The 279,447-nt window shown below is 36.2% G+C and overlaps 28 protein-coding genes, 1 long non-coding RNA gene, 1 other non-coding gene and 8 pseudogenes across 69 annotated transcripts in view; 23 read left to right on the forward strand and 15 right to left on the reverse strand.

Moving 5' to 3' along the window:
• The first annotated feature begins 10,842 nt into the window (after positions 1–10,842).
• Positions 10,843–12,661, forward strand: LOC147563081 (uncharacterized). The gene is made up of 2 exons (XM_086634433.1): positions 10,843–11,779; positions 11,857–12,661. The coding sequence occupies exons 1-2, from the start codon at positions 11,494–11,496 to the stop codon at positions 12,432–12,434; spliced, it is 864 nt and encodes a 287-aa protein (XP_086490559.1). The 5' UTR covers positions 10,843–11,493; the 3' UTR covers positions 12,435–12,661.
• A 4,755-nt stretch (positions 12,662–17,416) lies between these two features.
• LOC147563082 (putative inactive receptor kinase At1g27190 pseudogene) lies at positions 17,417–20,378 on the forward strand (annotated as a pseudogene). 2 transcript variants are annotated; one of them, XR_015223369.1, is made up of 2 exons: positions 17,417–19,548; positions 20,042–20,378. The product of XR_015223369.1 is annotated as a putative inactive receptor kinase At1g27190 pseudogene, transcript variant X1 (transcript). The 2 variants fall into 2 exon arrangements; XR_015223370.1 differs by having other exon boundaries at positions 17,417–19,525.
• LOC147563083 (uncharacterized) lies at positions 20,042–24,005 on the forward strand. Its single transcript, XM_086634446.1, has 4 exons — positions 20,042–21,554; positions 21,634–22,938; positions 23,040–23,249; positions 23,752–24,005. The coding sequence occupies exons 1-3, from the start codon at positions 20,762–20,764 to the stop codon at positions 23,246–23,248; spliced, it is 2,307 nt and encodes a 768-aa protein (XP_086490572.1). The 5' UTR covers positions 20,042–20,761; the 3' UTR covers position 23,249; positions 23,752–24,005.
• A 4,953-nt stretch (positions 24,006–28,958) lies between these two features.
• LOC147563084 (phospholipid-transporting ATPase 3-like) lies at positions 28,959–38,712 on the reverse strand. 3 transcript variants are annotated; one of them, XM_086634477.1, is made up of 27 exons: positions 37,792–38,712; positions 37,041–37,106; positions 36,828–36,889; positions 36,667–36,748; positions 36,355–36,465; positions 36,192–36,269; positions 35,990–36,086; positions 35,517–35,623; positions 35,346–35,411; positions 35,034–35,155; positions 34,826–34,910; positions 34,658–34,735; positions 34,432–34,548; positions 34,076–34,225; positions 33,892–33,996; positions 32,667–32,809; positions 32,361–32,462; positions 32,217–32,280; positions 31,927–32,139; positions 31,669–31,834; positions 31,476–31,555; positions 31,128–31,367; positions 30,730–30,951; positions 30,461–30,628; positions 29,987–30,349; positions 29,789–29,895; positions 28,959–29,476 (listed from the first exon to the last, which is right to left on the reverse strand). In XM_086634477.1, the coding sequence occupies exons 1-27, from the start codon at positions 37,987–37,989 to the stop codon at positions 29,179–29,181; spliced, it is 3,690 nt and encodes a 1,229-aa protein (XP_086490603.1). In that variant the 5' UTR covers positions 37,990–38,712; the 3' UTR covers positions 28,959–29,178. The 3 variants fall into 3 exon arrangements, with proteins under 3 accessions (XP_086490603.1, XP_086490616.1, XP_086490611.1); XM_086634490.1 differs by having other exon boundaries at positions 35,990–36,108; XM_086634485.1 differs by having other exon boundaries at positions 35,990–36,108; positions 36,355–36,422; positions 37,792–38,394.
• A 392-nt stretch (positions 38,713–39,104) lies between these two features.
• Positions 39,105–44,872, forward strand: LOC147563085 (alpha-mannosidase 2-like). The gene is made up of 4 exons (XM_086634503.1): positions 39,105–40,188; positions 40,781–40,930; positions 41,292–41,324; positions 41,605–44,872. Exons 1-4 carry the CDS (start codon positions 39,619–39,621, stop codon positions 44,332–44,334), a joined length of 3,483 nt encoding a protein of 1,160 aa, XP_086490629.1. The 5' UTR covers positions 39,105–39,618; the 3' UTR covers positions 44,335–44,872.
• Positions 44,873–45,036: 164 nt separating this feature from the next.
• LOC147563086 (uncharacterized) lies at positions 45,037–48,736 on the reverse strand. 5 transcript variants are annotated; one of them, XM_086634550.1, is made up of 16 exons: positions 48,647–48,736; positions 48,393–48,523; positions 48,191–48,288; positions 47,988–48,088; positions 47,591–47,669; positions 47,348–47,408; positions 47,098–47,144; positions 46,921–47,013; positions 46,707–46,797; positions 46,556–46,604; positions 46,324–46,440; positions 46,070–46,217; positions 45,693–45,785; positions 45,541–45,609; positions 45,407–45,449; positions 45,037–45,283 (listed from the first exon to the last, which is right to left on the reverse strand). In XM_086634550.1, exons 2-16 carry the CDS (start codon positions 48,445–48,447, stop codon positions 45,183–45,185), a joined length of 1,245 nt encoding a protein of 414 aa, XP_086490676.1. In that variant the 5' UTR covers positions 48,448–48,523; positions 48,647–48,736; the 3' UTR covers positions 45,037–45,182. The 5 variants fall into 5 exon arrangements, with proteins under 5 accessions (XP_086490676.1, XP_086490651.1, XP_086490667.1 ...); XM_086634525.1 differs by having other exon boundaries at positions 46,324–46,443; XM_086634541.1 differs by having other exon boundaries at positions 46,324–46,443; positions 48,393–48,493; positions 48,585–48,733.
• Positions 48,737–50,019: 1,283 nt separating this feature from the next.
• On the reverse strand, positions 50,020–55,698 carry LOC147563087 (aminoaldehyde dehydrogenase 2, peroxisomal). The gene is made up of 15 exons (XM_086634687.1): positions 55,442–55,698; positions 55,106–55,248; positions 54,599–54,679; positions 54,370–54,518; positions 53,969–54,061; positions 53,741–53,864; positions 53,572–53,637; positions 53,425–53,491; positions 53,197–53,273; positions 52,357–52,470; positions 51,188–51,265; positions 50,954–51,105; positions 50,784–50,844; positions 50,483–50,589; positions 50,020–50,405 (listed from the first exon to the last, which is right to left on the reverse strand). The coding sequence occupies exons 1-15, from the start codon at positions 55,548–55,550 to the stop codon at positions 50,315–50,317; spliced, it is 1,512 nt and encodes a 503-aa protein (XP_086490813.1). The 5' UTR covers positions 55,551–55,698; the 3' UTR covers positions 50,020–50,314.
• Positions 55,699–62,630: 6,932 nt separating this feature from the next.
• On the forward strand, positions 62,631–64,289 carry LOC147563088 (metalloendoproteinase 2-MMP pseudogene; annotated as a pseudogene). Its single transcript, XR_015223395.1, has one exon. The product of XR_015223395.1 is annotated as a metalloendoproteinase 2-MMP pseudogene (transcript).
• A 440-nt stretch (positions 64,290–64,729) lies between these two features.
• LOC147563089 (xyloglucan O-acetyltransferase 4 pseudogene) lies at positions 64,730–67,213 on the forward strand (annotated as a pseudogene).
• Positions 67,214–72,631: 5,418 nt separating this feature from the next.
• Positions 72,632–75,531, reverse strand: LOC147563090 (F-box only protein 13-like). The gene has a single exon (XM_086634712.1). It carries the CDS (start codon positions 74,153–74,155, stop codon positions 72,938–72,940), a length of 1,218 nt encoding a protein of 405 aa, XP_086490838.1. The 5' UTR covers positions 74,156–75,531; the 3' UTR covers positions 72,632–72,937.
• Positions 75,493–82,751, forward strand: LOC147563091 (serine/threonine-protein kinase AFC3-like). Of its 2 annotated transcripts, XM_086634739.1 has the most exons (13): positions 75,493–76,178; positions 77,738–77,804; positions 77,912–77,938; positions 78,019–78,172; positions 78,240–78,288; positions 78,402–78,516; positions 78,585–78,803; positions 78,889–78,953; positions 79,024–79,121; positions 79,214–79,295; positions 79,403–80,165; positions 80,274–80,476; positions 80,652–82,751. In XM_086634739.1, exons 1-11 carry the CDS (start codon positions 76,092–76,094, stop codon positions 79,541–79,543), a joined length of 1,104 nt encoding a protein of 367 aa, XP_086490865.1. In that variant the 5' UTR covers positions 75,493–76,091; the 3' UTR covers positions 79,544–80,165; positions 80,274–80,476; positions 80,652–82,751. The 2 variants fall into 2 exon arrangements, with proteins under 2 accessions (XP_086490865.1, XP_086490859.1); XM_086634733.1 differs by having other exon boundaries at positions 79,403–80,476.
• On the reverse strand, positions 76,276–77,628 carry LOC147563092 (uncharacterized). The gene has a single exon (XM_086634721.1). It carries the CDS (start codon positions 77,490–77,492, stop codon positions 76,311–76,313), a length of 1,182 nt encoding a protein of 393 aa, XP_086490847.1. The 5' UTR covers positions 77,493–77,628; the 3' UTR covers positions 76,276–76,310.
• Positions 82,752–83,180: 429 nt separating the features above from the next.
• Positions 83,181–88,798, forward strand: LOC147563093 (uncharacterized). The gene is made up of 5 exons (XM_086634749.1): positions 83,181–83,418; positions 83,526–83,683; positions 83,859–84,946; positions 85,352–86,278; positions 86,360–88,798. Exon 5 carries the CDS (start codon positions 87,600–87,602, stop codon positions 88,320–88,322), a length of 723 nt encoding a protein of 240 aa, XP_086490875.1. The 5' UTR covers positions 83,181–83,418; positions 83,526–83,683; positions 83,859–84,946; positions 85,352–86,278; positions 86,360–87,599; the 3' UTR covers positions 88,323–88,798.
• LOC147563094 (HIPL1 protein pseudogene) lies at positions 84,194–85,082 on the forward strand (annotated as a pseudogene).
• A 1,883-nt stretch (positions 88,799–90,681) lies between the features above and the next one.
• LOC147563095 (pumilio homolog 24-like) lies at positions 90,682–97,602 on the forward strand. 12 transcript variants are annotated; one of them, XM_086634639.1, is made up of 13 exons: positions 90,682–91,040; positions 91,368–91,433; positions 91,523–91,605; positions 91,705–91,793; positions 91,902–92,025; positions 92,341–92,424; positions 93,571–93,676; positions 93,829–93,914; positions 94,335–94,571; positions 94,781–94,842; positions 94,987–95,064; positions 95,161–95,213; positions 95,312–95,744. In XM_086634639.1, exons 4-7 carry the CDS (start codon positions 91,737–91,739, stop codon positions 93,630–93,632), a joined length of 327 nt encoding a protein of 108 aa, XP_086490765.1. In that variant the 5' UTR covers positions 90,682–91,040; positions 91,368–91,433; positions 91,523–91,605; positions 91,705–91,736; the 3' UTR covers positions 93,633–93,676; positions 93,829–93,914; positions 94,335–94,571; positions 94,781–94,842; positions 94,987–95,064; positions 95,161–95,213; positions 95,312–95,744. The 12 variants fall into 12 exon arrangements, with proteins under 12 accessions (XP_086490765.1, XP_086490776.1, XP_086490740.1 ...); XM_086634650.1 differs by lacking the exon at positions 91,523–91,605; XM_086634631.1 differs by having other exon boundaries at positions 90,701–91,040; positions 91,380–91,605.
• LOC147563096 (F-box only protein 13-like) lies at positions 96,228–97,445 on the reverse strand. Its single transcript, XM_086654816.1, has one exon. The coding sequence runs from the start codon at positions 97,443–97,445 to the stop codon at positions 96,228–96,230; it is 1,218 nt and encodes a 405-aa protein (XP_086510942.1).
• Positions 97,603–103,988: 6,386 nt separating the features above from the next.
• LOC147563097 (uncharacterized) lies at positions 103,989–106,572 on the forward strand. Of its 2 annotated transcripts, XM_086664702.1 has the most exons (3): positions 103,989–104,141; positions 105,420–106,223; positions 106,331–106,572. In XM_086664702.1, the coding sequence occupies exons 1-3, from the start codon at positions 104,123–104,125 to the stop codon at positions 106,357–106,359; spliced, it is 852 nt and encodes a 283-aa protein (XP_086520828.1). In that variant the 5' UTR covers positions 103,989–104,122; the 3' UTR covers positions 106,360–106,572. The 2 variants fall into 2 exon arrangements, with proteins under 2 accessions (XP_086520828.1, XP_086520827.1); XM_086664701.1 differs by lacking the exon at positions 103,989–104,141 and having other exon boundaries at positions 105,301–106,223.
• Positions 106,573–116,157: 9,585 nt separating this feature from the next.
• LOC147563098 (serine/arginine-rich splicing factor) lies at positions 116,158–123,315 on the forward strand. The gene is made up of 7 exons (XM_086634802.1): positions 116,158–117,182; positions 121,100–121,151; positions 121,418–121,507; positions 121,957–122,021; positions 122,137–122,295; positions 122,389–122,462; positions 122,921–123,315. Exons 1-6 carry the CDS (start codon positions 116,421–116,423, stop codon positions 122,446–122,448), a joined length of 1,188 nt encoding a protein of 395 aa, XP_086490928.1. The 5' UTR covers positions 116,158–116,420; the 3' UTR covers positions 122,449–122,462; positions 122,921–123,315.
• A 652-nt stretch (positions 123,316–123,967) lies between these two features.
• LOC147563099 (E2F transcription factor-like E2FE) lies at positions 123,968–127,529 on the forward strand. 2 transcript variants are annotated; one of them, XM_086634785.1, is made up of 11 exons: positions 123,968–124,358; positions 124,439–124,506; positions 124,602–124,654; positions 124,725–124,802; positions 124,907–124,963; positions 125,050–125,143; positions 125,322–125,401; positions 125,506–125,578; positions 125,688–125,761; positions 125,856–126,261; positions 127,202–127,529. In XM_086634785.1, the coding sequence occupies exons 1-11, from the start codon at positions 124,231–124,233 to the stop codon at positions 127,291–127,293; spliced, it is 1,203 nt and encodes a 400-aa protein (XP_086490911.1). In that variant the 5' UTR covers positions 123,968–124,230; the 3' UTR covers positions 127,294–127,529. The 2 variants fall into 2 exon arrangements, with proteins under 2 accessions (XP_086490911.1, XP_086490917.1); XM_086634791.1 differs by having other exon boundaries at positions 124,059–124,358; positions 125,700–125,761.
• Positions 127,530–129,348: 1,819 nt separating this feature from the next.
• LOC147563100 (uncharacterized) lies at positions 129,349–131,661 on the forward strand (annotated as a pseudogene). Its single transcript, XR_015231039.1, has 7 exons — positions 129,349–129,442; positions 129,547–130,060; positions 130,154–130,418; positions 130,540–130,666; positions 130,801–130,995; positions 131,266–131,388; positions 131,484–131,661. The product of XR_015231039.1 is annotated as an uncharacterized LOC147563100 (transcript).
• Positions 131,662–132,358: 697 nt separating this feature from the next.
• TRNAL-UAG (transfer RNA leucine (anticodon UAG)) lies at positions 132,359–132,438 on the reverse strand. Its single transcript has one exon. It is a non-coding gene; the product is annotated as a tRNA-Leu (tRNA).
• Positions 132,439–134,671: 2,233 nt separating this feature from the next.
• LOC147563102 (hydroxyproline O-galactosyltransferase GALT6-like) lies at positions 134,672–138,730 on the forward strand. The gene is made up of 7 exons (XM_086634773.1): positions 134,672–136,065; positions 136,481–136,713; positions 136,807–137,097; positions 137,193–137,321; positions 137,409–137,582; positions 137,971–138,078; positions 138,179–138,730. The coding sequence occupies exons 1-7, from the start codon at positions 135,168–135,170 to the stop codon at positions 138,386–138,388; spliced, it is 2,043 nt and encodes a 680-aa protein (XP_086490899.1). The 5' UTR covers positions 134,672–135,167; the 3' UTR covers positions 138,389–138,730.
• Positions 138,731–139,199: 469 nt separating this feature from the next.
• Positions 139,200–143,364, reverse strand: LOC147563103 (HIPL1 protein-like). Its single transcript, XM_086634760.1, has 7 exons — positions 142,325–143,364; positions 142,059–142,216; positions 140,849–141,655; positions 140,542–140,758; positions 140,229–140,407; positions 139,904–140,145; positions 139,200–139,711 (listed from the first exon to the last, which is right to left on the reverse strand). The coding sequence occupies exons 1-7, from the start codon at positions 142,419–142,421 to the stop codon at positions 139,309–139,311; spliced, it is 2,103 nt and encodes a 700-aa protein (XP_086490886.1). The 5' UTR covers positions 142,422–143,364; the 3' UTR covers positions 139,200–139,308.
• Positions 143,365–149,870: 6,506 nt separating this feature from the next.
• On the forward strand, positions 149,871–155,089 carry LOC147563104 (uncharacterized). 2 transcript variants are annotated; one of them, XR_015223393.1, is made up of 6 exons: positions 149,871–150,014; positions 150,627–150,736; positions 151,197–151,354; positions 152,483–154,539; positions 154,654–154,879; positions 155,003–155,089. It is a non-coding gene; the product is annotated as an uncharacterized LOC147563104 (long non-coding RNA). The 2 variants fall into 2 exon arrangements; XR_015223392.1 differs by having other exon boundaries at positions 154,654–155,089.
• A 7,828-nt stretch (positions 155,090–162,917) lies between these two features.
• Positions 162,918–171,536, forward strand: LOC147563105 (zinc finger protein BRUTUS-like At1g18910). 2 transcript variants are annotated; one of them, XM_086634812.1, is made up of 14 exons: positions 162,918–163,492; positions 164,083–164,301; positions 164,748–164,942; positions 165,023–165,381; positions 165,512–165,746; positions 165,892–166,060; positions 166,152–167,652; positions 168,048–168,266; positions 168,372–168,509; positions 168,620–168,854; positions 168,939–168,998; positions 169,155–169,226; positions 170,097–170,213; positions 171,225–171,536. In XM_086634812.1, exons 1-13 carry the CDS (start codon positions 163,223–163,225, stop codon positions 170,196–170,198), a joined length of 3,774 nt encoding a protein of 1,257 aa, XP_086490938.1. In that variant the 5' UTR covers positions 162,918–163,222; the 3' UTR covers positions 170,199–170,213; positions 171,225–171,536. The 2 variants fall into 2 exon arrangements, with proteins under 2 accessions (XP_086490938.1, XP_086490947.1); XM_086634821.1 differs by having other exon boundaries at positions 162,983–163,492; positions 171,238–171,536.
• Positions 170,478–173,063, reverse strand: LOC147563106 (LOB domain-containing protein 27-like). Of its 3 annotated transcripts, none has more exons than XR_015223425.1 (3): positions 172,034–173,034; positions 171,477–171,648; positions 170,478–170,787 (listed from the first exon to the last, which is right to left on the reverse strand). XR_015223425.1 is itself a non-coding variant. In XM_086634832.1 (3 exons), exons 1-2 carry the CDS (start codon positions 172,951–172,953, stop codon positions 171,546–171,548), a joined length of 1,023 nt encoding a protein of 340 aa, XP_086490958.1. In that variant the 5' UTR covers positions 172,954–173,034; the 3' UTR covers positions 170,478–170,787; positions 171,531–171,545. The 3 variants fall into 3 exon arrangements, 2 of the variants coding, with proteins under 2 accessions (XP_086490958.1, XP_086490966.1); XM_086634832.1 differs by having other exon boundaries at positions 171,531–171,648; XM_086634840.1 differs by lacking the exon at positions 170,478–170,787 and having other exon boundaries at positions 171,368–171,648; positions 172,034–173,063.
• Positions 173,064–174,496: 1,433 nt separating this feature from the next.
• LOC147563107 (uncharacterized) lies at positions 174,497–181,576 on the forward strand. The gene is made up of 4 exons (XM_086634675.1): positions 174,497–175,219; positions 178,569–179,183; positions 179,570–179,864; positions 181,227–181,576. The coding sequence occupies exons 1-4, from the start codon at positions 174,656–174,658 to the stop codon at positions 181,241–181,243; spliced, it is 1,491 nt and encodes a 496-aa protein (XP_086490801.1). The 5' UTR covers positions 174,497–174,655; the 3' UTR covers positions 181,244–181,576.
• Positions 181,577–183,725: 2,149 nt separating this feature from the next.
• On the reverse strand, positions 183,726–193,298 carry LOC147563108 (uncharacterized). Of its 4 annotated transcripts, none has more exons than XM_086634871.1 (15): positions 193,114–193,239; positions 189,886–193,071; positions 189,686–189,814; positions 189,426–189,602; positions 189,275–189,321; positions 188,594–189,123; positions 188,163–188,384; positions 187,729–187,827; positions 186,312–186,508; positions 185,990–186,205; positions 185,553–185,828; positions 185,302–185,449; positions 185,081–185,214; positions 184,419–184,505; positions 183,726–184,325 (listed from the first exon to the last, which is right to left on the reverse strand). In XM_086634871.1, the coding sequence occupies exons 2-15, from the start codon at positions 192,592–192,594 to the stop codon at positions 184,239–184,241; spliced, it is 5,058 nt and encodes a 1,685-aa protein (XP_086490997.1). In that variant the 5' UTR covers positions 192,595–193,071; positions 193,114–193,239; the 3' UTR covers positions 183,726–184,238. The 4 variants fall into 4 exon arrangements, with proteins under 4 accessions (XP_086490997.1, XP_086490983.1, XP_086490989.1 ...); XM_086634857.1 differs by having other exon boundaries at positions 187,729–187,842; positions 193,114–193,151; XM_086634863.1 differs by having other exon boundaries at positions 189,886–193,298.
• A 6,077-nt stretch (positions 193,299–199,375) lies between these two features.
• Positions 199,376–203,863, reverse strand: LOC147563109 (calcium-dependent protein kinase 30-like). Its single transcript, XM_086634922.1, has 7 exons — positions 202,765–203,863; positions 202,520–202,663; positions 202,062–202,214; positions 201,229–201,344; positions 200,945–201,112; positions 200,481–200,711; positions 199,376–200,028 (listed from the first exon to the last, which is right to left on the reverse strand). The coding sequence occupies exons 1-7, from the start codon at positions 203,420–203,422 to the stop codon at positions 199,843–199,845; spliced, it is 1,656 nt and encodes a 551-aa protein (XP_086491048.1). The 5' UTR covers positions 203,423–203,863; the 3' UTR covers positions 199,376–199,842.
• A 3,670-nt stretch (positions 203,864–207,533) lies between these two features.
• Positions 207,534–211,893, reverse strand: LOC147563110 (FAD/NAD(P)-binding oxidoreductase family protein). 3 transcript variants are annotated; one of them, XM_086634934.1, is made up of 15 exons: positions 211,597–211,893; positions 211,387–211,515; positions 211,086–211,145; positions 210,037–210,150; positions 209,852–209,939; positions 209,566–209,711; positions 209,364–209,465; positions 209,041–209,112; positions 208,868–208,967; positions 208,702–208,784; positions 208,394–208,471; positions 208,185–208,283; positions 208,039–208,089; positions 207,849–207,905; positions 207,534–207,748 (listed from the first exon to the last, which is right to left on the reverse strand). In XM_086634934.1, exons 1-15 carry the CDS (start codon positions 211,708–211,710, stop codon positions 207,623–207,625), a joined length of 1,419 nt encoding a protein of 472 aa, XP_086491060.1. In that variant the 5' UTR covers positions 211,711–211,893; the 3' UTR covers positions 207,534–207,622. The 3 variants fall into 3 exon arrangements, with proteins under 3 accessions (XP_086491060.1, XP_086491064.1, XP_086491067.1); XM_086634938.1 differs by having other exon boundaries at positions 207,534–207,765; positions 211,597–211,790; XM_086634941.1 differs by having other exon boundaries at positions 211,387–211,510; positions 211,597–211,789.
• A 4,537-nt stretch (positions 211,894–216,430) lies between these two features.
• Positions 216,431–231,161, forward strand: LOC147563111 (inositol hexakisphosphate and diphosphoinositol-pentakisphosphate kinase VIP2-like). 2 transcript variants are annotated; one of them, XM_086634955.1, is made up of 31 exons: positions 216,431–216,681; positions 216,783–216,948; positions 217,059–217,118; positions 218,047–218,093; positions 218,659–218,742; positions 219,418–219,481; positions 219,591–219,744; positions 220,250–220,320; positions 220,710–220,814; positions 221,290–221,382; positions 222,061–222,135; positions 223,009–223,094; positions 223,223–223,429; positions 223,517–223,616; positions 223,721–223,791; positions 224,800–224,881; positions 225,280–225,438; positions 226,474–226,516; positions 227,087–227,169; positions 227,308–227,370; positions 227,456–227,530; positions 227,804–227,941; positions 228,477–228,718; positions 228,875–228,919; positions 229,060–229,126; positions 229,303–229,374; positions 229,462–229,700; positions 229,822–229,879; positions 229,983–230,150; positions 230,283–230,357; positions 230,739–231,161. In XM_086634955.1, the coding sequence occupies exons 2-31, from the start codon at positions 216,877–216,879 to the stop codon at positions 230,997–230,999; spliced, it is 3,159 nt and encodes a 1,052-aa protein (XP_086491081.1). In that variant the 5' UTR covers positions 216,431–216,681; positions 216,783–216,876; the 3' UTR covers positions 231,000–231,161. The 2 variants fall into 2 exon arrangements, with proteins under 2 accessions (XP_086491081.1, XP_086491075.1); XM_086634949.1 differs by having other exon boundaries at positions 216,493–216,681; positions 216,783–216,966.
• Positions 231,162–239,763: 8,602 nt separating this feature from the next.
• Positions 239,764–245,507, forward strand: LOC147563112 (plasma membrane ATPase 1). The gene is made up of 21 exons (XM_086634967.1): positions 239,764–239,871; positions 239,979–240,098; positions 240,188–240,286; positions 240,377–240,514; positions 240,674–240,808; positions 240,889–241,068; positions 241,169–241,375; positions 241,465–241,584; positions 241,681–241,800; positions 241,899–242,021; positions 242,117–242,221; positions 242,343–242,487; positions 242,675–242,839; positions 242,925–243,163; positions 243,309–243,341; positions 243,478–243,559; positions 243,712–243,872; positions 244,028–244,213; positions 244,382–244,564; positions 244,669–244,844; positions 245,119–245,507. Exons 1-21 carry the CDS (start codon positions 239,818–239,820, stop codon positions 245,213–245,215), a joined length of 2,868 nt encoding a protein of 955 aa, XP_086491093.1. The 5' UTR covers positions 239,764–239,817; the 3' UTR covers positions 245,216–245,507.
• Positions 245,508–246,068: 561 nt separating this feature from the next.
• Positions 246,069–248,696, reverse strand: LOC147563113 (protein NRT1/ PTR FAMILY 2.11-like; annotated as a pseudogene).
• A 219-nt stretch (positions 248,697–248,915) lies between these two features.
• LOC147563114 (protein NRT1/ PTR FAMILY 2.11-like) lies at positions 248,916–251,314 on the reverse strand (annotated as a pseudogene). The gene is made up of 4 exons (XR_015231040.1): positions 251,230–251,314; positions 250,854–251,070; positions 250,207–250,766; positions 248,916–249,959 (listed from the first exon to the last, which is right to left on the reverse strand). The product of XR_015231040.1 is annotated as a protein NRT1/ PTR FAMILY 2.11-like (transcript).
• A 4,363-nt stretch (positions 251,315–255,677) lies between these two features.
• Positions 255,678–260,734, reverse strand: LOC147563115 (protein NRT1/ PTR FAMILY 2.11-like). 4 transcript variants are annotated; one of them, XM_086634995.1, is made up of 5 exons: positions 259,594–260,734; positions 259,306–259,494; positions 257,616–257,833; positions 256,971–257,530; positions 255,678–256,710 (listed from the first exon to the last, which is right to left on the reverse strand). In XM_086634995.1, exons 3-5 carry the CDS (start codon positions 257,616–257,618, stop codon positions 255,813–255,815), a joined length of 1,461 nt encoding a protein of 486 aa, XP_086491121.1. In that variant the 5' UTR covers positions 257,619–257,833; positions 259,306–259,494; positions 259,594–260,734; the 3' UTR covers positions 255,678–255,812. The 4 variants fall into 4 exon arrangements, with proteins under 4 accessions (XP_086491121.1, XP_086491104.1, XP_086491112.1 ...); XM_086634978.1 differs by having other exon boundaries at positions 257,947–259,494; XM_086634986.1 differs by lacking the exons at positions 259,306–259,494; positions 259,594–260,734 and adding an exon at positions 257,947–258,095 and having other exon boundaries at positions 255,678–256,026; positions 256,106–256,710.
• Positions 259,837–262,992, forward strand: LOC147563116 (disease resistance protein RPS5-like). The gene is made up of 4 exons (XM_086654942.1): positions 259,837–261,882; positions 262,259–262,624; positions 262,730–262,803; positions 262,920–262,992. Exons 1-4 carry the CDS (start codon positions 259,837–259,839, stop codon positions 262,990–262,992), a joined length of 2,559 nt encoding a protein of 852 aa, XP_086511068.1.
• A 5,965-nt stretch (positions 262,993–268,957) lies between these two features.
• Positions 268,958–272,961, forward strand: LOC147563117 (LRR receptor-like serine/threonine-protein kinase FEI 1; annotated as a pseudogene). Its single transcript, XR_015223431.1, has 13 exons — positions 268,958–269,402; positions 269,509–269,644; positions 269,738–269,809; positions 269,927–269,998; positions 270,115–270,186; positions 270,341–270,412; positions 270,622–270,693; positions 270,813–270,919; positions 271,064–271,237; positions 271,325–271,657; positions 271,752–272,005; positions 272,100–272,233; positions 272,528–272,961. The product of XR_015223431.1 is annotated as an LRR receptor-like serine/threonine-protein kinase FEI 1 (transcript).
• Positions 272,962–273,692: 731 nt separating this feature from the next.
• Positions 273,693–279,447, forward strand: part of LOC147563118 (uncharacterized) — a 6,439-nt gene continuing 684 nt past the window's right edge. Inside the window, exons 1-5 of the mRNA XM_086635016.1 lie at positions 273,693–274,542; positions 275,396–275,730; positions 277,383–277,519; positions 279,032–279,179; positions 279,262–279,368. Coding sequence (XP_086491142.1) covers positions 273,983–274,542; positions 275,396–275,730; positions 277,383–277,519; positions 279,032–279,179; positions 279,262–279,368 — 1,287 coding nt within the window. The 5' untranslated portion in view covers positions 273,693–273,982. The remainder of the gene's footprint in view (positions 274,543–275,395; positions 275,731–277,382; positions 277,520–279,031; positions 279,180–279,261; positions 279,369–279,447) is intronic.

The raw sequence follows: 279,447 nt of genomic DNA on the forward strand, positions 1-279,447 counted from the left end.
AAAAGTAGAAAGTATTTATAACATACTTGTTTTTTTAATTAAGAATAATCTTAGAAGCGGGACAATCATTAAGGAAAATCAAACTTCAGAAGATCTTTATGATTTATTATGTGATTTCTAGGATTCATGTTTTTTTTTTGAGTAATCTGTTTGGATTTTGATTTGAGCATTGTGAATCTAAGAGATATCAGGGTACTTTGTGTTCTATTTAATACTCTTGAAATCATTTTTGAAAATAAAAATTCTTATTTAGCTTGAGAAATAGATTGAAGTGGCCATTTTTTTAATGCATTTTGTTGTTGTACTATCACAAATTTTGGTTACCTAATGGGAGCCATTAAATATAATGTGGCGCCTATAGAACTTTTCAAACCTAGTTTGTTGGAGTCGAACCAAAATTGGGTTTTAAAGAAGTTAAACGGCAACTGACATAGTTGGTAGCTTCTAGAGAGCCCAGGCCCAAATTGTAGGGGCTCACCTACATAAGTTTTGGGAGTTGTTTGACGAACAAAGTAAAAGAACTTTTGCTTCTACTAAAAGCACTTTTGTTCTAATAAAGTAACATATATTTGGAAAATAGTTACTTATAAATCAAGAAGTCAGAAAATAAGTTTAGCTACATAATTTATTTTTTTACTTTTTATTTTTCTTATTGAAACAATCATTTTAATTAATTCATATGATTTCATGATAACTATCGTGCCAACTGTAGTGATGGTGGTTGCAGGGGATGAGGTGGCCATAGTGATATAAGTAGAAGTGGTGTTGGACCTTTAGATGTGACTGTGGTGGTGATCGAGAGACAATAGTGATGGTTGAAGTGTGGTGGTGGTGGTGACGGAGGTATGGTGGTTGTGACGGCGGTATGGTAGCGGTGGCGATGAAGGTATAGTGGTGATTGTGGAAGTATGATGGTGGTGGTGGATGATGGAGGTATGATGGTCGTCGTGGTTGAAATATGGAGGTATTATGGTAGAAGTACAATGGTATTGGTGGTGGTGGAAGTATAGTGATGGCAGTGGAAGTATGGTGGTGGTGGTGGAAGTACGACAGTGTGGTGGAAGTACGACAGTGGTGATGGAGGTGGTGGTGGCGAAAGTTTTATTGTGGTGGAGCGGAGTTAGACAAGAAAAAGAATTAGTCAAGTAATATTCGTATATATATTGAGCTTAAGTACTTAACTTCGAAGTAAAAAAGCAAAAAATTCGAACCTTAAAAAAAAGTGAAATGTTAACTTAAGTGAAGTTTAAATTTTTTACGTTGCCAAGCTAACTTTTTAATTTTTCAACTTCAATACGTAAAAAAATTTACTTATTTTTGTGTTGTCAAACGACATCTTAAAATTTTTGTGTTGGAGAAATCTAGAGGTGGGAATTTGACGTAAGAGCCCAACACCGGTTACGTTTACCCTAGATCGATTGCACCTGTTGGCGCATGCTCCCGAAAGTGGCAGACTCCAACTGGCTCACTAGATTTTAGTGGGTGGGGGATGGGCGTGGGCCTATGTGAAAAGGTCTACCATATCCTCTGTCGAGTCATAATCCATCAAACAAGCCCGCGACTATATACAAAAAAAAAATGTAATTAAAACCTTAAAACTAATGGTTCCTTCAACCACATCTTGAAAAAGAAACTCATGTAAGAAATAAAGGAAGTTCATTTATTTTGTGTATTCGGAGTACATGTGACTTGGCTTTCCCGACTCCTCTGGCGTGTTTGGGTGGGGTTTGAGCATTAAAAATTTGTATCCAACCTGCCTGAACACAACTCATCACTATTTGTGGCACCTGCACGCTCCATGGCCACACCTAGGGAAAAAAGACAAACAAGCTCCTTTTCTTAATTCCTTTTCTTTTGAAAGTGGATTCTCTTCGTCCCTCTAATAAAGAGATATTTTTTCACATTTAAAGACATGGACATTAAAACTCAACCAAACTAAGCTTTACTAGTTAAATAGATTCCAGGTATTCTATCTACTATGATAGTAACTTTCATGTAAGGACCTCTTTTTCTAATATTCATTAGAGCATCATAAACTCAAAATTTTAAAAAAGAAATCCAAGTCGTTTTGTGTGAATTCAACAAAAGAAAAAAAAAATCATTTTATGTGTCAAGGCTCAATTGAGATTTTCTATTTTAGTTGTCGCTATTAAGATCCTCAATTTAAAAAACATCTCCAATGCAACACTCTAAAAATTTAAAAATTACTTATTTGAGCATTAGAAATTTGTAAACTGCTTGCCAAAGAAGAAATCTATCCAACCTGCCTGAACACTACTCATCATTAGAGCATCATAAACTCAAAACTTTTAAAAAAATATCCAAGTCGTTTTGTGTGAGTTCAACAAAAGAAAAAAAAAATCATTTTGTGTGTCAAGGCTCAATTGAGATTTTCTTTTTCAGTTGTCGCTATTAAGATCCTTAATTTAAAAACATCTCCAATGCAACACTCTAAAAACTTAAAAATTACTTATTTTGTCATTTCTTATATGGGTAATTTGTGTTTAATATTAAGTGGTTAATTTTGTGTCATTTCTTAGGATTAAATGATGTCACGTCGTCTTAACATCCAAATTGAGTTTTGCGAGACAAAGTTTTAGGTGACGCTTTTTTTTAATACGAGTCTTGCATTGGAGATGCTCTTAGAACATGTCCACGCAAAACTAAAAGAAACTCTAATTGACTTATGTGTCAAATCTCAATTGAGATTCTCATTCCTATAAGACTAAGATGAGTGTCTCTAATTCAAGTCAATCTATAATACAACACTCGAAAGAACTCTAATAATTACATATGTCACACATACGTTTAATAGGAAAAAGTAGTTGAAAGAAAAATACTTTTTATTGGTCCTAAAATTATATTTGATGACTTGGACACTTAAAATACTCAAAAGAGATCTCAAAAATAGAGTTTGTAATGAAAATTGTTGGATTGTGGTGTCTCCTAATGTTACTAACAGAATCTCAGGCATTAGTTCTGCTCTAATGTCTAACACTAGTATTTCTCAAGATCCTATGCATAAGCTAATAATTAACTAAGAGTTAGAGATTACCTTAATCGCTAAATTTTTCCTCGAACCTTTGTAATCGAATGTGAAGAACAAGAGCTCCAATTGTTGTTCCTCTACTCAAGACACCTGAATGATCGATTTGATCTCCCACCTTGTTGCTAGCTGAACACCAATGGTGATTTGATTAGAAGAACTCCTTCTTTGTGACTGGATAGATAGTTGAGAATTTTCTCTCTTTCTTTCTCTACTTGATGATGTAGAGTAAGAAAACTGTTTGAGAAAGTTGCACACCTTATTCAACTCCTTAAGAGACATTATATAGAACACTAAGTTAGAGTATAACCCTAATTAGGTTTCCTAAAAGTCCATTTTGAATAAGATTTAAGAAATACTCAAAAATAGAAACTAGTTTATATTTCTTGGTATCCCTAGCATGGTCGACCATATGAAGCCCTTCTTGGGCAGATCTGCCGGCCCTATAAGGGCACCCAGACTGCCAAGGTCGGGCCCTTAATGGGCCCTAAAACTCCACTTTCATGTCCCGACTCAATTACCCTCTTTTGGGCCTTTTGTATTATCTTTGTCTGAACTTTTTTTAGGCCTATGAGACATATTTATGGACTCTCTCATTATTATGTGTCTGTCTCATCCCTCTAGTCATCATTTGATCAAATAGACATTCTTTTGTATAACCCGATGTAGGATCCAGTCAAAGTTAGCCGCGAATTACTTAGTAATTCGACGATCGTAGTTGGTTTCTAGCTAAACACTACGACCCCTAAATCGTCCGGACTTCATGATCTTCTTCATCAATTGTCTTATCTGACAAATTGCTCGCATTACATCTTTGGTCGAAGGACATCTCCTTCAGAAACATCTTAAAATTAAATACTTCCACATCATCTTAAGATCTCAATTGAGTTTTGCATTTGAGAGTTTTTTTTTTCACTAAAAACCCTAAAGTCCTAGGTGACACTTACGATTTTAAGATTCAGTTGCATTGGAAATGCTCTTAGTTGGTTTAGCTGAATCATGAATCTTCTTTTAAGGACCCGTACTCTGAGGCATACAAATTTGGTTAGGGGTGTAGGTTGTGGTCAATCTAGTTTGACCTAAATTACTTATCGGTTATAAAGGACAACATTATTGCAAGATCCCCAAATTATGCTTGTGTTCACTCTATCCGCTTCATTTTATCTTTCCCACCACCACCACCTTCAACCACCATAATATTTCTCATGTTTCCATGATCATAATGTTTTTCATCTCTCTCTCTCTCTCCGGTTGGCATGGGTTGTTGCCATGGGTTGCTCTCCCTCGAGAGAAACCTAGGCGAAGACCCAATCGACTGGATGTTGCACATGACAGAGGAGGAAAGGACGGAGCGAGAAAGGGTGAGAGAGGTAGGAGAAGAGATTGAGATAGACAGACGGTGGTGGTGATGAAAGACGAAGTGACGGTGAAAATAAAAATAGAATAAAACACAAACATTTTAATTTTTGGGTCCTAAAATAAGGTTGGCTTGAGTTGTCCCCCTCGTCAAAAACCTAGGCGAAGGAAACTCCAGCCGAAAGTAACTTTCGGACGTCGACTGGATGTTAGAGAGGAGAGAGAGGTAAGGGAAGAGTGATGATGGTGGTCACCGGTGGTGGTAATAGAAAGAAAGTGAAATGAGGTGGTAATTGAATTGACCTAGTCTTTATCCCCTAACCATAATTGCATTCCCCAAAGCAAGGGCCTTTCTAAAGGTATTGATATAAGGGAGAATTTGACATACACCCCCACTATTATATGAATATTAGGACTGCACCCCCACTTTTTGAAAACTTTTGATATACACCCCCACTTGGACGGAAACCGTCAACTCAGAGTTAAGTTGGGTGTGTGCGAAACACACGCGCCAACCATGACGATTTTACCCTTTTATAGTTGTTGAAATATTTTGAGCGATTTTGACATACACCCCCACTATTATATAAATTTTTGGACTACACCCCCATTTTTTGAAAAAAACAAAATTTTTCAATTTGCCCTCCAACGATCATCTTTTACCTTTTGTCTTATAAATTTATTTATTTTAGACAAGCTAAAAAGTCAAAGCGAAAGAACTATTTGAGATATCAAACTATAGAAAAGATGGGAGGAACTATTTGGGATATCAAGCGAAAGAATTTATTTATCTTATATGGGAGGAACTTATTATCTTATTTGACATATAAGATAAATAAGTTCTTTCGCTTTGATCTTTTAGCTTGTCTAAGATAAATAAGTTTATAAGAAAAAAGGTAAAAGATGATCGTTGGAGGGCAAATTGAAAAATTTTGTTTTTTCAAAACATGGGGGTGTAGTCCAAAAATTCATATAATAGTGGGGGCGTATGTCAAAATCGCTCAAAATATTTCAACATCTACAAAAGGGTAAAATCGTCATGGTTGGCGCGTGTGTTTCACACACACCCAACTTAACTCTGAGTTGACGGTTTCTGTCCAGGTGAGGGTGTATATCAAAAGTTTTCAAAAAGTGGGGGTGTAGTCCTAATATTCATATAATAGTGGGGGTGTATGTCAAATTCTCCCTTGATATAACCATGATAACCATCTGCGTTAAGGAATTAAGAAAGCAAACTTAATTAAGTCTTAGGTAGTAAGATTTATTAAGATAATCAAAGAAAAACTAGTTTGATAAAGAAAGGAGTTAAGTAACAATTTCTGTAATCACAAGCCACAAAGTAAAAGAAATGTTTGAAGATTTACTTTTGATTTTCCTAATACTAGTAGTTTAATAGGTGAAAATCATGTCTACATTTTTACAAGTAATAAAATACTAGTATCTTTTAAAGTTGTTATAGAAATATTGGTTTAAGCTCAATATATTCTTAATTATGTGTAAGATTTCGAGGTTAGATATAATCTCGAGGAAATATCATACAAATAGATTTGGTAAAAGGTTACTTGTATAGAAATCAGTAAGCACATGTTTATATTCGATTTCTAAGGGGGTTTCGACAAACTAGAAATCTAGATATTAACTATAACTTTTGTAGATAGAGTCTATGAATATTAGGTGTTTTAACTATATATGGTATTTTTTGTATAAGAATTAGTCGTACGTATTAAAAAGTTTTGTTCAAAACAATAATGCCACAACACTTGACATTTATTTTAGATCACTAAGATTTTCACATATTAACTTACTAAATATGAGGGTTAAACATTAATCGGAAAAACATCAACATCAGACTGAGACTTTAATTGAAATACTAATTAACAATGAAACAAACATTTTTCGGTATTTTTTCTTTTCATTTGATTAAAACTAGATGAACACATCCAACACAAGGTTTTGACATTCACATGGCGTTAATAAGGAATCCAATTAAGAATCTTCTATTATAAACTAGATTAGACTAATGCAATAAAACCCATGATCATATCCTTAATTTGAGGAGATTAGGTTTTAATTTTCTAGTTATTTTGTACGGTCCAACATAATATCTGAACATTAGTTGGCCCATTTGCTTCCAACTACTATAAAATCGAGATAATAATGTTTATAATTCAAAGATTTAAATAAGTATACTACTTGCTAATTGGATAATGGGTCATTGTACGATTTTTATTAGATAAAGTTCCAAATATTATTTTCTTATCACCGACTCGATGAACTTGGTCTAAGTGGTAATAGATCGTTAATCGTTTAGATATGCGGTAGACTTTAACTTGTAGTATTTTTTTAGTATTGTCTGGAACTAAACCTAATATATTATATTTTGTTGTAGTTAATAAATTCAAATTAAGTCCACCACTACGTGATACAGTAGTTGAACACCCACTCCGTATTCCAGAAGTCTCAAGTTCGATTTATATGGAAATGAAAATTCATGATTTGTTGAAATGCCCAAATAAGATAATAAGAATAAATGAGATTTCATACCCATAGGATGGTCTTTGTGAAGTTATAGAGGTTATTCAATTACACCCCGTAATATTGTGCCCCACCCGAAATTGTGGTAGAGTGGTCGGGAGTCGGGACACATGGTCGGACCAGATTTTGTGAGAGAAAATAATTTGTTTTCTCACTCTAAATATGGCCTGGCTAAGTACTTGGTCGAGATTTTGGCAGGACCGAAAACTTTTGATCGTTCAATTTATGGTGTATCCATGTCAAGTAATGATATACAAAAACTTTTGCGTCTATGTCAAGAAAATAAAAATTCCTTAACAAAAATAAATGTAAGAAAATAAAAAATAAAAGTAATTTAAGAAATGACTTTAGTGTATGTAACTAAAACTTGATTTTGTTTGGAATTGTCAATTTTTATCTCTCTGAACAGAAAAAAATTATTACTCATTATTTAGGTAGTTAACTGATCGTCTAGTTGTCGTCTAATTTAACCAATTGCATGAACATATAATATTAATGTGAAGTCTTATGAACGAAAGCAGCTGGTTACTTAAAAAAACCAATAGAGAACTCGTAGTGTTGATTTGATAAGACTAGTTACAGATTGAAACCTTGATTAACGAAAACACAAAAATATTTTATAAGGCATCAGATAACAATAAAATTACATGTACTCGCTAAGAAAACTAAGCTAACATCCCCATTATTTTTCTAAAAGATTTGTTTTTATTTGAATTATATATATATATATATATATTTCTTAAAGATTTGTTCTATTTGAAACTTGAAAGTCTCGAGATTTCTTGTATCAATTCGAAATGGACCAAAACTATGAAACTTCTTTCAATAAACATGAGATCTTAATTAGAGATTAATATATTCAAATTATAATTGAGATTCTTGATTTCAATAATAAATTATTATTATTTTTCCCAAAACCTATAGTCTTAGGTTTTCGACCATAGGAGACTAAAAACCTCTGAGGTCTTCTAATATTCAATTTCGATCAAACTCAAGTTTTTGTCCACGACATATCCTATCTTAAAGGATCAAATAACAAAAATCGAAGACAACTTTTTAATAAATTTATGTTCCGGGTAGTTTAATAATCAACGTGAAACGAATCCACTTATAAAACCAAGTTGACAAAACAAATCACACGAATTTAGGATCTTAAAATGAAGTAAAACATTTAAAAAAATGGTTTAACTTATACTTGCACGATTAGATGCACATGGTGTCCAATAAGTCATTTTGTTTAATCATTAACACCATGATTAGGAATAAAAATTAATGAAAACTATGGATTAGTAAACTTTCAACAAATACACTTTTTCTTTCATAAATGGTTCTTATGATAATATATTTAAGTGTCACAAGTGGTCTGATCATTGTGTCACTCATCTATTAAAGTTCGACAAAACAACTGAAGAGATAACAAAGGAAACCCATTAACATAATATTATAGCATTTCTTTCGTGTTAAGAAGAATCGTGGTAACTTCTCTTTCTTTATTTCTTTTCATAGATGTGATTATTTGTATTTATATTTATTTTTCTAATACACAAATGAGGTTTTTTGGTTTGTCCTTGAGTCATTGAAATTTCTTAGAAAAATTACAAACCAATTAGCATGAAAATTCTGAAAGTCCCAAATTCGATTTTCAAGTGGTTGATAGTGTTAATGTAAACTCTAAACTTCTAAAGGTCCTACATTCGATTTCCCGAAGAAGTAGAATCCATGATTATTGAATTTAAGTTATTAGATGTATAATTAATGAATTTGTCGGACTTTAAGCTTTATGTTGTTAGATTTTTGGCACTTTTAATTATTGATTTAACTTAGACGGCTATCCTTATTATCACATCTTAATAAATGATAATGCATCAATATTTTTTAATGAGTGACGTAGATTGTAATTGATTTCTCAAAAGAAAAAAAAATGAAAGCATGAAAATTGTTATGGCCGAATTGGTTAAACAATCTTTTTGGACTAACTTTAATGAAAAGTAACAAATAAAAAACGTGCTTAATTAATCTAATAAAAAAAAGGGTTATTTCCCTAATGGCCTCCTACTTTGTGACCAGCTTCCCGCCTGTCCCCCTACTTTACGAGAAATACCCATATGGCCCCCTTCCGTTATAACACCGTTACTCTCTCTCTCTTCACAATCTTTTCTCTCTCCTCCAGCATTTTTCTCTCTCTGCCACCTCGCTAAAACAAGCCACATCATCGTCTTCACCGACGGGTCGTCGGCCGGCCAAATTCCGGCCGGCGACCTTCAAACTTTTTTTTTCTCTCTCTCTCTAAAAATAAAAAAAAATTTTTAGATTCTCTCCTCTCTCTCTCTCTCTCTAAACTCCGGCGAAGGGGGTTTCCCTTCGCCGGAGTAGGTCGAAATCGACCTTGGACAGATCTGTTCAACTTCAGATCTGTTCAAGGTCGATTTCGACCTACTCCGGCGAAGGGAAACCCCCTTCGCCGGAGTTTAGAGAGAGGGAGAGGAGAGAATCTAAATTTTTTAGAGAGAGAGAGAAGAGAGAGAAAAAAAAAAGTTTGAAGGTCGCCGGCCGGAATTTGGCCGGTCGGCGACCCGTCGGTGAAGACGATGATGTGGCTTGTTTTAACGAGGTGGCAGAGAGAGAAAACATGCTGGAGGAGAGAGAAAAGATTGTGAAGAGAGAGAGTAATGGTGTTATAACGGAAGGGGGCCATATGGATATTTTTCGTAAAGTAGGGGGCTAGGCGGGAAGCTGGTCACAAAGTAGGGGGCCATTAGGGAAATAACCCTAAAAAAAACCAACCATACATACATAGAGAGAGACCAATGGTGGTGGTGGTGGGGCCTCCGTGGGAATACTACATGGCGACCCACTTATGAAACCCCTGATGGTACTCCCTGGAGGGCTAACCTCTAAAGAGAAGAAAAGGAAGAGTTTGAAAAGTACTCACCAAAATGAAATCTTGATCACTAAGCAATCTTGAGGGCCTTTCTCTCACTTCAAAAGCTACTCCTAAAGTGAAAAAGTACATAGTTTAGGACTTGGATACACTACCAGATTAAGACTTGTTTTATTTCATCAAAAAAAAGATTAAGACTTGTTTTTTTGGGTCCTAATAACATATGTTATGGTATAAGTTTATCTCACTTTAAAACCTAATTGGATTCGTGAAAATTAACCCAAACTTGTTAACTGGCCACCTGCTCTTTCAACAGGTTTACGATTATTCTAACATATCTCGGTTATAAATGGTCTGACTCACGATTTTGTAGGGTTTTTTTCTTATTTAATTTCGTATAAAATGCAATTTAAAAACTTGAGAGATCACATAATAACAGGGGCGGAACTATGTGGAGACCAGGGTGGGCAGTTGCCCGCCCTGATCTCCACATATACAAGTTAGACTACCACTCTCTACAACAGTTTGCTTTAGCTTTGCTGGTGGAGTTTGCATGCTTCCAACCGAAAGACATGAGTTTAAATCTCACGGACTGCCTCCTTTCTCTTTTTCTTTTTTCATTTTCATTTTGGTTCCAACTCTCACTCTGCTTTATAAACTTTAGGCTTGCCCGACCACGCATGGGATCTTGGTTCCGCCCCTGCATAATAAGTTCTTAAACCATGAGTTAACATGTGATATATGAATGACAAGGATGTTTCGTTGTATCTAATCTTATGTTTATCTATTCATGTGTCTAATTAACTTGAACCATATATTGTTTCAAAATTTATTTCAATTTCTATATCAAATTAGATTTGTAAAAAATTTGTTATTATGACAAGGATGTTTCGTTGTATCTTTCATAAAAAAAATTAGATTTGTAAATATTTTATTATTCATTTTATCATAATTCAAATGTGGTTCATGCAAAATATCTGAAGCTAGGATACCTTATATTCCCAGCCCGATAGCCTTGTTTATTGTAGTTGCATGCTCGACAGTTCAATCTGACTTGGAGTTAGCCCAAATCGGCAGTCCAGTCGTTCTTTGTAGTCCTATCGTTATTTATGGTTTCCCATTCTTAGAGTATTAGAACCCTTAATAAAAAACATGTGACAGAGCAAACGGAAATCTTAGTGCGAATTTAGCGTAAATTGAAGTTGAACGACGGACACTCATCTCGTTTCATGGAGAGAAAGAAAGCAGCGTGAATCCAACCGGGAGATTAAAATTTGAGCCAACTTAGACACACCACTATTTGGGTTGATTGGTCATTTTCTATAAAATAATGTAGAAAGTTCCCTTAGAAAAAGCAACCAAAAAACTACTCTTTCAATCCATTTAAATACACAAAGACCAACACAAAAACCCTATCCCTTCACAATTTCAACCCTCTTCCACCCTTTCACTTCCCCCAAATCCCACATCTCATTTTCTTCCTCTCATTTCCAATCCAATTTCTTCCCCAAACACTCACTGACTTTCCCCACGTTTGTTTCGATTAATGTAAGAGCTCAAACTGTACGGCCTCTCAAAACCCCCCAAAGATAGAGAATTCTAGAGAGAGAGAGAGAGAGAGTTGATTGATTATAAATTCTCCCTCTTCAATCTCAAGAGACTCTCAAAATTAATCATGTCTCGAAATTGTTCGCAGTGCGGAAGCAACGGCCACAACTCACGAACTTGCGGGGGCGATTTCAATGGAAAATTCGTCGTTGATACTAACGGAGCTACCGATTCAAACACCGGTTTCATGCTCTTCGGTGTTCGTGTCACTGAAGGTTCAAATTCTATGAGGAAATGTGTGAGTATGAACAATCTTACTCAATATAAACAACCTAATCCTGATGTTTCATCTGGTTATGCTTCCGATGACGTCGTTCATACTTCCGATGGTTCCATCCGTGATCGCAAAAGAGGTACCTACCTACCTACCAGATCTACAATCTTTCCCTCTCTAGAACTTTCTCTCTCTAACTTTTTGTAATGATTTCAGGAGTTCCATGGACAGAAGAAGAACATCGATTGTTTTTGTTAGGTTTACAGAAAGTAGGTAAAGGAGATTGGAGAGGAATTTCAAGAAATTTTGTTAAAACAAGAACACCAACACAAGTAGCAAGTCACGCACAGAAATATTTTCTCCGACGAAGTAATCTCAATCGTCGTCGTCGGAGATCTAGTTTATTCGATATTACTACTGAACTTGATAATCATCACCATCATCAATTTCCTTCATCATCAATTCCACCTCCTTTTCAATTAAATCTAGGAATCTCCATGAATACTTCATCAAATCTCACCGGTTTAACTAATTCACAGATGAATATTGTTTCATCGATTCCGCCAGCTTCAAGAATGAAAGATCTAACTTTAGATTCAAAATTTCACACGGATTTGTCGTTGAATCTGGCTACTACTACTACTTCAACTGATCATCATCATCATCATCAGAAGATGTCAATCTCGTCATCTTCGTCGTCATCATCATCGTCAAGGCATTCAGGTTATCAAGTTACTAATAATTTCAGTAATGGTGGTGATATTGATTTGAATAATGTTATTAGTGTGGCTTAAGATGGTGTAAAAATGACAGAGGAGAGAGAGAGAGATCCGATTAATTAGTGGTTAATCATGATTAGGATGTTGGTTAATCTATTTTTGACTCCTCTCCTTGAATAATTATTTATATTAACTAGTTAGTCCTCCTTGGACTTTGAGAGAATTAGAATTGAGTTACTTGACTGTTGACTTAGTTAGACTTTTGTCCTCTTAAGAATAATGAAATTTTGTATTCTAACAAATATCAAAATGCAACTACCCGTTTAGATGTTTTTTTCCTTCCCTTAACTTTAGTTACTGATTCCGTACTACTAAAATTTCAGCAAAAATTCTATTCATTCCTCCATTTGGTCCCTCCTCCAGCCCTCTGCCTAATGTGGTGACATATCATTTGTTCCACGCTCAAGTGATATGTCGTCACATCAAGTGGAGGCTGGCGGAAGGACCAAATGGAGAAATGAATATAATTTCTCAAATTTCAGTGCAATGCTGATTGAATCTCGGAAAAAATAGTAACCACGCACAACAAGAGTGGATCGCCCTCACTAGAAAGAATGAGCTTTGATAGATGTTAGAAATAAATACATCAACCAAGTGGATCTAATTAAAAAAGAAGTGGACCTTAATTTGTTGGGGCACCCTGAAAGATACCTAGTATGACAGCAGACATGGCAACCCATAAGGTGCCAATAAGTTAGTTAAAGGGAGTGACATCCTGACTTGGCCATACGGAAGACTGCCATGAAATGAGATGAACCATGTGCATTGAAGTCTAATCGAACCAAAAGTTGTAGATGTTATTTCACTCACTCAGGTTGTCGGAGCAGAATTTAGAAAAAAGAAAACTTTGAACCGTCCAACCACTTACTTCGGTTGAGATTTTGCCAGGATTGTTATAAGCAAACAATCATTTTTTAACAAATAGATCAGGTGTCACGTTTGAAAAGAAATCTCTTACAAACGGTGACAAACAAATGAAAGTTTCGGATTCTTGTGTGCAATTTTATTGAGACTTCATTTAACTAAAATCTAACATATAAGTTTTTACCAAATACTAAGTAAATACATGTCAGATTTTGTTAGATATGTATAAGTGACACCTCAATTATGCAAAAATCTGTACACATCGCACTTCTGTTTTATATCTTATTCAAATATCAAGAAACAAAGGACCAATAGTGTTATTGCAACAAAAAAAAAAACAATATTGGTATAATGGGTTAATGATCTATTTTCTTTATATGTGAGGAGACATGTACTCAATAAGGATGTAAGCCAAGAAGAAATCTTCATTGTGGTTCATAAAAAGAAGAACAAGAAAAGAGATGTGGTTGTGGGTATGGCCTATCCTGTCTAATCTCTGTGCTAAGAGAGATGGTGATCAATTGGTACTGTCATGGTGGCCCCAGAAGTTTACATCTGAAAAAGAGAGAAGGAGTGAGAGAGAATTTTGGTTCAGTTTGGTAAAATCGTGATGGAGAGATGGACACAATTTACTTAAAGTTGAGATCTAAAGAAAAAGGGTTATTTCCCTAATGGCCCCCTACTTTGTGACCAGCTTCCCGCCTGGCCCCCTACTTTACAAGAAATACCCATATGGCCCCCTTCCGTTATAACACCGTCACTCTCTCTCCTCCATCATGTTTTCTCTCTCTGCCAACTCACGCCACATCATCCGTTACGCCACCTCATCACCTTCTCCGGCATAGGTCGCCGGCCGGCCAAATTTCCGGCCGGCGACCTTCAATTTTTTTTTCTCTCTCTAAAAAAAAAAAAAATTTTTTTTAAAAATTTCCTCTCACATCTCTCTCTCTAAACTCCGGCGAAGGGGACCAGGTCTGTTCATCACGAACAGCTCCGGCGAAGGGAAACCCCCTTCGCCGGAGTTTAGAGAGAGAGAGATGTGAGAGGAAATTAAAAAAAAAAATTTTTTTTTTTAGAGAGAGAGAAAAAAATTGAAGGTCGCCGGCCGGAAATTTGGCCGGCCGGCGACCTCTGCCGGAGAAGGTGATGAGGTGGCGTAACAGATGATGTGGCGTGAGTTGGCAGAAAGAGAAAACATGATGGAGGAGAGAGAGTGACGGTGTTATAACGGAAGGGGGCCATATGGGTATTTCTTGTAAAGTAGGGGGCCAGGCGGGAAGCTGGTCACAAAGTAGGGGGCCATTAGGGAAATAACCCAAAGAAAAACATATCAATGAAATGGTATCTGGAGACCAAGTATACTATTGGTTCAAATTATGCCACACAAACACAATTATCCCTATAAATGAAAAATTTTCAGTCATTCTTCAAAAAAAAAAAATCTCTTTATCAAATTTGATCTAATAAATATATCAAGTTCCCAAGTGGAATAGTAGATTTACATGCTTCTAACCTTCAAAATTGTCAGGCAGCCTTTGGTGCAGCGGTTGGACACCCCTCTTAAGCCCATAAAGTTGTCGGATCGAATTTCGGTGGAAGCAGTTTGTCATCAAGATTTATCCAATGTAATTTGGGTTATAAATAAAGTAAATAATAATATAATATTTTGTTGGACTTTAGGCCTTTTTTTTTTGTTAGGCTTAAGGTCTCTTTCATTCGTGGTTTAAATATTAGGCGCTTATCGTGCTTATTACATCTTCATGATGCATCAATGTCTTGTGACGACTAAGGTAGATCGTACTCGAATTCTCAAAAAGAAAAACATTTAAATTAAAATTTAAGGGTTCATTATGCAAAAGATCAACAATTAACATCATCTAATTATATTTCTAAGCATTTTTTTCTGCACAAATGTTTGCCTCTTTAGTGTCTTAACGTTATAAAATCCAATGACATTCTCTCAATTTGTTTAGGTTAAGATTCTTGTCTCCATTTAAGGTGTTATACATCTCTTTACCAAAATGGTAAGGCCGCACGGGCTTATTGTTTTTCAGTCGTGTGAAGTTCCTACTTAACTTTTGGATCAACCATTATAACACTACCCATGAATAAACCTAAGTTAGACTGATATTTTATGGCCCTAATGGGACATGTCACACAATATCAACAAGTATTTTTTACATCTGTGAGGCGCGATAGTATCGAAATTTGAAGAAGTACTCATGTTGCACAAATAAAACTTGTAAAAAGACATGACTAGAGTTCCTATAGGTTGTTTAAGTAGCTATAGTAAAGAAGGGAAACTCTGAAACAGGGTTGGCCCTGAGCATAAGCGAATCAAGCGGCCGCCTAGGACCCCCAAATTTAGAAGGCCCTCCATTTATATAACATTTATATACATTTATAGTATTGGTATATGTATTTTTTTTATACACACAAGTATCAAATTTGTTTGGGGAGTAGAATTGGTAGAGTAGGTGGTTAGAACTAAGGTCTAAGGTCCTACTCCTATGAGATAAATAACTTTATAAATAATTTTTTTCCTTTTAAAAGAACAAATGTTTGAAAACCGTACTAATGTGTAGTTCGTTTAGCGAAACTAATTAAAGCTAAAGTGGTGAACACACTCCAATTCATAGAAAGTTTAAAAGACAAAAACAAAATCATACAAAGGCCAAGATTAATATATGGTGTAGGGGCCCGTCGATATGTTCGCCTAAGACCTTCCAAAAGTCAGGGTCGGTACTACTCTTAAAACACAACAATTATTTTGCGATCATGCAAGAACGTAGCCACATTTTACTAGTATAACCCTAAGTAGTATTTTTGTGCAAGATCATGTTTGATGACTAAAGATTATCCGTTACCAAACTCTTGAATTAGGTTAAATATTTGATTTTGATGGTTGGTTACCTTCCCGCCAGAACATTAAGCCTCTCTATTCCCGCGCTCTTTCTCTGCCCTCTATTGCTCCCGCGTCTCCGGGACTCTGCGTACGCGCCATCACAAGTAGTGGTTTTGTGGGCCTATATGTTAGGCCTGGCTAAGCCCACGCGCAGAACAAACTTTCTCGGATCATTTCTCAAAAGGCCCAAGCCCGTGATCTAATGGACTTGTTTATTGGGAATTTGGGATAGGAAAAATATATTCGGCACCAACGGTTTAAAACCCCCCAAATGAATTGATCCTAGTTTTGGTAAACCAACTTACCAACATCTTCTATCCCATCCCCACTTTGGGATGATGAAGAAGAAAGTCAAAAGAAAGGAAACAAAGAGAAAAGAAGGAGATTTTCAAAGAGAGAGTCTAAATGGAATTAGATAAACATTTCCCGATGAAGACAAAATAGGTACATTGTCGACATGCAATACAACCAAAAACTCTCACATTAATTCTCTACTATGAGTCTATGATGGACCATCACATGGTGGTTTTGCGTTTTTAGGAGCTCATACTGTGAAACGAAAGCCAATCCTTAATTTAGTCATTGAGAATACTAAATTTACTACTAGAACTCGTTTTCAAGTTCAAACAATTTTTCTTTACAATCTTTTATTTGGATTGATTCTTGACAACAACATTGAACTCATGAGTTTTATCAACCTTATAGTTCTTCAACAATTTTTTTTTAAGTCCCACCTATATTTCCATTAGTCTCGATATCTCTCACTCCATCACTCTAATTACGTAGCAAATAAATACTAATTTATCCATTTTCACATCTATATTTCAAAAACATATCGTTTTACATATGTCTGAAGGATATCATTTTAAAATTTAATGATATAAACGGATAATAAAACGTTGGACACTAACATTTTTTTTTTTTTTTTTTTGTTAAAGGCATTGGACACTAACATGCTAAATTTTAAACAATTTGTAACATAAGAAATGCTATTTGATCTAATAATGGGAGGGACCGTGAGACAATTACTAGTGTGGACAGCTACCATTGAAAGAGACATGTCAATTCAAAGAATTGACCATAAGTTGAACTCCAGTCTTCCTCATTGACAAAAATCCAAATAAATCATAAGGATCTTTTATTAGTACCAGTAAACTTCATATAAAGCCAAATATTAGTGATTAGTCAACTCTTAAAAGCACTAATCTTACTTTTAATCTTCACTTTACTACTACTCATTCTCTCGGTGCGTTTAATGGACATCAGTTAATACAAACTACTGTAATCTCTCTCTCTAAGTTTGATTGAAGTCAATGCTCTTGAACCTGCAGATTAGCAGATACGAAACCCTAACTAGAAGCACTCAAAAGGCTCGAACTGGAGATCTGAAACACTTTAATCTTCGCCATGAACAGATCAAGAGAGAGAAACAGAGTCTTATCAACCTTCATAGTTTTTCTCCTTCTTGTTTCAGTGATAGCTGAAGAAGATGATTTCAAATGCCTTCAAGGTTTAAAAGATTCACTAACAGATCCTCAAGAGAAGCTAAGTTCGTGGACTTTCTCCAATACTTCCATTGGTTATATTTGTAGATTCGTTGGTGTTTCATGCTGGAACGAAAAAGAAAATCGTCTAATAGGTTTACAACTTCCGTCAATGAATCTTCAAGGTAAAATACCTGATTCACTTAAGTACTGTCGAAGTCTTCAGATTCTTGAACTTTCTGATAATGCTATCTCTGGTACTATTCCTTCTCAAATCTGTCAATGGTTGCCTTATCTTGTTCATTTAGATCTATCCAGAAATGATCTTTCTGGTGAAATTCCTTCTCAACTTGTTAATTGTAAGTATCTTAATACTTTGATTTTGAAAGATAATCGATTATCAGGTTTGATCCCTTGTGAATTATCTAGTCTTAGTCGTTTGAAGAAATTATCAGTAGCTAATAATGATCTATCTGGTCAGATTCCATCATCTTTTTCTGATTTTGATGTAACCGATTTTGATGGGAATAGTGGACTTTGTGGTCAACCACTTGGATCTGATTGTGGTGGAATGAGAAAAAAAAGAAACCTAATTATAGTCATTTCTGCTGCTGTTTTTGGTGCTGCTGTTTCTTTGTTGTTAGGGTTTGCAATTTGGTGGTTCTTCATTAGATCGAATAGTAGTCGTAGTAGAAGAAAGAAAGGAGAAGGAGCTAGTAAAGATGTTAATAGTTGTTTAGCAGAGAAATTTAGGGCTCATAAATTAGATCAGGTTTCTTTGTTTAAGAAGCCATTAGTGAAACTTAAGTTGGTTCATTTAATGGAGGCTACTGATAATTTTGATCCAGAAAACATTATTAGTTCAACTAGAACTGGGACTTCGTATAAGGCTGTTTTGCCTGATGGATCATCGCTTGTTCTTAAACAGTTGAATAATTGTAAGCTCAATGAGAAGCAATTCAGGTCTGAAATGAATAAATTAGGACAACTTCGGCATCCAAATTTGGTCCCGCTTTTAGGGTTTTGTGTTGTAGAAAATGAGAAGATTTTGGTTTACAAGCACATGCCTAATGGAACTCTGTTATCTAAATTACATGGAATTGGTGATATGAATAGTCAGCATGGTCGATTGGACTGGGTGACTAGGCTTAAAATTGGTATTGGTGCTGCTAGAGGACTTGCTTGGCTTCATCATGGCTGTTCGGAGCCGTTCCTCCACCAAAGCATTAGCTGTAATGTGGTTCTTGTCGATGAAGATTTTGATGCTAGGGTAACAGATTTTGCACTTCCTAAGCTATTGACCTCTCCTAATTCTCGTGACAGCACTTTTAACCATGGAGATTTTGGAGAGTTTGGTTATGTGGCTCCTGAGTACTCGAGCACCATGGTTGCATCTCTAAAAGGAGATGTATTTGCTTTTGGGGTAGTGCTTCTTGAATTGGTGACTGGGCAGAAACCTCTTGAAGTTAATAACGCCGACGAAGGATTCAAGGGTAACCTAATAGATTGGGTGAACCGGCTCTCCAGCTCTGGTAGAATAAAGGATGCCATTGATAAATCTATCTGGGAAACGGGGTTCGATGAAGAAATCTTGAAGTTTCTTAGGGTTGCTTGTACTTGTGCGGCTTCTAGGCCAAAGGACAGGCCATCTATGTACCAGGTTTACCAGTCATTAAGGACCATTAGTGAGAATCACGATTTCTCTGAACAGTTTGACGAGTTTCCGCTGATTTTCGGCAAAGAACACGGTAATCATCCAGAGTAGACCCAGTGAGAAAATGGGACAAATCGATGAGCATGTAAAGCATTTGGAGTTCAGCAATTTCGCACCATATATCATCTCTGTATCTCAAGTTAAGTTCCGCAACTTTCTTAAGTGAGTGGTATGATTTTCATTTTACTTGATTTACGTATTTCTATTACAATTTTCTTTGTTCTTTTTCCGTAGTATTTTGCACCCAGCAGGATATGTTATTCTGTTTATACAGATAAAAGAGTCCTCTTAGGGTTCTTTGACGTTTGTAGTATTGTATCTGTGAAAAGATTTAGAGAAGTCCAGTTTGAAGATTACACTATGAGGTTACAATGTACTTTATGTAGAATTACGAGATTCACTTGTCGGTTGAATCATTAAATGAAATTAGTTCTTATTTTAACATGAACCTGCTCTTATTAGTTTTTTTCATTTATGGATTATGATTTAACCGTTGATCTTTCATCATCAACCCCTGTATTGTGATTAAAAACTTAAGACCCTACTATGTTTGTGGACGAAATTCGCCACATAAAAATCACCACACATCATTATTCCAGTGCGTCAGACTATTGGCTTACACTACGATCAATGTCGGTTCTCTGGCGTTCAATAGTTAGAGTGGAGCTCAGAGGAGATATTTTCCTCCTTTTTGATGTCACCAATAAGGGAGTCATTAGATTAGAAATTTCCATGGCTATGCGCACAAACTGCAGGATTGCTTCGTTCTGAGCTACACGCGAGTCCGATATGGAGTTAGGATCGATTTCAACTTAGCAATCGCTTTGGTGGACTGACAATGTTAATGCTTCTTGTAAGTTGTAATAGATAATCATTATGTGATAAATCATATAAGTTTTTTTTTTGCATAAAGATAAATCATATAAGTTTATCTCTTTTAGTTTCATACTTTTGATGAAATAGTACTGTTTACCCAAAATAAGAAAAGAAAAGTAATAATTGCATGATGGGCCGTTATTTTAGGTATTTCCCCCAAGGAAGATCCCCTAATTTCTATTAATAACCAAGTTGACTACAGAACCTAACTTTTGGAAATTTGGATTAGACCTCTCTCTCTCCCTCTCCACCTGTCTCCCTTTCTCTATCCTCCTCTTTCCCCCATTTTCCTCAGAAAGAAAGCAAGAGAAAGAAGACGGAGATGAGAGATAGACAGATCATGATCTGTGTTGAGTTGTTCTACCTGCACAGGTCATGACCTTCAATCTCATCCTTCTTCTACATCATTAATTTCAATAACCCAAAGAAGAAAAGAACCGAAAACTTTTGATAATTCAGTTTTGTAATCTGGAATTTCTCTATATCTCATTCTCTGGAGATGGCACCGAGTTCGTCAGATCAACTAGTTGATCAAAAGCTCGAAGATCATGGCAGAAATAAAGAACAACAACAGCGCAGAAAAATCCCACAATTTGTGTTATACTTCATGGCTCTTTTAATGGTCCAATTTCTAATTTACATTGTTCTTCAATGGATTGTTATAATTGTGATGTTTCTCAATGGTGTTGTAGCTTTCATTGCTAACGAATTTGCTCGTTTTTTCAACTTGAGAATCCCTTGTTTCCTTTGCACTAGGATCGATCATGTTCTTCTTCGAAGAAATTTGTATTACAATGATTCCATCTGTGAAGATCACAGGAAAGAAGTTTCATCCTTGGTCTTCTGCCACATTCATCGAAGACTCTCTGACATCCGGTTCATGTGCGAAAGATGTTTCTTGTCATTCACCACCGAAAGCAAGACCCATTCTGGTTTGAGTGATGATTCTCAGGTCGGAATTTTGGGTTCTAAATCTGAACTCTCTCATTTGAGATTACCCATTGGAGGAAAGGGAAGATTATTGCAGAATGGAAAGAATACCTTCCCTGGGTGTTCTTGTTGTGGACAGCCTCAAGGAGTCACATTATCATCCTTAGAAGAACTCGATCAGAATTCGTTACTTAACGACAATGAATTTCCTCGAGCTCCTACTCCTTCTCCTCGAGGATCAGTCTCTGCGAAAAATGACGAGTTGCGTGCTTTTGATCCAATACGTCAGATATTGTCAGACACAGAGTCGGAAATTCCAGATGAAGAATATGGATCAAATGCTTTGACCAGGGACAATCAAGGTGAGCTTTTGAAATTTGATCATATTTTAGTTTTTAATTTTCATAGCTTTTATGCATTCAGATGATTTATTTTTAACAGGTAAGGAGGACATGAAAGCTGCCACTGTTCCATTACTTCCAGATTGTGAAGATTTAAATGAAGAATCCTCCAAAACTCCTACTTCTATGAAGACAACAAATAGGTTTTCTGTTTACCCTTTTACTGATACCACTACAACTAGCTCTAAATGGCCTCCTAAGATTCCAAGAAGATCACCAACCGAAAAATCAGATTCGGGAACTGAATCTGTAGATGGAAATAGTGCAAGTGAAGCAGATTCTGAGTCGATTTTGCATCATTTGAAGAGACAAGTACGTTTAGATCGAAAAACACTGATAGATATGTACATGGAATTAGACGAAGAAAGAAGTTCTTCTGCCGTGGCTGTGAACCATGCAATGGCCATGATCACCAGGTTGCAAGCAGAGAAGGCAGCAATTCAAATGGAGGCTTTACAGTACCAAAGAATAATGGAGGAGCAAGCAGAATATGATCAAGAATCACTTCAAATCTTGAAAGATCTTCTTAGTAAAAGAGAGGAGGAAATCAAGAATTTGGAAATAGAGTTGAGATCTTACAGAGAATCTTCAGGCGATCATCGTATTGAGGGACACAAATCTTTCGCCGATGATTACCAACATTTGAGTCCTAGACTTAACTCACCCAGTATTCGAAATAGTAAGGGGTATAAAAGATTGGCTACTGAGGATAGCCAAGATTTGAGTCCTAGACTAAATTCGCCTACTAGTCGAAATACTGAGGGATATAAGGCATTGGGGAATGAGGATCACCAAGATTTGAGTCCTAGACTTAACTCGCCTACTATTCGAAACACTGAGGGATATAAAGCGTTGGCAAATGAGGATCACCAAGATTTGAGTCCTAGACTTAATTCCCCTACTAGTAGAAATACTGAGGGATATAAGGCGCCAGGGAATAAGGATCACCAAGATTTGGGTCCTAGACTTACATCGTCTACTAGTCTAAATATTGAGGGATATAACGCGTCAGGGAAGAAGGATTACCAAGATTTGAGTCCTAGACTTAGATTGTCTACTAGTCTAAATATCGGGGGATATAAGGCGTTGAATAATGATTATGATGATAACCAAGATATGGATCCTACACTTGACTCACCTGCTAGTCGAAAATATGACATCGATATCTCAGAAAATGAGCTTAATCCTTTTCCAATTGGGTCGTCAGAGGTAGAAAGGTCCTTTTTAGACTTCGAAGAAGAGTGGCATTATAGTATGGATCAATTAAGAGTATTAGAAAACAAGATTCAGTCGTCTTCTTTGACTGACCTCCTTCATCCGAACCCATCTAATCTCGAAGATGAAGGTAAAGGTGAAAGATCTGAAATTTCGAACTATTGTCCTTTATCCAGTACAAGTGTCAATAATCATCATTTTCATTTTTTTATCTCATTTTCATGGTGACAGGAGAAGGAAGTAACACCAATAGTAGAAAACCCGTATCTCATCTTTATGAGAAGTTGATGTTGCTTGAAAGAGATCGCGAATTCATAAAGCGTACTCTTCTGTCACTCAAGAAAGGTGACGAAGGAATTCAAGTTCTTAGAGAGATAGCTAAACATCTGCAGGATCTTTGGCGTAATTATAATATGATCTCAGATGGTCTCGGCAAATAAGGTTCTCTTCTCATCCTCTAAATTGTGTCATAATTTCTTAATATGGTTCTGTTTCTGTGCTTTGACCATCCCTCTTTGTGATATCTCTAATAATGTCATCTGTAGTCATTGTGATGCTTATACGAATGTAAGATCGAATCATCCTTTTTTTTCCCAACCATGCCTCCATTGCGAGCCTTATTGGGAGGAGATGAACTATAGAAGTTTCTTGACTAAAACACGAAGAAATCCATCATTTCGATAATATATGGACTTTCTTGTTAGTAACTCTAACTGAGTTTCATACATTGTCCAATGTCCATCCCGTGGATAAGAAGAATATTTGGACGAACTTCTATGTATATAAACATGTCAAATGCATTACCCGTGCTATTTGTTCTTGTATTTTCTTCAACAAATATATATTCAGAATCTATGTATCTTGACATCTTCGAATGTTGAATTTACACAAGGAATTGTAAATGATGCTCAACTTTGAGGTTTGGTATTTTTATTTTGTGCAGACACAAGAGATTCAAACATATGTGCAAATATGCTAAATTAGGTTTAGTACAAGGGAGAGAACGGACACGACAACATAATGCTTCAAAAAGTTTTGCACGCCTTCTTCCTCCTTGTCTTTGGATTCTTCAAAATGGCATTTTTTTTTCCTTTACTACATCCTATTCGGGTTGTTTGTGATGTAAATGCAATGTAACATAAAAGATTTATAATTTTTTCTGAGGCATTCAAAATACATTGGTTAGTTAAAAACAAATGAAGTTCATTTTTATTGTTTTGTGGTGATAAATTGATGAAAAACATTCTTAAAGAGACTTAGTGCACGAACGAAGAATATATAGAGGTATCAATCTTAGTCAAAATATTCTATAATATGTAGTTTAGCTTTCTTTCATGTTCAAGTAAAACGAAATTTGGTCATTCATTAAGTTGGTCTAATTTAACCCCTTACTCTTCCATTTGATTTTCTGATAACATGAAGGTACTTTTCTTTTCCTTTGTAGGGATTAGGCACCTTCTCTAGTGATGGTTTTTAAACTGTTCTGTAGTGATGGTTTTAAACCGCGGGACACTAGAATTCCGAAGCAAACAGCCAAATAGTATCTCGCATTCTCGCTAGTAGCTTGGAACGCTAGTGTGCACAATCCTGTAGCATGTTCTCAATATCTATGATGAAGTCAGGGTGTGTTGTGAAACAATCCGATTTCTGTACAGACGAAGTGTGGTGCCCCAAATTATCCACCCTTTTGGGTGGGCCTAAAATCCCAATCACAGTCTTATTGTTAAAGCACAACATGTTTTATCTTATTTCTAGGTAGAGCAATTGTATTTCAAGAGAAATAAAATTGATGTAAAAATCATTCTTCTTCTTCTGCCTCTTCCTCTTCTTTAGTGGTTCCAACAAAAAAGAAACCTTGACCATATAAAGAGTGGGATATTTATGAATATCATTGTTTCCTTTGAAATTTCAAATAGAACCATTAAGTTTGACATAGAAAACATTATCTAACAAAGACAAAACTAAACTATCATTGGTGGTGGGACTTTGGTCTTTAATCAAGAAATACAATATAGAGATGACCAAAAGAAAAGAAAAGAAAAAAAACAAAACCAACCAATGGCAAAAAGTTTTAGAGATGGTTGTTTAAGCTTGGGTTTTCCTCAAGTAATGCTAAAGAACAAAAAAAATTAGGCCGACATTCGGAAGAAATCTTAGTAACTTGTCGTGATTTACTGTTTTCTGGATCAGAATCATCGAAAGCACGAATGAACATAGTCTACATAGGATTTGTACATAGATATATGCTGTCTGGTTTTCTTGTTCTCTAGCATTTTTCTGTCCTTATATTAAGAAGCTCATCTCTCCCTCTCTCAAAAAAAAGAAGAGAAAAGTAGAGTGACTGCAAAGCAAGTTTCTTTAACTTGTTTACTTCTTGCACTAACACAAAACCAAACAAATATATAAAAAAACAACACTTGTGCATATAACTTACCCTTTTCCCATTGTTAATATTTAAATGAAAATTTTAATACATGCCAGATGCATGATACCCATCTTGAGATTTCATTTCCTGCACAAATACTGATCTATGAAGCTTTCTTTCATGGGGTTGAAGCTTGACCAGGTGGTCTTCTAGAGTTTCCTGCCCTCCTGCAAATTTGATATTTGAAAAAAATAAAAATCACCGACATTTCACAAAAAATAAATACTAACGTGTTTTTTTCCTTTTGATTGTCTGAATTATTCATTAGGATGAGTCAAACATCAAGTGTCAGCCAAAAAACAAACATTCTGAAATTCGAATCAAGTCAATTTCGACCTCAAACGCCACCTACCATTACTTTACTTGCAATTGTAACTCATATAACTTGTCTGACTCAAATAAACTCAAAATAAATTATTCATCTAGACGAGTCAAACATCAATAGTCATCCTAAAAATAAACATTTTGAAATCCGTATCAAGTCAATTCGGACCTCCAATGTCACCTAGGATGACTTCAATTGAAATTGGACTGTTGTGGTTAAATTTTTTTAATTTTTTTTTTTTGATGATATGTTGTGGTTAAATATTATGCGAACTATGAGAATGAGTCATTTAAAACAAAAAAGAGAAAGAAAAGTAAAGATGAGATAAGTAAATTTTTAAATAGGTAAAAGCAATAAAGATGTTCACTACTTCAGCTAATGGTTCCCTAATGAGTTATGACTAAAGTGTCTCATTTCACCCCACCTTTAGTCCCTTTTACTCCTCTTTTTTTTTTGTTAAGAGATCCCTTTTACTCCTCTTGAAATAAGAGAATTAAAGAACTAAAGATTTCATGTCTTTGTTCCTCCAAAGACCAAGTTAATAGAAATGCTACATGTATAGACGGCACGGGCCCGTCCATACATGTAAAGACGGTGCTGGCCCGTCTCTGCATAGTACACCTCTAACATGAGCCCAGGGTCTGACGGGTTTGACTGGATCCATCTCGACATGAGACTGTCTATATGAGGTCCGTATAAAAACTAAATATCGATTAAAACAAGAAACTGGGTATATCTGATAAACGCATAACATACATATTAAACTATTATAAGAAATAATTCGGATACCCTCAAAGATTTTGAAATATTTCAGCGAAAATGACAGAAATATTTTCATTCCCATTCCTACCGAAATTAAAAATTTAATTACTTTCTCTTAACAATGCCTGATCATATAAATTAAATCTCGAAATGTTTCGGCAAAAATGTTTGAAACATTTCTATTTCTATGCCTACCGAAATCTCCACTAAAACCGAAATTTCATCCTTTATTATGGGCTTAGATGAACTAAGTCAATACTCAAGTGATCCTAGAAATAAACTTATATGCCATAATTTAATGTATATATGCACCTGTTGTGAATAGGATCAGGCCCATGAGGAACCTTTCTCTTACTCATAGAATTGGTGTCCAAACCAGCTTCATGAATACCATCACCATGTCTATCTTTTGCTATCACCTCTAAACACTTTGAGTTTCTTCTTGTTAGTTTGTTATCTTCATTTATGAGTCCTCCAACAATCAAAACTCTAACAAAACAAGCCAAAATTATAACACCAAGCAAAGTTGTAAAAATTCGACTTCGACCCATAACTCTTCTCTCTCCTTTGGCTTCTCTTCTAGTACAATTTCACCAAACATGCCTTGTGTTTCCAAAGGACATATAAACAAGAGTAGTAGAGGAAAACCATCTCTCAATAGATATCTATAATGGGTGTATAAGAAGTGGTTGGTTTTCTTTATAGGCCTAAGTGATTCTGTTTCTTTCTGTTTCACTTTTTTTGGAGCTTGAACTTAGAATTTAAGAGGAAAAAGAAGAAGAAAACTTAACAAGTAGGTTTTTGAAGATGATGTGGAGGGAACATTCATTTTTTACTTTATATTTGTATAGATTTGGGTCCATAAAGAGTAAGTTAGAAGCCCTAGTCTCTGTTAGATATGGTGCTTCTCCTTTTGTTGGATCTGTTTACTCTATTCACCAACCAAAGGGACCCAAATATAGTTCTGCCAAAAGTATAATACGAAATTTTCGAATAATAGATTTTTTTTTTACCTTTTTCAAGATTATAGATGTTTTAATTGCCGACAAATAATGATTAAATTCATGTTCTTAAACAGTTAAAAGGCAAAATAATAACGCATATGACATATTTTTCCAGGTAGTGGACGTCTAAAATGTGAAAGTGGTATAAGAAATAGCAACGCTAGAAAATGCTACAAGTCAAAGCATACCCCAGACCTAAAGGAAATCATCTATCCTCACTTATAATCAACTCTTTCTATCTCTTGATGGACTTTTTTCACTAACTTGATGGATGGTTGATTGCTACTTACGTTTGAAGTAGGTCTACTTTTGGTAATCTCTTCTATCAAAACCTCCTAATGTCTTCCTCTTCTATGTTTTCGGGTAATGGGGTGAAAATGTGGAAGACTTGATCTATATACTGTGCTACAATATACTACTTAATGTTAAAAGCAAAATGCACCCACTATAAACTCTGTTAAATAAAGTCATGAGATTCTATGCCCATATAACTCATAGATTTTGGAAGCAAAAGCATGTGATCTTGTGCATAACCCTAACACAGCTGATGTTGGTGCTCTTCTTCTCTGCACTAATAAAAGAAGCATCCACAATTCACAGTTCACTTTAAAGAAAAGAAAAAAAGATACTTTTTCTCTAACAAGCTTCTTATTATATAGTAAGTTTGTTTTTGTTTGATTTGTGTCGTCCTAGAACATAATCCATGTATACTAGACTCGTTAACTTTACAAGACTGATAAACAAATTTATTCAAAATCCTTTTCATGATACATCTTTCTTTACTTCAATTTTTGCAACTTTACCTCCGTTAGAGTTATTCCCACATTGGTTTTGGGAGAGGGTTAACTCGCCTTTTGAGCTAGCTTTTGGGGGTGAGATGGGTCCAACACTACTTGGGGACAAGTAAGGCCCAAGGACTTCAACATTAGGTAGATAATTTTGATTATTTCATATGAACTTCCATGTCACATGGTAAAAAAATGTAGTCCATGTGGCCTTACTCTTTTTTTTTTTGTTGACAATGCGTCCTTACTCATTTGGAGTAAGTTTTTAAATATTCAATATCTCTTTAGAGTCCTTATAGTTGAATTTATGGGTGGGAATCAGGCCAGGCCCACGATACCGATGGTACTTTGGTCCAGACTCGGGCGATTCAGATAACATATTTAGAAATGAAAATCACCAAATGAAACAACATATGCTTATAGAGAAAGCCATGAATTCTATTACTACCACTTTTCAATTACTTGAGAAATAAAATAGTAAGATTTGGGTTATAGCATATCCTTTTACCTTCAATCAGAAATTCAAGGAGTTGCCCCTGTTTTTGGTAATGTGAGGAGAGAGAAATGAGTGAATAAATGATGAAGATGAAACAAATGATGAAGTACAGGCAAGTAGTTTTATTATGTTTTTTTTTAATTGTTCAGCGTGTCTCGAACCCTTGACCTCTAGGATGGAAGACTATACCTCTTACAGCTCCAACCAAAGGTTTTTTTTTTTTTTTTTGTTGAGGGACCAACCAAAGGTTGTTGACGTAGTTTTATTATGTTTGTTGTTCTTGTAGTTCGCCTCCTTACTAGTATCATCTTGGTAACTTGATCAGTATATTATTATATCAAAAAGAAAAACAATACTAAAACTCTCTTCACATTATACTTCATATCCAGAGACCAACAAAATTTCGATGGAGTCTGTTACAATTATAAACTACTGAAAAAGTAAAATCTCCGAAAATGGGAAAAGAGATAAAAAATACTATAGGATATGTTTTTTTTTCCTTCTATTTGGTTCGCATACTTGTGATTACATGTAAAAATATGTGTGTTCTTCCTCTAAACTTATAATTCAGTTCTAGTTCTTTCTAGGTATTTTAGGTTTTGATCTCATCATACTAGCTCTTCGAACAACATCCCATGCCTTCTGTGGTGCATAAACACCTTGTTGTGAAGCGAAAAATGACTCATACCCTGGCGAGTCGAAAGCAAAACCTGTATGCTTCTTCCGCTTCACCAATGGCAACAGCGATAAAGCGTAATTCTTCTCCTTCTCTGGTTTCGGTTGCTTACCAATTGGGCAGTAGTTTTCCGGATCATCTTTGTGAATTTCTTGAATAATCTGATAATCGTACGGGAAACCCCATCTCTGAAGCCTGAAAAACCATAATGATTCAGTTCATAAATATTTGAATGTATAAACTCTTTGCCACAACATAACGTTCATAACGCATTAATCTATGTCTCTCTGTCAGGGGTGAAGCCAGGAATCTTTATAGAGGGGCACTGGTTTATATATGCTACTTTAATAGATAGACAGAACAGAATAAGTTAGTGTAGATCGCAAATATCTATAGCAATTAAAACTCGGGTTAGCCTACTACTAGCTCTGCCATTCGTTTTGGTACTCTATATATGTATGTATATGTATATGTATGTATCTATGTATGTACGTATGTATATCTTACCCTTGGTATGTAAAGTCACCGAGAAGAGCAATAACTGGAACTAGAAGAAGCGTAAGATAGAAGTATATGGTACTCATTAAGATATAAATGACGAAGTATACGTTATCCTGCAATGAATTCATAAAACAACAAGATGAGTAGACCGGAAGAAAAAGAGTTCTGAATGATGAACATATAAGCTAAAACCGAGGGGCTTACTTGTTTTTCGAATCGGGTCATAAGTGCAGAATATATCGAAACAAATACAAACCAAGCTAAAATGCTTCCCCAAACACTAATGTGGTGCCATTTTGTGATAGAATTAGAGGCCAGAAGAAGACGAAGATTAACAGTGACTACAATACAAGTGAAGGCCATTGTACTAACATCCCAGTGCCCGAAAAGCTTGCCAGACCAACTTTGAGCACTTTGACTCGAAACGGTTACGAAGTAATATAAGATTAATGACTGGTAGAGAGAGAAGAAAGCCCAGACTCCAACAACTTCCCATTTGAAGAAGGTATTTCTAATACCCTCCTTATATAGCTCAGGATACTTTTTGGAGAGAGATGCACTAACATCCTGGCGAAGATTGAAGGAATCAATCAGAGAGATAATACTCGGATAGTTCTAAAAAATCTATGGAATAAGAAGTCAGTGGCTACCCATCTATAGGAAGAATGGGTTGGGTACCTTTTCGAAGAGTCCAAGAACGATCACCGGCAGCGCGGTGAATATAACATTATACAATGACTGGAACCAATCATCGTAGAATCTCTGACCAGAAAACCCAGTTTGGAAAGTGAACAAAAATTGGGTCAAAGTGAAAGTAAGATTTTTATAGAAGAAGTATGTAACAACCTGCAAAAATAAGAAAATGAGGAGTGAGTAATGGAAGGTATTTCAAATACGACTTTCTGAGAATATTTCTCATATGAAAGGGTCAAAAGAGAAGTTAAAACCTTGCATATTCTCATATATGACCATCGTCCGTGTACAAGAAGTAGATCAGTGAGAAACCGAAACTGGGCAATTGCAAAATCACTAGCCATGACTGCTTGCATTCCTTCTAGCCCACTTATGCCAACTCCGATATGTGCAGCTTGAATCATGCTCACATCATTAGCGCCATCGCCAATACTAAGTGTTATCTTATGCGCGCCTTTTTTGACAAGACTAGTCACCTGTAAATGGTAAACTTAAAAGTGATATGTTTTTTTGTGCTTGAAAGCACTTTTTCATAAGGAACTTCAAAGCAGATTACGGGAAACATCTCAATGAACGCTTTCCCTCTATTTCGAATATGATCGTCGAAAGCCTCAATTAATTAAATCAAGAGAGAAGATGTTCAGATTATAACCTGTGCTTTTTGTAATGGAGAAACTCGACAGCAAACTACTGAAGTGCAATTCAAGCTTAGATTGAGCAGAGTTTTTCGTAAATCTGGATCCAGTGCATAAATCAAACATTTCCCATCAATTATAAGTGCCAATTTCATCGGAGATGCACCAGTCAGAAGATATTGTGCTTCCTCAAGGCATCTCTGGAGTTCTTGTTTCACCATATCCCTGATAAAGCGTTTTGTTTCCACTGGATCACCCTGAACCACAAATTGTTGAAGATTTGAAGCTAAAGAACCCAATAAAACGATTTTAATCTTACATTTACATAACCATTAGAGCAGTAGTGCTTCAAAAATCCAACTGACCCTATTTTCAACTTCTCTGATCTCATCGGTTTCCGAGCTAATGATGAACTGCTTCATGTCATTGTTTATCAAGCTACAAGCTGCATCATGAAGAAAATGACATAAAAACTATAAAATTGCTTGGACAGGAGACAAATTTTAGAGAGAGAAAAGATGGGACTTGAGAGGAGAAGAGCTAGTTGTCCTCACTCACCATAAGCTATATTTATTGCTGTTTCCATCTTATCCCCAGTTAGCACCCAAATCTTGATGCCAGCTTTCTGAAGAGTGACTATGCATGAAGGAACTCCTTCCTGAAGTTTGTCTTCTATAGCTGTGCATCCAATCAGAATAAGATCTTTCTCTATAAGATCCGAGACCTACAAAGAACTTTCAGATGAGTAAGAAACTGAGAAGATCCAGACTGTCCGAATTAGGGGCCACCAAAAGTTCGCCTGTAAAAGAGGATTACCTCATCCAGCTCCTTCTCACGGTCCAGCAAAGAAGATTTTGCTTTGACAAATTTTTCATTCCATTTCTCATACAAATCAGTACTTAAATTCCTATAAGCCAGACAGAGTGTACGCAAACCAGCAGATCCAAATTGTTCCAGATGTTCCCTGGTTATGTCCTTCACGGTGTTACCACTATTTGCCAATCTTTCATAAATCACAGTATCAGCACCCTGTGAAGTATATAATTTTCTCGTTACCTACGCAATTTATACGTCATAAACTGAGCTACAACCTCATAGACCATTACCTTGCAATATAAAACAAGTCTGCCATCTCGGTATCGACATATGACAGACTGACGCTTCCTTGTACTGTTACAGGGAAAAGATAATTATCGAAAGAAGTCACACAACAGAGCATATAGACAAATTACAAATTTACAAGTTCCCACCTATTGAACTCTAAAACATTTAGAATTTCGTAAGACACATCTTGGGTTTCCTCTATCTTCTCCACATGTGATTCACGGACCTTGATCGTAGTAGGTGTACGTCTGAAAGAAAAGGTTATAGCACTGACGGTAAGTAAAACAGAAGTCGTCAAACATACCTCTGTATAAAGTATATAAGGTTACCAAAATAATCTAAATGTTAACTTAAACATATCAAGTAGTTCCACTTCGAAGTGATAGCAAAATGCAATTAAGGAATCAAATGAATTTGCCACCACATAAAAGTAACACAAAGAAACCTCAAACCTGTAAAAGAAAAAGCCAAAGTTTTTTGCAGCAGTGACCAAAGCAGCCTCATCCGGAGATGCAGCCTGATATGTAATCTTATCTGGAGATTCGTCACCTTCAGGAAGCACAGTATGACATATGGCAAGGCATCTGAAGAATTCCTACTCAGGACAAAAATTTCGACTAAGAATATTCCGTCAGATATAATTATAGGTGTGATAGAGATGAATGGCAGCAACTGTTTAAGGCATATGGGAGACGTCAAAAGAAGGATTGCCAGACCCAAATTTTGATTTGGCGTGTCTTGCATGAATGGCCCACTTAGAACCTTGAATAATGCGGGCCTGATCCACATGTCTTTGTGGAGATTCTACTAGTTTCTAAGTATTAGGATGGTTAAGTGTCTTTAATGTCTTTTAGTGTCTCTTTAATATCTTTAATGTCATCTAGTGTCTCTTTAATGTCATTTATGTCCTAGGAGTTTAGAAGTTTAAAAGTCTAGAAGTATGGGATATTAAGGGTCAGTTTTAGGCTATATATAAGGGTTGTATTCTGCTGTTTGAGGACAGACAGAGAGTATTCCAGCAGCTAGTTAAGCTTTATGTGTTTGTGTGATGCAAATACCCCAAAGGTGTGATGCCTAAGGGCTCTAGGAGTGATTCCTAGTTTGTACTGGTGTGATACTAGTGCATTATTTCTTATATCTATAATATAATCAAGCTATTTTCTTCCTTATTTCCAACTTCCCATTTCTGTCCTACATCAAGGTGCATTAACAATTTTCGTTACAAGGGATTTAAAAAGCATTAATAACTTAATACGAGACACCATTTTCATCTTATACAATTAACCATGTCAACTAAATTAATCGTCTCATTCGCTGCCCATTAGGTTGACTTTATGACTTTTTACAAATAGCCATCATTCTTTTGTCAAATTTGCTAATCAGACCATAGACACTATCACTCAAACAATGAAGATCTACATCAATTGAGAACCTCAGAGAAACTGACATAAAAAGTTAAGAACCATTATTTATAAGACCAAGCCCCATAGGATGAACTAAACGTACTTATGAAAGATCAAAGATATCTTCATGTCCCATCTTCCAATAAAATTGAACACTGCTATCAAATCATCAATCCAGATGATACTTTGTTCAAATGCAAATAAAGGCTGCTCCGACTTTTTTATTGAATACTATATGTAATATATATGTATATATTTACTGAAAATTGTATACCTTGCAAGTTTCGGAGTTGGTCTCATTCCTCCAGCCACCACGCATAAGCCTTGCATCGTCAAAATTGAAACCCCTCTCATGTACAACTGTTGCTGAGTCTGGTATCTAAGATAAACCGAAGTAAGAAAAAAGAGGGGAAAATGAATAAAAAAGAGAGCCTCAGACAATTTACAAGAATAAATACCTCCTCAATGTCGACACCATTCCGCGGACCTTCTCCCTTTTCTATTTCAGTAATACCTGTCCCATACACCTCTCCTCCTATGGAGCACTTAAAGAACTCCATTTGGTTTTTTGTCAATGTCCCAGTTTTATCCGAAAAAATATATTCCACCTGTGAGCGGAAAACTAGTACATTAAACCGTACTCTTTTAATTTTGGGCATACTACTCTTGTCATAAAGGAAACTAAATGCTACTGCAGAAAGTACTTATCAATCATATAAATGGGTTGAGTACAGATAATCAAGAGGCACATGATGCATACAGCATACTAATATGACTAAAGGACAAGAAAATTGCAAAGTAACTGGAAACATACTTGTCCGAGCTCCTCATTTAGATTAGATGTCCTTGCCGATGCAGGGGTGTTTGTTTCAACATGATACATTTGTAAATCCTTGTTAATAAACTGAGTTGATTGAATGAATTTGATCATCTGACATTTTGCAGAATGTAGCATTCAGAAAATGATCATAAGCAAACTATGAGTGAAGAATTATTTCGTTGTATAAAACCATATCAACTGAATTAGCTACACCACTCACCTCAATGGAAACATAAAGAGAAATAGGGATAATTGTTGAGTAGAGAGTTATTAGAGTAAACATTGTGAGGCTGGCAACCTAGAAAAGAGAGAAGATTGTCAAATGTAAAATCTACTATAAAATGCAGAGCTAGATCTGATATGCAGAAAATTATATTGAAGATGGTACCACAAATCTGTTTCTTGGGTTGAACTGATCTTCTACACTATCATGAAGATTTAAGTAGTAGTACTTTTGGTTTATGAACGCCCCACTGCATATTTCAACCATCGCATAGAAGTTAGTGGAAAGGAGAGAGGGATTTGACATGTTGAGAACGTGAGCGAAATTGGAGTAGAAACTTTACTACGTAACAACTACTAATGGGGCAACTTACCTGCCAATTGCTCCGATAAGACACATAAGGAAGAGACCACCAAAAAGAGTAAGAATAAGCTTATCCAGCTTCCTCTCCAGAGTACTTCTTTTTGAAGGCACATTCATTGCATTCATCATAACCTACATGTTTTACATGATACAGGTAAAAGTCATGTGTCAATTATAGCTACATGAATGTCATGCATCAAAACTTCCAAATAATAAAAGGAAACTGACTGCATAATTCGACATATGCATAAAAGAAACTGTGAAGAAAATATGAAACAAGAAAAAGAGGACAGATATGCTATACAATGAAACTTCACTGCACCTTTGTTTCGTGCCCAGTAAATAAAACAGCACCCACTATGTATTCTGTGTTCCGCAGACTGCAACCCTGGTAAAATAAGCCCAAATCTAATGTCTAATAAACATGAAGCTATATGGATCGAAGTTTCTAAGTTGAAAAAATCAATACGTTAGAGAAAAAGAGAGATCGTACTCGCAATAGAACTTGGTTGGGGGATAGAGGCAGTGTTTGCTGCTCGAGTAAAAGATTACCAGTGAAAGTGTACAGCGAGTTGTTAGGTTGTTCACAGCGTATTTCCCCTGAAATCACGAGGAATCTTTATAAGAAAAATATCAGAGGCTCAAACACACAGATAATTCATCGGCATTAAAAGGATAGCAATTACTAGTCTGACATTAGAGTTTCAGAAGCGCACAACTACCGTGAATAACTGACTAAGTAATGAGAGAAAGTTCGGGTTCAAAATGACCTTTTCGGAAATGAAAATGTTTTAACGTCATTTTGAAAGACTTCAAAGAGGTTCCATGTGTAAACACATGGTGGTTAGGGAAAGTCTCCACTATGATCTCTTTACAATATGAACAAGCACAAACACTCAACTAATCATTCTTCAATACCACCTAATTTTTATATCAAGAATAACTGGGTAGATAAAAGCGTAAAACCTTTAAATTGAGATGCTTTATCATTGTTCAAGTAATCCCAAGTTCTTTCCAATGCTTTTCTGATCTTCAAATTTGTTTCGCCATCAAGATTTGCCGTCTGCAACGCAGAACACATTAACCTGAGAAGTTAAAACATCAAGCGGAGTTTCTATTACAGACTAAGTTTTCATCTGATTCCAAATAAAAGAACATGAAATAAAACCTCTATGTAGCAGACACCATCTGGGTTTGAACTAGCAAGGAAAAGCAAATCTGCAGGAAAGAAACCATCCTGCTTAACCTGCAATCGTATAAAATGCAGCTTCCACATGAGAATGAATACCAATTTCCGTGAAGTGCCTTAGAAGAAAATAGGAAAAACTTACTCTAACAATGTCCCCAACCTGCAGCTTCCTCCAAGGAATAGTTTTCCAATTTTGGTCTAGCAAAACATCTGTAGGCGAGTTATTTATCACCTTATCATTATTCAAGCGCTTCTGTTATCCAGAACAAAAATATACTCTAATGATTCTCATAATATGCCAGTACAGTCCACAAGAAGTGATTGAACCTAGGCTTAAATGAACACCGGTGCTTAAGCTAGAATATATCAACTAATCAGTTTTTTTTCAATAATAGACGTAGGAGATTAACAAACAGCCACTTGTTACTGTTATCATATAGCTCAGTGTACTCACCCAGTCCTCAAATGCCTCCTTAACAAGCGAAGCAGAAAGCACAAGACTAAGTGGAATCGCATTAGTTACAGGATTAACAGGACTGCATCAACATAAAATTCATTTTAGTACTTAAATCTAGAAGATATTTAATCACCACTGCTTTGACATGTCCTGTTTACCTGATTGGGGTAGCTGATAAGATTGAGATCATAAGAAAGTATAAATTAGCTACCCGCCGAAACTGTAAGCATAAACGCAGAAGTTTAAGAAAAACACGGACAACAAAACAATTATACAGTTCAAAAGTTTTAGAATAAAATCGGATGCATAGAGTGATAGAATGTATAATCAGATATTACATACTTCCTAATTCCATGCTAATGCCAATTTACCTGTTCAAATAACCCTTTCGGCAAAAAGGTCAGGATGTTGAACTTTGTAGTCGATATAGAATTTCCCTGAAAAATATGACCAGATTATAACCAATAGATCTAATAAGCCTTCACATAGATAAAGTACATGATCTGTGGAGCAATCTTCACAAAGTTGAAGAACTTAGTATTCATTTTCCTAATTTTAATGCCAAATTGTACTAAGAACATTTTGCATTCAACCTACACAACATCCAAACCAAACCATACTTATGTACACCTCAGTGACTACTTGCACATCTTTAAGAGAAATATCACGAATATTTGGGCGTTGTTGTCATAAAACGTGTTTAGCAGAAGAAGCAAAGCGGTTGCGTCTGAAGCTTAGGACATCTCCCGGTCGTATGAAGGTCGTGAACCCAGCACCGATGAGAATAGGCCGACTTTACATGTGTTACTTTAGATGACTTTCGGGTCATCATCAGTCTCCACATTATAAGTGTCCCTTAACCTACCTACTTTAGAAGGTTTGAGTGGAGGGCATGATAAGCGAGTCGATCAACCCATTGCCTGGTCTCCCTTGGAGCGTAGTAGTTAACACAACATTGGGTAAGTTATTTAGTTCTGGTAGAACTAACTAGCATAATTCCTTCAATCTTTAATATTTGAACTAAATGATCAAACTTTCCAAGTTAACAAGTCTAAACCAAAATGAGTAAACATAAAAATAACTAAATTATGAAACTTTTTAAGTTGAACAATCTGATCATACCTTAAATTTGACAAGAAGGTTATTAGCTTGACGATCATTGCAGTAAATAGTACGATAACCAGGTTGTTGAGGTTGAACCCTATCAAAATTAGGAGTACTAGATGAAAATTGACCTACCCTTTCCTTGATTTCACTTGAATCCCTTCCTCTACCTCCAAACCCTGACTTAAATACCCTAAATCTATCCCAATTACTCATTTTAAACCCAATAGATCGATCAAAAGATCAATAGCTATAGATAAACAGAGAGAGAGAGAGAAGAACGTAGAAAAGTTGAAACGGAGTGGGGAAATTTATGCTGCAAACTTTCTCATTTGATGATTCTATTTCCTGAAAACCTAATTGTGTAAAGGGTAATGATTGGAACAAATTCAGGGAGTAGAGAGAGAGAGAGAATGAGAATATTTGGTGTTTAGGATTTGGGTGGGATATCTAGAGGAGGAAGCTTAAAATGGAAAATTGGGAACAAAATTGAAAACCCATTATTACAGTAGTAGTAGATTATTAGAGAGATAAAGGAGGGAGGTTGGATATCTCTTCAACTGGACAGGTCACGATTCTTCTTCATAACCTACCACCTCTGTTTTAGGTTCCGCTTTTATCAGGGAATTGTAGTTTCCCAACAACCGCTAATACTTATTCTAACACCTCTTTTACACTTGCCCATGGTGTCAACCCGTCAAATTTAGGGGTGAGCAGTCGTCGATCAAGACCTAATCTAAACTAATCAATAACAGTTTAGTTAAATCCCTCGTTAAAGTTAAACTAATCAAATCGTTAACTGCTTTCGTTTCACCAGGTCTGTTTGACTTGATTGAGTTCGATTAGTTAGTCCGAATGAAATCAATTAACCAAAGCACGAGAAAAAAAAATGAAATTAACTAGTGCAATTGAAATTCAAAGTCAATCCCTAAAAAAGTCCTCACGTGAAAATAATTCATTTTAGAAAGAAATGAAAATCTAGCTAAAAATTAATTTCAGGTAGGTGATGTGGTTTTTTTGTTTTTTTTTTTTTTTTTTTTTTTTTTTGTTTTTGATGAACTAAGTAGTTGATGTGGTATTCAACAAAAAAAAAAAAAAAAAAAGTAGTTGATGTGGTTTGAATGTGAAAATGTCACATTATAGAGGCCAAAATGCAAAATACACCATACCACTAATGTGGTAATGTTAAGTGCACATGATCCATATGGGGTGTGCAATATTGCATAACATATTTTGCAAGATGCAATCACGAAAATTTATTCTGGAATCGCGTTTGGTACACAAGAATGCATCAAAATTAATAATGATCCTGCCACAATCCTGACTTAATCTTAGTAGAGGTATGTGGTCGAGCATTGGAGAGAGAAATTCTCTCTAAATCCTGTCCAACAACATAACCTAGTCATAGTCTCATTTCGTCGAAGAAAAACAAGAAAGAAATATTAATCCCCTTACAACAACTCCAATGTAGTTGGGTCACTAAATTCAAATTTGGGAGCCTCATCTTAACCGCGAGGAGCTCCAACTAGAGAGGTACCAGGGCTAGACTCCCTGAGTGTCTGGGAGCCTGGAGGGGAGGGACGCCCAGCCCCAATATATCATTCAACCCCAAATTGGGAGTTCGAACCCGTACATTAGAGTTGCTCTTATAATCGAAAAAGGTGTCTTAAAAGGCACGTCGTGCTTTTGCTCTTGACTTGACCCACCCACCCTTTCTTGGCACTCTCAGTCTCTCTATGGACCTCGGACCGAGCGATCCGAGACCTACAGATTGCGGAAGTCAGTAATTGATAAATGCAGTAGCAAGTACGTCAGTGTACCTCTATTAACATTTTCTTCTCTCTAATGGCGTTCGTCTCCACCTACTCCGGTAGCCGCCGTAGTAGTGGACAAACAAACCCTATTCTCCCTACTTCATTCACCAGATCAAAACTTCCTCGTAAATCTCGCCGTAAAACTTCTTTAATCGATTTCATCTTCTCAAATTTCATCTACATAGGTTTATCGATCTCTTTCATTTTCTTCTTAATCATTGTTTTCCGATACGGTATTCCAATTTCTCTTCCTTCTTCTTCTCCTCACTCTAAATTCGAAACAACAACCCCGATTCATCATCGAAAACCTAGTGTTTCAAATCGAAGTAGTAGTAATTCTGGTTCTGATGTTGGTGTTGGTGTTGTTGATATTACGACCAAGGATTTGTATGATAAGATCGAGTTCTTGGATATTGATGGAGGACCTTGGAAACAAGGATGGAGAGTGAATTATAAAGGAAATGAATGGGATACTGAGAAATTGAAGATTTTAGTTGTTCCTCATTCACATAATGATCCTGGTTGGAAATTGACTGTTGAACAATATTATCAACAACAATCTAGACATATACTTGATACTATTGTGGATTCTCTCTCTAAGGTGAAAACATTTATGAACCCTAATTTGGTATAGTTAGATTGTTTTCTTGTGTTAAATTTTTTTTTTCCAATTTTATGTGTTTGGATAAAAAATTTAGAAATTTATTCATAAATGATGTTGAAATGTCTGAATTGACACAAATCAGATTTTAGAATATTTATTATCGTTTGAATCGCGATGTGTGACTCGTCAGAATTATTGTTTTGGGTTGATTTTTAGATTCGCTTCAGGTAGAGTCTGTCCGAATGATTTTTATACTAATTCTGTCTGCTTATGTGATTTTGTTGTGTTTTGAAGCGAATAATTAAGTGTTATTGGATAACGAGTATCTTTTTTTTTGTTGAACTGGATAACGAGTATCTAGTTATACTGTTAGAATGATACATATACTTTTGAGAATTTTTTTAAACCAAAAGCATAACACAAATACGTATACAATGGATTTTTTAATAATAATGTATTGGATATATAAGCAAGTGGGCTTGTAAACCTGCAAATGAATTAAGAAATAGTATGAAATTTTGGGGATTCATGAATTTTATTTAGTGATGGTTAATGAATGAACACTTCTTATTTGAACTTAAACTTGTAGGACATTCGTCGCAAGTTTATATGGGAAGAGATGTCATATCTGCAAAGATGGTGGACGGATGCATCAGAGGCTAAAATGGAATCTTTCATCCGTTTAGTGAAAAATGGACAGTTAGAAATTGTCGGAGGTGGTTGGGTGATGAATGATGAGGTAACTGTAAAGTCGACGTGCAGCATTACATTGCTTTTTTCTTCAAGGATCTGTAGTCTTAAGCTCTCGTATTTTCTCCCTCCAAATTACGCCTTTACTTTTCTTGTGGCATTGGTTTATAATAAAGTTTCTTTACTAGTAGTAATTTACCATTGGACTACACCGATCAAATAGTTGAATGTCGTTTTGCATTGTGAAAGCGGAAGGGAAGCAATATAGCATCAGCGCTTTCATTCATTTGAACTATGAAGATGGCACTATCATCTAATGCTTTTTTGAACCATTCATGGTAGTCAAGTCAAGGTTACTAACTTACCGTTGATTGCCTTATTAATCTGCTTTCATTTTCTTACTTTTGCAGGCTAATTCACATTACTTTGCTATCATCGAGCAGGTATGTTAGGCGAGCCATATTTATCACTCTACAGTTTAACCTTTTCTATTGTTAGTTTGAAAAAGTTCTCTTCGATTTTCTTCAGCATCCAGTAGTATTAAACACGTAGGTCATGATGTAGTTGTCTCATTGTATGTGGAGGTTGATTAATATTTGCTTTGCTTGTTGGTTCATAGACTAGTAGAAAGCTATGCTGTTTCATTTCTATAGAGTGGATTAGTGTCTGAAAATGCAATGATTCATAGATCATACTAATAGTTTTTTGCATTTCGTGTGTCAGATGACAGAGGGTAATATGTGGTTAAATGCAACGATTGGGGTTGTTCCGAAAAATTCTTGGGCGATAGATCCATTTGGTTACTCATCTACCATGGCATATCTGCTAAGGCGGATGGGTTTTGAGAACATGCTTATTCAAAGAACACACTACGAATTGAAGAAGGAGCTAGCTCTCCAAAAGAATTTGGAGTTCACGTGGAGACAGAGCTGGGATTCTGAAGAAACTACTGACATTTTTGTTCACATGATGCCTTTCTATTCTTATGATATTCCACATACATGTGGTCCTGAGCCTGCTATTTGTTGTCAGTTTGACTTTGCTCGAATGCGGGGATCTATGTATGAGCTCTGCCCTTGGGGTCAAAATCCAATTGAGACAAACCAGGGCAATGTGAAGGAACGAGCACTAAAACTATTAGATCAATACAAGAAGAAATCAACTCTTTACAGGACAAACACTCTTCTAATTCCTCTAGGAGATGATTTTCGTTATATCAACAGTGAGGAAGCAGAAGCTCAGTTTAGAAATTACCAAATGTTATTTGATTTTATCAACTCAAATCCTCAACTCAATGCGGAAGCCAAATTTGGGACTCTCAACGACTACTTCACTACCGTCCGTGAGGAGGCTGAAAGAATAAATTACTCACGTCCTGGTGAGGTTGGTTCGGGAATGACTGGAGGTTTCCCTTCCTTATCAGGTGATTTCTTTACCTATGCTGATCGACAACAGGACTACTGGAGCGGTTATTATGTTTCTAGGCCCTTTTTTAAAGCAGTCGATCGAGTATTAGAACAGACACTCCGTGCTTCGGAAATTATGCTTGCTTTATTGCTAGGATACTGTCAGAGATCATCCTGTGAGAAGCTCCCAATTAATTTCTCCTACAAGTTGACAAATGCAAGGAGGAATCTAGCCCTTTTTCAGCATCATGATGGGGTAACTGGAACTGCTAAGAATCATGTGGTTGAGGATTATGGAACCCGGATGCATTCTTCTCTTCAGGATCTGCAGGATTTTATGTCCAAAGCTGTTGAATTTCTACTAGGAATTCACCATGAAGAATTGGAAGAGAATCTCTCAATGTTTGAGCCAGAACAGGAAAGGTCAAGGTATGATGTCCAACCAGTGCATAAATCGATCAATGCTCCCAAAGGAAGTGCATATTCAGTGGTTTTCTTTAATCCTCTGGAGCAAACAAGAGATGAGATTGTGATGATTATTGTTGACAAGCCAGATGTAACTGTTCTTGATTCGAACGGGTCTTGCTTAAAAAGTCAACTTGCTCCTGAGTGGCAGCATGATAGTAGCAATATTTTTACTGGGAGGCATCGTCTCTACTGGCAAGCATCAGTTCCTGCCTTGGGGTTGAAAACCTATTACATTGCCACTGGGTTTGTTGGTTGTGAACCAGCCAAACCCGCGAAACTCAAGTTTATCACCGAGTCCAAACTGTCGCCGTGTCCAAGCCCATATGCTTGCTCAAGGCTAGAAGGGGATACAGTGGAACTCAGGAATCGCCGTCACACACTCACCTTTGATGCTAAGCTTGGGTTGTTGCAAAAAGTAAACAAGAATGGTGTCCAAACCCTAGTGGAAGAAGAGATTGGCATGTACTCTAGTGAGGGAAGTGGTGCTTACCTATTTAAACCCACTGGTGATGCTCAGTCTGTAATACAAACTGGTGGGCAAATGGTGATATCAGAAGGCTCTCTGCTGCAAGAATTTTACTGTTATCCTCGGACAGAATACAGTCAATCCCCCATCTCTCATAGCACCCGAATCTATAATGGAGAAAATACAGTTCAGGAGCTTCTCATCGAAAAGGAATACCATGTCGAGTTAGTTAACCACAATTTCAATGACAAGGAATTGATAGCTAGATTCAAGACAGATACTGACAGTGGACGAGTTTTCTATACTGATTTGAATGGCTTCCAGATGAGTCGAAGAGAGACATACGATAAGATCCCTCTGCAAGGAAATTACTACCCAATGCCTTCTCTTGCCTTTCTTCAAGGCTCAAATGGTCATCGGTTTTCTGTTCATTCTCGACAATCACTGGGTGTGGCTAGCCTAAAAAATGGTTGGCTAGAGGTTATGTTGGATCGCCGTTTAGTCAGAGACGATAATCGTGGTCTTGGACAAGGTGTGATGGATAATCGCCCAATGAACGTAGTTTTCCACATGCTTACAGAATCAAACATCTCCACTTCCGATGCTGTTTCAACCTCCATGCCCCTTAACCCTTCTCTTCTGTCCCATCGTGTCGGAGCCCACTTGGACTACCCAATGCAAATATTCATAGCCAAAAAACCACAGGTAACATCTATTCAACCACCCACAATGTTGTTTTCTCCTTTGTCAGCTTCATTACCATGCGACTTGCATATAGTGGGCTTCAAGGTTCCGCATCCTGTGAAATATTATCAGAAGCCCGTCGAAGGCCCTAGACATGTTTTAATCCTACACAGACGGCAATGGGATGCTAGTTACTGTCGGAAAGGCGGGACCCAGTGTTCGAAAGTAGCTGATAAGCCTATTAATCTGTTCTCGATTCTCAAGGATCTTTCTGTCGTGAATGCCAAAGCAACTTCCTTAAATCTCTTACATGATGACGCTGAGATTCTTGGGTATGGACAGTCGGGAGAAGTTACACAAGAGGGAGATGTAGTCATATCCCCCATGGAGTTGCAGGCCTTCAAATTGGAATTGAAGCCACAGTCATGAGTTTGAAATTCCAAAAACTAATAAACATCCTTGGATTATAAGTCAGACTGCTGTTAGGGTCATTTTTCAGGCTCCATCTCTATTCTGGCTTATATTCAAACTACTTGAAATCGGCCAAGCAAATTAGTAGGTGCATTAACTATAAGAGAGATCGAATATATACGGGTGCAATCTGACAGAGGTAAATCTGTAGAAAATGATGGAGGACTTAGCAGGAGGCTTTCTTTCTTAATTCTGACACAAAGCAACGAAGAGTGTATATCGATGGAGAACATGGGAAGAGAATTTTGGTGCTTTGTGTTCCCTCCAAATGAGTTTGTTGATTGGGAAGAACACAGGGTATCTGCTAGAAATTAGGGTATGTGATCTTTAATGTTGTAGTGGAAGGTCCAAAACCAGTAGTATAGGAGTGATATGGATGTATAACGGAGTACATTTTTGTACACTTATAGTGGTGAATTACTGAATTGTAATGAAATTAGCTCTTCACTCTAAGACTAGTTGAAGTGAAGAAAAATATGATCAAACTTTCATTGAACTTGGGTTATTAAGGTATAAATAATGTTGTTGGGCTTTAGGCCATAGTTTAGTTGGGCTATAGGCCCGTTCTTTGTAAGAGTTTTTATTCGGCAGTATCGTGCTTATCACGTCTTTGATGTATCAACACCAATGTAATGACTGTCGGACATAGATCGTAGTCAATTTCCCAAAAAAAAAACTTTCATTTAGTAGTAGAAATAGATCAATTTTACATACTCGGAGTATTCAGCTACTTCAACTAAAACAAACTTGTAGGGACAAAAATGTTTTTCCGATATTTCGGAATCAAGCTTTAACATTTCATGTTGTTATAGAATGATATCATCAGCTACACTTACATTAAGAGTTTCATTTGGGAGAACAATGCTATTAGTTACTACAACTTCATCTTCGACAGTTACTGCTTCTCCTGCACAAAAATACAAACATATTCAAAAAAATTGTATCTGAGTACACCACATCACTAACTCTGAAATATCCCCTTAAAAGCTAAAGAATTGATCATAATGTAGTATAAGAAATCATTGATTACCGAGAATGGTTATCCCAAGTTTCGAATCGTGATCTCCTTCAGCCTGAACTAGTAAATTAAATGAGAATATAAACAAAAGCAATGTATCATCGAAATTGGAGAAGACCCAGAGAGAGCGAGAGAGGGGGACTTGCCTGAACGCGAGACCATTTTCCTATTGATGACCTCCACCCAACAATTGAATGGATAACAATTGCATTTTCCTGTCACAAAACATCGAATGACACTCATATCAGTCTATAAATCCTTCTTGGGTTTCATATATTACCATAACTCTGATCCGTACCTTGATCTCTACATCATCCAAGATTATGCAATTGATAAGTCTCACTCCAGCTCCAATACGAGCGTTTGCAGAAATCGAAACGTTGGGACCAAGCTGTTATAGCATATTGCTTTCAGTTCAGAAGGTCAAATAAAAAGGTCCAAGACTACCCACAAAACAAAAATATATTCAAGAAGATGCAACCGTGGACCCCATGAATAAGGCTTGTATAACTTGCAGTTATGTTCCAACTACTCCCAAGTCTAAAGCTCAAGTAAACTCAGTATCCCGTGAAATAATATGATTCGTCCATAACTTGAAGTTATATGAGCTAGAAGTCCCAAGATATCGGAAAAAATGCCATCCTACGCAGTTTCAGCATGAAAGAAAAAGAATACCTTTGCAGTGGGATGTACTTTTGCGGACGGGTGAACATAAACATCACCAACAATGGTAGCACTTGTGGTACCATTTCCAGTAGCCAAGAGATGGGGGGAGGAAAATCGGAAATGAGCAAGATACAGTGCAGAACATTTCAATGATACTCTGTAAATACAAATGTTCCAGAAAATGGGTCATATTGTGATCTGCATTTCAAATGTGAGAACAAAAAGCGATGGGTCAAAAAGGGTTTCGAAAAAATTTGGCGTACCCAGGACTTTTGATCTGTTCCCAGAAATCGAGGGTCTCGTAAGTATAGAGCTGCTTCTTTCCTGCAAGTGGTGAAAGGATATCTTGATCGAGCCTTACAAAATCCGGAGGAAGTGACCTGCTGAAAATACATGGGAGAATCGAAGTTTGAGAGGAGCAGCTTACTCAACGATGTTAGGAAATGTCGGTTACTTAATAGAAAATAGAATTAAAAAACCAGCAAAATGTCATACTCTGCTGCTGATTCGACGTCTTCATAACTTGAAACACGTTGTGAGTTAGCTGCAAATAAGAAACAATATCTAGTTATACACTTCCAAGGTGTTCATGCTTTCTTGTTATGCAACTATTAGCAACCTATTATAGAAGCCCACAATTACTAACCTCTATCTTTTCGTTGTTTGATAACATCCTCAATAGCTGTAAAAATGTCTGGTGAAAAAATGTAAACACCACAATTTATTTGATCACTAACCTGAGCAACATAAAACACAAGATCACGAAAAAACAGGGTTAAGAGTCGACCATTTAAACATCTTAACGCTGTTTATGACAAGAAAATAGCAAATGGCAACTGATTCATATCTCATTTACATACAAAAGTCTCGGGTTTTTCTGTGTAATGCAATAGCTCTTTTGTGATCGGATCAGCAACCAACTCGCCAAATTGGTTGGCTGATTCAGCAGAAACCTACAGAAAAAAAATGCAGACGTAAACAAATAGATGGGCGCTAATACTTCGCACGAAGTATGCCAAAAAAGATATATGACTCACTCTGATCACTAAGAATGTTCCCATTCCACCATGTTTTTTATGAGCTTCTGCAAATTTGGAAGATAAATATGACAATGACAAAATGTACAAGCCATATATAGAAAGTAACAAAATCAACTTTTACGTAGTGTGAATTACAAGGTAGACAATCCAAGGAATCAATAGATGAACATGCCTGATTTGGTTATTAACGTAAACACATAGATAGCTAATTGCAGTTTAAACTTAGATGAACAGGGAAGAGGTGTACCTAGCATGTCTGAAAGCGGAAAACTGCAGCAAACATCAAAATTCAGCAGAAAGATATGCGACTGCCAAAACCCAAAAAGGAAAAGGCGAACGAATTAGAACTCGGTTCACGACTGGCTTTGTGACTGAACCAAATACCCCAATATCGCTTATATCATTCCTAAAAGCTTAACAAAACAAGGAACCAACTTGAAATATCTACACAAGTAGAGTAATAGAGAGGGAAAGAGTAAGAGGCTCAAACCGGATTATCTTCCATAATCAGATCCCTGAAGTTGTAAAGACCACCTGCTGAACCATGTGGCTTATCTTCCCTCAAGTATCTAAATCAACACAAGGAAACATTAAATACTATCACTATAAATGAAATAATGGGTTTAAGTGATGCATCAGCCATGATCTTTAAATAAAGGTAGTGTTCGTTTATCCTCTAAGTCGGATCTGAACTCTGACTCGAGATCTGGATTAACTCGAGCCTCATTTCATACTATTTATTATTGTCTGGCTCGTGGTGTCTGACATATCTGACTAGCTGATTCAGGTTGGTTTTGGGTTCATTAATGCGATTCGCATTCAGACGAGACAGATTCAGACGATTCAGATTCAGACAAAAGTAACCAAGAAATCAAATCATGTTATACCTGACTGGAACTCGAAGTTCATTAGAGATGGCAGAGACATATAAAGCAAATTCCCGCTCTTCAAATAAGCCAATTAGATAGATTTGTGCCAAATTTGGGATCTATAATATCAAATATTAATGTCAATTTCAAATTAACAAACAAATTTCAACCCAATTTTCAGAAGAATCCCAAGTATATAAAGATCAAAAGGATCTATCTACCTTTTTGCAAGCTGTGATCGGATGATGAACCATCGGAAATCCAGCCAAAGGGAAAAGGGGTTTTGGTAAATTCAATGATAAAGGTCGAAATCGAGTACCTAAACAAACCCCAAAAGAAAACAAAAAGATCAATTTTTTTTTTGCAGCAAAACTTGTTCTTTTATCAATCAGAACTCAGAAGAGTGAAGATGAAAAAGATTACCTTTAGGTCCGCCAACCATTATCACAGCAATTACATTTTCATCCGAGCTTCCCATCTTTCTCTCTCTGGATCAAAACAGAGTCAAGGTTTTCTTCTGAACCCTAAAAACTCTAAAATTAGGGTGGCGGATTCTGGAGAAAGAAACAGAGAAAATTCATTTTAGTATATTATTTATTAGTATAAAGGTAGTACCTTTTTAGAATGAATAATAAGCCAAAAAGAGAGAGCAGATGAAGGTTTAGGTCAAAATTTACAAGTGTTGTAGTAATGGAGGGAAATTTCTATTTAACAAGAGGACAACATTTCATTTTCTAGTTAGTGAGAGAGAAGGCGTGAACAAGGGTAACGTCCTACTAGCCTATGCCTACCTAGGTAATGTGAGTAAGAGCATCTGCAACATGTGACATGCCAAAAATTTGAATCTTTGACCTCGGTCTGGAACTCCAATCATTCTCCAAACTACGACTTCAGTCGACCTTAAGATAGGGTCCCCCAACATGATCGTTGTGGACTCCCAATGGTCACGTTGGGATTGATCCTAGTCGTTTGATCAGATCTAACGACTAGATCTTCTCTCCTTTTTCTTTCTTAATTTTTTAAATCAGTTTTGACATGTTTCTAAAGTCTAACAAAAACTCAAACTTTAACAATTAAAATACATTCCACCAACGTACCGGTCTCTGTATAATTTTCCGACTTTGGAAAAAAAATATTATTTTGAAAACAGTTCAAACACATGTTTCGCACATATACAAGATCACACACGTTTTTCGCACACTCACAAAAAACCCACACACGCGTTTTTCCACATGCGCAAATTTTTGACTTCAACAAAGGTTGGAATTGGAGTTGAATTTTTGAAGCTGCGCTGAAGCTGTAAATTTTAGGTAAAAAAGTGATTTTTTCAGCTTAAGACAGACTGGGATTGGAATTGCTCTAAGGTCTGAACACTTTGAACTCGACTCAATTCCAGAATGTTTGTTTCCCAGTGTTATTATGACCTTTTTTTGTCAAAGGAATGGTATTATGACTTGTACATTGAAAAGAAAATAACATCACTTTCAACAAAATGTTTGTATAGCTCATTGGGTCATGCATCTCCTCTAAAACTCAAAATGGTGCCAACTTAAGAGTTATTCTTTATTGCTACAAATAGTTAATCGTTTAAACCATTTGTGTTAGATGATTATGATTTATGTATTAAAAAGAAAATAACCTCGCGTTAACAAAAATGCTCGTTTAGCTCAACTGACGTGTATCTTCTCTAAAATCAGATGATTATAGTTCATAGGTTGAAAAGAAAATAACAAAATAATCGTTTAACTCAACGGTTGTGCGTTAAACCATTGTGCATCTCTTGACTTGATAGATCTTGTCTTGAATGGTTTCTTATAGGCTATAGCCTCTAGTAAGTAAACAATTATGACTTTTGAACACCTTTTATCTTTATCTTTGAACTTCTGAAAACTATTACAATACAAGAGAGCTAATTACCGCCGTGAATTATATAGTCACTTCGAAATCTCTGTAGTTTTAACATGACAAAATGAACTCAAGAATTACATAAGGGAGTGAAGGGACAACCATCATCTTTTTAAGCCTTCATGACATATTTTCATCAAATACATTTTTGTTCCCGAAAATCTCTTAAAATTTAAATTATCAATTAATTAAGACTCACAAGTAAAACTAACTACGCCACTTCTAAAGAAATTATTCTAAATTAGCATATCTACTTTATTGATACAACAGAGATCAATCTTAGTACTCTAAAAATCAAAGTTTCAGATTTTTGGGCCATTACTTAAGTATTACCAACTACTTCTCATTTCAAATTTTTTTACTCTGACATTAAGAACCTCACATGAACAAGTTCTGAATTTATTTTTCTAAACCTAAGATTTGATGATTTAGTGTTTCTTTCACAGCTTTGAGGGAGATGGGTACCAACCCCATGGATCATCCGAAACGTATTGCGTTACTTGTTTCACACTCAAGTAGTTCTCGAGCCCCCTACAACATAAATAATGGATGTTAGTTCGGTGAATCTGTAAAATTGTTAGTTAAGAATTGTCGAAGGTTAATATTACCATTCGCCAAGTTCACGCCCAAAACCACTACGTTTTACGCCTCCCCATGGAGCTTGACAGAAGCAAGGTTGTGAGCAGTTCACCCATACAATTCCAGCCTTGAACGCCTGTAGAATCACGTCTTCTTTTTCGTTATTCTTTGTAGGAATTTTACTGGTAAACTTTTTTGTTGTTACAATTGAAAGAGAAGAAAGAAGTGACAACCATATTATTCGTGAAGGTTCATCATGTACTTAGGGTTAACGCGAGTTCTCATCATGTTAAGGTATGGTTTATGGATCGAAGTTTGGCAAATTATTACCTTTGTCATGCGCTCACATCTGTCGAGGTCCTTGGAAATAACAGCAGCAGCCAGTCCGTAACTGTTGATAACGAATATCAAATCTCGAGCATAATTTTTGAAGATGAAACATTAAACATTAAACATTAAACTAAGAATCGGTTAGAATAGACCAGCCGTTGAAGACTTACTGGGTATCATTTGCAAGTTCAATAGCTTCTTCTTCAGTTGAGAATGTCTTGACACATAAAACAGGTCCAAAAACCTCTTCCCTCCAAATTTGCATAGAGGTACTCACATCTGTTATGATGGTTGGTTCTATAAAGAATCCTTTTTTCAAATGCTGCAAATCAATTTATCTTATTTGTTATCACCACAAACTCGATTCCAGTGGAGCAGATATAGACCATCTAATGAAAGTTTACCTCCGGTCGCTTTCCACCACAGAGAATTGTTGCACCTTCAGTCTTAGCGTTAGATATAAACTCCATTACCTTCTCGTACTGAAATAATATTAGAATATATTAGCCGGGCAGTTCATTCGTGGGAATATAGTCACGAATGAAGGGGAGGCTACGTCAGTAACCACAGTCATTAAATTAAGAAAACAATTCCATAAGGGAAGTCAACTAGATGCAATCTGATCGAGTATTGTAGCTCAAATCATTCTTCAAAAGAGTATGGTAGCTCTCCTGGTTCAACAATCTAGCATAGTTAGATTACGTATGCTCTATTTCAATCCCAGACTCTTTCCCTAATTTCTATCTGTTGTAAGAAACGTCTGGAATTTAAATTGAATTTGAATGCTTTTAAGAATACGAGTGTTCTCTGCTTTTTGCGCAATGCAATTGATAATTCCTTCAAAAAATACCATGCAATATATCCATGCAATATATCCTTTGCTGTGCTTGACTGTGTGATGCTTTTAAGGTTTCCCCTCCTATAAGCCTTGCTATGCTAATATTTGTACTGCCAAACTCTTTTGAGAAGGTTTCATTAAGAGCAACGACAATTTGCAGATTGTTCATGCATAAAGTAGAACTAAGAAGTTAGTACTATACACTGAGATTTCTTAACTATCAGGAAGCCACTACTAACATCGAATACCAGTTCAAAGAAAATTTTCCATCACGCGGTAACTTAAATTTAACAACGTATGACGTTATGGACGAATCAAGTTAAGAATTAATATGAGCTTTGAAACCAGGATTTGTGAAGTGAAAGTAGAATTGAGTGGCAGAATATATAGAACAGTATGTATGTTCAAGTTTTTGATTGCGACCAAGTATACCTAAAACAAGCTATCATGTGAAGCTACCATCTTTCATGGTCTACCTTTATGCTGATAGAACTTGTAGCCTTTCATATTTCAGCTGTCAATGTGTATAGTTGGGCCATATAAGATTATAGATTTGGTCTTGAGTATCAATTGTGCAAAGTATAAAACAACAATCGTATGGTAGGGGAGAAGCAACTACAGCGTATAAGTTCTAACTGTCAGGATTTTCTTTGATCCATACTAAATGTGCGAATATGAAATGAGAGAATAAGACCAAGAAAGAGGACCCGAATGAATTGATTAAAATTACGGTACCTGTGTTCCGCTGACAACAGGGCCAAGTCTGCAACCTTCTTCTAGAGGATCTGATATCTTGATGTTTTTGCTCCAGCTGACAAGTTTCTTTGAAAATTCATCTGCAATGCTTTCCTGAAACGTGGAATATCATAAATCATAATTCAATAAAAAGGAGTAAATTTTCTGCGGGTTATCTGACACGAGAAGGGGTTAATATATTATTTCAGGTTCTATGTTGAAAGACTCCATTATGATAGCGCTATTAACACATTAAAAGAAGAAGAAAAATTAAAATATAACATTATATCTTGCCTTCCTTTTAAATTTTAAGTTTTTTTAATTTTCAAAATGATAAGTGCACTAGTATGATTGATGTTTTAAAAAAAGACCGAAGCCTCAAGGTTGGAGACTTAAGCTCCTCGAGGTGCAGCCCTTTCAACTAAGAAAGAGGTAACACCCTTTTCATTTTTCGAATGATATTTAGTATATTTTGAATACTTTACGTCTTTACAGCCTCAAATATCCGCTTTGCCTCTTCAAAGAATACCCGTTGTGGATGATTAAGGTTTTCTAAAAATTAAGATTAAGCCCATCTAACATGAAACATATACAAGTGCCTGTGTCATCCCAAAAGAGGTCCGATTACGGACAGAGGTTTCAAAGGATCTACTCGATCAGTAATAGCACAAGCAGCTACTGATTGTTACGAAAATCAAATCAGGAATATAGTAAGCTAAATTAAGTACTTTCATCGGTGCTATTGTCCAGGAAATGATAGAAATTGACAAGACACAATATAGTAAAAGTAATGCCGATGAAAAACGAAAGAAGGAATAGGACTCGGTCTCTTATACTTACATGAACAAGAAGACGAGATGTTGCACTGCATATTTGACCATTTGTCCAAAAGCAACCAAAAATAGTCCACTCAGCAGCTGTTTTGACAAATAAACGTACTAAATCAGAATGCAAGCAGGTTCAAGTTTTGCTTCAAGTTGACATTAAGTTAAAAGAACATAAAATTTAAATATATTTCTCTCGTCAGAAAAAAACGATGATAAAGTAACAATGCCCATCGAGTCTCACCTTTATCAAGATCTACATCCTCAAACACAACAATTGGACTTTTGCCTCCAAGTTCCATGGAAACAGGCTGCCAAACAACCAAGAATCAGTACAAAACATTTGAAAAAAGAGAACGTGAGGAAGTTCTATAACAAAATATTAACATACCTTGACCAACTGAGCAGCAGATGCCATGACTTTAGAACCAGTTGCAGTGCTTCCAGTAAATGCAACCTGGTTGAGAACCAATCTTAATCAATATTTGACGGTTATTGAAAAAAGGATAACGGCACAAGGGTTTATTGACAAATAATCAAATACATCACTAGAAAAGAACCTTGTCCACATGTGGATGAGATGCCAAGGGAGCACCAGCTTCTGAGCCCAATCCAGTCAGAATGTTTAGTACACCGGGAGGAAGGCCTACTTCTTTACAAACATCACCCAACTCCAAACAAGTCCTGAAAAAAAGTTACATTATTAATAAAATGAAGCGGTGCAAAAAACATCATTTTTGCAGTGAAAAGGAGAAAAGGGATAAAGAGCTAGCTCAAGGAATCATTACACAGATGCCAACTCAGAAGGCTTCAGTATAGCAGCACAGCCTGCAGCAAGGGCAGGAGCTACTTTCCAGGTAGCCATCAAAAGAGGATAATTCCTTCAAAACAAACATAGAAATTATTACTTAGTTATCAAGCAGTGAGATTATCATTTTTTTATCAAGCCACCAACTATGAGAAATTTTAAGTTCTTGATCAATGTTCAGGGAGTTCACAGGAACAGTTTTGAAACTTAAATCATGTAAGTTTCAAGTAACGAAAAAAATGGAAAATTGCAACATGGGCGCAGAAATGATGCTTTAATACTAGTGTATTCCTGAAATAAAAGGAAAGATGCAGCTTAATTACTACAAAATTGGAAACAAATATGATGGTATATGCTCAAGAAAAATGGAAAATTGGATACCATGGAGTAATCAGCCCAACGACTCCCAAAGGTTCCTTAAGAACGTGACCCTTAAATGTATCCATTGGAAGGGACAGAGGACTCTTCTGCTTTGCATCTAGACCTTCAGCAAGCTCTGCATAATACTCAAAACATCCAGCAACATCATCCTGCAAACACGATAAAGCAGAGATCAGGCAAACATACACTAATGTGAAATGATCGAATTTCCAACAAGTTGCAAACGTACGATATCCCATGCTGCTTCATCCAGTGGCTTGCCACAATCTATTGCTTCTAGTTTAGCAAGCAGAGGCTTTCTCTCTGTAATCTGCGAAACAAGCAAAGAAGGCAATCATTTTAACTCCAAACCAAGGAAGTATGACATGTCACATAATCATGCCCCCGATACTAAACTAGTAACTAACTAATAGAAAGTACTACAACAGTAAACACTTTCTTTCGTCAAACGGCACCAAATAATTAAAACTTCTATTCGGCCATTCGGCGATTCCAAATTAGCAACTAATCATTTGGCATTTGGGAAAAATACTCAAGAACTGTTCAAACATTCTTCCAAATGTCATCCACATCAAGTTCATTTAACTGAAAGATCAAAAAAATAAGTTGATTTGTCTTGGAAATTCTATTTCGAACACCATGAATATCTCCGATTGAGATTCAAATCGTTGATCAAACTACTAGATAATACACTAATCTAATCAAAATCTACTAAAATCAAGTTTTTCCTCAATACCTTAGCAGCAATAGCTCTTAAATACTTGCCGCGAGTAGCTCCTGATGCCGCAGACCAATCTTTACCTTTATTCCTCGAAAGAGCTTTCCGAGCAGCTTCAACTGCGATCTCAACATCTTCAGCAGTAGCAGCAGGTATATCTCCTGAAAGTAACCACAAATTCATACTCAAACTCAAACCTAAACTGAAAAGTACTAAACTAAAACAGAAATTCTAACTCCATTAGTACAGTTAAGTTGAAGATCGTGAGCTTTTTTTGATAAATTAAGCGTTTAGATCTGTAAGAATTCAACAAAATGTGAAAATCGAAGTGAAGAATCGAGAAAGAATAAGAACCGATGATTTCTTCAGTGGTTGGGTTGATGATCGGAATTCGTTTTTTGTTAACCGGCGATCTCCACTCTCCGTCGATGAAGAGATGACGAGAAGGAATTGAGATCGACATGACTGTGAAGAGGAGATGGAGTGAGGTTTAACTTTATCTCTCTAGAAATAAAAGGGAAACGTGATATTGATGATCTGAATCTGCTGAAGTACGCCGTGCATCTAGATATAATGCCAACTGACCCGAACATTAGACCCAACCACATAGTGAAGAGTGACGTGACCGATTCTAATAATTAAAGGGGCAAAAAAATCCATCAACATACAACTACAAATCGGATAAATTATATTATTTGTTCTTTTTTTTAATAACCTCGATTCAGTAACAAATGATTTCATCTCTCTGTATCGAACTCAAGATCTCCAAGCATTTTAGAGTTTAACGTCACACTATCAATCATTTGGTGAACCAAGTTGACGTGATCTGCTCTAGCATTTTATACTTTTTCCTCTATCAAATTGTAGTCAACTGTAGCTGACTTTATTCGGTTAATAATGACCTATGTTCGGGCCATTTTGCATTTTGTGTGCTAACAATGAGCAATTTAGTGGGACCCACCTATTACACTTCAGGACGTGTTATGTGCACAATTTTTACGCGTGTCACTTGCCTTTTGGTGGATGTTTCTGGTCATAAAGAAAAATTTTGAGGTACAGAAACTAAGTCAACAAACATTTCCGAGGCATACATATTATTTAGTCTAAAAAAATCACTTGATTGAATGTTATCCTTTAATCTTCATGCTCATGTTTTATGCCACTTTTGTGTTACTCCTATCCTCACCTTATCTCTCTCCTATCCTCACCTTATCTCCTGCTGCGTTTCACCATGAAAACAAAATCAAAAGGAATCGTAAGTTTCGATCTTCTTCGTCACTTTCGATCCATAATAAACTATTCACAATAGGTCTTCAAACCTCATTTAAACCTAAGCCTTCTTTCTATTTTCTTCGACCTATCAACATGAATCTACTTACTTTCTCTCTCTCTCTCTCTCTCTCCCTAATCCTTTTGCTCTCACCCATTCTTCTACGATTAGAGCTGCTTGTACATGTTTTTGGGATCGTTTGGTTTCTATTTTAGGGTTAGTTATGCTTTGTTAAGCTTTTTTCTCTCCCTCCTCCTAAACCCTCTTTTGGGTGTTTATGAATGGGGTGCTTCTAAAGGCACCGGGTCAAAAGGTTGTTAGCATCCATCTCTGTTAGCACCAGACCCAACCGCTCCTTTCTCTATTAGCACCAAACAACTATGTAGGCACCGGTTCCTTCTAAGCTAAACCTAACTCCTCCATCAATTTCTCACAAAACCAACCATAGATTCCAATTCCAAACTTTCTCTCTCTAAGCAAACTGAACTCTACTCACCAAATCGTTCCTAATCTCATGAATCTAATCGTAAACAACGATCACCTCTTTATTATCAAAACACCACCCTCTAACAAAAACCAGATTTGGATGACGAACTTGGCTAATCGCACTGATTTCTCATCTCCTCTGTTTTTACTATTACAGTAGAAATTGAGTAAAAGCACTACTGCTACAAAAACCAGAAAACTAGTTGGTGTTTTTTGATGAGCGGTTATATTATAATCAATAATAATCTTATCTTCACAAGTTTCAGATGAAGGAATTCGAAGATGGGTTTTACTAATTGAATTGAAATTCCAAGATAAAATCATAAAATGTTATGAATGTGACCATGATTTGCAGTTGAAGCAGAAAAACTCACAAACATATATTCATTCAAATAAGGTAAAAGATCAATCTTTGATGAAAAAATTGGTTTTAATGGTGGTAAATTTGTTTCATTTATTGAAGATGATGAGAGATAAATTTGAAGTAATCTTTGATTACCATCATAAGAAATCCAACTTGATGAATAGAACCATCGTTTAATGAAACTCCAACCTCTGAAGCATTAATAGTAATGGTGGAAATAATACTATCCAAATTGATTCCAACATGATTATCATTAGGATCACCAAACTGAACATTCATTATTTGGTTATGTTGATTAAAGGACCATTCATGAAATTGTTGTTATTGTTTTGAATCAACTTTAATTGGTCTTTTTAATAAGAATATCACAAGATATATTGAAAAGATAAAGTAGAATGAGAATTTATTATCAAAGCTAGCCATTTTAGAGAGACAAAGATAAGACAGAGTAAAAGGAACTTCACAAGTAAGCATATCTCCCATTGAACCTGTAGAAATATAAAGGATAATGGTTTGCCGCATGTCTCAATGGTCGCCGGTAGGTTTCGGTGTCGTAGTCGGAGAATGTTACACTCTTTTCTAGAGTTTTGTTTTGGAAGAAGATGGAAGAAGCAAAAGAAGGTGAACGTCACCCACATTAAAAACCAGTGCTTATAGAGACCTCAGGTCAATAGCTATTGACCCGAGTCAATAAAATTTTTGGATGCTAACAATCTTTTGGCCCGGTGCCTTTAGAATCACCCTTATGAATGTTACGAAACGAACAAAAACTGGATTTTCTTCAGGTTTTAATGATAAGTCTAAACTTTTCACATAATATTTTGTACCTCGAAAAATATTTTTCCTTTCTTCTTGGCAAAAAAAACAAGTGTCCAATTGTGATACTGGTAATAAATAAGAGTCAAACATTTTAGTTGGTCAAGTGTGGATATAAATTGATTGAATTTTTTAGTGATACGCTCATAATAAGATCAAAAAGATGATAAGCACGAGAGAAGTTTTAAAGGCATCCCTCATTATTTGTGTCTCTCGTATTCTAGAAAAGGGTTAAAAGCTTCTCTTCTCAAGACAAACACTCTACTTTTAGTCTTCGATTGTAATCGATGGACTCGACCAGATTTAGTTACAAAGTGCAGTCAAACAAGGTTCACCACGTCAAAAGATGCATGAGCGGAGGCGCCAATAACACGATCGAGAAACTCATGTAAAACTTTCCCAAACACAACACTGTCATGAACCTGTTTTAAATAGAGGGGTTGGGCAAAAGGGCCAATCTTTGACCCAAAACAAGAAGCAGGTCCACTGCAGGAAAAGAATAAGGGGCAGGTCCAATGGTCAGGAAGTGGGGGTGGAATTTCCGAAAACCCTTCTTCTTTTCGAAATTTACGAAACGGTCATCGAAAAATTCGCGGGAAACTCTAAAATTTCTGAGAAATAATCTGACACACCTCCCATGATACAGTGTACTTTCCATAAATTTACAAAATTGCCACCGAAAATTTGTCGGGAAGTGCGAAATTTTTTGAAAAATAGTCTGACGCACCTGACATTAAACCTTGTACTGTCCACGAATTTACAGAATTGCCATTACAAAATTTACCAACTTGCCATTTTCGTTCTTTTTACCATATTTATTTCTTATTTCTTTTTTATTTTCTCCCACACATATTTATCTCTCTCCAATCTTTTTAAATTTCTCTCTCCAATCTCAAAAAATTTCGTTCTTTTTTCCAGATTTATTTCTTATCTCTTTACAATCTCAACAAATTTCTTCATTTTTGGTAGTTTTTTTGAATTTGTGCAAGGAAGTTTTCTTGTGTACCGGGAATTATTTAGTGTACTGGTCATTTTTTGGATATGTATTGTACATTTTTGTACTGGGAATTTTCTTGTGTACCAGGAATTGTTCTGTGTGTTGGCCATTTGGTTATGTACTAGACATTTCTGTTCTGGGAATTTTCTTGTGTACAGGGAATTGTTCTGTGTACAAGTCATTTGGTTATGTACTAGACATTTTTGTAGTGGGAAATTTTCTTGTCTACCGGGAATTGTTCTGTGTACTCGTCATTCAGCTATGTACTAGACATTTTTGTACTGGGAATTTTCTTGTGCACCGGGAATTGTTCCGTGTACTGGCCATTTGGTTCAGTACTAGACACTTTTGAACTGGGAATTTTCTTCTGTACCGGGAATGGTTATGTGCACTGGCCATTTGGTTATGTACTTTGATGTTTTTAGAGATGAAGAAGATAAAATGTGAAACAAATAAGAATGATGAAGAAGAAAAATAAGAACATAAAACTTTTAGAGAGAGAAAGACAGAACACTTTGATGTTTTTAGAGATTGAAAGAGATGAAGAAGATAAAATGTGAAGCAAAATAACAATGATGAACGTCCAAAAATAAGAACATAAAACTTTTAGAGAGAGAAAGAACAGAAAATTTATGTTCTTGGAGATTGAAAGAGATGAAGAAGATAAAATGTGAATGTTTTTAAAAAAAAATTGAGAGAAAGAACATAAAATTTAATGGGCGGGATCCAAAAAAATTGCCTGAAATTTCGTCAAAAAATGGCATCATTGTTGAATTTTCAAAACATCTGAATGTTTCTCTGACATTACGTCATGTATGGGGAATTAATTGTTTCGCTGTCATCCGTCAAATTGTCAGAAAACACGAAAATTTCCCGTGAAGGGGTAAAAGAGGGATAAATAAAATAAAAACCAGAAATGTGTGAGCTGTCCTGACAATTTGGACTGGGTTCTCATTTTTGTTTTGGACCGGGGGTAATGCTTATTTACCCTCCATTTTTTGGGCCTCTCACTGAAAAATCCTTTTAAATATCACTAGAAAGGGACCTTTAACTGACCAACACTCAAAAGAATCAATAAATCAAGGCCACCGATACATGGACAAATGAAGTTTTTAGGGGGACAAACACAAGCGGGTGTAGGTAAATAAAGACGATCAATTCTAGGGATACAAAACTGAATACTCATATTTTTTTCTCATTCATTTTCACCGACAACAACCCATTTTCGCCGGCAACCACCTAGTTCCCCAAGCACCATTTTCTCAGACGACCACCACATTCATATTCTCAATCTTCATCATTCATCTTCATCGTCATCACCACCAATACATTATCTTCTATCTTTTTCGTTGTTCTTTTTTGTCAAAAGAAATTAGGGTTTCCCCTCTCTCTGTTGTGGCGGCTGGTAGAGGGGTTCTTCCTCTTTCCCTTCATCTATGATGGTAAGTTAGTATGGAGAAAGAAGAAAACCTAATGGAGCAGGGAAAACTATTGCAACAAGAAAATTTTAGAGATAAAATAGAGAAAAAACTCTAGGAAACTAATTTACAGTAGCTCAAAGTTCATGTAGTTTATAGTAATTGGCAATTTTATTGTGGATTGAACATTCAATAAAAATGATATTGTTTCATTCATTCACCCACTCTTTTATCATTGATTTCATTAAGATGTGGTTATAAGGTTCATTATTTCTACTCGGTTTTTTATCATATTATAGGGTTTGTAGGAAAAGATAAAAGAGAGTGGGAAAAATGATGGGTTGGTAGTAAAGAATATGAAGATAGGAATGATGAAGAATATTACAAATCTGGTAGTTATCGCGGGAAAAATGGTGTCTGCCGAATTAGGTGGTCGTTGTCAGAGTGGGTTGCCTGCGGTGAAGATGGTGATGAAAATGAAGAAAGAGAAAAACAAAACAAATTAGCTTTAGATCCTTTGATTTGGTTGGAACAAATTATATTTATTTACACCCAATTCTGTTGTCCACTTAAAAAATCTGATTGTCCACGTATTGGCCACCTGAATCAAACTACATAATTTAGGCCGCGGTTTTGGGGAATAAAGAAAATTCTCCGGGGAATAAATTCTCGAGGGAATCCAGATTTTTTTTAAAATTCTCCGGGGAATAAATTTTTATGGGGAATACAGAATACATTTTTTTGAAAATTCTCCTCCATCTCATCTGTTCTGTCTGCCACTTCATCTTCTCGACACCTCATCATCTTCTCCGGCGAATTTTAAAAAAAAATTAAAATTAATTTTCTCTCTCTCTAATCTTTTTCTTTTCTTTTCTCTCTCTCTAGATCTAATCTAGAGAGAGAGAAAGTCTGTTCTCACGAACAGACCACAAAGGTCTGTTCGTGAGAACAGATCATGACATATGGATTAGGAACGCGAGAAAGAGGATAGTAGGAGGAACAGGTAACTTACTTACTCATCATTCTCTCTCCTCCTAGATCTCTATGATGCACGGGGTTTTCTGTTTTATTGGGTACCAGGGGAGTTTGATTCTCTTTCAATTGGATCCAATGGGTTATCTTTTCTTTTTAGTTTTTTGTATGTGACTTACTAATTGATTTTGAAAAAGATGGATTGGAGATGTGATTTATATTCAATTGGTGTTGAAGATTTGGTATTGGTTTCATGAATTCAATCCATTGTTTGTTTTAATGATGTTAAAAACGTAATCTTTTGAAACCCTAAAACTATAGAAATAGTGTTTTATGATCAATCATTGCCATTGGTACTACTATCTATCACAATGTAAAACTAGTGTTTTTGGAGAGCTTGTTGATTAAACATTTAATGGTTCCAATTAACTCTCCCCCCATTACTTACTACTGAGATTGCTAAGTTGTTTCTTCTCTTTGTGTGCAGATGATCTCTGTATTACGCCAACGACAACAACGACCCTGGACAACCTTGACAACAATCTTCTTGGTGAACTTCTAACATGAGCGCCTGCAAAAACCTTGGCTGGATTGAAAGTTATCAACACAAGATGGTATGACATGATCTATTCTCACGAACAGACCTTCTCTCTCTAGATCTGTTCTAGAGAGAGAGAAAAGAAAAAAAAATTTAGAGAGAGAGAGAGGGGAGAGAAATTTTTTTTTTTTTTTTTTTTATGTTTGAAGGTCGCCGGTCGGAAAATTGGCCGGCCGGCAACTTTCGCTGGAGAAGATGATGAGGTGTCGAAAAGATGAAGTGGTAGAGAGAGGTGATGAGATGGAGGAGCCTTTTTTATAGCATCTTCTAAAATTAGAAGCCCCTTAGCAATAAAAAGAAACATGAAAAGTCAATCTTATTTGACTAGTTTTAAGAAAAATCTTTATTCCCCGGAGAATTTTCTTTATTCCCCAAAGCCGCGGCCATAATTTATCACATATGAATCATATTTATAACTCCATTGGGGGTTGGGGCTATTACGTCATTAGTGTGGTAATCCCAATTTGTAACTCCATTACAAAATACTAATATAATGATTCAACTTCAATGGTTAGGTAACCAAATATAAAACAAACAATTTGACCAATAATATGAATGTGAATGAACCCAAAGTCGTAGGATCTTTGTTCTTTAAAATCATCTTTACCCTTTATAAAGAAACCCTTTTATACATCTAAAAGACTCAAACTTTTCAAAGTTTAGAACTTCTAGTAACTATTTGAAGAAACAATCAATCACAACTTCGACTTTTGGTAAGTTCTTTTTTCAAGTCTTTCTTTCCAATTACCTATCAAACCCGGCTTCTAAGAAGAAACAAAGCTATCCTTTAGAATTTGAACTATTCAAGTCCTCTTCTTATTTCTTCATAAATCAACCCAAAGTTTCTCAATCAACTCCTCCCCTCTTCTCTCTCTAAAATCAACCCAAAATTTTCTCAATCAACTCCTCCCCACCCCTCTCTCTCTCTCTCTCTCTCTCTCTCTAAATCTCTATCTAAAACAGAGCAAGTTTCCTCTCCCCCCTCTATCTCTCTCTCTCTAAAATAGAGTCATGAGAACCTATCTATTGATTTCTACAATTCTTGTGATTTCTCTCTCCAGAATACCCATTTCTTATGCCATGCCAAATACCACTTACGATCCTACCCAATTCTTGAATTCAACTTCTTCTCCACTTTGGGATTCTTACAAAAATTTAACTGGATGTCATCTAGGTGATCAAGCTGAAGGATTAGACAAATTAAAGCAATACTTTCACAAATTCGGTTACATCCCAGATACACCATCGACTTTCACTGATGAATTTGATGATTCTTTTGAATCAGCTCTAAAATCTTACCAAATCAATTTCAATCTTAATCCAACTGGTATTCTTGATGAATCAACTATGCAACAAATTCAACGGCCAAGATGTGGTGTAGCAGATATAATCAACGGTTCCAGTACTATGAATTCTGGTAAAGAGGGGCATAATAGTAAATTACACACAGTTGCTCACTTTAATTTCTTTCCTGGGAAACCTAGATGGACTCCATCTAACCGTCAACTTTTATACGCCTTTGACCCAGATAACCAATTAACGGATTCCTTTAAATCCGTTATCTCTCGTGCTTTTCAACGTTGGTCAGAAGTAACGCCGTTAACTTTCAAAGAGACCAAATACTATTATATAGCCGATCTCAAAATAGGTTTGTACACAGGAGATCACGGTGACGGAGAACCGTTCGATGGAGTTTTAGGAACGTTGGCCCACGCTTTTTCTCCACCAAATGGAAGGTTCCATTTAGATGGATCTGAAACTTGGATTGCCGAAGGTGATGTCAGTAAATCTTCTTCGTCCTCAGCCGTTGATTTAGAATCAATAGCTGTTCATGAAATTGGGCATTTACTTGGATTAGGGCACTCATCTGTGGAAGAATCGATTATGTACCCTACGATTTCATCAAGGAGGAAAAAAGTTGATCTAACAAGTGATGATGTCGAAGGAATTCAAAGTTTATATGGGTCTAATCCAAATTATAATGGGTCAACAACATTAACGGCTAGGGATACAAGTAGTAATGGGATCCACCCTTTGAATATACTTTGGTGGGTCCATGGTACCTTAATAGTTAGTACTATTATACTAGTATTCACTTTATAAATATTTTTCTAATTTTTCTTTTCCATTTATTAGATACATATCTATTTGTTTTTGTCATTGAAATAGTAGGACTTTTGGGGTAGATGATGGATTGATGTAAATAGTTTCTGATATCATGGGAATGATTATAGATTTGTTCTTTTTAAGTAATGATTATAGATTCAATTACAATAACAAATTACTTTTGATTTTGCTTACTAATTTTATATAAACGATTTTACGGAACAACACCATAATTTTAGATCGAACTAAAAGTTAAGTTCTAGACAAGAAATATTATTTTTACACCCATTTGCCTCATGGTGTTTTTTTTTTATGAAAGGCCTAATGGTGCTTTTTTTTTTGTTGAAAGCCTAATGGTGCTTTAACATTGTATTTTACTATGTTAACAAATTATATTTGAAGTCGAGCTCTAGTAATTAATAAGATTATTTTTAAAGTCATTTGCATCATGGTGCATTTACAATATCTTTTACTATGTTATAATTTTTACTATACGTAAGACAAACTTTATCGATTCTTTCTTTGGAACACTTTCAAAAATTATACTAGTTCACACTGTTTTTGTTCTCTTTTTTTTTTAAATTCGACTACGATCTACGTTAGTCGTTATAAGACATGGATGCATCACGAAGATGTAATAAGCACGATAACCGCCTAATTTAAATCGAAAATGAAAGAGGTCTAAAGTCTGACAACAAAGAGGCTTAAAGTCTGACAAACTATTACATTATTTATAGTCTAAATTACACATGATAATCTTGATAGCAACTGCTTCCACCGAAACTCAATCCTACAACTTCATGAGCTTAAGAGAGGTGTTCAACCGTTATACCAAAAGGTGGTAGACATAGTTCACTCATATTAGAGTTCACTAGTTGAAGTGAGGAAGTTTAAAAAGTAAGCTAAATTATAATATTAACAGAGCCATGTTTAACGTAGTGGGGGTTAAGGGCCCGCATGGCCCCAGTGTTAGGGGGCCTAAATAAATGCTGTATTTTTTTTTTGTTAAAATAAATAAATGTTGTATTTGGTCAGGTGTTTCAGTGGGAGCCTTCTGTCTTTACCCATGAAAGTTCCCCAATCCGAATCCACTTGCTGGTACATTTTATTGCTTTTCTCGTTAGAGGTTTATTTTCTTCATAAGTTACTTCAAATATCTTCTCTATTGTGTTTACTTTTATTGTATAAAGACTCTTAAGGTAGGTTTAGAACATGGTATTTTCCTTATGATTTCACTCTAATGGTGATTTGGACTAAATTTTTAGTCATTGCAGAAGAGAAGATAATTAATGGTTCCAATTCAGGCGTTTTCGATGTACAACTAGACAAGATCGATTCTAATTGGATTAACAAACTATCCGATCTCGATTACATTGTCCTTTCCGATGCTCATTGGTTCTTCCGAAAGCTATATTTAGGTGCTGTTTGTTTTTTAAAATTTTCAGATCTGAAATCTGAATTGGATTCCAATTTAAATTTCAGATGTTTGTTTTTGTATTTAGGTAAATCTGAAATTCTATCTGAATTAATTACATGTCTGAATTGGCTGAATTTAAGCCCATACATTTCAGACTTGTTTTGAAGTCTGAAATGTGAGTCCAATATCTGAAAATCAGCGAAAGACATATATACCCATCCTAAACTTTAAAATACCCAGTTATATCCTTCTTCTTGTCTTGCCCACACCACCACCAGCACCACCACCACCACCACCAGGATTACAACAACCTTCTGAATCTGTTAGGTAAGCTAACATTGTCTAACAAATGAAATCAAATTTTGGCGAATCTTCAACTTCAGTTGAAGCTCAGATCTGAATCTGCCAATGAAAGTTAGGGTTTTCTGAACTTGAATCTTCGATATAACCACCATAACCGCCACCACCATAACCAAAGTTAACCACTGTCATAGAAAATATAGAGAGGGTCGGCGAGGGTTAACTTTGCTGATCTTCGGTTGAGAGGAAGAGAGAGAAAGGGAGTGACCATGTCGGATCTTGGATTAGAGAGAGAGAGAGGACTGTGACGGTGAGAAATCTTGCCGGAGAGTCTAAGAAAGAGCAAAGAACCGAGAGAGAGAGTCACGCTGGATAATCTGGCAGGGAGCTCGCCGGTGAAACTGTGGAGAGAGAGACAAACGGGAGAGAGGGAGAAAGAGATGGCGGAATTTAGGGTTTCATCTTCTCTTTATTATTAGTCCATATGAAGTTTTAAGAGCGCCCCTTGTAAGTGTTAGAGGCGCCTCCCACAAAGCAAACTTGAAAATGAGTTTGTGATGGACGGAGGCGCCTACGGCACTTATTAAAGGCACCTATAAAACTTTCCTTGCTACATTGTTTTTAGTCCAAACTATCAAACGGGGGTATAAAGGTCAAAATTTCAATTCAGACCTTATAATTCAGATTTAGAAAATAAACATTCTAACTTGTAAACCTATTCAGCAAATTCAGATTCAGCAAATTCAGTTCAGCAAATTCAGATTCAGCAAATTCAGATTCAGACATAAATAAAAAAACAAACAACACCTTATACGAAAATGGGAATTTAATCGGATGTGTTTACTGTGAGTCTGTGACGAGCCTAATGTGACAAACCAAGGTCTTCCATTTGCCCTAGGAAGGGCATTTAGGACGGCTCTCGAGTTCATTAGTGACTGCAAGAATTGCAGTAAAGGTTTATTCACATTCGGAAGGACATTTTCACCTGCACATTTTGAGAATGGGTCATGGAATGGTGGAGGAAATTGTAACAAAACAAGTACATTTACTAAAGAATTGATTAACTTGAGTGGGTCTGAAATGGAGATAAGAAATAGCCAAGTTGAAGAGGTTAAAACAATCAATAAGAAGAAGAATGAGGAAAAAAATGAGATTCAAGGTTTTAGATATAACGAAGGTGATGCTGATGCGACCAGATGGTGATCCTGGGTCGAATCGGAACAATCAATGGTTGAAGTGTTAGGATGATTGTGTCCATTGGTGTTTGCCTGGGTCTATCGATGTATGGAACGATTTCTTAAAGGCTCTTTTGCAGAAACGAAATGATTAGTTGCCCGTTGATTAACGTTCTAGGAGATATGGGTGTCGAACCGTCCGCCTTTTAGTACCGAGGACATGAGGAGCTTACCAAGTTGGATGCGACTAACTCAGCTAAATCTTTTTTTTTGTTGAAGGAACTTAGCTAAATCTTTGACACCTTCGCTGACGTGGGATTTTTTGGTGCATGAATGATATATTCTGTTTTGGTATCTACCTATATTGGTGCATCAAATATTTCTCTTCTTTATCTGTTCAAGTACATACAAATGAAAATGGGTTTCTCACAATTTTAATGTGGCGACACAGAACAAATACAAACATTAATGGGTTTGGATGATCAAAAGAAAGGCATGAACAATCAAATTCCTTGTATCTACTAGGTATCATGTATTCATATATCATTGGAAAAAGAACATCATGATATCGGGTTAAACCAAGCTCAGTACTTAAAAGGTCCGTTTGTAGAAACCGGATCTGTTTTCTGTCAGTTTGGGCAACCAAACGTTGTCCAAATCAAGATCAGGATGGACCATTGGATTCGTCTCGTCGAGCTCTTGAATTTAGACATAAAGTTTGTCAGAATCCGATTTCATATGAATGAGTTATCATTGATTTCTTTTGGGAAAATATAGGGATAACTACAACGTGTAGTTTTATTATTAGTACCGTATTGGAAAAATAAGGAAAGTTCTACTTCCTTATATAGACTTTTCCGTTGATGATCTAATGGTGGGCGTTCAATGCGCGAGATCTTAATAGATCCGTTAAGATCTGACGGTCAACATGGCACCCGAATACCAACAGTCAAATATGACTGTTGGGAAGCATCCACTCATCTATTGGCACCCATACGAAGTGGTGTCAATACCCCTATAAATACCATGAGAATTCAGCAAACAAATCATTAGTTTTTTGCATTTCTGAGCATTCATTTTCAAGCATTAGAGTTTAAGGATCGTTGTTCAGAAGTTCATATTACTTACAAGGTTCGTCAGACTATCATAAGTAAGAGGTACCATCTTTACTTTGATAGGTAATCCGTTTTATCCTGGGAGACATACACCATTACTGTTGGTACTGATATACAGGGTGTAAATTGTCTTAAGAACAGAGGTATCCTCGACTCGGATATTTTACATTTGATTTTTCTTTTTTATAATCACTCTTTTTATCTTAATTGTTAGAAGATAACTCTTTCTCTGATTTAAGAGATAGAAAGACAAACAAAAGTGGGTGTACTCTGTTTTGTTAAAAAACAGAAAGATTAAGAACTATTCTTTGAAAAGAGAACCAGGGAAACAACACTGTTTTCCCCAAAGAAGTGAGAAATCTTAAACGACACGAAAAAGAGGAACGTATTACCTACGAAGATCCATAGTAGAATTAAACAGTAAGACTCGACCGCGTGACTCGGGATTCGACCCGTATGACTCGGGTGACTCCAGTATGACTTAGATAACTCGGTTATGATTGCTTTTCTCTTTATTTGTCACATATGAATGTTGTTTTTGATATTTTAGTTATTTAGTTTTACAATTTAGTTATTATAATATTAGTCTAGTAAGTCTACGAGTTTTTGGTTCTTGTTAATAGTTATTACTATTAGAGTTTGCGTCTATTATTTACTTACTATATTATAAAATATCAATTAAAAAACTTACTTACATTATATAGATATCTTTTAGAATTTTTTATGTCAAATATTTTTGGTACCTTAAAAACTATTGACAAAAGTTATATTCCTATAAGTTGAAAGTATCCATATAAAATAGGCATATAAAGTATATATATATAATATATATAAAATATCCTAAGATTAAATTTTGAAAACTTGCCTACTACATTATATAAAATCCATATCATGAGAAATGTTCCATTATAGATTAAGTTTTGAAAATCTTACCTAAAAATCTTGTATTGGAAAACATACATAAATCGATTTTGGATGGGGTTTTGTTCTTATGGGTTTTTGGTGCCTTTTCTTTCTGTAATATATCTCAACTTCGATTACCATTGTTCTCACAAAAAAAAAAGAACTTCTTCATCAAATTTCCATGTTCAAAGGGAGAGTTATCCCTCAACAACAACAACAAAAAAAAAAAGCCCTAACTCGAATGGAGAGAGAGAGAGAGTACCTGGTAGGGGTTTCACACGTCACTGTTAGAGATAGAGAGAGATGCTTTCATGATCGATTTCCTTCTTGCTTTCTCCCTTTCGTCGACTGGTAGAGGAAAAATGGGGTTTCTGTTCCGGCTGTTTGGCAAGGACGAAGAGTGTTGGGTTTTAAGTGATATAAGCGCCCCGATTTCTGGTTACTAAAAATCGGGTCATTTAATAAATGGACAAGAATAACGGCGGGTTTCAGTTAAATCTAAAGAACAAGCGGGAAAAAAAACAGATTTCAAAATCGTTGAAGCTCAAACAAACCCAGATGGGAAGAAAAAGATTTAGATCATCTTCTCTCTCTTCTCTCTTATGTTCCTCTCTCTTCTGTTTCTCTCTCTTCTCCCTCTCTTCTCTCTTTCTTCTCTCTCTTCTCTTGTTCTCTCTTTCTTCTCAATATCTCTGGCGAAGGGGAGGCCGGAGCTCGTCTAGTTTGTTCTTCAAACCAGATGATATCTGGTTTCCAGACGAAACCAGATCTGGTTTTGTCTGGAAACCAGAGCCCCTTCGCCGGAGAGGGAGAGGAGAACAAAAAAAATTGTCACCGGAAACAGTGGACTTCGCCGGAGATGGTGGAAGTTGCCGGAGATGGTGGTGGTAGGTGAAAGGAAGAAGAAGCTGAAAAAGTTGGTTGTTTGGGGTAAAAAAAAATTTTGTTTCCACCCAAAAAGTTCACACCCCTGAAAATTTCTTTATTTCCCCGTAACACCGACTTAAATTTATCCTGTATTCCAGTTTCTCACAGTGCTGTCAGAGCTCTTGGCAAGCAAAGTTCTCTCTTAGTCTTGCTTTATCCCAGCTTAAATATTTTCGTTCTTTCCATATTGTTTCTGCTTATACAAACTCAAGTTGTTTTGTTACATATAGTCCCTAAGTTATGGAATGGTGTATTTCTCGGGCACTGTCATACTTATGTCTTGGGCTAAGATTAATTACTTACATATAAGGCTGGGACGATTGTTTCCATTTATTTCAGCCTACCTATTTTTGTTCTTCCCATATTTTTCTGTTTATACGAACTCAAGTTGTTTTGTTACATATAGTCCCTATGCTATGGAATGGTGTATTTCTGTTTGAGTATGTCTATGCTATCAACTAGTTCTTCTTGACCAAGTATGGATGAAAGCATTAACTTTTTGATAAATGACCGCGATGCTGACACTGGTCTTGTTTCCAGGCACTCTCTTCTCTCAATGTCGAAAGGTTGATAATACCTGGTTTAGTTCTCGTTGTGCTTAAAAACATGGAATTCGATTTTGGTTGTCTGTGGACAGTGGAATTGGTTAGTTTTGCTTCTTAATTCCTTACTTGGGTTTCAAGTTGTATGTTTTTTATTTCCTTATACTTGACTGAATCCATAGTTCTTGCTTGATTTCTATGTTCGAATTTCATTTTTTGGATAGTTTTTACTTCATAGAGGGACTTGGTTTGCAGGAAGATGAATAATCAGCCTACCCCTTTGTCTTTCATGCATATCTATGGTCAACGTCAACAACTACCTGGTTCTGTTATTATTGAAGGTTAGCCTTTGCAACTTCACCTCTATACTCCGTTTTGGTTCATGAAGGATTCCACATTTTCGTTAGATGTAGCTCTATCATATAAGATATTATTTAAATTGATAGATTGCATGAATATAGGAAGCACACTTTTCTCCGTAAGTGCTGATTTATTGACACCCTTCAACACCATATTATATGTTTGGTGAAATCATAGTTATTCTCTACCACTTTTGGGCATATTCAACTACTTCTTCTCTTCGTATTTTCTATATGTATATAACGGGACCAGTGTTGTATATATATATAAGTTCTTGTATCAAATGCATTAAAACCACAAACTAATTTATATGAAATATGAGTCTACTATTCTTTTATGGTTTGAAGGTGGATCGGGTTACTGCAAGTATGGTTGAAGCAAGAATTGTAGCCCTTCTGGGCGTTGAACGACATTTTTGGTGAGGTCCTTTCTCGCACAAATTTCTGTATGTATGTCTGCGAATTTGTGCAGTAAGGTGCATTAGTTGTTAAGTTTACCAAATTTGCAGGAATTTGGTGACATGGAATCTCCTCTATATTATAAGCTTCGTCAGTTCTTCATTTCTATGTATGCCAGGTCTGTGGTTTTTTTGGTCTTCTTGGTTATTTTAAATTATCCACTGCGTAGATCTTCTTTACTTCATATCTAGATTCCCGACTATTTTGTTGAATTGATTTTGCATGTCGAATATCAAAGAATATACATTTGATATAAGTTTTCGGAGCTAACTCCTTGCAGGATGGAGATGAAACCATCAGGACAACCACTGGTTGTGTCCATTCCAATCTGCGGCTATGATGGTGAGCTTACTATTTCCTCAATCGATGCCAATAAGGAAACATATACTTCTCTTCTAGCTTCAATTCTAGTAATTGGTTTGTAATTTCTCAATTTTTTTATGCATACCGACATGATTTTCTCATCAATTTTTATGCATGCACAGATTTATTTTAGTGCCAAATCATGAAGAGGGCAGTCTAGCAGACGGTGCTCTTGACAATACAAGGGGCGCAAGAAAAGGTAGCTCGAGGACACACTGAAGCACATTGATGAAGTGAAGTTGATGCCACCAACTTATATTTGAAGTGAAAATAAACTAGTTACAAAAACGTGCAGATACACGACAAAAGTTACGACAAGAAGTTGCACGAAGCTCATTCATTGATAAAGTAATATTACTTTCAAGTTTCAGTTATATTCATCATTGATACCTTAACAAGAAAAAATCATTAATGTTATCATGTATCTTGCTCTATTTTGAACCGCAGGTCCAAGTATCCCATTGTCAGCGGCTAAGTCTGAGTTTGGGGGCATCAAGTTGAAATTAGGTTCAGAAGAAGGGTCTAGAAGTGCTCCACCTCCTCCACCCTTGCTAGATTCTAGTGACTTAGGTGCAGGAGATGGTTCTGGGCCACACCGTCCGTGCTTCTGCTACCCCTTCCCCCATGCCACCAATGGCTGCTGCTCTTGGTGTGCTCCACATATAGGCCCCCACAGGCAAGGAGAAAGCTATTTTTTCCACTTTGCTTCCTCTGCATCCACCTCTCTGAAATTCAGCAGTCTCTGGTACGAGGTGTGTTCCCGTTGCCACCTCTCTGAATTTTTTTTATAGTATACTATGTATAACCCGTGACTTCGGCACGGAAGATCTCGTTATAAACTAGAGTTTGAACTGGTCAAATAAGAAGGGTAACATTATCGCAAATAGAATACAAGTACTAGCATCGGGCAAGGCGAGCTTCAACTTTACCAGCAATTTAAACATTGGCAAGAAAATGTGGTATAAGAATGCAATTTTTTGTAAACGTTCCGTAGCTAGCCAATCCACACTGTGAAATAATTTTCAATGAATAATGTACTGTGTATCATTCTAGGTAAAAAAAAAAGTGTACAAATTAATATTCCCAACTTAACACATACTTTGTTATCTCAAATAAAATACTAAGTCTTGCGCCAAGCATGGCAAGCTTGGAATCACCTATGTGTTCTGTCTTGACCACGAACTTCGACTCCATACTTTCTAGGTTCCGGGTTGTAGTGATAGGGCAGCCTCCATGTTCGCAAACAATGCACTACAGCCCAATTTAAACATTGGCAAGTAAATCAGTTATAAAAGGTTGAACCATATACCTATTATACTGGATAGGAATCAAATCCCAAGTCTTACTCTTGATATTAGCCACTAACAAGCAGCTTTTACGTCCTCTCTTTAACCAAATATATATGAAATCCCCATAACTAGTGGTGCACTTGATCACCTTCTTATTATAACGACTGTGTTTGCGAAATTCGAGCGGTACACTCATAATCTGCGTGACAAATGACCTCATTTTCTCATCATAATCATCATTAATCTTCCAAATCACTACCTTATCAGGATGATGGACTACCACAAAAACCCTACCACCACATTCCACCAAGTCTGATGCAAAATACCAATCCATAAAATATGTGGGATATATGAATAATTTATGTTCTTTGGTATCTAAACATATTAAACTTTCCTTGGTTCCGTTAAGAAAGTATAACTTGATTTGTCCTTCATCTCCTAGACCTGTCACGCCGACTAGTATTTTTTCATGGTTTCCGTCGAAGCAAGAATTTGTAGGAGTAGGGTTTAGATCTTCATGATGAGCATTGATACTTTGCACAATAAACTCATCCCACGTACTACCTTTTTCTTCTTGTGAGGACGATGAAAAAACTTTAACACCCATAACGTATTCAGGAGATAATTTTTCATAAACTACAAAAACTTGATAATTCCACATTGAAGTTCTTTTACTTCCACCACCGTTAGTATTTGATGCTCTCATGGCAATACCCACAATATTATCATAACAATTTGTATCGAATCTGGGTAATAAACGCGACATTGTTCTACTCAGAGGATTTTTAACCACAAGAGAAAAATCATTAGTATTTTCTTTTGATGATATTTTGTAGCAGACTAGTCCATAGGAAGCAGGAATTACAGTAATTAAATTGGATGATAGGTCGCAAGGTAAAGATATTCTTCGTACTTTGGAAATTTCCATATCGTAAACAAAAGTGAAGTCTAAAGATAAGTCAGAACCAATGGGGAAAAACAGATGACTAGGGCGATTTTGGAAGGCAGAATTTGAAAAAGTAGTTGAAGAATGGAGGATGATTGATTCCCATCTTTTACAGACGGATTGACATGAGATAATATCACCTGTGGGAAGTTGTGCTAATATTGTTTCGGCTATCCCATCGTCGAGTTTGTTCCATTGATTTTCATCTTCTGTTTTCCTTCTCTTACCACCATGTGTTTGCTCCATCGATGATGATGATTTTGGATTCGATTCTACTCTCTATATGTATATATATGTTTAGAGACAGGATTTGTGTGTTTGATTAACAAGATTCTTGAAAGTTTGTAAAAGAAGATGGAGTATATATTTAGGAAACTGTCAAGGCAATCTTAAATACTTTCTAATTTTAATGTAGGCAATCTTAAATACTTTCTAATTTTAATGTAACCGAATGCTGAAAAATAGGTATACGTGTCAAGATGGGCCTAAAGAGAAGAAAGACTTCATAATTAACTTGAGGCCCTCTTTATGTAATGTTCCAACATGAAATTCTCTATTTTATAACAACACACTTTTCGCGAACCACTGGTAGCTGCATTACTCTGCAATGCAGAGGTCCTGGGTTCGATCTACTGGAAGTCTGGAAGTGTAAATCTAGGGATATTGAACTTGAGTTATTAATAGTATTAATAATGTTGTTGGACTTTAGGCCAAAGTTTAGTTGGGCTATAGACTCGTTCTTGTTAGAGTTTGAATTCGGCAGTTATCGTGTTTATCATATCTTTGATGTATCAATGTCATTGTAATGACTATCGTAGATCGTAGTCAATTTTCAAAAAAAAAAAAACACACTATTTCATAGATGTGATAAGGATGTAATAAGCACGATAGTCATTACAATGGTGTTTGATACATCAAAGATTTGATAAGCACGATAACTAATAAATTTAACAAGAGCAGATTTAAAGCCCAACCAAACTATGGTCTAAAATCCAAACTATATTATTTATACCCTAATAACCTTAGAAATTGGCCAAGATATGTGACCGTTTTTTAACAATTAGGTTGGCTCTAGAATTAACGGGTTTCCCTTCGCCGGAAACCTAACCATTATAGAGAGAGAAGAGGGGGAGAGAGAGAGAGAAGAAGAAGGAGAAAGAGAAGGAGAGAGAGAAGAAGAAGGAGAGAGAGAGAACAGGAAGGAGATAGAGAGAAGAAGAAGGAAGGAGATGGTTGGAGAAGAAGAAGTTAAAAGAAAAAAAAAATGTTGGTCGCCGGAAATGATGTTGCCGGCGACATTTTTCGGCGACCTTAAGTGGACGAATATGACGTGGCAATTGCTTAGTGAGGTGGACAAAGAGAAAGAAAATACATTTAATTTACAAAATTGCCATAAGGGTAGAATGGAGAAGCTTACAAAAATATGTTGGGGCCAAACAGGAAATTGGGACCAAAACGAATTGCCGGATACAATGGGGGTCAAAACGGACAGTTGGTCGCAAATCGGAGGCCAAAACGGAATTAACCCTATAAATTTTGAAAACTTGCCTAGTACATTATATAAAATCCATATTATGAGAAATGTTCCTTTATAGATTAAGTTTTGAAAAGCTTACCTAAAAATCTTGTATTAGAAAACATACATAAATTGATTTTGGATGGGGTTTTGTTCTTATGGGTTTTTGGTGCCTTTCTTTCTGCAATATATCGTTCTCATCAAACAAAAAAAAAAAAAAAATCGATTACCATTGTTCATCAAATTTCCATGTTCAAGGGAGAGTTATCCCTCAACAACAACAACAAAAAAAAAGCCCTAACTCGAATGGAGAGAGAGAGAGAGTACCTGGTAGGGGTTTCACACGTCACTGTTAGAGATAGAGAGAGATGCTTTCATGATCGATTTCCTTCTTGCTTTCTCCCTTTCGTCGACTGGTAGAGGAAAAATGGGGGTTTCTGCTCCGGCTGTTCGGTACGGACGATAAGGCAATGAGGGTTGGGTTTTAAGTGATATAAGCGCCCCGAGTTTTAATAGGAGGCGCCCCGATTTCTGGTTACTAAAAATTGGGTCATTTAATAATGGGCAATAATGTAATTGCACATTCACTAACGGCGGTTTCAGTTAAATCTAAAGAACAAGCGGGAAAAAAAAAACAGATTTCGAAATCGTTGAAGCTGAACGAACATGGATCGCTCAAGAAAAAGACCTAGATCACCTTCTCCTCCTCCTCCTCCTCCTCCGATTCCGTTTCCTCTTCCTCTACCACCTGAGGTATGTTATTCCGTTTCCTCTTCTTCTTACTGATCTTCTTCATTTCAAGATCTTCATTTCAAGATCAGTTGAAGTATCGTATTCTTCTTGATTTTTTTTTTTTTTTTTTTTTTTTTATCTCAATGAAACACATTAATATAAATAACTAAAGTTGAAGATTTCCATCTTCATATCGAAATAGTAACGCAGAACCCTCAAGGTTTCATTATTTTGCCTCTCTTTGTTAACCGAGTAAAGCTGGCCAAGTTCTTGTTTGAGATTCTCAATTTCAGCATGGGTATATGCACTTGTTTCTTCGTCTTCCTCGCTTAGCCGTCTCTCGAACTCATTAATCTTTTTAATTATGCTTGTTACCTTTCGATATGGCCATCGCCTCATTCCATTTTTTCTGCATATCTTCTTTACTACAGTTGAACATAACCTTAGTTGCTTAGAAGCAGTATCGATTGGTAGGTGAAAATAGTTAGCCAACTCAGCCAAACTCAATTTAGTTGTTCTTTCCCTCTGTTCAGAGAGGTTGGTCTTATGAACTCTTGTACCATTGTTTTCTTCCCTTCGACCAATATCGCCGCTAACTGGAGGGGTGTTTGGTGGTTGACTAAATTCATCCCGAATAACATGTTGACGACAATTAGAACCAGCACATAAAGCATCATAAAAATTCATTAATGGATCCTGGACCATAACAAACCCTTCATTTTTTCGGTCTTGACAATACTGATTCAAATATTGTTTCACATTCTCCATACTTCGCCCGCTAAAATCAATCATTTGATGAGTTAGTGATGGAGGCCCACCAACGACCATGTTTCGAGTCTCAAGAATAGCATGAGATATCACTCCAATACTTCCATGAATCTCAAACTTTAAAGTAATGGTGCCATTAACATGAGTGATTACTCTTAGTACTTGACACCAAGTGCAGTCAAATGAAGTTGGTTCGGGTTCAGGCGGCAAAACGGAAATGGGAATAGGAATGATATTTCTATCATCATCATTCTCAAAATCCATCATATTAACGAAGTCATCATTAGGATCATTATAAGAATTTTCATTTTTGTCTCCAACCAATATGTTGTTATTTTCATTTTGATTATTATTCTTAAAGACCGAAAATGGCAAACTATCCTCATGATTTGGTGAAGGGTTCATGAATTTTTGACTTGGTTTACGAGGAATCCATTGAGTGTTCTTTTCGATAGATCCGAGTTCCCCATAAAAATCAAAATTTGGATCATTTTCTTCACAGTTTGTAAGATCATTATTGTTGGAAAGTAAAGAATTAAGTATATCTTCATCAAATGGGTTATCCATAGATTATTATTAACTAAGGCTTAAATAACTTATTAAGAGGGTGGTGGAAAGGGTGGCGCTTGGTTTTACACCACCAAGCGCCGGTAGAAATGGTGGAAGTAAAACAACCCTATTAACTCAAGCACCAAAATGGTGCTTGAGAGGGCATTCTACAAAGAAAGGAAAATGTTGGGGAAGTATGTCGTATTCTTCTTGATTAAGGTTTACTTTTCATTCATCTAATTATTTATATGTTTTTATTTTAGGATTATCCTTCCCCCTCTGGTCGAGATGAATATGGCTTTTCCGAAGATACTTTGAATAACAATCGCTGTAAGATATTATTTTAGGTTCTTCTTGAATTAGGTTGAATTTTGGTTGTCTTGGTTACCTTTTGTAAATGCAACATAGGTCCTAAAACTGAGGGGTTTTCTATGCAGATAAGATCATCCATAGCTTGGGTGAAGGTAAGATACTTCCACCTTCAATTACTAACCACACTAACCACAGTTTCCTTATGAAAGTGTTGATTTTTTTTTTTTTGCAGGAGCCTGTGGTTTTGTCAAGTTGTGTTTTGACACAAAAGAAGCTAAATCGGTTGCGATTAAAATCTCTCGCCCGGGTACCCAGTTTTATGATATGGCTGTAAATGAGATTCACGTGCTACAAGAGCTCGCAAAGTTCGATACTGATGGCAGACAGTAAGTAATTTTCTCCCCCCTCTTTACTCTTCTTTCATAAGGACTGCTAATGGATTTGATTTTGCAGTTTCGTACAATTAATCGACTCCTTTGACAGCAATGATCGGAAATGCTTAGTAAGTATTGTTGGAGGTTCAAACCCAAATTTGGTTTAAAAGCCCTATTTCGACAAGTATATTATTTTGTTTTGGTGTTCATTGATTTCTATTAACAGTTTCAAATTCAATAGGTACTTGAGAAGCTCGGACCGCAGTTGAGCGATCTAATGAAGAAACAGGGAGCTTCTCAAGTACCCCTGCCCATTATTCGGGACTTCGCGAGGCAGCTTTTGGAGTCTATTGAAAGTGAGTATTTCTTTTATCTTTTTTAAGTTAAAAAGTTTTGATTACTCTCTAATAGCAATGCATCGCAGTTATCCACCGTGCTGGATTCATACACGTTGATTTGAAACCCGATAATCTGCTTCTTCTTTCACTTAAAGATGAGCCAGACTCGAAGAGTTCATCCTACGAGCAATTACTTCCCAGGTTGAGCACTATCAAGGTGATTGATTTCGGGATTGCCAAACCTAGTCGTGGATATGATTGTGAACCGCCTTATCACCCATATTGTGCTCCGGAATTCATCGTGGGTATGTAATCGTTCACCTTGAAATGAAACGATCCGTTTTTTTACTACTTATTTTGTTTTCTGGTTTCGGGGTTTTGTGCTTACAGATGGTAGCTGGGACAGTTATCTTGACGTGTGGAATGCTGGTTGCATCTTGCTGGAGCTGTGCTCGGTAAATTTCCATGTGGCATTCTTTTTCCCTTACACATTTATCGAAAAAGTAAAACTGACGAGCTTTGCAGGGAGTGGAGTTATTCAGAGGGGCTGACAGCTTAGAGCGTATAGAGCTGATGGAGAAAGTGTTGGGGAAATTACCCTCTTCGATGTCGAGTAAACTAAGGTACCTGGACTCACATTTTTCATACCTTATAATCTTATATTTGTTTTATCTCTTCTGAAATTACCACCTAATTGTAATATAATTATCTTCAGTGCTAGAGTTGACATAACAAATGATCTTAATGCAACCTCAGAAAGGATGCTTAAAGTTTCTTTAGAACATCGTCCGCTCAAGGTAATTATTCTTAGTTTATATCGATTTTGAGTTGTCGGGCTGGAGCCTTCGGGTTTTTTTGCTTTCCTAGTTCAAACTGGGTGACAACTGTTCCTTAAATTGTGTAGGAACTTGTCAAGTATACTGGGGATAAGTCAAGAGATGATTTAGTAGAGTTAATAAAAGGTCTCTTGATGTATGTGCCTTCCGAGCGACTAACGGCCGGGGAGGCCCTCAAGCATCTATTCTTTACGAAGGAAGAACACTAAAGGTTTTGTTAATACATGGCAATGAGGCAACTCGTATCGGCCAATGTCGTTGTACCTAAACTTTGATAATTCTTTTGACATTAATAAAAGACAACCCTCTTTTAATGGAGCTGGGTATAAAGTTCTGTGCAGTATATCTTGAATGTGAAGATGGATACAAGTTCATGATCCTTAATTTCTTCTTCAGTTCTTAACTTCTTTCAAGTTTATGTTCTGATAAAGTCAACTGTATTGGCTGCCAATCATAATATAGATGATTAATTCAAATAATTTTGACATAAATCTTTGTCTTCTCCCTATCTACTCCACTAAGTATGTGGATGTGTTTTATCAGATATTGAATGGAAATTGAAGAATTTTGTTAATTGGAAGGATTTTCAAACACGCAGATGTTGATTTTTGTTTCTAACCAATTTTTTCTTATGTAGATTGTCTGACTTCTTTGAATGATTGAATTCATCTCACAGAGAAAGTATAAAAGAAGAGAGGGTTGTTGTTTTTCTTGTTTTCTTATTCTGTTTGTTTACAGAGGATAGTTTTGTTCTACCAATTCTCTTCTTACTATCACAACTTCTTATTATGCTTCCTGATTTTTCTTCTTACCCTTTGTGTACCGACTCAAGTAAGTTTCCCTCTCTAGTTCTTATGGTTCTTATAACATCATAGACTCTGTTGTTTCAATTATTTTAACTGAATTTTCAATTGTTTTATGTGTTCTTATTGGAATCAGGGCCACCATTTACCATCAACACTTTCTGTCCTTCTGTTCTTATAAAGGAAATGGTTCTTTAAAATTGGTTGTTTTGACTCTGCTGAAGATTCAAAATTGGTTGTTGTGACTCTGCTGAAGATTCAAAATTACAGAAGAAATTCCAATCTTTGTGTGTTTCTGATCCTGCTTGTGCTTCTATCCTGAAATCCGTCATTGGCTAGGTATGACCCTGTTTATAGAATTAAACAGAACTCACAAAGCTTTTAATTAATTTTAAACTTTGAAGTGTCGATATCTTAGATTGAGATTTCATTACATGATCTTTCTCAATTCAGTTTTCGATGAATTATGGTCTAGTTTTGTGCTTATGCAGAAAGGTTCTTGAATTGTTTGCAGAGTTGTGATCAGTTCTCAGCTGAACTATTCAAAATTCAATCTGGGCTTCGGACGGTTCCGATTCTCTGCAACTCTACTGTTTTGTCAAAATTCATTGGATGATGTAGGCATAAATCTGCTGCAGCTACAGTAAGCTCAGTTGAATTAGGTAGAAGTTGTGGCGCTGGGGAAAACTCCGATAGAAAAGTTGCTGGAAGCAAGACCGGGGGATCTTTTCCTCCGGAACAATTAGCCTTGGTTTCTGAACAAGAATCTGAGAGGTATGTCAAGTCTTATCGATCTAAGTTCTCTGGTGACGGGGTGGAAGAATGTGTTTCCACTACAGGAGGTTCTTCTTTATCTGCCGCAGCAGAGTCAGATACAGCTGCAAAACTGGGTTTTGATTTGAATGAAGGTTTCCCTGTGGATGAAGCGAATCAGGGGGATGGAGTTAACTTCTCTGCAATAGGGAGATCGTCTGTTATTCATGAACCTAGTTCGTTACAGTTTCGTGTATCTTCGGTGTCAAGCAGTGTGCCTGCTTCAGTCACAGTGATTGCTGCTGCAAAGGGCCCTTTGTTCCTCCAGAAAATCTATTGAGGGGTAAAGGGGAAATAGGATGGAAAGGATCTGCTGCTGGATACATGGCTGCTGGATATTGACCTTAATCTGACGGATGAAATGGTTGAGGACTGACCCTTTGAAAGCTCTGCACAAGAAACACGTGCTGATTCCAGGATCCTTAAGAATTGTGAATTAGGACTTAGTGAGAAGATTAACTCTTCTTCGCGAGTCAGTTTTACAGGTCTAGATCTCGACTTGAACAGTGTCTAGGAAAATACTGATAATTCACTGTTTTCCGCCAACACCTGTATGAGAACCGAAGCACCTCTTTTGCCTGTTCGATCTTCGTCCGGGACATCTTCTAATGGTGAGATGAATGCACGGAGGAACTTCGATTTGAATGGTCCAGGTACGGATGAGTTACGTGCAGAAATGACAGTTATTAGACACCACATGAAAGGAAGCTTGCCATTCGTGCCACCTAGTGCTGGTCAGAGAATGAACAATGCAGAAATGGATCTGTCATCATGGTTCCCTATTGGGAATTCTTATCCAGCTTTAGCCATCCCATCAGTTTTTCCCGATAGAGGAGAACAACACTACCCTATTGTTTCGGCTGCCGGAGCACAAATGATCTTAGGCCCATCAACTTCTGGTCCCAACTATGGGCATGATATGTACAGAGGTCCAGTTCTATCTTCGTCCCCTGCAGTTGCATATCCTCCCGGAGCTGCGTATCCATATCCAGGGTTTCCTTTTGGAACTGCTTTTTCTCTCCCTTCAACCTCCTTCTCAGGTGGGTCCGCAACTTCTGGTGGAGGAGGTGGTGGACTCTGCTTCCATGCTGGAGTACCTTCTCAGTTACTAGGACTCTGCTCAGTTACTAGGACCTTCCGGATGTGGTACTCTAAATGGTTGGGGTTGGGAATGGTAGAAAATTGGGGAAGACAAGGGTTAGATTTGAATGCTGGTCCAGGAACTGCAGATGCAGAAGGAAGAGAAGAGAGATATAATCCAACATCTAGGCAACATCCAGTTGCCAGTTCTCATACTTCATCAGAGGAGCAAGCGAGGATGATGTCCCAGACAGCAGCTGTATCGAAGAGGAAGGAGGCTAATGGAGGGTGGGACATTGAGCGATTTGGCTACGAACAACCTGGCAGTAGAGGAGGTCCCCGAAGGAACTATTTATCTGGCAATCTGTGCAAGCCTGATTAGTTGTCTGCCCAATTTCCTTCTGTCCTATATCGCAGAGAATGTCGATAAATTAGGGCTTTCAGATGATAAAGGAGAGAAGATAAAAAAAAGAGAGGAATGTACAGCATATGTATTGACATATGGCTGAGTGAGGGCACCTTCAGTTTCAGGCCCAAATCACTTGTGAGCTCCTACTCTTTTTATATAATTTAAACATTTTAGTTCCAAAATGTGTCTTGATATTTTAGTTCAAGTTTTTGCAGTTGGAACCTTATAAAAAGTTGTGTACCTTTTGCTGTACTTACTGTAAATGGTAGTGATTCCATCTTCTTGAAAAGGATATTCATGGCTTCTTCTACATCTCCAGTTTTCTCTTCCTTTGCATATTTCATATTTTCAGGGTGATGGTTCAAGAACTCCATTGAAGAGCATCAGAAAGGAGACGACTGAGTTTTTTTTTGACCCATGGTTGACTAAGGTGTTATTTGTTTTTGTTTTAACATCTGAATGTGAATATAATTGATGTGCCATTTTAGTTGTTTGTATGCTTTTTTGAAATTTGTGAATTTTGGTATTTGATGCGTTTTTGTATTTGATGTTACTATGAGCTATCATGGTGTCTATAATTCATCTGGCCTTGAAAAATGTATTGGTTGTGTGAGTGCTAGAGTTAGCATCCTTTCATATGACTTGTTCATGAATAATGTATGTATACTTATTTGTGCTCTCCCATATCTCTCTTAAATGTTTTAAGTCCGTGTTCAAAAAACAAATCTCTCTGTCTTGAAAGGTTAAGGTGCTCGTTTAAAAGAAAAGCTGACAAAAGGAAAACGTTGGAATTATTTAACTCGCTCGTGCGTGACACCTTACTTTTTAGGGGGGTTTGGGCCTTAGGTAAGGGTTCCATGAACCCCTAAAAGGTGTTGCTATCGGCGAAGACACAGGATTCTCTCTATCCATCAGAGTATGTAGCGACACTGTGGATCCCTTACATGTTCTTCTTCTTACCCTTTGTGTACTGACTCAAGTAAGTTTCCTCTCTAGTTCTTATGATTCTTATAACATCATATGTTCTGTTGTTTCAATTATTGTTACTGAATTTTCAATTGTTTTATGTGTTTGTATTGGAACCAGGGGCACCATTTACCACAAACACTTCTCTGGCTTTCTGTTCTTATTAAGGAAATGGTTGTTGTGACTCTGCTGAAGATTCAAAATTACAGAAGAAATTCCAATCTTTGAGTGTTTCTGACCCTGCTTGTGCTTCTGTCCTGAAATCCGTCATCTGCTCGGTATGACTTTGTTTATAGAATTAAACAGAACCCACAAAGCTTTTAATGAATTTTAAACTTTGAAGTGTCGATATCTTAGATTGACAGTTTATTTCATGATCTTTCTCTATTCAGTTTTCCATAAATTATGGTCTAGTTTTGTGCTTATGCAGAAAGGTTCTTGAATTGTTTGCAGAGTTATCAGTTTTCTACTGAACTATTCAAAATTCAATCTGGGGTTCGGACGATTTCGATTCTTTGCAACTCTATTGTTTCGTCGAATTCATCGGAGTCCAAAATTGCAGCAAATGAGTTTTGTGGGAAGGTTTGGGAATCATGTCACGATGTATCTATTCTGAATTCCCCATTTGCTCATTCCCTACAAGAAAAAGCTGGAACACCAATGAACAACTCAACTTCTTCAAAGCTGACAGATTTTTGGCAATCAAAATCGGTTTTTTGTGAAGCATTTGGTGGAGCGTTATGCTGATGGATCAGTATGTTTCAACGGCGAACCAGTTTCACTAAATAATGACACCGAGGCTTCAAATCCAGAAAGTTGGTAATGGATCATATCTTAATATGGCTGCTCATCCTGACGGCTCAAATTGAGCATTCTTTTCTAACCAAAAAGGCAGAATATGGTTAGCAAATTCCGGAAAATGACTCTGGAGGAATGATGGATCTTGATGAATCCAACACATTTGTGGATTTAACCAATTAAGTACATTTTGATACTGTGTTTGGGTTATGGAAATGGCATTTCATCCTAAGTTTGCTACCAATGGCCGTTTCTTTGTTTCGTTCAATTGTGATAAGGTTCGATCTACAAGATGTTCGGGTAGAGATATTCATGTAATTCAGATGCAAAATGTGATCCTTCGAAGCTCACACCTGACGATGGAGCTCAGCCATGTCGTTATCATAGTGTAGTTGCAGAGTTTACTGCGAACAGTACCTCCTCGTCAAAATTTTCATTGGTAAATTATGGTTTAATTTTCATTACCATTCTGTTATCTTATTCACCAAATCATTGTTGTTTTAATTCTACGTTGATTGATTGTTTAGGCAGACAATGGTAACCCATCGGAAGTTAAAAGAATTTTTGCAATGGGTCTTCCATTTACAGGGCACCACTGAGGCCAGATTCTATTTGGACCCGCAGATGGGTACTTATACTTTATGATGGGCGATCGAGGAGGAAAAGGTGATCCATACAATTTTTTCAAACCAAAAAATCCTTGCTTGGAAAGATTATGAGGCTTGACATTGATAATGTACCAAGTAAGTGTTAAGATAAATTAGAGTTATTTTTATCTTTCCATGGTTTAAAATTCGACCTTAAAATCCATTCATCTTCATCGAATTTTAGATGTGACCTTTGTTCAAGATTGACTATGTAGCCATGTTTGTGGAGGTGCTACTGAAATAGAAGACCTTGGTTTATGGGAAAACTATTTTATCAATTTATCCCAAAGGACAATCCATCTTTTGAAGATAAATAATTACAGCCTGAAATTTGGGCATCAGGGTTGAGGAACCCTTGGAGTTGTAGTTTCGACTCTAAAAGGCCGTCCTACTTTCTCTTCACTGACACTGGGGAGGTTCGATTATTATTTTGTTCGAATTTGATTTTCATGCTTAACTAAATACACAACTTTTCTTACTGAAACTAGTTTCATATTACAGGACCAATATGAAGAAGTAGATATAAACACTAAAGGTGGAAACTATGGATGGCGAGTATATGAAGGTAATACAGTTTCTGATCCGACTAAGTCTACTACCACGAAACAATGATACTAGCTCTGCAAACTTCATATTCCCGATCTTGGGTTATAGTCATTCTGATGTGAATAAGAACGAAAGATCTGCATCGATCACTGGTGGCTATATCTATCGATCCATGACTGATCCATGCATGTATGGAAGGTAAGTTCACTGCTCCATTAGCCTTCTTTCGCCTAAACTCTGAACTGAATATTTTGATCTCTGAACTTATAACACCATGAAGCTTCACTGAGCTCCATGAATGCTTTGGTTAAAGCTGTGTCAAAGCTAGTGCGTCTATGTCAGATGGGTATACTCTGAAAAGAAATTCAGCAGGAGATGATGTAGGCATAAATGTGCTAGCAAGTGTTGCTACTGGGGAAATGTCCAAGTCTGAACTGGTTTCACCAATTAATTCTCCTCAAAGAAGCTTATCTGTAACAAAGGTTTCTAAAATGGTATGCAAAAGTGAAAGTATTATGTGAGGATGTCGAAGGTCAGAATTTGGCTGAAGAAGGAACTACAGACAAGCATAGTGGAGCTGGTTCATTGCGAGTTAAGAATGACATCCAACACAATGGAACCACATCAAAATCCGAAAAAAAGCTAGAGGGGATCAAAGTCCATGTTCACATATGCAACGAACTGCCAATGTTTGCTTGAAGTCTGATGTTAAGCCTGATGAAAACGTTTTCGCTTCTGAAGCTATATCTGTTGCAGATGTGAAAGTAGAGGGTGCTGAGCCTGAAGGGTCTAAAGAACTTCACCAGAGACAAACTAGTGTACCTTCATTTAAAAGAGAAATTGCTGATGGAAACATTACCGACAAGATAACCTCCTCGCCGGGTATACTTCAAAGTTATTTGTTATCTATGTATTAATTTACGCATGTGTATCTTTCTGAAGCATTCCTTGTTCATGATGCAGGTTTAAGTCCAAACGTTGATAAGGAAGCTGTCAAAAAATCTCTTCTTCCACCTATAAAAATGGGTATTGAGATAAGCCACTTGTACCTGAAGAAACGAACACTGGCAACCAAACAGAGCAGAAGCAGACGAGTGCAGTTCCTTCAACCCTTTTAGATCACGATAAACCAGTTGATATGAATGTGGCAGATGCTGTGATTTCTTCTTGTTCTGGTGACATTTTGCAGGATGCTTCTAACAAATTAAATAGTGAAAATGAAAGAGCAGAGCAGACAAGTGCAGTTCCTTCAACTCTTAGTGAGTGTGCTGCAGCAACAGTAAGCTCAGTTGAATTAGGTAGAAGTTCTGGCGCTGGGGAAAAATCCGATAGAGAAGTGGTTGGAAGCAAGAGTGGGGGCTCCAGAACAAATAGCATTGGTTTCTGAACAAGAATCTGAGGGGTATGTCAAGTCTTGTCGATCTAAGTTCTCTGGTGTTGGAGCAGACGAGGTGGAAGAATGTGTTTCCACTACAGGAGGTTCTTCTTTATCTACCGCAGCAGAGTCAGATACAGCTGCAAAACTGGATTTTGATTTGAATGAAGGGTTCCCTGTGGATGAAGCTAATCAGGGGGATGAAGTTAACTTCTCTGCAATAGGGAGATCGTCTGTTATTCATGAACCTAGTCCGTTACAGATTCGCCTATCTCCGATGTCAAGCAGTGTGCCTGCTTCAGTCACAGTGACTGCTGATGCAAAAGGGCCCTTTGTTCCTCTGGAAAATCTATTGAGGGGGAAATAGGACGGAAAGGATCTGCCGCCACAAGTGCTTTCCGATAGAAAAGTGGCTGGAAGCAAGACTGCGGGATCTATTCCTCCAACAGGATACGCGGCTGCTCGATATTGACCTTAATGTGGCGGATGAAATGGTTGAGGACTCACCCTTTGAAAGCTCTGCACATGAAACACGTACTGCTTCCAGGATCCTTAAGAATTGTGAATTAGGACTCAGTGAGAAGATTAACTCTTCTGCACCATTCAGTTTTACAGGTCTAGATCTTGACTTTAACAGAGTCGACGAAGATACTGATAATTCACAGTTTTCCACCAACACCTGTATGAGAATGGAAGCACCTCTTTTGCCTGCTAGATCTATGTCTGGGCCATCTTCTAATGGTGAGATGAATGCACGGAGGAACTTCGATTTGAATGGTCCAGGTACAGATGAGTTAAAGTGCATAATCAACAGTTATTAGACACCATATGAAAGGAAGCTTGCCATTCATGCCACCTGGTGCTGGTCAGAGAATGAACAATGCAGAAATGAATCTCTCATCATGGTTCCCTATTGGGAATTCTTATCCAGCTTTAGCCATCCCATCAGTTTTGCCCGATAGAGGAGAACAACACTACCCTATGGTTTCGGCTGCCGGAGCACAAATGATCTTAGGACCATCAACTTCTGGGCCCAACTATGGGCTTGATATGTACAGAGGTCCAGTTCTATCGACGTCCCCTGCAGTTGCATATCCTCCTGGAACTGCGTATCCATATCCAGGGTTTCCTTTCGGAACTGCTTTTTCTCTCCCTTCAACCTCTTTCTCAGGTGGGTCAGCTACTTCTGGTGGAGGAGGTGGACTCTGCTTCCCTGCTCGAGTACCTTCTCAGTTACTAGGACCTGCAGGTCATTACCCAAGACCATACATGATACTTCAGGATGGTGCAACTCTTAATGGTGGGGTTGGGAATGGTAGAAAATTGGGAAGACAAGGGTTAGATTTGAATGCTGGTCCAGGAACTGCAGATGCAGAAGGAAGAGAAGAGAGATATAATCCAACATCTAGGCAACATCCAGTTGCGAGTTCTCATACTTCATCAGAGGAGCAAGGGAGGATGATGTCCCAGACAGCAGCTGTATCGAAGAGGGAGGAGCCTGACGGAGGGTGGGACATTGAGCGATTCGGCTACAAACAACCCTGGCAGTAGAGGAGGTCCTAGAATCTGGCTATCTGTGAAATGAAAGCCTGATTAGTTGTCAGCCCAATTTCCTTCTGTCCTATATCGCAGAGAATGTCGATAAATTAGGGCTTTCAGATGATAAAGAAGAGAAGATAAAAAAAAAAGAGAGAGGAATGTACAGCATATGTATTGACATATGGTTGAGTGAGGACACCTTCAGTTTCAGGCCCAAATCACCACTTGTGAGCTCCTACTCTTTTTTATATAATTTAAACATTTTAGTTCCAAAATGTGTCTTGATATTTTAGTTCAAGTTTTGGCAGTTGGAACCTTATAAAAAGTTGTGTACCTTTTGCTGTATTTACTGTAAATGGTAGTGATTCCATCTTCTTGTAAGGGATATTCATGGCTTCTTCCACAACTCCAGTTTTCTCTTCTTTTGCATATTTCATAATTCCAGGGTGATGGTTCAGGAACATCTGAATGTGAATATAATTTATGTGCAATTTAGTTGTTTTGTATGCTTTTAGACATTTGTGAGTTATGGTATTCGATATTACTATAGTCTATAAGCTGTCATGGTGCCTATAATTCATCTGGCCTGGAAAAATGCATTGGTTGTGTGAGTGCTAGAGTTATTATCCTTTCATATGACTTGTTCATGAATAATGTTTGTATTACTTATTTGTGCTCTCCCATATCTCTCTCTTTTAAATGTTTAAGTCGTCGTTAGAAAAAACCTCTCTCTTGAAAGTTAAGGTCCTCGTTTAACAGATGAAGTACATTTTGATACTGTGTCTGGGATTATGGGAATGACATTTCATCCTAAGTTTGCTACCAATGGTCGTTTCTTTGTTTCGTTCAATTGTGATAAGGTGAAATCTTCAAGATGTTCGGGTAGATGTTCATGTAATTCGAATGCAAATTCTGATCCTTCGAAGCTCACACCTGAGGATGGAGCTCAATAATGGATTTAGATTTACTCACAGAATGTATAAAACTATGATTTTTTTATAAGAGATAATTAGTATTTTGTGTGCATGGGTTATATATTTTTTCAGTATTTCTAAAATTATATATAATTTGTATTATTATACATAATAAATTTCAAATTGAACTTATGGTATCGGGTACTTGAGATACAGATTATAACAAATGTATTATTTGTTCAGATATGGGATACAATAACACATGTTATTATCAACCTGTTCCCAATTGGATAAAGCACGAGAATAACTTACGAGGAGTTTCAGAGGAGCTCCGGCAAGGCACCTCTCTCACTCGTAAGCTCTCTCTCGATTTTGTCTTGATGGAGTCACCTTGGACATTTATTTGGGCGTTTTTAAAACTACCTAAAGTAACGGTGGTCGTGTCCCGTTAATTTTGAAATACATCACAACAACATGAGACCGGCAGAACAAAATAGACAAGAAACCAATTAATTGTCAACTAAGAATTGAATACTCAATTTATTATATCCAAGAAACAATCTTCACAATACATATTTAATCAAGGTAGGCGATACGGGAGCAAGATAGAGGGTAGTCAACATTTGGATATCCAAGTGGTTAACAGTGTTGACATAAACTCCAAGTTCCTTGACAGGGAATGTAGGAGAGAGACCAAAATTTAAAAGAAAAAACAAAGAGAAAGTGGAAGATAATGAGAGACCAAAATTGAAAAGAAAATGTAGGAGAGAGGAATAAGACTCATTACTCGTGAGATACCAAATAGAAGATAGAGAAAGACAGGGAATCATCGTACATGAAAGACATGGAACTGTTAAAGGCAAGACTCATTCTATGATTAATGGGCTTTGGTTGTCGACTCATCCCTTTAAAGTGGTGCCTATAAACAAAAATATTTTGGCGCCCTTGTTAAGTTAGGGTCCAAAGCAGCTGCTTTGGTTGTCGACTGCTTTGGGCCTGGACCGCCCCTATTCCTTGGAGTCATAAGTTAAATTTATAATGAAAGAGGCCTAAAGAAGGAAGATCTGGTCGTTGGATGACCAACGACCAAGATCATCCCCAACATGACCGTTGGGGTCCCCAACGGTCATGTTGGGGACGCTTCAGTCGCCTCAGCCCGACTGTGCTTGGAGTTGCTCTTAGTCACGAGAAATAAAAAGGTTGTAATTCCCCAAGAACCTTACGAAGAAGTTAGGGGACCCTAGAACTTCTCACATCAACTTTTAGAGGGTCTCTCAGTAATCAAGGGCTGAACCTGACATTGGCTGACCCTTTCTCACTACAAAGAAGGGGACATTTATGGATGATTTTTTAGCGACGGATTTATGTAATCCGTCGGTAGCGATTGATAATACCAACGGTTTTTCAAAACCGTTGTAGAAAATTGGATTACTTCGGACAGATTTTTAATTCTAAGCGGGTAACGCCAAAGTATTCACCCCTCACCTTCTTCCGGTGCCTAACCTGTTTGCCCTAGTTCGAAAAATTTGAGAGAAGAGAGAGAGAGAGAGAGAGAGAGCTCGTATTGCGAGATTACTGAGAAAGAAAGAGAGAATATCGCGAGATGGAAACACTAGAAATGGTGAGATGAAGCTACTGCGATGCGAAGTTTAGGGTTCTTCGATAAACCTCAAAACCTCAACTAAAGACATAAAAAAAGCCTTTTAAATCCTTTAGGAAAACTTTCTCGGATAAAAGTCAATATGAGAAATCATCAGATTTTGCTTTTGAAAAGAAAGAACCCAAAACAAAGAGGGAACTTCGTCATCAAGCCAAGGTGGTATTTTTTTCTAGTGATTATTGTTAAAGTGGTAAATGTTTATTACTCTTCATAACATTTATGATGCATATGAAAATGGATTAGAGAAATATATTTTGAGTTCAGTTTAGGGTTTTGTGATCTCAAATATCACCTTTAGTGCCCACTGATTTTACTTGGGAGATGGTTCTCAATGTTGACATATTTTCCTTTTAGGAAGCTATTTCCTTCTCTAATTGTTTTTTTTTCTCTGTGGAGATTCATTTAGAAATTTTAGGGTTTAATTGGTGCATTGGGGTTTTAGTGCAAGAGTATGTATCTTGAATTTGAGGGTTTTCTTTATAGTTGTTTTTTCAGGAATTGGAGGAGGCGAGGAAGAAGAAAAGAAAGAGACATTACACTCCTGAACAAGTAAGATTATCTATTGGTTGCAGTTTGGGATATGTTGATTTGAAATCGTTTGGAGACTCATTTAGAATGAAATTGAGGGATTAATGAAGAAGATCTTTTTTTATGATTCGGAGCTCGATTTACTATGGGAGAAGATGAGGAAACGTGATATTGCTAAACAAGATTGAGCCACGTATGCATATAGTGTCATTTTAAATATATTTGGCGTTCCGTATTGTGTAATTCATGGCCAACTAATAAATTAGCAAATTCATTCTTTTTCTTCTTTAAGGTTGGTAAATCGAGCGGCGAGCGCTCGAGAAGATGAAAGGAACAATTCCAGAAATTGCAGGTTCTCATGTTTCTTCTCGTGTCTTGCAGGTATTATCTAACTTGTGATTGTTGGGTTATGCTCAAATTTTACGTTTTTAATTGTGTGTTCTATTAAAAGTTTAATGAACTTGCACTAATTTGTTCCTGTCATCATAGAGTTGCATTAAATACTGTATGCAAGCTGAAAGAGATGCTGTGTTTGCGGAGCTTCAGCCAAAACTTATCACCCTTTTATGCAACACTTATTCAGTTCATTTGGTGAAGAAAATCTTAGATACTGGCAAGTCTAAGGCGCCTGACCTTGACAGAAAAAAAGTCATTTTCCAGATGAATTTTCTCTGTATCACATCTATATGTTGAAATGGCTGTGATGCCATTTCCTCTATATTCCATTTATTTGGATAATGTGATATGAACGTTTACTTCGTATATGCGCCACACCAGAGTAGCCAAACCTAATTGGCTTAAACTATTCAATTTGTTTCAGCATTATGTATTGTTAAGAGACTTGAGTAACTCAATGGATAAATTTGAACAAATAATTTGGCTGCTTCAGTATGTTGTTTTCTTGATTGGTCTCTTGCCACTTTTCCAGCTCCTATGACGCAGTTGGAAAGCTTCATCTCCTCTCTTTATGGGCATGTTGCCACTCTTCTCAAAAACATGGTTGGATCTGTTGGTATGTTATCATGATTTCTGAAGTATATGTTTTGGCAAAGTTCTCTCTTAGTCATGCTTATTTAATAGTCTTATGTGCAAATTCTTGTTATGTTAAATTTAGGCCACTGTTTTGGGGAAAGCAGAAAAGTTTCCTGGGAAGACGGTGGAAAACAAAAAAATTAAACCAAACACACCTTTAATGTCGCCGCAAAAAAGTCGCCGGCCGGATGTTGCCGGCGACGTCATCATCTTCTCTCTCTCTTCTTTCTTATGTTTCTCTCTCTTCTGTTTCTCTCTCTTCTCCCTCTCTTCTCTCTTTCTTCTCTCTCTTCTCTTGTTCTCTCTTTCTTCTCAATGTCTCTGGCGAAGGGGAGGAGCCCCTTCGCCGGAGCTCGTCTAGTTTGTTCTTCAAACCAGATGATATCTGGTTTCCAGACGAAACCAGATCTGGTTTCGTCTGGAAAGTGGAGCCCCTTCGCCGGAGTGGGAGAGGAGAACAAAAAAAATTGTCACCGGAAATGGTGGACTTCGCCGGAGATGGTGGAAGTTGCCGGAGATGGTGGTGGTAGGTGAAAGGAAGAAGAAGCTGAAAAAGTTGGTTGTTTGGGGTAAAAAAAAATTCTAATTTTTTTTGTTTCCACCCAAAAGTTCACACCCCTGAAAATTTCTTTATTTCCCCGTAACACTGACTTAAATTTATCCTGTATTCCAGTTTCTCACAGTGCTGTGAGAGCTCTTGGCAAGCAAAGTTCTCTCTTAGTCTTGCTTTATCTCAGCTTACATATTTTCGTTCTTTCCATATTGTTTCTGCTTATACAAACTCAAGTTGTTTTGTTACATATAGTCCCTAAGTTATGAAATGGTGTATTTCTGATTGTTTATTTCTCGGGCACTGTCATACTTATGTCTTGGGGTAAGATTAATTACTTACATATAAGGCTGGGATTGTTTCCATTTATTTCAGCCTACCTATTTTCGTTCTTCCCATATTTTTCTGTTTATACGAACTCAAGTTGTTTTGTTACATATAGTCCCTATGCTATGGAATGGTGTATTTCTGTTTGATTATGTCTATGCTATCAACTAGTTCTTCTTGACCAAGTACGGATGAAAGCATTAACTTTTTGATAAATGACCGCGATGCTGACACTGGTCTTGTTTCCAGGCACTCTCTTCTCTCAATGTCGAAAGGTTGATAATACCTGGTTTAGTTCTCGTTGCGCTTAAAAACATGGAATTCGATTTTGGTTGATCTGTGGACAGTGGAATTGGTTAGTTTTGCTTCTTAATTCCTTACTTGGGTTTCAAGTTGTATGTTTTTTATTTCCTTATACTTAACTGAATCCATAGTTCTTGCTTGATTTCTGTGTTCGAATTTCATTTTTTTGATAATTTTTACTTCATAGAGGGACTTGGTTTGCAGGAAGACGAATAATCAGCCTACCCCTTTGTCTTTCATGCATATCTATGGTCAACGTGAACAAGTACCTGGTTCTGTTATTATTGACGGTTAGCCTTTGCAACTTCACCTCTATACTCCATTTTGGTTCATGAAGGATTCCACATTTTCGTTAGATGTAGCTCTATCATATAAGATATGATTTAAATTGATAGATTGCATGAATATAGGAAGCACACTTTTCTCGTTTACCGTAAGTGCTGATTTATTGACACCCTTCAACACCATATTGTAATGTTTGGTGAAATCATAGTTATTCACTACCACTTTTGGGCATATTCAACTACTTCTTCTCTTCGTATTTTCTATATGTATATAACGGGACCAGTGTTGGATATATATACATATATATATATATATATATATATATATATATATATATATATATAATAAGTTCTTGTATCAAATGCATTAAAACCACAAACTATTTTATATGAAATATGATTCTACTATTCTTTTATGGTCTGAAGGTGGATCGGGTTACTGCAACTCTGCAAGTATGGTTGAAGCAAGAATTGTAGCCCTTCTGGGCGTTGAACGACATTTTTGGTGAGGCCCTTTCTGGCACAAATTTCTGTAAGTATGTCTGCGAATTTGTGCAGTACGGTGCATCAGTTGTTAAGTTTACCAAATTTGAAGGAATTTGGTGACATGGAATCTCCTCTATATTCTAAGCTTCGACAGTTCTTCATTTCTATGTATGCCAGGTCTGTGTTTTTTTTTGGTCTTCTTGGTTATTTTAAATTATCGACTGCGTATATCTTCTTTACTTCATATCTAGATTCCCGACTATTTTGTTGAATTATGCACTGAGGTAGTGTTTAATTTTCTAAATTGTGAAATCTGAATTGATTTTGCATGTCGAATATCAAAGAATATACATTTGATATAAGTTTTCGGTGCTAACTCCTTGCAGGATGGAGATGAAACCATCAGGACAACCACTGGTTGTGTCCATTCCAATCTGCGGCTATGATGGTGAGCTTACTATTTCCTCAATCGATGCCAATAAGGAAACATATACTTCTCTTCTAGCTTCAATTCTAGTCATTGGTTTGTAATTTCTCAAATTTTTTTATGCATACCGACATGATTTTCTCATCAATTTTTATGCATGCACAGATTTATTTTAGTGCCAAATCATGAAGAGGGCAGTCTAGCAGACGGTGCTCTTGACAATACAAGGGGGCGCAAGAAAAGGTAGCTCGAGGACACATTGAAGCACATTGATGAAGTGAAGTTGATGCCACCAACTTATATTTGAAGTGAAAATAAACTAGTTACAAAAATGTGCAGATACACGACAAAAGTTACGACAGGAAGTTGCACGAAGCTCATTCATTGATGAAGTAATATTACTTTCACGTTTCAGTTATATTCATCATTGGTACCTTAACAAGAAAAATCATTAATGTTATCATGTATCTTGCTCTATTTTGAACCGCAGGTCCAAGTATCCCATTGTCAATGGCTTCGTCTAAGTTTGGGGGCATCAAGTTGAAATTAGGTTCAGAAGAAGGGTCTAGAAGTGCTCCACCTCCCCCACCCTTGCTAGATTCTAGTGAATTAGGTGCAGGAGATGGTTCTGGGCCACACCGTCCGTGCTTCTGCTACCCCTTCCCCCATGCCACCAATGGCTGCTGCTTTTGGTGTGCTCCACATATAGGCCCCCACAGGCGAGGAGAAAGCTATTTTTTCCACTTCGCTTCCTCTGCATCCACCTCTCTGAAATTCAGCAGTCTCTGGTACGAGGTGTGTTCCCGTTGCCACCTCTCTGAAATTTTTTATAGTATATGTATAACCCGTGACTTCGGCACGGAAGATCTCGTTATAAACTAAAGTTTGAACTGGTCAAATAAGAAGGGTAACACTATCTCAAATAGAATACAAGTACTAGCATCGGGCAAGGCGAGCTTCAACTCTAGATTCAACTAATCCTACTTGCTATATGAAAACGAAACCAAAAATATTACATCTGTTTGAAAAGTATGAATCATGGATACTAGAGAATCTTCTTAAACCCGACTTTACCAGCAATTTAAACATTGGCAAGACAATGTGGTATAAGAATGCAATTTTTTGTAAACGTTCCGTAGCTAGCCAATCCACACTGAAATAATTTTCAATGAATAATGTACTGTGTATCATTCTAGGTAAAAAAAAAAGTGTACAAATTAATATTCCCAACTTAACACATACTTTGTTATCTCAAATAAAATACTAAGACTTGCGCCAAGCATGGCAAGCTTGGAATCACCTATGTGTTCTGTCTTGACCACGAACTTCGACTCCATACTTTCTAGGTTCCGGCTTGTAGTGATAGGGCAGCCTCCATGTTCGCAAACAATGCACTACAGCCCAATTTAAACATTGGCAAGTAAATCAGTTATAAAAGGTTGAACCATATACCTATTATACTGGATAGGAATCAAATCCCAAGTCTTACTCTTGATATTAGCCACTAACAAGCAGCTTTTACGTCCTCTCTTTAACCAAATATATATGAAATCCCCATAACTAGTGGTGCACTTGATCACCTTCTTATTATAACGACTGTGTTTGCGAAATTCGAGCGGTACACTCATAATCTGGGTGACAAATGACCTCATTTTCTCATCATAATCATCATTAATCTTCCAAATCACTACCTTATCAGGATGATGGACTACCACAAAAACCCTACCACCACATTCCACCAAGTCTGTTGCAAAATACCAATCCATAAAATATGTGGGATATATGAATAATTTATGTTCTTTGGTATCTAAACATATTAAACTTTCCTTGGTTCCGTTAAGAAAGTATAACTTGATTTGTCCTTCATCTCCTAGACCTGTCACGCCGACTAGTACTTTTTCATGGTTTCCGTCGAAGCAAGAATTTGTAGGAGTAGGGTTTAGATCTTCATGATGAGCATTGATACTTTGCACAATAAACTCATCCCACTTACTACCTTTTTCTTCTTGTGAGGACGATGAAAAAACTTTAACACCCATAACGTATTCAGGAGATAATTTTTCATAAACTACAAAAACTTGATAATTCCACATTGAAGTTCTTTTACTTCCACCACCGTTAGTATTTGATGCTCTCATGGCAATACCCACAATATTATCATAACAATTTGTATCGAATCTGGGTAATAAACGCGACATTGTTCTACTCAGAGGATTTTTAACCACAAGAGAAAAATCATTAGTATTTTCTTTTGATGATATTTTGTAGCAGACTAGTCCATAGGAAGCAGGAATTACAGTAATTAAATTGGATGATAGGTCGCAAGGTAAAGATATTCTTCGTACTTTGGAAATTTCCATATCGTAAACAAAAGTGAAGTCTAAAGATAAGTCAGAACCAATGGGGAAAAACAGATGACTAGGGCGATTTTGGAAGGCAGAATTTGAAAAAGTAGTTGAAGAATGGAGGATGATTGATTCCCATCTTTTACAGACGGATTGACATGAGATAATATCACCTGTGGGAAGTTGTGCTAATATTGTTTCGGCTATCCCATCGTCGAGTTTGTTCCATTGATTTTCATCTTCTGTTTTCCTTCTCTTACCACCATGTGTTTGCTCCATCGATAATGATGATTTTGGATTCGATTCTACTCTCTATATGTATATATATGTTCAGAGACAGGATTTGTGTGTTTGATTAACAAGATTCTTGAAAGTTTGTAAAAGAAGATGGAGTATATATATTTAGGAAACTGTGAAGGCAATCTTAAATACATTCTAATTTTAATGTAACCGAATGCTGAAAAATAGGTATACGTGTCATAATCTGTCCAACTGGCTAATCGGACTGGTTGAGTTAGTTTGCCAAGATGGGCCTTTTCGAATGCTAAAATGCAAATACAGTTACTTTTATAACAACACACTATTTTATTTTTTATTTTTCTAGAAATTGACTAAAGTTGCACGGATAGGTAGTTCTTGTTAGGAATTGGCCAAAGGTATGTGACCGTTTTTTAACCAGTAGGTTGGCTCTAGAATTAACGGGTCGGATGGGTAGTTCTTGTTAGGGGTGAAATCTGTCTGGATAGACCGGTTTTTTGACATATTTGAACGGATACTTATTACAATGTTCCGGTTGTTATAAGTAAAAAAATCCAATCATAAATCCGTATACAATAAAATAGACCACCCATTTGGAAACCAGTCTTTTGGTCTGGTTTTTCAGTTTAAACTTAATTTGAACGTTATTTAACCAAATATTAACAATTAAAAGATTAATTTGCGGCTACTATTATCCCCAAGCGATCACATGAGTATGATCCAATAATTGCAGCAATCTGTGTTAATATATTCAACAAGAGCAATGGATTTTAATAAAAAAAATAATGGCTACATCTTTTGAGCTAGCAATTTCAACCATTATCTTTTGAACTAACATTACTTCCTGATTAATAGGTAATTCAATTATAAGATATAATATTTAATTTATTCATTAATATTTTTTCATTAATTGTATGGATAATATATATCATTTAATTCAGTCTGGTTCAGGGCTCATGGACTTGTCAAAAGAAAAGACTTAACCTAACCTACAAACCAATTCAATAAAAGAAAAGACCGATCATTTTAAATCGGAGTTTTCTGGTCTGGTTTTCTTTAGTCCAGTCTTGGTTCCGTTTTCACTGATTTTTCGATTTCGTGGTCCTTAAATTCACCCTTAGTTTTTTCTCGAACACTGGGAACCTATTGACTCATCAGGCGCGGATAACTTGTTGATGTACTTGGGCTTCTGGATTTTTTTTCTCAACTCTTAAGTTGCACCTAATCACTTTTGAGACACAAACGAGACATTTTAAAAAAGAAGAGATACTTCGGATTTTTTTCAAGTAGTTCTCGACGGGGCCTCAACCTAGGTTGGTTATACCCTGGTCCAGTCTAGGATCGGAGTAGACCTATGGAAGGGCGGGTTGAACTCGATTTCATAAAAAAGAACACAAAATTTAAATAAAAAAAGGCCGCGGCTTTGGGGAATAAAGAAAATTCTCCGAGGAATAAAGACTTTTCTTAAAACTAGTCAAATAAGATTGACTTTTTATGTTTCTTTTTATTACTAAGGGGCTTTTAATTTCAGAAGATGTTATAAAAAAGGCTCCTCCATCTCATCGCCTCTCTCTGCCACTTCATCTTCTCGACACCTCATCATCTTCTCCAGCGAAAGTTGCCGGCCAGCCAATTTTCCGGCCGGCGACCTTCAAACATAAAAAAGAAAAAAAAAAAAAAAAATTTCTCTCTCTCTCTCAATTTTTTTTTCTTTTTTTCCCTCTCTAGAACAGATCCGGAGAGAGAGAGAAGGAACATACCATTGGCGTCCTAGTTAACATCACAAGGGGATCCACAAAATCAATCAAGACATTGGTAGAACTAAAATGACAGGAAAAAAAATTAAAGTAAGATCTTTACACTCACAGGATCACACCTTCTTGACCTTCTAGATTTTGCACTGCCCTTTCTACATCCTGTTTTAATTTACCAACAACCAAAGTTAGAGATAGAAATTGGAAATTATTAGAGAGAGAGAGATGGAAAACCTTGAGTTGGAGAGGAGAAGCAGAACGACCTCTTCCTTGAATACCAATTAGGGCATCGATGAGTTTAGTTTCAGGTTCAGTACATGAAAGTTGTTTCTGTTTTTGTTCTTCCTCGAGTAATGACGCTGAAATTCTTCGAGAGTTGGAGTAGTTTCTCTCTCTAAGTCTTCGTCTGCTGGTGGAAGGAGAGAATCTATTAGAACTCAAACTAGTATTTCTCAGACTAATAAACGGTGTTGTTATGGCATATGTAGGATGATTATGATATTGAGGAGAAGTAGAGTTAATCAAATGAAACCCTAATTTAGTAGCTTCAACGGCCATGGCGGACGCCAAACAACAGAGAATGTGAAGTCTTGATGCGAGCTTCTACTATCTGTTCGACGATTTATGGGTATTTGATGCCACCAAGTGATTTATTGGAGATCCAAATCATAATCCAATAAATAAAGGGACTAACAAGTAATGATTTTAAAGGATTTTTCGCTTTCCCTTTCTCCATGAACAGGCAATAAAAGATGGCAGATGTTGAAGATATTCAACCCCTCGTCTGTGACAATGGAAATATGGAACTGGATTTTTTTTATGTTTGAAGGAGAGAGAGGAGAGGGAAAATTAAATCTTTTTTTTTATGCTTGAAGGTCGCCGGCTGGAAAATTGGCCGGTCGGCCACTTTCGCCGGAGAAGATGATGAGGTGTCGAGAAGATGAAGTGGCAGAGAGAACAGATGAGATGGAGGAGAACTTTCAAAAAAATGTACTTTGTATTCCCCATAAACATTTATTCCCCGGAGAATTTTCAAAAAAATCTGGATTCCCTCGAGAATTTATTCCCCGGAGAATTTTCTTTATTCCCCAAAGTCGCGGTCTAAAAAAATATAAATCTATAGTTTAGAAATAATTTTCTTCAAAGATTTTTTGGGAATGAATTTAGGATGATAGAATAATAAATATGACATGATTTAGAAATAAATTTGGAAAGATTTTAGAAAAGTTATTACTATTAACTATTTTGGAAGTGATTTTAGAACTTACTTTTTCAAAATAAATAATAGAGGAAGATTTGCATAAATAATGGGCTTATGGTCCAAAAATCTACACTTAAAAACAGATTTAATCCTCTTTAATCTTAAAATAGGTTTATAAATCAAAATATTAACATAAATGGATATCTAGTCCATTTGTATCCATCTTTAGAGAAAACACAAATCCCTGGAATTTATATTAAATCACAATACCTAATCTAACCTTCTATATAAACAAAAACTGATTTTCCTTCAAAATCTCCAAAAATTCGTTTTCCATTTTTATCTCACACTTTCTCTCTCCAAACACGATCATATTAACAGAAATTTTATCTTCATTCTTCTCCAAAACGGAAACCATTAATGCACTCTCTTTAAAATTGAATCTTGTTTTCAACCTCCATTATTGAGTCTCGAAATCTGTTTCATCTTCATTAGACCAGCTGAAAACTCCGTTGTTTATTTCGACTTCCATCATAAAAGATTCGGGTTCGTACCTTTGTTAAGATCTACAATTGCTTATGAGGTTAAAGAGGTACACGTGTCGATAATCTTCCCAAATGGCTAATCTGGACTGGTTGAGTTTTTTGCTTGTGGCTAATCGGACCGGTTGAATTACACACATTTTTTATCTTCAAAATAATTACCTCATCAAGAGAATGAATGAACTACCATAAAAACCCTATCACCACATTCCACCAAGTCTGAGAATGTCAACAGGACATTTGAGGTAGATGATTGTAGATTCAATTACAATAACAAAGACGGCTGTTAGCTTTGTTTGCGAGTTTTATATTTATGATTTTATAAGCACCAGAACTTTAATAGATTTATCAGAATTGTAGATCAAATTAAAAATTAAACTCCACTACATTGTCTATTGAGTCCCGGCCTGTAAGGCTGTAACTGTTTGTTTTCTTTGTTCAGTCCACTTTAACTTCCTGACGTACTCAACTTTGGCTTGGCCTTATCAATGAAGTTACAAGTTTCAAAAAAAAAAAAAATCACACATATTAGAGTCTAAGTAAGAAAGTAAACTAAAATATGAATAAATACTGAAGGATATTAATATAGTCTCATAAAATATGCAAAAGTAAAATATAGAAGGGTATGCCCCTACGGAAAACTTGATTGATCTTTGACAAAAAAAAATGTATACCGAAAACCGACAAAGAGAGGTAGATAGAGTATACTATGAGAACAAGATAACTCACTCAAAAGAACTCTAATCAAAATAGCCACATATATAACTTCATGCTTTATTTCCAAAGAAAAAAAACTTCAGGATTTAGCATTAGGATTGGAGTTTTTAGAATATTTGAAGCACACGAGAGTTTAACTCAGAGGGAGGCGAAACCCAAGTGTTGTTCGTAGTATTATACACTAACAAGTGATTTCTAGTTGAACTCAAACTAATAAATATGCAATCTCTATTACTACTACACTTAATATTGTGATCTTCGAATTTATACTCATCGGTCATCTTATTTGAGATAAGCTCCCATCTAATCTTATCGTGCTTGATCTTCCAAATTGAAATTAATCCCACCGAACGATGTTTTACCACCAAAAAAACGTCACCGCCACACCGCACCAAGTTTAATGATGGATGAGATTTACTTTTAAAACCTTTCGAATAACTTGATGATATGTGTTTCTTCATATCAAACCATATTAATCTACCACTAATTTTGTTAAGGAAATATACCAATGTTTGCCCTTCATCTCCTAAACTTGTCACACCTACTAGTACCTCCCCATTCGGTTTGAACCAAGATTGATCCGATTTAACTTGACCTACACGGTAGCGTTTTGTAACAAGAAACTCGTCCCACTTATTAGAATTTTCTTCCGATGAGAAAACTTTCACACCCATAATATCATTAGGCTCAGAGTATTTCTCATAAACTACAAAAACTTTGTAATTCCATATCGATGATGATCCTACTTTTGAACTTGATGTTCTCATGGCAATGCCTACAATTCTTTCGTGTTTATCGGTATCAAATTTTGGTAATAAACACGATACTTTACTTATAGGGTTCTCAACCACAATAGAAAAAACATTGGCAACCACGAATGAGAAAGGTAGGAGACTATTGAAGTGCTGATTTGCTGAATTTGAAGAATCAAGGATGAGTGATTTCCATCTTTTACATACAAATTGACAAGAGAAAATGTCTTCAATTGGAAGATGAGCTAATATTGTTTCGATCATTGAATCGACGAGTTTGTCCCATTGGTTTTCTTCTATATTTGTATCACTATTATCATTAGTTCGTTCCAAGGGCGGATCTATGTAAAGACTAACCGTAGCTATAGCCCTTTCTGTATCGGAAATCCTGTCTCCGCCTTCAACTTGCTCCATTGGTTTTGAACCTATGGTTCACTATACCAGTGTACTCTTTAGCTCAAATACAACCAATTAATTGTTAAACCCTAACCCCTAGAGAAAGTTGAATATATGATTTTAGAAGTGTTTAGGGACTTTGGGTTATTTTGAGAAAACTTCCTTCCCGGAAAGGATATATATTAAATTATATAGGAAAGCAAACTTGGAAAAAAAGATTTTGAGAAAACTTCCTTCTCAGATACACAATTAAATTTCACTAATGATTCTTTTTTAATCCTAAAATTTAACCAAATCAATTTCAATCTAAATCCAACGACTGTCCCTGGTGAATGAACTATGCAACAAATTCAACGGACAAGATGTGATTGGTTTCTTGCAACCAATGTATTTTCAAGTTTTAGGTCAAAAGATTTTTAAAGATAAACTATAAATAATTTTCAAAAAAAAATGAGTATATATAATTTATTTAATTAAATGTCGAGTTTCGATTGAACGAATATATTTAGAAAAATATAAAAAGATCCACTTAAAAAAAAAACGGAAAAAATGTGTTTCTTTCCCATTATTTTTGTAAACGTGGTTTGAAAGTCCCGCAAATTCGATTTGCAGAATGAAAACTTAATTTGCAGATTTGACAAACTTGATTTGCAAAATAGAAACAAAAATTACATATTTTAACAAACTTGATTTGCATATTACGCAAACTCAATTTGCAAATCTAGAACAAAAACGAAAAACAATTGAAAATTTCATCTTCAAATCTGACGAAGCTTCTTAACCACTTTTAATTAAATGTCGGGTTTCGATTGAACGATTATATTTAGAAAAATATAAAAAGATCCACTTAGAAAAAAAAACCCAGAATAATTGCGTTTCTTTCCCATTATTTTTGTAAACGTGGTTTGGAAGTCCCGCAAATTCGATTTGCAGAATAAAAACTTAATTTGCAGATTTGACATGTTAGTATTTTTCAATACTAATGGTTATGTGGACTTAATATGAGGTTCATAATATATAATATGTTGGCTATTTCGATTGAGGGTCCTTAGTGGTCTAATTAATTATTATGTGGACCTATTTAATATCAGTTATATTGTGTGGGGGGCATATTAGAGATATGCATTGTGTAGAGCCCTTAAGTATTATTACTAAAAAATGATGGGCTCTTTAGTAATAATTTGGTAACTTCCAATAACTGGTTGGGAGTTCCGATTCATAAAGGGGCAAATCCCTGAACCAGAGAGATATAACTCTGATTTTGTTCTCTTCCCATTAAGACAAAAATTACTACAGAGATCTCTCTAGGTTTGGAAGATTTTGCTTCATCATCATCATGGCTTCTAATGATTCAGGTTAGTAAATCATTTAAATTTCATCTCTCTGTTCATCAAATATGACTCCTGCATTTCATTGTTTAGACTTGATATATATTTGATTCTTGTTTATAATGATGAAATATACTAACAAGTGGTATCAGAGCCACTATTTGTATGAATTTTGAGATGATTTTATGTGTTCTGTTCACCATGTTTGTGATGTTTAAGATAATTCGTAAGAAACTGTTTTACCTTTAGATTATCCCTCAATCTGTTAGTTTCTGTGAATATCGTAGTTATTTTTCCCCTATTCCTCTCCCCTAATCTCTCTGTTTGAATATTTGGGTAGTTGAGAGATATTGGGGTAGATAATATTCTTATAAATTCTCTGATGATTATTACTTTTGTAGAGAAAATTAAGTATTAGATACTGTTAATTTGGTTTAATGATTCTGTTAAGTGATTTAGGGATACATAAATACTTGATTATTTTTTGTCTCCCCTAATATAAAATTATATTATGTTAATAACTTTTAATAGAAATTCCGCTATATAGTATCCCTCTCTCTTGGAATTATGAATCAAAATTATTCTGGATACAGTAACATTTTTTAATACTTTTGGTTCCAAATATTTAGGTATATGTTTGGTTGATTATTATGGATGTATAACAAAATTTGGGTGGAATTTCAAAAATGTCTCTGTTTTATACATATATTTGAAATTCTTTATTTGATTATCATGAATTGACATTTGTTATACATGAAATATATTGATATATGTTGATACATATTGATAACCATTGTACATAAGGTTAGGCTATTAATTTAATCTTGTCTCAAAATATTATTATTTTATTTTGACAAGAACTTAGATGGTTATTGCACTGATTATGACATTGAACTGACATGTCACCAAAGTGAACCCCTGTTGGGTAAAATGTCATAGTTGATGCAGATAAACATGTCTTAGCCCATGTGAAGTGATCGGCCCAAAGGAAGGTCACTTTTACCGGTCTAAGGGAAGCCTTAAATTGCCTTATGACGAGGGTATGTGGTATACTTAGTTGTCATGCGAATATTATGTCGGTCCAAAGAAAGGCATAATATTTGGCAGATCTTGTACCAATATCCGAGAGTATCACTAGTATGTTACTATCTCTGTCCAAAGACTAGGTAGTAATGTTACACTTGATATCTTGAAATGGGCCCACAAATTGCAACTTTTGTTGTTTTCAATTGTTGTTAATTTTTGTCTGATGTAATTTGAACTCTAATTGAGCATATATGTATTTTGTTATTCTTTATTTTATAGTATCTGCAGTATCTGCAAACATGAACAACATTCCTGTGCTTAACGGCACAAATTTCAAGAAATGGAAAAAGCACGTGATGATTGTGCTTGGTTGTATGGATCTAGATGTTGCTCTCAGGACTGACCGCCCAGCACCTCTGACAGACTTAAGTAACTCTGAACAGAGGGTCGCTTTTGAAAAATGGGAAAGGTCTGACCGTATGAGCTTAATGATCATGCAAAACTCAATTCCGGACTCAATAAGCAGTGGCTTGACTGAGACGAGTGCTAAGGAGTTCCTTAAGCAACTTTCTGATCGCTTCACAGCGAGTGAGAAGGTGGAGATAAGCACTGCATTAACAAAGCTTGTCACCATGCGGTACAAAGGAAAGGGGAACATAAGAGAGTACATTATGGAGAAGTCTAATCTGGTTTCCAAACTCAGGGAACTCAGATTGGAACTATCAGATGACATCCTTGTTCATTTGATCCTCATTTCACTTCCTGCTCAATATAACACACTGAAGATCTCTTACAATACTCAGAAGGATAAATGGAGTTTGAATGAGCTTATAGCACAGTGTGTTCAGGAAGAAGAGAGGATCAATCGGGAGATGTCTGAAAGTGCTCACTTAGCCTCGACCTCAGGAGTCAAGAAGTTTGCTAAGCGAAACAAAACTAAAGGTAAAGCAACTGCAGTGGGTGGAACATCACAGACTAAAGCAAAAGAAATACAGGTCTCAGGACCTTCCTGTTTCTTTTGTAAAAAGACTGGTCATGTGAAGAAGGATTGTTCAAAATTCGCCGCTTGGCGTGCTAAGAAGGGTATATTTCTGAACCTTGTTTGTTCTGAAGTTAATTTAGCTATTGTACCAAGTGACACATGGTGGATAGATACAGGAGCTACTACTCACATTAGTGTCACTATGCAGGATTGTCTCCACTACCGAACGCCGTCTGATGGTGAAAGATACATCTTCGTGGGCGATGGAACTATGGTTAAAGTGGAAGCTATTGGTGTTTTTAGAATTCAGTTATGTACTGGTTTTTATCTGTATTTAGAAAATACTTTTGTTGTACCGTCATTTAGACGGAACTTAATTTCTGTTTCTTGTCTGGACAAATCTGGTTTTACTTGTTCATTTGGAAATGGATTATTTAGTATTTCTCTAAAGTCTGATATTGTTGGTACTGGTAACTTAATTGATAAATTGTATCTATTAAACACCATAAAGTCTAATTGTGATGAAAATTTACATATTAGCACTTTGGGTACAAAGCGGAGATTAGCTAATGAGAATTCCAGCATATTGTGGCACAAACGATTAGGTCACATCTCTCAGGAGAGAATCAAGAGACTTGTGTCTGAAGGAATTCTTGACTCCCTTAACGATTCTGAATATAAAATTTGCATAGAATGTGTTAAGGGCAAACAAACAAACGAGGTAAAGGCGCATATAGAGCTACTCAACCGTTGGAACTAATACATACAGATATATGTGGTCCATTTCCTAAGGCATCATCGAATGGACAACGTTATTTTATTAGTTTCATCGATGATTACTCGCGCTATGGATACCTTTACCTTATCCAGGAGAAATCAGAATCACTGGACAAGTTTCAAATCTTCAAAGCTGAAGTTGAAAACCAACTCGGCAAGAAGATTAAAGCTGTCAAATCTGACCGTGGAGGTGAATACTACGGCAGATACGACGGTTCAGGAGAACAACGTCCAGGACCATTCGCCCAATATTTGAGTGAGTGTGGTATAGTCCCTCAATACACCATGCCGGGAACTCCAAGTCAAAATGGTGTAGCTGAGAGACGAAACCGTACCCTCAAAGACATGGTACGAAGCATGATTAGTCATTCTTCTTTACCAGAGTCACTATGGGGCGATGCCCTAAAAACTGCAGTTTATATATTGAATAGAGTACCAAGTAAAGCAATAACTACAACCCCTTACGAGTTGTGGACAGGCAAGAAACCTAATATTAGGCACTTGCATGTTTGGGGTTGTCCAGCTGAGGCTAGGCCTTACAAGCCTAACGAAAGGAAACTGGACTCGAGGACAATTAGTTGTTATTTTGTTGGTTACTCTGAAAGATCGAGGGGTTATAAATTTTATGATCCCTCAAACAAGGCATTCTTCGAAACAGGGAACGCTAAGTTCATTGAGGATGTTGATTATAGTGGGAGTAGTCAAAATAAAGGAATTGTATTTGAGGAGGAGTATGCAAATACTTCTCCTATAGTCACTACTGACAATGATCAAGTCATAGTACCTCTCATTGTTCAGCCCGTGAATCAAGGTATTTCATCAAATACAATCATACAGACTAATCCTGTAGTAGATGAGGAACCCTTCCCTATACAAGCTGGACAAGCACCTTTGGAAACAGAGGAAGTAACTGTGGAAGTCCCAAATCAACAACCTCAAGTTGAGGAGCCACTTAGAAGATCCACTCGAGAAAGAAGAAAGGCAATTTCTGATGATTACATTGTCTATCTTAATGAGCACGAATATGACTTAGGATTGGAAAACGATCCAACTTCTCTTAATGAAGTCAAAACGAGCTCAAATTGTGAAAAGTGGATTGAGGCCATGAAGGAAGAGTTAAAGTCTATGGCTGACAACGATGTTTGGGATCTTGTCGAGTTACCTAAAGGGGCGAGGCCAATTGGTTGCAAATGGATATTTAAAACCAAAAGAGACTCAAAAGGTAACATTGAAAGATATAAAGCACGTCTTGTCGCTAAAGGCTTTACACAGAAGGAAGGAGTCGACTTCAAAGAGACATTCTCGCCAGTCTCTACGAAGGATTCTCTAAGGATTATCATGGCTCTGGTAGCTCATTATGATTTGGAGCTTCACCAAATGGACGTAAAAACAGCGTTTCTTAATGGAAACATTGAAGAAACCATATATATGATACAACTTGATAATTTTGAGTCGAGTAGCTCAAAACAGCTTGTATGTAAGTTAAAGAAGTCCATTTATGGCTTAAAGCAGGCGTCCCGACAATGGTACCGGAAATTTGATGAGGTTATTACCTCCTTTGGCTTTAAGGAAAATATCATTGATCAGTGCATATATCTCAAGACGAGTGGGAGCAAATTCATTATCCTGGTGTTGTATGTAGATGATATTCTACTAGCAAGCAGTGATATAGGCATGTTGCATGAAACTAAGGTATTTCTTTCAAATAATTTTGAAATGAAAGACCTTGGAAATGCTTCATTTGTTTTGGGTATTCAGATAGACCGAGATCGCTCAAAAGGCATCCTCAGTCTTTCTCAAAAGGCTTATATCGATAAAGTTCTCCAACGCTTTGGCATGGAAAAGTGTTCACCAGGAGACACACCTGTGGCAAAAGGTGATAAATTTAGTTTGCTCCAATGTCCAAAATTGAATCTTGAGAAGAAGGAAATGGAGGCGATCCCATACTCGTCTGCAGTTGGGAGTCTTATGTATGCACAGGTTTGTACACGTCCAGATTTGGCCTTTATTGTAGGAATGTTGGGCAGATATCTGAGTAACCCAGGTCTAGATCATTGGAAGGCCGTAAAGCGGGTTATGAGATATTTACAAAGGACGAAGGATTACAAGCTCACCTTCAGGAGAAATGATCACCTAGAGATCGTAGGATACTCCGATTCAGATTTTGCTGGATGTATTGATAGTAGAAACTCAACATCCGGATACATTTACATGATGGCTGGAGGAGCTGTTTCTTGGAAAAGTGTTAAGCAAACTCTTATAGCCTCTTCAACCATGGAAGCAGAGTTCATAGCTTGCTTTGAAGCATCTAATCATGCTATATGGCTTCGAAATTTTGTCTCTAACTTGAAATTGGTCGATAATATTGAACGACCAATGAAGATTTATTGTGACAATAAGGCAGCCGAGTTGTACTCAAAGAACAATAGAAGTTCTTCGAAGTCTAAGTACATCGACATAAAGTATCTTGCGGTAAAAGATCGAGTTCAGAATGGTTTAGTGTGCATTGAGCACATTGACACAAACTCCAATATAGCTGACCCGTTCACTAAAGGTTTACCGCCTAAAGTGTTTTGTGAACATGTGGTCCGTATGGGGATTCTAGGACCCCTTGATATTATTGATTAGTGGGAGTTTATTTGGTCATTTTATTGGATCCTTCAGTTTTATGTTCTTTGGACATAACTGTATTTTGTATTAATCTTGTACAAGTTTTAAGTATTAATAAAAGTATATATTTCATCTCAATATTCTGAACTTCAGTACTACAACTTTCTATTGAGGAATCATTTGGAGAAAGTTGGACTCTATGGAGTCGCTGGATTAGTTGGAAATAGGCATGTATAGATCACATAACATGTAATTTCCAAGCTACACATCCACACTTGATCTATGTTGTTATTACGTTAGTAATGTGACCATTAAAGGTCTAGTCATGAACAAATGCGACGAACGTCGTTTTGATCCTTTGCTGATGTGATTAATGAACCAGATTGGACGTGATATTTCTAAGCTCAGAAATAGCCTTTTATGCGCGCACTAAAGTTTTTCGTATTATATAACTCAGAATCATATAAAGTCCAAGTGGGAGATTGTTAGTATTTTTCAATACTAATGGTTATGTGGACTTAATATGAGGTTCATAATATATAATATGTTGGCTATTTCGATTGAGGGTCCTTAGTGGTCTAATTAATTATTATGTGGACCTATTTAATATCAGTTATATTGTGTGGGGGGCATATTAGAGATATGCATTGTGTAGAGCCCTTAAGTATTATTACTAAAGAATGATGGGCTCTTTAGTAATAATTTGGTAACTTCCAATAACTGGTTGGGAGTTCCGATTCATAAAGGGGCAAATCCCTGAACCAGAGAGATATAACTCTGATTTTGTTCTCTTCCCATTAAGACAAAAATTACTACAGAGATCTCTCTAGGTTTGGAAGATTTTGCTTCATCATCATCATGGCTTCTAATGATTCAGGTTAGTAAATCATTTAAATTTCATCTCTCTGTTCATCAAATATGACTCCTGGATTTCATTGTTTAGACTTGATATATATTTGATTCTTGTTTATAATGATGAAATATACTAACATGACAAACTTGATTTGCAAAATAGAAACTCAAATTACATATTTTGCAAACTTGATTTGCATATTACGCAAACTCAATTTGCAAATCTAGAACAAAAACGAAAAACAATTGAAAATTTCATCTTCAAATCTGACGAAGCTTCTTTTTTACAATCTGATATAATGGACAATAAAAATAAATCGATGACTTCATCCAATAACACAATACATTGTCTCTTTTTTCAAGATCAAAGAGAAACCTGTACCAATAGAAAAAGCTAACGGGCACTCGTTATGCAAAGAAAATATGACTATACACTTAAACACTTTTACTAGAAAATATATCAAATATCAGCAAAAAATCCATACTCTCTTGCGCATTAGGGGTGAAAATCCGGTCGGGTTAGGGAACTGTCATCTCGCGGTTCTCACCCTTTCAACGGGTCGAGGCCATTGGGCTTCAAAATATTACGTCAATTAAGATTATAGGACAGTCTCATTGGGGGTGACTATAAAGGGTGGCCCAGAATCTGTCCAAGTCCACTTTACCCTTTCATATTTTTCGGGTGGTGGTCTAGGTTTCGAGTGAAACCCAAGATCCACTAGATGGTGCCCCCTTGTGTCACCCAAACTGAATGCTCCCAAGCCCAATAAGATGCGGTAGAAATTGTAGAGGTCAAAAATTCATAAAGAAACCATTGTCGAATTTACTAAACACGTGAAAGAAGTCGTGTGTCTTTTACTCCATTACACACTAAGACCGTGAACACATTTGTCTGTAGGTTATTTCCTCTAATTTTGGACTAAAATAACTTATCTTCGACATACCAAGCCGTAGTCTCCCACTTTTGTAGTTGAGTGATCCTCACATTTCATTTGCAAAACCAGCTATCTTCTCATGAATCCATGTCATAGGATATAATGATATGAAGAATGTGAGAAAATGGGTACAAAAAGAACATGAACGTCTTTATTACAATGTGCAATTGTAAGTGAAAGAAAGAACAAAAAAAATTCGATGGTCGCCGGAATTCTGGCCGGCCGACGACCATCGTCAGCGAAGATGATGAGGTGGCGAAATGTGATGACGTGAGACAGATAGGCGATGAGATGGAGGTGAGAGAAAGTCTTTAATATTCTTAAAATAAATTTTATTTTGGCCGTTAATATTTTCTAAATAAGTTCATTTTTTTTTTGACTCTTTAACTTTTGCAGAGTCAAATGGACACTTTATACTAATATTGAAAAATGTCGTCTATAACTTGCTGAAACTTAATGAATTCCACTGTCTCTACGGAGTATGTGTTTTTTTTGTTCCCTTATGTGTTGACTGTTGAGTTACTTTTTTTTTGTTTGTTCAGATGACTGTTGAGTTACTTAGATGACACATGAGATCAATTTCATTTTTCACTGAGACTAATTTGTTAAATTGGTTGTCTAGGTGAACTTTTGAGTGCAGACTAATTCCTTAGTTAGATTTTGACTGATAAAAACGGAACTCGGTTTAGTTTCGAAAATTGGGGTTTAGGGTTTGGTGTTCAAGGTTTAGGGTTGTAATTCATCTAATTTCTTAAAGATTTTTTTCTTATGAATTTCATGCAAATTTTGGTGATTAAAGTATTTCTAATAATTTTGGAGCCAATTTAAAAAGAAAAACAGGTTTGAGTATTCTAAGCAATTGTAGTAAGGTCTAGTCGATTATATCACATATTTAGCCTTTCTTAACAACTCCTCATGCTAAAAATAAAACTTTGTTGGTTATGGGTTCCATTCATATACTATGTAGCCATTATCTTTTCTATCTTCATGTGAAGTTTTTCCATCTTCTGTCAATTAACTTCCACTAATTTAATTATGCAGTCCTCCACTAATAAAAGAATGAGGCTATTTGAGATGTTGGAGCAAACTATAAAGGGTTCATCCTTCGAGCAGCTACTTCCAAGATTGATGAATATCAAGGTTATAAATTTTGATGAATATCAAGGGTATCTTCTCCAAATATTACCACCCATTATTCGAAATTTACCAACTTTACTGATCTAATATCATTTTCTTCGATTCTAAGTTAAAGTCGTCGAAAGTTCCAAGTTTCAATATAATTATTGTTAGTTTCTATGGGATTTCGAATTGTCCTGGTGGAACTCGGAGTCTAGGTTTAAATGTTGGAGGAATTAGTGAAGTATAATGGTGATAACTCCAGAGGATCTGGTAAAATTACGGAAAGCACTAACAATTGAGGAGACCATATCACTAAGGATCCCTATTAAGTCCGAGATGGGAAATGGGTCATTGAAGCAGTGTTAAAGATGTGTCGAATAACATAATAAATTGATTCCATCACAAATTTAATGAGAAATCCCCACTTTCAACTTTCAGTCATAAAAAACTCATAGTAAATATTTTTGTTCTTCTTGATGAAGAAGAAAGTTTAGGACATAAAATTAGAATAAGGGTTTCTCCACGTTCTCTCCCTCATGTACTCTCTCTCTCTCTCAAAAGTGCCATGGGAGGACGAAGAAAGATGACCTAGTCACCTGATATACAAGTCTAAAATATTGGCAGTTAAGATTAATGTCCCAGATTGTGCCACGTCTCTTCGTAAAATTATCGTATTATATTTAGTAATCCGAGCATTGCTGTTCATCTATATATCCTACTACCTTGATAATATTTGTTTATCCCCGACCCTCGCAGGTTACCCTATATATTCAAGGGTGATATATAGCCGGGCAAAGTAATGACATGGCATGCCCAATTTCAGGACATACCACATCATCACTCGACCCATGACCACAAGTCTCTTAACAGGTTTCCTTTAGGTTGTGTTTGATATCAGGAAAATAATTCTATGAAAATAAAAGAGTTCCATAAAAAGTCTTCCACGAAATTTATTCCGTGAAAATAAGAATTCTTTTGTTTGATAGCCATTTATTATTCCGTGAAAATACGAATTATGTTATTTGGTTGACAACTAACTTCTACGAGAGGAAAATTGTAAGGCCCAAAATTCGGGTCAAAATATCAAATGAAGTCCAACCCGGAATAATAATGCAAAAAAAACCCAAAAGTTGAAATTACAAAACATTTTTGAATTTTTTTAACAAAACACAGTTTGCTCTCAACAATTTTGTAAATGTATGAACAAATTTGTTTTTGTTCACACATAATTAAGAACATAATTATATATGTTGTCACATTTTCAAAAGTGTTGCCAACAGTTTCAAAAGTGTTGCAAACAGTTCAACTTTTGGGTTTTTTACGTTATTATTCCCAAGTGGATTTTTTTTTCGTATTTGGGACCGAATCTTGGGCTTTTCTTACATAGTTTCAATATAATATTCAATTAAGAGTTTCTAATTACTTCTTATGTAGTCAAAATGACATTTTTTTTCTTTTATGTTACCAAAATTACATTTTCGTCCTCATGCTCTAAATTACATTTTTACCTTTATCTTTTCATAATTATACTTTTGCACCTATGATGTAAAATTATTTAACTTCGTGTCATTTCAATTTGAAAGTGCAGACATGCCATTTTTACAAGATAAAGGTAAGAATGTCATTCAGACCACATAAAGGTAAAAATGTCACTTTGATTTATACGAGGGTAAAAATGTCATTTTAACATAAGGGTAAGATGTTAATTTGATATTATAAAAGGGTAAAAATGTAATTTTGACTATATAAAAGCCAAAATGTAATTTTAATAACTTTGTAAACATGTCATTTGGTAAGAAGGGCAAAATTGTCATTTGCCCAATGAATAAATAAACGAAGTTGGCTATACTCTGGCCCAGCCTGGGATTGGGAATGGACTCGGGTCAGACCAGGTCAGCTCGATTTTTTTTTTTTGTAAATATTATATTCAATTTAAAAAAAAAGTAATACCCAAAAAAAAAATTGATAAGTTGTTCCATAAGATATTACCTTAAATTAAGAGAAGTTGTTCGATAGGATTTACATATATTCAACAGTTTTCAACAGTTATTCTTCAATTTAGGATCCATCGAGAGTATCCTTGCTGGATATGGCGAGGCCTCACTGATCTTTGAGGATTTACAGATCCGGTGAGGCTTGGTCAAATGTTTGAACCTGTCGAGTGTCCATAGATCCATCAAGGGTTTGAACCCAACAAGAGTTTTGTATATTTTAATCCGGCGAGGGTTAGAATCTAGCGAGAAGTCACAGATCGGGTGAGGGATTGGGTTTTGTAGGTTTGAATCCAAACATGGCTGGGATTTGATTTTTGTTTTCTCCATGAATACGAACTTTTTATGTCTGAAGAATTAAAATGAAACAACCTACAGTGAGGGGGTATGGATTGATTTAAAGTTGACTTATACACTGTAATGCTCCTTGGAGAGGTATGGATCGATTGCAGATTTAGTTGTTCAGTTATGGAGATATCACTGGTCAGATCAGCAATGTAAAGAATTATACCAACAAGGGTTATGGATCGGTTACGGATTTAGTTGGTGGGTGATTTAAGATCTTGTTTTTCCATGATCAACAATGAAAATGATTGACTTTTATAGATCTGGTTCAAACATGAACAACAATGAAGATCTGGGTTAAAAGAAGAAAATCACACCATGGGAGTTGACAAAGTAACCTCATCATCCGATTTGTTTTATTTGAAGTTTAATCAGAAAATTAATATTTTAAATATAATTAATATAATAAAATTCACGACCTTTAGGGTCTTTTCATTCTCGATCTTGATGATCTTTTCATTTGACGACTTTTAGGGGTCTTTTCTTTTTGTCTTTGTCTTGTTAATTCATCCATTCATGAGGCACTTTACGTCCGAAAATTCTATGTAGAACTTTACTTATGTAACTCTCATGAAGTTTTCAGAGGAATAAATATTGTCATACCATGTAATGTTATGTATTGATTTCTACTTATGAATGTAATTCTGGTTTTACTAAAAAGAAAAAGAGGTTGAACCATATACCTATTATACTCGTCGGCATATTAAATGGTGAGATGGAACTATCGATTAGATTGGCGGTACGGAAAAGAGTCAAAATCCAGGGGTAATTTTACGCGCCCCCATTGACAACAACATTACCCAGTTTCGGTGATCCAAACTCAAGGGTCCAGCGTTAACACTTGGGTGCCTAAGCGGTTTAAAGTGTTGACATATACTCCAAAAGTCTTTGGAGGTCCCGGGTCCCCAGAGAAAGTGGAGCCTTTGTTAAATTTGGCAGTATTGTGCTTATCACATCTTTGATGTATCAGCGCAATTGTAATGACTATCGTGCATCGTAGTCAATTTCCCTAAAAAACTCAAGGGTCCAGCTTAAGACACCTGGCATAATTGTTATTCCCGTCGGATGCCTATTAGCACCCAACGAACTAGGTGCTTACTGGGAGAGGCTTCGGTGCCTCCCCCTCTTTCACTTGCCTTGGTTTTTTTTTCTTTTTCTTCGTTTTTTGTTTTTTCTCGTTCTTCGTCGCTTCTTTTCCTTGTTTTTCGTATCTTCCTCATCACACCGTCATTAAAGCAACCTTGTTTTTAACCCCATCATCGGTTCATAACTAGGAATTCGAGAGAAAAAGAACTTTGTTTTAGAGAAAGAGAGATTAAGACCATGAAAGAACTTTGATTCCAAACCAACCTTGACTCCAGACAACAATGTGTTTATGGTAGTTCAACAAAAAAATAATGTGAAATACTCTCGGACTGGTCTCGGACTCGAACCAGTCCGAGCGTCGTTGGTCCCAAACTTTGTTTTGGTTTTCGGATGGGTTGATCCGTCATCCGTGTCCATAATACCCGGGTGTCCATAGGTGTCTGGAGTCAAAAGAGATTGACTAGTCAATCTCCTTCCCTAACAGCAAATTTTTTTTTCCGTGCTCATAGCGGCTCCCCTAACTCAATTCGAACCAGTCCCTTTTCAGATCAAAATCTAGGGTTTCATCTGTTCGTGCTAACACATGGAGGAAGCAAAAGCTGCTGCTTACTACGATGAACTGACTCGAAAAGGTGAAGGTGCGGCAAGATTCAAACAAGGATTAGGGTTTTCTTCATCAAAATCTAGTACAAATCAAGTAAGAGGTTCTGCTCTTCCATCTTCATCTTCATTTCTTAACAGTTTTGTTAGGGCTTCAAGTCCTGGAAAATCAGAAACTGAGACACAGAAGCAAATTCAGCTAGAAAATGTTCAAAACAAACTTAAGAAGAAGCAGAATTCTGAATCTCATTCTCGTAAGGTTTTAGATAATAAACGTGAATCTAGTAGAGAGAGAGAAAGGTGTTCGAGGAAGAGAAGTATAAGTAGAGAGAGAAATTCAGAACGACGATATCGTTCTTCAAGTAGAGAGAGAAAACCTGAGAGAAGGAGAAGAAGCAGATCAAGGAGTTACTCGAATGAAGAAAGAAGACGATATCGTTCTTCAAGTAGGGATAGAGCTGATGATAGAAGTAGGGATAGAACTGATGATAGAGGGAGGAAGATTGAGAGGAGACGACGAAGTAGGTCTAGGAGTAATTCTTCTGATGTTGGAAGAAGACATGGAAGAAATTCACGAGAAAATCGTAGTAGTCGAAGGAGAAGAAGTAGGAGTTCTTCCCCTAGAGAGAGAAAATCTGAAAGGGGGGGAATTGTTGAGCACAAACGTAAACGTGAAGGGAGGAACGACAAGGAAAAGAACGGTGGAATTGATTATTCTCGACTCATTACTGGATATACTGAGATGGTTAGTAGCACTCAATTTGATCTGTTCCATACTCAATTTTGTATGCGTATAATCCCCTGATGTTCTTTCTATATATTTCATTTAGTGATTCTAGTCTTCTGCTTTTGTTATATAGGTTATATTTGGTAGTGTATGAACTTTTGCACATCCCCCAATTTTTCTTCGTGTTGTTTATTTTAGTGTTACCATATGAACCAATTCGTAGTTGGTTTCTCGAGAAAATTGAGCTCGAGAAAATTGAGTCTCATGTTGAAAAACGAAAGATTGGTTCCATTGCCATTGGTCTTGAGATATGAACGGCACTCCATCCACTTTTTTCAACGACCAAACTTCTGGTCTTCCTCCATATGTCTTATCAACAGTAATCGATAAATCTCCCCGGTAAAACCAAAATCTGTGAACTCTAAAATTATGATCATTCCTATTGATCGATTCGAATATAGATGGACAGTTTAAATAATGATAAATTTCTGTTTCCAAATTAAAGACACCGACTCTTCCATCCAAACGAAACCAGTATAAAGAATTCCTCAACTCAACACTTCTTATCAAACCAAATGGCCGGCCAAATGGTTCCGGTTCTTGGGCAACTTTTCTCCATTCAACATCTTTATCAATACTACATACCATTATATCATTCATAGAGTCTTGGTTTGGAGAAGAAGTTGCAATTACTGCTTTGAAACATCCCCAATAACCCATACCACCGTATGTGCACTCTCTGTGCATTTCTTTGGGATTGATAGGATGTTGAGGCAAAATAATATTTTCTCCTGTGATAGGATTAGTAACAAAGAATCTGTCCCTACTAAATAATGGCTGACAAAATAGAACTCCATTGGATGATGCTATAACGCTTCCATTACTTAGTAGTGAACTAACCAACTCAAACTTGATGCAGTTTTTCTTACTGTCTTCTTCCATTTCAAAATAAAACTTTTTAAAGGTAAAGCCCCCCTTTAGCTGATTGTTTAAATGCAATATAGCAAGTTCCTTACGTTTCATTTCTTCTTCAATAGCTTGTAACCAAAACTTGTTAAGTAACTTGAACTCGATGACCTTCGTTGCCCCACATCGAGAAAAGATGTGGTGCATGATTATATCCGGAGGAAGAAAGATGTTGTTGGCATTTGATGCCATTGAAGAGGAAGAAGAAGAAGAAGAAGAAGAAGAAGAAGAAGAGTGAAGGAGGTTACTGCTATTAGATTCCATTGAAGAGTAAGATGAAGACGAAGAAGAAGAAGATGAGTGAATAACCACCTGTTCTGCTCTTTTAATTTATAGAACAAGAAGATGATGAGTGATTGAACAGTAAAACTCTGATTTAAGCGGCTCTGTAGAGAGAGAAAGTGAGGGTGGGGGGACCAAATATTTGATTATAAAAAAGAATAAAATAACTCTGTTTTTTTTTTTAGTTAGAAATCTATGTATACAAACTTGTTAATACTAATCAATAAATAAAATAACTTTGTTCAATCATTTGTGTGTCTCCTTAAATTTTGTGTCTCCTTAAATTCTGTGTCTCCTTAAATAGGTAAAAATCTATCACCGATAATGGGGTCGTCGAAAATTGAATAAAGTTATTTTATTTATTGATTAGTATTAACAAGTTTGTATACATAGATTTCTAACTAAAAAAAAGAACAAAGTTATTTTATTCTTTTTTATAATCAAATATTTGGTCCCCCCACCCTCACTTTCTCTCTCTACAGAGCCGCTTAAATCAGAGTTTTACTGTTCAATCACTCATCATCTTCTTGTTCTATAAATTAAAAGAGCAGAACAGGTGGTTATTCACTCATCTTCTTCTTCTTCGTCTTCCTCTTACTCTTCAATGGAATCTAATAGCAGTAACCTCCTTCACTCTTCTTCTTCTTCTTCTTCTTCTTCTTCTTCTTCTTCCTCTTCAATGGCATCAAATGCCAACAACATCTTTCTTCCTCCGGATATAATCATGCACCACATCTTTTCTCGATGTGGGGCAACGAAGGTCATCGAGTTCAAGTTACTTAACAAGTTTTGGTTACAAGCTATTGAAGAAGAAATGAAACGTAAGGAACTTGCTATATTGCATTTAAACAATCAGCTAAAGGGGGGCTTTACCTTTAAAAAGTTTTATTTTGAAATGGAAGAAGACAGTAAGAAAAACTGCATCAAGTTTGAGTTGGTTAATTCACTACTAAGTAATGGAAGCGTTATAGCATCATCCAATGGAGTTCTATTTTGTCAGCCATTATTTAGTAGGGACAGATTCTTTGTTACTAATCCTATCACAGGAGAAAATATTATTTTGCCTCAACATCCTATCAATCCCAAAGAAATGCACAGAGAGTGCACATACGGTGGTATGGGTTATTGGGGATGTTTCAAAGCAGTAATTGCAACTTCTTCTCCAAACCAAGACTCTATGAATGATATAATGGTATGTAGTATTGATAAAGATGTTGAATGGAGAAAAGTTGCCCAAGAACCGGAACCATTTGGCCGGCCATTTGGTTTGATAAGAAGTGTTGAGTTGAGGAATTCTTTATACTGGTTTCGTTTGGATGGAAGAGTCGGTGTCTTTAATTTGGAAACAGAAATTTATCATTATTTAAACTGTCCATCTATATTCGAATCGATCAATAGGAATGATCATATTTTTAGAGTTCACAGATTTTGGTTTTACCGGGGAGATTTATCGATTACTGTTGATAAGACATATGGAGGAAGACCAGAAGTTTGGTCGTTGAAAAAAGTGGATGGAGTGCCGTTCATCTCTCAAGACCAATGGCAATGGAACCAATCTTTCGTTTTACCGGGGAGATTTATCGATTACTGTTGATAAGACATATGGAGGAAGACCAGAAGTTTGGTCGTTGAAAAAAGTGGATGGAGTGCCCTTCATCTCTCAAGACCAATGGCAATGGAACCAATTCGTAGTTGGTTTCTTATGAGTTCGGCAAATATGGTGTTACTACTGCTATGGATATTGACACCAATTCTTTTTTGGCAAAACTCGAATTGTTTAGTATAAGGAGATTGTAACAGTTTGGTCTCTTACACCATTATGATTATTTCGATTATTGTTTGGATTGAAAACTGAGAGCATGAATTGATATTTAACAATGGTATAGTTTTTTGGAATATTACAGACATTTTCAAGTGAAACACCCTTTTTAATATGATGGGTTGGAAGTATGGGGGCTTTTGGTGAATGATATTGGGAGAATTGGAGTAAAAACATGACCTCGTTATATAAGTATTTGTAGATGGTAAGAGTTTGTCCTATAGAATGTTGGGTTTGGGCGATGTATTTGATTTTGCTACATGGGTATGCATGTCACTATGTCAGCATGTGTACTCTTAGAATTGATACTGTTAGTCCAATTTTCTTTGAACTTTCAAAGTGTTTCTGTAGAGTATAGTGTACATCAATTTGTTTCGTAAATCTCTGCTTACAAAGATCAATTTGTTTCAAAATCTCTGCTTATAATTTTATCTTGTTATGGCTTAGAAGTACACTGATCTTCAAACATCGGTTCATGCCGCTTGAAACTATCATGGGCATTAGGCTCCTAAAGCTATGATTTGTTGTTTTACTGTGAGCTTAACGGTTAGGCCTGTATTCCTGCTATAACCAAATACTGTTTTTTTTTTTGAAAAAGAAGGTTCAAATAAACCAAATACTGTTTTTGAGGTTTATTTTACTCGGTTCATGTAAGATTGTAAATCTTACTTGGGTAAGTCTTGCTATGATGTTGCACCAGTGTGGCCTCAATATTTTAGCATTACTGTCAACTACGTCTTTTTGTTGTGTTAGTTGGATCTCTTGTCCGATCTCTATATTTAGCCTTCCGGTTTCAATTTTACGCTGTTGCCGTTGTAGTGTTGACTGTGGAAATGAGCCGAACTATTCTTTGTTTTATCAATGACAGACTCCAGGTGAAAGAGTTAAGGCAAAGATGAAGCTCCAGCTCTCTCAAACTGGTATTGTGTAGCATTCTTTTCACAGTTCTTGAATTTTCTGTGTTTGCGTAGCCTTTGTCCCCAAATTTTCACGTATGACCCTGTTAATCATCACAGCATCAAGTACTCAGATCGAGATGAAAACTTTCATCTACTTCACGACTTAATGAAATTTGAGTTTTAGTTTATCCTTTATTTCTATATCCTCGTCGAGATAAACTGTATCTAATTGGAATAATGGCTTCCAAGAAATCCGTATTCTGTTCTGAAAGCATTACGTATTTCAGTTCAAAACGATACTGCTATGGGGAAGGGAGCAGGATGGGAACGCTTTGAGTTCAACAAAGATGCACCACTTGAGGAAGAAGAAATGGAAGGTCAGTTCTGGTCTCAGCTTCTTATTTTCTCTCTGGCGTTATCCTGTTAGGTTATCTTGCGAGGAAATTGGTTTGGGAACGCGAATGAGATCTTAGTCCCATATGCTTTACCCAGGATTAGTTTTGAAAAAACACCTTACCCATATCTCTGCTTGTTCTAGGCTTAAATATCAACTGTTTGAAGCATAAGTAGCTTAAAACGTGTACACATCAATTCATGTACACTGATTATCGTCCAACATATTTCAATCTGTCATCCTTAATCTGGGACAATGTTTGCACTCCCTGTGTCTGTTTGCTTCTTAAACAAATATCATGGAGCTTATCTCTTCTTTTTTCTCCTACTTCGTAACAAAGATGCAAATAAATATTTCTGTTCATTTATGTTGTTTGTTGCTTTTACGTGTCGTTCGAAATTCTAATAACAGTTTGTATATCTGGATCTGCAGTGGGAGAAGATGATGCAGTTCTGGTCAAGAATATCGATCAAAGTTTCCGTTTTTCAGCCGTAGAGGTATTGTATGAAATACTTGCCGATTTGCATATGGTTTCTCATTCAAACCAAGACAAAGATTGCATGAAACAGTAAACTCCTGCATGATTTGACTTTGTTATGCTACTCCGGAAAGGCAAGAAGAGAGGAACAAATCAAAGCTGCTCATGACGAGGCCATTTTTGGTGCACCAATAGCTCAAAAATCGAGCCCTACAAGCGAAGAACCAATCTTGGAGGAGGATATAGAAGAAAGCAAAGGAAATGGCCAAAATGTGACTCTGATTAGTGAAAAAGTAAGGGAATTCAGTAGGTTCTTCGAAAATGTTAGTACATGAAGATAACAAGTAGGGAGGCGACTGATATTCCAACTTGTATTTTGATTTCAGGTACTGGCAAAGCAAACTGGTTCTTGGCGTGATCGAGCCCGTAAACTCAAAGATGGATGAGACAAATACCTCTAGTAAGCTACCAGAATTTTGTAAAATATACCAAATATATAGTATTATATGTCAAGAACAAATATAAGAGTCACCTAGAACCCATTAAGATGAATAATCAAATCTATAGTAAAATATACGACATCAAATAGTGCTAGTTTTTTATGTCAAAAAGATATCTAGTTTGTTATGGAAGGCAAAAGAAAAGAGAACCGAAAATCAAATAGTACTAGCTTTTCCGTATAGAACTTTAAACCGTCAATGCTTTAGTTGTTAGATAACAAGTTAGAAATGGTTCTCATACTAGGGATTCTCTTCCTAATTATAATTTTGACCTAAAAATATTTCTAATATGTTAGCTTCAGTCTTTCTCTATGCCGAATTCTTTTCACCTACAAGTTCACATAAATTATTCTGAAAGTTTGACTGATCATCTTAAATATAGCTGACTGGCTTCTGTATTATGCCCAAATGAGTACAGGTGCTCTTTGCGAAACGTCGATCCGATCGCGAGCAGGAAACTTCTTTCAGCGGCAGCTTCTCAATTGCTCATGAATAGCTCATCAGTATGCTGGATTTTCTTCTAGCCAACTCTCTTCCAAACAAAAACATAACTTGGAGGAGATTCAGATTATCAAGTCAGCGATCTTAGATCAGGTCTCCATGTCTAATGATATTCCGCCTCAGGTTTTGAACCACAGATAGAACTTTCTCACTCTAAAAGTTTTCCGAGTGTCGCGAGCTGGGTTGTTTTATACTAATGACATGTAATGTTACTTGTACAGGTACAAAATGTTATCTCTATATTATGAAATCGTAATCTTATTATTGTAATGGTTATATTATCTTGTTTAATCAATACCATCATACTTTTATTTATGGTGCCCCAGTATGAGACATTCATGTTCCATCACTAAGTCATTGTTTAATCAATACCATCATACTTTTATTTATGGTGCCACAGGTATATGAACATTACAAACCTAAGAGTACAAAAAATTAACAACAACCATGATAATACTCTACCCAACAATTTTCCTAGTTGACTATTGGCCGGAGTAAGTGATGGGTCAGAAGTTTGAGAGTGGAGTATTCTCTATAAATCTATTTTGGTCGGAATTCAGCTGAGATAGTGGTGATCATTTCGATCAATAAAAAGAAAGAACCCTAACAATAACCCAAGCAAAAAAGGAGAACCCTAACAATAACCCAAGCAAAAAAAGGTGATCGACCACCATATCTAAGTCGTTGAATCAACTCTTGCCATTGCATTCCAATTTGTTCTCCACTTTTGCCCTAGTTTTTCTTTACCAAACTACTAAAACCCTAAACCAATCAATACAAAAACCTCAATTACAATCCGATTCATTTCATTTCTTACCCAAAATATAAAATTACTTAAAAACCCCTAAAATCATTTAAAACCAACGAGGACAAATCATGTAAATTCTTCACTCCCGCGCGACTCTTTTTAGAATTTGAATTCCCCCCCCCCCCCCCCCCTCTCTCTCTCTCTAATAGAGTAATGTTTTTTTTGAAATAGGTTCGGATCCGAACCAATTTGAATTTATCAGGGGCGCGCTATTAAAATCTCCCACACTTTACTACTTTTCCTTTTTAACGGTATTCACTATTTTCCCTAATATTTTCCCTCCTAAAAAACTTTCTCTCTCTATTTCCCCTCTCTTTTCTCTCTCTACTTCAATCCAAACCCTATTTCTTGCCCTCCTCTTTCGATCTAAACCCTGAAAATTATTTGTTGTTGAAGAAGAGATTTGAAGAGTAAGAAGAATGAATCGGATGAATGGAATTGGATCTACTGAGAAATTACCATCGTTATCGTCATTGTTGTATAATGAACCACAACATCATCATTCTTACAGTAGGAAACAGAAATCTCTTGGATTATTATGTACCAAGTAATCTTTTTCTCAATCTTCTTGATTTTCTCTTTTCTGGGTATTCTTTAGTTTTCTTGATTGATTTCTTGTTTGTTTAGTTTTTTGAGCTTGTATAATCGGGATGATGTTGAATGTATTGGGTTAGATGATGCTGCTACTCGATTAGGTATTCTCTTCTCTCTTTCTCTCTCTAGGGTTTTTTCTCTCTCTCCCTCTCTCTCTTTCTCTGCCTTTCTGATTCATCTTTTGTGCTTATCGCAGGAGTTGAGCGGCGGCGGATCTATGATATTGTAAACGTATTGGAAAGCATTGGGGTACGTATTTCAATTACTTACAATTATTGTTCTTGAGGGCGAGAGTCTCATTTTTTAGGGTTTTACTCAGGTTCTTACTAGGAAAGCAAAAAATCAGTATATATGGATAGGGTTTTCTGGAATTCCAAAGGCTTTAGAAGACCTAAAGGTAATAATTCTAAGTCGTTCTTGTTTTCTTTGAGTTTTTTTTTTTCAAGATCTTAACTTTTTGAAATGTTTTGGTCTAATCTAGGTTTTTCTTTGTGTGTGTAGGCAGAGGGTTTAAAGGATACCAACTTGAATGTGTTTGAAGCCAGCAAAAATACCATAGTAAGTGAATTAGGGTTTCATTTTTTATGCATTTAATATCTGTTTATCATGTTCTGTTGTTGAGATTTAGTACTTCCTTACTCCAGGTTCGTTCAGTAGATGACAATAATTCAACTAAGGAAGACAATTCAAACCCTAATTTTCAGCAAGCTCTCAAATTATGTTCATCTGCTAAACTGGGTAATCTCCCCTTTTAATTTGTCCTTCTGGTATAAATTGGGATGTTTGATATTTAACTTCTTCTAGTACCTAAATTAACCCTAATTTGAGAAGAAGATGAATGAAATTATTCACACTTTCTTCTCAATCATGTCTACTAGTTTTAGAATTTGACTGCTTTTTTTATTAATTACTTTAGATGCCTCTACCGACAATCGGAGAGAGAAATCTTTGGGACTTCTTACTCAGAATTTTATCAAACTCTTCCTTTCCAACACAGTAAGTTCTTAAGAATACACTTCTTTGTGTTTTTCCATTTCGAAAGTCTTCAATGAATTTATCTCATTGGATCTAAGTTTCTCTGTCTTCGCCATTATGTTCAGTCTAAATTGATTTCCCTGGATGAAGCTGCAAAGATTTTGCTTGGTGAAATTCACAATCCGTCACTTATGAGAAGTAATAAACTTTCCTTCTTTTTCACCCGTCTTTATCTCTATCGTGTATATAGTATGTATATAAATGAAACGAATTTTTCGATTCCTTCTATTAATATTTCCTTCTTAAGATAATTCTGCAGCGAAAGTGAGACGACTATATGACATTGCTAACGTCTTGTCCTCCATGAATCTGATCGAGAAGGTAATCACATTTTAAACTTAGCTAAAGTAGAATACTTACCAAACCATCGTAAAGGAATTCATTATCCTAACTTTGACGTTATTGACAATTGCAGACTCATCATGCTGTAACCAGAAAACCTGCATTTAGATGGTTAGGGATAGACGGGAAATCCCAGAATGAATCTTCAGTGACAGAGGGTTTGAACTCAAAGAAGAGGGTGTTCGGTAGTGATATTTCAAATGTCGATGGTAAAAGGACTAAGGTGGTTCCTTCAACCGACGGAAACCCACACAAAAATACTAATTCTCCAGTGAAATGTGAAGATAAGATTGATGAGATAGACCGGGATACTTTGATACAAGAGCAGCAGCCAAGACAGAGCTCGAAAGGTGTTGTTTTTGGTCCTTTTAGCCCATCCTGCCTACCCAAAGTTGATGACACTGAGAAGAAAAGTCTCAAAAGTGTGGAGGAGTTTGAGAGCCTATCGTCTTCGTATCGTCCAAAATATCACAACCAAGGTACTTTCTCTTATTAGCAGCATAGTTTTATTGAATTTCTAAGTACATTAGGGAGATGCGAGGCTAAATCAGTATCTCATAAAATCAAGCACGACCTCAAATTGCATTATTTCCTAGTTACAATGGATTGACACGGACTTAACTCCAGTTTATACGAACTCTTGGGGAATGTCCGTACTCTATAGCATATTAAGGTCACTCAGGAAAATCCCAAATCTCTAACGTAGTTTTACAATGAGTTAAGAATTCTTCACATCCTTCTTTAATCTTTACATACAAGTCAAGATTGGGTAATAGTGCCAATTTAATCAATGTCTTGTTTTAGGCTTGTAAGCTTGTTGGAAGTTTAGAAACCTCTTAAGGTAAGAAGCTATAGAAAGATGCAAGTCTTTTGAGAGCACCTGCTGCAGGAACTATTATGCTTGAAAGGAAAGATAACCCATTTTTTCGGTGACAAAAATAATATTCAGTCTCCTGGACTTGGTTTCGATGAGTCCAAACCATTAATTTATTACCTAACTGTTTATCATGCCATTTTTTTTTTACCATTTACGTCTTATAATAACTCTAGTTTGTCAGTTGAACCATATCGAGTGTTAATATAATTGGAACCCTCCGTTAGTCATCCGACAGTGATGAGAACGTCTTCACAACCATCGGTTGAAGAGGATGAAAGAAATTACAGTTTTTGGCTTCAAGTTCTTGATTTTCTTTCAGTGCTAGTTCATTACATGCAAAGATACGGATCGGTGTGACCACCACCTATCGGTCTCATCTTCTCTTCGAGCATCTATGAGGAAATAATGTTCAACCATGATTTCTCGTTTCTTAGCATCGTCAACTCTATTTCATCATCCCAGTTTATTCTTGCATGTCTTTTGAATGATCGAATCTAGATGGGAAGAACTAACATATTTTTCTTGTTATGTTATTGTGACAGCATTAAGCGATCTCTTTGGTCATTACTTGGAAGCTTGGAAAACTTGGTACGGGGAAGTCGTAGCGAATCAACCAGTGCAGCGATCTTCGTGATCTTGTTTATCTCTCTCACCATCTTCTCGATAACTAAGTACAGAGTGTATGTACAAGAATGATGTACAATTTTCTTTCTTTCCCTTTTTCTATTTATGACCTTCTAGCTTTTCTTCTTTAAATCCTGACAAACAAGAGATGGCTTATGGGTTCTTATGTGGTAAGATCCCACATTGGCTATCCTTCATTTGGTTATCCTTTAACCTTTTAAAAGATCAATGGTTTTACTTTTCATCTGTGTTTTTAGTGTTCGTTTCTGATTTCCCTTGTTAGTTCTTCGACGAGTTAAGATTATATACATATTGATCCTAGTCCCTTCAATATCAAATGGGGAATCATTGGCATGTTAATCATGTAATTAATCATTTCTTTCTTTTCCTCTCCACTTTTATAGGGATATATCTTTGGAAATTAAGACCATACGACACGACATTACCTTGACTAATGCAGAAAAGTCTACGTGTCGGAAACTTTGGGAGAAATATACGCAACAAGTAGGACCTATGGTCCGCTCACGTAAAATCATCATGATATGTATAGTATTGTAGGTGTTGCCATCAATAACTAGGTTTTACATCATTTAGGTAATAGAATGACAGATTTTTATTTTATGTGCTCTAGAGACTCATGTAAATATATAGAAGGAAATCAAACAAAAACTCTTGCAAGCAATTCGATTAGTGTGGATAATCTTCGGATTCTATTCGTTAACCAATACTGAAAAATCTAAAAGTTATATGAAATACGTTATTTGGTACTACAAAAAGTAGCTAGTATACATTTTTAAAAGGGTTGAAATTCTGATGTTAATGGTCCTATGACGATAACGCCAACAAGATCATCTGGACATTTTCCATAAACTTAAGTGCGAAGCTGGTCATTTACAGGAGGGGGCATTTGGGAAAGAACTCATTTTTTTTGTCAAGGGGGAAAGAACTCTTTTGAAATTGTATATCCACCAACATGCCCTCTAATTTCAGTTCAATTGACTTTTCACTGAAAAGCATTTCCACTTTTTCGATTCTGAAGTTCTATGTCAATTTTTATACTCCATACTGTACTAGAGTGGAAAGATCAAAGAGGAAAATTTATGGGTTTCTGAAGCAGAACCAGGTAGTTGTTACTATTATTTCTCATTTTTTTAGAAAGAGAAAGTGCTTAAAGAAGAAGAAGAAGAAATGGGTAGTTCTCATTTTCGAGAACACAAGGTTGTATTGGTACAAGTTCTCCTAGATCTTCAAATAAATCTAGCAAGAGAAGAAAAAAAAAAAGGGATCAAAAACAGAGTTTCTTCACTAAAATTTGACGATTCACTTGCCAGAGTCGAATCAGCTAACCAATCTAATATCAGCACTAATTTTCAAGGTAACAAATAATAAATACTCTTGATCCTTTCAAGTTTTATTGAGTTTTTTGATAGTTATTTTGTCTGAATTGTGAAATTTAAACTCTGGATAGTTTAATTTACGATTTTTTAGTGTTTTTAGTTGAATTAGTAGAAATAAAATTCTGGGGTGTGATGAAATTTGATGGATTACCTACCTAGAATTGTTGATTAGTAGGTTTAATTCAATGTGGGTAGCTCAAATTTCATGTTATATACACACACACTTTAATTACTTTAAGAGGACATTTATTGATCTTGTCACTTGATTTGGAAGTTATTATGGCAAGATTCTTCAAGTGGGGAAGAGGTTTTCGATTAATTACTAGTAGGGGAAGTCGATTCGAATTGGTGGGAACTGGGAAGTGGTAAAGATGATTATTGGAACGAATGTCACCGTTCTTTCTGCTAGTATAGTGGATATCCTGTCTTTACAATTTTGTATATAAGATGATTATTGAAACGAATGTAGGTCGAGATTATGGAGGGGATCTTCGACTGAACCCGCTAAATTATCGTGCCGACTAGTTCAACTTATCTATCCTATTATCACATAATTGTAAATTTTACATATGGGTTTCTACCGAAAGACAGGCAATTGAGTCTGTCTTCTGAACTTTGAAATGTATGAATCTATAGGAGCTTCTGTTAATGTAGTTTTCTTTTGATAATGCAATGTGGGAGGAAGTACTGAGGAGGCATGGTTTGATTCTACCGCAATTTTGGAGTCTGACTGTGAAGAGGATTATCAAAGTGGCCAGGATGGTAATTCACACGAAACACCGTTAAAGTTGTAGGTTTGAAGGCTTTCAAATTTTGGTTCTAAATGTAAAGTGGATCAGTTTTATACCCACTTTTCGTTTCTACAGACGCTTTGTCTCTAAATGGATGTGAAGGTGCATCGATTTCCAGCATTTCATCAATGAGAGATGCTAACATCGAAGACCATAATGATAATATTCCATCAAGAGCATGTACTGACAAGCGAAGTAAACGAACTTTACGAAATTCTCTAGGCGAGGTTGCTAAAACTGTAAGTGCTCGAGTTTCACATTCAAGTGATGTTGATCGGCACTCAACATCAGAAGACCCATCACGCGATGCTAGGCGATCTGTGTCCCGTGATGAAATCTCTACCCTCTCAGTGGATCAAAGTGACAGGGACCCAGTTGGCATATTGGACAGTTGTGGTATTCTTCCAAATAACTGCTTACCTTGTCTTGCTTCAACCGCGTCCTCAGTGGACAAGAGGAGATCTTTAAGCCCGGGTCAGCCAAGTACACGGAAAAAGGCAAGCCGTAGATTTTCCTTTAAATGGAAGGATGGGAATACTAGTTCAAAACTATGTGAGTATTTCATGTCAATATTTATGATTTATTACGCGTGGACCTGATGTACAGTATTCGGCTTCATAATTTGATTCTTCGAACCCGCTGCTTCCTTTCAGAATAGAAAATAAACGTAAGAACGAAAAAGCGAAATAATTATCATGAATAGTGAATACCTTCTTTTTCTTCTTTGAAGACTTCCATATCCATTGACTCCCTTTTTGGACGGACATGATCATCTTTATGTCAGGGACAAAAAGAAAGTGAATGCTCCTAATTTTGCTGCATATTATCCATTTGGTGTTGACGTCTTTCTGTCTCCACGGAAAGTTGATCATATTGCTCGATTTGTAGAACTTCCTTCTGTGAATTCAGCAGGAAAGTTGCCACCTATTCTTGTTGTTAATGTTCAGGTATTCCTACCTCCGAATCCTGATCGTTCCTGTTCTCTCGCCTTCGTACTCCTGATGACATTTTGTTCTAATTTTCTCTTGTCCTGATTTTGTGTTTGCTATCATTCTCTTGGTTCTCCAGGTTCCATTATATCCTGCTGCTATCTTTCAAGGTGACACAGATGGAGAAGGAATGAACTTTGTTTTGTACTTCAGGCTCTGCCACTTACACAGAAGACATGGATCCTCATTTTCAAGAAAATCTCAAAGTATGGTGAAGCTTTTATCCTGCCTTTCTAGAGATTTTATATATATATATATATATATATATATATATATATATATTTGTGGCTGTTTTCAACCCTGCTTATTGATTGTGTCACTCCTTCCTTTCCTTTCATAGAGGATAATTGATGACGAAGTAGAAAAGGTCAAAGGGTTTCCTGTGGATTCAATATTACCTATCCGTGAAAGATTGAAAATATTGGGCCGTGTAGCAAATGTTGAAGATCTACAATTAAGTGCAGCCGAGAGGAAGCTAATGAATGCGTACAATGAAAAACCTGTCCTTTCCTGACCTCAGCATGAATTCTACTTGGTAAGCTTCTCGTCATGGTAGTAGGTTACCTGTCGGCAATGTTTCTAAATCTACAACATGACAACATAGGAGGCACAAACTAGTGCTTCACTTCCGGTCGTAGCAACCCAAAAAGGACACCTTAATCCGTTTACTGCCCCACTTGAACCGCCAGGGCCTGTGATACACCAATGAGCTGCATTCCTCAGATGAAACCTAAGATGTAAATGCGGAAACAAATAGCACTTCAGTATCCTGTGGCTAAAATATATATCTCGAAATTTTGTGCAGGGAGAAAATTATCTTGAGATTGATGTTGATATTCATAGATTCAGCTACATATCTAGAAAGGGTGTCGGAGCATTTGTAGACAGATTAAAGATGTGCATTTGGGATGTTGGCTTGACAATTCAGGTAAATTTTCTTTAGTCAGGCGCAGATAGACTAAACGGCTCATATTATTCGAATATCCTATTTTACCTGTGTCTTATATTTGTGTGGCGAAACAGGGAAACAAGGGCGAAGAACTGCCAGAGCGAGTATTGTGCTGCGTACGGTTAAATGGGATTGATTATAATAACTACCAACAAATTGGGTTCGTTCAAGAACCTCTATGAAGAAATGCTGAAATTTTGTAAGCATTCACGGAAACGATCTTTGGGTATGTGGTAGCTGTCACAGACTGTTTGAAGGTTCAATAAACTCGCTGAACAACTTTGAGAGGAACTCAAGCAGAAGACGAGTTGTAGCAGACGAAATTGTGGAGTTATGACTTCTTTCCTTCTGAGAAGGGGTGAAAGAGATATCGACAAGCAAAATGATCTGCACGTTTATTTCCGAGTTCTTCATTTTTTACTTAGCATGAAACTAATTAGATATACACAAATAGGAAGCCTTTTAGAATTTTGTATTGGTCAATTCATAATACTTGGTAAATATGTACTCAAGCTATATATATTTTGTGAAACTATTTGGATTACCCACTGTTATATTTGTGCTCTTCTTCTCCATGTTTGTTTCCGTATTTGCTTTTCGCCACCATTATTAAGTTGTTATTAGTAAGTGAAGTTAACTGCTAAAACTACTGAGATAGTAGGGAGGAGAGAGGAAGAGCAAGGAGAGGGAGTGTGAGGGAGTTGAGAGAGAGACTCGCCAACATATGGTCGGTCGGCCCCACTTTGCTCGCGAGTTTGTTTAAGTCCGTCGGAGAGCCAAATTTTGTTTTTCGACAATTATAAAGGTCAAAATGAATCAACAAAAGATATCGACATTCTCTACATTTAAGCTAAACTATATACATCCTTCTCCAATCTAACTTGTTATGACTTATGATCATGAAAGGGGGATTGAAAAATGAATCAACGAAAAAATGAAAAAAGATAATTGACAGCTGTGGGATTTGAACCCACGCCCTTTCGGACCAGAGCCTAAATCTGGCGCCTTAGACCACTCGGCCAAACTGTCTTATGTGTAGGTGATGTATTTAGCTACTCTCAATACCTGTATCTTGTACCTCAGATACAATCAAAATATATCAAATTGTGATAAAGACACCCATAAACCGTGTAAAATTATCCTAAAAGTCATCCTAGACTAATCTACTTTGTTTGTATCTTTTAATACACTAATGAATAAACGATAGATTTTCCCGTCACTAAGTATTTGATCTTGTGATCTTAAAACTTCCTTAATAAATGTACTACCAATGGAACAAGTCGACATGTGCAATAAATACATTTAAGTATGCAAAATTACACTAGTATGATTTCTTGTAAGAAGTATTAAAGATAGAGGAAGACTACAAGCTTATGTAGTCAACAAAAAAAAAGGACTATAAGCTTATTTTTATCATTTTATGGTTGAATTGTTATTAATGCATTGGTTGGAAAAAACAGTGGAATTTTCTTAATATGCCAACCATGTCTTTCTCACAAACTTGGACGTAGATGTTAGATGTAATGACGTAATATGATCCCATCAACAAAACGTCGAGCAATACACTATATAACTGAAATAAATAACAAAAATTACAAGTTTTCCAAGACCATAACTCGGAATATGGTTCGATCTACTTCTGTTATTTTGGAAACGAAAAGAGGTGGTGAAACTTTTTTTTTAGGAGATGGTGAGAGGTCAAAAATGAGAACCAAGGTATAAAAGATGATGCATACTTCCATTATGTGATTGTTTTGTTTTTACTTTTCAAAATCTTGAATAATGAATAGACTTGACAATTCACCAACCCAATGTTTTTCAAAAAAGAGACATTGTTCCAAGGTTATAAACTAGGTCCAAATCACTCACCCTATTTCCAAGGGCATTATCTAATTAACTCAAATTGACCTCATTTTATGGTCCCAACTCAACGACCTTGACCACCCACCAACATGTTTCCTTTTATAACTGTCTTTAAAATATAAAAACAAAAAAGAGCTTGGACAATTCTCCTACTTGAGCTCCTCCTCTTAATGAGAAAACAACTTCTTGTTTGAGATTTTTGTTTTGTTGGCACAAGCTAAAAATGTGATTATAAATAGTGTGAGATTAACTGATATTATAATAATGTGACATATCCACTAATTTGTTTAGTACAAAAATGAATTACTCGACGACACCAACGAGAAGACAAAAATGGTGAATTCCCGTTGTAAAATCCCTTTATATATTTTAGGAAGGAAATATTGGAAGAATCACATTAATATATTGCTAGATTCACATAGATTTACAACTACAAGACTATACTTTCATTTGTAATGTGAAGTCTATAATATCATCATAAATTTTCTTCTGTCATGTAAAATCTCTAAGCTCATTATATACTATTTGTAAAAATTAAGTAAGTCTACAAATTATTATAAAATTTAAGCGAGTCTAAAGGACTAGTCGTAAAAGTTAAGTGAATCTGAAGTGTCATTTATAAATAATTTTTAAGTCCAGCTTAAATGTTAATAAATCCAATCATAACAAGAGATTTTAGTGGAAGGTGGAATTGTGTGGAATCCATAATTCTACCTTAACAAAGGAGATGTTCCAGTTTTGCTTCCTATGTGTGACTAATTAGAAAATCAGGGCCCTATATTGGACAACTGTTCCAATTTAGCCCCCAAAATATTTCATTATTATTTGTAGTCAATTTTAACTTTTTTTACCCCTATTTTTAATTTTTTTTCTCTACACTCTTTTTTTCATACTCACGGGATTAGGTCTCCGACTACCATTCCGATTACTTTCAACTATTCTCTCTCTCTCTCTCTCTCTCTCCATCTTCCTATCACCACCACCACCATCATTCTCTCTTTGTCATCGCCTCTGAAGCTTCAACAAAATATGTTGAAGCTTACCTTTCGAAGTTATTTATCTAAACTTTTCTGTTGAGCTTCTCTATTGAAGCTTCAAAGAAAAGGAAAAAGATAATGAAGGTGATGGTGGTGGTGGTATGATGATGGTGGTGAGAGGAAGAAAATAAATAGAAAGGCAAAATCGATTAAAGATCTCCAGAAATAGGAATCCACCATCGTCTGCCACCTGTGGCGACCTATCTGGCGAGTTGGTCTCACTAAAGAAAAGATTAACATTTAAAATCGACTAACGAAGATTCACACAAATATGACATTCAGGACTAAATTAGAATGATGGACAAATATGAGGACTGCATTTAATAATTTAATAAAAGGAATTATCCATCTCTCACTAAGTCATCAAAAGCTGCAAAAAGAACTTCCCGCTATTTTAAAAAGTCGGTTCCCTATTTTTGATGGATCACGTGTCACGTTATTCTCTATGCCGGTATTTTCTAGCATATCAAGATCAACTCATCTTCAACCGTTGGATCTCGTTACGAGTTAATAATCAACTTTTGGAGATCTCAATAAAAATGGCAGGAAGGACTAGAAACGGTTTTCTTCTTCTTCTCAAAATTCTTTCGTTCAGCTCTGAGTTTCTGACCTAAATCTTCATACGTTTTTTGTTTCTTTCCTTCATTTTACATCTAGGGTTACAAAATTTTCGTTTTCTTGTTCATTAATTCTGTAATACTGAATTTGAATACCCAAATTAGAAAAAATCCCCAAAAGATCATATTTTTATTGATTTCTGTTATATCAAATTTATTTCTTCATTTTGAAGAAATCGAAAGAGAGTTTTTTGGGGTTGGAAAATTTAGGGTTTTCTTTTGTTTGTTTGTTTGTTTGAAGATGAAAAAGGCAGCAAAGTTGGATACTTTTGTGTATTTAACACGACAAAGATCGATTCAGATATTAATAGGAGTAGGGTTTCTGTATCTATTCATGATGAGTTTAGAAATTCCATTTGTGTTTAAAAGAGGTTTTAGTGTTGTAACTGGTGAGAATTTTAATGGGTTTTTAAATGAAGCATTAAATCATCATTTTCAGCTTGAAAGTGAAGAAGAAATGGAAGAAAAAGATTCCCCAATTCAACCTTCAAAAAAAATTTCATTTAGGGTTTCTCAAAGTTCATTTCAACAACCAGCTCAAGAAGAAGGAAGGTTACTAGTTAGAAATATGAAAGAGTATAAAACCCTATCTGGGTTAATTTATCAGGAAAACTATTATAATAGTAGTAATGGTAATGGGTTTTCTGAACTAGAAAAATCAGCAAAAGATGCATGGCAAATAGGTAAGAAATTTTGGAAAGAATTAGAATTAGGGCAAGTTAGAATTGATACAAAGAAAAAGATGGAAAATTTATCAGAGTCATGCCCAGAGTCAATTGTTCTATCTGGAACAGAATTCTGGGAGAAGAAGAGAATTATGGTTCTTCCATGTGGGTTAACATTGGGATCACATATAACAGTTGTGGGTAAACCTAAGATAGCTCATCCTGAGAATGATCCAAAGATTTCACTTTTGAAAGATGGGTCTGACTCAGTTATGGTTTCTCAGTTTATGATGGAGTTACAAGGATTGAAGACAGTTGATGGAGAAGACCCACCTAGAATTCTTCATTTTAACCCTAGATTGAAAGGAGATTGGAGTGGGAAACCTATTATTGAGCAGAACACTTGTTACAGAATGCAATGGGGTACCGCTCTTAGATGTGAAGGATGGAAAGCTAAAGCTGACGAAGAAACTGGTATACCATTTTTACTCTTTCTGATTTGTTTGCTTGTTCTTTACTTTTTCTAGTACAATTAGGTCATGTTCGGCGCGTAGGAAATGAATGTGGTTACCAAGACCCGTAATAGTAATCGCTATACCTTAGTATATTGTTTGGTTTTGCTCAGAAGTATAATTGTTAGAGAGATTGACTATGTGCATTGATAATTTGATTGATAATTCTAACTGAAAGGGATTCGCCAAACCCACCCTCCCCTTGGGTTTAGGGTTCCCCTTTAGGAGGAATAGCATTTCTTCTCGGAATGCCATTCTGCACTCATCCCCGGGCACCATTTATCATTTTGGAATGCAATTCCTGAAAATCCAATTGGGTTTCCTTAGTTCTTGAAGTTAAAATGGAGGAATTCATTCAGTCATTCTATTGGGTGTAGTTGATGGACAGGTGAAATGCGAGAGGTGGATTCGTGATGATGATAATCGTTCCGAGGAATCAAAGGCAACATGGTGGTTAAACAGGCTAATAGGTCGAACGAAGAAGGTTACAATCGACTGGCCATACCCATTCATGGAAGGCAAGTTGTTTGTTCTTACCCTTAGTGCAGGCTTAGAAGGATATCATGTCAGTGTTGATGGAAGGCATGTCACCTCTTTCCCTTACCGAACTGTGAGTACCCTCATTAAACCTAAAAGTTTCAACATCAATGTTTAATAGTTGCGAGAAATATTAATAGTTCTTACTTTTTAAAACTTTTAACAGAGTTTCGTCCTCGAGGATGCAACTGGGTTATCCTTGAATGGAGACATTGATGTGCATTCAATATTTGCCGGTTCACTCCCCCCATCTCATCCAAGTTATGATCCACAAAGACATCTTGAGATGTCAAGTTTATGGAAGACCCCACCTCTTCCCGATGGACCCGTTGAACTTTTTATCGGAATCCTTTCTGCAGGCAACCACTTTGCCGAGAGGATGGCTGTTAGAAAGTCTTGGATGCAATCTAGACTGATAAAATCATCGAACGTGGTTGCACGGTTCTTTGTTGCACTGGTAAGTCACGGCTTTTCGTACCATTTTGATGAGAACCTTTCGCCGTAGGCAAACTAGGTTTTGGACGTAACATTGTCTGGGGTTGTTTTGAATAGAATGGAAGAAAGGAAGTCAATGTAGAACTAAAGAAAGAAGCAGAGTTTTTTGGCGATATCGTTATAGTACCTTTCATGGATAGCTATGACCTCGTAGTTTTGAAGACTGTTGCCATTTGTGAATATGGGGTAAGTAGTTAAAATTTGACTACATGTCGGTGACTTGGACAAGAATGGTGGAGGTTATTTATCTTTAATTTCCTTGTCCATTAACAGGTTCGCACGGTATCTGCAAAGTACATTATGAAGTGTGACGATGACACATTCGTTAGAATGGATGCCGTGATTGATGAAGTGAAGAGAGTTCCGGAAGATAAGAGTTTTTATGTCGGGAACATCAATTTCTACCATAGACCTTTGCGTTATGGTAAATGGGCAGTGACATACGAGGTACCAAGTTAACCTGTAGTTGCACCTAAGTTTAATATACGTGACACGTCTATAAACGTTCTTGGCCACTAGATCACACATGTGGTGATGACCCAGCTCCCAACTATATTGTTGTTGATTAACTGGCATCATGTGGCCCGAGGTTTTGTCTCTGGTGTGAGCTCCAATAAGCCTACCGAAAATGCCTTGTCATCTTTGTTACTGCCTTCACACCTATAGCCCAGGTACAGACACTCACTAAGCGATGTGAGACTAATGTGGTATCTATACGTTCCACTGGCACGTGGGGTCCCTCACACATCCTATCTAGTAGGACTCAAGAACGCTGTATAGGTGTTAAGATATCGTGCGAAATGCTCACTTTCATAATATTTTTGGATGTTCTTAGGAATGGCCAGAGGAAGAATACCCAGCGTATGCAAATGGACCAGGCTACATAGTGTCATCCGATATTGCAGAAACCATTGTTTCTGACTTCGAGAAACACAAACTAAGAGTAAGTCATATTAACTACTTATCTATGTCTTCTTGCCTTCTCGAAGATGGAGTTTTGATGAGCAAACCAAGATTAATTTGCTTATTCCATTCTTATATAGCTATTCAAAATGGAAGACGTAAGCATGGGAATGTGGGTGGGGCAATTCAACATCTCAAAACGAGTCGAGTATCGACATAACTTAAAATTCTGCCAGTTTGGATGCATCGAAGATTACTTAACGGCTCACTATCAATCACCGAGACAAATGTTATGCTTATGGGATAAATTGCAAACTGTGGGGAGACCTCAGTGCTGTAATATGAGATGATCATAATATGAGAATGGAGTTTTGCAGGTACACCAGCACCACCTATATACTGTACATTTCTTGTGTCATGAAAAGGTGGGGTTAGAGAGACAGAGAGAGAGAGAGAGAGAGAATTTAGATGTGGCTGTTCTTATGCCCTTTGACATTCATTCAATCTCTGTTTTTGTTCTTCTTTTGCTTTTCTTGTTTAGAGAGAGAGAAAAAGAGGATGATTGTTAATAGAGTTCAGAGGGAAGAACTTGATGTTAACAGCTCCTTTTCTGTAATTTATAGGAACTGGTAAAGTAGATGGAAATGAGTATCAGTTAGAATTCAATTTGAGTAAAGAAGTTTTATAGGCAATGTCCAAAGTTGTTAAAGTTAATTTTAAGTTGACAAAATATGGTTAGAGGCAATGCTCGTCTCCGTTCTTCTCTGGCAAAAGGTCGCTGACTGGCAACATCCCTGCCGACGACCTTCAACCTACAATTTTTTTTCTATTATCTTTGTTTTCCTTCTTGTTCTCTTCTCTCTCCTCTGTTTACTTCCATCATCTTTTCCGGAAAGAGGGTTCTCTTTCGCCGGAATCTGGTCTGGATCTAGGGTTTCAAACCCTAGATCCACTCCCATAATTTGTGGTTGGAGAAAGAAAAAATGAGAGAGAATTAGAAGAAAAATGTGGGTTGCCGGAGAAGAAGGAAGATGGACATTGCCTATGAAATCTCCCATTTGAGTAGGGTGGATTTTGACGGAAGTTAATCTTATTTGTTCAAGCTATAAGGTTGTGCCCTTAAACTTCACCAAATTATGACAAACCCTCTTAGTCTATATATGACACAAACACTCGATACCTCATTTCTCAACCAACTAATCAAACAGAAACAAGAAATTAAAATACAAAAACAAACTCATTTTTCGAAAGGGAACAGGAACACTAAGTTTTAACTTAAGATGAAGCTGAGCAAAAGCAAGAATGAAGTAGAAAACAAGAACATTATATCATTCTGTAAGGATTTTCCGCCAGAAGGTTGAGAGGAAGGACCGGAACTTGGCTGCCTGAAATTCGTAACGTTTTCTTTAGAGCACGTATAATTGCACCGACTCGGACGAACAACTCTGTATACACCACTACTTGTTAAAAGAAATATGTCTTTGTTATTATCTTCACCAAATGAGAATATATAACCTAATGAAGGAAGGGAGCTTCCTGCAATTGAACCACATTTTATCGGCGAGTTATTTGCACAACTGAAAGGAATTTGAGCAGTTGTGAACTTCCCACTGTTTTCCGGGTTTTCTGTAGCTGCCCACAGCGCAGTCGCGTATAAATCTGCATATAAGTACCTGCATTCAATTTAAGCAACGACCTCAGGAAAACCGTTTTGTCATTAGAACGTCAAAACCCATGAAAACTGCTTGAAAATTCTAAGTACTATGAACAACCAACGAACCAACTTTCATGGTGTTAAAAGTTCAGAGATCAAAATTTTCAGTTCGAGTTTGGGCGAAAGAAGGCTAATGGAGCAGTGAACTTACCTTCCATACACGCATGGATCAGTAATGGATCTATAGATATAGCCACCAGTGATCGATGCAGATCCTTCGTTCTTATTCACATCAGAATGACTATAACCCAAGATGGGGAATATGAAGTTTGCAGAGCTAGTAACATTGTTTCGTGTAGTAGACTTAGTCGGATCATAAACTGTGTTACCTTCGTATACTCGCCATCCATAGTTTCCACCTTTAGTGATTATATCTACTTCTTCGTATTGGTCCTATAATATGAAACTAGTTTCAGTAGAAAAGTTGTGTATTTAGTTAAGCATGAAAATCAAATTCGGACAAAATATAATCGAACCTCCCCAGTGTCAGCGCAGAGAAAGTAGGACGGCCTTTTAGAGTCGAAACTACAACGCCAAGGATTCCTTAACCCTGTAGCCCAAATTTCAGGCTGTAATTCTTTATCTTCAAAAGATGGATTGTCCTTTGGGATAGAATAGTTTCCCCATAGACCAAGGTCTTCTATTTCAGTAGCACCTGCACAAACATGGCTACATAGTCATTCTTGAACGAAGATCACATTTAAAATTCAACGAAGACGAATGGATTTTAAAGTTGAATCTTAGGCTATGAATATATAGAAAAGAACTTTAATTTATCTTAACGCTTACTTGGTACATTATCGATGTCCAGCCTCATAATCTTTCCGAGCAAGGATCTTTTGTTTTGGGAAAAATTGTATGGATCGCCTTTTCCTCCTCCATCCCCCATCATAAAGTACAAGTACCCGTCTGCAGGTCCAAAGAGAATCTGGCCCCCGTGATGCCCCGTAAATGGAAGACCCATTGTAAAAGTTCTTCTAACTTCCGATGGGTTACCATTGTCTGCCTAAACAATCAATCAAAGTAGAATTGAAACAACAATTATTTGGTGAATAAGGTAACAGAGAATGGTAATGAAAATTAAACCGTTATCTACCAATGAAAATTTTGACGATGAGGTACTGTTCGCAGTAAACTCTGCAACTACACTATGATAACGACATGGCTGAGCTCCATCGTCAGGTGTGAGCTTCGAAGGATCACAATTTGCATCTGAATTACATGAACATCTACCCGAACATCTTGAAGATTCAACCTTATCACAATTGAACGAAACAAAGAAGCGACCATTGGTAGCAAACTTAGGATGAAATGCCATTCCCATTATCCCAAACACAGTATCAAAATGTACTTCATCGGTCAAATCCACAAATGGGTTGGATACATCAAGATCCATCATTCCTCCAGAGTCATTTTCCGGAATAGTTGCTAACCATATTTTGCCTTCTTGGCTAGAAAAGAATGCCCGGTTTGAACCGTCAGGATGAGCAACCATATTAAGATATGATCCATTACCAATTTTCTCAAGGCACAAACCTTTTGGTGGATTTGAAGCCTCGGTGTCATTATTTAATGAAACTGGTTCGCCGTTGAAACATACTGATCCATCAGCAGAAGCTCCACCAAATGCTTCACAAAAAACCGATTTTGATTGCCAAAAATCTGTCAGCTTTGAAGAAGTGGAGTTGTTCATTGGTGTTCCAGCTTTTCCTTGTAGGGAAGGAGCAAATGGGGAGTTCAGAATAGATACATCGTGACATGATTCCCAAACCTTCCCACAAAAATCATTTGCTGCAATTTTGGACTCCGATGAATTCGACGAAACAGTAGAGTTACAGAGAATCGGAACTGTCCGAAGCCCAGATTGAATTTTGAATAGTTCAGCTGAGAACTGATCACAACTCTGCAAACAATTCAAGAACCTTTCTGCATAAGCACAAAACTAGACCATAATTCATCGAAAACTGAATTGAGAAAGATCATGTTACACCCCAACCCTTAGCCGTTAACGATATTGTCCCACTTTTACCACCCCAACCCCACAGGTACGCACGGGGTTTTGTTTTTGGCGAAGGCTCCACGAGCCCACCCAAAAGGCCTCGCTACTTACAAAGCTTGAGCGTACACGGTACACCGATAGCCTAGGTTTCAGACACTCTCGCGAGTGATCTGGGACTACCACAATCCCCCCACCCTCAGCAAAGAGCCGTCCTCGGCTATTGTGATAATCCCACATCGAAACTTCAAAGTCTAAAATTCATTAAAAGCTTTGTGGGTTCTGTTTAATTCTATAAACGAAGTCATACCGAGCAGATGACGGATTTCAGGACAGAAGCACAAGCAGTATCAGAAACACTGAAAGACTGAAATTGCTTCTGCAGTTTTGAATCTTCAGCAGAGTCACAGCAAACATTTCCTTTATAAGAACAGAAGGCAAGAGAAGTGTTTGTGGTAAATGGTGCCCCTGATTCCAATAAGAACACATAAAACAATTGAAAATTCAGTAAAAATAATTGAAACAACAAAATCTATGATGCTATAAGAATCATAAGAACTAGAGAAGGAAACTTACTTGAGTCAGTACACAAAGGGTAAGAAGAAGAAAAATCAGGAAGCATAATAAGAAGTTGTGATAGTAAGAGGAGAATTGGTAGAACAAAACTATCCATCTTTGTAAACAAACAGAATAAGAAAACAAGAAAAACAATAACAACAATCTCTTCTTTTATACTTTCTCTGTGAGATAAAATTCAATCATTCAAAGAGGTCAGACAATTTACATAAGAAAAAATTGGTTAGAAACCAAAATCTGGGTATTTGAAAATCCTATCCAATTATAAAAAAAAAAAATTCTTCTATTTCCATTCAATCTCTGATAAACAAGAGATCCAGATACTTAGTGGAGTAGATAGGGAGAAGACAAATCACAAAAGAGATTTTTGTCAAAATTATTTGAATTAATCATCATCTATATTATGATTTGGCAGCCAATACAGTTGACTTTATGAGAACATAAACATGAAAGTAGTTAAGAATTGAAGAAGAAATTAAGGATCATGAACTTGTATGATTATTCATCTTCACATTCAAGATTTACTGCAGAACTTTATACCCACCTCCATTAAAAGAGGGTTGTCTTTTATTAATGTCATTGGAGAGATGACACAGAACTTCACAACCACTTAAAATACTTCTGTCTTTTTCCCACTCAAATACAAAAATAAACAGTTGTTCAGAAAGTTATTCTAGAAGAAAAAGAAAAAATAATACTAATAAACAGATAAGATTTGCCAGGTTCATATAAACAATATATATATAAAGTCTTTAGATATATTCATGAATTATGAAACAAATTCAACCAATCTTCTTTAAATTTGAAATATGGGTCATGAAGTTCATTCATTTCAAATTTATGGGAAAAGTTAGAGAGTTGAGAAGAGACTTTTGGAAAAGTTTCACTTGCTTTTCAAAAGGAAAAAAATGTTAAATGGCCTGACTTTCGAGGTCGACCATGACCCCAATTGGTCAGTCGTCGAGGAGTGACAAACAACCTGAGCGATCAGGGCTCTCACGTCCCCTTTTAGACCGTGGTCAGACCTAGAAAGTCGAGCCATTTAGTATGGTTGTTTCAAAAGTTTTTCATGTTATATTTTACTCTTCGCAACTATTTTCTAAAAGTTTTAAAGTTTATTTTAAGTTTATAATTGTCAATTTTATGTTAATGTTTATATCGATGTGTAGAATATGGTTCATAAAATTGGATATACTCTATATCGTGCTATGAACTAAGTTTATATTCTCGTAGATTACTTGATCTGATAGGTCCACTTCTCCAGTCTATGAGACAATTGTCGTAAACCCTATGGCTAAAGGAAAGGTTTACCAATAGTAAACAAAAAATAAATAATTAGTTAAAGAAATAAAGAAAAGAAAAAAGAGATAGGGACTATTATAGCTTTGATATTGACACCAAATGATAAAAAAAATTAAAATCGAATATAAAATTAGTATGAATCTAAACAGCATAAAACACACCCACGATAAAAATTAGAATATAATTCTAATATTTTAATTAGAATTATACTAAGAAATTATTTAGAATTTTAATATATGTTTCTAATTTTTTATTGCCTGTTAACAAGAATAATAAATATTCGATACTCTATAGCCACAACATAAATATACTACAACTTTTTCATTACTATTCATAAATAATGGGTCTTAGAGTTATGCCTCATAAAAGCGAAAAAAAAAAAAACAACCTTATTTTTATACACTGACTCTATTATATCTAAAGACAAGTTCCACCTACCAATTATTGATAACCCTAACCTGAACTGGACTTGTTGATCTTCTCCAAGAAGGCAGCATATAAGTCATCAATGTACTGTGAATTTTGGTGCTGTAGAGAGGTTCACCGGACATCCCAACGGCCGCACGAGATGCTGCTGCTGCTGCTGCTGCTGATTGGGGCGATATTGCAACTGCTGGCCGTGGAGGCTTTCGTTTTGTTTTCTGCATAAAGCTGAATATGAACAGATGATATTAGTATTTAACTTGCAGTCAAACCCAAAACTGTGACCATAGCCCACAAACAATATTTCAATACCATCACATTGTCAGATAATTCGGAACTTCGCGGAACTAAACTGTTACATTAGATAGTTAATCAGTACTAAAATAAGTGAACTAGATCAATCCAGTCTGGTTCGAAATGGTACTCGACTTATCAATTTTCTCCTCCATTTGTCAGTACTAAAATAAGAAAAACTTTCACCTTATTAATTCCATACATGAGAAAAACCTAACTCGATATGGCAGGAAGTTCTGGGATATGTATGCTAATGGACACTTCACAACCTTAGATGCTTCCGACTTGACATACAATGTTTTCTGGAGTTTGGAAGGTCTAAAAGCAGTGTGAGTGTGTAACCATCATCAAATTGAAAGCTAGGAGGAGGATCATGAGGAAGTGACGGCCTCGTCATTGGATATGGGTCCAGCACTCCTGCTAGAGAACCAAAAGGTGATAAATAAGAATCATTTCATAGACTGGAGAACGTGGGTATCCATGTGAAATATCTCGAGCTAACAGACCAGGCTGCAAAACTCTTCCATTGATGATTATTGTTTTTGGTGGCAACCCTGTGGTGGAAAAAACAGCTTTGTCCTTCGCTGTGGGTTTAATTTCACTTCAAAGATAAGTTGGTGGCATTAACTTCACTTCATCAATGTGCTTCAGTGTGTACTCGAGCTGCCTTTTCTTGTGCTCACTTGGATTGTCAAGAGCACCATCTGCCAGACTGCCCTCTGCACCGGTTGATATATAAAAGAAACCAACCACTTTTAAATTGGATTCACAAGATAACATCAGAAAAAAAAAAAAAAAAACATAAAGCAATCAACAAAAGCCAGAGCTACGACATAAAAGAAATGCACAAGAGGTATCCCAATCTCCATGATTTGGCACTAAAATAAATCTGCATGCATAAATATCGATGAGAAAATCATGTCAGATATGCATAAAAAGTTGAGAAATTACAAACCAATGACTACAGCCAGGGTCAGCCGATGTCAGGCTAGGCCCTTGGTTACCCGAAGTCATTCAGAGACCCTCTAAAAGTTGATGTGAGAAGTTTTAGGTTTCCTTAACTTCTTCGTAAGGGTTCTTGGGAAATTACAAACTTTTTTATTTCTCGTGACTAAAACCATTAAGATAAACTCACTTAACTGAGAAGTGAAAACAAAATAGGTTTGTTCTATATTGCAACAACTTAACAATATCAAAGACAAATCTTCGGTTGATAACAATAAAATATTAATTAGAATAACAGTTATATTTGAAATCTGCAAATCAAGAACGGAGAGAGTATGTTACTTAGACCAATTAATTAAAATGTTGGGGAACAACAACATAATAACCTTTCAATTTCGATATGAAAGTCTCGGCTGGGCACCAACTTCAAATGTCTTAGGAATATACTAATAGGCTAATAGAATACGTAAACATCAGTTTCAATTGAAACCCTTAACTTCAAATTAACAAATGAATCCACAGATAATTGAAACCCTTTTCTACTCGTCACGATTACGTCACCACGTCGGTAATGTTTATGACCTTTCTCTATCTCTCTCGGAGTATGTCTCTTTCTTGATTCCGCAACCAATTGTCTTCCGGTTATGTCTCCCGCACTTTCCGACCTCGCGCCAAAGCACGAGACTTTCCTTGATAAATTTAATGGTTATTTTGTGAAAGGGTCGTATGTAATTACCGAGTTTTGCAAAAAGAGTATGACCGTTTATTATTTTATGAAAGGATCGTGGACTATTATTGACCGTTAAATAAATGTTAGATTTAACTTTCGCATTGCATGAATAGTTAACTCGTTAAGTAGATGTAACAACGTTAATCCAAATGAATCTGAAAGAACCTAGTCGGATTTTTAACGAAAGAACATATTAAATTCATCTTCTTCCCTTTTTCTTTATTCAACCTTCGCTTTTCATCAGAAATTTTTAGGTGGGTAATTTTTTTTTTGAGGAATACCATAAAATAACACTCAAAGTCAATATTACAAAGGTTGACTGAATAGATGATAACAATAGCGAAATAAGATAAAAACGTCTTCAAGAAGTGGCCAGCTCATGTGCGAGTTGATTGCTACCTCTAAGACAGTGGGTGACTGTGACCTCCATTTCATTGATACGAGAACGAGTATTCATGATGTGGTCCACCAAGCGCCATGGGGGGTCTTGAGAATCGTTAGATAGAAATCCAACGATGAGGGACGAGTCGCTCTCCACTATAAAAACCTCTTTCTCCAAGCTCATGACCTAAATCTATAGTTTAAAAGAAACTCAAAGTTATCTTAATAAAAACAACTAGCAAATTTTCAACAACAATTGTGGATTGGATTCGTTACCTTTAGTCATATATAACCGAATGAATAAATTTCTAGGACCCAACTCATATTGTTATTTTCAACAACAAAAAATAAATACTTTTCAACAAAAAAAAAAAACAACAAAAAATAAATAAACTCATTTTGTTAGGGTGAATTAGGGCCTCCTTATATTCCTAGTTAGTCTAAGAAACAAGATGTTATGTTTTTTAATCTTTTATTTGTTTTAAATCTTTTTTAAGTTAATATCTAACTTCTTTTTTTAAAGTTTTTCTTTATTTCTCTTTTCGAAACCAGTCTATGGAACTAAATCGGATCAATTTTAAATTTGGAATTAATAATTTATAGTTACAAAACGGAATTAAAATTCCACACATGTACAAACACAAATGAAATTTGAAATATATATATATATATAGATGTTTTTTTTTGTTGAACTATATATATATATATATATATATATATGTTGATAGAGAGAAGAAGAACTAATTGAAATCCAACTCAACCGAGTCGAACCATGTCGGCAAATCGAATGATCGACTCGACTTCGATTGACGATTTAATCAAACCACCACTTACTGGTTCGATTTCGGTTCGAACCAAAAACGACCGCTAGTAACCCCTAAAGAAAATAATGAGAGAGTGTGTTTGGGAGGACGAGAGGGTAAATTATCAGTTTTTATAGACAAAATGGATAAGAAAATGTAGGACGCGTGTATGTCCAGAGTAGACGCATTTTAGTTTATTATATATTATATGGTAGATTTTGGGCGAAAGGAAATTCATGTTGCCAACATGAAAAGTAGGATGAGAGGGGGAAGGGAGTTGCTTTTCTTTTTTTTGATGAAAGGGAAGGGAGCTAGCTGCTTGATGATCGAATATGAGTTCATTCGAAGGTGTTAAAAAAACCAGTCCTCCATGCATACACATGATATATCACATTTCCATCCGTCACGGGTAGGATCATCTAACGTGAGGCCCAACCAAAACAATAAGTGCTTAAAATAAATAAAATTAGACAAAAACTTAAAAGGTAGATTAAAAAAAACAACAAAAGTAGTCAAAAGGTAATATAGTTCGGAAGAAAAAAAAGATTTTCAAAGAATAAAGTAGAAATCCAAATAAAAATCACTAAACGCACCATATGAGTCGCCGCCCAGTGAATAACGACGACAACCAACGGCTTCATTGTCTTGTCTCTATGTTCTCCATCCTTCTTTCTTTAAGTTCCGAAGGAGGGATCAGGCAAAGCGGTTTGTTAGAACTACACAACCTCTTCTGTCATGTCGTCGTCGTCATTACATTCTCTCTACATCTCTTTGTCGCTAACAGGGAAACCCTTCTTTGTACAAGTAGCGTATGTGGGCTGAAATTTTCATAATTTTTCTAATGAGTTGGTAATAAATGAGCGGGTTTGTAATTTGGTGTGTACATATATAACTTCCAGCTTCACTTTTAACCGAAGTCCCTAACTTTCTTAGAGTATTTTTTTTAATTTATTTACTGTCACTAAAACGTGCCTCGTCAAAAATATATTTATGGCTCGCCAGTGATCATCACGGACACCCTCAACTTGCCCTCGTTAAAACCAATCAAATAATTGATTATTTGTTAAATTCTCACACTAATAGCTATTATCGTTTGAACAACACTCACGTCGGTTTCTCTTCCGGTGCTCCACTTTTTCGTTGTAGGTGCCCGACTAGGGTCATTGACCGCAGTTAATACTGTTGACCAAAGAATTTGTAGGCCCCTTTTCTCAGATGGTCTAGTTTGAGGTACAATCATACTCTCAGATCATCCACCCCTAGGCCTGACTTCGAATCTCGACTTGGACAATCTTACTTTGTTGAAGAGTTTGAGATGCATCAATTTGAGTTTTATTTTGAATGAAATTGGAGAGACATAAATGATATTTAATATATATTTAATATGTATATATATATATTATATATTTAATATATATATATATATAATATATTTAATATATATATATATATCACATATCACAAATCACATATCGAATTTATTTAATAGTGGTAAATAATTTTTTATGTTATACTAATTTATTAATATAAGTTTTTTGTATCCCCTAACTTTATGTATGTAAATTACATAAGAAAGATCTACCACCTATAACGCTGTCAATAGTCAGAAATTTAAACTAGTCAATAAATTCTGGAACTATGGAATTGAAAAATCGCATAAACTACGGTTTTGTTTTTGGTGAGGACAGCTTCAATTTTGGTTCATCAGTAGGTTTAATCTTGTATTTTAACTGGAATTATCACTCTTTTTTTTTAAGGAACCCGTTAATAGGAAGAGAATTTGAGCTCCCACCTTTCCCTAATCGACCTCAACAACAGTCAAGTTACCAAGCCCTAACTATTGTCGTATAACAACAATAAGTGGACTTCAGTTAGGCCAATCGATTTTTTGGGTACGCTCAGACTACAAGATTGGTTTTTTCAACATTTCTACTGATGACTATTGTTAAGTACTTACCTTGTCGGCCAACATTTCTACAAGATTGAAGTCACTTATTGTTGCTATATGTTGAATGTATTAATTGCAGAATAACATAACAATTGTTAATACCTCACCTTATCAAATTTATTAGATGTTAGATAGCTTATTATTACTATTAGAGATTTTAACTCACAATCTTCAAAGAATATTGACTCTCTCACCTGATAACAAAAAATAATTAATAATAAATTTAACATATTTAATATATATATATAATATTTATATATAAAATATTTCTATATATAAAATATTTATATATATTTCTATATATAAAATATTTCTATATATAAAATATTTTTATATATAAAATATTTATATATATAAATATATCATATACCACCTATCAACTACTTGGGCCCGCCACCTTGAGATTAAGTTAAAGATATGAAGAAACCATACTTTATTTAATAAATAAGGAGTAATAATAAAGTTAATCTATATAACAAAACACAATGTTTTGTGCTGACTGGGACAAACCAAAAGACAAATCCGACCCTTCGTTGTGTTTTTGGTAGCATCTTGACTTTTGGATCTATTACCTACCAAAATTTGTTCACCCACTAAATACAAGAAGGTAAACAACATGATAAATCTGGACAGTCAAAACCCCCTCATTTTTTTAATCTACACCGTCAGTAGTGGTGCAACTGTCGGATTAATGACTCTCTTTCTGTCACTTTATTACGTGCATTACTTCGTGTAGGCAGTAACTCTAAAACGCCTAAACGGCCAAACCCCTTGAACAGAGTTAAAGACAGAGAAAAAGGAGTTACAGAGACAAAGATCACACAGAGAGAAGATGATGATGAAGAAGAAATTTCTCAGTTAATCGTGAGTTCTTTTGTTTTAGTTATTCTATTAACTGGTAAATAATAACTAGATACAAAATTATTCTTTTGATTCAGTTGAGGAAGAAAATGAGAATATCTTGATTTTTGAACGTTATGAGTGAGATTTTGTTTCAATGTTTAACTTTTTAAGACTTTAGATTTCTGATTTTGTACATAAAGTGTTTGTTAAAATGTCTCTATGGCACATCATTGTGATGTTAGTTGTCATTAGTTGTTTTTTGTTAGGTTTAGCCCATACCAAAAGGGAATTCTCTGCTTCATCAAAAAAAAAAAGGAAATTCTCTGCTAAAATTTATGATCATACTGCTTTTATCTAATAAAACGTGGGATATTTTTGTGGAAGTACTTAATCTAGGGCATCATTAGATCTTTAGTACACAGCTTTTTCATATTTTGTGCTACTTGATCTACTTAAGTCTTCTATTTCTATCAGTTATATTTGGTAGCTTCTATTTTATCCTCTAATTATATTTTGTTTGTGATATATTTCTTAATAACCTTCTAGGTTCTGCACTTGGGTTGAAGAAGCTATGATTTACTTTATATCTTGTATGACTTTATCTTCAATTTGCTAGCTTAAATTTATTTGCAGAAGTCCTCCAAAGTCTTCAGGATAGGCTTCTTTAGGTAAGGATCACTGAAGGCTACCTTTAGTGATCTTTGCATCTTTAGATGTCAAAGGTGTATCATATTTTGTCAAAGGTAAGTAATTACTCTTCTTTGCAGGTATGAATTTTTTTCACCATTTCATTCTAAAAATCTTCATTTCATGAGGTTAAGAAAATGTTTCCATCAGTTCAATCTGATTTTAGATATTAGGTTACGCATCTCATTCTATGTTTGTCTAAATTTCGTTATGCAGAAGCTGTCATATATGTTCGGTCAATTGTCTAAGAGAAATTAAGCTTCTTGGAATACTATTACACATTTCACATTGTTTTTCTTGTTCATATATGTTCCCCCCACTCACCTTCTTCTGTTGTCCACCCACTCTTTTTCGTATAAATACTTTAAAAGAATTTTTACTTTGTAATCGTGTATCTAATTTGTCTTTTTACTCAGTGTGGAGTCTTTAACATAGTCATATACTCATATTTCTTTCTCTCGGGTTCTGCAAATTTTTATTGTCCCACTGACCCTGTTTGTTTCTTTTGTTATATAGATCTTCTTTCTTTTCCTTACATGATGGTGGGAGTTTTCTCTCACTCAACAATAATAGGAAAGCTACGTAAAACCTTCCAGATTCGAGGGGATTCTCATTTGTATTCCCCCGCTACATCTTATAAAATGAAGCTGCAACAGTTTTCCATTATATGTTAGGTATGTTTATTTTCTTTTAATTATGTTTTTTGTTGTTTTCATTTTTCATGACTATAACCATTTTTTTCCATCTCGGGTTAATTCCATCTTGGGACTGACCGAGATTTCCACCGAAACTGAAATTATACTCCTTAGTATATACTCGAATTAAGGGTACAAGTACTGCTTCAAACAATTGTTTCAAACTACAGGTCTGGGGGATTGATTCATTTATTTAGTATTTATTAGAAATGATAGTTTTCATTCATTTTATCTGTTTTGATTTCCTGAATACTGAGTTTAATATTCACTTGAAACTTGAAATATTAGCATTTTATAAAATGACTTTAGTTGTGTTTCCTACATCTAATGTAGTTTCTTCAGATCCGCTTGGTTATATGATTGATTTGATGTGTAATAGGTACAATTTGTTTCTTTTTCCTACGGCAAACCTGAAATCTGGATCACTGATATGATTAGCCCTGCTATCATGCTATGCAAGTTAGGCAGTATCTGTTCTTCCCAAGTCATATATGAAATCTGACTCAATGATATTACTAATTTGTTTTGTAACTAAGATTGTTTAGGTTATCCACCAAAGCCAATAACTGAAGTGCAATATTGAAGCGTTAGTTTAGGTTTTTAGTTATGTCTTTCTTTCGGAGTTGAATCTTGATTTGTTGAACCTTCAATATTTCAACTCAAAATTGAACTTTCTACTGATAACATTGCAATGCTCATTTGTAACTTCAAGTAGGCAGTGTAGATGGTTACATCTTTCTCAGATTTATTGTTTTCCCATTTGTAAACGATCCGGCTTAGGGTAATTATCTATTAATCTTCTATTTTGTTTTAGAATCATTTTTGTAACGTTTTTTTTTTTATTGAAATGGAAAACAAGTGTCGATGATTTTTAGATCGAATAAGTTATTTTTCATGATAACTTGCTTAGTTTATGGCAATTATATGTTGATATTCTATTTTGTTTTGAAAATTTCAGTTTCTTTAGCATTTTATAATTTACCTTTCCAAATATGTTTGTTTGTTATGAGTTTCAAACATCTTCGCAATTTTTATCTTATTAGCTTTGTTTTCTCTTACATTAAGATTTTGTAGTTGAGTTTTTAATTTTTCTGCTGTTTCTTGCAGGTGTTATATGAACTTGATTGGGACCTCGGAGAGCTTGAGGTATATAATCACCACTTATATATATTGCATAGGTTGTTTTTCTGTTTTTCTTTTTTGAGTCACTCTTGACGTTCAAGTTGCACTTGGGATCATCCATTATAAAATCTCTCCCTACTTTGTCTATTTGTAGTTTTATATAGTTGTGTTCTTATAAAGGATTTGCAATCTCTTCATGAGTCTTGATAGAGAACATGTGATGCTTCTTGTCATTCGTCCGCTTAGCCTCCTTCATTTGGCATGTTTTTTCTCTTCTTCGATAATGTATGTACTTATTATCTCACTCTCTCTATACATTTTGTTCGTGCTCGGAGATATGACTCATGCTCTCAAAGTGGGAAAACAATATGTTCTCTACACTGTTTTTCAAATAATGTATTTTCTCCCATGTTTGATATTTAAAAAAAGATGATTCAAAATTGCTACTACAGAAATAAAATGACACTCAAACTTTCAATTTTAGATTTTATTCATTTTTATTGAACTTTTGTTTTTCACTTATGATAAGACCAGATGAAGTAAACTGTAACCCAAGCCTTAACAGTTGCCGATATTGTCCCCGCTTTAACCACCTCACACAGGTACGGGGTTTTGTCCTTGGCGAAGGCACCACAAGCCTACCCAAAAGGCCTCGGTACTTACTAAGCTTGAACTTACACATATAGCCCAGTCTCTGGACACTCTTGTGAGCAATGTAGGACTATTACAATCCCCCACCCTCAGCGAAGAGCCGTCCTCGGCTCTGATACCACTTTTGTAACGCCCCAAGCCTTAGCAGTTGTCGATATTGTCCCCGCTTTAACCACCTCACACAGGTACGGGGTTTTGTCCTTGGCGAAGGCACCACAAGCCTACCCAAAAGGCCTCGGTACTTACTAAGCTTGAGCTTACACATATAGCCCAGTCTCTGGACACTCTTGTGAGCAATGTGTGACTATTACATAAACTCTTCATGGAGGCCAATGCTGACGAACCAATTCAAAACTAAAAAAAGATTTAGAAGGTTTGTTTGGAATTCTCTTTTCCAAATTCTTCATAAAGTTATATAATGGACAAATTCATTCGTACTGCATCAAATTCTTACTAACACTTGTAATTTTTTCTAGATTTTTGAAATCTTATAATTCATATCCTATACAAGTCCTTTTAAAAAGTTACAACCAATTAACAATTTGTAGTCTACACTTTTCTTTCATTATTATTGTTTTTCAATTTGTTCATTAAGATAAGCTTTGCAATTTTACCGTGTGATTACAACCTAATACTATGATGAGGTTAGAAACAGAAAGAGAGAACCGATACCATAATCTGGTGATTTATATTTAAACAAAATTTTTACCGTGCCAGAGGCACGGGTTATAACTAGTCTATATAACAAAACACAATGTTTTGTGCTGACTGAGACAAGTCGAAAGACAAATCCAGTCGTTCGTTGTGAATTCTACTAAATATTAGCCATTAGATCTATTACCCACCTAAAAAAATTAAATTCCTTCACCCACTCAATGGAATAGAGTAAACAAGATGGTGAATCCAGACTCTTCACCTGCCCGTTGACGAGGTATCGTGGTTGGGTTCAAAGGCTGGATTAATGAGAAAGGCTTTGATAACTTTCTTTCTCTCTCTCTCTCTATTTACTACCTACGTTTTTATTTATTTATTTGTTGAAATTACTTACTACTTACGTTTTTAAGAAACGGAAATGTGATGCATCTCTTGTTCTCTTGGTTTGACTACCCCTCTTCTCTCTAATTGAAATCAGTTTTTAGAACCTTTCTTACCCGAGGTATCATTTTGGTCTTCTTCCAGCTAACTATAGTGTTGAGGATTTATGGATTGGTAGGACTTACTGAGTTGATGACTACTAAGGTTGTTGAGGCTGATTTGAGGTTCGCTTGTAGTCTACAATAATGAAATTTTAGGTTGTTTATATTTTATAACAGTAAAATTTATGAGATTTTAGGTTGTTGGTGTGGATTTGAGGTTCAGTAGATTTGCATGTCATCTCCCCTTTTCTAATAGTGAGTTTCTGAGATTGCTTCATGGTTATTAGATATTTTACTCTGTAATATTTGTTTCTTAATTTTATATATTGATTTATTAACCTTGACTGTTGATTTCTTACCTTCTCACAGAAAAAAAAAATTATTTGCTCCTCTAAACCACTGAAGCGTCACTACTCGTGCCTTTTCCTAGCTTCATCGGCTCCTGATGGAAACAGAATTGTAGTTTAAAGACGTAGAACTTAGTGTATTTTAAAGGAAGAAGAGTAACGAGTGAAGATAAAAGCATACGTGAATTTTGGAGGAAGAAGAGTAATGAGTGAATGAATAGTGATTAAAAGCATAATTCTTACAACAGGTATTCCTTCTCCTTCTCTTACTCTCTGTGTCTCTACAGTCTCCCCTCATTTAATTGATTATAACCAACTTTGTATTACTAATATTGATTGATTAATTTACTGATGTATCTTTTGGGTTTTAGAAATTGAGGGATTCAATTGCTACTTTCTGTAATTTATCTTATCTCATTTGGATTAATGAATCGTGAGCTCCAATTGTTCGATGAAAATCCTCAACCAAATCAGCCATTATATCTTCAGAGTTTGTTTCTTTAATCTCATCTTCAGTACATTTAGTTATTTTTCTCATCAAAGTTGTTTGGTTGTTCTTCGATTTTGATCTTCTTTATTCAATTTTGTGAATTTTTTTTTTTGAAATAAAGAGGGAAGATGGAAAACCATCTAACTATTGAACATTCAATTACACACCACAACCGTAGTCAGTAACTTACGAGAATAATTATAATATAAATTCAAACAAGTTAAGAACGAGCTTAGCTTGAGTATGTAAGTGGTACATAGTTGGAAATAAAGAACGGAAATGCAAACCAGAGGAGGAAAGTAGGGCGAAAAGAATTTTGAATATATGAAGCAAGAACTGGTTCATATTTCAATTTTCAGTAGAACATAAACTTATTTGTAATAGTTGACTGCTGAGAATAAATCAATAATGTTCCGGACGCTGAAAGTATTGTTATGTATGGACTTATAACTCCATATATTGTAAGAAAAGTAGTTGTTTTAGAAGTGGTTAGAAGCAGTGAAGACTGTTTTTCCCGTTGATTTTCAAATAGTACTAAAAGAATACCATAGTACTTTCAAATATTAGTCTGATATGGAGGAGACAATATTAGAGAAAACCACCAATGCAAGGAAAATGTCCAGATGTATTATGTCTGAATGATCCTATAAGAGGTTCGTCTAGATCTGTTATTTCCTTTAGAGTTTTGGTTTATAATACATGGGTAGCTTAAACAAGAGCAACGATTACATCTCGAGGTACATAAAAGGATTCTAAGAATTAAGGAAAATGGGAAAAAACAAGTTCTTATTGAAGAACTATTTTATCCTTCATGTACTGGTTATAATGGAATTCATGCATCTAAAAGAATCATAAATATTTATAACTTTGTGGGTAGGAAAATGGGAAATTGAGAAAGTTGAATCCAATTATTGTTCATGTGAATTAGCATTCTGACAAGCTAAAAGGAATAGAAGTTGTAGTTGATTTCTATGTACTTGAACCCCTACAAGATGGCTGACAGTGGTAGTACTTTTTTTACCCTTTTTCAAATATTGTTTGATATTTTTCTATCGTTGTTCATGTTATGTATACAGATAGACAAAATAACCCTATATTGAAATATTACCTATGCAGCTTTTTCATAGCTAAAGAGGAAGATAATTAAGCGTTTAACCATAAGAGACTGAGATACCCACAAGATGTTGATCGGATTGACTTGTGAAACCGATTGTTGGTGTTTCAGGTTTTATTAATCCACCCTACACATTAAAGTTAGGAACTGGATCAAAATACTCAAAATGAGATAAACCTAAATGAAGTTGTTAACTGGTTAGGTTCAACCCTTAAATTAGCTTATGTTCAACAATAAACAAATCTCCATCAAATTGGCAGCTTTATATTACCATGTTAACAATCGTCCATAAATCAACAACTCTTTTAGGCATTTCATCAAACACCTTTTGGTATATACATGCTTTACCAGAAGATGTATGAATTTCCATGTAAATGTGAACAATTTAATAACATGGTTGTTAACTTGTAAATTGACCGTTCTAAAGGAAAAATTATGAACCAAGAATGACCAAGATTAAGCAAGATGAAAGGGAACATTGTATCTAAAACACTTAAAATTAAGTATGACCAAAATTATCCGCAGATGACAATTAACGAAGAAATTTTTTGAAGCAGGAATCATAAAAGGGACTAAGAAATGATCGAGAAAAAACTTACTAATTTTATACTCTTCATGTTACTTGACTTTATTAGGAATTTTGTGAGTTAAAGAGGTTGGAAAAGAAATATGGTTATACCTGTTCACCAAAACTTGTTACCCACAATAGTGACTACGAACTACTTCAATTTGTTCAATAGTTAGATGGTTTTCCAACTTCTGAACCTTCCATTGCCCTCACCCTCTCTCTTTCCCACCAAGCTTCTTCCTTCCCAATTGTTGTAATCTCTCCTAGTTTAGCTTCAAAATCAACATCTTCCAAGATGTACCTAGGAGTAGTAATATTATTGGTCCTTCCACAGCAAATTCAATTGAATACATCGAGAGAGTAGTTATGACATTTTTTTATTTTTTTTTGAAAATATATTAATGGGAAGGGTAGTTATGACATTTTCATGAAAATAGGGGGTCATATTTGAATTTACAAAAATTTGGGGGTCATAAAGAAAAGTGGTCACAAAGTAAGGGGCCATATAGAAATTAACTCTTTTATATAAGAAATTCAGTATTCCGTTTTTCTTTGACAATTAACTGTTTTCTTATTTATTTTGTTATGCTCGTCTTATGTTGTTGCGATGTGATTTGTTTCTCCTATTTCAAAATTAACGGGACACCAAGACCATTACTTTAGGTAGTTTTAAAAGCATCCAAGTAAGTGTTGAAGACGACTCCCTCAAGACAAAATATAGAGAGAGAACTTATGACTGAGAGAGGCGCCTTTAACCATTGGAGCGCCTTTAACCATTGAAGCGCCTTTAAAACTTCCATTTAGTTTTTCTCATGCTTTACACAATTGGGAAGATATGGAAAACCTTTTCCTTACCAACATTTGAATTCAATAAGTTCAAGAATTTTTTGATGAAAGGCCCAAATTTTGGGCCCAAATACAAAAAAAAACCCAATAGGGATTATTAACCCACCCAAAACCCAAAAATCAACTAATATCTCAAATCAAACCCAAATACACATCCCTATGCTCAATCCGGACCCAACTCGTATCTCTAAGACCTAATATTTTCTTCTAATCCCTCTTTTGCCCTCCTATATATATCCAACAACTCTCCCCCTTTATAAGAAATCATATCTTTCTCTCTCCAAAATATCTCTCTTCCAGAAATCAAATATCTTTCTCTCTCCATAATCTGTTTTCACTTTCTCTCTCTACCATATTAAAACCGAACCTCACCGACCATCATCTTCTTCAATCATCATCTTCATCTCTCTACAGTCATCATCTTCTTCAATCATCATCTTCATCTCTCTACAGTTATCATTCTTCAACCCTCTTCATTACCTCTTTCTCTCTCTAAATTTTTTTTTCAGATTTCTCTCTCTACAATAACCTAAACCCTCTTCAAGAGCATTCATTATCTTCCTTTATTTTCAATCATCTTCAATCATCATCTTTTTCGTTTGAGCGACCTTCATCATCTTCTTCGTTTGAGCAACCTTCATCATCTTTTATCTTCAATCATCATCTTCTTTAATGAAGGTTAAAAAAAACTTCAAATCTGGTTTTAGAGAGATGTTTTCATGGTGTTTTCATAGTTTTGTGGAGAGTTAAATATATAGATTTGTAGATCTACTTATTTGAAGCTCCATTGGTGAGGTTGTTCTTGGTTTTAGGGTATTTTCATGGTGTTTTCATTGTTGTTCCGTACAGATTTGTTAATATTAGCAACCACTTCTGGTTTTGTAAGCAACACTTTACAGTTTGTCTAAACATTTTACAGGATGTGTTAACACTATTCCGTACAGTTATGTTAACAGTAGCAACTAGTTCTCGTTTTATTAAAAATACTTTACAATTTGTATTAACATTTTAAAGGATGTGTGAACATTTTGAAAAATGTTCACCACAATTTTGTATTAAAGATGTCCAGATCAGTCTAACGTTTTCTAAGCATTTTAAGCAGTGTCCAAACATTTGTTAAATTGCAAAGCAGAATTCAATTTAAAATACCTACACTTCTTCGCTGATAAGAGAACTTTTGATTTTGAAACGGACATACTCCGTCGTTGTGTAACATTTTCGAATATATTCTGAAATGGATGAAGATTAGGTAACTTGCATGCTACATTATACATAATGCTCGAGGAACAATTTCTGCAATTATCGAGATCATTGTTTTCACATTATTTACAATGCTAGAACACTGTCAACAATGCGAGATCATTTTACAAATTGTCGGGACACTACCAATAATGCGAAAACATTATACTTAATGCTAGACCACAATCAATAATGAGAGTACATTTCAAAAATCTGATGCCACTGTTTTCCCCAAATTTTATCTTTTTTCACAGAACCTTATGTCATTTCGTATGCATTCTTAAACATTATGCAAAATGTTTAGGAATGCATCTTGCCTTGGTCTGTGATTCAGTCACCTTTAATATTTTTTTGCCTTTTTTTACTAGGCCCTGCAGTTGTTGTCTCTTCACTAGTCCTCTTTCTAGAGCTAGCTCTTTGTACAGCCTATTGTCTTGCTGCCGCTGCTTCTTTTTTTTAAATGTTTTGCACAGAATGTTTCTACACAACCCAAAATGTCAAAAACATATCAATTTTTACTCATTAATAACCACAAAATCCATCAACACCCCATCAAATGTTAAAACATAAACCAAATTGTCTGCCACATTGACCAATAACATCACAGTAATAATCAAGTAAAATTCCCAAAAATCATAAACAAAGTACTAAATGTCTCAACATAACCCCAATTTCTTGAACACAACCCAAATTGTTAAAACAACCCATTCATTTCATCAACATTCTAGAGAACAAAAACTGGACTACAAATGCTTCCAAATTGTCCCTTGCTACCTTGTGAACTGCAATTTTTCTTCTTTTGCTCCCTTGACTCTATACGTTGAGCCTCCACCATCTGCTCTTTCGATTTGGATGTCGCAGATCGATGCTTCAAACACACAGTAATAGATATGTTAGATCATTCAGCACAATGTTCCAACACGACTATAAATGCTACAACACTGTAAGCTGATGCCAATGGTTTTCAGAACTTTTCACAAAACCCTAGGAATAAGAGTAGGAATAAGTGAAGCAACATTTTACAGAATGACAACACACAAGCAATTATGCCAAAACAGTATACGAAATGCGAGACCACAAACAATACTGAGAGGACAAACTCCAAAATGTCTCGAAATTATGTAAAATGCTTAAAAATGGTTTGAAATATTTATAGAATATTTAAAGTAGTTTTCTTCTTAAAACAAAGAAGAAATTGAAAAGAATTTGGGGCAAAAATAGTTTTCTTCTTCTGCTCCCTAGCCTCTGTTGGTTGAGCCTCCACCATTGGCTCTCTCGTTTTCGATGTATACGATCGATGCTTCACACAAACAGTAACAGATATGTCAGGGCATTCAACAAAATGTTCAACACTACACTGAATACTACATCACTATAAGTAATGGCAAATCATTTTGGAATGTGTCTACACAATAAGCCTAGGCCAATGGTCTACACAATAATGACAGTTCACTAATTGAAGCAACATTTTACAGAATGACAACACAGAACAAATATGCCAAACCATTTTAAGAAATGTGAGAGCACAAACATTAATTACAGGACATTGTCAAAGATGTGTATACAATAACATACCTTAGCCTGTTTAGGACTAGCAACTTTCTTGCCTTTTTTGCTAGGCCCAGAAGATGATGGCTCTTCACTAGCCCTCTTTCTAGGGCTAGCCCTCACTGGAGTCTGTTGTCTTTTTTCAGGACCATCTCCTTTCTTTGTTGCAGCTTTAACCATCTTTGTAATCTGCAAAATTTGTTATGTTTTGTATTAGACACCCACATGTTTCAAACAAACACAAAATGTATGTACACAACCAAAATGTCTAAACATATACTAATTTCTTTTACACAACCATGAATGTTAAAACAAACCATTCATTTCATCAACAAAGACAAACACCCATAAATCCAAAACAAATGACTAAATTCCTCCACAGAAACCTAACTTTCGTATCACACCCTTAAATGTTAAAACAAACCTAACCTAGAAACTTGATGAAGATTCATAAACACCCAAATGACCTTTCTGTGAAGATGCATGCTTCCGAAATCACAAACAACTATCAAAATGTCTAAACATAATCCTACATTTCTTTAACACAACCCAGAATGATAAAACAAATCATTCACTTCATCAACAAAGACAGACCCCCAAAAATCGAAGACAAAGTACTAAATGTCTCCACAGAAACCTAACTTTCGGATCACAACCCTAAATGTTAAAACAAACCTAACCTAGAAGCTTGATGAAGAACCATAAACACCCAAATGCTTCCGAAATCACAAAACAACAACCAAAATGTTTTATCACAAACTCAAGATCAGAGTACTGAACTTGAAATAATAAACCCTAATTGTTTGAAAACACCCCCAAATTTTCGAACACCCCTAAAACTGTACCAACAACCCTAAAATATTACCAACAAACAAAGATCTGAAACAAGAAACCCCAAAAATGTTCTAACAATCCAAATGATTTACCAACAACAGAGAGGATCAAGAGTTAGAGGAAGAACAGAGACGTACCTGTGTTTGAAAGAGAGCGAAATAGAGAGAGAAACACAAGATTCGTTGAAAGAGAGCGAAATAGAGAGAGAAATGAGTAGATCAAGTTGCTTAAATAGCTTTGATAGAGAGAGAGAATCGCCGGTAACGTTTCGATTCTAGGGGTTAATGGCCGAAATCGTTTCGCTTGAAAAAGAGATAGAGAGAGAGACGGAAAAACAGCGTTTGAATGAATGAAGAGAGATAGAGTTTGATCGAGATAGAGAGGAGAGATAGAGAGGAATCGTTTGAATGAAGAGAGAGAGATGGAGAGGGTTTGTGTCTAATCAAGAGAGGGTTTGAATGAGGAGAGAGAGCGCGGAGACCGAGAGAGAAAGAGAAAGGTTGGCATGGGTTATGTCTTATCAAGTCAGGGAGGGAAAGGAGAGAGGCTGACTGGCATTTTTTGGGCGGGAAATGAGTGAGGGACATGAGAGGGAACTATTTCTTTTGGGGGGATAGGAAGGTAATCTAACATTTTGGGTTTTTTTTGAGATATAATTCCCTATTGGGTTGGATTTCCTATTTGGGCTCCTTTTTTGGGCCTTAGATTTATCCTCTCTTCAAATATCCCATATGTGAATAAACAATAAATTTGTTATTATCTGTGTCAAATACCTTTTGCAATAAGTTCAAGGTAAAATTTATATATAATTTTAGAGAGACTGAAATAAACATAACACATACACACTCTTATGGCATATCTGTATCCGAATCCGATAAGCTATCAGAATATCCGAATCCGATAATTATCCGATGGATATTAAAAATCAATATCTGAATCCGATAATATTAACGGGTATCGGATGTCCGATATCTGAAACTTTAACAAAATCTAAATTTTTTTCTTTAAATTTTAACCATTAGATCTAAATAATAAATCTCAACCATACATTTTATATATTATTATGAATAAATTTAAATTTTTACTAATTTTTTTATATTTCTTATCGAATACGGATATTTATTGGATCGAACATGAGTGTATCCGTATCCGATTTCCGATAAGCAATATCCGAATCCGAAGTTTCGGATATTTTTTAAAAAGTCGAATGCGGATGCGGATGCGGATGCGGATGCGGATGCGGATCAGATGTCGAATATTCCGATATCCATTTACATGCTTAAGGTCAACCACAACAGCATCAACATGGAGCGACTCGAAACCGAATAGGCGCACTCGTACCGCAAATTCGCGTGGATACTGAATTCGACCTTGTGTCCCCCACAAGTATCACACGCGCAGGTAACCTGACGCGAGACATAATCCCGAAAATCCCACACGACAAGCACCTACCTAGGAATTACAACCGTCAGATTTTCCTAACCACTCCAATCGAGTATTGATTTTGATTCATCTGACGGTTAATGTTTAGCTCCCCACGTAAGCACGTGTCAATAAAAAATCTGGTAATTTGTCGTGTCAACCCCACGTGCTTACAACGCATAGGCCGGCATGAAATTGTCTTCAAGTACACGCGCTGACGCGCACATGGCGCCAATTACGAGAGTTGGCGGGAATTTTGAATTAAAAAATTAGGGTTTCACCGTAATGTCAAATAATGGAGAAATTAAAAATTAGGGTTATGTGTCTTCGTCAATTAGGAAAGAAGGAAAAACAATTCAAAAAAACAACAAAAAACCCTAATAAAAAATTAGGTTTGGTTTCAACGACTAGAAGTTGAAAGAAGAAGTTGAAGAAGAGAGAGAGAGAGAGAGAGAGAGAGAGAGAGAGAGAGAGAGAGAGGGAGAAGGGGGTTAAAGAGAAGATGCTAAGTGGTGGTGGAGAGGAGGCGAATGGACAGTGGAGATTCTTCGAAATGTCCGTCGGAAAAGGACATGATCGGAGAAGAAGGTCCTTTTGCCGGTATCCGAGTAACAGATGCTCCTATTCTTTTATTGGTTTGTTTTCACAAAGCTTTTCGCGGGGAACTTGCAAGTCTTCATCAACTTACTTCGTCTTTCTTGGAGATTCAATCCCCTAGACGTGATTTGTTACTTGATTTGCTCCGTCGATTTCGATTTCTCAAAGTTGCTTACAAGTATCATACGGCTGCCGAAGATGAGGTAAGGATTTTATCTTCATTTTTTGGCTAAGTTATGATTAGGGTCGTGGTTAATCTGTTCATATTATTACTTTATTGTCTCATGAACAGAAGCCCTAGTTATTCATGGATTTGGGTAAATATTGACCCAATTTATGCTTAGATTATCATTAATTATTCTTAGTTAGGGACAATTGGACAACCATATGAACTAATTTGCTGGTAATCTGGTTTAATTCTGCAAAAAATAGGTTATGAATATTCACATCAATTTTTTAAGCCACAAGTAGTTAAAACAATTTTCTTTAATATAGTTGCTGAGTTCTCATGAAAGATTATATGTATCAGTTGCCTTAATTGTGGCTAATCATAAGAGTTTATCTTGTTATGTTTTCTAATAGTTCGAATTTTTAACCACATGGTATGGGAGTTAGAGTTTCCTGGCCATAAGTTAAAGAACTTAAAATAGGCCGGGCGAAAGTTGTTGATTATTATGTGTTTATTTCACGGCCTTGTTTGTGTTAGCACAATATAATTGTCTTTCTCTAGATTTAACATGTTTTGATGGACCTTTTATGGTTTTCACAAGTTGAGTTTTGAATGTAATTGCAGGTTATCTTTCAAGCTCTTGACCTACGTGCACGAAATATTACATCTTCGTACTCCCTTGAGCACAAAATCATTGATGACCTTTTTGAATTAGTCTTCCAGAGTTTGAATGCTTTGTTGGAGGATGATGAAAATCTTCCCCAATCATTACAACATCTTGTGTTCTGTACTGGCACAATCGAGACCACTATTTATCTCCATATGCTCAAAGAGGAAGAACAGGTATATACTCTTTCAGCAGAATGTGTAGTTGTTGAACACTTCGGCATTTTGGCTAGGATTGTGGAAAAACCCAGGATAATGCTTCAACCAGATTGAGTTTAGGACTCAGTATGTGCATACACTAGGTCTACTTAACTCTCGAGTTGGGTTGATGTATTTGGTAAAGTTGCAAGGGGAAGGTCGTAATAATTCAACTATTTGGAGAATTGGGTGCACAATCAAATGTTACCAGAGGTTGTCTGCTAGATCCGTATTCTAGAATCGAAATCTGTTTTATCAGCTATGAGTTCCTGCCTTATTTTTGCAGTGAAATACACGTTACAAGAGTGTTTGCTTTGGAGATGATTTATGTAGTTTAATTATTCATCGAGTTCTGTGTTAATTGAGGGTTTCCTTTTTTTTGAGGAAAAAAATGTGGGCATCTTACTCATATGTCATGAATGCAGGTCTTTACTTTGTTGATTGAGTTGTTTTCCTTCAAAGAGCAGGCTTCACTTGTTTGGAAGTTCATATGTAGTGTACCTATAATACTGTTGGAAGATTTTTTTCCATGGATGGCATCCTATCTTCATGCAAATGAACAGGCTGATGTTGTGTTTTGTGTTAAAGAGGTCACTCCTAAAGATTCTCTAGTACAAGAGGTAGGTCCATAATCTTTGTACTTCGTTCATGTATATGTTTCTCACTGTTAACGAATTTATAATTGAGTTTTTCTATGAAGGTGGTAACATCCTGGCTTGGTACGAAAAACCAACCTTTTACCAGCACTCTTCGCCAAGAAAGTAAAAAGCTATTTTTAGGTTCTGATGAGCCACTGTATTTAAAGGAGTTCCCAAAAAAATATTCATCTTGGAGTACCTTATCTGGAAAGAACAGTGTCCAAGGAGATTTAGATTGCGTAAAAAATATTAGTGAACATCATCCTGTTGATGGTCTTCGTCTTTGGCACGGTGCCATAAGAAAAGATTTGAAAGAAATTCTGAAAGAGCTCCGAGATATAAGAATATCTAGGAATTTTTCAACTTTAGCTTCAATAAGTGGCCAGTTAAAGTTCTTTGCAGATGTTCTGATTTTCTACAGGTACCACTCTGACTTTTCAAGGGTTTAAATGTTTAGTCAAGGTGTCATATTGAAGGCAACGTTAACATTTTGTCTCTGTTTTCTGTATTTTGGGTTTGGCTTATATTCTTAACAATGCTATATTCTGCAGTGATGCCTTGGAGAAAGTTTTCTTCTCAGTCTTGAATGAACTTGCCAATGGGTGCTTATCTTTCTCATACCAAAGGTTCCCAGATGACTGTCATATCGAAGGTCTCTTCCGTGCTCTACAAAATATAAATTCTCAAAATGGACCATCTTTGTTCGATCATGTGGAAAAGCTGTGTTTGCAACTGGTATCTTTCTTAGAAGGGATCAGAATTCACTTTGCTTTTCAAGAATCCGAGGTACAATGTTTGCCGAACTGGTTGCTAGTAAGAGTACGATTATGCAGTCATTTGAATTTTACTTTCTAGAAATAGATGGGTAAAAACTCAAGATACTGATTTGCATCTTTCATCATAACTTTTACTAATTAGTAGTTTTTAACAGGTTTTCCCTCTCATTCGCGAGAGGCTGGATTCTGAAATGCAGCAGAAATTGTTATACATGAGCCTCCAAGTGATGCCTCTAGGGTTGTTAAAGTGTGTGATAACTTGGCTGTCTGCACATTTAACCGAGGATGAGTCAAAGGCCATTCTTTGCAGCATAAAGCTAGCAGGTTTGCTTTGAAAAACTTGATTGCACATAAAAGATTCATCCGAATGATACTGATGTCAATGTACTTGGGATTTCCTTTCTCCGTGTAACAGGATCTGTAGCTGACTTGTCTTTTGCTTCGCTATTGCATGAGTGGGTCCGCATAGGATATTCAGGTAAATCATCGCTTGAGGAATTCAGAAAAGAGTTACAGGAAATGTTCAAAAACAGAGGCTCTTTCCTACCTGAGCGAATTGAGGATATTCAGGTAAATCCCGGTTTGTCCGAGAAAGCCAAGAACCATGTCTTTGAATCTAATACCGAAGAGAAGTACAGCACATTGTACTCCAGCGAAATTAATCTGCAGATATTTTTCCCTGAGGCTCTAAAGAAATTATCCACCTTCCCTAAAGTTCTTTTTCAGAAAAGCGATGTTGGTTCTAGTCTCAATCAAGAATTGGAACCAGTTGACTTCATATTTCTCTTTCACAAAGCGCTGAAAAATGACCTAGAGTATCTCATTGTTGTATCCGCCAAACTAGCTAAAAATGCTGGGTTGCTAAAGGAATTCCTTCAACGGTTCCATCTGTTGCGTTTTCTGTATCAGATCCATAGTGACAGTGAAGATGAAATTGTATTCCCAGCTCTCGAGTCCATCGGGAAACTCAAAAACATCAGCCATTCATATTCCATTGACCATAAGTTAGAAAAGGAGATTTTTAGTACAATCTCCACAATTTTGAAAGAAATTTCAGATTTACATGATATGCTTCATGATACAATGTCGAGTGTTCTTGATGCTAGACTTGATCACAGAATTCTGAAATACCATAAGCTGTGTATGAAGCTTCACGGCATGTGCAAAACGATGGGTGCCACTTTAGGAAAACATGTTCATCACGAAGAAATCGAACTTTGGCCGTTATTTACTAAATGCTTCTCGTGTGAGGAGCAAGAAAAGATCATAGGTTGCATGCTGGGAAGGACACGAGCTGAAATTTTGCAAGTAATGATACCGTGGCTTATGGCGTCTTTGACCCCTAGAGAACAGTATGGTATGATGTCAATATGGCGTAAAGCTACAAAACATACAATGTTTGACCTATGGTTGGCTGAATGGTGGGAAGGCACGGAAATGCATGACGTAAAAGAGGATTCCGGTGACCGTCCTTTCAGAACAGCATATCCACTGGATGCTACTAACTTTATGGACGCAGAAAGTTATAGTGAGCTTGAACGAAGGACTTCTAACCATAAAGAATTGATGCTTCCAAAAAAAGATTTTGTCGATGCTCATTTTAACCCTTCAAGAAAAGGTGTTCAAGATGATAAAGCAGAAAATCTGAATGTGGAAGCTGAGAATTTCCATAGTCTAGAGTCCGTAGAGTCTAGTAACGAGGATGAAAAGAACAGAAGACAGAGATCGGAAACTGCCAAACAGCAGGTTGAGAAACCAGATGAAACTTCAGATCCTGACAAGAAGCCTAGGCAAGATGGCGAGCCGCTTTTCATTGCAAGTGGTGAAGAACTAGAGGCTACAATTAGAAGAATATCACGGGACGTTACTATAGACTCTCAAAAGAAAGCCCGCATTATGCAGGACCTACTTACAAGGTTGATGTCTACAACTCTCATTGAATATTTCTTATTTGTTTTCGCACGTTGGGGGATATTAGGTATTTAGGTTCTACCGTTGCCGCAGTACGTTAACTTATACTGGTTGTCTAAAAGTGGCTGTCAGACAGGATGGTTTTCTGCCACATTTATGTGAATGCTAATTTGAACCGGACGTTCCACTTTGGACCCGAGTTGGATGAAATATTGGTATACCCTGGTAAGACTTGTTCGCGAGTCCCGACGTTCTCAATCTGTACTTATTACCAAAAATGAGTCATTATACAACCCTTGTGCTGGGGGTTCCTTTATTAGTTCTCTTGTTAAATTCAAGCTTATCCATACTTACATATTTGTAAGTGGAAATTTGTAAAGAAGCTTTCTTGATGTTTCAGTCGTTGGACCGTTTCTCAACAGAAGCCTCATGAACAAGTTCTCTTAAGCAATGATGAAGATATTCCTGGTCAATGTCCATCTTATCGGGATGAAGCGAAACAGATCTTCGGTTGTAAGCACTACAAAAGGAACTGTAAGCTTCTTGCCGTCTGTTGCAAGCGGTTATTCACATGCAGATACTGCCATGACGATGCTGTGTCTGACCATTCAATGGATTGGTATACAAACCCTGGATAAATCTATCACTTTATTGCAACCTTCACGTTCTCTTGTTATTTGCCACATTACTCAAATATTTTACTCTGTTTTTGATATATGTGCAGGAAATCTACTACTGAGATGATGTGCATGAAGTGTTTGAAAGTTCAACCTATTGGTCCAATCTGCTCAAACGTTTCTTGTAACTATTTATCCATGGCACGCTACTTTTGTAGGATCTGCAAGTTGTACGATGACGAAAGGTAGTTAAGCACTGTATTCTTTTCTTTAGTTTTCGTGTCTCTTTAAATGCTTTAACCATTTCATTTTTGTGGGGATTAACTATTTTGTTTGGAATGCCGAACGGGGACAGAGAAATTTACCACTGTCCTTATTGCAACCTGTGTCGACGTGGAAAGGGTTTGGGGATTGACTACTTTCATTGCATGAATTGCAACGCGTGCATGTCAAATGCTCTTAAAGTGCATATATGCAGAGAAAAATGCTTCGAATCCAACTGCCCAATCTGCCATGAGGATATCTTCACATCAAGTTCTCCAGTGAAGGCCCTCGCATGCGGGCATTTGATGCACTCAACATGTTTTCAGGTAAACAACTCTCAACTTTTAGGTGTACCGTGTGCTTTTCTAGAGATACACGTTTAGTACTTTACCAGGTATCTTTTGATGTAGGATTACACATGTACTCAGTATACCTGCCCGATTTGTAGCAAGTCACTAGGGGACATGCAGGTAAATCAAGACCTTGCTTAATCTTTGTTATATCTCCTTACAAATTTCATCCACCATGAATAGGCGGGGTTCGATTTCCATTGTCTGAAAAAATTCTGTCTCATCGCGTCTTCAGGGAATTTAAAACTTTATTGCACGGATATGATGCTTTTGCAGGTATATTTCAGGATGATAGACTCTTTGTTGGCTGAAGAGAAAATACCAGATGAATATTCAGGCCAGAACCAGGTTTATTCTCTTACATATTTTACTCCACATATCTAAGATATTTGTAGGCCGGCGTTTTGGGGAAATAAGTATATTTTCCGGGGTACAAAATTTTAAAGGGAAAATGTCAACTTTGACAAATTTTGTGGGGTGCAAAATTTTATAGGGAACAAAGCATCTTCTTCTTTCTCATCTCCTACCACCAACTCAGGCCACCACCACCACCACCACCATTTTTCTCCTCTTTTTTTCTTCTTCTCCCCTTCCACCACCTCCATTTATCCTTCTTATCTCTCTCATCATCTTCTTTCTCTATCTAAACCGAAATTGAAGTGGCACAATTTCTTTCGAATTAGAGAATTTGTTGGAATTACTTTACAAGCATCTGAATGATGAATGCCCTTCACCTACAAAACCAATAAACAGTAAACCCCAAAAGAAACACTTCAGCATTGAATAACCTTTGAATCCCTAAATTGCTTACGAATCGGTTAGGGATTTCCCCAACCAGTTCATATTGGGATGAGAAGTCCCCTTCGCTGGAAGGGCTAGAGAGAAAAGATGAGGGGAGAGAAAAAACAGGAAGGAGGAGAGAGAGAGAGAGAGAGAGGGGGGGGGGGGGGGGGGAGGAGGAGAAAGGGAGAGGAAGGAAGAGAGTATGGTGGTCGAAGGTGGTGGACGGGGGAGAAGAAAGATTGAAAAAAAATTAAAGGTTGCTGGCAATGATCGTGTTACCATTACCGGATTGGAGAAAAATGGTGGTGGGGTTGGGGGAAACAACAAAGAAAGTCCTTACACCGTGGAAGATATTCTTGTTTCCCTAAAGCGCTGGTTTATTTGTATTATATATATTCTGTAAGCTGAAGCTGAGTTATACTGACGAATTTACAGGACATACTGTGCAATGATTGCGAGAAGCGAGGGATTGCTTCTTTCCATTGGCATTACCACAAATGTCCTCTGTGTGGTTCATACAATACACGGCTTCTATAACTGGATCTATACCAGGTGGGAATATGACTCTCTCAAACTACTAGATTAATATTATGCATATCGTTAGAGCGTCCCATCAATACATGCGCGAGAGGCTAACTATTGAAGTTGAAACCCTGTAGCTCTTTGAAGATAGATGCCCATATGCATATCATTGTCTTGATTTCTATCCTGACTTTACCAAAGATTCTATCCCTTCAGATACGCCTTTACTTTGTACCACATGACTCCGTTAACTGCTTTTAGGGCCATTAACAACACAGTAATGTAACGATAATATACTTTGAAAACTCAAATATTTTCAATTTATTCACCGTGATCTACCGTTCTACATTATTCCATAAAAAATTTCCTACATACCTAGAAAGTCATTGCTAGCCTTCAACCTTCCGAACTCTGTCTCTTTAGTTTCCTAACACTTCATTGATCGTATGTTTGGTCATCTTATGGATAGCATGACGGAAATAACTAGGAGTCCGTTGCCCTTCAATCTTTGATTCCTGGTTGACATCTCATCATTTTCTCTATGCCTTAAAAGTTGGACTTTCACCATCATATGTTAAGCTCATACCATTTTTCTGTTAGGCTTCTGTGGAAATGGAACTTGTCAGATGTCTTCGTATCCTTCAAGAATATAAAAATTTACAGTGTATGACGAAAAGGAGAAATAAGCATTGCATAGTTTCCGATCTTAAAACCAACACTCACAGAAACATAAAAGCCAAAACACCAAAACCTATGGGTCCAAGTTTTAAACTACAACCATCTAAGAATCTAGATCAAAAGATTCAGAAAACCGAGTTTTGCATATGGAAATTAAAATCCAAATATTTATAAACTTTAGACTATAATATGAAAAGAATATATAGATTCGGAACTTTAGACTAAAACCAAGTCAAGCCTCATAAATAGGTGAACGTCTTGAGGGGCGTACCTCTTTCTTTGTCAGAGACACGTACACTTCGAATTATGAAATGAATAATCTATAAACATATATGTAATATGATCTGTGTTTGACTATTTCAGAACTTCGGAACAGGCTGAATATTGGTGCAGATAGTTTTTGCGACGAGGATATCTACACCATTATTACCCACCCCCGTAAATCATTTACGTGGTCTCAGAAAGAATATTGTGATACTAGAATTTAACTAATCAAAATCAAACTATGTACAATAAGAAAGCCATTGAAACTCATTACCTATTCATAACTCTTATTTTTGTAACGTGGCAACGGAATATTCGTAGCAGTTTCAAAAATTGTAGAATTGTACCTACCAAATTTACTTGAAGCTGAAAAAATTGAAGTCTGAATAATAAAACTCTCCATACTTTTAACTCTTTTGGTCAGTTGACATTCGTAAGACTCAAAGCTGCTGCAGCATTTCGTAGTTCATTTTGTGTTCCACTCTCGATTGAATCTCTCGTATCCTTCAACGACGACTCCGAACTGTAGATAAATCATACAATACATTATCACTATGAGCAACCAAGTTATACTTCTATGCCGAAAACAAGATATAGACTAGTCGCATAGTAATTTATCGTTTTCATTGATTCTGCAATTTCTGTGGTAAAAAAGAACATGGAATTGGCTTAATATACAATTCCATCGTCTTAGCTAAAAATATGTCAATATTTTTGTAGGCCTTGGCTTCTAGTTGTATGCAAACTATATGCAGATATTACTACGTGCAAACTTGTGCATATCTTTTACGCGAAGTACACTTCTGCATATCTTACTCTTCGCAAACCTATACAACCTATCTGCAAACCCTTCCAAACCAATGCAAATTATGAACTGTGCATATTTTGAGCGGGGATTTGAAAGATACCTTGATTCATATGGATCTTTACAATCGATATGTGACTGTCTATCATCATCAATTGTATCGTAATATGTAGTCATTTCATCATAGTCTTGAGGAGCTTCATGTAGTTGTTGAAGAGGAATGGCTTCTTCAGCTATTATTTGTGATTCAATTGCAATCTGATTGTTATTATTCATATACGGATTCTGAACCCACAATTGATTCATCACCATCTCTTTGTTGTCTATGTAATGAGGATGACCTTGACCATAACCAAAAGTGTTGCCATTAGAGAATGAAATTTGATCTAAAGAGTTATTACTTTCAGTTTCTCCAACATTGAATGTTTGACAAGGATGATGCTGAAACAATGGAAGAACATTATCCGGTTCCCCGTTTCCTAACTGTAATTGTGAAGAAGGTGGTGGTTGATTATGAAACTGTTGACGAAAAATATCAAGCTGCATATTAACTGCATCTAGTTCTATTCTAGTTTGACGAATTTGATATTGAAGTTGAGCGATAACACGAGTACAACCATGAACACGATAATGATCGCGAACATTGGATTGATAAATTATTGATTTCATAGCTTCCATTTTCTCAGAAGGAGATAATGGTTTAATTATCTTTAAGATATTGCTAACACCAAACAATCTATGTGCATTTTGAAAGAGTTTAGGTTGATCAGGAGGGAAATACGGCGCTAATTGGCACTCGGCGGAGCATCTTCGCCGTTGGTACTTGCAGGCAGCACAGGCCTGGCTTGTGCCACCTTTTACTGTCATTTTTGCTTGTTTTGGCCAGGATTGAAACACAGTAATCACCACCAACAACAAGTAAGAAAAAGGGGAGAAGAAGATGGAGGTAATAACAGAGGAGAATGATGAAGAAGAAGAAAGAAAGGTTGGAAATTGATATGTGGGGATGAATAGGGTTTTCATTTTGAAAGAGATATGATTGATTTTGGAGTTTGAAGATGACTTGGTAAAAAAGGAGGATCCGAGATTATTGTTAGATTTAATTTTAATTGTTATGAGTTGGTTAGGAACAGGGGGGGTTATTGGGTATTATAAAAACACACGTTTTTATCATTTCAATAAAAGAAAAACACGTTTTTACTAAGGGGAGACATTTTAATCATACACATTGGATGTGTAGTAGTATAAGAAATGAAAAGAAATTAAACATTTACTTGTTAAAAATAGAAAGAGGAAATGGACTACTAGCTAAAAATTTGTGCATTTACGGTGCATTCCATGAGGCTTGGAGTTTGATTCTTTAGTGAGAAATCGATCGAAAATATATATCATGAGCTCTAGGGTAATGAGGTTGGATTTAAATTGGCTAATGCACTTAAGTTGAGTGTAACTCAATACTGATTTAATGATAGTTAAATTTTTTTTTAAGGCACATGGACTTAAACCACCACCGTGGGATTGTTGGAACATTTGGAGAATGATTTTACCGAGATATGTAAGCTAATTGGAACACAACATCTCCATATAAAGAACTCTATAGAGCGAGCTTCACCGAAGCTCGACACATCTTTTGTGAGGATAAAGAAATAAAATTGTATTTGAGAATTATATAGAGTCCCCTTATATTCTTATTTAATTGTGTCTGAGACCTCCCTCAATGTATTGTTTCAAACCAAAAAAAATGTATACTCCAAGTATAAATTTTATTTTTGGCAACCCATTATTTGACAATAATCCATTTGGTTTCCTAACTAATTAGTGTTTAAGGAAATGTCAACATTAAATTTCAGAAGGGGAACAAAATATCCTAAGAGATATCCATTGAAGTAGAGTCTACCCAAAAGATTTCTACAAGCCGCCAAAACCTAATGGATCTATGTTGATTGTTGCATGAAAGTAGAAGGCCCATGGCCCCTAAATTTCTTTTCCTAGAAGTAATTGGGGCAGTTGAGTGAGCCCAACATGAGGAAGAGTTCGAGGCCAGCTTGGGTGGATCTAGAGAGACAAGGCATTGGGCTGGGTACCTACGAACAAGGCGACCCGGGCTTGGGCAGTATGCCAGACTAGTCAATTTCTAGTGTCAAGCCTGGGTCGTGCGAGTAACGTTAGGTGCCCACAGATCAATCAAGCTTGGAAACTCGTGGACGGTTTCAGGCTCGCGGGATCCGATTCCAGGCCTTGGAGAGATGTTACTCACTCTCATAGTCTTAATTGGGCTTGGACACTCGGGTGCAGTTAACATCGGGTGCACAGATATTCAATTGGGCTTAGATCGTGGACGGATTTGCGCTCGCGGGCTCCTTTCCCGGGTCTTAGAGAGAAATATTACTCTCTCTCATAGTCTCAATTGGGCTTGGACACTTGAGTGTGGGTAACATCGGGTGCCCCACGGATTCAATCGAGCTTGGATCATGGACGGGTTTGGGCTCGCGGGCTCCTATCCCGGGCTTTAGAGAGAGATGTTACTCACTCTCATTGCTTCATAACCTAAGCAATCCCAAAATTTCTTTAGCTAATAAAAACATTCTACCCTTTTTAAGGAGCAAACTATACTATACTACTCATTACTATATAATCAAACAAGCAAGAAACAACACAAAGATACACCAAAAAATATCACTTCATCTTCCTCACTCCTTGCTTCCTTTCTTTCATCATTCCAAAAATGGAGTTCTTCACAAAATCAAAAGCAGTTAGATTAAGAAGTTATCTTGATAAATACTTATTTGCAGATGAAGATGAAGAAACAGTTCGTCAAAGTAGTAGAGAATCTTCTCATCAATCAAAATGGGTAATTGAATTTCATGAAGAAAATCAAAACTCTGTAATTCGTCTAAAAAGTTGTTTTGGTAAATTCTTAACTGCAACAGAAAAACCCTTTCTTCTTGGTATGACAGGTAATAAAGTTCTTCAAATTGAATCAAATAAAAACTCAATTTTGATTGATTGGGTACCAATTAGAGATGGGTTTCAAGTTAAATTAAGAACAAGAAGAGATGGGAATTATTTAAGAGCTAATGGAGGTACTCCACCATGGAGAAATTCTGTTACTCATGATCCTAGTGATCAAAAGTGGGTTTTATGGGATGTTGAATTGGTTGATTTAACAGAGATTGATCTTCATTATTTTGGGGATTATCAATCTAAATTATCAAGACAAGATCAATTTGATGATTTACCAATTCTATCTGGTTCAATTATTTCATCTCCCAAGTTTCCTTCTTCAAAGGTTTGAATCTAAACTTCTCCTCTGTTTTTGAGTTTAAGATTTATTTGGATTTTTATTTGCAAAATTTTTACAAAATAAATTTGAGATATTAAGCTAAAAATGGTATCAAATTAGTACCTAATATTGTAGTAAATGATTTGATTGAGTACTTAAAAGTCTAAAATTGGGTTTTCCTTTTAATTAAGTTTTTGAGTGGATTTTAGTGGTAGAGAAGATAAGTTAGAAAATTGGAAGAGGTCTATGATGGTGAAGATAGTAAGAGAGAGAGAGAGAGAGAGAGAGAGAGAGAGAGAGAGAGAGAGAGAGAGAGAGAGAGAGACTTGAGACTTTTTACAATTTAGACAAGTTCCATTTGGAGATTCAAATTAACCACACTAAGTAGCTTAATGGAATTTTCAACAACAACAAAAGAAAAGATTAGTAGCTTATTTGGATTCAAAGTTTTGTGGTGGGCTTGTTTAGGTTGGTAGGGTTAGCATTTAGTCTTTAACTTCTTTTGGTGTTGTTAATAATTGGTTGGTTCATTGGTATTTGTCTCTTTCCATGGTTAAAACCACATAGAATAGTCAACAACACTTATAATTTCCACCCACTAAGTTTTTTTTTTTTTTTTGGAAAATCACGCACTAAGTTGTGAATCATAAATCTTAACAAAAAGAAGTTGTGAATCATTAGTTAAGAAACATTTACTCTCATAAAAAATAAAAATAAAAGTTAAGAAACATTTAGTAGTATATGTATCTTCTAAATTCCAAACATAATTTTCTACTATACTCAAATTCACTAAGGTGCTGTTTGTTTTTTTACTTTTTCAGATCTGAAATCTGAATTGGGATCCAATTCAGATTTCAGATGTTTGTTTTAGAATTCAAGAAAATCTGAAAACCAATCTGAATTCGGCCATGATCTGAATTCGGCTGAAAAATACCCCACAAATTTCAGACTTCAAAACAAGTCTGAAATGAGGGTTGAACTTCTGAAAAGTGTCCAATGACATTTATACCCCTTAAATTTAGGAAAGTCTTTCTGATTAAAATATTTCACCCACCACCACTGCCACCACCACCACCGGCGAACCACCACCACCGGCGAACCACCGTTACCGGCGAACCACCACTGCCGTTACCGGCGAACCACCACCACCACCATTACCGGCGAACCACCACCACCATCATGGGCGAACCACCACTGTCATTACCACCACCACAAATGATAAACAACAAGAATCTTTTAACTTCTTTGTCAAAAAAAATTTCAACTTTGGTTCATAAATAAACCCTAGATTCAAGATAAAAGATTTAGAAATTAATGAATATAGAAAAACTAAACCCTAAAAGAAATGATTACTGGAGAAACCTTGATAAATTCGGCTAGGATTTAAACAAAACTAAACCCTACATCTAAGTAGATCTGCATCTAATCTGATTAGCTTTGAACAAGTAAATCCTTGTAATGTTTAGCTTCTGATCTTCTTCTTCAAAAGAGAGAGACACCTTTTGATCTTCTAGAGAAAGAGAGATACAGAGAATTCGTTGGGGGTGGAGAGAGAAATGGCAGCCATTGAAAAGAGAAAGAAGGCAGGAAAGGAAAGAGATAAAGAGAAATAGCTGTTAGGGTTTTCTTTGGTTAAAAAAGAATATGATAAGGGTTGTTTGGTTCACAAGATTATTAAGGGTATAACAGTAAGAAATTCAATTCAGATTAAATGATTCAGATGTACAAAACAAACATCTAACTGGTAAGATAATTAAGCCAATTCAGATTCAGCTAATTCAGTTCAGCCAATTCAGATTCAGCTAATTCAGATTCAGACCCTTTTAAGAAAACAAACAGCACCTAAAACCTAGCAACATTGACTGAATGATTAAAATCCGCTAACACACAACTATTCTCAAATATGATGTTATGATATTCTGAAATTTACACTTCAAAAGAGACATAAATTTACATTTTAATTGGATTTTGAAAACGTAAAAATATATGGGATGAAAGTATTACTTCTCCAAGGAAGTGTGGGCAAACCGCCTAACGAGATAGGGTTAGGGGTGGGATTTAGGCCGACAGACCGACAGTGCATGTTTAATCTGCCTGAAGAGTTCGCGTATGTCTGATGACCGAAATGGTCAAATCTAGCGTGTCTCTAAGTTGACGGACGCGGAAAGAGGTGCCTACTCGGGCCTACAGCCCTAGCCATCCAATTTTGAAGGAGACTGTCTGGATGGAGGGTATTGAAACAGTCAAGTATAACGTGAGTGAACAGAACCTTGTAACTGGTTAAGTAATATAGTTGTCCCTTGGCTGAGTAAGACATGCGCCTTTAACAGAAGAAGGTTCTAACGTGTGGTTTACACATAGTAATAACGTGCACTTCACGTCTTAAAAATGTGTCTGTTTTCAATTGTCTAAATAGACAAGTAAACAGCCTCCACTATTTTGGTCACTCCCATCATGTCCCATTCATATATTGACAAACCTTCGCCTCCTTTATTAGGATGGAGAATAAGTTTTAGCAGTTACAGATATTGTTATTGGATTGTTAATTGTTACCCAAGTCCGAAAGCACCCGTTTGGGTTTGTTCCCCGCACCCACAAGACTTTCTTTCTTAGTTGTTTTTTCTTTGAAATTAGACATTTGAGTTAAAAATCTGAATTGATTTGTATCAAATGTCATAAATCTCTTTTTTTAACTCACGATATCTAACTTGTGTATTTGAATTAGATCTTTTAGATTGAGAAGAATCAGAATCAGATATAAGAAAAATAAATAAATATCACAACAAGTTAAGACTTTTTTGGTGGAATGAAGATGTTGTCAGACATACATAATTTACAAGAAACGATGATGAAAACTCTTTCAATATGACCTCAACATTTCATTGTGAGATAATGTTGATTGTTAATTGGCATGGTGTGGTTACAATGGATTGAATTAATCAAAATAAAAAGTCTAGGGTTCAATCTCCATCACCCCAATTTTGACATCTTCAAACAGAAGAAAAACAGATGGATTGAATTAACCAAAAGTCTAGGGTTCAATCTCCATCACCATTGAACAATTAACACTTTTACCTTTAATATTTACACTCTTATTACACCACAAACTTGACCAGTCAATACAAATAGGCGCAGACTGATATTGACCAAATCTAAAAACAATTTTGACCTTTTCTTCCTTCTCTCTTAAGTCAACCCACTCGTCTTCTCTAGTATTTATCTGCATATAATTCCTTGTCTGAATTCTGATTGTCTTCTTCCCCCCTCTCTCTCTCTCTACTTTCTCTCTACTTTCTCTCTCTACTTTCTCTCTCTATTCTCTAATAAGTTTTGTTCTTTTTTGGGGGGGTTTCAGATTGGGATGGAATTATTTCGTAACGCAAAAGTAGTAAGATTAAAAAGTCATCATGACAAGTATTTGGTAGCAGATGAAGATGAAGAATCAGTAAGTCAAGATCGTAATGGATCATCAAAAACAGCAAGATGGGTAGTTGAATTTCTTAATAATCAAGAAGATGGTAATAGTTTTATTCGTCTTAAAAGTTGTTTTGGTAAATATTTAACAGCATCAAATGTTCCTTTTCTTCTTGGTATGACTGGTAGAAAAATTCTTCAAACATTACCTAGAAGATTAGATTCTTCAATTGAATGGGAACCAATTCGTGAAGGATTTCAAACTAAATTGAAAACTAGGTATGGGAATTTTCTTCGTGCTAATGGTGGTCTTCCTCCTTGGAGAAATTCTGTAACTCATGATATACCTCATAGAACTTCAACCCAAGATTGGGTTTTATGGGATGTTGATATTCTTGATATTCAAGTCAATTCTCTTCCTCCCCAAATCTCAGTTCCACAGAAGAAACAGGAACCCCAAAATCAAAATCAGAATCAGCATATTCATCTCCCTCCTGAACCGCTCTCTCCTGAACCGCTCTCTCCTGTAAATTCAACCAAATTCTCTAGACTTGAGGTACTTCCAATTTTTTGATCATTTTGGGATTCTTTTACATTTGGGTATTTTGATTTTAGCTAAGTTTTTTTTTAAAGTTTGAAACTTTTTTGGGTTTCATGCAATTGTTGAATTTGGGTCTTTTGATTTTGAGCTAAGTTTTTTTGTAAAGCTTGAAACATTTTTGGGTTTTATGCAATTGGGTGGATTTGGGTATTTTGATTTTGAGCTAGGTCTTTGGTAAAGTTTGAACCTTTTTTGGTTTTAGGTGAATTTGGGTATTTTGATTTTGAGCTAGGGTTTAATAAGTTATGATTTTTTTTAGGTTTTATGTAGTTGGTTGAAATTGGTAAATTGATTTTGAGCTAGGGTTTTGATAAAGTTTGAATCTTTGTTGGTTTATGCAGTCAAGTGATTCTTTTGATGATTCACCTCCACCATTAAAAGTAGATGGAAGGATGATATATTATAAAATTGCAGATGAAAATGGTAATATTGATGAAGATTTTGAAGATTATTCATTCATATTTAAGGGTTTAGGAGTATATGAATTGACTCGGAAATTGGAAGAAGAAACAGGTCTTGAAGATATAATTGTTTGTACTAAAAGTTTATTGAATGGAAAGCTTTATCCTTTGCGTCTGCAACTTCCTCCTAATAATGGAACTATGCATGTAGTTGTTCTTCAAGGTTCATCAAAAGGTATTTCGACTCATTATCTTAAAGTTCCTACATTTTTTTTAGTTGATTCTTAGTAGTTTAAGAAGAAGTTCCTCACTTCAATGTGATAGTCCCAAATCGCTCACGAGTGTCCAGAGCTTGGGCTCTAGGTGAAAGCTCAAGCAGTCAAGCTTAGAAAGTATCGAGGCCTTTTGGGTGGCTCGTGGAGCCTTTGTCAGTAACAAAACCCTGAACCCGTGTGAGATGGAGACAATAGTAGCAACTGCTAAGGCTTGAGGCGACCCATTCAATCTGCTTGAAATTTGTGTTTAATATGTGTGAAATTAAAGAATGTTTGAATTGAATGTTCACCAAAGTAGCTAATAGTTGTGGTTAGATTGACATTCTTAGAGCAGCTCCAACGTGGGTGGGGCTGGGGCTCCCAATTCAAATTTTGGGAGCCCCAGCCCCAGCCCCAGCCCTCCAACCCGGGAGCCCCGGGGCTGGGCTCCCGGTGGGGCTGGGAGCCCCATGCTCCCGGGCTCCCAAATGGGAGCCCGGGCTGGGGGGCTCCCAGCCCCAAATATAGCCGTTGGGGGTCTCTCAACGGCTATTTTGGGGTGGATCCCCTAAAAAGGGGATCCACCCCACCTTATTTTATTTTTTTTAAATTTTTTTAATTTTTTTTTTAAACTAATTTTTTTTTTTAATATTCTTATTATTTTAAATACTACTTTTTTAAGTATTTTTCTCTAATTTTTATTTTTGTGTTTTTTTTTGTGTTTATCTTTTTGAAATTATCTCTCTCGAATAATATCACATTTTAATTCATAGTCGAAATCTAATAATTTATAGTCGAAATTTAAAATCAAAATTTCGCACACATACTTCGCACACGTATAATATATTGATTTGGGAGCCCCGGTTGGGAGCCCAACGTTGGAATTGAGGAAAGCCCCGGGGCTCCCAAAATTCAGGGGCTCCCAAAATTGGGAGCCCGAGCCCCACGTTGGAGTTGCTCTTATGGGGTAGAGATGATAATGATGATCTTACTTGGGGTTTCTATGTCTTATTTTTTTTTTAACTCAATAGAACCCTAGGTCTTCATGACTATTACATTTTTAGAGTAAATTATCTTGTTTATGTGAGGCTTCTAGATTGAGATGACTTTAGATAGTGTTTGTTTTTTCTGTATGTCTGACTCTATATATTTGATCTTGTCTAACTCGTGATGTCTGATTCATATGAATGTTTGAATGACTAATTTGAGCCGATCTTGAGTTTGTCGAATCAAGTAAGATTCAGACAATGATAAAAAGCGCGACCTTAATATTATGATTTAGTGACTTTTGGATTTGATTTGACTGTCATTTTACTGACCCACTTTATTCTATGTTGTTTCAGTGGCAAGAGAGTTCTGAAGTCAGGATTTGGTAGAGACATCTTCTCTGTGAATAATTATCCAATAACATAAATCTTTTCTATAGAAATTAGTAAGTGGGTAGATATTATGAACACATATTTTGTAAATTTGCAAGAATCAACCGAAAATAATGTCTTCATTCTTCACCCCAATGATGAACTCTCTCTCTCCCTCTTTTGGGGTATACAATTTAGTGTGTTTATTCGAAAGATTCTTTGTTTATGAACAAAACTATTTGTATACAGTAGTTCTTTTTTGACTGTATACAATAGTTATATGACTTGTTTTTGCAGTTTTTGTTAAGTTATGCTATGTTTGTTGGAACGAACAATCTTTTTTTTTTTTTTTTTGTTTATGAAAGATGTTCTTGGCACTTTATCATTGCTCCCTATTCATAGAAGAGTAATCAAACTTTATAAAATGATAGTCTTACTAACTGGGGCAGGACGAAGATGTTTGAGTGGAAAATATTTTTTTCTTTTAAAGCCATACCACCGCTATTAGCAACCAATTCTTCTGTTCACGCTCGCCACCGAAGTTACCGCTTCTTTTCTCGCGGGCAAGAATGGCCAACAATATACCATCAACGGCGACCCTAGAGAAAACCACCACACTTCTTCATCCTTGCTTTCCAACAACAACGCTGAAGGAGATGATATATTCGCAGAACAACCGTCTAGAGTGAATCCTGGACAGAGATCGTCTGATTTTGTTCAGGCAATAACGGACCCTACCCTTGGCGGAATAGAAAGAAATTAGTGGTATGGTAGTAGTGCGGAATAGAAAGAAATTAGTGGTATGGTAGTAGTGGTCGCAAGTGGGAGGAGAGGAGAAAAAGCTTTATTTAAAGATGGCGGACAATATTATGTCAGTCAGCCACCACAATCTCTCGCTCTCTCCAATTCATCATGTTCTCCCTCCTGCTCATCTTTTTTCCTTGTTAAGGGTTTCAGATGGAGTCCTCTCCTCCATCAAGAGCTCTCTCGGATTCATAATTTTCTCCTTCCTGCTCATCTTTTTTCCTTGTCAAAGGTTTCAGATGGAGTCCTCGACCAAGAGCTCTCTCCGATTCATAATTTTCTCCTTCCTGCTCATCCTTTTTTCCTTGTCAAGGGTTTCAGATGGGGTCCTCGATCAAGGGTTTCAGATGGAACCCTTTTTTCCTTGTCAAGGGTTTCAGATGGGGTCCTCGATCAAGGGTTTCAGATGGAACCCTTTTTTCCTTGTCAAGGGTTTCAGATGGGGTCCTCGATCAAGGGTTTCATATGGAACCCTTTTTTCCTTGTCAAGGGTTTCAGATGGGGTCCTCGATCAAGGGTTTCAGATGGAACCCTTTTTTCCTTGTCAAGGGTTTCAGATGGGGTCCTCGATCAAGGGTTTCAGATGGAGTCCTCGATGAAGAGCTCCATCGAGACAAACCCTCGACAAGGTGATGAGCAACGGCTGCAATATAAAAAGTTGACACTAGCAATTGGTTACGATGGTTATAGTAGTAGTCTAGTAAGCGTGGTTGGTAGAGATAAACCAGAGAGAAGAAAGAGAGAGATTCTTGACTCTGATATTGGCAACATGTCCACTTCTCTATCAGATGAAAGCTATAAATAGAGCATAGTCAATAGCCATTGACCCGAGTTCTCTATAAGCACCGGTTTTTAATGTGGGTGATATTCACCTTCATTTGCTTCTTCCATCTTCTTCCAAAATAAAAAGAATATCAATTCATCTTTTTTTCCAAAACAAAAATCATGTGTGTTCATCTAGATAGTGTAAGTAAAAAAAAAAAATCATTTTTTCTTATTTACTTTCTATTCCTGTTAGTAAATACACAAAATTGAAAAGAATGGGTCCACCCTCTTCTTCCTTCTTCACCAAATTTCATCCACAAAATTAACTCGGTTTCTCTCCTCTTTCTTCTCATGTTCATCTTCATCCCTTTTGTATCCCCCTTGTAAATGTAGAAGAAAGATTGAGAGATTCAGAAAGGTAGAGAGAGATGAGAATAAGGGTTTTTAGAGAGCGAAAAATGAAAAAAACCTTGCGAGAAGTAGCAGAGGAGCTGGTCATGGTCGAGTTCACGAGAAAGAGAGTGAGGATTGGGATGTTGCCCCGGATCAGCTGATCCGTTTGGCTCTCTTAGGTCCCGGATCAGTTGATCCGTTTGGTCCTCCTAGGTCCCGGATCTGCTGATCCGTTTGGTCCTCCTAAGTCCCGGATCAACTGATCCGTTTGGACCTCTTAAGTCCCGGATCAACTGATCCGTTTGGTCCTCTTAAGGCTCGAACTGGTTCAGTCCGTCCGATAGATTTTGTTTGGTTTTGTGATAAACAGATGGCAGTGTTAAGGTTAAGTTGGCTTTGGCGGGTGCCTACATAGTTGTACGGTGCTAACATAGAAATGAGCAGTTGAGCCAAGTGCTAATAGAGATGGATGCTAACAGCCTTTTGGCTTGGTGCTTTTAGAAGTACCCAACCAAGAATACATTTCGGCATCATCATTTAAAACTGCATTTAACTGTTAAGTAACCTACAACAATTATGAACCCGGATCGGGCAACAATGATTTCTATGCGCAGGACCTAACTGCAAATATGAACTATCTCAAACCTGACTTTCTTCTACTTATTGTGCTGTAACCCACCCCTACAAAACTGCCAATAATTGCTTTCCCTTTCACCTATGATGTATAGTATTATTAGGGGGGAACTAAAATCAAATAACAACCCAGAAACGCCAAGAACCCATAATAGTTTTTCCAATCTTCGGGTTTTCCAATGAACAAAATATCTATTTCCCCCAACTTTTGAAACAAAAAACCTATTCTCATACAACCTCCAGGAAAAGCAGCTGCTATATCAAAATCTCTACCAAATTTTGACTGCTTTCAGGATAATAGGGAATCTTGCATGCATGATTTATGACCCAGGATGATTTTCACCGACAAGATGATCGCACTAACAGCATACCAGAAGAATGAAAATAATGAGAGTTTCTCCATTAATTGTTAGCTTCAAAGAAAAGAACTTGAGGTTGTAAATGCCCTCTTTCACACATGAGTAGAACATCTTCCCATCCACCAATCACCTGGTTATCATTCATTTAAGATCATGAAATTGATGAATTAAAGGATAGTCGGAGTAGAGTGAAAGCAATGAGCTAGAATGAACTTCGCTTTACCTTGACTGTTTTGTCGTCATACATTGTCCATCTTTGATGCTCATGATTGTATGCGAAGCAGTGATAATGTTGTCCATAGTAACAAACCTACAAAGTAGAATAGAACGGAGAGATAATTGAGGCTCCAAAATCTAGTAAGAAACGAGATTATTGTGAAAAATCAACATCAAATTGCACGTGGATGGACGCAATCAGGTCCATCTGTAGAGTTCACCCCTCAAACTGACACCAAAGTTATGGGTTTACTTCCATTACTATGTCACGACACCTCTGAGTTCTCTAACTTTTGCCAAGATTTCTTAGGACCAGAGGCTTATGCCTAGGGTGATCTTCCTTGTTTGGGGTTTAAGGATTCAAGCAGAACAGAAAGATTCTGTTTGAGAACAGAGGAAACACGAAAGGACAGTTTGGAAAAAAATACAGGAATGTGAAGGCACCTAGAATTGCAGAAATGTGGCAAGAGCATTATTAATACGAAATTACGAATTGTTACGAAAAAAAAAGGCATCTAGGATTTGCCGAGATATGCAGCAAGAGCACTATTGACTCTAACTTAGGTGGCAGATATATTTTGCAGAAATGGAGCGAAAAGGAATAATGAGGTACTAGTTTACAGCTAAAATGACTCTTAAACTACAAATTATGAGATTGTCCTAGCTTACCACTGAGACTAGATGATGTTTGTTCCCCTTGTCCAATCCACGATATAGAACGCCTATATCTATCTCAGTACTTAGGGCTGCCAAAGTTGCTGATATGTCACTTACTCTTTCGCGGGTATTCTGCCAACCCAAAACTGCAAGATGAAAAAACAAAACTAACGATACCTCCCAAAGAAATCATATAGCAGCTGACAGATCTTTCGACAAAATGACTAATTTACCTGTTGTGAACACAGGTGGTGGAGTTGAAAGAATGTGATGTATGTAGTTCGATTTTCCACATCCACCCACCTCTCGGTCACAAGCTAATTGGTGATTCATCTCAATAATATTCAAAAGCTCATCAAATGAGTTATCCGTACACATCATCTGCAGACGTGTTTAGTGTCATTAATAGCCTTGACGAGGATGTACAAAGAAAGAATCTAGTGATCTACAGATACATCCTCTTTTCTGTCTATATGAAGCATACCTTGGTTGTCCGAAGTGCACTCGCATTGATGTTGTGAAAGAATGATGTGTACTTCAGACGTCTCGATTCCAAACGGCAGTTATAGCAATTCATTTTCTCAAAGATATCCATTCCAAACAGAGCATGTGCTATGCAAGCTTCGCTTGAGCAATCCCAAGATCCAGGGCAATTGATTTCTTTGGAATCAGCATCATATTTACCCAAAGCAGAAGCAAATGACCTATGTAGGCAGTCAAAAATCACCCCCAGTACTTCAGAAGCATCATTCATCTGTCCCTGCAAATCAGAAACTATGCCTATAAGATCTATTTGCAGTCGAAAAGAATAATTCTCCGGTTGGACTATCGCATCAAAAATTAAAGAGCTGCTTGGTACTAACTAATATTGGAAGTCGATATAAAGCAATCATTACGTTTTATGATGCATCACCAGTTTACCTCTTGAAAGAAATTACTGTTAGGATACAAATTGCTTAAAGCGACCCTCAAACAGGTAGGAGCAACTGATTTGCTTTGCATTTCTTTAGATGCCACGCTCAAGGCAGTAAAAACGTCATATAATGCGCAGGTAACACAAGGGTCTCCCACATGCACATGCAATGATGTGGATGTTCCCAGGAACGCTTCTCGGAATCGTCTTAGATGCCACAAAGACTGCATTTTCCCAACAAACAACTTTGTTTTACACAACAATAGTACAAAAGTTATGTAACAGATAGTGGAATAGATAAGTTACGTAAGAACGTTTTGCAATGCTAACCTGTATGATCACATTCAAGAAACAATTGTACTCGCCAACTTCATTTCTCAACCCTGTCCCTATCACCTCTCCACTTGTGCTGCTAGTGATGATTGCAGATGGTGACTCGCTTAACTCAACTGCACCTAGAGATGTTTCAGAAGGCAACACTACAGGACCAGCTATGACAGCTAAGGGCTGGCGTGCTTCAAATGTGTCTGCGAGTAAACAACCTTTAGACAGAGATAAAGTGAAACAAGTGTTGACCCTCTACTAAATTAGTACTCTTTTGTCATGGCAAATGAAGAAACTACAAGATTGAGGAAAAACTTTAAAAGGTATAAACTATTAATCTGTCAGTACGCTACTCAATGAGTAGAACAAAATAAGATGGATTGCAAGGCAGCAAGAAGTACAAGGAAAGGATTAATCAGACGTATCTTCAATCAGGCTGTACTTTCAAATATACAGGAGGTAGATCATAAGAGTTTTTCTTTAACATAGAAATGCATATACCATTAAGGTCATGATACATGTTATAAGAGGAAGAAGATAGTATAGAGATCTTCGAAGGGGGAGTAGCCACTAAGATAGGCACGGCAATAACTTTACAAAAGGAACGGGAGGGATCATCGCCTATCATAAAGAAGAAACAAACTCCCAGGGTAATCAGAGAGTTGAAGACTTTGAAATGGGGATTATCTGACAACAGATTAAAAAGGAAGGGAGCTCGACCTAGCCCAAACCTTAGGGCTTTAGAGTTTAGATCACAAAGGGTAGGAATTTTCTTCAGATGGAACCTTCGAGGCGATGCTAGGATAGTTGTTATGGGCTAATCTTCTCGGAGTTCTGGAAGTGGAGGACGTGGGTAGATTTTTCCCTTGGAAAAAGGATTCAGTTTGGGTTCGGGTTTTTATGGACTTTGTGTCCATTTGGGAGGCTATTTTGATGTTTCTTTAGGCCGGTCTAAATCTTGCCTCCTTTTTTTTTTTTAGTTTTGCTATTCTTTTGCTTCTATATTCTTTTCTCTCCTTCCAATATTAATTCAAAGTTTCAAAAAAAATGATACATGTTTACAGTGACTAAGTTAACATGATTAGCTTTAGGGTCAATACGAGACAAGACAGGGGCTGCTTTCTGGAGGGGTGATTAGTCATCACTTTATGGTTACGTAGATTGCATCATTTTAAATCCTCTAACCGCAATGAGACTGAGTCCTTTCAAACACCAGGGTGTTATAAATTTTAGACGGAGTACAATTATGTGAATTTGTACGAAACAATATATCATATACATGAATTTGGAATATCCTCTCACAATCCATCTCATATCTGATATATGCTAACATTGCCCACTGGCCATGACAGGTATACACTAGACAGAGACACTCCAAACAAGATAAATAACATGGTTAATGAGCAAGAATAAGGTACTATACCGAGGCTTTGGCTCACAGCTTTCTTAAGGTCGGCTTGGAATCGTTCCTCATCATCTGCCTCAGCATGCAGTTCCCTCAACGATTTCACTTTGTTGTCTCCTGAGTATGCATCAACTAATTGAAAATTTGAAATCAATATAACATGAGTTTATTCTCCAGATGAAACAATACTTTAAGGAACTCTATGCATGTGCAAAATATCTTCCATCTATATTAGCGCTAAATCTAGAAAAGGCATCCCAATTTCATTCAGTATCGGTCAGTATAACTATCATATCTTGCACACACATGTTACACTGAAGTTAGACATAAGCTGGGAGCTCAAGTGTCTGTATGGACCATGGCAAGTTTAAGTGATGCAAAAAATTTTGCAATATGCTGTCTTGATAGTAAAAGATAAGTTAAGAAGCTAAGACAACTAAAGATTAACATACCGCTGCTAGTTTGATGAGTCCCTTCAACAATTGTATTTGTTTGCACATTGACACAGCCGTCCTTTTGCGGATACCCAATTTCAAGATTATCTTTCTGAGAAGATAAGGATCGAGAATTTTTCTCAACAACTACAGTTGAGTTCTTATGCTGTTTGCGTTGTTTTCCAGTTCGCTGATCAGAAGACAAATGCCCATTTGTAAAAGTTCCTTGTTTGTCTACACCTGCAGGAAGAAGAGTTACTTAAGAAAAAGCTTTTCAACTTATGGGAAGTTCATTCTGACTACAAATGGAACATAAACTAAAGACTGACTGACTGATAACGAAAAAGCAGGTAACAGTTTACCATAATTGGGACTAGTTCAAACTTCAAACCATGAATGACATATAATAAGAAGCTAAAATTCAAAGCTTAAATAGAATGGCTGCAAACCTTGCTTAATTTGGCATTGAGGTTTATTATATGTTATTTTAGTACTGTGTGCAGTTTCTCTGCTGGGAACTACGGCTCCATTATCACTCTTTACAGGGCCACTTGATATATCTTCTAATAAACTAGTCTTGCCTGGAAAGGAATCTTGGTAAGTTTGATGTGAACTCTCAGAATGGCTAAACATGTCACCCGTATCTTCAGAAGTTAGCACCAAAGCACGTGCTCCGGAGTATTTCTTGGGTTTATCCTGTTCACTTTTCTGACTATCCACAGAGAAGGGTACTCCAGGAGAAGATTCCCGATGCTCTGGCAATATTTCATTAGCTTTTTTGAGTAACTCCTCGAGGTGCTTCTGCTTCGCCTCGTTTTCAATTTTCCTTTGATATTCAAGAGTCTCTTCAAGCTTTCTCTCCTCGGCCTCAATCTCAAGTTTACGTCTAAGTTCTTCCTCCTGTTGTGTCAAGTCATCCCCACATACGCCACCTTCGACCTCTGGATGTGGATGACTACCAGAGGTATTAGAGAAATCACTGCAGACACACACACGTAGAAAATTCCTTGATGGCAATTACCAAGAGAAACATAATTCAGAAAAATGACAACAAGAGAGGACGAATATCAATTTTGCAACTCTACATTTACTTGTCTTGTAAACTTGGTAAGAGCAAGAGGTATACGTACAGTTGTTCTGTTCCCTGATATAGAAGAAGCTCTTTACCAACATTAACCTGATAAACAACAAATAAGATATTATCACCCGTCATAGAATTTGTACAGAACAGAAAATGACTATTCCCTCTTGAAGGATACAGAACCAGAAAATAATTATAACCTTATAATCCTTAGCTTTTCTGTGATCTTTGTTCTTTTTCTTATCCTTCGACTTCTCCTCCAGCCGTTTTGAATTATCATTATTTTTGGCATCAAGTGCAAGTTCAGCTAATAGTGCCTCTCTTGCAGCATCAGATTTCTGTATAGCATCTCTCTCTGCAAGTTCTTCCAAATGGGCCTGAAAAGAGGTGTAAACAACATGTTAAGTTCCACATGGGAAAATATGGATAACTCAAAGCAGTCAAACAGAAAAACACAGACCCGCATGAAGGACTTAATAAGAGGTAAAATAATCGCACGAAAATCATAGGCAGATAAAGGCCCAAGCTTGAGCTCCAACCGTTGCATGCATGTGACATCTCGCAGTATCCTTGCATCAATTTTACTGAGCTGCAGGACAATAACAAACTGAGATTAAAGTGATCGATTCGACAAAAGATACTATTAGGTATCTAACTGACCTCTACAGACAACTGCTCCTTGTGCCTCTGGATTGCAACTTCAACACATGCATCTGCCTGACGCATGACGTCCTGGGTTCCCCAGTCATCATCTTCGGTGAATTCTGTATCACATAAACGAGTAGTTACACCTGAAGCTTCCTCAGATTGGGTGACTTTCAAAGACTGTGCGTCTTCAAGAACCTTTGATATGGCATCCAACTCAGGCCTACAGTTCATGAACATAAAATCAGTTTCCATCTCAATGAGCTCTTCTTGCCTATCTCGAAGGACAGCCTCATAACTTCTTGAATCAAATTTCACAGCATGTTCTCTTTTCTTAAGCTCTTCAAGACATAGACTCTCAACCGCCAGCAAAGCTTCCTCGTAGCTCACTTGCTCGCATTTCCTCTCACATAAACCTCTTAAGTGGTTAAACTCATTCTCCAGCATTTCGAGAACTTCTCTTCCTTGTTGGGTTTTCTCTTCTTTGAGACGTGTCCATGATGCCAGTTGTTCCCCACTGGAAGAGCCTGAAAAGATCCAGGATAGTAGATCATTGCTATCGAGCAGCACGGCATCTTCATAATCACTGGCTGATACAGTAACGTCACTCGCAGAACAACTCTTTTCGGAGTATTTAAAAGTAGAAACTTCACCTTTAATTGAACGCTCATCCAAAAGGAGATAAGAGGAATCACTGGCAAGAGTAATCTTCTCCTTGATTTCAAATCCTTTAATACCACGTTGTTTATCATCTGCCGTGCTACTCTTCTCAGGATATCTACCTAATCCACTCAAACTAGAGAGGTCCTGTAAGAACTTCAGGACTTTAATAAGTTGTGCAGCTCCTAAGAAGCAAATGGAGCTAGGTGTTTGGTCCAAGCCAAAGTTTAGAAGCCTAAACCCAGGAACAAGATTCGGAAGCTCCTTCATTGTGTATTTCATCACCCAATTAAGATGGCTTGGAGCAAGACAATTATGTTTAATTAGCAACTGGAACAGATCACGAACTTTCTCAAGGAGCTGTGAACGCTCAGTATCATCACTTAATGGCCAAGTCTGCATGTCTGGGGACGCCTTCAACCACCTATTGCTGTCATATTCCAGTATATCAGAGTTCGAAATGACATTCTGGCTTTTGCTTTCCGCGAAATTTCCATCGCAGAGCCCTGCCTTCGACTTGTCGTCCATTGGTAATACATTCTCCTCATCTGGAGAAAGGTCCCACGACTCCCACGTCTCTCTGGAATACCAATCAGTGACACCAGTCTTGTTCAAGGCATGACGATTCCTGTTACCTGATTCATCATCAAGTTTCGACGTTTGGCATTTCAGTTGTTCTTCAAGTATACTGAATGCACTTGAGGCATCAATTGGTTTCCATGAACACTTGAGAAGCATCTCAATCCAATTAGAATCGACTTCTTGAGGCAATACGGACTTCAATTTCGGTTGGAGGTCACCCATATGCTCCCTCACAACATGTTGCAAATGAAGCTGACCATCCGTAAACTTCTCACTGCAGCAGCAACATGCCCAAAACTTCCATGTCCCATTGACTTCGGAAAATGAAAGAGCTTCTGATACAATGTCTGCCATTAAAATATCCTTCGGTGAACTAAAATGAGACTTCAGATTGCTAACCTTTACCCGGAGCAAACTTTGCTTTAGATCAAGACTCGTAGAATTCCAAAAAGATTTAACATGATCCATCCTATTTGCCAAAGAGGAAATCTTCCTTATATTTGAATGCTTAAGACGCTCACCCACTTTTTGATTCCCTAAAGATAAATCTACAGCTCTATCCTTGTTATCCTGCGATACGGGTGCATCAGATTTCTGCTGCAACAACCTCGCAGCAGCCACACGCACCTCAATCTCCTTCCTTCGCTCTTCAGGTGTCTTAGTTGCTTTCTTGATCTCATTCGGTCTATTATTCTGTACCAAACTCAACTCCATGGGATCTTCTACTAACCGTCTCATCGGAATTAATCTGAACTTCTCCTCACCATTCCCATTTCCGAAACTATTCATCCAAGTCGAGATCGAAGCAATGTTTGCTTTTTGAACAAGAGAATGAAGCTCCTGTCTCACATGATTTATCCGCGCTTCGGCCGTTGATAGCTTATGCTGGCTCTCATCCTGTAAACTCTCCTTAGCCGGGTCAATTGGGTTCTCAATTGAAAGTGCCTTTTCACACTCCGAAATAACATCATCATAACCCTTACTATCATTGATCGATTCATACAACAAATTAGCATAAAAGTGAGCAAACTCAATCGAATTAGGAGACAACGAAACTGCTCTTCTAGCAGACTCAATGGCGTTTTTAATGTGCCTTTGTTTTACATTTGGGTCATCAATTAGGGCAGCAACCTTAACACAAATAGTACCTTGAACACGATAAAGAAGAGCAGAATTCTCATAACGAAGACTCGAATCTTTCATCAGTCTTAAAGCCTTGGTATGATTCCCTCGGCGAAGAGCTGTTAGGGCTTTCTCACATTCCGACTTAATCAAAGGGTTTAAAGAAGAATCTAATTGAGTTGAAACTACATTTTTACTTTGTTCACATAGTAATTCATCTGTAAACCCTAAATTCAATGGTTTCTCCTCTTCAACAGTAACAATACTATCTGCCGCATCAGGCACAACTAGGTTTTCAGTTGTAGCAACAGAAGATGGTTTACTGCTACGAGGAGCAGAGTTTCGCTTCTTATGCCCCATAAACAGTACAACCAAGAACCTTCGACTTTCAACTCAATTCGATTAGAATAAAGAACAACATTGATTAAAGAATCAAAAAATTACTTCGATTTGATGAAGATATACTTACAGTAAGAGATTCGATTCAATAAAGAACAACAATTGAGATTCAAGAAAGTGATGGGAGAAAAAAGCTCCAAGTAGAAATATAATGTCTGAATCGATTCGATTCAAATCGATTTGAATCTGTGTTCTTCAATATCTATGATTCCATTTTCTCTCTCTATCTCTATCTCTATCTCTATCTATCTTTCTCCTCAAGATACAGACAGTCGTCTTTCACCTAACAACCAGTGGGAGGAGGGGTGATGTGAGATTTTCTTGTGATGAAAATGAAATTGAGATGTTGTTCTTGATTGTTTTGATTAAACCCTAATAAGCATTGGTAGTTGAAGGATTGATTCCAAGAAGAAGAAGAAATACAAGAAATCAACCCAACTCTCTCTCTCTCTCTCTCTCTCTCTCTCTCTCTCTCTATACTTTCTCTCTCTAAAACCTTTTGGGGGGAGATGTAATAAGGAGCACCAAAATGTTCCGGACCTCTTTATATGTGTGTCTTTTGGTTTCGAGGCTTAGTTCTTGTTTGGCTTCCTAAATTTGTCCAACTTCAACTTTTAGTCCCCTTTATAACTTCTTTGTTAATGAAATGTTAATTCTTGTTTTTCATTTCCAATATTAGCCTTCTTTTGTTACTTATTCAGTATTTCTCTTCCTATCTCTCTTTCCACTTTGATTTTTTTTCATTTTCCTCTTTGTTCTTCTCTTATTTTTCACCTTTGGGTTGAGGTCGGTGAGGGTAAAAGTTAAAGAACAAATTCGAAGTGAGAAAATAAAAACGTTATATTATTGCAGACCAAGTAAAAAACAAAAGGAAGTGAAATTTAGATTGATCAAATGTATGTAGCCAAACGAATAAATTATCATTTGTTGGGGTTAAAATGTTGGTTTTCTTTTTTATTGTGTCGTTTATATTCATTATATTTATTTATTTTTCCCTTTTTGTTTTGTCCGTGTTTGTATCTATTTAATTTATATTTTTCCTTTTTTATTGTGCCCTCGTTTATATTCATTATATTTATCTTTCTTCCTTCTTCATTTTATTAATCTTTTTTCTATATCTATTATCCCTTCTTTATGTCCATTTCATTTCTATTTTTCTATAAATGTTTCATTTATTTTCTAGAATCTTTTTGTATTAATGGGTGAAAATATATAATGTAGGGCATAGTGGAAATACACAAATTTTCATGTTACAAAAACTTTATTCACCTATAAAATCCACACATAATAGATTAGAAAACACGGGCACACACAAAATTCAGCCATTTATTTGTGAAGCTTCAAGCCTTAGCAGTTATTGATTTGAATTTTTGAGCGTATAGACCAAAAAATGGGCCTTAATCATAGTTTTAGTCCTCTCTAATCCCGTAAAGGGTTTAAAAACCAAATATTAAGTTAAATGGATATCTAGTCCATTTGTATTCATCTAGAGAGAAAATACAAATCCCTAGAATACAATATTAATCTTAATACCTAAACTAACCTTCCTAATATATAAAATCAGATTTACCTTCAAAATCCCCAAATATCTTTTTCCATTTTTATCTCCCACTTTCTCTCTCCAATCACGTTTCTAATTAAAGTAACCTTTATCTTCATTATCTTCAGTAATCGAAACTGTTTATTTTTTTTTCTCTCTCTCTGAATCCGAATCATCTGATAATCCTCCATTAATATCAAAAATCTTGTTTCATCTTCATTAGAGCAGCTGTAAACACCTTCATCGTTCATCAGGATAAACTACATTTTTAGAAGTCTTTGTTCGTACCCCTAATAAGATTTAATATTGCTTTTAGGGTATTCAAACAGATTCTCTCTCTCTAAAGTTAAACATATATGATTTTGATTTTGATCTCAAAGATTTGATTACTATTTCATTAACATACTCGATTTGTTGTTTATCTTCTCTCTCTAAGATATTCATAACTGTTTATGATCTTGATGTTTAATCCTTCTTTACTGATTCCATCAAATCGATTATGTTTTGTTTTCATCCGATTATTATACCATTTTTCATTAGATTTAGGTTTAAGCTTCTTGATTTTCTGATATTTCTTCACCTCAGATTTTTGGTTTCGTACAATTTTATGAACCAGGTGTTATTCCGTACGTTTATCATAACATAATATACAATATAGGTAATTTACAGTAAATTTTCATACTTTCTAGTTATTACGCAAACATCTTCCGGACCATGTTTTTATAAGAGAATGTAAAATACGAGTAATTTGTTATACATTATATATAATTTATAATAAATTCTAAAATATCGTATAAGTGCACATAAATTATGTATTATTTATTTACCATTAAGCGTACTTTTCACACAAAACAGTAGCCTTGTTAAGCTTACCAAACTACTCAGAACCTTCAAATATTGTCAAAATTTGACAAACATTATACATAATTTACGGAATTGTACTTGTAGTTTATAATATAATATAAGTTTTTTTTATTGTATGTGTATTTATGTGTGTAGATTTGATATAACAGATGGAATTTCAAATAGAATCATCAAATCAAAGTAAGGCAATGAAACTTGAACCTGATGGCTCGGATAAAATATTTACTGAAGTTGGTCAGTCGTTTCCTGGTGGTGAAAAAACATTTGGATATGCTCTTCGACAATATAGTCTAACTGTTGTTTGTCCTGCTCAAGACTACAAATGGAGAGTACATGGATGAACACCATTTTTGAACCAGAAAATATTTTGAACTTTTTTTTGTAACAGAATGTAAACGATGTGCAATCTAAAAGAAATTATGTGTAATTTATTGAACAAGACCCACATACATTTTATAAATTACGTTGTATACATGACAAATGATGGTTTCCTCGTCATAAATAACACATAATTTACGTATTTGTTTCATAATTTGCATTCGATGTGTATTTATGTATGAGTAAAAACGAAAACAAATGCTATTTTAATGTTCCCAGAAAAATATACTATTTCCAAATCTGAAAGTTAAGTGAGAGAAAGTGATATATATGTTTTGTATATTAACCCCCAAATCACGCTAACTTGATCCCATAAATTATACTCTTTCCAAATCTGAAAGTTAAGTGAAAGAAAATTGATTTGAATCGAAAAAAAAATTTACATAGTAAGATAGAGAAAATTGATTTGGTTTCTAAATCCGTAAAGAAGATAGAGAAAATTGATTTGGAAATATTCGTGGTGATGGCGTTTTGTTTTGGTTAGGATTTTGGTTTCTTATTGATTCGGATAATAGGAAAGAGAAAATTTGATTTCCAAATCTGTTTAGAGGAGAGAGAAATTATGATTTGTTTCAATCCATTTTTTGCTAACAAATTCCCCAAATTTGAGCGTGGGCATTGACGGTACTGAGTTTAGAAAGTGAGGGTTTTTATGTCCATAATGTAAAAGGACTAAATATCCATATTTTGGGATGATTGGATCATAAACTTTTTTTGAACATTGTTTTGGTCTATATACCCATGGACTCTATTGATTTTGTATTTGCTTTAGAGACTTCAGGTCCAAGCTCACAAAGCTCACATTAACCAAATTTTATTTTTGGCGAAGTCTCTGCGAGCCCATCTGAAAAACCTCAAGATTTACTAAGTTTGAATGTTCACATATAACCCAGACTATAATCAAGATTAACCCCATTACTGGGGTATCTATAACTATCAATGACCTTGGGCCAAGTACAAATTTAGAATATTATTCATGGTAGGGAGAAATTATATACCAAAATGACAAAAGAAATTTTCAAATCTATTATATAAAACACAATGTTTTGTGCTGACTGGGACAAACCGAAAGACAAATCCAGCCGTCTGTTGCGTTTTCTCTCAAATCATGGCCTTTAGATTCATTACCTACCCCAAAAGAATAAAATTTGTTCACCAACTCAATGCAAGAAAGTAAACAAAGTGATGAATCTGAACCGTTTATGCACTCGTGCATCTTTGCAGTCATGTATTTTTACGTTATCTATGACATTCAATCTGACCGTCCTTTTTGGGTCTAATTGGTCAGATTGAATCTCTACCACTAAATCATAAATGTTTTTTGGAAATTAAATCATAATTTATTATAATTCTTAATCTCTCATAAATCTCGGCAATTAAGTAGGTGAAATTATTTGTCTATATACTCTTGCCCTTTCCATTCCCCTCTAAACGGTTGATTTCAAGGAATTACATTACCTCCCATTAAAACTTATAGGAGAAATAAGAGAATGGGAACGGACAAGACAATAATTTAATGTCATAGATAACGGTTTCACATAATTAACCCTTCGGTTTCTCTATTTCTGACCTCCTCTAAGTTTCCCCATATAAACAATTTTCACTGAAAAAGCCATCAGCACTCCTTTCTTCTGTGGTCCTATATCCGATTCAAGAACATCTCATCATTCGGTGTTTTGATCAGAACACATACTCGGGTTATGCTTGCTATGGGTGTTAATGTAGCAATCGATGTTCATACTTGTTATGGTTGTTAATGGGGCAACCAATGTTGTATCCTCTTTCACTCCGTTGCATTTGTGTAAACCCATCTTGAAGTTCCTCAAATTAGTTCATGGAAATTCTAAGTGTTCATCTATTCCAATAAGTTTTAGAGTTTTGTTTGGTGTAGGTTATTTATGTTGTTTGTATTCAAACAAGGCAGCTGGTAGTCAGATTGCTTAAATGGTCAGTTGGCTACAATCAACCTTTGCCTTAACTTTCTGGGTTCTGGATTCTGTGTACCCATATCACCCTATGAAACGATGAAGAAATAATTTCAAGACCTTGGAGTGAGTATATTAACTACCATAGCATCTCAAAGGAGGGGTGAAATTAATGGGATGAAGCCATGCTTGATTTTTTCCCCTAAAAAATTGATGAACTAATTCATCTCTAGCTATTATCACCCCTTCCCCAAAAAAATCAATGCACCCATTCATCTTCTGACTTCTGCCGTTTTCATTTTCTTGACGGTGCTTCGTTTATTGTGGTAGAACTTTGGCTTCCTTGGCCTTAATAACCGATCTATATGATTGAAAACTTGATATAGTGCTCAACATTATATTAGTGTTAGTATCAATTTATATATTAGTAATTTTGTATCAATTTCTTGGTGTTTTGAATACAAAATCTGTTATGACAAAAGTTCTCATAATAATTTATGTTTATTCCATTCCATGTTAGTGTCTCCATTGTTACCATACATTGATCTATGGTTTTCAAATTTATATTTTATTTTAGTCATTCGTACACAGGTTGTTATTTCATTATTTATCGTACATACATATTTTGTTCTAACTTCGTTTGATATAGTGCAGACTTCAGTTGTGGGAAACAGTAGCCCATTCAAACGGATTACCTTTTCTAGGGTTGCCATTAGAGAAATACATGTGTGTACAAAGCAATTATTTTTTAATTAGTTACAATTTTCAACATTTTTTAATTAATTACCATAATTTAAATCTTTTCCTACGAGATTATTTTCTTGACGGTTGTTGTTAATTTTGTGTGGTAATATTTTTTGTGATTAGCTCATATTGTTTTATATCGATTTTTGGATAATGCGAAATTCCTATGTAATTTAGCCTTTTGCTATCATTGTTTTTCGGGTGATTAATATTTGATATAATTAGTTAACGAATTTGTGCTTATCTTAGCTGATAATTTTTTATTACTCCATCGCTTTATTCATGTAAACTGTTATTGTTTCTCTCTTGTTCTTCTGTTAATTTTATACTGTCGTTAAATTTTCAGATTTTCTCACTCTCTTGCTCATCTTGTAATTATTATTGTTATTTTGGTTAATTATTTTTTCTAAATCAATAAAATTGCCTACATCCCTCGCACCACAATATTACAAAGTTAGGGCACGGGTTATAGCTAGTAATAAACAAAATACAAATATATATACAACAAATATATATACATCAAATAAAATATCAATACTGTTTAAAGGGAACATATTATATTTTTTATCATGTTTATGGCATTTTACTTGATTTTCTTCTCAATAATATAGCACATTGAATCTTATGGCCTAAACTTACAAACTATCAAAACATTAGGCTACTCAATTGAGTACTTTTTTTTGTTAAAAGACTCAATTGAGTACTTGAATTTCGATAGATTTTTTTCACTGCTATCATACATTTTAAGGGGAAAAAAATCGTGTATATTTTTTAACTCAATATTGAAAGTTTTTCTATGATTTTTTTTTTTCTTTTTTGTTACTAGGTTTTTCTATGATCTTTGAACTACAACTGGAGTAGTAAAAACAAAATATTATGTAGTAAAAAATGCATTACCTCCCAGCAACAATTACATTTTTGAAGCAATTGTCCTCATTTTCAAAGAAATCTAACCTTTTTTTTTTTTGTTGTTGAAACAAAATTTGAAGACACATTTCATTAGCAATAGTTCATCAAGTCAGGGGAAATCAAATACAGAAACCTAAAAGATGTGAGGAAGGGGGAGAGTCATTTGCCTTCATCTTGAATGGCAACGACCACACTGATGGAGCTAAAAGGAACTGAGGATTAGATATTCACGCTCTCCATCTTCGTAGGGATGTGGCTGGGACCTAGCCCCACCCTATATCCCTCCCCGCCTCTAGTGAAGTAGTTTTGGAGTAAAAAATAAAAATGGATCGAACAATTGAGATTGTAAAACGAAAAGAAGTCAGAGTCTGTCAGACAAAGATTTCAAAAACAACCCTTTCAAGATTTATCATAATTCATCACATTGGCAACACACACATCTTTTCATTCAAATTCTTCAAAAGTTAAAACAATAAAACACAAAATGCTACAAACAAATAAAAAAAACATATACATACAAGTAAAAATGGACAATACAACAATGGGGAAAAAATCAGTCACAAAAACCCACCTATTTCTCTATTATAACACCTGAGAGATTCTGACAATTACAGACACTTCGAAGTTTCCTGTTGGTATACTGGTTTTCATTTGCTTCATCGATCCAAAGTCAACCAAGTTCAGCACAAAAATAGAAGAATCAAATTTCGTACTATAAAGAACTTGAGAGACTTCGATTTCTGCCTCGAAGGTACTTTCCATGATTCGAAGATCGAAGCTTGGTTTTAGGTTTTATACCAGCATAGATTCGGCAAACATAAGAAAGTAAACACCATCGTGAACATTGTGTTAGATCACGACAGTAGATAGACCATTGATGAGTTCATTGTCATTATCCAATTTAAGAGAACCATCTTTCATAAGATTTAAGCTCAAGCTTTTGAATCTCTCTCGTGAGTAATGTCGAGATGCCTTTCTCCAATCTGTTCCGGTTTTCATCATTGCAGCAAACTCCTCGTAACTTATTTTCCCGTCCTATTTTATGCATAAACAAGTAAAATAATTCTAAGGTAAGTTTATATGGAAATATATGAAAGTATCAATCGACTGCGAGTGTTAAAACTTAAAGCAGAAAATATATTGTGTAGAGTCCTATGCCCTGAATAGCCCAATGCCCGGAAAGCTCGTCTTATTTGCTGGGGTTTGGGCAGATTTGGACATCGGTTTTCGTGTCACTGCCCTGCTCTACCACACGGGATAGTCCTAATAGCCAGAGAATTTTACTACCCATCCAGCCTGGACAAATGGAAAAAGTGCACATAGGTGCCTGACCCGGCCTGGTTCCCACCCCTAGACCCCCGGTGGAGCTGTGATCCAAGGGTTAGTGTGCTTGGTTAACATCCATCCGGATAGATGGAAAAAAATCAACCGCGAAATCCACATGAAGGATAGATTAAACATATAGAAGAACAGACTGAGGAACGAACCTTGTCTGTGTCAACTTCACGTATGATGTCATCCAATACTTCATCATCGGCTGGACCTGATTCATCACTCAAGGCTTCCCGTAGCTCATCCCTTTCAATATATCCACTGCCATCTCTATCAAAAAACATAAACGCTCGTTGAAAGTGTTCATCATTATCCATCTTTTTCAAATGGATAGTCACCGTCACAAACTCTCCATAGTCTAAAGTTCCATTTCCATCAACATCAGCCTGTATAAAATTATCCAGTACCAAAATCCATCATTTACAAGGAACCGAAAAGGAATGGAGAAAAAAAAGAATCTAGCATAGAAAACTTTAAGCGGGATATAAATGGAGGTTTTACGACATAATGGAGTTCAACAAAAACTAAGTATACCATGTTAAAGGCTCGTCATAATATAAGAAACAGCAATTGGACGAGATGCCTTTCATGCTAATTTTATCCATTATAAGGATCTTACCACTTCCATCATCATCTTGATTTCTGGTTCAGCCAACTGAGAACCAACTTTCTGAAGTCCAGCCTTCAATTCTTCGTATGTTATTTTCCCATTGTTGTCAATATCCATCAATTTAAACATGTCTCTGATAACTTCAACTTCTTCAACTGATAAGTGCTCGGCGATTACCTGAAGTATTTAATCGAAGAGATTGCTACTGGTTCAGTGTCGATTTTAAAATAGTATGAAACATACACGATATAGATCGTACACGAGCATGATTATTCCAAATATTGACAACTTACCCGCATGGCTTTCTTTTTTAATCTATTCATGACCGAAAATTGTCTGAGCCTTGTCCTCACTATATCTCCCAATGGCACATTTGAAGCTTTCTTTGCATTCTGTAACCACGAATGTTCTATACAAAACAGAGACCAATATCTAAATTTATTAAACCATCCGATAACATTATCAACAAACAAGCAGAAAAGAGCAGAGACTAACTACCATATACCAAATGATATCATACATGACACGTAAAGGAATGCATTAGAAGCTAGTCCGAAACAAGTCTAGTCTGTGTAGGCGCGAGAAAGTACATATCAGCAAAGGTCGTTAAGGTTGCTCTTAATATAAGGAAATAACTCAAATGTCACAATTTATGCGTAATGTTCCCCAAAAAGAAAGTCAGAATTATGATTAGTTAGTTATTCTCATCGACAAAGACAGGAACATGTTTAATTCGATAACATGAGAATTTCGTTATTGTTAAATAGCTGCAAGGTTTTAAGGTGCAAGACAACTTCATAAATTACATCGATATATTTTTTTTCAATAAAAACGATTTCCTGATCCGTAAGACTTATCATTTCAAGTTCTCCAAGTCCACCGAAACAGACAAACAGATAGAAAGTTCTTTTAGTCAATAGAAGATAAGCTTCAGCTTGAATGCAGACAAATAATATCTTCATGTAGTGCTTCTTTTCCATGTCTTATTCAAGAACTGCCCCACTATAAAATTAGGTTAAGTCAACAAGGTATTAAACAACATGATTTGAAGGTTTCATCATTCTCAAACAATATATATATGGATCGGTTGAGACTGAGTCAATACAAGAGATCCCCATCGACTTACCAAGTACTTGTTGAGCAGTCAAACGTTTCCTCGGATCAGGCTCTAACATCTGACGAACGAGGCTTTTAGCAGAATCAGAAACCATAGGCCAGGGATCTCTTTTGAAATCTATAGTCCCTCTCAGAATAGCATGAGCAACTCCTTGTTCAGTCTCTGCCAAAAGAAAAAAGATTTGAGAAAACAATCCAAAACAACCTAAAACACACCAAATTAAGCAAAATACTTCAATTTCTAACATGATCAAGATTCAACAAGAAAAGGGGGAAGAACTAAAGAAAAACAAAACCACAACTAAAAATACCAACAAATGAAAAAACCCACATCCAGAATAAAAATCTGCATATTCAAACATGATAGTTCTGAAAGGAGAGATTTGAGAATAAACCTAAAAGGCTAATGAAAGTACACCACCCAAACCCTAATTTTAGCAAAATCTGGACATGGTCAGAAAAGGGTACCTGCCCAAAATGGAGGAACCCCACATAACAAGATATACAAGATAACTCCAGCACTCCATATATCAACTTCTGGTCCATAATTCCTTTTCAAAACCTCTGGTGCCATATAATAAGGACTCCCAACTATCTCTGAAAATCTCTCACCTGTATCAAAATAACAAAAACCCAGATCAAATTTCAGAATCTAAAACCACCCAGACCCATAAATTCTCAAAAAAAAAAAACAAAAAAAAAAAATGACTTACCAGGTCTAAAGAACACAGAGAGCCCAAAATCAATAGCTTTAAGAGCAGCATTTTCTCTCTTATTAGCAAACAAAAAATTCTCAGGTTTTAAATCTCTATGCATAACTCCATTATCATGACACATCTTAACAACTTCAGCAACAGTTCTAGCAACATTAGCTGCTGCTCTTTCACTATAATGACCTCTAGCAACAATTCTATCAAAAAGTTCACCACCTTCACAAAGTTCCATAACAAGATGAACATCTTCATTATCTTCATAAGTTGCTCTTAATCTAACAACATTTGGATGATCAGGTAAACTTGACATAATTTGTACTTCTCTTCTAACATCTTCAATATCAATTGCTGTTCTTAATTTCTTTTTTGATATTGATTTACAAGCTAGGGTTTCTTTTGTTTCTCTATCTGTACAAAGATAAGTAATTCCAAACTCACCTCGACCTAGTTCACGACCCAGTACATATTTATCACCAATTCTACTCCTGTGACTTGATGGAACAACATCTTTAAGAACTTTAATCGGAGCTGGTGCACGAATTGGATCTTCTGCATAAGGGTTTGGTTTTTTCTCTTTCTTCACATGTTTTCTTCTTTTCTTCTTCTTTGATGCTGTGTTTTGTTCTTCATGGCTTAAACAGACGCAACAGTTACCCATTTCTGAAAGGAATTCAGGGTTCTGATGGCGTCGGAAGAAGGTGGTGGGTGGTGGAAATTAGTTGGTCGGAATCAGGTGGTGGAATGAGAAAATGAAAGGGGGAGAAGAAGAAGATGAAAAAGGGGGAAAAAAAGGAGGGAGCTTTTTGGAGGAAAAAAGTCGTTTTGAATAATTAAAGATGGTTATGGCAGGTGGATTGAAATGATATCTTTATATTTAGGACAGATATGAAGGAAAACATTTTTTATAGTTTAGTGTGGAGTGCCTATGTAAGCTTAGAAAAAATGGTTTGATGATGTTAGGGTTTTAAGTTTGTGAGCCTCCAACTGAAATCTGAAAATATCCCAAAGATTTCAAAACTTATATTAAAAATTAACTGATAATTAATAAGGATATCTTAAATATTCTGAGATCTTTTCATTTTTACATTATTTAGGTGGTGTTTGTTTTTTTGATTTTTCAGATCTAAAATCTCAAACGTTTGTTTAGTTATTTTAGCAAAATCTGAAACTTTGTCTGAAAGACCCAGATGTCAGAATTGGCTGATTAATGTCCCATTTCTTTCAGACTTTAAAACAAGTCTGAAAATAAGAACCCACCATCTGAATACAGCCAAATGACAAATTTACCCTCATGAAATGACTAAAATACTTTTCTATCCATCTTCACTTCATGGACAGACCACCACCACCATCACCACAATAAAAGACCGAGAGCCGCCACCACCACCACCACCAAAAAGCGAGAACCACCACCACCACCACTTCAATCAAAAACCGACAACCACCAAAAAAGCGAGAACTACCACCACCACCAACAAACAGAAACCGAAAACCACCACCTTCACCGCCAAAAACCGAGAACAACCACTACCACTACCACAAACCGAGAACCACCACCATTACCACAAACCCAGAACCACCACCACCACAAACCAATAATCACCACCACCAAAAAACCGAGCGCGACCACAAAATAAACCAAAACAAAGGACACACCACTAGGTCCGATCTGTTAGAGAGAGAAACTGAGAGAAAGAGGAACAAAGAGATCTTTTCGGGCAGAGAGAGAGATAGACTCAACCCGCCGGAGACTCTGAGAGATTGGCCGGAAGAGACACGTTCCACGGTGAGAGATTTGGCCTGAAGAGTGAAAGGGAGACCGAAGATTGTTTTTTGTTGAAGAGGGAGACGGGAAGATAAAAATGAGCGATTTTACTTTCCTTTTAGAGGAAAATATATGGTTTTGTAAAGGTTTGTTTGGGAAAAATAGTAAATAGGCATAAAGTAAAAGTATTAATTCAGATTTAGAAATTCAGATTCAAAAAACAAACACCTTACAAAATATTTCAGTCAATTCAGATTCAGCCAATTCAATTCAGTCAATTCAGATTCAGACGTACAAAAAAAACAAACAACACCTTAATGTCTATAAAAAAAAAAATGAAATTTGAAGGGTTGATTGTGTTTGAAAAGAGGATAAATATATTAGAAGCATTCTTGGACAAATATTGTAATTCATTTTTTATAATAATAGAGGTTTCGAGGAAGAGAAGTGTTATTTGATGCAGAAGAGACTAGGCACATAACGAAAGGCTGATGCGATCCGTCGAATGCTTAATTTTTGTATTTCTACCTTATATTTATCTTTTTTTGATAAATCTCTACCTTATATTGGTTATAGGCAAAACAACAAATAGTGATGATTGGTTATAGCTTAAAGAGCACTTCTTTCTTTCCTTGTGTCCTTTATTTTTACTTTTTTCTAGTTCTAGTTAGTCAAAAAGGAAGTAACCACCTAGCTTGACTTGGTCAATTTGGTTACCCACCTTAATAAATTTATAGATTTAAAGGTTAGAAGAAATATATAACAATTCCATACCAACTAATTTCATCCTGATTTACCAAAAGTTGTGGTTAATAGTAAGAAACCGTGACTCAGATTAATATGCCAATTACCCCTTTTCTCTAGAAACAATTTCTTCACAACAACATACATCACAATAAACTTTTTATATTAATAAGCTACGTTTACGAAAACAAAATTATTAAAGATAATTTTTCAACTCGTTTTGTTATTCTATTTATTTGTCAATTTGTTACAAACGAAATAATAGAAACGACAATTTGACCGGTCATATAATCAAATTAAAAAAAAAAACTAAAATTGATTGTATGGAGAATTGCTGAGAGATTCTACATAAGGAAGTTTCAAAGAATTGATTTCCCATTCTCTACCATTAATACATTCTTCCAAATGGTTGAAGTGGAATTCGTCAAGAGATTGAAAAATGGAAGGATCCGTTATATCCATACAAAATAGTTTGTCTGAATGGGTCAAAAGTCAAGTCTTCCAAGAAAGGGAAGAAAAGTATGACTATGGGTCTAATTAAATTTACCCATTTTCAAAGTCTAGAATAGACTGATATTCACTCTTATCATTTTTCAACCTGTGACCATGTAATCATCCCATTATGAAATCTTGAATTTGGGTAAGGTGAGTTATTTGGGAAAATAAGAAAATTGTTCGGGGTATAAAGTTTTGGGAGGAAACAAGACACATTTTCTTTTCTCTAAACACTTCAACCTTTCAGCTTCTTTTCCCTCAATCAAAATTCCGACGACCACGACCATACTACGACGACAATTACCATCAACGTCAGCCACCACCAAGTTCGTCTCTCCTGCCTCTCTCTCTTATTAATGTCTTGAAAGTTCTGACGAAGGAGCTCTCCCTTTCACCAAAAATTCATCTGGTTTTCCAGACGAACTTGCTTTTTCTAGATATGGAAGAACCAGATCCAGACCAAGGGTTCCAGCGAAGGGGCTCTCCGTTTCGTCGCAACTTAGAGAAAGAAAGAGAGAGAAGCAGGGAGAGGGATGGAGAGAGAAAGAGGAGGGAGAAAGAGGAAAGAAAGAGAGAGAAAGAGGAGAGAGGTTGTCGGTCGTCGTTGGCCAAGAGCCGGCCGATGAATCTCTGCCGACGATAAGGGAGGGTGTTTGCTCAATTTTTTTTGTTTTTCATCTTCTTAAATTTTGCACCCCGGAGTATTTCAAATAAGTCAAGTCCTTCGACATTTGATAACAAATATTTTCTCTCAAAAATGATCTGTTTCAAATCCTTAGAATAAAATAATTGAATGTCAGATTTTTCTAAATCAAATATATTACAGTTAAAATACAAAAAATTTATGAGAAAATATTCAATGATATCCATCCATTTAGGATTTAGAGTTCAGAATTGGGTAGTTTCTAATGTCAACATACAAGATAAGCCCATTAAAAATACATATATGAGTACTCTTTTGTTGTATAGGGATGGTTGATGAACCACTCCATTTCCATGTGAGAAAAAGAAAAAAAAAGCAATGATGCAACTCTCTTGCACCTAAACTTTACAACTTCCCTAACATTACTATAGGGGTCCCTCTCTATTTACCTAAAATAATAGTATTCCCATTCAAATTTCTCAAAACATTATGATTATCTCATGCATCCAAAGTGTAATAAACAATTCTACTAAGAAAAATCACTTTCTTCTTTAATCAAATAGAATACATTCTAAAAAGTTCATTTACTATTTGAAAAGGGATTTTCGAATTTGGGAAGGGTTTCCCTTAACTTCAAACCTATTATAAGAACGACCCTAGTTCTCACGACTTCTGGATGGACCGTGGAAGCTCCAACGTCGAGAAGAAACCTATAGCTGTTGGACTAGGCCCTAGGGGACAAAAGTATGGAAGTTGTAGGTCGTCGGTGAACTTGAGTTTTCACACCCCCAAATTTGATAATAATGTAAGATTGGGAAGTTCTATAGCGCCCCGTTAGTGCTAAAGACGCCCCAAAGCAAAATTTATGAGTTTCATGTGGAAAGCGGAGGCTTTAGCAATAATGGGCCTCCTACAGAACTTTTTCGTGAGATTTTATCTTACATATATTGGCTAAGGCCTTTCAAGTGGACTGGGCCACTAGATTAGCGGCCAGAGGTTGAAGCCTAGGGTGGTCTAGAGCAGGCCAACGGCTGAAAAATCATGTACCATGTAGAATTGGATTGATTAGGCGTAAATGATGCCTAAATAAAAAACAATGTGGCTGGTATCGGAGAAACTTCATACTACTAACAAAGTGCATAACTGGTATTGGAAAAATCAAGATACGTATTACACCAATATAGTTTCATGACTGTTATGTTAATTCGTTTCTATGTTGTTTTCTCTAACAAAGAGGTGTTTAATGCTACTTTACCTATACTTGTTCCTGCAATATATCCGCCCGACCAAGCATTCTGAAAGTTGAATCCACCCGTTACTCCGTCGATGTTTAGTACCTTCAAATAAGTTTTAACTTTCGTGTCATATGTGAGTTTGTTTATCATTAAGAGAAGAGTATTTGGAACGATAATTTAAGTGAAAATACTAGCTACTCACCTCTCCTGCAAAGAATAGATGTGGTTGTATCTTGCTTTCCATGGTATTCAATGATATCTAGAACAGAAACAAGTTAGATATATATATATATATATATATATATATATATATATATATATATATATAGAGAGAGAGAGAGAGAGAGAGAGAGAGAGAGAGAGAGAGAGATTAAAGAGCGCGAAAATATTACCTCGGATAGTGGAACGCCTCCAGCAGTAACGAATTCGTCTTTGAATTGGCCCTTTTATTACGAGATCGAAATATTAGTCTTTACTTGGTGACGAAAACCCAACTAGGAAAGAAAACAAGCAAGACCGTCGGGACTCGGGAGCATACCTTTCCTTTCACTCCAAATGGACATTGCTTTAGCAGAGAAGCAACCGATATTAACGCGTTATTTGAAATAGATGCCCACAAGGTTTCTCCATCTAAATCCTGCATATAAATCATTACGGAGAACATATAACCCAAAGTTAGAAAAAAAAAAAAAGTAGATATTCAACTAGATACTAACATATGCTATTTTCTGATGTAGTTTAACTGACCTCGCGTTCCAATACATATTTCCAAAATCTCTTTACAATCCCAAATTGTGGAGGACTAGAATTGATAAACTTCTGCTTCTGCAAAAATGACACTCGAGTTAACCCGGAAATGACAACCAGGAGTCACCTTATAAGCCAATATGGGCCTATCGTTATTTGAGGTTCGTGTGACATTTGTCGTATTAATAAAGAATGGCATCTAAAAAGTTGCAATTAGTGAAGAAGCCAAACCTGTCTATATCTAAACAAAGTGAGCTAGTGAAGTATAGTTATAGTGCAAAAAATTGAAGATGAGAACAGAAGTATACCGCAAATTGATCCTTGTGTTTAAGAAGCATAGATTTTACATCTTCTATGTGGATATCTGGTATAAAATCGACAAAAAGTGTCCCTGCATTTTTAGATCCGAAACTAAGAAATAAGGTAGTCGTCGTCTCAAAATATGAAAAGAAAATTAACAAAAATTTGTCTTGCCTTGATAATCTGAAGTGAATAGTTCTCTTGCTCCCCATGCAGATAACCGAAGAATCGCTGGCCCACTAAGTCCCCAGTGGGTAACTAACATGGGCCCAACCTATAACCCGGAAGTGTTGTTACGAAATATACGTTCTGAAGTAATCCAATCAATATCAACAAGATAATCATGCCTGAGTAAATTGTGGTATATTTCTTCGGACAGTATCCATCTTCAGCTTTACTTTAACTTTAGGAAACGTAATCTGCACATAGAGAATTTGAAAGCAAAATCACGAGAAATCACCGTAAACATGATTCTATCCAAGATCAAAACCAAAACCATCTTGCAGAAATACCCGGTCATTTTACTTTGTTTACACGATTTCAAGTGCCAAGTAAACTAAGAGGTTGGGTAGAAACGGTGTGACCTTTCTCATACTTCGATCCAACTAACTCGAACTGCATTTAGACTTCCATGACATCAGAAAATTAAAGTTAGTTTAAACACGATTACCCCAGACAATTCCGCCAATTGTTTATCATCAATCTTGAAAGTGAATAAGCTTGGTACTGGGTCTACAATTGAATGACCAAGTTGAACAGCAAGATCATAACCCTGAAACAGGAATAAAATCCACCTTAAAGAAAAAGTAATTTTCCTCTATTTGACAGCAAAAGTATTCCTAGAAAAAAAACTACTAACGAAATTTTCTAACCTGTCGACTACTCCCACTGGCTAGCATGAGGTAATCAGCTTCAATATATTCAACCAAATCTATCGTCCGTTTCTCAATTTTGACAAGAAATTTCTGATTGGTGGTAGTGGATGCAGTTGTCACAACTTTTCCTGTCTGCAGTAAAACTGAGAACAGATGTCATATTTCACCATGACTTGCCTAAAGGACTAGCAAAGCCAAGTTTTTGGATTCATATATCAAGAATGTTAAAAATAAGAGACAATATTGAGGGTTTATCGTAAGGTTGACTGGGTGTTTTTCGTACCTCCAGTCCTCTTTGCTTCAAGCATGAGACAATCAATAATGGAGGATGAATTGTTGCTGACAGGAAATACTCTGCCATCATCTTCAGTCTGATACGAGAACGATGAATATGTTTGTAAGTTAAGTTGTACTTCTAAAGAATGAAATTTTGGACATATGAAATATATATATGGTTTGTGAGACAACCTTAAGCTCCACCCCACGATCAGAAAACCAAGTCATAGTATCCACTGGGCCATGAAGATTGAAGAAGGAACCTCGCAATTCTTTATTACCCCTCGGATAATGTTCTGACAAAACCTTAATCGGTAGCATGCGAAATTTAAACTCAGCAATTAAAACGTGTAAATCAGATAAATATACAATACATAGTACTTCTCCACTCTAGCTCAAAACTACAGAAGTCCAATAACCGTAGTTAAGTTCGTATCTTTTTCAGGTTCATGAATTCTTGGATTTATATAATAGTTAAGTCAAACAACCAATGGAACTACTGACTGATGTTTGTTTTTCTTTAGGTCTTTCAAGCAGATCCATGATATGACCTTGATCTGTGTATGATGTGAACCGAAAGTCTCATGTGCGCAAGGCACTTCATTCCACAACGCTTAAGAAGACCTCCCCAACCTTGGCTATGACATACTTGCCTTACATATCGGTTAGGCTTTTTGGGTGGGTTTGGCTCCTGGATTGATTACGCGAAGAAGCCTGGGTTGGTCTAGGACAGACCCATGCCACGGAAAAGCCTTGTACAATCTAGAACTAGACAAATGGGCATAGGTGGTGTACACATCAAGGACAATATGGTTCGTATTCAAACGGGTGTTACATCAGCTTTTGCTCTTGAAACTTAGAAGTTTTAAGAACAGAAGAAATTGAATGAAAAAAAGTTTTATCAACGAGTCTGATCTAGAATTCGATATTGTACATCAATGCAAAGCAGCCCCTAGCCCCCTACATCTCAAACTCGGCTCAATTTTTTAACTTTATTCTTACCACACAAAGCACGCGAGATAAAACAAATGAAATACACATTGAGCATATAAAATTTCAGAAGAGTAGTAATTCGACCACCAAAAATACAATTTCTTTCTATACCTATGAAAAATATGCACAAGTAGAATATTTCATTAAAACTAATCATCATATAATTGCCCAATAAAAACTTCTAAATTAAAATGATTCAGAATTCAAAATTTTAGGCGAAATTTAAGAAATATGCACATATATCTCACCACTTGATCTTCACAATGCCCATTTGTGACATTACATCGACCTCCACCCGAAATTTTGACCTACATTTTTACATGAAATACTTGATCAAAATTATTTACTTAAAAACTATATTAACCTACTTAAATCCATAATTAACTTATACCCACAACTATAAAAGCCCAAAAAATTGTTCTTTGATAAGCAATTGAACTCTGAACAATCACAAATATGTGGGTTCGAGTTCAAAATTTTACTGGTAAAAAGTTTTAATGGCTACTCAAGAACTACAGAGTGATATAAGAAATTTAAAAAGAAACAAACCTTAGATAAAGGTTTCCCTTTCTCAATAACTAAAACACCCAAATGAGGTGCTAAAGTTTTAGCTCTAATGGCTCCATATATTCCAGCTGCTCCACCTCCTACCACCACCAATAGCTCTTCTTCACTTTTCTACCGGAAAAAATTCAGACAAAAGATTGAGTTTGTGGGTGAGTGAATCAGGAAAGTGAATGAGTGAGGAAAATATGTTACCTGGGGAGGAATGGAAATGGCGGTTGAGGTAGTGAAGTTTCTTCTTGTGTTGCAGAGAGGAATTAAGACATGGCCGCCGAACCTCAGGCGCCGGAAATTGCTGCCTCTTATCATTTTCGCATTTTCTTTTTGGAGCAGACGGTCCTGCTATAGTGACGGTTTTTTCAGTAGGGAAGTTTTATATACACCCCAATTTTTGTTATTCACGCCGGGTGTTATATACTTGAGTCGTGGGGAAATAAGAAATTTTTTAGACATCAAAGGGTGGAAACCTAAAATTATTCCCCAAACACACCCTCCCTTGTGTCGCTAGAATTCTTCATCTTCTCCTCTCTCGGTCTCTCTCTCTTCTGACTTCTCTTTTTCTCTTTCTCCATTGCTCTCTTCTCTTTCTCTTCTCTGTAATTTCCGGCGAAGAGGCCCTCCCATTCGCTAGAACAAGTGAGAGAAGAAGAGAGAGAGAGAGAGAAGAGAGGAACAAGTGTTGCCGGTGATAGTGGAGGTGTGGTCGGAACTGGTGGCGAAGGTCGTCGAAGTTGCTGGTGGTAGTGGGAGAGGAAGAAGAGAGATAAAGAAATTGAAAAGTATTAGGTTATGGTGTTTAAAGGAAACAAAAGATTCTTAAAAAAAAAAAAAAAACCCAAGACTTTGTACTCCGAAAAAATTTTTATTTCCCCGTAACACTGACCTATATATACTGTATTTTCTTTCTCAAACTTCGACTAAAATTTTATCGTAAAAAAATATCTCTGTCAGTATCTCTCTCACCGAACACCACGAGTGTCAGTGAACACATCACCGCCACCACTACCACGAGTGTCACTGAACGACCACCACCACTATTGACTAGACCACCACACTATTGTCAAGTTCTCTCTGATTCTCATTTTACTCTTTGTTTGGGCAAAGTGGAGCTCCCCATCGTCAAGATCCTCCGTTGGATACAGGGGATACTCCCAATTCAGATAATGGCTTTAATCCAAACATAAGATTTTGTATGGGTTTAAACTCAAATGAGAGGCTTCGGTTAAGGGTGGGAATCGGTCCGGACGTACGGGAAACGAACACTAACTCAATCGGTCTGGCACAAGTCTTAAGTGTCCACTAAGACATCCGGACAAAACGGGCGAACATTTCAGATTTTTCTCTAACAAAGTGCCCGTCCGTGACAGTTTTGATAATCGGACAAACTGGGTTTATGTCGGTCGGACACCGGTCACTAATGAACAAATAAAGGGGCTTTTATAACGAATACAAAATTAAAAGATAATCTTTGAGATCTCATGGATTACGATCAATTCTAATATTCTTCTCATGGATTACGATCGGTGTACTGTGAATTCTTGGATTCTTGGATTATTGATGAGATGTTGAGATTTTGGAGAAGAGATAGACTATAAAACTAGAGAGACGAAGACAAGATTAAGAAAAATGATTTCTAGGGTTATGTATTTTTACTCTTGAAATCTAACGGTTGTAGCTAACCATACAAATCTAAAGGCTTAATATCAATCATATAAGCGGGCGGGTATAGCGGTGATATTAGTTATCGGTGGCCCATTTGGTTTCTAAACTGTTTCTAGGCGGTTACTAAGCAGTTCCTGGCCTGGAAACACCAGTTCAGGCGGTTTTCATTCAAATTGTTAAAGATCTGATCTGAGTTTGTTCTTCCGGCGAAGGGTCATCCTTTCGCCGGAACCCATTCATCTTTTTGTTGTTGTTTGTTTTCCCTCCATTAATAGTATCTAGGGTCTTCAATATTAAGAATTGATTTCTCCATAATGATTTTCCGGGTTGCTATCCACCATAGATTTTTCATCCCTTTTTCTTTCAATATAAATGTGTTCTTCGGTTCTTCCAGTGATGAATAACATGTTATGACGCCATTGATTTCTTATTAATCTGATTTGATGAAGAAGTTATTAATGAAGAAGTTATTAATGAAGAAGATGAGGAAATTATTGACGTACTAACATTATTGACATTTTTTTACTTCGATTACTCAGATTTCAATCGTTTTTGGTTCGCCTCACTTCATGATGAAGAAGGATTGACTATTGATGTCCAACTACAATACATACCGGAAGGAATAGATTCGAGATCTTCAACATCAGGTGAAGAAGACGACGATGATGAGTAATGATAAATTGATTTCTTCATTGCAGATTATCCTTATAGGTTATATATGGAGAGATAGAGTCGGAGAATTGGAGGTCTAAATAGAAGGATTCAAGTTTTTGGTGGTGCTCGGTTTTCCTGTGACGACGACGGTTTTCCGGCGACAACGACGGTTTTCCGACGACAACGACGGTGGTTCTTTAAGTTTTTTTCCTATTTTTGTTGACCTATAGGGTCTTTTAATTTGTGATCTTTAGGATCCTTTCATCTTTCTTCTTTCTTATTTTCGTCAGTGTCTAGTCAATTTCTCTCAATACATGAGGCACTTTACATTTGAAGTTCTGCGAACTTACTTATGTAACTCTCAAATATCTGGCCGAGAGGAATAAACATTTTATCCCTGTAAATTTGTGATTGTATCAGTTATGAATGAAATATGGTTTCGGGGTTTCAAAAATAAAATAAAATAAAATAAGCGGGCGGGTATAACCAGTAGGATAAACGGGCAAGTATGGACATGTTCGGTCGGGCGGATTATATAAGCGGACAAACTCGGTCAGATCACCAGGTAAGGACCTATGCCCGTGTCCGTCCGCTTAGTTTCTTTCGGTCGGGCGGGTACGCACCGATTCGGGCATCAGATGGTCAAAGACCGTTCAGACCTGAACGTTCGGGTTTTCGGGCCAAAATCCCACCCTTAACTCCGGTGAAGGGGTCCCCCCCCCCCTGCGGAACACATATATAGAGAGATCTAGTAGAGTGGGAGAGTGAAAGATCTGTCAGAGAGACACGATGGGGGAGAGAGAATGGTATTCGACGACAGAGATCTGCCCAAAGTTGGGAAAGAAGGTGTTTGTGTACAATACTTGTTTGTTTAATCATGGTTAACTGGCCAAATTTTCATTCAATAGGTGATCTGTCACAAAGGCCAGGCCCACTGAATAGCACCCAGTTATGAAATTTCTGAGACTTGAACTAACTAATCTGTAAGTAGGGGGCGAAAGATGCAAGTGTAAGATGGTGGATTGGTGGTCATGGTGTGTGAACCCAATGGTGCGGGTGGTGGTGCAAAGGAGAGAGACCCATATGTGATATGTCGACGAACTTAAGGGAGCCTGTCACGGACCGATTGCTTCATCTTTTCTTTTCTTTCCTTTTTCTAATGGGCCGTGGGTACTAGTCTTTGTGTCTCTCCCAATGTATGGGCTTTCTAAGTTCTATGTGTGTCCACAGCATTTCACTTCAATTTTTGGACCTAATAGATATAATAGCACTTCATTTACTTTTTTAAGGAATAGCACTATATTCAGTAAAGCAAAGTTATAAGGGCAAGAGGGAAAATGTGTTTGAGCACTACCAACTAAAAAAAAGGAAAAAGAGCTTAAGAGAGTGTTTAATCTTTTCTAGCCATTTTCAATAAAATATGATTACCATTGACTACTTAGTGCTCATGCTCTATAAATTCCCCTATATTAAATTATCCACTAATTAGAAAGGAATGCATGAGTTAATACTACTCTACTACTCTATTATAGTAATATAAATTAGACCTAGCTACTTGGACCTCATTAATTTTTACTTTTCAAGAAACCTTTCGCCCTAAGTTAGCATTATAGCAATGGAAATGCTTTTATATAGACGGAATTTTAGGACCTTTTTTATTTCTCATATTTTATCTGGCTAGTTTGTCTGAGATAAGTATGGAGTATGGTTCATCATGAATAAAATATATTTGTTGCTTAATTTGATCGGACGAGAAAGACCTGTTTTTCATGTGTATAGAGTTTAATATTTTCTTCATATGTATTTCGTACAATGTGTGCCACCGTGTTATGTGACACCGTGGTAAATGAATGACATCATCGCCTCGGGTGGTCAAAGAATGAAGTATCAATTTTTTGTTAATTACGAGACTGTAGAGCGTCAGAACTCGTTGTCAACTAAAAGTGCCAAATAGTTTCTTTTACCGCCCGGAAAAAGTTGGTTATATTAGTTACTTCCTGGAAATACTTAGTACCATAGAGTATACTGATCAAGCTATGTTTTGATCAAAATTAGAATAAATGCAGAGAGACAATGAGTTTCGAAATGAATTCATTGACGACAAGACGAACTAGCTAACTAACACGTGGTCTGTTCATTGCTTCTGAACTTTTATTTTAAAAGTAGGTCACATCGATCGTCATGGTAACATAGTTTGAACCAAAAAAATACAAAAAGATTAAATCAAAGAACTCGAAACTTGTAACTTTGTCTTGCTAACCGAAGGTAACATTCACAATACAAACATAGGAACAACTCAAACATAAATAGGGCAAGTCAAATTGTAACGATTGAAATTGCAGTAGAGATCGAATAAGATTAATTCAAAAGATTGATGTTCGACATAAGTATGGGTTGAATCAGATCAAGATCTCGTACCTTGAGATTGAATATGGTAGATAATATATATTTTTGGAGTGGATGTGAACTGGCCAAGTAATTGTTAGACTGAAAATGTTATTTTGTTGAAAATAAAATCGACCACAACCCGAAATTTGACGTGTCCCACACCCATCTATGAGGACACTTTCCTCTCACATAGTTCTCACCTATGGAAACCGGCGCATCACATTTGTGGTGGTAATGGGCCCCCATTTTCGAAGCCTAATGACATTTCACTTATCTCAACAAAAGAAAAATGAAATTTCACTTGTGAGAATAAAGTAGATTGAAAGATAGCCTTTCCAGATCAGCAAGAGGTCCATGTGTATATTCAGATTTGGGTGGGATATTCATGTGGACTGAAAAGCTATACAAATTGTATATTCTGGCGGCTTCTGAACCGCGTCTATAGGGGGCTAACAGAACTCTATTTGCTTTCTTCCGTGACACAAAAAGGCAGACTCCTCTCTCTCTCTCTCTCTACTTTCTCCCTCTTCACTTTCTCTCCAAATCTCCAGTGATCCAACCTCACAGAAGAATCATGTACTAAAAATTAACTCACCTATCATCTTCATTAATGGCGTCTTTCTCTCTCTCTCTAACTATTTACTTTGTTGTTAATGTTGTTTTGTTGATGCGAGTAGACTCAGCAAAGGAGGAGGTGAAGAAGGTTTGAGGAAGAGTGATTGTTTTGATTGCTGATTTGAGTTTTATTAGTGAAGAAAGAAAGAAAGAAAGATGGATTCAGATGAGGAAAAGCGAAATGACTACAGGAAGATTAAGATTGGTGTCTGCGTTATGGAAAAGAAGGTGAAATGCGGATTTGAGGTTCTTTTTCTGTTTTACTTGTTTTCTTCTCCCTATCTCATTCTACACACACTATCTCTGTATTCATTATGTAATCGATTGAATCATTTCAGGCATTTTCATCTCCAATGGCGCAGATCCTGGATAGGCTTCAAGCTTTCGGTGAATTTGAGGTATTAATTTGTTCTTCAATTAATGATGAATTAACTTCTGATTTTATCTGAGTAAAAAACAAAATAATGATGCAGTTTTTAAAGCTTGTTTTTTTGTTGTTAATAAGCACTTTACACTGTTTCGTACATCCTGATTGGTGATCATGAATATGCATGTGGCAATCTAAAGAACTGAGAATCTCCCTAGTATACTGGCTTGTTTAGTGCGAAAATTCAGAATTCAATAGTTGTATCCACTTGTAGCTTTGTCATTTCTCCCCTTGTGAGTTGTGTCAATCATAATCAGCTTTTATATAACCCTGTATACATATTTTCCGGTTGTTGTCTAACACTCTCCTTTTGGTTTTGTTCTATTTTATACTTTGTTTTTCGAAACGGGGAATTAATATATTATTCAAAAAAATGAGAATATGCAAAAGGAGGATTGCTGGGAACATAACCTCCCAGCTAAAAACGAAATCTACAAAAGACATATTCCCCGCCCACGTCTTACCCCTACTCTAAATGGAGAAGATGGCAGTAGAGTGATCTATCGGAAATTGCCTCACACTCTTTGGTGTCTTGATCTTCGTGACTTCGTCCATTGAGAGAAGCTCAAGGATACTGCCTGACAGTTAGCAACGGAGTCGAGGTCGCATTTAACATAAGTGCATCAGTTAGCAAAAGTGAAACCTCTTTTAGTCAGTAAATAGATAGTGGCGATCCTCTATTGATAGCTGCCACCCAAACCATGAAATTTGTCCCAGGTGGTGTTCTCTCCAACTAAACTTCTATGGCATGATTTCACCGAGAAATGCGCATCTTGGGAAGGGTCCATGAGCAACTGCCATGGAAATTAACTGGTGAAACACCATCAAGGATTCCTAAGAAGGAAGTTACAATATCACGTTCCAATTCATTGTTTAATACTTCGTTTTCAATGATACAGATCTTATATTTCGGAGATAAGGTTATTCTCGAGGATCCAGTGGAAAGGTACACAATCTACTTTCATATTTGTTATTGTAGACTAGAATCAAATCCATTTGACGTGTAGGGGAAACTTGTTTCTTATTTGATTTTTATATGATTCTCTTGGAATGAAAAGTCGTAAACGGTTAATAGTTTCTCTATGAAATGTGCTACACACACACTTCTCGATTAGGCTTCTCTGATAGCTCCTCATTACATGAGTAATATAGATTGATATTTCTAATCACATTCGGAGTACTTAAGTTATTCTGGGTATTTTAATTAGTGATAGATTTTTCATTTCAATATTGTACCGCATTATCTACTTACTAATTATTTATCAATGCATTGCCTCTCTAAGTGGGGTGAGTCAGACTGTCATGCATAATTAGTGATGACTTGAATGATTCACTTATAAGGTATCAGCAGAGTTGTAGTGATGTTAAATTTTGGTTAATAGCGTATAATGTTGCGTGATAGGTTATATTCGTATTATTAGTTAATTATTCTATTCTAGAGGCATACTTTGCCATGAGTTGGTTATTTCTACGTGGCTAATCATTACCAAATAATCTGCTTCTCATTGCAGTTGGCCTAAATGTGATTGCTTAATTGCTTTCCATTCATCAGGTTACCCTCTTGAGAAGGCTGAGGCTTATGCTGCTTTACGGAAGTAAGTTTAACTTGTCGGATGTTATTTGCTTTGTTTAAAATATATGAACAGATTCTGCTTATCGTTAGTCGTTACAACCTGTTTATAAATATTGCCGTATTGTCTACTTAACAGATTTGTAATCACTTCGATGGCATCTTCTAGTATACTCTGTTAATGGTTCAGAATCCAATAACATGGGGAAGCCAATTATTAGAGTTGGACTGTTGGAACAAGAAGAAGTAGGAGTTCGGATGAAATTAATTATTGAAGCACAGACATAGACTGTGATAGGTAGGATCCCCAAAATGGGACTTTGGTCGAGTCCTTCCTTTGACGAACATTAGTATTAAAATAGTGTTAACTAAAGGATCAAACTAGTTGGCGGTTTCGTGGAGTCTGACTCTGCCCCATTGAGGGTGAGAAGTTGAACTTCTCGACAAAGACACTTAATAACTAAAAATAACTAAAAGGTCACGGTTCATACCCTTGAGAACTTCAGATTGTTACAATCTGAGACCTGCGAGGATAATAATATGCGTGACTTGCTTTGGTCCTCAACTTGTAGACATAATTCCTCACTGTAAATATATATCTTTTAAAAATTAGAATTAGGTGTCAGGTTCTAGTAATTTTTATAATGACTTAGAATGAGTTATGCAAATGCATGACAGTGCTGTCTGTTCTATTTTGTAGGCCGTTTCTCGTAAATGAGTTGAAACAGCAACACCTTCTTCACGATAGAAGGAAAGTATATGAGGTAGGAACTAGAGACGCTAATTTTAGTTTTATAACCAGTATTACTTTTTCTAGCCAGTCCGCGTCTTTCTGGAGTCTGGATACTAACTTGTCTCCTTCTCTGAATCAAGTGTCTTGAAATGTTTGGCATTCCCGTTCCAAGATATGCTCTTGTAAATAGAGAATATGAAAATCAAGAGCTGGATTATTTTGTTGAGCAAGACGACTATGTTGAGGTGCACGGCGAGCGCTTCTGGAAGCCCTTTGTTGAAAAGCCTATTCATGGTGAGTTATATCTTACCTTTTGAAAAAGGATAAATCATCATTCTCAAGATATTCTCTCTTTAGTCATCCATTAGTGAATGAGATCCGCCAACTTTTGTTTTTATGCTAGATGAATTAAACAGTAATGGACATAGTACTTCGAAGTTCAAACTTGCAACTCTATTTTTATTGTGTTATAGTGCCAATCACAAACTGTATTCCTTCAAGTATTATTGGCCAAAATGGGGATTACTTATGATGTAATACTGGTTTGCGCTCTATTTTTCCAATTAGTGACTAAAGAAGATCATCAAGCTTGTCTTTTTACTACAGCACTGTCATGAATTTTACTGAGTACCTTACACATATGCTTTAGTATAAGCTAAAGTTGAGGGTTGTAATCAATTACCGGCCTGTACTAGTAATTGCAAATCCCATAGGCGACCACTCATAAAGTACTGGCTAGGTTCTTTCACTGGCAACACTTTTTTAGCATTTAGAGCTCACAACTTGTGCTGTTTTGAAGGGGACAATCACAGTATTATGATATACTATCCCAGTTCTGCAGGCGGCGGCATGAAGGAATTATTTCGGAAGGTAATAACAATTTACTTCATGTCATTTGGATTAAGTTGTCACATAATTTGTTAAGTGCCACTTTTGTTCTTGGCACTGTCTTTGGCATCCATTTGGGGTAGTAAACTCTTAGTGTGAAGTTTGATGCCTTCGAAAAATGAGTAAGAGGATGTAGAGTCGTAGTTATTTTAGGTATACCTCTCAAATCTCGTGAAAAAACTTGAGCAAAAAATAAAAACTTAATTAGGATGCTTTAGTTAGAACACTGTAATGGGTAGGTAAAATGGTTACCATTCATTTTTCGCTAAAACATTGCCATACTATATAATATATATGATTCCGCGGACAAGGATCTGCATTATTTTCTCTTGATCTGAAACACATAAACTTTCTTCCTTATGTAACTGCAGGTCGGTAATCGATCAAGTGAGTTTCATCCAGAGGTTAGAAAAGTGAGACGTGATGGCTCTTATATATACGAGGAATTCATGCCTACAGGAGGAACAGATGTGAAGGTTATCTAAATCCTTATGACTCTGCTGTTCTCTTGCTTGCTTTCTTTTCGTCTTGGTGTTTCAAGAAACATGCCCGTATTTTCTTGATCCAAAACATATACTAGAATGTTGATTTTCTTTCCATGTGGCATTATCAAAGTTCATTCTGGATTGGTCATCTTTCTGTAACTCCACCCTGTGCACCATGCTACTGTTTCTGCGTTGCTTGTTACTGCATGACAAGCTTAACTTTTTTTGTTTCCATAATAATATTAACAGTGATGGCCTCTTTTCATGACATTCCAGGTATATACTGTTGGCCCTGAATATGCACATGCTGAGGCGAGGAAGTCTCCCGTTGTGGATGGCGTTGTTATGAGGAATCCTGATGGACCATGCTACTGTTTCTGCGTTGCTTGTTACTGCATGACAAGCTTAACTTTTTTTGTTTCCATAATAATATTAACAGTGATGGCCTCTTTTCATGACATTCCAGGTATATACTGTTGGCCCTGAATATGCACATGCTGAGGCGAGGAAGTCTCCCGTTGTGGATGGCGTTGTTATGAGGAATCCTGATGGAAAAGAAGTAATCTACTTACCATTAAGCATGTCTATCCAATAAAAATCAGGACGATGTTCATAAATAAATTATTTGTACTTCCTTTTTCATCTTTTAATTTAAATTATTGTGTTAAATGGTGGTGCATGAACTGCACAGTTTTACGTAATGCAGTACTTTGTCAAATTAGTTTGGCCCAATTTTCACATGCATATCAGTGCTTTCCGCACTGCCGCTTGGTTGAAACTTGAAAGTGTTGTTAAAGAAAACAAATTAAGATACATGAGCATTGTGTTTGTTCTGTTTTTTTTTGTTCGAGTGACTGGAATTAATGAACTAAATTTTGTACAACTGCCCAAGCAACTTGTTGTGCATGCTTAAGTAGGCTCGTGAAAGGCATTTTAAATTTTGGGATAGGGAAGTAAAATGTGATGTAGAAGTACAAGTTGCCTACTCATTGTACTTAAAATAAATGGATTTTCTTCATATTCACTGTGATTATATAAGATTGCAGGTATATTATTCGAGCATTTTATCGTATATTGCGTCGTTTGACTATTGACAACTTCAATTCTAGCAAGTAGTAAAATATTTATGCTTTAAAGTTTGATCATGTAATATGGCCTTGCCATCCCAGCTTGTCCTTGTTTAAATAGAAGTACGTGTTATAAATGCTAAATGCTAATCTTGGTAAAATTTCTTCAGGTGAGATATCCTGTTCTATTGACTCCTGGTGAGAAGCAAATGGCAAGAGAGGTTTGCTTAGCATTTAGGCAAGGGGTAAAGTTCTCCAATTGCTCTAATAACAAAATGTTGTTTCCCGTCCATTTCATAATAATAGTCAATATGCGTGTTATAGTTAGTATTCTTTTCAAATTTCATATGTTAATGTAGTATGCTAGAATATACCATTGAAAATTTTGTGTACTATATGCTGCATTACTTGTTCTAACTTCTAAGTAGTCGAGATACGTAATAAACTTGTACTGCGTTGTGATGCGAGCTAGAAGTTAATTTGGATAGGTATGGAGAAGTTTAAGAGGTTCCTGGAAATTTTGGTAATTGTGGAAGTTATAGATTATAGTTTCATGTTGTTACAGAAAACAATCAAGGGATGGCATTAAAAGCTACTTAGTTCTCTTGAATGTTGACTCCAGATGCAAAAAATATAGTTTCCCCTGTAAAGGTCCGTCAAAAAGGAAAGAAAACAACCATACTTAGAACATGTCATCCTGGGGAACAAAAGCCGAAACCACTCTCATCTCTGTATGCTGATTCCGTTCCAATACTTAAATATGGTCAATGTTGGTTTATTCCAAGTTCCATGTGAGCTTTTCTCCTACAGAAACCATGGAGTTGAGAAGTGAGTTCCGTACCAGTGGAATCCCAGGGTTCACAAAGTGCTGTATACGGATGCTAGAACTCGTAAATGCTATTTTGTTGTGCCAAGTTAGACCAGATGCATTAGCTGATGTTTATTCATATTTATCTTCAAAATTCAATGATCACTTACGCTTTTAGCTCTGAGAGTTTATCCTGACAACACCCAAAAGTAACCTCTTGCTGTTTTATTTAATATCAAACTCTTGATTCATGAAATGTAAGTTCGTTAGAATTATGTGGTAAATCAATATATTAAAATGTTATTTACAGGTTTGTGGATTTGATCTCTTACGTTGCGAGGGACGATCATATGTATGTGATGTGAATGGATGGAGTTTCGTGAAGAATTCCCACAAGTAATGCTAGTCTCTCATCATGACGTTTTTATGTATTTCTGAAATGACCCCATGGACGTCACACTTCTAGGTGGCGTTTTGTTCTGCTATGCTCCACTTATCCTTTCTGTCATCTTTTCCGAGCACAGGTATTACGACGACGCTGCTTGTGTGTTGAGAAAAATGTTCTTAGATGCCAAGGCCCCTCATCTTTCTTCAACAATTCCTCCGACACTTCCGTGGAAGGTCAATGAACCAGTTCAACCATCCGAGGGGCTTACGCGCCAAGGGAGTGGTATTATTGGCACATTCGGACAGTCAGAGGAGCTAAGATGTGTAATTGCTATTATACGCCAGTAAGGTTTATTAACTCATTTATTTGTTGTCACGTGGCTTCTGTCTTATCATCAGTTCATCACTAACTGCCCTTATTACAATTCAAGTGGGGATCGAACTCCAAAGCAGAAGGTGAAGTTGAAGGTTACTGAGCAAAATCTGTTAGATTTGATGTTAAAATACAACGGTGGGAAGCCTAGGTCCGAGGTGCTCATATTTTTTTCGTCAATAGTGTTTCTTCCTTTCAGTTTCACAAACTTTTAATAAGATCTTAGTAGTTTAATGTGTCACATTTGTTTTTCCGTTTTCAGACGAAACTAAAGAGTGCTGTTCAGTTGCAAGACTTGTTGGATGCTACTCGGATGCTTGTGCCCCGAACCAGGCAGGATATCCAGACATAATATCTTATGACATTACTTTTCTGTTCTGTTGTATGATGTCATCTCTTTTGAATTTTTTTAATGTGTCAACTTAGCCGTTAGAGAATGGCTATAAGATCAGCTTTGGGGAGCTTTTGTTCTCCCCCATTTTCTGGCACAGACTGGAGGATTTTAGCATCAAATAACAGTAGTTTGGCTGTAGATAAAGTTGAATGTCAGAAACTTAAAAAATGCATTAATATGACATGGCGTAACGATGATTGTGATAAGCTAAAGTTATTGGTCGACCTGGATCTTGCTCTTTGAATCTTGGTGACCGTATTTGATTTCGAGTTTTTATTAGTGTCACCATGGGTTCAAATTGTCATTTACTAATGCAACTTTAGCTTCACGGACGTGCCTGATACTATATTGAATGTTTGATCATGATTCTCCCTTCTACTACAGTCCCACTCGAGTACTTGCATTTTCCAACATCATCTATCTATATACCAATTGACATTAGCTTTGCCCCATATCTTCAACATCAATATTTTTTATGATTTACTATAGTAATCAATAATGTACCTTTAGAAAGTGTAGCATCTCTGTTATGGTTGTGTCCCGTATCTTCACAAAGTTGTTTCAAATATAAGAGGTGGCTCATGAATCCAGTCCTGTTATGAGTTGGAGCATCTCTTATCAAAACATACGTATCTAGTTGAATAAATGAATGAAGCACCAAATTCCACGTAAATCCTTTCTAGTTACTTTACAAACTAGGTGCATGTGATTTTGTTAATCTCCTCCATGACTCGTAAGCTGCATTCCTGCTAGCTTGAGTTGGTCACAAAATAATAACGTTGATCAGTCTATGAGCTTTTCTGCATTTCTTATTTCTTGAATCAGTTGACATTTTCCTTAGTGGTTCTTCTAAGTACTTCACTGCTTGTTGATATATATTCATACTTATATTTATTTTGTGATAACGAGTTTTATTGCTTAGACTAACTCAACTGGGAGTCACTCAGGTCTGGTCGTGAAAGTGACAGTGATGCTGAGGACCTTGAGCATTCTGAAAAGCTTCGCCAAGTTAAAGCTGTGCTTGAAGAGGTTTTTATCTACCATTTTTCAGATCTCTATCTTTTTTATATGCGAGGGGTGATGTACTACAGTAGGACTAACTATTGGTAACTTCTAGTAACTATGGCAGGAGAGAAGATGAGTCATCATCATATGCTTCTGTGTAAACCAAATATGAATTAATGACCTTGATGTGTGACCGAATTCCTGGTTCACTAGTTTTACTAGTGTTAAATCACTTTAATCATTTATTCTCTCCAAAATAAGATGCAATGTTTCTGTTCGTTCCCAGTTGGTCCGTGTCTGTTTGGCGTGTCCCTGACACTTATTCACCATCATTGAGAGAATATTTGTTGTTTCGAGTAGTATGATGTAACTTTGACTGCATTTTTGTAATACTTCATTCGCTCTAAATCTTCTGTATCCAGGGTGGACATTTTTCTGGTATCTACAGAAAAGTGCAATTAAAACCGTCAAAGTGGGTTAAGGTTTCAAAAGCCGAAGGTGAAGGTGAAGAAGAACGTCCAGTCGAAGCTCTGATGGTTCTTAAGTATGGAGGGGTTCTTACACATGCTGGAAGGAAACAGGTAAACCTTTGCTTGTTCTCTGAATTATTTAATGGAAGGCACATACTTATTCGTGGCTATGGTAGCTGGTTAGAATCTTTTTCATTTTACTTTAGACAAGTGGACCATATCTGAAAACGAAGGAGCTTTCTTTTCTAACTATGATTCATTTATTATATGACCTCAAGCAAGGAATGAAACTTCCCGAAATTTCACCGAAATTTCGCGAAACGTTTCCTAAAATGAGATTAGGTGCACGAAATAACACTTACAACTATTTCCTGCATAGTTTCCACTGACATGATCGAAATTTCCACCGAAGTTGTGGGAAATAACGAAATTTCTACCGACATGATGGAAATTTCGACCGACATAGTAGAAGTCTAGCAAAAAAACCAGAGAAACTAATACTAGAAAAATATCCATTTCTTCGTCTTTTTCATCTTCATTTCGCTTAGATCTTTCTTGATTTTTATGTTATGTTTTCCATGGTTTTTAAATCTGTTTGAATGATTTACGACTTGACTTAACTGCCTAAAATTGATTTTATCTTAGTAACACCTGTAATATAACTGTGTAATTGACGATACCTTCTCAAACTAACATAGTTTGTTAATTATTATTAGTAAGAATGTTATCTTTTGGGTGTTATAGCCAAAAAATTATTCAATTTACCCCCGGAAGTAACTGTGTAATTGTTAATACTCCCTCAAACTAATAGATAATGTTAAACATCATTTTTATGCTTCATTATGGTTTAATAATCTTGTTATACATAATTGCATCATATTTCTATCATTTCTGTAGATTTGTAAGATTTCCACACTGACCGAAACATTTCTACGAAACGTTTCCACTTTTGGACCGACCGAAATTTCCACCGAAATCGAAATTTCATTCCTTGACCTCAAGTAATCGCTGAGATTTGCACGAAAACATCCACCTTGAATTTTAGAGAGAGGGGTCTAAAACAATTTTATTCTTACCAGTACTGATTTCTAACTGTAATAGTAAGCCTAGTTCTTTCTATATTTTGATATCTTTTGTGTTTTCCAGGCTGAAGAATTGGGTAGATACTTCAGAAACAATATGTATCCAGGTTATTTCTACTAATCTTCCCTGACACGTTTTGCGCACGTTCCTATTTGTGTGTCTTAGTTCTGTATACTATTTTTGGGTTCATCTTAGAGTAGGACCTGATCATCAGACTGAGGCTTAGTATCACTACGTCGCCCTATTACTGCATTAACCTCAATGTGCAGGTGACCAAAAAAAAGAAGTGCAGACCTATGAAACTTTTAGTTGTCATGGTGGACACTTGGCAGCTCGATAAAATAAAATTGGAAGATTAACAACTATCTGAGTTCAGCTTATGTGCGAAAGCAGATAGTCATATGTATATATATACTCCCCTATTGGTTTATGTGGCTTCGGTCTTCTTTCTTTTCTTTTCCTTTTATGAAAACTTGTCGTTGCACTTGGTCCTGACTTTAGGCAGTCATCCTGTCCAACTCACTTGTTGGCATTTTATAGGAGGGAGCATATAAATAGTTCATGGAAATGCCCATGATCAGCTAGTTGCTCACTGAAAATTTTATGCCCATTAACTTATTGCATTTTCTCCTGTGATATTCTTTTAAGTTTTAATTGTATATTTTATCTTTTGCAGGAGAAGGCACTGGCTTGCTTCGTCTCCATAGTACATATCGTCATGATTTGAAAATATACAGCTCTGACGAGGGCCGTGTCCAGGTATTTCTTAACTGTTCAAACAAGTTCGAATTCACATCAACCAAGTAATTCTTTCACCCTGTTTATTCTTATCGATTGAAAAAAGAACTCCTGGTTGCCATTATACGATATTTATCTAGTTTGTCTTCACGCGGGCAGATGTCAGCTGCTGCATTTGCAAAAGGCCTTTTAGACCTGGAGGGGCAGTTAACACCAATTCTGGTTTGTAATCCTCTTTCCCTTTTTGAAGCGCTGCCTATTCCCTAATGCTATAGTCTTATGAAAGTACTGGGTTTTGTATTTGAAGGTTTCACTAGTTAGCAAGGACTCTTCCATGTTGGATGGACTAGAAAATGCCAGCATTGAGATGGAGCAAGCTAAGGTTTATTTCTTCATACTCCTCCGTATTCCTATAGTGAAGATGATTGTCTGCCTTCTTTAGGCTCTAAAAATTCAATCAAGTGGATAGCCTAATGAAGTATCTACTTTTTGCTTCTTTAGTAAATTAAACAGGACAACCAACGTATGTAACTTTGGTGCGAGTTATCTGAACGATTTGGATTGATGTTTTAGGTTTTGATGCAAACGTATACTTTCTTCAGCAATTGAGTATGCTCTAATATAATCCCACCTTGATCTAAATCTCATTTTCTAGGCAAGGTTAAATGAGATTATAACTTCTGGTGCAAAAACATCACAAGTCAATGGAACATGCAAAGGAAATTCGGAGTCTCCTTGGATGGTCGATGGAGCGGGGCTTCCGCCTAATGCTAGTCAACTTCTACCAAACCTGGTAATTTTATTATTCAAGTGACTTTATTTAATTTTATCTTTCCCCTCACCTATAATTTTATTTTTTACCTTAACCTATAAAAGTATAGGATGCAATGGTTTTAATCAGAAGTCAACATATTAATCTTTAGAGGAAAACAGTACAAGCATTATCCAGTTGAGTTGTGCTTCGTATTTTATTTTTTATATGGTGACTGGGTTCTAAACTCCATCGTATTTTTTTTTTTCTTGTTGTTCATTCTTCATTTTGTGCAAAATGTCATGGAAAGCTTGAATTGATTATTACTCTTATACTTTTGTTTCTCTATTTGCTTTCTTCCCATATTCCTCCCTTTGCCAGCCCCTTAGTTGTGTTTTTCTTCTTTCCTTCACTGCATTTATTTCTATGTTCCGAGTGATTTTATTCCTCTCCTTTCCCTACATTCAGATCCTATTTCCTGCTACTCCTTGTTTGAAGTTTTCCTGCATTTTTTAAAGCTTTAACAAGATACATTTTACGGGAAAGAATTTATTTGTTCACATTTGATTCTGGACAGGTCAAACTGACTAAGAAAGTCACGGCACGAGTAAAACTACTTGCAGAAGATGAAAATGAGGAGCTTGCAAAGACAAGCTCATATGAGGCACTTCCTATATATGACCAAGCAAAGGCCCTAGGGAAGACAAACATTGACGTTAGTCGTATTGCTGCAGGCTTGCCTTGTGGCAGTGAGGGTTTCCTTTTGATGTTTGCTCGCTGGAAAAAGCTTGAGAGAGACTTGTATAATGAACGCAAAGAGTAAGTTCTTATCATTGAAATAGTTTATCAAGTATGCCGCTTGCTTCTATTATCTTACCTTACCCTCTCTAAACTGTTTCAGAAATTTCTGTGTTTCTTTTTGTTGCAAAGAACGACTAACAAGCAACTTTCATGGGTTTGTGATGTTATTTGCAGTCGATTCGATATAACGCAAATCCCAGATGTTTACGATTCTTGCAAGTAAGACACTTGACTCGTATAATGTGGCGAAAAACTACGATTGGAAGTAGTTCTGCTCACGTGTTCACTTTACTTGATAATCTATTTGTTTTTCTCATTGATCATCAAACTCAGATTCTTTTGTTTTTCTTTTTCCGTAGATATGATCTATTGCACAATGCTCATCTTAATTTGGAAGGATTGGATGAACTCTTCAAAGTTGCTCAGGTTTAAAAGAAATTAACTTTCCCCACTGCTTTTTTGATAATTAGGTTAGACTGGAATAGTTTTGTTTTGTTTTGTTATATTCATGAATACTCTCAGGGATGAGTCAAATATTGCAAGCCTAGGTTGTTCGATAATTGTTAGAACTGGCCTGACTAGCTTTCATTTTATCGTTTCAGTTACTCGCAGATGGTGTTATACCAAATGAGTATGGAATAAATCCAAAGCAGAAGCTAAAAATTGGTTCAAAGGTTAGTAATCCAATATTAACATTTACATATCCTTTTCTTAAGTCACCAGATTAGTTACTCAAATTTTCTTGTATCTTCTTATATCAGATTGCTCGACGTTTATTGGGTAAAATTCTAATTGATCTAAGGAACACTCGTGAAGAAGCAATCAGTGTTGCTGAACTAAAAAGCAATCACGACCAAGATCCACCCTTCTCTAAGAAGGAAGATGTTGATTTCCTATCAAGGCCTAACAGAACTGACGATTCAAAGAGATCCACCAGTGAAATTTCACTTGACCAAGATGACGACGATGACAAAGAAACCCAATATCGTTTAGATCCAAAGTACCCATTCACATCTTTTGACTTTTACTTCACATTACAAATTTTATAATGTTTTTATTCAGATCTGACTCGTATTAATGGCTCACTCATGCTGATTAGCTTTCCCCCTTACTAATTTCAGGTATGCCAATGTCAGGACACCTGAACGGCATGTACGCACGCGCCTTTATTTCACCTCTGTAAGTAAAAAATTCTGTCCAACCTTTGGTCAAAAGTTTCTACCATTATTTCTGAAGTATATTCGGATCAAACTTTAAACATGAGATTTATTCTGAATGACAGGAGTCACATATACATTCCCTTATGAATGTACTTCGGTACTGTAACTTCGATGAATCTCTACAAGAGGAAGAGAGTCTTGTTTGTGGAAGTGCTTCGGACCGCTTATTTAAAACAAGAGAGCTTGACTACATGAGTTACATCGTCTTGAGAATGTTCGAGAATACAGAGGTAATATTTATGCTTCTGTGTTGAAGGCATCAACAAATTATCGATATTCCTTTGCATATAACTTTGTACTATACATAGGTCTAAAGACCTGATAACCAAGTTTGGTCTGACTTGAAATTCTTGATTTTACAGGTACCTCTAGAAGATCCAAAGCGATACCGTGTAGAGATGACATTTAGCCGTGGTGCAGATTTGAGTCCTCTTGAGGTATCTCTTTCCTCTGTATAGATTATGATCTATGTAATACGGATACTGGTACGGGGTTATGAACTTATGATACATTAAAGATCATATAAACTAATGTTCTTTATTCAGTTTTAGAAAATGGATCTGACTTGAGATCTGACTTCATTCGAGTCAGATTGAAGAATTTTTTTGGTCGAATATGTGAATCAGTCTGGTTTTGACTTCACTTGCATTAAGACATAGAATAAGTCTGAATTAGGGTCCAATTTTTGAATGACTATTGTGCCTCTTTCCAAAAACAAGTCATACTCAAATGATTCAGATTCAGCCTAGTCAGATTTTAGACAAAAATAGGCACCACCAAGACGGATTTACTTATCTTTTTGTTTTCTTACTTGGCAGAATAACGACGGTGAGGCGGCGTCACTCCACCAAGAGCACACATTACCAATAATGGGACCAGAGAGATTACAAGAAGTAGGATCATATCTAACATTAGAGAAGATGGAGAAGATGATACGACCATTTGCAATGCCGGCAGAAGATTTCCCACCTCCTTCAACTCCACAAGGCTTCTCAGGTTACTTTTCAAAGAGTGCAGTTCTCGAACGACTCGTTAATATGTGGCCTTTCAAACATGCGCATGCTAATGCCGGCAAGTAACTCAACTTTTTTTTTTCCTAATATTATTGATTACGTCGAGCCTTTTGTTGTAAAAGGTCTCACATTTATTTCAGTCGTGTACAGCACGTAATAATTTGGTTGTTTTAGGCTTTCGTTCTTTTGGTCGAAAATTTTAAACTGACCAGAAGGGTTGCTTCTCTCTATTCATTTAACTAGATAACTGATAGACATAATTAAGTCTTGGGCTTGGCCCTGGGGCCTGGACCTGGACTTGGGCCTGGGCTTGGGCTTGGGCCTATATTGTGGATGTGTGTTTTGGTTCAAGTTCAAGGTAAGAGTTGGTTGGAAGCAAAAATCAGATTCTAACAGATGAAAGAAGGTTAGGTGATCTCAATTTTTAGTTTGAAAGTTGATAACTACAAAGTTTTAGAAGGACAAAAATTAGGTTAAAAGATTTTCCACATACCAAACATAATTGTGTCTAATTCGTCTCTCTGTAGTTGGACTTTTGCCAAACACTCAACTACATCTGTCATTTTTATCCTTTTTTTTTTCTTTTTATAATCTCGAGTCCTTTTTATCCTTTTTTTTTTCTTTTTATAATCTTGAGCCCTTTTTAAGCAGTTCTCACACTTCACACTACTTTTATATATATATATATATTCCTTTTTTGTGTTTGTGAAAATTAGTAATCTCATAATATCAAAATAAGCAAAAAAATGTATCAATACCAATTGTAATGGAATTATCAAAAAAAAAAAAAAATAAGCAAAAAATGAAATCCAACTGTTGCTACAAATACCTATACGACTTGAGATTTCTATTAGACCCAAGAAATTCGGGGAGAGTTCACTGTAAAAGATAATATAGAAGTGTTTTCTTGTCGACGATATAGATTTATATTGTATTATTGTTAGAAACATGTTCAATCGAAAAAAAAAAAAAAAAAAAGTAAAAAAGTTGAATGAAAAGCTAAAAAGCATTGGATTAGTAATTTAGTAAAGTGACAAGGACAGTAATATTCTATCCTTCACATGATAATATTCTTATCAAGAGTATTTTGAGTCAGATATAAAAGTAAAAGTAGGTCCAAAAATCCACAAATAAGGTTGTGATATTAGTAGGTCTTTATTATTCAAAGAATTAAATTACAATTTTTCGATTGCAACCGAAGAAAAAAAAAATTACTTTTTTAGAGTAAAAAAAATATATGCACCTTATATCTATTATACTTACGTGTAATATATGTCATTACCTCCTCAAGTAATTTCTTCTAAAATTTTATTTTATATATCCATTAATAGATATTTTTGACGGGTATCATCAGTATTTTAATTTCAAAAGACAAAATAAAAACATTGTACTTCTCATTATGAATTGACAGATGATTTGTTGATCAAGTTTGTCTTGTTTAAAACATCAAAACAAACATACATTAGTTCAAAGTTTATATAAGGCAGGTAGACATGTTCCCCTGTTTTAAGCTTCATTAAAGCCCTAATCTAGTTATAATCACATGCTAAAAGGTGCATTAAAATTCAAATGTCGTGTACATATTGAGTTTGGTTGGGTTAAACTCCACAATCCACATTAGGATTTCGAAGGCTTTTAGCAACGCAAGGGAGCATCAGTTTCTTATTGTGGCGTCCCTTTAATTTTATCCCATTAGCTACGATGGTGAAGTTTAATGTAATATTTGTGGTTCTTTTAAAATGTTTTAATTTTTCTTTATAGATTTTGAGGTAATTTTGTAAATAAAGTTCGTCTAGCATGTTAATTTTTGAAATTTGAGATCCTATATTGCTCCAACAAAAAGGAAAAAAATGTAGGTCAATTCAGTTTTGACTTGTAATTATGTTCGGAAGTTCAACTTTTTTTTTTGCCAAAGTCTTGCAGTTTTATCCTTTACTAAATTTTTGTAATTATAAATGTCAAGAAAGTAGAATTGGCAAGATTGACAAAATTTATGACCAAATCGGCCTGTTTGTGGAGCTAGAAATGAAATTAACCCAAAAAAAAAATGTTATATTAAAGCATAGAAGAATTTTAAAGTGGGAGGATTTTTCCACCAAGTTGCCCCACATTTTAAATGGATTTCTAGCCTAATTTCACAAAAAAAAGAAATATCTCTTTTAATAGGATAACTCCTCCTTTTGTACAGACTTTTTTTAAAGGCAAAAAAATGGATTCCAAAAGCTGGTTTTCTTGTACAATCTTTTCCATAAACCAAAACTAAGCAGTTGGCAGTGACAAAGAAATCACCAAGATTTATTCTTCCCTTTTTTTTCTTGTTTATAAAGTACTTTTTTGTATTTAATAGGATAAAATATGAAAAAGTAATATCATTTTATAGGGGCATTATATATAATCCCAATCATAGGAGCTAATTTTAAGAAATTGGGATTTATAGAACTTAAATATGCTTGAAATGAGCTGGGGAATTTGCATTTTCAAATTTTCATTATAGTACGTCTTTTCATCCTAGTAATCTTTTTTTTGATGAAAGTCATCCTAGTAATCTTAGAATGGTCTTTGTATATTTTGAATAGTTTACTAATGGTTACCGTCTATTCATCTTGTGGCATCCATGTTACAAGTTTATGTCATCCAAAATGAGGAACATTATAATGTGCATTTAAATAATTTAAATATTTTGCAGGATTTTGATGTCTATAATTTTGTCTTTATTCAATATATGGAGTTTATTGGTCTATTAATAACCTTCAAATTTTCGACAAAAAAAGAAATATATTAATAACCTTCAAATAGGTGAATGAATCCAATAAATACCTATTGACATAATTTTGAAGGACTCCCACATGCTTATTGTCTCCCCAATCCTAATATATTGTATGACGCATGTGTATGTATTCAAGGTAAATTCATATCTGGTCCCACAATTTATGGTGCCCTAAGAGTATCTCCAATGAGACTAGGGATGGGAATCGGTCCGGACGGGCGGAAACATACACTAATTTAACCGGTCCGAGCGGAACGGGCACAAGTATCAAGTGTCCACTCGGACATCCGGACAAAAACGGACGGGCATTTCGGATTTTTTTCGACAAAGTGCCAGTCCGTGACCGTTTTCAAAGTCGGGCAGCTCGGGTAACGGTCGATCGGGCATCCGTCACTAATGGAAAAATGAATCAAATTTTGTTCCAAACTAAATCTGTTTAATAGCTAATGAAAAAATTATCAAAGAACAGAAGAGAAGAACAAAACAAAAGTAATAATCTCTCTCTACGTCACTATCATTTTTTGTTTCAAACTCTCTCTTACATTAATTATGAGAAACCTTAGTTTTCACAAGGTTACACGTTATTATGGAAACCATAACAAATATACAAAAACCCTCTACTGTTCTTCAAATAAACCCCACAAAAAAATCGAAGAAAACTGAAAAAAAATGAACTAAAGATTTACATTTTCAAACCTCACTCGCAAATCGAAAAAACAAAAAATCACGAAAGAATGGTAAATTACAATATTGATTGTTCTTCTTTATAAGAAATTGAGGGGAAAAAATCAAACCCTTTATTAATCGGTTCGCTGTAACAGGAAATGAAACTCGGAGTTTTAACGAAGAACTTACTGTATAGTATACCCTAACCGAGTTTCAGAGAGAGAAAGCTTTGAGTAATCGAGAGAAAACAAGAAACACAGTTAGGGTTTATTGATTTGATTCTAGAGAAAGCTTAGACATACTTACAATTAGAGGAGAGATTAAGAGAAAGAAAGCTTCGAGTAATCGAGAGAGAAGAGACGAGAGGGGCTGAGAGGTTGTTGATTCTAGTGTTTATTGATTTGATTCTAGATTTTCAGATTCAGAGGAGAGACGAGAGAGAGTTTAGTGAGAGCAGCTGAGAATGAGATTGAGTGAGGGAGAGGCATTCGTATAAAGTTTCTAGGTTATTTCAGATTTTCAGCCCTTAAATTAAATCTAAAGGTTATGATCAAACCCTACACATCTGAACGGCTTTGAAGCAATTTGTAACCGGGCGGGTATAACGGGTAGGGCAAATGGGGGGGTATTATCGGGCGGACAAAACAAGCGGGCTAAATCGGACGGACCACCGGACAGGGACTTTTGCCCGCGTCCGTCCAGTTAGGATGTTTCGGGCGGGCGGGTACGGTCTTCTTTGGTCATCGGACGATCACAGACTCTTCGGACTCGGACGGTCGTGGACAAATTCCTTGTTTCCGGGCCAAAATCCCACCCCTGAATGAGACACTCTAAAAATCTAGTTGTCAAGTGTCAAATAAAGATTCTCTTTCTTAGTGTCAATATAGAGATACTCTACATTTGCTTGGTCTCCAATGTAGATCTCTAAAATCTCTTACTTAATACACATGTCCCTCTTCAATTCAATAGATAAAAAGTAGTTGAAAAGCAAAGTTTTCTATTGGTTGGAATTATAAAGTAACACTTAGAGAGTCGCAAGTAGACACTCTCATTTTAGAGTTTCTCTCTCTAGACACTCTATATAAGTGTGTCCAACTCATAATAGAGTGTCTAACAGAGTGTTCCATTGGAGATGATTTTTTAACAAAAACTCCAAAAATCATATGTGACACTCTAAGTGTTAGAGATTGAGTGTCCCATTGGAGATGCTCTAAGTACTAAACTTTTCCTATAATTAGGGTTTTCTTGACTTGTAAATTATTGGGGATTTAATGGACAGATTTCTCCATGTAACTAAGTTTTTCTTTGATTTATTTTGAAAGGTCGTGTAGCTAAGTTGGTAATGTGATTTGCAAATATTACACTACTGATGTATAACATGTGTCACCTATACGAACAATTCTATTAAATGTGTAATCTAATCTAAAGGTAAGTTTGTAAGACATAATCTCAACCCTTTATTTGTGATTGAAATATAATCTCTTTTCTTCATCTTAAAGAATAGTATTTCCTGAAGTGTGAAAATTTTCTTGTTGGATCACCAAACACATGTACAAGTGTTTGAAAATTGGGTCCAAATTATATCATATTTTAATAAATAAGTATAAATTAATGAAGGTGGTCTAAGATTTGGTCATCTAATTAATTATAACTAATTGAAACTTGAAAGAAACCTAATAATATAACATAAGTTTTACTAGGAAATAGAAGAATCAAAGGTGGGTAACCACTTGAAAATGTGGAAGCACACTACTCACTCAAGTCTTACCACCTCACCAAAACCTATATCTAATCTTTTCATTCTTCGTCAACAAAAAAAAAAAAAAAAAAGTCTTTTCATTCTTATATTTTCTATCATTTCCTGTCTTGTTTCATCTAGTATAGTCATCTCTTTTCTCTTTCATTGTTTTCTCATGAACATATTATATGAACAAAAGATGGTTTGAAGGGAAGCTCTTGTTCTCTTCTGTTAGATAAATAATATGGGTGTTCAACAAAAAAAAAAAGATAAATAATATGGGAGAAGGAGAATAGCATTGAGTGTGAGTTCAATGCTTAGCTATTACATATGAAGCCTTTATATAGGCTCAAGGTACCAACACTAATAATAGCTCATCCAATGTGGGATTATATAGGATAACTTATATGACTATTTATTCTCTAACACTCCCCCTCAAATCAATGTACTTATCAAGATATTGATAAGTGCAATGGGTTGATACAACTAATCCTTACTCATTACAATAGCTTCTAAACACAATAATATAATTTAAATGCAATGTGGGACTATCTAGGATAATTCATATGACTATCTATCCTCTAACACTCTATTCTCTAACATCTTTCAATAGTGATTTATTTATTCATTTATATAGTCATTTGGTCGATGAGAAAATTGTTACGAAGAGTAGGCAATCTAGCTTACTTTTAGAATTTTATATTAGAAATAGACATAATTATTTATTATTTGTGGTCTATAATTAAATAGTATATATTTTTCTGTAAATAAGTAATGGTGAGCGTGAATAATGAATACTGGTCAGTCATAGTATTACGGCTGAAATCAAATTAGTTTATTTATTCGTATATAATGAAAAGTTACCACTAAAAAGTAGCTTATTTACTCACAATACTAGCGTCTCAGTCTCACCAGGGCCGTGCTTGGGCCCGTGCCAGCAGGGCGGCCGCACAGGGCCCCCCACCGACAAGGGCCCATTTGCAATAATATCCTTATATAGCTTTTTTATAAAATATAGATAGACAAACATACATGAAACATTCCTTAGCCGGGCTGGTTAGAAGTGCCTGCTTTCGCCCGTTTGGCGAGGGTTCGAAACCCACTGCTTGCAAATTAATTTTGCTCTTTAGCTGGTTTTGTAATTAATGTTCATGGTACATTGCTAATTGACTCTTTATTTTTTTTTACTTTGTACCATTTTGTTACGTATTTGGGTTCATTTTTTGAAGTATTTTTAGAAATAGATATCTAAAATTAGTAAAAAAAAAAACTCGAAGGTATGTATGCGAAAATCACGATACAAAAATGCTACATCCAAAAACCCACTTTTAGATTCTATATTATATTTTATACAAAGAAACAATATATTTTAACAAAGAAATTATACTTTGTTCAAATTTTGTTTGTAGTTTTTTTTGTTCTAAAAGGCCCATATTCAAATTTCACACGGGGCCCTTAAACTCTCAGGCACGGCCCTGCGTCTCACAATACTTTATATGCTTGGAAATGAAAAAAATAAACTCTTTGGATGGTAAAAACAAAAATTCAATAGATGAAACCTTTCATCTGACTCTTCTTTTTATTTTTTGATAAAAGATTCATCTGACTCTTTTTTTTTTTTATGAAATATCTGACTCTTCTTGATATAACAAAAAGAACACTCTTCAACAAAAAAACAAAAAATTACTATTGCTTGATTACTATGATATACTATACTGTAATACTTTATTAGATGAACTCCTTAATAGTTTAAAATTGTCTCCATTTATTTCGCTTCTGTTTCGTCTCAATCCATGTGGAGATAATAAATAACATTACTAAATGACATTTATTTAGGCCTAATTTGAACTTCTAACGTTCAAACATAATCTATAAAATAGTAATTGGAAAATGAACTTCTAGCTATAAAATAGTAATTGGAGAATGAAAGTTAACCAATTCACCCACTTATTGTTTGACAGAACCACAGTGGAATGTACCTAAACTAACATTTTCTTTCACAGTTTACTACAAAAGGTAGTAATTTATATGACATCAAAACTTTAAGAATAGTCCACCACTCTCTTGTGAACCGGTCAGACACTCCTTTAAAGCCCATGAAATCGTGGGATCGAGCTTCGATGGAAGTAATTTGCCATCAAAATTTATCTCATGTAATTTAGGCAATGCATAAAGTAAATAATATAATAAATTTGTTGGACTTTAGGCCTTTTTCATTATGGTTTAAATTCAACAGTTCTCGTGGTCATCGCATCTTCATGATGTATCAATTTCTTCTAACGACTAACGTAAATCGGAGCCAATTTCTCAAAAAAAATTACTTTAAAAATAAATAGTGTAAAAGTACATCATGAATTAAATAAACACTCTCGATCGATCTTTAAGATCATATAAATTTTTTGAAAGATTATAATTTATGGGGAAATTCCTTCACTATTCATGACTTTATGGCATAGAGATTAGCCAATAATTGTGGAAGAGAAAGATAGGTAAGAATGACATGTGTGAGGGAGAAAAAGAAAAAGGGGGTGGAAAGAGAAGTTTAGAATACCAAAAGATCATCAATGACTCACTCACTTTTATGGCTTCCTTTTTATTCTACCATGAGTCCTAAAGAGTCCGAGCGAAAGCAACCCTTTTTCTTTTCTATTACTCCTGTTTTTCACTCTATTTTTCTTCCTTTTAATCTTTTTCTGCACAATTTATTTTCCTTTGCAATTAAATTTCATCTAATTAAAACTCTTTATAATAAGTTAATTTTCATCAACATAATCTATTATAAGATTATACATTTATATTTTTCTATAAAATCAATTGATTATCTTATTCTGAAGTAAATTTCCAATAATATTTATGATATTGTTTCGATACGTCTGTCACAAAATAAGTACTCATATTAATGTTACTCTTTCTATTTAAGGTTCTCTTATCATGTTTCCTAAATTCACATGTTATGTCATTAATTTTTTCTATTTTTAACAAGTTAGAAAATTGAATTTTTATAAATTATTTATACTCATTCAACTAATTTTTTTCGTAAATTTCTTCACAACTGTATTAACCTATTAAATACAACACCACAATGAGTTTTGATGGATTGGGGGTAGATTTTGGTTCACATCCTTCCACAATAAGCTTATTTTTGTATAGTAACTTATATATCTATTGTAAGAAAAAAATTACAATCGACCTCTTACTTTCTCAATTAGTATTTATCAAAAATGAAAGTTGACACAAAATATTAACGGACGACTGATGTGGTCAACCAAGATAGACCAAGTATGTGACAGATAAGCAAAAATTCTATTCATCCTTCCGGTTGGTCCCTCCTCCATCTGATGTGACGACGTCTCTACTGGTGCATGTATTCTCACCATTCTCTCTTCATTTACTCTACGTTTAAGTGATATGTTGTCACATCAGACGGAAGGTCTGGGGAGGGACCATATGGAAGGAGGAATAAAATAGGTAAAACAATTGTTTATTTATTGCAAAAATTAAAAATATTGTACGGATGTAATACTAGCATTCTGCATTTTTTGGGAGGGTCTGGGGAGGGTCTCTTTAATAAGTTTTACAAGTGAAGTAGAAATCTACACTTTAACCGTCACAACCTTTTTTAATACTTCAATAAAGATATTATTTCAGTGTTTTTGTTTGATCTTCATCATCTCTTTAAGCAGGAGAGAGGGTAGAGAGAGAAACAGAGAGAGATGGGGGACAAAGCTGAAGTTCTAGAGGCTGTGTTGAAGGAAGCAGTTGATTTGGTACTGGATCTGAACTTGGGTATCTCAAATTTTTTTGATTCTGAAAGTTCTTGAAGTAAGTTAATGGTTCTTGATGATGATTTCTTGTTTTGGGTGTTAAAATGCAGGAAAATATACCCATAGAAGAAGTATTTGAGAATCTAAGATGTAGTAAAGAAGGTTTAACAACTGAAGCAGCTGAAGAGAGATTAACCATTTTTGGTTATAATAAGCTTGAAGAGAAAAAGGTTTTCATCTTCTACTACTTCTTCCCTAACTCTGTTTTTTATCCCTAACTTTTTCATCAATTTCTTGGTGGGTTTTTTGTTTTTGGTAGGAGAGTAAGTTTTTGAAGTTCTTGGGGTTTATGTGGAACCCTTTATCATGGGTTATGGAAGCTGCTGCAATAATGGCCATTGCCCTTGCTAATGGAGGGGTAAGAAACCCTTTTTCTGTTTCTTCTTTTAGTATTCTGTAATGGGTAGTATTCTTTAATCTTTCTGTTTCTCTATCTATCTTGTTGCAGGGTAAGCCTCCAGATTGGCAGGATTTTGTTGGAATCATTATACTGCTAGTAATCAATTCAACAATCAGTTTTATTGAGGAGAACAACGCCGGAAATGCGGCAGCCGCTCTCATGGCTAGATTAGCACCAAAAGCCAAGGTATTAATGAAGGGGGAAATCATTTCGTTTTCGGTTATTTGAAACTATGAATTGTTTCATGTTAGTATAGACTAGAGATGTATATGATTATTCATCTTAGTATATGTATAATTCGAAGTCGAATTGAAGTAAGGTTTGTTTAATGAAAAAAAATGTTAGGTTCTTAGGAATGGAAGGTGGAATGAGGAAGATGCAGCTGTTCTTGTTCCTGGTGATGTAATTAGTATTAAGCTTGGGGATATTGTCCCAGCAGATGCTCGTCTTCTCGATGGAGATCCTTTGAAAATTGATCAGGTGGGTTATGGTGAAAATTGTTGCTTTTTCGATTCGTGGAATAAATTGGAGTTCTATTCACGTAGTTTTCGTAAATGCAGTCTGCACTTACAGGAGAGTCCTTACCCGTAACGAAAGGGCCGGGTGATGGTGTCTATTCGGGCTCTACCTGTAAACAAGGAGAAATTGAAGCAGTTGTGATTGCTACTGGGGTTCATACTTTCTTTGGAAAGGCTGCTCATCTTGTAGATTCGACAAACCAAGTTGGTCACTTTCAAAAGGTGAGGAAATCACAAGTCGAGTTTTTCATACTTTCTTACATATTGATTGATGTCTTTTGACTAAATTTGACGTAATCTTATCTCTTTCACTGATTCCTAGGTCTTGACAGCAATAGGAAACTTCTGTATATGTTCAATTGCTATAGGAATGATAATAGAGATCATTGTCATGTACCCGATACAAGACAGGCAATATCGTCCAGGAATTGACAATCTTCTTGTGCTTCTTATTGGAGGAATTCCCATTGCCATGCCCACGGTGCTCTCGGTGACAATGGCAATTGGTTCTCATCGCCTTGCTCAACAGGTTAGCAAAGACATCCTCGTCGACGAGGTTAATTTTAATTGGGTGATGTATATACACATATATAAGCGATCAGAATTGCACTAATGCAGGGAGCTATCACAAAAAGAATGACAGCTATAGAAGAAATGGCTGGCATGGACGTTCTTTGCAGTGACAAGACTGGAACACTAACTTTGAACAAGCTTTCAGTCGACAAGAATCTTATTGAGGTCATATAGCCCTTACAGTTGTTTTTGCGGCTATTTAAGGAAGGCAGGCTGATGGGTTTCTCGATATAACTATTGTGCTTGAATTTGTGTATTCAGGTTTTCACAAAAGGAATAGACCAAGATACTGTTGTTCTAATGGCAGCCCGAGCCTCCCGTGTTGAAAACCAAGACGCGATTGATGCTGCCATTGTTGGGATGCTGGCTGATCCAATGGAGGTAAGTAGTTTGGCGATATAACTTTTTCTCGTGGGACATAGAATGCGCATTGATTATTGTCTATCATTTCTTGTATTTCCTATGTTTTTTATCCGAAGGCACGGGCTGGAATTCAAGAGATTCACTTTCTCCCGTTTAACCCAACTGACAAACGAACAGCCCTTACTTATATTGATGGTGAAGGTAAAATGCATCGGGTCAGCAAAGGTGCACCAGAGCAGGTACCATTTTTATAATTTTCTGTTGGTTTTATTTTGGGTTATTCATAAATCATTGGTTAATTTATCGTATGCAAACCTTACGGCAATGGTCACAGATTCTGCATCTTGCTCACAATAAGTCAGACATTGAGCGTAGAGTTCATACGATAATTGATAAGTTTGCAGAACGAGGTCTACGATCACTTGGAGTTGCTTACCAGGCGAGACATTTACTTCTCTTTCTTACCCTGTTTCTTGTTGCTTAGTCCTTACATGTATGATTTATTGCTAAATCATTTTTTTTTTGCTATAAATTTATTAGATTTTGTCTTTGCCGTACAGGAAGTTCCAGATGGGAGGAAAGAGAGTATGGGAGGACCATGGCAGTTTATTGGGCTTCTTCCACTCTTCGATCCACCCAGACATGACAGTGCCGAAACAATTAGGAGGGCTTTGAACCTTGGTGTAAATGTTAAGATGATCACAGGTACTGCCATTACATTGCAGTTTCTTACTCAGTACCGAGTACTACCAATCCCAAGTCCCAGCCTTTTTACCATCCTTTTCCATGTCTTTTCAATTGCCAGCTAGTGAAGAGACCTTCAATTTGATTAGTTATTTGACTCCCCTTTTCGAAAAGTATCAATTATTTTGCCTGTTACATTCTATATCAGGTGACCAGTTGGCCATTGGAAAGGAAACTGGGCGTCGATTGGGTATGGGAACCAACATGTACCCCTCATCTGCATTGCTGGGCCAGCACAAGGATGAGTCCGTAGCAGCTCTGCCCATTGATGAACTGATAGAGAAAGCCGACGGTTTTGCTGGTGTTTTCCCTGGTAATGTTTTGATATATCCTTGTGGAGTTATGGACGCTTAAAATCTCTCTCTAAATATTTACTTCTACATTTCTGTTGATTTTAGAACATAAATATGAGATCGTAAAACGCCTGCAAGCTCTAAAACATATTTGTGGAATGACTGGTGATGGAGTTAATGATGCTCCTGCTCTTAAAAAGGCTGACATTGGTATAGCTGTTGCCGATTCAACTGACGCAGCTCGTAGTGCTTCAGACATTGTATTGACAGAACCGGGTCTCAGCGTTATCATCAGTGCCGTATTGACAAGTCGAGCAATCTTTCAGAGGATGAAAAATTATACGGTAATCCGTGATTCTTATCATGATTCAATACAGTTTGGCCTAACAATATTGTTATCAGATTACCTTTATTAACTCAAAACCTCTTCCATTTTGTTGACGATATAATCTTCCATTTGACGTGAAAGCGTTTTTCTTTTTTCTGCAGATCTATGCAGTTTCTATTACTATCCGTATTGTGGTAAGTTACTGGTTTGTTATGTTATATATATATATATATATATATATATATATATATATATATATATTACACCGTTATTGCTGTATAGCGTAGTTAGAAGGAAGGTTTTTATTCATGTGATGATCCATTGTGACAGCTTGGTTTCATGCTACTTGCTCTAATATGGAAGTTCGATTTTCCTCCTTTCATGGTGCTCATTATCGCCATACTAAACGATGGTTCGTATTTGCTTCATAAGAACCTATTTTGATATACATGTATATATATATACATACAATTCTTGAAGTTCTTTAGAAGTCGCTGTTACTTTGTTTTGACTGGTCGGTGACAAGTATTCCCTCTCCAGGTTAGACTAACTTCCGTATTTCAGGTACTATAATGACAATATCGAAGGATAGGGTGAAACCATCACCTCTACCAGATAGCTGGAAGCTGGCTGAGATCTTTGCAACTGGTATCATTCTTGGTGGTTACTTGGCAATGATGACTGTTATATTCTTTTGGGCTGCATATAAAACAAATTTCTTCCCGGTACGCAGATTTTTTGAAGTTTCACTGATTTCTTATTTTGTTAATACCACCATCTTCCCAACAAGTATCATCACTTCCGAGATCCATCTTTTTGGCTCGACTAGACCTTTTACTTTAATTGTTAAGATAATACTTACCTTGTATGGTGATTTCAGAGGATATTCCATGTTCGTAGCCTTCACAAAAATGACAATGATGATATAAAAATGCTTGCCTCTGCCATATACCTGCAAGTAAGCACCATTAGTCAGGCTCTCATATTTGTGACCCGTTCACGGAATTGGTCTTTTGTCGAGCGACCAGGTCTGTTGCTTGTTGCGGCATTCGCTGTTGCTCAGCTGGTAAGCATTTTTCTTCCCCCTATTCTCTGCAGATTAAATGCACTTTCTTTACAGATGGTTACTTAGAAAGAGGAAAAGGAAATCAAGAGAAGGAAAAGGGAACATTAGAGAAAGATGGAACAAATTTTCAGAGAAAAGCTCTAACAAATACGTGTTTCATTGTCGCAGATAGCTACCCTTATTGCAGTCTATGCAAACTGGGCATTTGCTGCAATAGAAGGCATCGGGTGGGGTTGGGCCGGTATAATTTGGCTCTATAACATCATCTTCTACCTTCCTCTCGATATCTTGAAGTTCATAATTCGTTATGCTCTGAGTGGAAGGGCATGGGATCTTGTTATCGAACAAAGGGTATGTTCCACATTTACTTTCCATTTGATATGTAAAGAGGGCGAGAGAGAGTTTTCGGACGTGGTTCCTTATTCCGTCTTGGTTTTCTCATCTGTTTTTTGCAGACTGCCTTCACGAGGCAGAAGGATTTCGGAAAAGAAGCACGTGAGCTTAAGTGGGCACACGCTCAGAGAACTCTTCACGGGCTTCACCCACCAGACACCAAGATGTTCCATGGCTCTGGCGTCACAGATCTTAATCAGATGGCTGAAGAGGCCAAAAGACGAGCGGAGATTGCAAGGTACAAATTTATCTCAACATGACCATAATCGTGAAAACTCATATCAATAACATTTCTTCAAAGATGGCAAAGATTATTTATCTGCGTCCATTACTTTCTTCCCCTTAGGATCCGAAGTATCAATTTTAGTATTTTTTTCTTTATTCAGTAAAAATCAATCGTACCATGTTTTCTTTTTCAGTCGAGAATAAAAAACAACTTACATTATACACCAGAAACAGATACAGTAAATCCAACTTTGATTTGCTAACACTTTTACTATGTATTTATGCAGATTGAGAGAACTCCATACACTCAAAGGTCATGTGGAATCAGTGGTGAGGTTGAAAGGACTTGATATCGACACCATCCAACAAGCTTATACAGTCTGAGTAAACTTCATTGCTAGTATAATATTCATCCGAAAAATGTTAAGCGTAAAACAGTTGGAGCTCACCACCATCATCATCGTCATCATCATCAAATGTGTAGTGCAGTTTCTGTAATTTTGTTTGTGGTTTATGCTTTGGATTTCAAAACCTCCAACTTTTTCGAACTTCAGTGTTGAAACTATAATCTTCAACTTGTAATTACCCAGTTCCTATAGGTGTTTTAGATCAAGAAGAAAAGACCTAGAGTACTTCCATATTTTATATATGAATTTGTCATTGAGGTTGTTTATTATGTTCCATGGTTGATAAGGTCATTTATACGGCACGGAAAGTTTCACCACGGGTACAAACTAGGCGATCTAGTTTGAGGTTTTGAAAGGACCTAAAAATGAAATCAAATTGATTTCATTATGTTTGAAGGACCTAAAAATGAACTCTATTTGCTTCTTCTGTCTATCTGGGATCGTAATATGCAGATTGCTCTTAGTATTAGTTTCGACGGTTCCGCCACCACCGCGTCTCTGGTTTTGATAGTTTGGTCTCGGGAGGTACTGTTGGTCCTTTGGCTCCGTCTCTTTCCGAACCAGAATGGGTTGAAAAGTCTGTTTTCTTTTTTTTTTGTTGAAAGGGAACAGTCTGTTTTCTACTCTGGAAATGTGATTTCCTCATCCTGTCAGGTAAGCTTGGAGTGTCTAGGCTTGGCCACTCAACTGGCGTGTTGGCCTAGTTTGAGCGCGTTGAAGGATCCAACCAGACTATTTCACAAGCCAAACCGAGCTAGATGTGTTGGGTCCGCCTGTCTCGCCTCAACATCCAAAGCAAATAACAACCTATCCCTTGAGACAAAGCAAAATATGATGACGAGAGAAACACTTATGTTATACTATAAACATGTTCATGAAGCACATACATTTACACCCTTTCGTCGAATCAAACAGAAGGGTCTTCAGGGTGGTTCACGTCCATGTTTAGTATCGACCTTAACATTCTGATCGACATTCTTATACTGATACCACTTCGAACATATTTAGAAAAACACAACATTCATCGCCCCAATCGAAGCGATCGTGTGGTAAAAAATGCCATAATCTCCTTTTGTTTGAATCCTGAGCCAACCAGTTCCCAGTTGCAGTATGTTCAGTTGAGCTGTGAACAACAAAAACCATGAAACCACTTGCATAATTTCCTACAGCTGCACTAAGGTAGTGGAAAGACATTGCCATACTTCTCGTACTCTCTGGGAACGGCTTATAATAGATTTCAATTAGACCAATAACAGTGAAAGCTTCAGCCAAACCAATAATAGAGAGTTGTAGAATTAACCAAAGAGCAGAGAAAGATGAAACAGCACCACCACCTTTGGAAATTCCGAGAGTCGGACGAGTTAGAGCGTAGTTTCTTCGTTGTTTTTCGACTAACCCTGAGACTAACATGGTGATGATAGATAGGAATGAGAAACCACCTTCTCGAATTGTTATTTTAAGTGATGGGACAATAAATAGGTCGTAAATTAGGATGCATATGGCCATGGCAAGCCAATTGAATGTTGTGTAAGATGCAGCGGGAACTGTAAATTTGACCCGGAGTCTATCTGATTGAAGATATTGGAGTATTATATATGTTTGTTGTTGGCTTGTTGCAATGTGGAAACTGGCAGATGAAACCCAATTGGAAGATCTCTTACTAGACATTTCACTTCTTCTACTTGTTGAATTGTGCATGGTCTCCATTGGTAAGCAGTTGATCCATCTTCATCGGTTATTATTGCAGCCTTATCAAGAAACCTGCTACCATGAATAAAAGGAAGAAACTTATTCCACCGATACACCTCGAGCAAAAACCAAAATTTTAACTTTTTCTCCAAGTACAACAACAAGATCAATATAGTTTCGATACGAAAGCATTAGATAAGCTTCACAATTTCATGACGTATGTATAAATATGAAATGAAACATAGCTAGATAGTGAGATAGCATAACCTAGTCACAAACTAGGAAAGATTCAAACGAGATTCTTACCGAAATTAATCGGTATGGTGAAGCTTGTAATTGATAGAATTAACCGGATAATAGTTAAAGAGAGAGATTTGCGGGTTGTCAGGTTGAGTTAAGTGTCGACTCTTTGTTGCAGCTACCAACACCTGCATTATGCTCATAAAAGGACTTCCTTCTGGTTTCACTTTAACATATATTCTTGAACCCGAGAAGAAGAGCATCCAAGCCAATAACATTAGACAAGAAGGAAGACCTAATCAGATAGCCCAGCTCACGTTAGACTGAACGTAGGTAATGAGAGTAGAGGCAACCAATAAACAAAACGAGACAACAAAGTAATACCAATTGATGAAATTGTTAACACTTCTCTTTCCTTTTTCTGTTTTTGGATTAAACTGATCAGCTCCAAATTCCAAAGTACGTGGCCTAATCCCACCAGCACCGACAACTAATAAGCTAAAGTAACATAACAGAAAAGTACATTGGTCATTGGTGTGCAGTAGGTTGAACACAAAGCTCTTTGTCTTTCGTCCCACAATACGGAGGATGTAGTTTCAGAATTGCAGCAGTTAATGTCAGTAAAATCATTCCCTTCAAGAAGAAAAAAAGAAACAAAGATAAATAAACCGATTTTACTCATAAGCAACCTAATATGATTATTAAGTGGGTACCATGGGAGAAACTGTGGAGGCAATTCCAATAGTTTTGAAACGTCTGAAATAAGTATCGACAATGAAACCTCCAAACACTGGCGAAATGGAGCTGGTGTCATTGCAGGCAATGACAATTATGGAAGCAGTAACTCCCTTCATGTTAAAAACTGCAGTTAGATAGACAACGAGTTTTGCCGATGTTCCCATGTCCCAAGTTTCCCAAATGTTTCATTCCCTGCATTTTCTTAACTTTTAAACTGACAATCACTTTGAGAACACACAAATTCATTAGATTTTATCATTATATTGCAAGCAAAGGAAGTATCAACTTATTAGTAAGTTAAAAGAAGTTTCATAATCACCTTTTGATTGTCATCAGGCACTTCTGGTGGCACAAAACATTTCACTTCTACTTTCTGCATTCTCCACAGTGCGTGAGCAGTCGATCCATCTACGTTTATTCAATCTTCATCAGTTATTGTTGCAGCCTCGTCAAGGAGTCTGTTACCATGTACAAGGAGAATCATGAGTGGCCTTGATTAATTGGTCCTGGGGAAGAAACTCAAAGTATAACAAAGACAATGAAATGAAAGCTAGCTAGACAATGAAATAGCATAAAAAGCTAGAAAAGATCTACACTAATAGAATGAGAGTTTCTTACCGAAATTCGTCGCTCAGAATTGATAGAATTAATTGGGTATCAGTTAAAGAGAGATTTGTGGGTTATCCATTTGAATTAAGCATCGTTTCTTTGTTGCATCCACAAGGACCTGCATTATGCTCATGACAGGATTCCCCTCTGGCCTCACTTTCTAGGTACACTCTTAAACCCATGACGAGCTAAACCAATGCCCGAGTTAACGTTAGATTGTACTTTGAGTATGAGAGAAATAGCAACCGCAAAGCAAGAAGAGAGACAAAGTAATACGAGATTGTTATCCCAGTTTATATGCGCGTAAGGGTCTGGTTAGGCCCTTTCATATGCCAGGATAAGCTAGATGGGTCCAGTATACGAGTCTAGATCCAACACCCCACACGGCTAGTTCTAGACGATTTAACATTTAACCCCCACCACTTATTATAATATAGCCACTTGGAGAAGTTACACACATATCATACTACAAAGATATTCATGAATCGCAATTAGTTGATGAAAAACTTAAGCATACACATACATATATATACATCTTCTCGTCGAATCAAACAGAAGGATCTTCACGGTGATTAATGTCCATGTTATGGTCGACCTCAACATTTGGATCGACATCCTTGTATTTATACCACTTTGCGCATAGTAAGAAAAACACAAGATTCAGCACCTCAATCAAAGTGATCATGTAATAGAAGTAATCTAATCTCCCTTTGTTTAAATCCTGAAGCAGCCAGTTCCCATTTGAAGCTTTTTCAGTTACTCTGTGAACAAGAAAAACCATGAAACCACTCGCATAATTTCCTAAAGCCAAACTAAGTACAAAGAAAGACACTGCTATACTGCTCATATTCTCTGGGAACTGCTTATAGTAGAATTCAACTTGGCCAATAAAGCTAAAGGCTTCAGCCAGACCACCAATAGAAAGTTGAGGGATCAACCAAAGAGCAGACAGAGATGAAATAGCACCACCACCTCTGGAAATTCCGAGAGTCGGACGAGTAAGAGCAAAGTGTCTACGTCGTTTTTCTACTAATCCTGACACTAACATTGAGATTATGGATAAGAATGTCCCAATTCCCATCCTTTGGAGGAGTGTGATACCATCTTCTTGACTTGTTATTTTTCTAAGGAACGGGACAAGAATACGATCGTAAATTGGGATCCATATGGCCATGGCAAGCCAATTGAATGCTGTGTAAGATGCAGCAGGAACTCTAAATTTTCCGAGGAGTCTATCTGATTGAAGAGCTTGCAGTATTACATATGTTGGTTGTTGGCTTAGTGTGATCTGAAAAATAGCAGATGAAACCCAAATTGGAAGAATTCTTATCAGACATTTCACTTCTTCAACTTGTTGCATTGTGCTAAGTCTCCATGGATTGGCAGTTGATCCGTCTTCTTTAATTCGATCTTCATCAGTTATGATTGCAGCCTTGTCAAGGAACCTGTTACCATCCATAAGAAGAATCATAACTATCCATCAGTGATTAGTCTCAGGAAAGAAGCTTATTCTATCTATATCAATAGGGCCAAAACCAAATGAATCGTAACAAAGCACAACAAGATTGATATAAAGCATTAAAAAGGTTCGAAATTTCATGTCATATGCATAAATATGAAACAAAGGCTAGCTGGGCGATGAAATAGCATAAATTAGTCACAAATTAGAAAACATTTGAAGTAGATTCTTACCGAAATTGATTGGTATGGTAAAGCTTGGAATTGATACTTTTGATCGGATAATAGTTAAAGAGAGAGATTTGTGGGTTGTCGGGTTGAGTTAAGCGCCATTTCTTTGTTGCAGCTACCAAGACCTGTATTATGCTCATAAAAGGACTTCCCTCTGGTTTCACTTTGACATACATTCTTGAACCCAAGAAGAAGAGTATCCAAGCTAATAACATTAGACATGCAGGAAGACCTAATCCAATGGCCCAACTTACATTAGATTGCACGTAGATTATGAGAGTAAGAGCAATCAATGCGCAAGAGGACAGAACAAAGTAATACCAGTTGATGAAACTGTTAATACTTCTCTTTCCTTTATCTGTTTTTGGATTGAACTGGTCAGCTCCAAACGGTAAAGTACATGGCCTAATCCCACCAGCACCAATAACTAATAAACCCAACGAACATAACAGAAAAGCCCATTGGTTTTTAGTAGGTTGAACACAAAGTTCTTTGTCTTTCAATATACAATTTGGAGGATGTAGCTTGGATATTGCGGCGGTTAATGCTAGTAAAAACATTCCCTTCAAGGAGAAGAAGAAAATATAAATAAACAAGAATTACTATTATATAAGCAACCTAATATGATGAAGTTATGGTTAAGTGGGTACCATGAGAGAAGCTGTGGTGGCAAAGCCTATAGTTTTGAAACGTCCGAAGTAAGCATCCGAAATGATTCCTCCGAACAACGGCGAAAAGAAGGTCGTTCCGTTGAAGGTGTTGACAATTATGGAAGCAGTAACTCCCTTCAAGTTGAAGACTGTAGTGAGATAGACAACAAGGTTCGGCGAAGTTCCCCATGTCCGAGTTTCTCAAATATTTCATTTCCTGCATTTTATTAACTGTTTCATTGATGATCACATTGGAAAAATGCGTAAATACAAGAGCAGACACACACACCTACATATGTATATGTATATATATATATATATATATATATATATATATATATATATGTACATGGAAGTCAAAGTACTGGTTACTCACCTATTATGAAAGGCATGGTTTTGATTCCTTTGTAATTGATCACACTACCTTCATTTGGTGTGTTACTAATTTCCTCTTCCGCCATTGAAGAATAATTTGTTCAAAGACAATATAGTACTTAGTGGCAGTAGTGTTATTGTATTTTCTCAATCCTATGAACATCCTAATATAGTATCAGAGCATCAAAGGATTGCAATCTAATCGTGGATTACATCATAATCGTAGACGTCATGAAAATATTGGATTGTATCTTAATTATTATGGATTAGTATCTCAAAGAAGCTAATTGTGATAAGTAAACCAATTCCTTGAAGTATATTATGTTATATTTTACAAGGCAGGTATATATTTATATTATTTTTGGTTAATAGGAAATAATATATCGTACAAATTGATCTTTGACTTCAAATATTAGTGAAAAATAGTACTAAATACTAGAGGTTGGAGTGTCATTCTCAAGTTCTTCAATAAATAATCCTAGGTGACGGGAGATTGCTGATCTCTTACGAGGTGATATGACGAAATCGTGCCCTTTCCCTTTCTAGTTCACCAGTGGTAAAGCAAACAACTGTTAACAGGATGTTATGTTGAAATCTTCCAAACATAGCATTTTTCTCGTAGGTGACGGGAGATTGCTGATGAAAATCTCTTACGAGGTGATATGACGATATCTACATTGTCTAAGATTCTATACCAAGTGGGCAAGTGGCACTGTTTTCTTTTTCATTGAATGATTATATTTATTTTTCTAATAACTACAAATGATTGACAAGTAAAATCATTTTATGATTTCTTGATTATTCAAATCAGATGTTTATTTTAGCACATTATATTGATTTCGTATTGTTATCAAAGTCAACTTTCAAAACAATTACATTAAATGATTCAGGACTCCTCAATCAAATAACCTAGTATTAAAGAAAACATTTATCGGGATCAACTTGCAAACATGCTAATCTTGTACCAAGGGCCACCATTCAAAGATTGTGAAAATAAAACATGTTAATCTTGTACTTAGGGCCACCATTCACAATATAAAAAAAACATTTAATTATACATCTTCCTTCCGATTATTTCCCCACTTGGTGAATCTCTTATACAAGCATTAGATAAGCTTCACAATTTCATGTGGTATGTATAAACACGAAATGAAGCACAGCTAGACAATGAAACAGTATAAACTAGTCACAAACTAGAAAAGATTCAAACTAGATTCTTACCGAAATTGATCGGTATGGTTAAGCTTGTAACTCATAGAATTGGCCGGATCATAGTTAAAGAGAGAAATTTGTTGGTTATTCGGTTGAGTTAACCGTTGTTTCTCTGTTGCAGCTAACGAGACCTGCATTATACTCATAAAAGGACTTCCCTTTTGTTTCACTGTAACATACATTCCTGAACCGGAGAATAAGAGCATTCAAGCTAATAACATTAGACAAGAACAAAGACCTAATCCGGTAGCCCAACTCACGTTAGATTGAACGTAGATTATGTGAGTAGAGGCAACCAATAAATAAGACCAGAGAACAAAGTAATACCAATTGATGAAACTGTTAATACTTCTCTTTCCTTTTTCTGTTTTTGGATTGAACTGATCAGCTCCAAATGCCAAAGTACATTGCCTAATCCCACCGGCACCGATAACTAATAAGCCCAACAAACATAATAGAAACGCCCATTGGTGTGCAGTAGGTTGAACACAAAGCTCTTTGTCTTTCGTCCCACAATTTGGAGGATGTAGTTTCGAAATTGCAGCAGTTAATGTCAGTAAAATCATTCCCTTCAAAAAGACAAAAGGAAACAAAGATACATAAACCGATTTTACTGGTAAGTATCGGAAATGAAACCTCCGAACACTGACGAAACGGAGCTAGTCCCCTTAAAGGCATTGACAATTATGGAAGCAGTAACTCCCTTCATGTTGAAGACTAGTAAGATAGACAACGAGGTTTGCTGATGTTCCCCATGACCCGAGTTTCTCGAATGTTCCATTCCGTGCATTAACTTTTAAACTGAAAATCACTTCGAAAAACACGCTTATACACACAAACAACACACACATATGTATAGAGTATTAAAGTACTAGTACATCTCACCTATTATGAAAGGCATGGTTTTGACTCCTCTATACTTGACCACGCTACCTTCATTTGGTGTGCTAGCAATTTCCTCTTCCGCCTTTAATGAGTTATCTGTTCAAAGACAATACTAGTACTCATTAGCAGTAGTTTTACACTTTCTCAATCCGAAGAACATAATATATAGTATCAGAGCATCGAGGATTGTCAACCTTTCATGAATGTCATCATCATCGTCCCCGTCACCATGACATTAATTTATATCTTAATTATTCGGAAGAACATAATTTTACTAGTAAACTAAATCTAGGAGCAAAGCTTTGGGAGAGAACAATTTCAAGTTAAAAGAGAAGATTAAAACAAGATAGACGAAATTGACTGAATTGAAGTTAAATTCACTATTGTCCATGCTTCTGTATAGAATTCAGATAAAATTTATTCGGACAATTGGTGGTTAAATATCTATATAACTTTAGAACATCTGTTTAGCTAGAACAACATGATATTCAAAGAGATGAAAACACACGCCGGACTCAATCATTTTATACATCAAGGCAACCCAATTCCATTGGAGTAGAAATGAATATTGAGAAACACATCTCACTTTTGTGAACTTCGTCAGAAAATTGGTAGGCCATTAGATGACTATATTTATCTAGATTCATGTGTAAATACTTACCCCATTAACATAATTCATTCAAATCTTCAAAAAATAGTATCTATATACCTTGAAAAGACTCAATGTACTATTTTTAAGCATTAAATTTGATGGCTCAACAAAATTAAATTCACCTAGTGAAGGATATAATAATGTTAACAAAACACTCATTAATGAGGAACAAGTGAAGAAATAGAAGAATAATATCTATCAAGGTCATTAGCAAATGAATTCATTAAGTTTTACCATTATATTCCAACCAAAAGAAGTGTTTACTTATTGGGTTTATCTAGTATAATTCTTTGCTAGTATAATATAATATATTTTACGAGTTTGTGGGTGGGTTTATCTATGTTTTCTAAGATCTCTATACACTATGCCGGTCACTTTTTCTTTTCCTTTTATGATTTTATAAATAAGTGACTCGCCGGAACTATGGTGAAAAGCTTGAATGACAGCTAAAGCATTACAACTAATAAAATTCTCAACTACGGAGAAAAATTAATAATTAGAGATTGTTCACATGTAGGACCGTTTTATGATATTCTTTCAAATCTTAATGAGAAGTTTTCCTTATAGGCTAAAAATTATTAACAAGTTATGACAAAGGTACATTCTATCTCGTGATATGTTAAATTCAAAAGCTTAAATGTGAAATGTTGCATTCTTCTAGAGATTTCGCTTGTTAAGAAGAAAAGGTAATTCTTCAGACAATCGGTGGTTGAACGTCTATATAGCTTGAAAAGACCCATTATATTTATATCATTTAAGCATTGAATTTGATGTCTCAGACAAATAAAATACACCTACTAGGATAATGTATAGAATAATGTAAAACAAAACACTCATATTTTACGAGAAGTAACGGAGAAAAATCACTATAATGCAAGCAAAAGAAGTATCACTTATTAGTGATGCATTAACTTTTATCACTAATTCACTATAATGTAAGCGAAGGAAGTATCAACTTATTAGTAAGTTAAAACAATTTTCATAATCACCTTTTGGTTGTCACTAGAAAATGTACCTTCTGTCTGTTCAGGCATTTCCAGTGGCACAGAATATTTCACTTCTTCTACTTGTTGCATTCTACATAGTGGGTAAGCAGTCGATCCATGGATGTCTATTCGATCTTCATCAGTTATAATTTGCAGCCTCGTCAAGAACCTGTTACCATGTATAAGGAGAATCGTGGTCTTGGGGAAGAAACTCAAAATATAACAAGATCGATCTAGACAACAAAATGAAAGCTAGCTAGACAATGAAATAGCCTAAACTAGTCATAAACTGAGAGATTCTTACTGAAATTTGTCCCTTAGAATTGATAAATTTAATTGGGTAATAGTTAAAGAGAGTTGTATGTATTCCAGTCGAATGAAGCACCGTTTTTTTGTTTCATCCACGAGGTCCTGCACTATGCTCACGACAGGATTCCCCTCTGGCTTCACTTTTACATACACTTTGGAACCCAATGACGAGCTAAACCAATAGGCGAGTTAATTTAGCTTGTACATCAATTATGAGAGAAAGAACACCCAGAAAGCAAAGAGGGAACAAAGTAATACGAGACTGTTAGCCCAATTTGGATGCATGTAAGGGTCCCGTTAGGCCCTTTCACATGCCACGGCAGGCTAGGCGGGTCCAGTATACAAGTCTAGACCCAACACCACAAACGGTTAGTTCTAGACGATTTGACATTTAACTCCCACCACTTGTTATGATATAGAGATTTACACAAATATCATACATGCATACTACAAAGATATTGATGAATCACAATAAGTTGATGAAAAAGTTAAGCACACAAATACATACATATATACATATATATACATCTTCTCGTCAAATCAAACAGAAGGATCTTCAGGGCGGTTTGTGTCCATGTTATGGTCGACCTTAACATTCGGATCGACATCCTTGTATTGATACCACTTCGAACATAGTATGAAAAACACAAAATTCAGAACCTCAATCAAAGTGATTGTGTAATAGAAGTAATCCAATCTCCCTTTGTTTAAATCCTGAGGCAGCCAGTTCCCATTTGAAGCTTTTTCAGTTACTCTGTGAACAAGAAAAACCATGAAACCACTCGTATAATTTCCTAAAGCCGCACTAAGTAAAAAGAAAGACATTGCTATACTTCTCATATTTTCTGGGAACTGCTTATAGTAGAATTCAACTTGACCAATAAAGCAAAAGGCTTCAGCCAAACCACTAATAGAAAGTTGAGGAATCAACCAGAGAGCAGACAAAGATGAAATAGCACCACCACCTTTGGAAAGTCCGAGAGTCGGGCGAGTAAGAGCGAAGTTTCTTCGTTGTTTTTCGACTAATCCTGACACTAACATTGAGATTATAGATAAGAATGTCCCGATTCCCATCCTTTGGAGGAGTGAAATGCCACCTTCTTGACTTGTTATTTTTATAAGGAATGGGACCAGCAAACGATCGTAAATCGGGATCCATATGGCCATGGCAAGCCAACTGAATGCTGTGTAAGATGCAGCAGGAACTGTAAATTTTCCGAGGAGCCTATCTGATTGAAGAGCTTGGAGTATTACATATGTTGGTTGTTGGCTCAGTGAGATATGGAAAATGGCAGATGAAACCCAAATTGGAAGAATTCTTATCAGACATTTCACTTCTTCTACTTGTTGCATTGCGCTAAGTCTCCATGGATACGCAGTTGATCCATCTTCATTTATTTGATCTTCATCAGTTAAGATTGCAGCTTTGTCAAGGAACCTGTTACCGTCCATAAGAAGAATCATAACTATCCATCAGTGATTAGTCTCAGGGAAGAAACTTACTCCATCAATACCGATCGGGACAAAATCAAATGAATCGTAACAAAGCACAATAAGATCGATTTAGTTGCAAGATAAAAGCATTAGAAAAGGTTTGGAATTTCATGTCATATGTATAAATATGAAATAAAAGCCAACTGGGCGATGAAATAGCATAAACTAGTTACAGATTAGAAAACATTTGAATTAGATTCTTACCGAAATTGATCAGTATGGTAAAGCTTCGAATTGATACTTTTGATTGGACAATAGTTAAAGAGAGAGATTTGTGGGTTGTCGGGTTGAGTTAAGCGTCGTTTTTTTATTGCAGCTACCAAGACCTGCATTATGCTCATAAAAGGACTTCCCTCTGGTTTCACTTTAACATACATTCTTGAACCCAAGAAGAAGAGTATCCAAGCTAATAACATTAGACAAGAAGGAAGAGCTAATCCGATAGCCCAACTTACATTAGATTGCACGTAGATTATGAGAGTAAGAGCAATCAATATGCAAGACGAAAGAACAAAGTAATACCAGTTGATGTAACTGTTAACACTTCTCTTTCCTTTATCTGTTTTTGGATTGAACTGATCAGCTCCAAATGGTAACGCACATGGCCTAATCCCACCAGCACCAATAACTAATAAACCCAATGAACATAATAAAAAAGCCCATTGGTTTCTAGTAGGTTGAACACAAAGTTCTTTGTCTTTCAGTATACAATTTGGAGGATGTAACTTGGAAATTGCGGCGGTTAATGTCAGTAAAAGCATTCCCTTCGAGGAGAAGAAGAAAAGATATATAAACTGGTATTACTTGTAAGCAACCTAATATATGATGAAGTTATGGTTAAGTGGTTACCATGAGAGAAGCTGTGGAGGCAAAGCCTAGAGTTTTGAAACGTCCGAAGTAAGTATCCGAAATGATACCTCCGAACAACGGCGAAAAAAAAGTGGTTCCAGTAAAGGCGTTGACAGTTATGGAAGCAGTAACTCCCTTTATGTTGAAGACTGAAGTGAGATACACAACAAGGTTTGACGAAGTCCCATATGTCCCGAGCTTCTCAAATGTTTCATTTCCTGCATTTTATTAACTTTTCCATTGATGATCACATTGAAAAAGCGCGCAGGTACAAGAACTCACAGATATATATATATATAGTACATGGGAGTCAAAGTACTATTTGCCTCACCTATTATGAAGGGCATGGTTTTGATTCCTTTGTAATTGATCACACTACCTTCATTTGGTTTGTTACTAATGTCCTCTTCAGCCATTGAAGAATAATTTGTTCAAAGACAATATAGTACTTAGTAGCAGTAGTGTTGTTGTATTTATCAATCCTTATATAGTATCAGAGCATCAAAGGATTGCCCACCAATCGTGGATCTCGGCACATTCGTAGTTGTCATCATAACATTATATTATATCTTAATTATTATTGATTAGTACCACAAAGGAATCTAATTGTGATAAGTAACCCAATTCTATTATGTTTTGTTTAGTTGGAAATAATATATCGTACAAATTGGCCTTTAAGTTCAAATAAACATGAAAAATAATACCAAATACTAGAGGTTGTTGTGTCATTGTTAAGTTCTTAAATAATTAATGGTAGGCAACGGGAGATAGCTTCTGAAATCTCTTCCCAGGCGATAAGACGAAATTGTGCCCCCCTCTAGTTCACCTGTGATGACTAAAACAGTTGTTAACGGGATGTTATGCTGAAACTTTCCAAAATATCCTGTCATAGCATCTCTTGTCGTGCCAATATCAACATTTTCTAAGACTCCATACCAAGTGGGCAGATGGTACTCTACATTTTATTATTTTTTTATTATTTAAATGAGATGTTTATTTAGCACATTATATTGTTTTCTTGTTTTTTTTTTGTTGAAAGGTTGTTTTCTTGTTGTTGTTGTTTTCTTTTTTTCAGCTTCATTGCCCATTCAGATTGATGGGGACAGTTGAGAATAGTCCTACATATATCGAAGTCAATTTTCAAACCAATTATATTAAATGATTCAGGACTCCTCAATTAAAGAATCTTGTATTAAAGAAAACATTTATCGAAATCAACTTGCAACCTAAGTATGAAATGATTTAGGTTCCTTCCATCAAATTATCTAAGTATTAAAGATTGTGAATATAAAACATGTTAATCTTGTACCTAGGACCATCATTCACAATATTAAAAAAAAAAAACATTTAATTATACATCTTCTTTCCTATCATTTCCCAAATTGGTGAATCTCTTATACACTATTTAGTATGGATTATTCCGGGCTATGATCAAGGTACATTGGTGGTTGAATATCTATATCGCTTGAAAAATACCCAATATGTTACATAGAATTGAATTTTTACGCCTCGAGAAATTAAGTTCCACTTACTGGAATAATGGATATTTTTATGTAAAACACAACACTCGTAATTTACAAGAAGCGGCATAAATCTGCGAGTTAACAACTAAACAAATACAACAATCAAATTTAGCAAGAATCAAGTTAATGAGTTAATCTAGTTAACTTGAAACTAGTTTCATAGTTACCTGCTGATTGCCATTACCACATTCACCTTCCATCTGTACAAGCACTTCTGATGGCACGAAAGAATGCTCAACATGAACTGAGTACTTGCCAGCAGCGGCAGCAACATCGACGGAAGCTTTCATCTCGAGGTAGTAGTAAGGTAATCCGATACTAAAATCTTATTCAACCTCTCACTCTCAATTGATGCCCTGTAACAAAAATTAGGCGATTACCAACAGTGTGTAGTTACAAGCAACAGTTGCCCCAGATTCAATTGGCAAGTACGAGTTAGCGAGACAAAGCTTTACGTGAATGATGCAACTCTTAAAAGCTTAATAACCCAAGGTAACCAGTTCCTATTTGCAGCTTTATAGTTTAGTCTCTTCACATTAGACCCTACGAGTAAAGCTTTATGATACTATATTGCAACTTGGAAGTGTTTCATCTTCTCCTCCTCCTTATATAACAGCTCCAGTTATTCCCATTTACCAAATTAAGAACCATTTGCATCATAACATCATTTCTTTTACTATTTGAAACTGAAACCTCCCATGGAAATTGTGTCTCCTGTTATCAACATCATCTGTCGTCTGTGGAATTGTTGTTCTCCTCATGTTACCAGCCTCTGCAACCTCAAAAGGGATCTCATTTCTTTGACTACTTCGCTTGATAAACTAAAAAGTAAAAGAAATGATGTTATGAGAAGGATTGATCTCGCCGAATCAGACCCAAGTGAACCAAAGGAACGAACCGATGAAGTTATGCATTGGCTTAGAAGAGTAGAAGCCATAGAGCAAGGTGTCAATGAAATTTTACAACAAATAAATGATATTCAAGTAAGCAAATCAAGTTGTTGTTGTCGTCGTCGTTCAAACAACTGTTGGACTGATTACAAGCTTGCCAAGTTAGTGACTGAAAACCTATCATCTTTGAAGGAATTGATGAGTGAAGGGGAATTTAGTGTTGTTGCTGAGAGATATCACCCTAGACAGATTCAAGAGATGCCAGCTACAATGGTTGTTGGCATGGAAGCAAAGCTTGAAGAGTTGTGGAAGTTTGTTATTGAAGATAATCAAGTCAGAATTATGAGTATATACGGGATGGGTGGGATTGGAAAGACTACTCTCTTGCAGAAACTCAACAATGAGTTCCTCAAGAGGAAGAATGACTTTGATACAGTTATCTGGGCTGTGGTCTCTAAGGATTTTAACATAGAAAAGGTTCAGAAACAAGTTGCAGATTCCCTTGGGCTGACTCTACCGGGAGAACCAGATCTTAACAGAACATCGAGGAACATATTACGAGTGTTAAGCAAGAAGAAATTTGTCTTGTTGTTGGATGATATTTGGCAACGCATTGATTTACTAAGTATTGGAGTTCCCTCTCTTAATTCTAATACTCAAGAAACAAAGTCTATGGTGATTTTCACTACTAGATCAAAGGTTGTTTGTGGTCTAATGGAAGCCAAGGAAAATATTAGAGTAGATTGCTTAGACTGGAATGAAGCTTGGACTTTGTTTCAGGATAAAGTAGGACAAGACGTGATCTACTCTAAACCACAAATACCTAACCTTGCGGAAGTCGTTGCAGAAGAATGTCGCGGTCTACCTCTAGCACTCAACACTATAGGCAGAACTATGGCTAGCAAGAAGACAGTACATGAATGGAGACACGCAATAAATGTATTGCAAAAGTCAGCCTCGGACTTTCCAGGTATGGATGATGAAGTATTATCGATTTTAAAGTTTAGCTATGATAATTTACGGAGCGATAAAATCAAATCGTGTTTTCTGTATTGTTCATTATTTCCTGAAGATCATAGCATTAATCCAGAAGAACTTATTGATTATTGGATAGCCGAAGGATTCATAAACGATTTTGAGAACATAGACGAAGCCCGTGACCAAGGTCATGACATCATTGGATATCTTAAGAGTGTGTGTTTGTTAGAGAACTATAGCAGCTTAAAATCGGAAGGTCTTCAAATGCATGATGTAATTCGAGATTTGGCAATTTGGATAGTAACAGATTACGGGGAAAACAAAGGAAAGTATTTGGTCGACAACGGGTTTGAACCAAAACCTGATGAATGGGAGAAGGCTGAAAGGGTATTTGTGCTAAATGAACATTACTATAGACTAAATCTTTCGACAAATTGCTCAAATCTTTCAACTTTGATATTTACAGAACGGAATAACACCATATGCAGAATTGGTGACCAGCCTTTTCAAAATATGTCTAACCTTAAAGTTTTTAGCCTGAATAACAAAGATAGTATACCTAAAGAATTGGTAGCAAGTATATGTCAATTATATGAACTACGATATCTCCATCTAGAGAGTCCAAACAAAAACGTTATACCTAATGAGTTAAAAAAAATGGTAAAATTGATGTTCTTAAGTTTGAAAGGATATAGTTTTAAGATACGTAGTGGGGTTATACCTGGTCTTATGCAGTTGCGAGTTTTGGACCTATATGAGTCTGGAATCGATGACTGGGAAATGGAAGGTGGTCCGAGTATAATGGAATTCGAAAACTTGAAATACTTGAATGATCTAGGAATCCAAATAAGTTCATTTTTAGCTTTGCAAAAGCTGGTAAGCATCTATAAATTTCAAATTATTATCACACGTCTACGTATTGAAAATTGTAAAGATATCACCTCCCTCAGACTTACAGAATCTTCTTCCTCTTCTTCATCATCATCTTTCAGTATTGTTGCTAACTTCAAGAATTTGAGAACACTTCATCTCCTAGATTGTATAAAGTTGGAAGAATTAAGAATTAAGAATTAGTCCTTCAGGGATGCAAATGTTAGAGCATCTATCTCTAGTACGTCTACCAAACTTAGAGATTGTGTGGGATAATAAGGTTTTGCCTACAGAAGAGGAGTTGTGTCTCTTAAACCTCCAAGATGTTTACATTTTTGGTTGTCATAAAATAAAGAACCTTACATGGCTTGTGTATGCTCAGGACCTTGTAACAATTAAGCTAGAGCATATGTTCAGAATAGAAGAAATAATTTCAGATGGGTTTCCAGTGGGTGAACATGCAAAGTTAAAGATATTCCCAAATCTGCAATCTCTATGGTTGTTTTCACTAGTTCACTTAAAGAGCATATGTTCCCGTAAATTGGATTCCTCTGTTTTGGAAAATATATACGTACAAAGGTGTCCTGGACTGGAGAAGCTATCACTTGACAACGACATTGCCAAGAATATTACTCTTAGCTCACCGTATGAGTTCCAAAATGGTGTTTGGTACAGGGGAATGCATAAGGAATCGCAATCTCAGTGGAATAAGGGTCTGCCTAAGAGGGGGAATCACAAACCAAAGGGGGTAAATGAATTTACTATTCCCTCTCTTTTGGAATCATCCATCAAGTAATCTATGGACGAAAAAATCTCTGCCACTCCTATACTTTTTTGGTATATTTTTCCGCAGTACTCTTCTTTCTGTCTGTTAGGACTAAGGAGTTTCGTCGCTCACCTTTTCTTGGCGAAATTTTATCAGTTTCTGTATGTACTTGCATGAGTGGAAGATGGAAAGAGATATTGTATTGTTTGTTCTTTGACCATGATTTTGCTCCTTGTATTTTCCTGATAAAGATTTAATGAACTTAATTCTACTGCAGTGGGTCCAAGGAGGGTGAATGTATTAAATGTCATAAATATTCTAATGATTGTGGGTATGTCAATGGGTCTTAATGGCTCCCAAGTAGTCTTGGGCCTATCTCACCCCAAAAGCTTCAAGAGGTCAGGTTTTTCCTCAGGGTAATAAAATGACCACCAACTGGCCCCACAACTGTCAGACTAAACACAGACAATCTTTCCTTTCACATATTGGACCTAGAAGAAAGATCGGTACAACTAGACTCTGATACTATTTGTGACAGCGTGATACATGGGCCATAAATAACGGCCCCCAAAGTGGTATTGGGCCTATCTCACTCCAAAAGCTAGCTTAAGAGGTGAGGCTCTCCCTCATACTTATAAAATTACCACCACCTCCTCCCACAATCAATGTGGGACTAAACACCAACAACCTCATGCACCTTGCTTTCCCAACAAGAATTTTATTCATCTTCTTTGTTGCACCATTTTGTTGAGGAGTCTGCTTTACTGTGAAGTGTCGTTTAAATCCTTTTAGTTTGCAACATTTAATGAATTCATCATCTTTGTGTTCACCCCCATTTCATTTTTTAAACATTAAAGTTTTCTTCTACTATGATTTTCTATCTCTTTTCCACCTTGAACTTAGCAAAAACTTTGATTTCTTTTTCAAAAAATACACCCAAACTTTATTCGAATCATCCATGAATGTAACTTAGTAATAGGTTCCTTTTGACTTTTTTTGGTGACGACCCCTACACATTCGAGTGAACATAATCCAGCAAACCTTTCTTTTGAACTTCCTTACTTAAAACATTAAGAGTTACTTTGTTTTCTCAAATCTTCTTACCAGACAATAAGAAGAAATTGCACCCTCTTGCCCTTCTAGTTCGCTAGTGATGAATAAAACAATTGTTAACAGGTTGCTAAGTCGAAATTTCCAAAATATTTTTCCATAGCATTTCTCTTGGCGAGCCAATATCTACATTTTCTAAGATTCCATACCAAGTGGGCAAGTGGTTTTATTTTTTTATTTTTTTATTTTTTTATCATTGAATGAGATGTTTTGTTATTAAAATGAGATGTTATATAGCAAATTATCTTGTTATCTTAGTGTTGTCTTTATCAGCTTCATTGTGGACTCAGATTGATGGGAACATTCCTACACATACCAATGTCTACTTTCAAACCAATTATATCAAATAATTCACGACCCCTCTTTCAAATAACCTAATATTAAAGAAAACATATATCGAAATCAACTTGCAAACTAAGTATGAAATTATTGTAGATCCCTCCATTAAATAATCTAAGCTTTAAAGATTATGAAAATCAAACATGTTAATCTTGTACCTAAGACCACCATCATTCAAAATATAATATATGTGCTATAGATAATACCAGAACAAAGTAAACTAAATTTAGGAGCAAAAAAAAACAGAAAATGTTTATGGGCTCATAACATAAATAAAATGATCATAACTCCATCCAGCAAGAGGAAATGTAAAAAATTTATCGATTCCTAAATTATGTCCCTTAAGCAATAGCCAATTATTACTCTGCTTAGATACCTTCCATCTTTGTCATCGTTGATGTTATCGGATCTCAGGTATGTCCATATCATATTAACCAAGTTCTTATTTGTCCCAAAGTTGTTTGGGTTTCTTATAATGCACCCTATTATCCTCTTTCTTATTATTTCTCCACTCAGCCCCAAGTTGAACTACTCAAGGTTTAAGAAAGTATTTTCCTGCCTCAATGCAGTTTTCTTTGACACTGTGAGGTGGTGCTTTAAGTCGGTAAAGAGGTGTATCTTCAATTTCATATATTTTGATGTAGTAATAGTAATTTATTCCATTAACAATATATTTTACTTAATTTGTTTGTCGTACTACCACAAAATTAGTTTTTAAATAGTACTTTAAAAGGATATGAATGTTTTTGGTCATTTTTACTCTTATGAGTTATGACTACCTCTACAAGTTAAAGAGTGAGAGGAAAGAACAACAAAATCGTCGCTTGTTACTTAAGAGGACAATAAGAGTTGTGGCTTCACTGACTTGTCACCTAAAATGACGACTGTGTTGCAACGCATACAGGCTCCTATACTGCATAAGGCGTAACCGTGTAAGCTCGGATGTAGTACACCTATATTTTGCGTCGAGGTGTGTGCCTTGACGCTCATCTTATGCGCCTTTTTGAACGTTGGAACTACTCTATGTTTCCTATCATGCATCCCATTATATACCTTCTTTCCTATTATTTCCCAACTTAGCGAATCTCTTTTACATTTCATTTTATATGGACTTAGAAAAGATGGACTAGAGAGTGATTACTCCGGGCTATGACCAAACTACATTTGTGTTTCGTGATATAATAGATTCAAAAGCTTAAATGTGAAATTGATGCGTTCTTCCCAAGATTTTACTTGCTAAGACGAAAAGATAATTCTTCGAACAATTTGTGGTTGAATATCTACCCAATATAGCTTGAAAACACTACCCAATATAATATTATTGAAGCATTGAATAATGGATATAATTATGTAAAACACAACCCTCATAATTTACAAGAAGCAACATGAATTAATGAGTTAACAAACAACTAAACCATTATAATGATCAAACTTATCATAATTAAACCAAATAAATTCATTAATTTTACCCTTATATTCCAACCAAAAGAAGTATTAACTTAGTGATAGTCACCTGATGATTGTCATTCGGGGATGTATCTTCGGACTGTTCGGGCACTTCCAATGGCACGAATCTATGCTGAAAAGGCAAAGATTATAAACACTTCAATCCAATTGAGATGGTTAAAATCTAACAGAAATTAACAAAATACATGACATAAAGCAAATTGAAGATTACAAACCCTAATAAAAAATTCTGGAAACTCTGGTGATCTTTTCTTTCAACAAGGAAATTGCTTCTTTTCATTTCAATTTGTTAACCCTATATCTTTGCCCTAATTTTCTATCTTGGATATTTCTGGAAACCCTAGACATCCGATCTTCGTCTATATCTCTCGGATCTTCGTCTATATCTCTCGGACCCTTCGGTATTCAAAACTTCCTATCGACTCATCTGACTCAACCTAATATATATACTCGACCTAATGACTAATCTGACTCGCTGCACATTTAAATTTGCCGCCAATATTTCGGGTGAAGCTTAGGGGTGTGTTTAAACACGCAACAATCTTTAACCTAATTGTTGGTCCATATACAGTTGTAAGGAAATTCTATAGGCACCACAAAATTACCATAAGTAGGTGTTTCTTTATAGGCTGTAAATATGAACAAATGATGAAGATCGGTCGGTTGCCGACTATTTTAGGTCAATCTGGAGACTAATTAACTAATGACGACTTTGGTAGATCACTCGCTGAAATCTAGTCGATCAAATCGCCAATTGACTAAGATCGACCTGGTTCGATTTGGTTTGATTGAGTTTGGTTGATCAATCCAATCAACCAAGCCTGGCATAAGAGAAATGAAAACATAAATGAAGTTTGGTTCAATTGGGTTCCAGTTGTCAACTACATTGTTAGCATTGGCACTTGGAGACTTCATGAGAGGGCGCCATACATTGTTTTCCAACGATATTGTTAGCATGGCACTACGAGACTTCACGAAAGGGCCCGTCCATTGTCCTCCACATGTAGCGTTAGTATACAACAATTAAACATACCTTTTGAAGACCACATCATAGCGAAACGCGTCAATAACATAGTATATCATTGTGAGGCAAAATTTTGAACGACCAGTGGTAATGTCGAGTTTAGCCTCTCACAACTTTAGCGCTCCTTAAAGGTGTGTCTAATCACTTACAAGGACGTTTGCATTTTGTCTATCGAGATGGTTGGTGTAGAAACAATTGTGCCATTTGTACAGGTACAACCTCATTGTCTCGTACGAGAGTAGAACGTTGGCTCAACTCGGCCCATTCTGACCCACACTCCTCGCGTGACTACGTAGGCCATCTTTTATTAGGTTGAGACTCATTTAGAACAAAAACTGAGTACCATAAAATAATGAGAAAAAGGGTTTTTTTTTCGCACGCAAGTAAATTTCATTGCAATTGCCAATTGGGCATATTGAGTGACAACATTGCTTTTGCCCTTGGTATATCAAAACTTAATGAAAAACTCAATTTGAAAAAAAAATCTGAGTGATGATGATGGTCTCTCAGTCAGTTGGACCAGTTTTGCTTTGAAAAACTATGTCCCACCATTAAATAGGGTTGCAGATAATAAGGAAATCAATATCATGGAGATTTTAATATTTAATTCCACCCTAGTGTTTTTGTCTTTTAAATTGATCTATTTCATCTAATGTGTTATTTTTGTTATGACCAAAATGACTATTGGTTCTTTATTTGGAACATGAACACGATACTTCGTATAAAACTATTCCCATGGAAATGTTACACAAATAGTCTACCAGTGAAAGACAAAATTGATAAGTATATTAGAAACTCGTACTCTTGTACAAATTGTACTGAAAATAAAATTCTAGACCATGTGATGTTACACTGCAACTACGCGAGAGCGATATGGTTCACCTTTCATGTTAGAACAAAACAATTACAAACAGTTAGCATATGGATTAAACAATGGAAAGATCTAGATGAGGTCACTATAAATTTATATGCAAAAATATTATGGTTTATATGGAAAGTCAGGTGCGGAAACTGTTTCACGGATAAGAAATAAACCCCCCTCCAATTGGTAGCAAGGATAAACAATACCTCTACTACGCCTCTTAAACTTGAATCGTTAATCACTAATAAATGCAGGGGGAAACCAAAGCAACACAAATGGAGCCCTCCATCGACACCATACCTTAAAGTCAATGTAGAAGCTTCTTTCACGACACTTTCAGAACCAGCAGGAATTGGGTGTATTATACATGATGCAGAAGCAAACTTCATAATAGCAGCGACAGACTCAGTTAGGGGTCAAAATGCAGAACAATGTGAAAGTCTGGCAATACACAATAGCATTTTATGGGCCATTGATCTGCGTATCCAATATGTGCATATAGAAAGCGACAATCTCAATCTAGTTCAGTACATAAATGGCAAAAGCGATGGTTTGCACTGCCAGTCCAAAAAAGTCATAGAACAAACTCTAGCACTCACGGATCGGCTCACAGACATCGTTTTCTCTTACATTCCCAGAGAATGCAATGCTAAAGCTGATGCTCTAGCTAAATGGAGAAAAAACAATAGTCAGAAAAAAATTTTGAATGTAATACCCCCTTTTGTTTCTGTTTTATGTTAAACCGTGTATGGACAACTCAGGTTTTGGTTTTAATGTTACTCTATTTCATCAAAAAAAACCTCCATTTTGTTTACACACTTTGAAGCCAAGTAATATTTATTAAGAGGATGGAAAATGTAATAGAAATTTATGTATCACATAACATAGTAAGATTCAAAAGTGATCGCATTTCTTTTGAGTCCGACGATTTTATTTTTTTCTCTACAACTTGTCTGTAAATATGTTGTCAGAAATTCAAACAAATTAAAAAAAGCAATGGAAAGGTAAATAATCACACCGAATACAAAAGAATTTACGTAGTTCGGTTGGTGTTAATCTACTCCACAACGAACAACGATACAATGATTTTCATTATGATAAGAAAACAAGGTATACAAGAGACTCTTGAGAATAAATAAAATATCTCAAGCATTTTCGTTTATATAGTCACATAAAACCTTAATCCCACCTCATATCTCTTTTTTGTTCTGAAATATGCATGGATACGCCTACACTAATAACCGTCTTAACGTAAGTTCTGCCTCGCATACTAACTCTGCTTCGAAGACGAACCCTACTAAACGAATCCAAAATTTCGTACCAAAACTTGAAAAGCGAGTTAGAGAGTCACAAATCGAGTCAAATATCAACTCGTATTCAAGACACTTTCAACAAATTGAACATCAGTGTTAGAACTAATTTTTGATCTAAAGATTTTCAATCACATGTAAACACCACAACATGATAAACTAGCCATTGAGGTTTGAATAGTATTTGATGGTCAATTTTTGTAGGGTAGTGATTCTTGATTTGTACCCCATTCCGACATTTTTTGCAGTCTCAATTTTGAAATATTATTTTTCTTTCATTTTCAAAATCTAATTGACAACGGCTACTCCTCTACTTTCTACCCTCTCTACTAAATACTTTCCTCTGCACAACTCCCCAAACTCTCTCTCTCTCTCAAATTTCTCTCACTACAATCTCAACAAAACATAATGAAAACAAGATCAGATCTCCAAGTGATTCCTCCTCCCAAACTGAGACTACCCACAACTTCAAAATCTCTCCCCCCTCCACCATAACCTCCCTCTCTCTCTCTCTCTAGCTGAAACTAGGCTAGAGAACCCATTAAAGCCAAAGCCTGAAAATGGGTTTAGTGTTAGTGTGGGGTTTTTTAGTTCTTGCAGCAACAACAACCCTTTTAAGCACTTGTTCTCTAGCTCTATCTCAAGATGGTAAGTGACCCAAAACTTCTCCTTTTTAGTACTTAATCTGATCTTCTCCTTGTTTTGATTTCTCTCTGTTTTTACTATGTGTTTTTTTTTGGTACTTGATGTCTAGGTATCACATTGTTGGAAATCAAGAAGTCTTTTAATCATACAAGAAGTTATCTCAGTAACTGGAGACCATCTGATGATACTCCTTGTCACTGGACTGGAATCACTTGCTACCCTAATGACAATAGAGTCATTTCTATGTACTTTCAAAACCCTATCTTTTTACCCTTTCTATCTCTTGTTTCTCTCCCTAATGTTTTGATTTATACTACTTTCTTTTATGGGTATTTCAGCAACTTACCTTATATGCAACTTGGTGGCATTATATCTCCAAGCATTGGAAATCTCACTAGATTGCAAAGATTGTAAGTATTCATGATTTCCCCCCCCCCCCCCCCCCCCCCCAAAAGAAAATGATAAAAATGAAACCTTTTTGTTCTTTGTTGGATTTAATGAATGTAATATACAAATTGTGTTACTAGGGCTCTTCACCAAAATAGCTTGCATGGATCCATCCCTGTTGAAATTAGTAGCTGCAAAGAGCTCAGAGCTCTGTGAGTAATCATGGGGGTTTCCCACATTTTCTTCCTTTTGTTTATTATAAATGGGTTCTCTGGTTTTTATTTAAATTGGTGGATAATAATAGTATGATTGATTTCCCTCTTATTAGATACTTGAGGGCTAATTATCTCCAAGGAAGCATACCACAAGAACTTGGAAACCTTTCTCACCTCACTATACTGTAAGGTTTTCGACTTTTTTTGCTTTTGATTCTTACCCGTTTCATTTTTATTGATAATTTATTTGTTTTAAGTGTCAACCTTCTTGATATGAGGTTCCCGATAGCGGGTCATTCCTTTAGTATCAAGTCTTAATGTGTTGAAGCTTGAATGCAGTGACCTGTCAAGCAATTCTCTCAGGGGGCCTATACCTCCTTCTATTGGTCATCTCAAACAATTACGAAATTTGTAAGTTCAAAATTTTAATTTGCCCAGTTTGAGCGTGACAATGCGATGCCCCTGTGCCCCATTCGTAGGCACGGTACACCTTGGTGACTCATATACGAGATTCTGCCCGTGCCTTTGAGTCCCCATGCCTATTTTTGGGTCACGGAGAGTTGCAAATAATACAGAATCCAAATATCATCGATGTACTAACACTGTGTTATCTATCTTAGAAATCTATCGACCAATTTCTTTTCTGGTGTAATCCCAAGTGTTGGAGTACTGGGCACTTTCAAAAGAAATTCGTAAGTAATCTTTAAATGTTCCTGAGTTCATATCAAAATCAGACTTTAATTGCATTTATTATTGAGCTAAACATGCTATTTTTTTTACTTATTTGAGCTATTACCTATTTGCTTTGTAGTTTTGTTGGGAATTTAGATCTATGTGGCCCTCAAATTGAAAAGCCATGTCAGGGCTTCCCAGCTGTGGTACCACACGGTCCACACGAGGAAAGCGACGAAGCAACCGGTAAGTTCTAGAATAAATTATTCAGCATCCGAGTTCTTGATCAAATGAGAAGTACCGTCATAATTGTACCGCACCCACTTATTTGTCGCGAGCACCTTTCAAGATTAACCCAAAACTAATATCTGGTAACCATTGCTTTTATAGTGCCAACCAAACGGTTCTCCCGTTATCTTAATGGTGTTCTAATTGGAGCAATGTCCACATTGGGGGTAGCACTGGTTTTCTTGCTTTGTTTCCTATGGCTTCGATTACTATCAAAGAAAGAACGGGCTGCCAAAAAGTACAAAGAAGTTAACAAACAAGTTGAACTCGATGCATGTAAGAGAGATATGTGTTAAAATCTTATATTCTCTCTCTAAAGAACATAACTATTTATATTAATCTGTCGCCTTTTTTGGGTAATAGGCACTAAAGTTGTCACATTCCATGGCGATCTTCCATATTCTTCTGATGATATTATTAAGAAGCTTGAATCACTTGACGAAGAGGATGTGTTAGGATCTGGAGGATTTGGCACTGTTTATAAAATGGCGATGAGTGATTCTATCACGTTTGCTGTAAAGAGGATTGATCGATGTCTTGAAGGAACGGATCATACGTTTGAAAGAGAGCTCGAGATCTTGGCTAGTATCAAACACATAAACCTTGTCAATCTTCGAGGTTACTGCAAGTTTCCTTCTGCCAAGCTTCTCATCTATGATTATCTTGCGTTCGGAAGCTTAGATCATTTCTTGCATGGTATGTTTCTCTCTCTAATCTTGCCGATATCAATCCTGTGTATATTACAAGTAGTAATGATTTCCTTCTTAACCAAAGAAATTTCTTTGTTTAGAAACTTGGCAAGGAAAGCAACCCTTGAATTGGAATGCTCGTTTACGAATAGCCCTTGGATCAGCTCGAGGACTGGCATACCTACATCATGATTGCTGCCCGAGAATTGTGCATCGTGACATAAAATCGAGCAATGTTCTCCTCGATCAAAACCTCGAACCTCATGTGTCTGATTTTGGGCTTGCCCAGCTCTTAGTGGATGAGGATGCCATGTAACTACTGTGGTTGCAGGCACCTTTGGTTACTTGGCACCTGGTGAGTTTCCTATTTTTTTTTTTTTTAAATTTTCTTTCATCTCCCCAAATTAAATCGTCTATTCAATTCACTTTTTCTGCTTATTTTGAAATAGAGTATCTTGAAAGTGGTAGAGCTACTGAGAAATCAGACATCTATAGTTTTGGAGTTCTCTTGCTAGAGCTCATAGCTGGGAAGAGGCCAACCGATGCAACCTTTCTAAAGATGGGCTTGAATATTGTTGGATGGGTAAGCCGTTTAGTATATCCTTTCGACACGTAGTTTCTTCTGCATTTCTTCCATTTCCACTTAAAGTTACAAACCTAAAAACATAGATCGAAGAAGGTTATGAGATCGGGTCGTCTCATCTATAACCTAGTTTCCTAACATTGAAAATTCTTCGATCATTGAGCTTTTAGCATGGCTACTCTTTCGCATATATGATAGACACTGATCTTTAGGTAGAAGCCTTTTTTCGGTATTTCTTCATTTGCCTTCAATTCAAACTTATTGTTTGAATACTGTGGTGTTGTTATGTTGCAGATGAATACTCTAGTGAGAGAAAACCAATTAGAAGATATAGTAGATAGAGTATGTACTGATGCAGACACCGAAACAGTAGAAGCGGTTCTGCTTGTAGCTGCAAGGTGCACTGATTCAAACCCAGATGATCGCCCTTCAATGAATCAAGTCTTCCAAATGCTGGAGGAAGTCACTTCACCTTGTCCGAGTGAATTCTACGAATCTCATTCAGATAACTAATGAATGAAACTTGTACCCGTTTTAAGGTTCAGGTACTTAATGTGCCGCCTCGGTGTGGTTTAAAAGACGATCCTTTCATCTTGGTGATGAAAGAGAAACTAAGACTTGTATATATGGTGTTTGATCTGTTATCAAACCACTGTTATTTAGAACCAAACTATCTGTAACTTTAGAAGTTCAAGAAATGGGAAGATTCAGACCTTCAAAGTCGAAAACTTAAACTTGTGCACTTTGTTAGTGTGTATTCAAATTTCAGAAGCAAGCTTGGGTTCTGCAGAAAGCTAAGAGCATTTTTAAGGGTTGTTTTCCAATTTGGAGGTACCATAGAACTCCAAATGTTTTCTGGTGAGATAACAAATGCAACCAATGTTTTGCAAGATACATCAAACACATTGCTTACTAATTTTCAGGCAATCATTGGGTTTCAAAATAATTTTCAATCATATGGTGGTGTGTAATTTTACCAATTTTTTTTTTGTTTTCCTTTTGGTTCCCCCAAACCCCAGCTACTATTTATTGTCCACACTGGCAAAAGTTGCCGGTAAACTATCATTGTCGATGACCAACCACCTCTACCACCACTACTCTTCTCCCCTTTTTCTTCCTGCCTCTCTCTTCTCCTTTGCCGGAACGCCAACCCCCTAAACCAGTGAGCGGTGTTGCTGCGAAGGGGAACAAATATAGAGTGAGAGGAGAGAGAGAAAGGTACGAAGGAGGAGAGAGAAATAATGATGGTAGTCGGGGAAGATGATGGTATAAAGAGGTGGTGGCAGGGATGGGCGAGACGAGGAAGAAGATGAAATTTTATTGTCCCGAAATATTTGAGAAAACCCATTATTTTTTTTATAAATTTGTATTCCGAAAAAAAATTCTTATTTGTGAGACCACCCAAAATGACCTAGCAATGATGAATTCATATAAACTCAGTCAGACCTATTGATTCCCTTTGGTGGGAGAATATTTGTTTATATCATATGATGACTCTTGAGGTATAGGTCCATCTCAAACTCTCTAAAAAAGAAAAATTGATGTGTGAAATTGAAAGACCTCATAAAATCAATACTCCTTTTGTTTCCAATTTCTAATAGAAAATAAATCTTCCATGAACATCTCAAAATGTATAATCAATAAACCAAATCACAAAAAGTGGGGTTCTTTGTGAATTTAGAGTTAAATGTGAGAAGCTCTACTCCTCTCTTCCTCTCTATACCTAAATTCTTCTTCCCCACTTCTTCAATGGCTACAACTACAAAACCAGTATCTTTCTTCTCCCCTCTAAAACCCCACAAACTAATTTCACCCATACCCACTCCTCCATTCATCTCTCAAACCTATCATCTCTCTAAACCCAAGCTTTCTTCACTTACCCATTTCTTCTCTCCTCTTGTTAACTCCTCCTCTCTGAGCAAAATAACAGCAAAAATTTCTACTACTAACTTGGGTGATATTCTTATCGAAGCTAATAAGGATGATGGAAATTTTCTTCCTTTCGAAGATGAAATAAAAACAAGTGTCAAATTTGTTATCTGGGTTTTGATTTGGACTTCATTATCTGTTGCTTTATCTGCTGCTTTTGGAAGTAATGCTCGTGCTTGTGCTTTGGTAGCTGCTGACACAATTAGGAATTCAGGGTTTGGTGTGAAAGTGGCAAGTGCTTTACGAGGTTCTGGGTGGCCAGATGAAGCTATTGTTTTTGCCCTAGCTACACTTCCTGTTGTGGAGCTCCGTGGTGCCATTCCTGTAGGTTATTGGTTGAAGCTTAAGCCTGTTCTTCTGACTGTCTTATCAGTCCTAGGGTTAGTCCCCCTTTCCCTCATTTTTTTGTATGATTCATTTAAAAAATTGAAATGTGTTGTTGTTAACAAGAATCTGATCATGGGTTTTTTCTCTTTTTATGAATCTTCTCCTTTTAGTTCTGAATTTTAAGAAATTTTTCTTAAATTCTTCATCTTCTACCCTCTTCATTGGTCTAAGATGAGATTTTTCTCACTGTTGAATTTATCTGTTCTTCAATGAAAATCTGATAATGGGTTTTTCTCATTACCCCAAATTCAGTCTCTTCCTTGTTTATGTTTCTGATTTTGATGAACTTGCTTCTGTCTTTGCCCCTTATCTTGAAAATGAACTTTTCTCAAAACTTGCTCCCGTTTGAGATACTATATGGGTATGTCAGTATGGCCCTAGCCTTAGGGATTATCGATATTGTTCCCGCGTTTGAGACCCAGGCCTACGATCATGGCGGGGTTATGTTCCTAGCGGAAGCTCCACGAGCCCATCCATAGGTCTTGACACTTACTAAGCTTGATCACGCAGTTATAACCTAGGCTCTGAACACTCATCCAATTGATGTGGGTCTATCACAATCCCCCACCCTTGGAGACTAGCTACCTCGGCTCTGATACCATTTGTGTGCTCTAAGCCTTAGAAATAATCATTATTGTCCTGCTTTTGATACCCAAACCCAAGTTCATGCCAACGGGGTTATGTTCCATTGTTCCTAATGAAGGCTCCAGGGAGCATGCATTTACAACCCACGCTCTGGACTCTCCCTTAAATGATGTCCTTCTGATAAATTTCTGTGAATGGTTGATTAATAACCAAGTTTAAAGTGTTATGACCATCTGGTGCTTACTAAATCTGTAATTTCAGAAACATGGTTCCAGTGCCTTTCATCATCCTCTACTTGAAGAAATTTGCGTCATTTCTTGCACAAAAGAGTCCATCTGCCTCTAAATTTCTTGATCTGTTATTCAAGAATGCAAGAGAAAAAGCTGGTCCAGTTGAAGAATTTCAATGGCTTGGATTAATGTTGTTTGTTGCCGTTCCATTTCCTGGTACTGGAGCTTGGACAGGTGCTATTATAGCTTCCTTACTCGATATGCCATTCTGGTCTGGTTTATCGGCGAATTTTGTTGGAGTTGTATTAGCTGGTCTTCTGGTTAACTTGCTTGTCAACCTTGGTTTCAAATATGCTGTTATTACTGGTATCTTTCTCTTTCTTGTTTCTACTTTCATGTGGAGTATTCTTAGAAAGTTTAAGAACAATAAACCAAGATTATCGAACTGATTTACTTCTTTGAATTGATGAATCAATGCAAATTTCTTCTTTCATATGATTGATTTATCATCTTCAGATAATCTTAGAAGTTTGACGAGTAGTATACTTGCTTACCCTAAGAGGAATAGGATTCCTTTTCATTGATTGTCCAACTATATGAGGAACCAATTTTAGTTTCATCTTCATAATGGATCATTGGTTGTCTTGGGCTCCACCGACCCTCTCTTGGCCCCATCAGGCTTGCAGAACCGTTCAATTCGGGTGGTATCTCCGTTCGAAGAACATGATATGAAACTTAGGTGTGGTCCAAGTTGTGATCTTCTTTGAAAACCATGTTAACCTGATAAAAAAGAATCACATTCGAGCTATCTTCCATCATATAATATTATTTGACAACACATAATTGTTATATGCAAAACAAGTTGATGGTGGAATTATAGTCCAAAACTTTGGAGTCTTTCTTTCAAAGTCTAAGGTGTTATTATTTTTTCTTCTTTGTTGTCCAAGTATGAGTCATCTGACTGGCAGGGACATAAATTGGATCTGAACTCGTTTTACTAATTTGGACTCAAAATCAGCTTAAATAGTCATTTAGACGAGTCAGACATAAAAAAATTAGACAGACAAATAATTTCAAATCTGATTAGAAGCTAAGCTTCGAGTCAAATTTCATCCACTGACTTCTTAGAAAAAAAAAACATTACCTCAACAAGCTAAATAATTAATTGCTAGATTTGAAACAATAGAATCTTCCCATGAACCGAACAAGAATGGCGGAATACCACTCCTTTTATTATTATTATTATAAGCTTTACTTTATATATAAACATAATTGCTTCTTCCTCTAGACATTCACAGAGCTCCATAGCCTCCATTTATGAAAGAGTGGGTTTATTATCTCTCTCTATCTATCTATCTTCCATAGACTGGTTGGTGAGTGTTGAATTGAGGAGAAAGAGATGAAGTTGCAATTGATCAGATGTAATCATTTTCATCTTTCCCCAATAAACTCACCACCACAACCACTACCACCCACACTTTTATTTTCATCCTTCTCCTCGGGGTTCTCCGGCGACTACCTGAATTATGAAAGTAAAGAGAACCCACAACTCAATTCGATATCATTAGAGAGAAATCGAAGAAGAATCAAGATAAACAGATCAAGTGTAGTGGTTTCATCTAGTAGTACAGCAAACCCACTTTGGGAAACTTTAAAATCAGAGAAAGCATCATCTTCTTCTTCTACTGCTCCTGGACCTCCGCTGAGCGACATCATATGGCCTTCTGCAGGTTTGACGACTCAACTCACCACTCTCTCCCTCTCTCTTTTTCTTCATCTTTTTGTAGAGTTCAGCAGGTTTTTAAACAGAGTTTGAAACCCAAGTGTTTCGAACCCCTGAAGATCAGTCACTTGAAAGTGCTTGACCACTTCAGGCGAGGGTTGTTGTCTCTCTCTCTCTCTCTCTCTCTCTCTCTCTCTCTCTCTCTCTCTCTCTCTATATATATATATATATATATATATATATATATATATATTCTCTCTTAATGAAATTAGATTGTTTGGGTGAGATGATGCAGGGGCATTTGCTGCAATGGCAGTATTAGGAAAGATGGATCAAATGTTGGTATCAAAAGGGATATCAACCATGACAATTGCACCATTAGGAGCTGTCTGTGCTGTTTTGTTTGTCACTCCTTCCGCCCCAGCTGCTAAGGTAATTCTCCAAATCCATTTCCACCCTTCTCCACCATTTCCAATTTTCATCAAAAGAAAGGGTAAACACAAACAAGAATAATACTGGACCCGAAAAACTTGGTCAACCCAACCCGAAGGCTGGCGTGGTCAGCCAGGATGGGTCATGAAGGTCCAAAGTCAGCCGTTGTTTTGGGTTACTTTTAGATACTTAATATAATACAGATAGAATTCAAGTTGTAGTCTAATAGTTAAAAGTGTGGTTATGTATAAATGATAAAACACCTTATTCTGATTTGAACACTTCAATCACTAGGATCGACACTATTATTTTCGATATCAAAATTGAATGCCTCTATTTTGTATATATGAAAAGGAAAGAGCTAAACTATTGACGAAACCCACGTGAATCTTGCTTTGATAGAGCCATTTATCACCCACTCAACAAATAAAAACACCAAACCAATCAATACCTTCAAAATTTCTTGTTGGGAAAAACACCCTAAGTGGGGAGCTTTTAGATTATCTAGGCCATTTGAAAATGGGACAATTTGCACGTTTTTCTTGAAATGTACTCACCTCACTTGTTTATATTGGTATTTTTAAAAGTTTTGATAGGGGGTTAAGTTTAAGAATTTGTCTTTTAAGTATCAATCTAGATTCTAGTGCACTTAAAATACTTCATCTTTTGTTGTTGAAAGATTAAACTACTTACTAGTATAATTGTATTGCTCATGTGATCAAGGGGCATATGATGTCAAAGTTTTTTTTTTTTTTTTTACATATTCTTTTTATAACACTAAATTGAACTCCTTATGTGTTAACGTGTATATCGTAAAATATTGACAATTTTATACAGATATTTGTGGCGCTGAAAAGAGATCAAAATTAGTGAATTGCTTACTTTTATCGTGTTATTAGAGTTCTTAAATTTTGTGTTCATTCTTTCTTTTTCTCTTCTTCTAGGTTTTAGTGCTTATGTTTCTGCTTGATAAGATGGGTAGCTAGTGGTAGTTTTTTAATCCATGGGTTAATAATAATAAATAAAATTCATTTCATAAGATATTTTGGAGATACATATCTAGATTTGGATTTTTGTTGATTCTTGGTTTGATGTAGATTCTCCAAAGGAGATTCCTTATTTTGGATACTTTCCTCCGTCTTGAAGAATCTTTGCAAAATGAATTAGTAGTCTATTTTAATTTGAAGTCCTTTTTTATTGATCAGATCTAGAGAGTTATCTCATAACTAAAATTATAAATTTTTTAATTTCTCTAGAGATTTTAATGAATTGAATGTCAGGTTCTTGACTTTGAATCTTGGATCACTTGGTAGATGCTGGAATCAATCTAATGATCCAGGAATTCACATCGCGAAACCAACATTTTGACGATAATTAAGAACTTACACACGTAATTCATTCCCACTCATAAAATTACGATCTCGACTTCTGATAAATTCAATAATTTATTCGAAATTTGTTTTATTCTTTAAGTAATTTTTAGTTTTTGAAGTACGTTTTTTTTTTTTGCAGAAGTACAATATGTTCATGGCTCAGATAGGTTGTGCGGCATTTGGGGTCCTAGCCCTAACAATTTTAGGTCCGGGGTGGCTAGCCAGGAGCGTCTCTTTGGCCGCATCTATAGCTTTCATGGTTTATACTGGCACTATGCATCCCCCCGGTAATACATAATGATTTGCTATAAAATGTTATGTGTTTCCTAAACAATAATAATGTATTTACTCTTTCAAAACAAAATGTAGCTGCAAGCTTGCCATTGTTGTTCATAGATGCTGCAAAGTTGCATCATTTGCACCTTTGGTATGCTTTGTTCCCTGGAGCCACTGGATGCCTACTACTTTGCTTAATTGTAAGTCTCTCTCTCTCTCTCTCAATGCATTGATGTTGAAAGTTCTTTAAATATAGTCGATGTCTAACCCGGTTGACGA

The sequence above is a fragment of the Eschscholzia californica genome, unplaced genomic scaffold (assembly GCF_041429995.1).
Source record: "Eschscholzia californica isolate CP2 unplaced genomic scaffold, dmEscCali1.0.p SCAF_1, whole genome shotgun sequence".
Classification (NCBI taxonomy): Eukaryota; Viridiplantae; Streptophyta; class Magnoliopsida; order Ranunculales; family Papaveraceae; genus Eschscholzia; species Eschscholzia californica.

Coding starts and splice junctions, on each gene's coding strand:
- LOC147563081 (XM_086634433.1), top strand. CDS start 11,494: ATGTCTCGAAATTGTTCGCAGTGCGGAAGCAACGGCCACAACTCACGA. Junction 11,780..11,856: donor CATCCGTGATCGCAAAAGAG/GTACCTACCTAC, acceptor TAATGATTTCAG/GAGTTCCATGGACAGAAGAA.
- LOC147563083 (XM_086634446.1), top strand. CDS start 20,762: ATGGCACCGAGTTCGTCAGATCAACTAGTTGATCAAAAGCTCGAAGAT. Junction 21,555..21,633: donor TTTGACCAGGGACAATCAAG/GTGAGCTTTTGA, acceptor TATTTTTAACAG/GTAAGGAGGACATGAAAGCT. Junction 22,939..23,039: donor ATCTAATCTCGAAGATGAAG/GTAAAGGTGAAA, acceptor TCATGGTGACAG/GAGAAGGAAGTAACACCAAT.
- LOC147563084 (XM_086634477.1), bottom strand. CDS start 37,989: ATGAGTAATTGGGATAGATTTAGGGTATTTAAGTCAGGGTTTGGAGGT. Junction 36,087..36,191: donor ATGGTGTCTGCTACATAGAG/GTTTTATTTCAT, acceptor TCTGCGTTGCAG/ACGGCAAATCTTGATGGCGA. Junction 32,281..32,360: donor AATGTTTTAGAGTTCAATAG/GTGGGAACTTGT, acceptor TCCCTGTAACAG/TACAAGGAAGCGTCAGTCTG.
- LOC147563085 (XM_086634503.1), top strand. CDS start 39,619: ATGGCGTTCGTCTCCACCTACTCCGGTAGCCGCCGTAGTAGTGGACAA. Junction 40,189..40,780: donor TTGTGGATTCTCTCTCTAAG/GTGAAAACATTT, acceptor TTAAACTTGTAG/GACATTCGTCGCAAGTTTAT. Junction 41,325..41,604: donor ACTTTGCTATCATCGAGCAG/GTATGTTAGGCG, acceptor TTCGTGTGTCAG/ATGACAGAGGGTAATATGTG.
- LOC147563086 (XM_086634525.1), bottom strand. CDS start 48,447: ATGGGAAGCTCGGATGAAAATGTAATTGCTGTGATAATGGTTGGCGGA. Junction 47,145..47,347: donor TCCGCTTTCAGACATGCTAG/GTACACCTCTTC, acceptor CCAAATTTGCAG/AAGCTCATAAAAAACATGGT. Junction 45,610..45,692: donor TGGATGATGTAGAGATCAAG/GTACGGATCAGA, acceptor GTTTTGTGACAG/GAAAATGCAATTGTTATCCA.
- LOC147563087 (XM_086634687.1), bottom strand. CDS start 55,550: ATGTCGATCTCAATTCCTTCTCGTCATCTCTTCATCGACGGAGAGTGG. Junction 55,249..55,441: donor AACCACTGAAGAAATCATCG/GTTCTTATTCTT, acceptor GGTTACTTTCAG/GAGATATACCTGCTGCTACT. Junction 53,638..53,740: donor CTCATCCACATGTGGACAAG/GTTCTTTTCTAG, acceptor GTTCTCAACCAG/GTTGCATTTACTGGAAGCAC.
- LOC147563090 (XM_086634712.1), bottom strand. CDS start 74,155: ATGGAGCAAACACATGGTGGTAAGAGAAGGAAAACAGAAGATGAAAAT.
- LOC147563091 (XM_086634733.1), top strand. CDS start 76,092: ATGGATCGCTCAAGAAAAAGACCTAGATCACCTTCTCCTCCTCCTCCT. Junction 78,173..78,239: donor TTCGATACTGATGGCAGACA/GTAAGTAATTTT, acceptor TTGATTTTGCAG/TTTCGTACAATTAATCGACT. Junction 78,804..78,888: donor TGCTCCGGAATTCATCGTGG/GTATGTAATCGT, acceptor TTGTGCTTACAG/ATGGTAGCTGGGACAGTTAT.
- LOC147563092 (XM_086634721.1), bottom strand. CDS start 77,492: ATGGATAACCCATTTGATGAAGATATACTTAATTCTTTACTTTCCAAC.
- LOC147563093 (XM_086634749.1), top strand. CDS start 87,600: ATGAAAGGAAGCTTGCCATTCATGCCACCTGGTGCTGGTCAGAGAATG.
- LOC147563095 (XM_086634563.1), top strand. CDS start 90,967: ATGAGAAATCATCAGATTTTGCTTTTGAAAAGAAAGAACCCAAAACAA. Junction 91,041..91,367: donor AACTTCGTCATCAAGCCAAG/GTGGTATTTTTT, acceptor TTTTCTTTATAG/TTGTTTTTTCAGGAATTGGA. Junction 92,425..93,570: donor AAACATGGTTGGATCTGTTG/GTATGTTATCAT, acceptor TCTTGTTTCCAG/GCACTCTCTTCTCTCAATGT.
- LOC147563096 (XM_086654816.1), bottom strand. CDS start 97,445: ATGGAGCAAACACATGGTGGTAAGAGAAGGAAAACAGAAGATGAAAAT.
- LOC147563097 (XM_086664701.1), top strand. CDS start 105,392: ATGTATTTTGTTATTCTTTATTTTATAGTATCTGCAGTATCTGCAAAC. Junction 106,224..106,330: donor CGCTTGGCGTGCTAAGAAGG/GTATATTTCTGA, acceptor GTCACTATGCAG/GATTGTCTCCACTACCGAAC.
- LOC147563098 (XM_086634802.1), top strand. CDS start 116,421: ATGGAGGAAGCAAAAGCTGCTGCTTACTACGATGAACTGACTCGAAAA. Junction 121,508..121,956: donor TGAGGAAGAAGAAATGGAAG/GTCAGTTCTGGT, acceptor CTGGATCTGCAG/TGGGAGAAGATGATGCAGTT. Junction 122,296..122,388: donor TGACTCTGATTAGTGAAAAA/GTAAGGGAATTC, acceptor TTTTGATTTCAG/GTACTGGCAAAGCAAACTGG.
- LOC147563099 (XM_086634785.1), top strand. CDS start 124,231: ATGAATCGGATGAATGGAATTGGATCTACTGAGAAATTACCATCGTTA. Junction 124,507..124,601: donor TGATGCTGCTACTCGATTAG/GTATTCTCTTCT, acceptor TGCTTATCGCAG/GAGTTGAGCGGCGGCGGATC. Junction 124,964..125,049: donor AAGCCAGCAAAAATACCATA/GTAAGTGAATTA, acceptor TCCTTACTCCAG/GTTCGTTCAGTAGATGACAA.
- LOC147563102 (XM_086634773.1), top strand. CDS start 135,168: ATGAAAAAGGCAGCAAAGTTGGATACTTTTGTGTATTTAACACGACAA. Junction 136,714..136,806: donor CCTCTTTCCCTTACCGAACT/GTGAGTACCCTC, acceptor AACTTTTAACAG/AGTTTCGTCCTCGAGGATGC. Junction 137,322..137,408: donor TTGCCATTTGTGAATATGGG/GTAAGTAGTTAA, acceptor GTCCATTAACAG/GTTCGCACGGTATCTGCAAA.
- LOC147563103 (XM_086634760.1), bottom strand. CDS start 142,421: ATGGATAGTTTTGTTCTACCAATTCTCCTCTTACTATCACAACTTCTT. Junction 140,146..140,228: donor TCTGCGCTGACACTGGGGAG/GTTCGATTATAT, acceptor TTCATATTATAG/GACCAATACGAAGAAGTAGA. Junction 139,712..139,903: donor GATCCATGCGTGTATGGAAG/GTAAGTTCACTG, acceptor AATTGAATGCAG/GTACTTATATGCAGATTTAT.
- LOC147563105 (XM_086634812.1), top strand. CDS start 163,223: ATGGACAGTGGAGATTCTTCGAAATGTCCGTCGGAAAAGGACATGATC. Junction 164,302..164,747: donor TGCTCAAAGAGGAAGAACAG/GTATATACTCTT, acceptor TCATGAATGCAG/GTCTTTACTTTGTTGATTGA. Junction 168,855..168,938: donor TGCACTCAACATGTTTTCAG/GTAAACAACTCT, acceptor CTTTTGATGTAG/GATTACACATGTACTCAGTA.
- LOC147563106 (XM_086634832.1), bottom strand. CDS start 172,953: ATGAAAACCCTATTCATCCCCACATATCAATTTCCAACCTTTCTTTCT. Junction 171,649..172,033: donor AAAGATCCATATGAATCAAG/GTATCTTTCAAA, acceptor ATTTATCTACAG/TTCGGAGTCGTCGTTGAAGG.
- LOC147563107 (XM_086634675.1), top strand. CDS start 174,656: ATGGAGTTCTTCACAAAATCAAAAGCAGTTAGATTAAGAAGTTATCTT. Junction 175,220..178,568: donor CCAAGTTTCCTTCTTCAAAG/GTTTGAATCTAA, acceptor GGGGGGTTTCAG/ATTGGGATGGAATTATTTCG. Junction 179,184..179,569: donor CCAAATTCTCTAGACTTGAG/GTACTTCCAATT, acceptor TGGTTTATGCAG/TCAAGTGATTCTTTTGATGA.
- LOC147563108 (XM_086634851.1), bottom strand. CDS start 192,594: ATGGGGCATAAGAAGCGAAACTCTGCTCCTCGTAGCAGTAAACCATCT. Junction 188,385..188,593: donor TCAATGCCAAATTAAGCAAG/GTTTGCAGCCAT, acceptor TTCTTCCTGCAG/GTGTAGACAAACAAGGAACT. Junction 185,450..185,552: donor GTGCACTTCGGACAACCAAG/GTATGCTTCATA, acceptor ACACGTCTGCAG/ATGATGTGTACGGATAACTC.
- LOC147563109 (XM_086634922.1), bottom strand. CDS start 203,422: ATGGGTAACTGTTGCGTCTGTTTAAGCCATGAAGAACAAAACACAGCA. Junction 200,712..200,944: donor TCAAGATGATGATGGAAGTG/GTAAGATCCTTA, acceptor AATTTTATACAG/GCTGATGTTGATGGAAATGG. Junction 200,029..200,480: donor GTGAAGTTGACACAGACAAG/GTTCGTTCCTCA, acceptor TGCATAAAATAG/GACGGGAAAATAAGTTACGA.
- LOC147563110 (XM_086634934.1), bottom strand. CDS start 211,710: ATGATAAGAGGCAGCAATTTCCGGCGCCTGAGGTTCGGCGGCCATGTC. Junction 209,113..209,363: donor AATTGGCGGAATTGTCTGGG/GTAATCGTGTTT, acceptor CTCTATGTGCAG/ATTACGTTTCCTAAAGTTAA. Junction 208,968..209,040: donor ATATACCACAATTTACTCAG/GCATGATTATCT, acceptor TCCGGGTTATAG/GTTGGGCCCATGTTAGTTAC.
- LOC147563111 (XM_086634949.1), top strand. CDS start 216,877: ATGGATTCAGATGAGGAAAAGCGAAATGACTACAGGAAGATTAAGATT. Junction 223,095..223,222: donor TTCGTGAAGAATTCCCACAA/GTAATGCTAGTC, acceptor TTCCGAGCACAG/GTATTACGACGACGCTGCTT. Junction 229,880..229,982: donor CGCGCCTTTATTTCACCTCT/GTAAGTAAAAAA, acceptor TCTGAATGACAG/GAGTCACATATACATTCCCT.
- LOC147563112 (XM_086634967.1), top strand. CDS start 239,818: ATGGGGGACAAAGCTGAAGTTCTAGAGGCTGTGTTGAAGGAAGCAGTT. Junction 240,287..240,376: donor TTGCCCTTGCTAATGGAGGG/GTAAGAAACCCT, acceptor ATCTTGTTGCAG/GGTAAGCCTCCAGATTGGCA. Junction 243,560..243,711: donor TATCGCCATACTAAACGATG/GTTCGTATTTGC, acceptor TCCGTATTTCAG/GTACTATAATGACAATATCG.
- LOC147563115 (XM_086634978.1), bottom strand. CDS start 258,031: ATGGCTGAAGAGGACATTAGTAACAAACCAAATGAAGGTAGTGTGATC. Junction 257,834..257,946: donor AACCATGCCCTTCATAATAG/GTGAGGCAAATA, acceptor AATAAAATGCAG/GAAATGAAACATTTGAGAAG. Junction 257,531..257,615: donor CCTCCACAGCTTCTCTCATG/GTAACCACTTAA, acceptor TTCTCCTCGAAG/GGAATGCTTTTACTGACATT.
- LOC147563116 (XM_086654942.1), top strand. CDS start 259,837: ATGGAAATTGTGTCTCCTGTTATCAACATCATCTGTCGTCTGTGGAAT. Junction 261,883..262,258: donor TTTTAGCTTTGCAAAAGCTG/GTAAGCATCTAT, acceptor GTGTATGCTCAG/GACCTTGTAACAATTAAGCT. Junction 262,804..262,919: donor GCGAAATTTTATCAGTTTCT/GTATGTACTTGC, acceptor ATTCTACTGCAG/TGGGTCCAAGGAGGGTGAAT.